The sequence below is a fragment of the Callorhinus ursinus genome, unplaced genomic scaffold (genome assembly GCF_003265705.2).
Source record: "Callorhinus ursinus isolate GAN/ISIS: 27379988/994484 unplaced genomic scaffold, GSC_fseal_2.0 scaffold2, whole genome shotgun sequence".
In the NCBI taxonomy this organism is placed as follows: Eukaryota; Metazoa; Chordata; class Mammalia; order Carnivora; family Otariidae; genus Callorhinus; species Callorhinus ursinus.
The window spans coordinates 88,143,175-88,383,420 of NW_027397064.1; the positions used below are offsets into that span (position 1 = coordinate 88,143,175).

General features: G+C 38.7%; 2 protein-coding genes and 1 pseudogene across 3 annotated transcripts in view; 2 read left to right on the forward strand and 1 right to left on the reverse strand.

The window, feature by feature from the left end:
• Positions 1-15,370: 15,370 nt before the first annotated feature.
• NXPH2 (neurexophilin 2) lies at positions 15,371-124,685 on the forward strand. The gene is made up of 2 exons (XM_025854992.2): positions 15,371-15,920; positions 122,184-124,685. The coding sequence occupies exons 1-2, from the start codon at positions 15,870-15,872 to the stop codon at positions 122,925-122,927; spliced, it is 795 nt and encodes a 264-aa protein (XP_025710777.1). The 5' UTR covers positions 15,371-15,869; the 3' UTR covers positions 122,928-124,685.
• Positions 124,686-158,930: 34,245 nt separating this feature from the next.
• Positions 158,931-159,399, forward strand: LOC112811078 (peptidyl-prolyl cis-trans isomerase A pseudogene; annotated as a pseudogene).
• Positions 159,400-208,316: 48,917 nt separating this feature from the next.
• The window catches only part of SPOPL (speckle type BTB/POZ protein like), a 61,732-nt gene continuing 29,802 nt past the window's right edge, over positions 208,317-240,246 (reverse strand). For both annotated transcript variants that reach the window (XM_073884467.1, XM_025856634.2), the window contains 10 exons: positions 236,305-236,441; positions 235,998-236,119; positions 235,602-235,753; positions 233,592-233,719; positions 228,230-228,407; positions 228,094-228,149; positions 226,584-226,706; positions 216,150-216,292; positions 216,007-216,060; positions 208,317-212,651 (listed from right to left, as the gene is read on the reverse strand). In XM_073884467.1, the coding sequence (XP_073740568.1) occupies positions 212,507-212,651; positions 216,007-216,060; positions 216,150-216,292; positions 226,584-226,706; positions 228,094-228,149; positions 228,230-228,407; positions 233,592-233,719; positions 235,602-235,753; positions 235,998-236,119; positions 236,305-236,382 (1,179 nt within the window). In that variant the 5' untranslated portion in view covers positions 236,383-236,441 and the 3' untranslated portion in view covers positions 208,317-212,506. The remainder of the gene's footprint in view (positions 212,652-216,006; positions 216,061-216,149; positions 216,293-226,583; positions 226,707-228,093; positions 228,150-228,229; positions 228,408-233,591; positions 233,720-235,601; positions 235,754-235,997; positions 236,120-236,304; positions 236,442-240,246) is intronic.

Below are 240,246 nucleotides of genomic sequence, written 5' to 3' on the forward strand. Positions count from 1 at the left end.
AAATATACATATATATCTTGCCCAACTAAAATATACTGTACAAATTATAACCAGATGTTACAGGTAAATGCTTCTTGTGGTATGGTCTGAAGGACAGATGAGAAATCCATGCAACTTAAAATATATCTCCCAGAAGCTTGCTTGATGTTGAATGTTCCCCAGTCTTGACTCCACATGTGACACTTCTAAAGAGACACAGAGCTTATAAGCAGTGAGATGTGGTATAATAAATAAAAGCCCAGGTCTTAGAAGTAATCAGATTGAGGTTCAAATGCCAAGTTGACTACTTCCCAGTCTTATGACCTTACAAAATGTTCTTTAAATGAAGTCTTTTCTTGTTCTTATGAAAAATGGTATAGTAATACCAGAAAGTTAGATTGTTTTAAGGATTATGTGAAAATGTGCATAAATCACTTAGCACTGTTTCTGACATACAGGAAATGTTAAATAAATAATAGCCATTACCGTATTCTCAGGAAAGGATTATAGAAAAACAGGAACAAGGAAACTAACGTGGAGTGTGCTTCTCAGGTTTTAGAAATACTATATATGCTTTTAGTTAAACTTCACAATTCACCCAAGGTCACAAAAATGTAACTAGTAGAGTTTGGATTTGAATATAGAACTCTCTGACTTCAAAAACCATACCCTTCTCACCAAAATTCCTAACCCAAATTCTGTTAGTATATCATCAGATCAAAATTCCTTTTCTCTTTCTGATCTACACACATCACTTAGAAAACAAGATACCTTTGGGGACATGGTACAGTTGAAAAGAAATGTTTGATCAGAAGAATGAAATAAGTAGTCTCAGAAATTTGGCCCCTCCATAGAGGATCTAACACAGGTGACCCCCCCTCCCAGTACCATGTGAATTCACCCAGATGCCAAGGCAGTGAAGGAGATGAAGAGGAATGAAGAGAAAATCAAAGAGACAACTTAGAACTAGGGAGATGAACTGCATAAACAGCCTTATCCGAATCCAAATACTTCCCAGGCCAAATACTTAAATTTGGAGTCATATTCGGAGTCTTAATATTTTATTGTAGTGTATCAAACACTGAAAGTTAATTTGTTCTCATTAGTTAACACGTAGAGGTATCAGTCATGTACACTGCATACTCTCACATTCTGCAGAGAGAGAAAAGAATATAATAAATACAGTCTCTCCCTTCAGGGAGTTTGCCAGCTGGTGCTTCTGATAAGGCATTCTCAGATAAAAATGACACTAACAGACACTACAACATTTGAGAAACATCTAATGAGTGGTGCTCACAAATATCTATGGAAGGAACTCAGACACCAAGGTATGACTACCAGTTATGTAAACCAAAGAAAGTTTCACTTAAGTTAAACCTTGAAAATGGATTTGAAATAAAGGGGGAGGTAGAATTTTGGAAGAGGCAAGGGAATAAATTAATGGGCATGAGGACAGCACTGCACATCAGAGCACTAGAACCTAGGCTGAAAAGTTATAAAGTAAAGGCTGAAAAAGATAAATTGTTGCTGAAGGATAGACGACTTTCAGTCTCAGGCTATGGTGTTTGAGTTTCACTTTCTAATAGGAAGGAGCCTTTAAAGTTTGGGTTTTGTTTGTTTATTCTCTTAGTCAAGAAATGATGATCAATCGGCTTAAAGATACTCTCTACTGACAAAAATGTTCTTTATCTTTTACCAAGCTTTCCTCTGGGTGCCTAACAGCAGTTTAAGGACATTCATGATTTTTATCTCCCCTCAAAGGGAGAAGCTATAGCCATTCAGCAGGTAAACACAAAGAAAGGATAGTCCAGCTCACAAGACAACGAAAAGGAGACATCAGATTGCTAACAGCCAGTCTCCAATCTCCAGTTTTGGAAAAAATCTTGTTCTTTAAGATTTAGGAAAATTACTTGGTATGTGAGCCTTGTTTCTTTCCTGCCCAGACTACCTCATGGGGGTTTATAGAGATCCAAGAGGTAATTAAAAAGAAAATTTAAAGAAGGACACGCTTTGTTGACAGCTAAGCAGTAAACAAATGCAAAACACTGTAAAGATTATGTTAGGCCATTGAATATCAGAACAAGGAGAATTTGCTGACAATGTAGCCCACACCTCCCTTGAGTCATCATCTTCCCTACCCTGCCACTTTATAGACAAGCAAACTGAGGCTCAGAGACGGGAGAACTTGTTCAATAGTCATAAAGAAAATACCAAATATACAGCCACTATGGAAAGCAATAAGTAGGTTTCTCAAAAAATTACAAATAGAACCACCATAAGATCCAGCGATTTCACTTCTGGGAATATATCTGATGGAAATGAAAACACTATGTTGAAGAGATAGCTGCATCCCTGTGTTCGTAGCAGCATTATTTACAACAGTCGAGACATGGAAACAGCCTAGGTGTCCATGGATGGATGAATGGATAAAGAAGCTGTGGTAAATGTATATATGTGTACACACACACACACACACACACACAGGAATATTATTCAGCCATAAAGAAGGTGGAACTACTGCCATTTGTAACAACATGGATGGGTCTTGAAGACACTGTGCTATGAGAAATAAGCCAGAGAAAGACATATTCTGTGATCTCACTTATATGTGGACTCTAAACAACAACAACAAAGCCAAACTCATAGAAAAAGAGATCAGATTCGTGATTACCAGAGGTGGGGTGAGGGAAAATTGGATGAAGATGGTCAAAAGTTACAAAGTTCCAGTTATAAGATAAATCAGGACTAGAGATATAATGTACAGCATGATGAGTATACCATGGCTGTCTGATAATAAGAAAATTGTTAGGAGAGTAAATCCTAAGAGTTCCCATTACAAAGACATTGTTTTTTTCTTTCTCTTTTCTTTGTTATCTATAGGAGATGATGGATGTCAACTGAATGTACTGTAGTGATCATTTCATGACATATGTAAGTCAAATCATTATGCTGTACACCTTAAACTTATACAGTGCTCTGTATCAATTATATCTCAAGACCAAAACAAAAAATGATTATCAAAACTACATTCCTCATTTCTTCTCCCCAATTTGATCTTCAGATTCAAATTTCAGTCCCAAAATAAATCTCAGAAAGCTTTTTTTGCAGATACTGACATGCTGGTTCTAAAAGTTACATGGAAAGGCAAAGGATCTAGAATAGTCAATTCTGAAATTCTGAAAAAGAAAAGAACAAAGTCAGAGGCTTCACATTAATGGATTACAAGATTTACTCTAAAGCTATAGTAATCAGGGCAATGAATTGTCAAAAGGATAGACACCTAGATCAAACAGAGTAGAGAGCTAGAAACAGATGGCACAAATATAGTTAAATTGATTCTTTTTTTTTTAAGATTTTATTTATTTATTTGAGATAGAGAGTGAGAGAGAGAGAGAGCGCGCAAGCTGGGGTACAGAGGGAGAGGGAGAAGCAGGCTCCCCACTGAGCGGGGATCCTGACTCGGGGCTCAATCCCAGGGCTCTGGGATCATGACCTGAGCCAAAAGCAGACGCTTAACTGACTGAGCGACCCAGGTGCCCCAAGCTAAGTTGATTCTTTTTTCTTTTTTAAGATTTTATTTATTTATTTGTCAGAGAGAGAGTGCACAAGCAGGGGGAACGGCAGGCAGAGGGAGAAGCAGGCTCCCCGCTGAGCAGGGAGCCCCATGCAAGACTCGATCCCAGGACCCTGGGATCATGACCCGAGCCGAAGGCAGCCGTTTAACCAACTGAGTCACCCAGGCATCCCAGCTAAGCTGATTCTTAACAAATGTTCAAAAACAAGTCAATGGAGAAAGATTTTCAACAAATGGTGGTAGAATAATTGGACATCCATGCAAAAAACAAACTAACAAACAAACCAACAACTTTGACTCATATCCCCTGCTATATTTAAAACAAACAAACAAAAAACTTAAAATGATCATAGACCTAAAGGTAACATGTAAAATTATAAAAATTCTTCTAGGAGAAATCTGCATTACATTGGGTCTGTCAAAGAGTTTTTAGATTCCACTCCAAAAGCACAACACATAAAAGAAAATATTGATTACTTGTACTCTCAAAATTTTAAACTTCTGCTCTGTGAAAGACACTGTTAACAAGATGAAAAGACAACCCACAGAATAGGAAAAGTATTTGTAAATAATATATCTGGTAAAAGTTTTGTATTGAGAATAGACAAAACATTTGAACAGACACTTTACCGAAGAAGATATATGGATGCAAATAAACATACGAAAGCATCCTCCTCATCATTAGTTTTTAGGGAAATGTAAATTAAGAACACAATGAGAATTCACTACAAAGCTATTAAAATTGTTTAAAATTTTAAAATCTGACAATGTCAAATGTGGATGAGGATGTAGAGCAAATGTAACTGTCATACACTACCGACACTGGAAAACAGTTTATTGGTGCCTTTTAACTTTAATTATACTTAAAACTTAAATTAAACTTAACATATGACCCAGTAATCCCACTACTAGGTATTTATACCGAGCTAAATTGAAAAGCAAATGTTCACACAGCTTTATTCAGAAGTGCCAGAAACAAGAAAGAACCTAGATATCCTTCCACAGGAGAAACACAGAAACACAGAAATTATCTATTTATTCTCGCAACAACATGGATGAACCATGAGGCCATTTTGCTAAGTGAAAGAAGCCAGACCCCAAAAGCTACATATTTTTTGATTTCCAGAAAAAAGGAAAGCCACTGGGATGGAAAATAAATCAGTGGCTGCCAGGGTTTGGAAGTGTGGGTTAAGTACAAAGGAATAGCTAGGAAACTTGTGAGGAAATGGAAACTATGCATTTGCCAAAGCCCATGAAACCATACACAACAAAGGAAGTTTTACTGTATGCAAAATAAAAACAAAAACATCCACTTCTATTCCACACTGATTTTAATTTTCTTAGAGCAGAAATATGCTAACTATCATTAAGGGATAAAACCAGATACTACAAAAGCTGGGCTCTTACCAGGTCGAATAAATAAGTCCAACTCACAACCTTTGCTCTTACTTTTTCCTTCTCCATGATCAATGCAGAGACAAAAATCCAGACACATTTGACTTTGCACATGACCCACTAAATCTCTCTTGTGTGCAGGAAGACAGGGCTATTATGTGGTTCTCTTTGTGTCTCTCAAAATATGTTTTTGATTACTGTAGTCACAAAAGAGGCTCTCAAAAACTTTCAAGAAAAAAAAATTAAGGGCTTTAAATAGTCCCTGAATAAACCTATTTAACTTTATTTCATCAAGTCTTCCCTAAATTTGGTTGAACTCAGAATTTTTTCTTCATATCTATTAACTTTCCATGGAGGTGGTTTAGTGAAATATACTTTGAAAAACACCATAGATGTTGAAATACATTTTTGCACTTTCGATAATACTTAAAAGATTAATTTTGGATTCAGAGAAAGTATTGAGGTCTCGAGAAATTTGAAAGATTTGAGTGAATTGTTTTGACTGCCGATTTAGAGACCATGTGGTATTTATGAAGCCTATTTATATACATACAACCCTTACAAATCCACAGCCCCATGGCCCAGTCCCACAGAGGGGTCATAGTTTAAAGAACCCAATCCATGGGATTGAAACTTATTTCAAAATTAGTCAAGTTATTTACTTAATAACTTATTTATTTTACTTAATAACCTGTTACTTAATATTAACTTAATATTTTGAATACCATGAAAAAGCTATCTAGTCCATGTGATTTTTTTAGAATCCCCCTTTTTCCTTCCCACTGCATTTATATACTAAAACTACTTCCAGCTCTCTCTTCTTAACCACTCCTGGAAAACCCCTCCAACCTCACTACCTCATGTCTCCTTCGATTCTGCTTCTCTCACTATTTACTCTTGAATTGCCACTGAGGTCCAAGGAGTCTGGCAAAGTAGGACTTTCTTCAAGGGAGGAGAGAGAGGGAAACAATCAGCAGGTCCAAGCAGAACCCTCTTTAGCAGGCAGAGGAAGGAAAAGCCAGGAAATACTCAGTAGTAATATTTATTCCATTAAATACTAAAAGAGGAGCATAGTACACCCCGAGAAAGACTTTTTTGCAGTAAATAATCAGGCAATCAACATTAGGGGAACTGAGGGCCTCAGAGCTTATTGACCAATTGTGACCATTGTGGCCAATTTTCAGCTGGCTAAATTTAAAAAGGAGAATAAAACTGAGAGACGATGTCAGTCAAGTTTCAGTCAGGATGGGCTGCCTGGCTTTCTCAGTCGGTAGAGCACGTGACTCTTAGCTCAGGTTTGTAAATTCGAGCCCCACATTGGGTGTAGAGATTACTTAAAAATAAAATCTTAAAAAAAAAAAAGTTTCGGTCAGGATATCAGGCTATTCTGAGAAGCCAAGCAGGGTCATGAAGGGGAATCCATAAGGTGATCCAGGGGAAGATGTCCCTATGACCATCACTCTGTGGATCCACACCAAGCATCTAGAGAGGGACCTGGGGCAGTCACTGGCCAGAGGGCAGAGCCCTTGGGAAGAGCTGGATACGATGGAGGAGAGAGAGGGCAGGCTAGAACCCTTGCGTCCAATCTGTGTCCCTCTGTTAAAAACCAAAGACCTTGAGAGAGGAATGGCTGTGGGCTTCCAGATCTCATACAGACACAGAGCTCTTTGGCCAGCTCTAACACACAACTATACAGGGGAAAGGACACCGGGAAATGTGGTCCTTAGCTTGAGGGAATCACATAGAGCAACCTATCACAGTGGTTATTAGTGAAATGAAAAAAGTAAAACATCTCCTTTTTGGTTGAAAACAGCATTTACTTGATCCATATTTAACAAGTTTTGGGGGGGATTCCTACTCAGTGTTAGACATTGTGGTGGATATTGACACACACACGCATGCACACACATACACATAACTTCTTCAGTGGTATCACACTATACGCTCCCCCATTTCTGTTGGTTAAAATGAGAAAAATGAAGAGTTTGGGGGGATCTGGAACTTTACCGACAAGATGTAAACAACAGTAGGAGATAATGTTGTGTGATGGTTAGGAAAGAAAGTTCCAGAGTGTCTGGGTCTAAATCCTGGGTCCTGTCATATAAGAGTTAAATGATCTTGGGCAAAATACTTAATTCCTCTCTCTATTCCTCAGCTTTGTCATTGCAAATTTCAGATAATACCCGCCTTACAGGGTTGTTGTAATAATTACACGTGATAATATATGTACAGCACCCGGGGTTAAAAAAAAAAATAGAAAGTCCAATTTAGGAATGATTAAAAATAAGTATTAGTGAGATTCATGCTTGTGCCTATAAATACAATTTTTTAAATATTCAATTGCTGAAACAGAATGGTTTTAAATTATAGTTATATATTTTTAATGTATGTTCTTCTTTGCTATCAATCAAAATACTGATATGTATTATTTAATAACATATAGATAACTGAATATGTTACATATATCATACAGTCCCAGAATCCAGAATATTCAATTCTAACTTATAATTTGAAGCAGAATACATAGGTATGAGCTGACATGAATAGCTCCAAATTACTGAATAAACAATTGAAAATAATTGAGTTAGAGGCAGCGCAAGTTCTATTTTAATAACTTAAAAATTCAGGTAGGACATTCTGTTGCCCTGTATACTGTTAATATACATGGACTTCCTGCTAACTACAGCTTCATGATCTGGATCTTTGCCCAAGTTGATGTCAACCCATTAGGGCTTTCTCTTTATTATTACTTGATAATCAATAGCGATCTCCTGTCCTTGGCTTTCCCTTTATAGCTATTTGTCCTAAATGGGACAATCATTCATTTTACTACAATAAGTAAGATCCCCTGGCTTTTTGGCTGTGTCTCCCAAATCACTTGGCATTGACTTTCATTTGTTCACTGTTTTTCACTCCCTCATGATATGCTCTTTTCTGAAATCCAGATTAAAGCATAATGTACTTCTCCAGATAATTTAAAAGATTCTTAAAAAGGAAAGACCCTGGACAGAAAATATGGTCTGATTAGCATAAATCAGATGAATTTTAACTCATACAAAATATGGGCTATCTCTTAGCCTTCAATTGTTCTGATCAATACTATTAGTATGGGCATGTGCTTTTTGCCTAGTAATAGTACACATTAACTGGAAAGGATTTTTTATTAACTTCTCTGTTCTTCCTTTATATACACATGAAGACATGGGAATATTGATTGATTCCGTATACCTGATTTTATTTTATTTTATTTTATTTTATTTTATTTTATTTTATTTTAAGATTTTATTTATTTATTTGAGAGAGAGAATGAGAGATAGAGAGCATGAGAGGGAAGAGGGTCAGAGGGAGAAGCAGACTCCCTGCTGAGCAGGGACCCCGATGCGGGACTCGATTCCGGGACTCCAGGATCATGACCTGAGCCGAAGCCAGTCGCTTAACCAACTGAGCCACCCAGGCGCCCCCGTATACCTGATTTTAAATTAATGTCTTATTTTTATCCATTCACATTACTCAGCAAAGTGAGAATCAGGTTTAAGCTATCGATAGTCATCCATTTAAAGAAGGGACAAGCAAGGCCTGTGCCCTCCTGTTACATTTCACTTATATTACAACTGTATGACTCCTAATTGAGGGATCCCCAGATCTAGAAGACAATGAGTGATCCCTAGCAGTGATATCACTCAATAATGCAGGTGCTCAGTATGTGTCGGTATGTGCTAAAGCATATGGGATGTATTCAGTCCCTAAACAAAGTTATACTTTTTTGGAGTCATGACAAGTTTGCCAGCAGCTTATGCTTCATGAGGCAATGCCACATTTGGCCAGTAGATAGCACTCAAGATATTTCAATAAATGAAGAGAAGGGCTCTTGGTGCCATTATTAACACTGCCTGGGAAACATTAGACAAGTTCATTTTAGATCAGCGGAGGGGCAGAATAGATGGCTCCAAATGCTTAGAAATTGGGATTTTTGTACCAAATCCCAGTAGACTTTTTTTTTTAAGATTTTATTTATTTATTTGACAGAGAGAGGCACAGTGAGAGAGGGAACACAAGCAGGAGGAGTGGGAGAGGGAGAAGCAGGCTTCCCGCGGAGCAGGGAGCCCGATGCGGGGCTCAGTCCCAGGACTCTGGGATCATGACCTGAGCCGAAGGCAGAGGCCTAACGACTGAGCCACCCAGATGCCCCCCAGTAGCCTTTTAATATAAATCTGTACTTTATTAGGGTAGGAAAATTAGCCCACTTGTTTCCTAAGACAATTGCTGTTTGAAGGCAAGGAGACCACCATTCATTTGACACAGCTTGAAATAAAACAGGAAAGCAGCACTTGAATAGTAATGCTGAGGTCCAGAGGGACCACAAAGTGGAATACGGCAGTTGCATTTCACAGAAAGACTCAAAATGTAGTTAGTAGGCATCCATCCCGCTAAAGAGCACAGTTCAAAAGCTACGTGTATTTCCGAATGCAATGTTTGAATAAGTAAGAACCTGGCTGTAAACAAAAAACTCAGTCACGATTGCTGGAAGCCGGTGGGCAGTGCCTTGGCGTGGTTAAACCTACCCGTAAGTGTGGCTGATGCTATGTCTTGGTAAGGGACAGCTTCCATGGTGCGTAAGGAGGAACTCTTGTTCGTCAGAGGTAGGCAGTGGTAAAGCTAGCCGTTCCTGTGATTTTGCACCATCTTCCACATGTTGCATCCTTGGTTCATCTGATAGAGCAAGTGTGGGTCTGTGCCCATAAACAAGGTGATGGGTACTGAGGTGCTGTCCAGGCAGATATAGAAAACCTGGAGTGTGAACAGGTAGGAGATGAGAGTCATTCAAATATCTATCAAAGAAACCTGGAGGCACTTTTGAGCAAGAAAAGACCGTGTTAAGAAAAAAAGACATCTGAAAGAGAATCAGTGAGAAAACTAAAGAAACAACTTCAGCTTCCTTCTGCAGAAAATTGGAGGTGGTTGTGGGTGTCGGGCTATTATAAAAGTCAGCTCCTGGGAGGACGGGTTTTATTCCCTGCTCTCTGGGGGTCCAATTTCAAGCTTTCTGCAACTGCTGCCCCCAGCCCACTTTAACGCGCATACACACGCAAGATGGCCAACCCAATACTCTGCTCAAAACTTTCTAAATCTAGCCTCAAATTGTCTGAAACTACCTTCAGTCTTTGAACATCCTATTCATGGGAGCCATTACGTGCTTCCATTGTCATTGTTTCAGAGCCGTGTTTGGGCACTAGCAACCAAGGGTGCCCTGTTAATATGTTGGGGGGGGGGAGTCCTCTCCAAACTTTGTGCACCCCAGATTTCTGAACCCTAAGCATTCAATTCAAATTGGAAAATTTCCATTTGATTACCTAAGATAGTGTGTGTAAGTGTGTTTTTCCTTTGCTGTCTCTTTCTTTAATCATTCTGGATGTGCAAGAGGCACCCTATCCCACCCCAGAATAAGCCTAGCACAATTGAAGTCAAAAGAGCAACTGCTCTGGAGTCTGGTGTTCTCTGGCCATGGCCTGGCTGTGTGACCTTGGGATTATCACTTTCCCTCTCTGAGCCTCAGTTTCCTTACCTATAAACTGAGGGGTTAAGCAAGATATTATAATTATAACCTTCTCTGCTCTGTTCTTCTGCCTTCACACCATCTAGTAAGCAACATCCAAAGCAGGTTAAATGATTTCATAGTTGTGATACCCATCGTATTTGAAGTATAAGTAGAAAAGGTGATTATTCAGTCCAATAAAACACATATATGGACAATGCATGGAAACATACATGGAAAAATAATGAAAGGTTTATTTAAAACATCAGTCTGATTTATAGAGATGTAGTATTAAAACTCAGGGAGAAGCTCTCTCCTGCTTTGTCAGTCTTGAGTGATGTTCTCTCTACCCAGTAGCCCTCTCATTATAGGACCCACTGGGAACCCCAGGCCCCCCTCTCCCCTCTACCTCTCCCCTCGGCTGCTGATAGTGGTATCAACCAGTAGCTCGCTCCCGGTAGCACCTTCTAACATCCAAGGATGAGACGGTGAAGACATACAGTTGTGGCCACCAACTGTGGAGAAAAAAACATTTCACTACAGAGGAATCCTTTGATTTATGTCTGAACCAGGAGCCACTGGTACATGTGATAAAACTTTTATAAATTCCCCAGTCATGGCCCAAATATCTACAAAGGAAATGTCTAGCTCTCTCCTGACAAGTCCTATATAACTAAGAATGTAAATAGGTTCAAATGATATTCTACTAAAACCTCAGAACATTCCAAATGGGGGTTGGCTACAATTCTGTAGGGGAAGGAAGGAAGGAGGGAGGGAGGTAGGGAGGGAGGGGAGAAGGAAGGAAGAAAAAAAATAAGTTTCTGGTAGAGCAGTAGTTCTCAACCATGACTATATAATAAAAACTCCTGGGTGAAAAATGTCAGTGCTCAAGTCCACTTTTAGAGATGTTAAATTCCCCAGTGATGCTGTGCAGTCAGGGTTTAAAGACAATGTAACATGGCATCATATTTTATTAAATAGTGACTCAATAATATTCAATTACTCAACAGGAGTGGCAACTAAAAAGATTTTAAGTTGTTAAGAATTGCTACTAAAAGCCCACCAGCTTATTACAGAGGTATAAGAGTTCCAAGGACTCCCTGAGAATTCCCTCTTTCCTTGGGTTAAGAACTGCCATATTCTTGAGTCCTGAGTCCCGCTTCCCTGAGGGCTGCCGAGTAGCCCCACGCCATGTATTTCTCCTCATGCCTCACTCTTCTAAAATTGTTACTAGATCGATGCTTCAGGCTCAGTCCAGTCAAACATCTTTTCCTAATAATAAGATAGACTCTGGGGCTTTTAGGATCCATAGATCATTCCCACAACTCTTATTAGCTAAAGGCTCCTTCATTCACTACATCAAAACTTTTATAACTGCCGGCCAGTTGAAAACTACCTGAGGCAGAGTGATGAATTGGAAAGAGCACCGTATAGGAAGCTGAAGGCCTTGAATCAAGTTTCAGATTTGCCCACATGTCTCCAGATGACCTGCAGCAAGTCACATAACACTGAGTTTCTGTTTCCTTAAACATAAAGGAGAAAGTTGGTTAATGTCTACTATCTACTGAGACTCTGAAGTGCTACGCTGCGTAGAATGTTCTTATCCACATGCTGGTGATGATGCTAATGAACAGTAGAGTGAGAAAGTAAGTACAGAGAAGCATAAGAAGAAAGCTATGGTCCAGATGAGCAAAAGTTGACAAATTTGCTTTCAAAGCGTTGGCATCCCTGTAGGTTGCCTGTTTGAAAGACTACAATGGAATCATATGGCAGTAAAATTTGTTAGGTTCTACTTTCTGCCACTTGTCTATATGAAAAGACTATTTTCACTCCCCTCACACTGTGAAAACCACCCTTGCAAAATGAAAAGGCAATGATCTGATTCTCTAGCTGTTAAATTGCCTATACGAGGGAAAGTGGTGATGTTTAAAGTGAAGAAAAAAAAATCCTCCAATATGCCAGGAAAGTTTAAAAATATTCCAACCCCAAATTCAGTTCGCTGTTCCTTTACAACAGCTCATGCACCCACGTCTCTCCATTCTTGTCTTTCCAATGACCATGACCATCTCATCATGCAACATCCTCAAGACCACCCTGCGTGTACATCTATGCCACTTGATGTGTGACTTTCCTCCTCCAAAAAGTTGTAAGACTCCTTATTTCCTGCAGATCAAGCTAAACTGTTCAGCTTGGCATTCTCAGATCTCTACTGCCTAGCCCATAACCTAACTTTCCTCTCACTTTTCCTCAACACATTTCCTCCAGCCAGTCTGATCCACTTATTGTCCGGCTTCCAGTGATGTCATACGAAGTCCCTCCACTTTGCCCTTTCTCATGCTCTTCCTCCCACATAGACTCATCTTGGCCATTCTTGGAAACAGAGCCAGCTCCCATTTCGTCTCTGCCACGAAGTCTTTGTATTGGTTTAAAATGATCTTTCTTCCCTTGAATTGTACTAGGCAGCCCTTAAGCTTATACTTTCTTGTAATGTCTATTATGTTTTGTTTATTGCATGTTTCCTGATTAGACTGTATATTCTGAAGGACAAAGCAACATATTAAATGCTACTTTCTGCCTGTCTCTCCTCCTTTCTTCTTTCCTTTCTATCTTCTTTTCTTTCCTTCTTTCCTTCCTTCCATCCTTTCTCCTACTTTCCCATAGTATGTTTGGCAAAATTTGGGGAATACAGTAAATTACCAGTAGTCACCTTATTAAAAACATAGTAACACCAGACCTTAGTCAGTGAGGCCCTTGGTGCTGCTCTCTTACACAGCCTTATCAGTGGAACACAAAAGTTCACTCATGTTCCTTAGCTGTTAGCTTGGAATTTGACACCTTTCAGCATGTTCCTTTGTGAGAATACTTTGTACTAATTGGACACATGTCCAAGTTTAGGCCCCTTTAAAATTTTATGTCTGTGTCCCAAAAGTACAGAAATGGTCTAAGAAATATGAACCACTTTAAAGGGTTAAGTATTCCAGTAATTAAATCACTTAATTATTATTTCAATCGTGTGTTAAGTCAACCACTCATCATTTAGAGAGTTAGGGATACAAGAATTAGAAACTACTAAGTCAGGAAGGGAGCCCACCTTCTGGTTTTATAGATGAGTCAGCTGAAGCTCAGACACCAAATCTAAATGAATCTAAATCTTGCAAAGTCCTTTGCCTTCCCCTCCCTCTTCTAGCAGCACCTCTCCAAAAGGCGGTTCCTCTATTTCTGTCAAACCCTTCCCCATCTAGTCCTTATTTCCCAAAGACTGTCTGCAAATAACATGCAGCCTTATCCAGGGACCTAAAGTTGGACAAGGAGATCAACCCATAGAGACCTCTTCCAATTTTTGAAATGATCTTATTTATGCTTGTGGGATAAAATCACTTTCTAGAAGTGGTCTCTAAGCCTTGGTAAAGAGATAATTTTTACGGACCTGAGGGGTAGCTATAGGAGGTGAGTTATAGATTTAGATAGGCAAAAAGTGATTGTGTCTAAGAGTTTGTTGCAAGGAATAGTAAGAGTCCCAGGACAAGAAGAGGGACAGAGCTGGTGAATCCTTTGCTATAGAGTTCTGCAACCCCCAGTCAGGCTTGGCAAGGGGTTAAGGAGAACACATGGCCCTCACTTATCTTCCCCCCTTCCTTCCATACCCAGAATGGAATTGTACTAGAGAGATACCCCCACTTGCAGCCTCAGAGACAACATGCTCAAGTCACACTGGGATCCCAGAATACTTTGGAATAAACTCTCTCCCCGTCTGTACAATCTTGGCATACCCAGTGAAAAGATGGGACCTTGCCATACCCAAGTCAATCCTACTATCCTTGGGACCTACCTTGGAGGCTGCTCTGCTTCAAACGTGGTCCTGAACCATTCAAAGGCTTACAGACTCCCCTTTCATTTCTGTTTTAGGGTGGAAGGTGGGTTGTAAGAAGAGGAAGATTTTCCTAAATTTCCCCTAGGAATTTCCCCTAAAATTTCAGCCCAAACTTCACTTTTTGTTGTTTTATTTTTTGAAGACTGGAAATCAATCGCAATTCTTCTCCCTTGCCTCAACATGTTTTTCTTCCGTAAGTAAGAGCTTTGTGTTTCTGGAAATAGGAAATAAGCTTGTTTTGCTCATTCTTCTTGAAGCAGCTGCCTAGAGACTCATCCCTGGAAAAGTGGCTTTACCTCTCTGGACCTTAAATTTCCCACCTGCTCAATAAATGGGTCGATGAGCGATGGTTAAATTCTCATCCGCCATAAACAGTGGAAGAGTCTGAGGCCCACTGCCCTTTGACTTTTCTCCTCGAATGTCCAGCACAGAGGTAGTTGAAGGTTAAAGATCTCTCCAATGGCGAGTTGTTAACAAGGGGGTGAGGCTCACTGGCTGCAGGTTTACTGCCTCTCCCGGGCTCAAAGATACCCACCCCTCTCCAAGATATCCCGCGTCCTGGCAGAAGGTTTGTGTGACGCAGCTCTGTCGGTCTCCGGGCCACCCAGCTGTCTATATCGTCTTTAAACCCGATCAAGCCCTGACCGCCCACCTAGCTCGGTTTCTCACGGCTCTGCCGCCACCCCTCCTCCAGGTGCCTCTCGGTTCCCACTATTTCCCACTTCCAGAAATCCTTCCAGCCGCGCCAGCCACAATTTGCACCCCTCGCCTGGGGCTCTGGAGCTGGGCGCTGACGTGGAGTGGGGCGCTCTCCCGGGGAGTCCCGGGCTCCAGCCCCACCTCCCCGCATCAGCCTTTCTTGTTCGCTGCCCCCCATGCCCCGCCCAGACCCCTGCTATCTCCTTCCCTCCAAACTCTTCGGGTGTTCTTCCGGAGCCCTCTTTCTTGTGTCGGTGTAAGGAGACACCCCCCCCCCGCCCTTACCTCCCCAGTAAAACGGGAGCGGGTCAGTGGGCAGGGCGGCTGGCCGAGCCGAGCCACCGGACCGGCTCTCTGCTGGGCGGGGCAGGGGCAGAGAAGGCTCCGGGCCTCCCCGAGCTCCGGGGGCGCTCAGCTCTGCCCGGCAGCCGCACGGCGGGGCCGGATCACTAGAGCAGCCTCGCGCGGGAACCCGGCACCAAAGCGCCCGAGCCGCCGCCTCCAGCCCGCGGGCGCCCCCCGCGCTCACCCCGACCCCGGAACGCCGGAGCCCCAGGCGCCCCTGGAGCCCCGCACGCTCTTTTCCAGGTCCCCTCTAAGGAGGGGCGCGCGGGGGGCCCCAGAAGCACCTCCCGCCAGCCCACCCTCCCCCTTCCCCGCCCGCCCACCAGGCCCGCGCGGCGCGGAGCTGCGCTCGGATTCCGGGAGGAAAGCGCCGCGCGGTGTCCCTGGCGTCCTCAGTCCTGCCCCTCGAAGTGGAGATGCGCGAGAGGCAGGCGAGGGCGCGCAGCTCGTGAGACGCCGCGCCAGCCGGCACCATGCGCCTGCGGCCGCTGCCCCTCGTCGTGGTCCCCGGCTTGCTGCAGCTGGTGAGTGTCCGGCCCGCCGCGCGCCTCGCGCGCTGGGGACGCATTTCGGCGGGAAAACCGCGTCCGTGGCCGACTCGGAAGCAGAGACTGGGGTTGCATGGGACCTCGGGGCTGGAAACGCACGCAGCGCAGGGAGTTTGGGGTTGCTTTAGGGGTTGGAGGGGAAGAATCGCGGAATTTAATAGAGGGAACCTTGAGGCGGATGAAGGGCTTAGCAAGGATTGGGACTTGAGGGCTGGGGTAAAGTAGGCAGAAAGTGGCCAGGAAGAAGGTGCGAGAGGGGATGAGGGTAGAGGGAAACGATGAGGATGGTCTGAAAGATTTGCCTCCAGCCCAGAGTTTAAGGGGTTTGGTGGTTTTTATGTTTCACATGATATTATGCCCGGATGCCTGCAATCCTTTCAAACCTTGGCATCGTGCTTCCTTGTTCTCAGGGTCAATTAGTAGCTCCTTGCTAGGAGAAAACTTAGGCAAAAGACCGATGCGGTGGGGGGCGCAGATTGGATTTCTCTTCGTTTTCCGTCTGGCGCTGGGGACTGGGATGGGGTTTTGTGCCGCTGGGGATGCAGGATGTAACTTTCACGCCCAACTCCACGCTGGAGCCCCCTCTCGGGAATCTCGTAAGCCGTATGCTACCAAAGACCTCTCCTGCCTCATCTGGCCAAGGGGGCTCTGAGGAATATGAAGGGTATTAGAAGGTGGCTCAGGGTTCGCCAGCGATGCTTTGGGCGACTGTTCGCACTGTAACTATCTTCTCTCCCCGCTTTTCCCGCGTGGCGCCGCGCTCTCCTCCTTCTGAAATGTACCCCCATACTGTATGTATTGTTAATTATACTTAAGGGCGATCCCAAGTAAAATCTTGCAGAAGACAACTTTTAAAGTAAAATTAGAGAAAGGGACTGCTTTCGCCTGTGTGATGGATTTCTCGTGCTCTCCAGGCACCTGCCTTGATTCAGTGCTGTTAAGAGGGTTTTCTCCAGATTCCACGGTTTCTTTGGTCCTTATACTTAAGATTTTGCTCAGGTAGCTCTGGGCTGTTAAAACAAGGTTAAGGAAACCAAACACTTAGAGAACGATGATCTCTTCCTTTCCTTTTTCTTTTCGGCGCTCTCTCCTTTTTCCTTTCTTTCCTCCTCTCCTCTCCTCTATCTCTGTTATTTCCTTTAAGAGGATGAGATCCAGTAACTTACCAAAGTTTCTCTGTGAGATGTATGATACTGTAGATGCAGAGGTACTTGCAAATTTTGAGGATGGAAGGGAATTCTAAAAGGTCTTCGTGAAGGGGAGAGGATAAGGAAAGGCCTGTCCATTCTGGTTACAACAGAGATTAGCTTCACTTGCACAGCATTAGGTAAGAAATTCTTCAGTGGCGTCAAGAGGAAAGTGCAGTGATGTTCCCAGATGTCCTTTGCTGAGCCATCACATCCTGCCTATACACAATATTGCATGTTAAAATAAATTTTACATCTAAGGCATTGTACATGCAACATATATGCCACCTTAGACCTTAGTATCACTTGCTTTTTAAAATGTTTAATCTGGATTCCAATAAAAGATGGTGTAACCAGCAGCATTTGTATGGTGTGTGTAAGTAAAACTCCAAAAGCCTGGAGAAATCAGGTACTTAAGTAAGATCTTCAGGTTATCTTCATGAATCTCTTAGTTAATTTAATTTTGCATTCAGTGATCATGAACTGTGTATCTGTTCCACTGTGTTAGACTCTTAAAGATGAGGAAATATATTTGGGCATATGATGGGAAAAAGTTCTCCTGTCAGCCACCGTATTGGAAATGTTACATTTTTTTTTCACACCACCATAGTCAATAGGAAATAGGAAATACATCTTGAAGGGATTATATACCCTCCTTAAGAGCTAGATTCTAATATTACAGCATGGATTGATTGATGCATTTTTAAGGAAGCTTATGTCAAATTCTAATCCGTTTTTGGATTGTGCTTGGGTTGTAATGTTTTTTTCCTGGAGCACTTTATCATGGTAAGTGAGGTCAGGGCTGCAGCTGTGTGATAAGCACACATTCCTTACACCGCCATCCTTTTGGACAATAAAAGGCTGTTTACATTCTCCACATTCTTAGAGCTGTTTCCAGCCATGTAACACAAGGGGGTTAGGATGTGAAAGGAAAACAGAGTGGCTGAGGAAGGTAGACCTCAATGAAAACATTCCCCAATCCCACCATGTACCCCACCCTCACAGGTATCAAGGAGGGCAGGTCATCATCTGGCCCTTTAGATGGCTCCCAGTTTTATTCTACCTTTTTCAAGCTGATATTGAACTTATTTGCTGAGTCCCAATAGCAAGTGGATAAAACGTTTTCTTGATTTAGAAACTAGTCTTTTAATTTTCTAGGAACTAGAAACGTGTATATTTAGTAGATCTGCCACTGGGGGAACAGGGGCGGGGGCAAGGTTGGGTTATTGCTGGAATTGGATTTTATTTTTTCATCCACCCTGGCAACATGAAGAATGTACTTTTTAAAACATGCTAAATATTTTAAACAAGTAGTGGATTCATTTGGGAATTTTGAAACTTAATTTTAAGAAAATTGTCTGTTTCATCGAAAACAGTCACAAGGAGTTGGGTTCAAATAAGTCACTAACCACATCATACTGGTACAATAACTAGAATGTTTTTACTTGTTTTTGTAATACTTAAAATTTGTAAGAAAACAGTCAGCTGAATTGATAAATATTGCAGGTCGCCTATGAAGTACGTGTGTGTGTTACCTGCCCTTGTCCAGTTCTCCTTCCTGTGTCCAGTGTTGTAACAGATAGCTTGCTTTACCTAATAAATAGGATTACTAGGCAGTTGCACAATTTAAATATCAACCTTGCATGTATTATATTCTCCAAAATCCTTATTCAGCAACACATTCTTTATTACAGTATTAACAGCACATTATTTCTTTTCTGCCATCTAATGATGAGAAAATTAGCATTTGGAATTAATATTATAATATAATGAGTGTTATTTCCTGACATGATACAAAGTAAAGACTTCACCAGATGACAACTTCTTACAGATTTACATGATAATTTGGAACTCATAATAAGTGTGATTTTTGCCTTTAAGTAAAATGCAGATTGTAAAAGATTAAATTTGAATTTAAATGGATTATTAGCTTGATTTTAAGATAAAATTGAATGATGATTTTTAAAATAAGTTTGTTATACATTTCAACTTTTTTTCTGTGATATAATGATTTTTTTTTAAGATTTTATTTATTTATTTGACAGAGAGAGACACAGGGAGAGAGGGAACACAAGCAGGGGGAAAGGGAGAGGGAGAAGCAGGCTTCCCGTGGAGCAGGGAGCCCGATGCGGGGCTCGATCCCAGGACCCTGGGATCATGACTTGAGCCGAAGGCAGATGCTTAATGACTGAGCCCCCCGGGCGCCCTGTGATATAATGATTTTATAAAGTAAAATATAAATTAGAAGTGATGTAAGTTAGCGAATTTTTAGAATTCTATAAAACCAGAACACCTGTGAGGCAAGGTATTACAATTTTAAGTTTATCCTCATTGTGCAGTATCATCCCACATGAACTTATTAAGTGTACTTTGTTTATCTTTTAACAAATTAATAATTTTAATGTTTGTTTAGTATGATATTCGTAACATATATTTATTTTCGGCTCCCTATTTACAAAAAGTGGTAACTCATGACTGTCTTCCATTCAAAAATCATAATTTCCCTCATACAGTTCTGATCAATAAACATCAAAACAGTATTTTCTAGTGTAGGATCAATGGTCTCTTGGCGAGATGACAACGCACAAGAGTAAAAGTACCACCATATCATGGTTACAACTTAGAGTTGACGGGGCATTAAAATTAATTCCTCATTAAAAGCATCATTATCTTAGACATTCTTAAAAATGAGAATTAGGATTAGACAGCTAAGTCCTCTATGCTAGCCACTTACCTTTCAGTGTAAGTTGTGTTCCCTTGGCCTATTCTGGGATTTATGTTATCTGGTTCAGTTTTAAATGCCTTCCACATAGGAAACTGACTCCTCTTGGGAACTTATTTTATAGCGTAATAGATTTCCAAATGGAAAAGAAAGCTTTCTTAATCTTTGTTGTGTTTTTTTAATATTCTTTTTTTATTGTTTCTGATTAATGATCAAAATGCTAAATAAGGCAGAAGGCTTTTTGAAAAACCTTTTAGAGGTTTTACATTGTCAGCTTAAAATGTGTGGCTCTTGCAAATCAAATGAATTAAGAAATGTTGATTTTATAATACGTTGCCCACCTTTTACCTATTAAAGGGCTAATCAATACACTTTGAATGATTTAGACATTTAGTAGTAGCAACCAAAGGTGAATATAAATGTGTCCCAGGTTTGTGATTTTGTAAAAGCTCTAAGACTGTCTCTTACTGTTTACATATTCTGCGGACTCCTTTACCTGAAGCATTGCTGGCTAAGATTTGAAAAAAGAATTATAGCTGCACACTCAAGGGCCTACAGTTAGGGTTGTGTCAGCGTTTCTGTAAAGCATCTCATTTCTATCTTAGCCATAAGCATTATTGCCGGTAAGAAGTTGGCGTTTAATATCTTGATTTGGGAGTCAGTTATTTTAAAGCTGCTTTAAAAAATTGGTCCAAATGATTTTGAGCACTCATCCATGTGAGGTTACTCTCTCAGTTTTCATACAGTATGCAAGACGATGATTTAACAAACTAATTTCTGTATTAGTCTGGCATAGAGGTTATAGTGTTTAAATTATTTTAAAATAATCCTTTCCCAATTAACCCATTTATTGCACCATTGTAAGACTTTGAAACACTATTTCATCATAAATGTTTTTAATTGTGCCAAATTCAGATGCCCTAATGATTATTTTTGTGAGTTTTTATTTGCTAACAATCTACTTGAAATTTTTTTACTACTTTTGAAATGACCGATGATGTTAATACAACTATATTCTTTATTTCAGAACCCTGCTCAGTAAAAAAATGATTTAATGCAATTTACAGCATAGATTTTCATATTATAGAAGGAGTTCTAAGATACGATTGATTGAAAACTTCCATTTTATGTTATTTTTAATTTATGGAAATCTAGATAAAAACCTTCAGACAACTGTATGGTTCATTGTGCTGTAAGATCAATATGTAATAAGGAATTCTGTTTCTTTGTAGAATGACCATTAAAAATTAAAATGTCATTATTTAAACCCAAAAGCTGAAGAACGTATTTTCCTTTTTTTCTTGCCAGATCATTCAAGAAGTTAAAATAGTGTCTTTAAACTTGCCGTTCTTATAAATTTTGTCTGTCCTAGATTTATGGACGTATGGTAAAGGACTAGGGAAGTTTTGTATACTTAAACTACAATAATAATGCTGTCTTAGAGTTGCATATACTTATTATTTTCAAGTTTCTTCCATACAGTTTACCACGTTCTCTTCTCTCCTTATATAAAACTATAAGATTGAGAAGGACATTTTAAATGTTTCCATTTGTAGATTGGAATGAACAATGCGTTTGGTGTTCCATTTCTAAATAAATTGCACATTCAACAAATATTGACTGTTTTGACCCAGACTATGCACTGAGATTATAGCAGACATTGAGGACATAGCAGTAAGCAGAATAGGGCTGGTCTGAGAGTGTGAGTGTGTGGATGTGTGTGCACACATGCATGTGTATGTGTCTTGGGCAAATCACTTAACAACCTCAACCCCTCGCCTATAAATGAAGTCATTAACGATAAACGGATGAAAAGTGATTTCTAGCATCACTTTCCTTTTTTTATTATATGGTAACAGCGTTTCTGGGTTTTTCCTTTTATGAATTACATCTTTAATTACTATACAATTTGAAGTATGTCTTACATACAAACATAATTGTTTTAAATATGTTTTTTTTAAAGATTTTATTTATTTGACCGAGAGAGGGAACACAAGCAGGGGGAGTGGGAGAGGGAGAAGCAGGCTCCCGGCCGAGCAGGGATCCTGATGCAAGGCTCGATCCCAGGGCCCTGGGATCATGACCTGAGCCGAAGGCAGACGCTTAACGAGTGAGCCACCCAGGCGTCCCTAAATAAAAGTTTTACATGGAGTTTATGCTGTGTAACCACATCACAAATGATATGTATATTTAGAAGTAGATTTAAAACACTGCAAAATTGATTAATGTTATCCTTGCTTATGGTAAGAGAAAATTAGTGGAAGTAGGCAAAGGGAATTGATGAGCATTTATTTAACCCATATAATCAACAAAATCAATAAAATTTAAATTAAAATGATGTATTCAGCTTTTTTCCCCTCTCTACTATTTTTAAATTGCAAACTACTAACATCTAGTCATTGCCTTAATTTAAATAAAAAGTAAATTGACTCTCAGTTTAATTCTAATTATTAAGATAAACAACATAACGGTGTAATACTGTACTTCAACCAGAAAATGATCATGTGACTTCTGTAGGCCTCAATAGAATCTAGCCTATTTAAATCAGAAATACTTTTTTTTTTTTTTAAGATTTTATTTATTTGACAGAGAAAGAGATAGCGAGAGCAGGAACATAAGCAGGGGGAGTGGGAGAGGGAGAAGCAGGCTTCCCGCGGAGCAGGGAGCCCGATGCGGGGCTCGATCCCAGGAACCTGGGATCATGACCTGAGCCGTAGGCAGACGCTAAAGGACTGAGCCACCCAGGCGCCCAAATCAGAAATACTTTTAACTAAATACGAAGGTTTCAGGAATTCGGATGTAAATGGTACGGAATTTTTAAAAGACAACCAACAAAGATCTGGCCTGTGAGACCCTATCAAAGGTGGAGAATATGTCAGTGTCTTAACATTAGGAAACATCTGAAACAGACCGACTAGTCCTGGGGTTCACTCCAATTACACTTTAAACAATGTAAATGTCTTTAGAAATGAACCCTGACTTTGTGATATTGCTGTTTGGGGCCAAATAAGGTAACTCTAGGGTCATAAAAACACTTGTTTAATTCTCTTCATGCAAGAATATGCAAGATTGTGACTTTCAAGCATTGTAATAATACTGACAATTTTAAAATCTTATCAGTTTTACCGTAAGGTACATAGCATGTGTATTTATTCATTCAGAACAGTAACTTAAGAAATAGTCTAGATTATTAGCAGGGAGAGACCACATGTTTAATTTATATGGTTCTATAAAGTCCATGGGATTTCCATCCCAGAATTCTATCCCTCATTTGTGTGTGCAGACTTAACCAGTGGAAGTGGCTGATTGAGTATAAAAATCTGCACGACATTTTGAATGGATAATGTATACAATAAGAGAATAGGAACTCTAAAGAACATTTAACATTTTGTAGTAATGATAATAATTTTTATTAACAAAGTTTTACATTTTGATAATCTAAACAGAAGACAATTGGGATCAGCATAAGGAATATTCCTACGGAGATAAAGAAAAAGGAGGTGAAGTTTTCAAAGGTGTGTTTTCCATAATCGTGAGTTTTCCATAATCTTGTCAATGACTCCCAAATTTGTACCTCACTCTCTACCCTGCTGTTCAGGCTCCAAGACCATATCTCCATAGTTTCCTGTTCATTTTGACTTGGATGTTTTACTACCAACTCACACTCACTCACCATGTTCAAAGTCACACATATCTTTCCTGAATAAGTGCCTTCTAATATTCATGGGTTCAGATTTTAAAAGTCACCACCTCCCCCTTTTTAATGTGTGGTATCTTTATGTTCAGACAAGTGACTTGGTATAAAGTGCTACATGGTTTACTAGATTCTTTCACATATGTGATCTCGTGTTTTATCTTCACGTCAGCTCTGAAACGTAAGCAGAACAGTAGTGACTGCATCCACTTTACAGATGAAGGAACAAAAGCTCTGAAGGTTTCAGAGATGGGCTGTAGACCAGAAAAAGATAAAACTTGAATTGTCTCCCTAGTCCAGCTCTTAGGTCAGGGCAGCATCCATTTCTAGCAGAAGGTCATGAGATCTGTCTTTGACCTCCAGAACGATAGGCTCAAGGAACATTTCTAGGGAACGTCTCATTCTGTTCAGTGTCCATGCTGAGGTAGAAACCTCAACTCTTTCATTTTAGGAAAGTTTTAAACCAGTTTGTCATAAAGTCAAAGAAGGTAAACACAAGAAACAGATTGTTGGATCGTACCCCTTAACCAGGAGTTCCATTTAGAATTTAGCCTCCCAGAGTTTAATTTGCCAAGTACTTTGGCTTTCATGTAGCTTTAGGGCTGTTGTTGGCCGAGTAAATGTAGTTCCAGTTAGGATCAACAGAAGATTTAAGAGTGCTTCTAGTTTCTCAAGATCTCAACCTGCACCACATGAGATTTGAAAAGATGAACAGGAAGAGAGCAAAAGGTCTTGATTTCTGTTAAAGGCCAGTTATTCCCGGTTATCTAAGGGGCAGGTCAGAATATGAGAAGGAGCCTGGGGGATGGGGCGGGGCTACCTTGTAGGTGCTTAAACTTGTGCGGAACTTGCGCGAGCATTCGTATATAATTGTGCTTTAGCAGTAGCAAACTTCCTTTTGTCTCTCTTCCCTTTCCTACATTTGTAAAGATAGTATATCAGAATGGATTTTGTTGGCTCTCCACCCAGATCTCCTTGGATCTGTTTTTTTAACATTTCTATGGACAACCCCCTCCCCTCCACTTTTTTTCTGTTCTAACACTGGGCAGCTGTAAATTTCCTTCAGAGAAGAACCCCCAGGTGTGGGTGCTAGATGCACCTTGCCAGAAAGCACTCAGAGTCAGAATGTCATTCCAGTCCCTTCCCTCCCCTTCTTGAGCCAGCTCTTAACAAATGACTCACAGGTGCTAGGGTTGTCTTGCTCTGAGACTTGGTGAAATATTCCAGAGTTCCCTTTGAGGCGGTTGAGTCTCGAGTGGATTTTCTTGAGATCACACCCTTCCGTGGCTTCCTTCCACTCTCTGACCTGCGGCCCCATGCTCTTCCCGGACTTTCCTGGAACTGCTTCATTAGAAATCACTTGCATTCAAACACTTGTCTCAGGGTCTGCTTCTGGGGAAACCAACCGAAGATTTCTGTTTAAATGTTGTTTTTTTTTTCATATTCAGAAATTTTTAAAATAGCCACTCTCACCACTGTCTGCTTTCTGCCATCTCACAGTAAGAGATAATCACTATGAATAACTTAATGTGTATTTTTCCAGAAATTATGGATATGTATGCTTTTATCATAATTATATCAACACAACATAATGTTCTATAACATTTTTAATGCAGTAATATATTGTGGCCATTTTTATACAATATAGAACAACTTATATTTTTGAGGATTCATAGTATTTCATAGCATTGACATGCCATAATGTATTTGATCAATCCCTTATTAATATTTTTTTTTAAAGATTTTATTTATTTGAGAGAGAGAGAATGAGAGATAGAGAGCACGAGAGGGAAGAGGGTCAGAGGGAGAAGCAGACTCCCTGCTGAGCAGGGAGCCCGATGTGGGACTCGATCCCGGGACTCCAGGATCATGACCTGAGCTGAAGGCAGTCGCTTAACCAACTGAGCCACCCAGGCGCCCCTCCCTTATTAATATTTTGACTGTTTTGAATTTTTTGAATATATTTGTGAATATATAAAATGAATTCCTAGAATTGAAAATACTGGTTCAATGCTGGGAATGTACAATATGATTTTTGATAAATATAAATTGTCCCCTAATTGACTATACCAAAATACAGACCCACACACAGTGTATTTGCATATCTATGTGCCTATGTGGAGAGTGTATTCCCTTTTTTTTAACTTTGCCAATCTATTAGAGTAAAATACCTCATTGTTTATTAGGAAGGTGAAGTGTGTTTTCACATTTAACCGTTTGTATTTCTTCTTCTTACAAATTTTCTTAATTTTTCCATTCTTTTTTTTCTACAGCTTTAAACTTCTATAATTTTTTATATCGCTTTTGCACAATTGTTTATTTTATTATTCCTGGATATTTTATACATTATGCCGTTGTTGTGGATACTATTTCTATGCCTGACATTTTAAAATTATTTTTTGCTGGCATGCAAGGAAAGATATTTATTTTAGTGCATTTATGTTTGTATGAGTTCTATTTCTGAACTAGATTATTTTTAATAATCTTTAATTTGATTCTCCTGGGGGATTTTATATATAGATAATTATATTATCTATAAATAATCTTGTATTTGGCTCTTAACATTAAACACTGATGCCTCTTGAATTAAAATCTATTCTTCAGGTTGCCTGGGTGGCTCAGTTGGTTAAGCGACTGCCTTCGGCTCAGGTCATGATCCTGGAGTCCCAGGATTGAGTCCCGTATTGGGCTCCCTGCTGAGCAGGGAGTCTGCTTCTCCTTCTCTCTCTTTTTTTTTAATTTTTATTTATTTATTTATTTGAGAGAGTGAGAATGAAAGACAACGAGAGAGAGCACATGAGAGGGGGAAGGATCAGAGGGAGAAGCAGACTCTCTGCCGAGCAGGGAGCCCGATGCGGGACTCGATTCCGGGACTCCAGGATCATGACCTGAGCCAAAGGCAGTTGCTTAACCAACTGAGCCACCCAGGCGCCCAATCTGCTTCTCCTTCTGACCCTACCCCCTCTCATGCTCTATCTCATTCTCTCTCTCAAATAAATAAATAAAATATTAAAAAAAATAAAATAAAATCTATTCTCCTAGTATACTGAGTAAAACCTTCAGAATATTGTTGACTATCAATACTGGGAAAGATAGTTTTCATATTTCCAACTTTAATGGAAACTTTACCAAATATGATGTTTACTTTTAGCTTCTGATAATCTATCAAGAATATACTTTTATATTCCTCATTAGGATAAATTTGTTGATCAGAGGTTGATTTCAGATATGTTTTTTTTATTAAATTTTTTTTAAAGATTTTATTTATTTATTTGAGAGAGAGAATGAGAGAGGGAGAGAGAGAGCATGAGAGGGGGGAGGGTCAGAAGGAGAAGCAGACTCCCCAGTGAGCAGGGAGCCCATGTGGGACTCAATCCCAGGACTCCAGGATCATGACCTGAGCTGAAGGCAGTCGCTTAACCAACTGAGCCACCCAGGTACCGGATTTCGGATATGTTGTAGCATCCTTCAAAATGATCATATATTTTTAAAATGCTAACCTCTTCATATTTTTGAATTATGAAACATAATTTTCCTAACATATTTCCTAATATTTTCCTAATATTAAGCTGTTTAAACCAAGTTAAGTAATCTGTATTTTAATACACTGGTACATGTGTTTTTATATTGTTAGTATTTTATTTAGGAACATTGATTATTCATAAGTAAAGTATAGCAAAAGTGGAACACATCAGGTTTTGCATTAGGATTATTCTAGGATCATAATTAGAAAGACTTCTATTTTTTTCCTCAGTTCTGGGAGAAATTAAGATAGTTGAGAATTGCTTCTCCCTGGGATGTTTGTTGGGAATCATTTTAATCCATTTGAGCCTTTTTGTTTTAGGAGAGATCTTTTATAAACATTTCATTGCTATTAGATTTTTTTTCAACCTTTATTGATTCTATTTTATTAATTTTGAAAGAAAAGGATGCATTTTTGTGCATCTTCAAATTTATTTAGCATAAAATAGTATATACTATTACTTTAATTTTTAAAAATTTACTTCATATCTGTGAATTTACACCATATCCTCCCCCCCCCCAAGTTTGTATGTTTCGGAACAGTAGTAGCTGGGGACTGCCTTCATTCTCTTTCTAGATCTACAGCTGTAACTAGAAGCTTTCTGTGGCAGATTCCATCGTTAATTCTGTAAGCTGTCCAAGGTGAATGGAGCCTCACATTAAGAGGTGAGCATCCCGAACCTCAGCCCTCTTTCTGCTCACTGGAGGACGTTGCAGCCTCCTGGGAGCTGCCCTGGTGCCTGTGTGTGCTCCCAGCTCCTCCTAGGCTGAGCTTGGTGGTGGGAAGAGGGTACTCAGTTGGGGTGGGGGGGTAAACCCTAGCTTCTGCTCAGGCACTCTCCTCCTTTGCCTTTGATTGGTTACAGATGTGCTCAGCACATCTGGTTTTTGCATCATTCTGATTCACTCTTCCTTCCTCTAGAGGTTCTCAAATCTTGTGGACTCTTGGCATCCTTTCCTCTTTCTAGCACCACTATGCATTCATTCTTGTTTTTGCATTCCTAGTTCGTGTCATTGGAAATTTGGGAGGGAGGCAAGGTAAATACATTCACTCAGCTTTCCCCACTGCAACTGGAAATCTTTTAGTCATTTTTGGCTCATTTTTCTTCATCCCCTACAATATCCATTCAGTCACAAAATCCTATGAAATTTTCTTCCAAATCCTTCTGTAAACTGTCTCTTCCTCTCCACCTGCTGCCATTTCATCACTACAGCAGCCTCCTAGCTGGTCTACTTTATTCCAAAACAAGCCTTCTAAATTCACTCCATATGCCATAGAATCATCTTTCTTAAATCCTCTTTTGATTTACTATGTCACTCAACTTTTAAGAATGAGATTGTGATTCCCGTTTTCTTAACACATCGCATCTACATTTTGTTGCCTGGTTTTCCAGCCTTAAATCTCTTGTCCAATATTCCTCACATACTATAAACTGCAGCCAGGTCTGTATCCTTCATATTCCGTGAGTACGTCTGAGTGGAGGGAAAGCCCAGGTTTGCATGTCAGAATGACTTGGATTCAGTGCTTTCTTTGGCATCTTGGACAAGCCAATACATCTACTCAATTTCAGTTTCTTCATACAGTAATGTCAATTATAGCTATTTCGTAAGGTTGTGATGATTAGATACAAAAAATGTAAAATGCCTAGTACCTAGCATTAGCTTAACAAAGATCAGTGCTCCTTTCCATCTGCAACATCTTAGCTTCTTGGTATGCAAGCAACAGGAGCTCTGACAAACTTAAGCAGAGAAGAAATTCATGAGAACAGGGTGACTCACAGGAAAGGTTGGAGAACCAGGCATGTCTAGAGCAGAATCAAGGGTCTGGCTATCAGGAAAGTATCAATTAGGCAAGAGGATGAATAAATGCCAACCTTTTTTTTTCTCCAGTCCTTGTTTTGCTTCATTTAAGATGTCATGTTTAGGTTGAGAGCATCTGGTTGGCTTGAAAAAGGGGGGATACTTTGATCAACTGTTCTACACATTGTAGGGAATCAACACTCTATGTTCCATTAGAGAGCTTGTGATCAGAACTCCCACTAAAGGAAGAACTCTGTTAGAGAAAGAGACCCAAACATCTCCAGCTCTTCATCTTAATTAGTGTGATTTTTCACTCATAGACTTACACAACCAAAGGTCACCAGACATTTAAGAGAAATCACTGGCAAAAAGGAGGAGGAGGAGAAGAAGAGGAGCTATCCTGGAGGAAACAATAATAGGGGATAGATTTCAAGTTTTAGGATTCCTAATTAGTATTCTCAGAAACTCAGGAGGATATTGCATCCTGAAAATAAGAACAGGCTGCAATGAGGAAAGATCTACTGGGTAGTGAGAAAGAATTCCTGGAAATGAAATATATAACTGACAAAATTTAAAAGTCGGGAAGAAGTTTGAAAAGAACAGGGCTAAAGTTCATGCTGGTGAACTCTTAAGCATGCCAGTTTCCTCATCTTTCATAGGAAGAAGTTAAGAGAAGCTGTCGAATGTTAAAAAACTAAGAAATAGACTTAAAATCTTAAAAGCTACCAAACAAGAGAAGAATTAAAAATAATAAAACCAACAAAGATTCAGCATGTAAATTTATTTACAGTGCGCTTTTACATTTTCTGTCATATAAACAGATTAGAATAATACATTTAATAGTAAAGTGGAGATGGCATTTTGACTTTCCAGTGTGATTTTGTATAAGTGCACTTCTTTTTGTGTAGTGTTTTTGACAAATACTATCACTCTATGAATTTCAAAATAAGGGAGGTCTTCTTAGTGGAGGGAGCTTCCCAGCACATGTGAAGGCATGCTTGTGAGGTCATGCGTGTGCCTTCACTGGGACGTGCTGGGTATGTTAACGGCATAGATTGCAGTGATGGTTTCCTGAGTGTATACTCATCTCCAAGTGTATACATGATAAATGTACAGCTTTTTGTATGTCAGTCATGCCTCAATAAAGTAATTTGGAAAAAAGGGGTAAGCAGAGGCAATCTCTTGGGTCATGCTGTAGGGCAGGGTTTCCCAGTCTCAGCACTGTTGACATTATGGGCCAAGGAATTACTCAAGTGAGGGGTTAGGGGTAGGGATAAAGGGGCCATCCTGTGCATTGTGGGATGTTCAGCAGCATCCCTGGCCTCTCCCACTAGATGCCAGTAGCATACTCTCCCAATTGTGACGACCAAAAATGTCTCCAGACTTTGATAAATGTGCCCTGGGAAGCAAACACAGCCAACTGAGGCCCACTGCTGTAGGAGATTCCTTGCTGTGAGAAGCTGAACCAAGTGACCTCTTTGGCCTCTTCCAATTAAATACTTTGTCTTTGCATTGTTGGGAAGGGGCCAGCATTTTACGCAGACAGACCTAGTTTCTTAAGACTTTTTTTTCCCCCCATCTCAGTTTCTCAGTTCAGTTCAATTCAAACAATGTTTTTTAGTGTAGCTCTGTCAGGCACTCTGCCTAGGGTACACATCTCTATTTAACAAATTTTCCTTTTTAAGGGAAATGGATGAATGATCCCCCTGATATTGCCCTCCTGGATAAGATTTCCCTCTTTAGTAGAAATTCACACATTTCATTTTGCCTCTGGTACAGCTCTTATCAGTTGTTAGGGCTGGCTCAGAGAATTTTAGTAAAGCCTTTGAATTTCAATATTTTAAAATGCAGTAATAAGATAAAAAATAACTTTGTAGAAGTTAAAAGACAGCAAATAAAACTGAAAAAGATGATCATCAATAATAGTTGGCTAATAAAAATGTGAACTAAATCACGCTTGATGTATGTATTTGTTACAATTAAAACATAGTGGGATTACAGTCTTCAAAGAGCTTATCAAAACCCAGATTATATTATGCGTATCAAAACTGGAGAGTAGCACTTTTGAATGGAAAATTTGATCCAGTGTTTTTGAGATTTTAAAAAGTAACTTAAAACTATTAAATTCAGCTCTTAGGAGCTAGAATGCATTTCCTTTTTATGGAAAAATTGGGGATTTTCAAATTTGCCAAAATGTAAACTCTGAGGTACTCTATTTTTATCAATGGTATGAATCACTTTCTTCTACATTGGAATGCACTTTTAATTAAATTTCTTCTTTAAGGCAATTCTCATTTTTTAAAAAAAGGTATCTATGAAGGTATACTATAAGAGTTGCATCTTCTCCCCCAGAGATAAACACAGTAATAATAAACAAGTAAACAGATTCCCTGTTGGTGTTAAAATTTGAAGTGCGGTATATTTTCATGAAATTATAGCTATGTATAAATAATGACTTTACTTATTGGGATAAAGTCTGAGAACCACTGTGGACTATGCGCTAGGCCTTTCTATCTATGGTGGTTGAGCGTCTGCATAGGCTCCCATAGGCTCCGGAGTGAGTGTGTTGCAGACACCCTGGGCAGGCCAGTACGTTCTTGCTCCTGCCCTTACATGCACACACATGCACGTACACAGATAACATTCTCCTACTGAACTTTTCCCACCACATCAAAAGTGGTATCTTTTCATTGGCAGGAGGATGTTTAGTCTCTACCTTGGCAGTTATAGACCTGCTCATATTGTGTTAATGTCACTCTCTACAAATGCCCAAACAAGCCATTATTTATTGATAGACTCTTAGCTTCCCTCAAAGGTTAATGTAGGAAATAGCTGCAGGAAAACATTTTTTTGGTAACACATATATTCATATTTTCATTCACTGCTTTGTTTGCCAGTTAAAGGGTCTACTGTAGGCATAGTACTAGGCCAAGCTTTTCCTTAGAATATATTCCTAGGGACAAAAGTATTTTTCCTGATAAAGAAAAATATATATAAATATATAAAAAAAGAAAAATCCTTAAAGAATGAGAGTTTTCAATTGCGTGTTTCCTATTAACTTTTTCTACCAGGAAGAGCAGAGCTAATTTACAGCTCATAGCAACAAGTACCTTTACTAAACTCAATTTTCTTCAAGTCTTTCTCTCCCATTATATAGTTCTTGACCTTCTATTCTTTTACATACGGTCCTATTATATATAGCTTAGGTCATGTGTCTTGAAAATATTTTTTGAAAGTATTTGTGCTAAAAGTTTCCTTGCCAGATGTTTCTCCATTGCTGTTCTAACGTTCCTGAAATTTGATGGCAGTCTTTTCACTCCTGTAGGTATGAATTTCCTCAAAAATTTTCCTTCTGAAAACTGAGGTGGTTGGATTGAGTTCGGAGCCTTCGGGCATGTTACATCAGTGTCTCTGGGTTGGGGCCAAGGCGCCAGATGCTGCTGGAGCCCAGCCAGATTTAGGAACCCCTAGACCAGATGGTCTCCTAGATGTTCTTTGGCTTTATGAATTTACGATGCTGTTGGGAGCCCTGACCCCTGGTGGGTGGAATATAAGCCCGCCCCGAGGGAAGGAGCTGCAGCTCTCCTGATTACACTGCCACCATCACAGGAAGGAGATCCCTCGGGGCACACACCAGGGGTTTTCCCAGCTTTTGCAGACCTTTCCTCCAAAGGCGTGTGAAGTGCTTCTCTCTGGGCTCCTGCACACGAGGCACACCTCCATGAGAGCGGTTATGTGATGGTATGGTCTTTATGGATGTGCACCTTTGTATATTCCACTCAACACCAGTGCAGTCTACAAACACAGAGAATGTGGACATCGATCCTTAATGCCACAGCCAACCACCCGGTAGGCATCCAATAAATGCTCAGGTGACTGAATGAATGAACTATTGAGAGAAATCACTCAGTAACCCCCCGGCTAAGCTATGCTTCAAAGCTAATGGAAAACCACCTGTGACAGACTACAAGGAAGACATTTGAGTGGCAAATTAAATCTAAGCCCTTAGATGTCAGCGTCACTGACCTCCTTCAAAGTGTACTTGAACCCCCTTTGTTTTGGACCTCTGGATTTATATGGGAAAAGGCCCTTAAATTTTCTTAATGGTATTATCATAAGGATCCTTTGGGACAAAACTTACACACCTAGGTTACAGCACCATACAAAAATTGATTTATTTGCTCTGTCTGTTATCTTCTACTGGAATGAAGGAAGGGTATTCTCAATAGCCAAGGAACTGATTGATTCCATAGTTTACTCTTTTAGAAATAAATAATAGATAAGCACAATTAAAATTTGACGTTCATTTGCAAATATGTACTTTATAATGCTTTATAATCTCTTCCTATCATTATCAGTGACTCGTGTTTTTAGTAAAGTATGCTTTGCCTATTCTTTTTAATATATTAGTATTTAAATAATTAGAGAAATAGATAATATGGGAAAATTTTTATTTCTAAAGGTTAGAATCAATCATTTGATAGAAAAAATATCATGAAAATAAGGATTTAGACATCCAACAATTTTAAATTTATGATCAAGTTTTCTGATCTGGTTTTTAATCTGCTATTTTAGTGCTTTTCCACATGAATCTCCTTATTTCATTTATTTATTATTTTGTGAGATAGTAGGCTTAATTTGTTGATATTTATATACCAAGGCCATTTTCTTAGTATAGTTTAATTTATTCCTCTTTTCAAATTGTAATCACCATGTACCAGATTTTTATTTAGTGTTAAGGTGATCATTTCATGATTGAGATTTTTAAAAAATTTCAAAGACCACATATGGTTTTAACAATCATCACCTTACCTATCAGTAAGCACTGTAATCTTCTTGTAACAATGAGACATGCCCCAATTGTCCCACCTTATATATAAGTAGTGGTAATGTAACATAATGGCGCATGTTAGTAGGCATGGCCTGACCTGAGGAGCCAAGCATGGCTCTGTAGGGAATGGTGCCTCATCTCATTATACTAAACAAGTATATTTCTAGCAGATAAGGGAGCAGATCTACTTTCATTTGGAAGGGTATTATTTGTAGATAGTTATGGTTTAAGCAGGATACAGCTCACCAACTCCGTGTGATAAAGGCATCCTCTGTTTATCCACAACATCCCCATATAGGCTGTCAGGGAAGGTTCTTGCATTTTCATTCCGGAACAGCTTTTCTTCTGGGTTCTGAACAACAAACTATTATGGTATAAGAAGCCCTTTTTAAATGTTGTAAAATATTTAAGCTGGCACATCAAAATTGACTCAGTGAAGGCATGTGACCAAATCATTAAGCAAATTCCTTTTATAATATTTGGTTTTGATCTGTTTGTCTTTGGGTTTATACTGGGGAGATATAGAACCAAATCAAATGTATCCAAGTGGTTATTAAATGACATGCCTGCAGCCGGAGAACGGTAGTTGATGAGTGCCTGCAGGAGGCAAAGCTGTCATCTTTGAATGTTATTAATGAGAGACTTAAAGTTTTTCTTAAGACTTCTGGGGTGCTGGAGGCTTCTGGGTAAAGTGTGAATCATGGGGAGAGATGTGCCAGTATTGGTGCGAAATCTGGTTCCTTTAGTGATGTAATACATGTCATAGCTTTAGGACTCCCATTATCTGGAGTTGACCTTGTTGATGACATAATACAGTGTAGTTCAAGGCTCGCGTCTCCAGATATGTCAGAGAGAGGTTACAGGGTGTGCTATAAATAAGCAGAAGTCATGCTTTTTCTCTTTACATCTGTTGCCTTCTCTCGCCTCACATACATTCAGCTTTGAATCTACTTAATATGCTTTCTAACAGAAACTTCTGCTAAGCTCTTTCTCCGGGGACCCATGTGGTCCTGGCTATTTCCCAATTCTGTATATACCATAATTCTCTAAGTCAGGAAAGAAAGCTTTCTAAATATCAATTGTGCCTAACCTGTACGCTACTCTGGATTTTAACAAGCCTAATCTAGGATTTCAACCTTTGTAACCCTATACTCCGAAATGCGACAACGTTTTGTGTGGTTAGCACGACTCCCACGTCACCCTCTTGAACACCTGCAGGCATCTTAAAAGGTTAGCTTCAGATGTCTGGCTTGTAATTTTCTAAATCTCAGAGCTGCTGGGGTTCTCTTTAGCTGAATCTGCCAACCTTCTTTTTTATCTTCAGATAATCCACACATTTGAATGCACACGACGAAACGCATTTTGCTCTAGATAGGTACTTCAATCAGAATCTTTGAAAGTTAAATGTTCTTGTATTTGCAAGCGGCCAGAAAACCACTTTCCCAACTTTATTTTAGTGAACTTTGGGGGTGGAGGAAGATGTACTTGGGTACTAAAGCCCAAGCCAGGATCCTCCTTTCTCAGCTTCAAATGGCACAGGAAACCCCCTTCAGATTTACAGCATGCTCTCTCAGAATAGCTTTCATTTCTGTGCCACAGAACACACTTCAGCTTCTTGCTGAGAGCCAACAGGAGGCACAGCAGATGTATTAGTAAATCACAGAAATTACAAAACTATGAAGAAATACAGCCACATGACATTGAAAAGCTCCGATGCATAAATGTGACTGGGAGTATGCTGTGGCCCCTGACTGTTGGGGACCTGGCCAAGGAACTGTGTGTTAAAGTTGTCCCATTGTTAGAACAACGGGCAGCCATAGGTGAGTGCTAAGATCAGGTACTACAGATAAAAAAAAAAATGTCTGGCATGGAGGTTAGCCATGGGCAGCCAGGGAATGTTTCAGAGACTGGTAAAATGACTGAGGTTAGGCAGAGCATAGGCAGGGAAGACTGGAATGATCTGGAGAGATTCAAATGGGGGGGGCGGTTGGGGCAGGTAGTGGCAGTAGGTCAGGCACGAAGACAAAAGCTTTGGACCGTATGGGTCTCTGAGCTTCAGGTAGAGCTAGCTCCAGCACCCTGAAAATCTCCATGGGACAGGCATTTACTTGGCAGTGTTTGTCGGTTGGAGGCTTGTACGTGCCACAGCCTGGTTTAGTCTAGTGTCTGCCCTTGCCCTGGATGTTTGCTTAGCAAAGGGAGCTCACGACTTTATCCTCAGCCGGGTTCTTGTAAAAAAGTGAAATTATTGCTCTTTCAGCATTTGGCTTCAGAAAGAAGGTCCCTGTCTGGTCCGACTGAGAACTCGGTCAGCCTGTCCACTCAGTCTCTGAGTCTGGCATATTAATCTAAGAGAGTGGTCCTCAACTTTTAATTTGTGACCACCTGGGAAGATGGCTAAAACTGCAGGTTCTTAGCTGCCACTCCACGAGATAGATACCAGGTGTGTAAGGTGAGGCCCAGGAGCCTGAATTTTAAGCAACATCTAAAGGGTTTCTAATGCAGGTTTTAGAGATAATTGGAGAAACACTAGCCTAAAGGGAGCTGGTTCTACTTCATTTTAGAAACTATTGCTCTAGAGCCCATTAGTGACAAAGCATTACCTAAGGATCCTGACAGAATTTGTCCTCCAAAGCAGGGACCCTCTGCAATGGATGAGATGTAGTTCCCCATACTCATTATAACTTCCCAGGATTTCCCTGTTGGTAAGCGTGTTTCTAACACATAGTCCTTTCTGTTTTGAAGGGTCAGGCTGAGTCATCTTAAAACTTAAGCAGATATTGAGTATGGGGACGGACTCTGAATATGCAACAGAGCAAAAAGGAGAGCATCTTGCAGATAGATTTATCATTCACCAATATTTGGTGCGCTGGTGGCCCATTTATTTTACTGTTGTCTTTCTTAGACATATGGTATTTATCCAACGTAAGATTGGGCTTGTTAATTGTGTCACTTGTCTTTGAGAATGAACAAATTGCAGGTGAGTTTTAGCTTTTCGATTTGGAAAAAAAAAAGTTCAGAATGGGATATGATTTTGAAGCCTGTCTCGGGATGATTGTTAATTTAAACACTTTATAGAAGAATAGTGGCATAAGAGTCTGTGGCAGACACTATTGGCTGGCTGTCGTAATCACCATCTACAACCTCTTTGATCTTTGTAAAATTCTGGCACAAGTAGAATTGTAAAATTCTTACAATTCCTAGAAGACATTGCTATGGCCAGTGGCATGTAAGTAAAAATTTGCTGAGTGCTACTTCCAGGAAACCTTTTGTTTTTTTGATTAAAACAAGGATAAATTTGGTTGGAATGCCTTTTGCCGAACTTTCACACTTTACCCCCTTTCCACTTGGATTTAGAATTGTAGCTAGGTGGTGCAGTAGCCATCCTGTGAACATGAGGCAGCAAGCATGGGCAGAGAACTACATCTTGAGGACAACAGAGAGGAATGGTGACAAAGCCTGGGTCTCGTATGGCTTTGTGGAGCATCTGTGTCAGCCATTGCCTGCCTGTCTTAGGATTCCTTGGTTCTTGAGTACCTGCCTATTTAAGCCACATATTGTCCTAATTGATACAGGATTCTAAAACATTTCATGAAATGTTCCACCTTCATAAAAATACCCATTATCCTTGTCTCCGCTCAGCAGGGAGTCTGCCTTTCCCCCCCTCGCCCCTCCCCTTGCTCATGCACTCTCTCTCTCAAATAAATAAATAAAAACTTAAAAAAACCTAAAAATAAAAATACCCATTGTCAAAGATAGCTGTGAACCATTATGAACAGGACACACTTTAGTTAAAAAGAAAGGAAGAAAGAAAAATGTCCTTACAGACCATGCACCAGAGCCTGACGGGATTCAGAAGGAATTACAAGGAGTTTTGAATGACAGTCTGTTCCTCTTAATAGCACACGTGGTGGCAGATTGCTTTGTAACTTGAGGTAGTGACCACAAAATGTCTCAGGATCTGTGATGGTGAGTTCTACATCTTATAAAGTAGCCAGAGAAAACACTTCCATGACGTAAACATATTATGATGTAAGAACTGGACCAGCTCTCATCCCTGCAGACTTGGAGACTGAGAATGGAATGTTCCAGAACAACTTTTCAGTGAACTTTTTGCTGGGGTTCTTGGTGAGGTACAATTGGTGTAAACAAAATCTGAGTACTTAAGAATTCTCCAGACTTGGTAAACCAGTCAGAGAAAGAGATCTACAAACTGCACCTCTAAGTATGAGTCTTTCAATTTTGAGAACTGGAATTTAGAAAAACAAGCATGTGACTTAACAAACTTAGGATGTTTTGTAGTGAGGCAGGGCATGTTTCAACCAGAAGGCTTATGTAGGAGTTCACGGGGCTCAATCAAGTAGAGACATGTGTCAAGCACAGAAATAGTATTGTGTAAGGAATTTTGGATTGGGGGCAGGAATTTAAACTTGAAAATTAAATCCTTCTTGTTGACTAGCTGTGTGATTCTGAGCAAGTCATATCACTCAACCTTGGTGTTTTTCCCTGAAAATATTACATGAACATTAAAGTTATGTTCAGATCTAAAATTCTATGATTCTACAGTAATTTCACAAGGACAGAGGGATCAGGTCCTTCGGGTCAGAGCAGATTTCAAGCACAGACCTCCTAGGTGCCTGAATAGCTCCTTGGCAATTATATCCAGGTGATAACATTCAAGATTCGTGGCCAGTTTTTTTTCAAAAGAAGTGCAGTCCTATTCAACTATGGTTTTTCATTTTTCTGGCATTCTCCGTCTTAAAAGGGTTTTGGTCTCTGTTTTTGAGATCTAGTCTGTGGACTATAGGAGATAGAAATTTCTTTAAAAACTTGAGTCTATCTGAGAGTCATCCCTGATTCGTCCTGTGCCTCTCCCTTTTCTGACAGCCTGTTGAAAACTACGTCATAACAGTGACATTCCTTGGACCACCACTCTTGTCACTCAGAAATATGACTCTGGGAGAAAGTTCATTGTTGTGTGCATTAGTTAGGGTTCAACTAGGCAAGCAGAACCAATAGAAGATTAGGTAAGTGGATAGATAGATAGATACACATACATACATGCATACGTATATATATATATATATATCCATCCAGCCATATATGTGTGTAAACACACACATTGTTCACTCTTCATTGATCCAAATTTAAGGCTATAATTTAATAAATTACCTTTTAACCCGCTTAACTGGTTTGCCAGTCAAACTAGTGGCTTTAATTCTCTCTGTCATACTGACAAATCCTATGGGACAGTGAGAGTTTGAATCCATAAGATACCTTTCTGAGCACTTTCTTAGTACAACAGAGTTTCTGTTGTCGAGTCTGTTTTCTTTTGCACAGCTTATTCATGCCACCTTCAATTGTTATTGTGATTCTGTAACTTAATTATTATTGTGAATTGATAAAAATTATTTCTGAAGAGAAAGATAATTTCATTTATAAAATTTTAGTTAGGTGTCTTTGAAAGAGTAAATAAGGGCTAATTATTTTTTCTAATTGCGGGAAAATTAGGCACGGGCAAGGCAACTGGATAAAAAGGCAGCCACTCTTCAAAAACTCTCAGCAGGTTCTGCATCCAGATTACTTTGCAAGTATGTTCATTTGGGAGGTACTTAAAGGAATTGATACTGTAAATCGTAGAGAAAGTGTGTTTTTTTATGAGAAATATGACATGTAACTGCAATCATGGGCCCATTCTTAGAGAAAAGTTCTTGATCTTACAATGAAAGATTGGCATATTTACATTTTGATCAAAATAAAAATATGTTTATATTAGAAGTCCTTTCTAGTGCATTAACACAAGGAAAATAAGTAGTGTTTAGATTAGAAAAGGATGAATAAAATAGGTAATATGATTATATAACTAGAAAACCCAAAAACTCAACAACAGCAAAAAATCCTGGAACTAATAAGTGAGTTTAGCAAAGTCTCAGGATACAAGGTTAATATACAAAAGTCAATTTCTGTCTTATATACTGGCAAAGAATAAATGGACTTTGAAATTTAAAAAATAATATCATTAGAACAGCACTAAAATTAATGAAGTACTTACATAAAAAATCGAACAAAGTATGTCAGGATCTATCTGTGAAAAACTACAAAACGCTGATGAAAGAAAACAAAAAAGAGCTAAATAAATGGAGAGATATGCTGTGTTCATGGGTTGGAAGTCTCAATATCGTTAAGATGTAATTTCTTACTAACTTGGTCTACAGATTAATGCAATACCATTGAAAAAACCCAGCAAGCCATTTCGTAGATATTGACAAACTGGTCTTAAAATTTGTATAGAAAGACAAAGACCTAGAAAACCAACATAACACTAAGGAAGAACAAAGTTGGAAGATTCATACTACTGTAATTTTAGGACTTACTATTAGGCCATAGTAATCAAGACAGTGTGGAACTGGTAAAACAATAGACACACAGATCAATAGAACAGAATAGAGGGCCTAGAAATAGACCTGGCACAAATATAGTCAGCTGATCTTTAACAAAAGAGCAAAGGCAATTCAACAGATAAAGGACAGTCTTTTCGACAAATGATGCTGAAACAATTGGATATACATATGCAAAATATGTAACTAGACACAGAGTTTACATCTTTCATAAAAACTAACTCAAAATTATAAACTTAAATATAAAATGTAAAACTTTTTAAAACTTCTAGAAGAAAACAGGAGAAAGTCTGGGTGATCTTGGGCCTGTTGATGAATTTTTAAATAGAAAACCAAAAGCACAATCCAGGAAAGAAAAAAGTGATAATTTGGTCTTTATTAAAATTTAAAACTTCTTGGTGAAAGCACTAATAAAAGGATGAAAAGAAAGACCACAGACTGAAAGAAAATGTTTGCTGAGTGCATATCTGATAAGGGAATTGTATCCAGAATATACAAGGAATTCTTGAAACACAACAATAAAAACAATTTTAGAATAGGCAAAAGGTCTGAATCTCATTATTGAAGACCTACAAATGGCAAATAAGCGTATGGAAAGATGCTCAGCATCATTTGTCATAGGAAATTGCACATTAAAACAATTATCAGATACCACTATATGCCTGTTAAAATACCTAAAATCCAAATAACTTCCAATACCTATTGCTGGCAAGATTGTGGAGCAACAGAAACTCTCATTCATTGCTGATGAGAATGCGAAATGGTACAGACGCTTTGGAAAACAGTTTGGCAGCTTCTTACAAAGCTAAACATAGTTTTGTCATAGGATTCAGCAATTGAGCTTCTACATATTTACCCAATAGAATTAAAATAACTTATATTTATACACAAACACCTGCATGTAAATGTTTATGACATCTTTATTCATCATCACCAAAAACTGGAAGCACACAAGATGTCCTTCAGTAGGTGAGCAGATAAACAGATAATGGCACATATGTATAATAGAATATTATTCAATGATAAAAAAAACATGAGTGATCAAGCTAGGAAAATATATGGATGAATCATAAATGTATATTGCTAAGTGAAAGGAGCCAGGCTAAATGGACACACACTTTATGATTGCATGACAGTCCTGAAAAAGCAAAATTATAGAGAATGTAAACAGATTAGTGATTGGTAAGGGTTCAGGGGGCAGGGGAGGATACAAATGGCAGAGCATAGGAGAAATTTTAGGACAGTGAAGCTATTCAATATGATACCATAATGGTGAATATATGACACCAGGCCTTTGTTACAGTGCATACAATTTTGCAGCACAAAATTCTTCATGCATGTAAAAAAAAAAAAAAAAAGTTTAGGAGGTCAAGGGATTCTGGGACGGAATGCAGAATATGTATGACAAAACAATCTAACTGCATTACAAATGTATGAAGTGAAGAGGATGGAGGTCAGGGGGAGTTGCTGGCCTAAGTAACTACAAAGGAGTGGGGTCTGCAAAAAACTGTACATAAGCACTGTACTCTAGTTGATAAAGTTGTTTCCCCTGGAGGTCCAGGTCAATAGTCTTTACATCGCTATACATGTATACTGGAATCAATCAACTAAGTAAATGTGTGGTGCATGTGGGAGCTAGATTTCTTATTTAGGAGCTGGAATCTACAGATAAGGAAGGAGAGGAGGCTAGAATGATCCATGTGGTAATGGATTAGAATTGGAGTCATCAGGATGAGCTCATGTTTAGTATAAATATGGATGGTTGTACTTAGAAATATTTATAGATGTATGTATATACACAAGTTAGCACACACACATATATTTCCTTGCTCTGCCCACTGAGAGGACCTTGCTGCAACAACAACCCAGTAGCAATGAGCACACCTATCAACCACATCTTAGTTTCTAATACCATTTTTTCATTAAAAAGAACCAGTGCTCCTTAGAAAAACAACCAATTCTCGAACTAAGGCAGGAGATAATACAGTTCACATCTGGAGCATCTTGTAGTGCCAGAGAGTTAAGAAAGTGCTCAAAAAGACAAAAAAAGAAATCCTCAATGATAACATATGTCCAAAGGACACAAGAGCCAACTGAAAGAACTTCCAGTGGTTAAAGCTGGGTAATGTGAGCAGCAAGATAAATTAATATTGGATTATAACCCAAGGCTTAAAATAAGTGAGTCTCTATTGATACAAATTACTGAATAAACAAATCTCGCATGCAGAAGGGTTCCAAATGATCTATACAGACACTCCACCTTCAAGGAGGGGTGAAGCGTAGCTCCGCTCCTTAAGCTTGGTCTGTGCATAGTGACTTCCTTCTAAGTAATACTGTATGGAAGGGGGAAAACTAATCTGTGGAAAAAGCTGACAAATACCACCTCAGCCAGATCAAGTTAAACTCAACATGGATGTCATGCTGATAGTGTATTTCCTTGATACAGTGGGACGCGTGTGGCACTTTAGCTGTGTAGTCTTCCTCCTAAAAACAGAGTCTCATCGTGAGAACAAAATCCGACAGATCTGAATGGAGGGACATCCCACAAAATACCTGCTCAGTACTCCTCAAAACTAAGGTTATCAAAAACAAAGGAAGTCCGAGAACTCACAGTCAAGAGGAGCCTAAGACACCATGATTAAAAATACCATGTATCCTGGATGGGATCCTGGAATAGGCAAAGGACATTCGGGAAAAACTTAGGGAATCTAAACGAAGTAGGGGCTAATCTGAACGAAGTTAATAATAATGTACCAGTACTGGCTTCTTAATTACAACGGATATGCCGTACTGATGGAAGATGTTAATAATAGGGGAAATCAGGTACAGGGTAGATGGGAATGCTGTAATATCTTCACAGTTTTCTGTAAATTAAAAACTTATAAACTAAAAAGTTTCTTTAAAAAACGTTTAAAGTGTTTGTGATATATAATGTACACATCCATCTCTTTTAAACTGGCCTAGGGCAGGACCTAATCTCAGATCAGAGGCCTTCCCTGGAAAGCTCTGCCATTAATTCAGGACCCGAAATTCCACTAGAGGCCTTCCTTTTGTAATTTTATTCGGTCCCCGCCACGACACCGTGGGGAGAGAGTTTTTCTTCAGATCTATGAATAAGGAGTCTGATGCTGAGAGAAAATTGGGGGCTTGTCAGAATTCTATTTCTAACAAATAAGATTTGGGTGGAAAAGAAATCATATGTGGGCTTTTTCGCTTTACATTTCCTTTTCACACTGTTAGACACAGGAAGCTTTTAAAGCCATGTTGTTAGCTAGAATTAAATCATTCTTTATTGCTCTGTTCTCAAAATTTATTTTTTAATCCCTTCAGGCCTCCATTTCATTAATGTGTCTTTGAGACCAAACACAAAGTAATTTAGGCATCTCAAATATTCCCAAAGTTATCACCCCATAATCTCAATGATGTCTGTTACTCAATTTAGTATGGAGTATTTAGTGTTGAGTATTAAATTTAATATTTAGCATTACAATTTAAATTCAGTATTCCTCACAACCTTTCAAGTAAGAATTGAAGTTATCCTAGAAAGAAGAATATAGTAAAATTAATTTAAGAAAAACCTGAACAGAGTTATGAGGGGATAAGCAAATACTTTAGCTATAAAAGTTAATAGAGTTGTTAAAATTCATCATGAAACCTGCCACTGTTTTATCTGGTGGCCAGGAAAAACAAGGAAATGTGATTAAGTTATATGTCTCCTTTGAAGAGGGAACATACCAGATACTTAGGCAAAACTTTCTCTTGTCTCAGATTCTGAAAGAATTTATTATTTAGGGTATTTTGAGGGGGTAAAATAAAAAAATTGTTCACAATGGTTTCACAGCCATTATGAAAATAAAATTTATATAGTTTCTCATAAAAACTGACTAAAAGATTGGAGTCATAACAATAAAAGGCAGTTCAATGCACATAGTTATTTGAGATGATATTGTAATGTAGTCCATGTGTATTGTAGGAGATTCCAAATTCTAATTCACTTTGAAAATATGTTAGACAAGTAAGAGTGTGTGTGAGTGTATATATATATATATATATATATATATATATATATAGCTTGTTCCTAAAATTATCTTCTCTAAATATTATCTTTCTCATCTGGGTTTCTGTGAATAGCTAGGTCTCAGAGAGAGCATGGTATATTCTCTACTATGTGATCAGTATTGCTCATTGATTTCTTGCACAAATATTTCTTTCCAAGTAGCTTCAGTGTCCCAAGATATCCTGGTTCATTTGACAACAGACACTTGCTCTCGTGAGCATGTGCTCTAGTGAGAGAGACAGAAGAGAGCAAGTAAATAAGCCCTCAGGATTTCGGCAGACAGTAAAAGGGGCTATGCAAGAAAAAACCCAGGATAATGAGACAGAGGGGGGATGGGGGGTGGCCATGGGAACACATGTAGGGTTGAGCAGGTGGCAAAGTTTTATAGAGGGCAGTAAGCCAAGGCCTCTCTGACTTAAAATTACAGCTGAGGCCAGAGAGAAATAAAGAAGCCAGACATGGAAATACCTGAGAAAAGAGAATCCGTTCCCAGAAAGAGGGAACAGAAGATGCAGTGATGCCCATTTTGCTCATTTTTGCCCATTTTAGGCATTAATAAGTTGCCAGACGTGGAAATACCTGAGAAAAGAGAATCTGTTCCCAGAAAGAGGGAACAGAAGATGCAGTGATGCCCATTTTGCTCATTTTTGCCCATTTTAGGCATTAAGTTGCATAACAACGTTGAAATAGTAAAATATAAATGTTAAACAAAGGATGCTTAGACTCATTCTGGCACTGCACCTTTTAACGTTATCTGGTTCAGCAGAAAGCCTTTTTGCCTCCCATGATGATGATGTTATCACAATGCAGCTTTTGAAAGAGAAGTTTAATAAAACAGGAGACTGTGTCCTTAAAAGATGTAAATAGACTTACATTTTTCTTGGAATATTTTTCCATAAAATGAGGAAGATATTAATGGGAACAGGCTTGCTTCTTCTAAAAAATATATATTGGATCAAGAGACATGAATTTGCTGCTTACAATTTTTTAAAGCTAGGAATAATACCGAAGTGCAATATGAAGGAATCTAGTAAATTCATGGGCCTACCATTGTAAACACCAAAATGTATGGTCATTTTAATTATACTTTTAATTTATGTTCAGGGAATTATCTCTGAACTAAAGGGTAAAATGAGGAAAATAATCTGCGAGTGGCCAATAGAGGGGTTTAGGTGTTAGCAGAAAGAAGTATTTAATGAGGTCTTCTTGCCGTATCTAGCAGGAAGCTTAGGACCATGGATTTTGAAGCATATTTCTGTGCGCTAAAGAGCTTTACATCATTACTTTACGGTTATGTCACACACCATTCACCAAGTAAATATATTCCCAAACTTATTAACAGTTCTAAGCGTTAAGCCGAGTGCCTCCCATGGGGGTTTATTTTATACTTTTTAAAGTAACAAAGCATTTGATAGAAAATATTGAATAAAATAAATTGTTTAATTTAACTCAGTATAGTCAACTCACTCTCGGTTAGTTTCTTCTGTATGCTTTTTAAGTAACCTAAAAATGTATGATCATGTTCAGGGGGTGCATTTGGCCACAGAATGTTCTCATTCAGTGAGGCTTGCCAGGTCCGACAGCCGAAGGATCTGTCCTGTCCCACACAATGTGAGAAGGCACAAAATAGCCTCTGGCGATAGAAACCACCACTATTATTTGTAACTTGGAATGAGGGCCCCAACACTTCTGATTTTACCATAGCTTGTAATATTTAGATTTTTAATTTTGGCTGTCTTGACGTGGCTGAGGCTATGAGTACATCTTTTTCCCTTTAATTTAATTTTTGAAGTCATACTATTGCCCGATAGATTTGGGGGACAATATCTATTCATTCACTTGTCTGGAAGGCCTTCATGGGTAAAGACTGGTTCTTATTCACCTTTGTGTCACTAGTACCTAAGCATAGTTCATGTCCTTGTAGCAGCCCTCAATAAATGTTTGGTGAATGAATGAATGGACAGATGGATGAGTCTCCACTCTGCTGCTACCCAGTTATAGCTCTGCTTGCTGGGCTAGATCCATGATGTTGGTGATATCTAGAATATATTCCAAATAGATTTTTTTCTTATTTCATGAGCTTCTTTTATTTTAATGCCTAGATCGAATTATTTAATTCTTCATTTGCATATGTCACTGGCTGAATTTGGACTGTATATTAATGTTTAGAATTAGATCATTTGCATATATTCCAAGTTTGGGGCTTTTGAAATCTTTATTCCGTGGGAGATACTAAAAGCAGAATACATGGATGACTTTCACATTCACAAAATGTTTCTTTTGAACATAGTAAATGGTGAACTATAAAAAGAAACATTTCAGTCATCACCATAGAGAAGAATAAAATAAGACCCGCATTTTGGATGCAACAAAAGATTGCATTATTATTTTCATCCTTTAGGAGCCTCACATTACCCCATTGTGTGTGTGTATCACTTGTGAGTTTTCTGTTTAAGACCAAAAGGAAAAAATGTTTGAACTGAAATGCCTACCATTTCCCTATCTTCCCTGAGACTCAAAGGGAATGGACATCTGTCCCCTAGGTTTCTGGCTTCAACCTGACGTGTAAGCATCTTTTGAAATGAAAAACAAAACAAGTCCTTTATAGAAGCAACACAGTCCCTGCTATCGGTTTGATTTAAGATACCAGGAAACGCTTGCACTGGCCTTAAATTAAGTTGGTAGAGGAATGTTTGCCCATTTAAATTCATTCTTATGAGGAACAAAACTTAAATGTGGTGTTTTCATAAGAGAAATATTTCATGTCAGTAAAATTTATTATTGCATCCTGACATTATAAACTGTACTCTTAACTATTTGTGGTTTAAAATTATCACTTTTTCTCCTCTGTAGTTCAAGCAACTGTCCTCAAAACTTTAAATGTTTTCACTGTTTTACTTTTTAAATTAAGAATTCAGCTTGGGATAAAGAGGCAGATGAAAGGTAAGGTATGGGGACACATCTAATTCTTGAATTTGTTTTAGATATTCTGTTTTCTTAATAAAGAGTTTATTCTTTGAATATATATTCGGGATCCATCATTAGAAAATACAAAAGCATATTGATAACATAAGGCAATGTATATGAAAGTAATTTGATAAAAATAAAGGAACATATAAAGTATTATCATTAATAATAACTTTACTAAATCAAATCAGAAAATTCAGGACTAAATGAACGAAGTCATACGTTTCAGCCTTTTGGTAAGAGAAGAAGTAGGAGCAAGAATGCAAACCTACATAGTTCATGTAGTTCATGTAGTTCATTTCTTTTATTCCATTTTATTACATATTCACAGAGAAGTCCTTAAGCTTGCTGACCACAGTGCATACTTTTCTAAAAAAAACTTTCTCCAAGTGCTCTGTTTTGTATATTGACCCCCCTTATTCTTAGGGTTGCAGTAAGATGCCATCTTTGATTTCTAAAAGCAAATCTAATAGTAAGCAGAAGTTTCATTTCCACTATTTAGATACGGCAATTTCTTCTTCCTCTCCTGATCCATTTTCCACATATATTATCGTGTGTGTGTGTGTGCGCATGTGAGCATACATCTCAAATGCAGGCATTTTCCATTTCCAGCTCATCTCTACCCATTTTAGTAATAAATCTTTTTAGCTGACAACCTAACGTTTGCACACCTTTTTATTGTTTGTTCTGTCATTCTCGTCCAGCGATTGGACCATGATGGGGAGGCAGCCCTAGGAGTGGCCCCACTGGCCAACAGGATACTCATGCCATGCAGACCTGTAAAGGATATATAAAAGATGACTCTGAGCTAGCTTTTCAGTGAGCGCTCACTCTGAAACACTAAGCTAAGTAAGAACTTTCTGGCAGTCCTCTCAGCAGTCCTCTGAGATTGATATAACCGTTTTGTTCCTGTGCCACAGAGGAGGAAACAGGCTGGTGAGGTTAAGCAAACTAATGGTTTGTCATTCCTGTCTTTCCTGACACACGGCAGGGTCGCTAGCATGTAGTATGGTAGCAGGTACCTAGCAGCATCCCTGCAACACTGGATGAATGACTTCATGAAATCACTTGCCCTGGTCAACGTCAAGGCCAAAAGGAATCCATGGCATCTGATTCCAAACCCAGTCACCTAACCTCAAATATATCATGTCAGAGGGAGGCTGTGAACATCACCTAGAAACAATGAGAGGAGCAAGGAAGGCCTGGGGGTGAGAGGATTAAGAGCTAGGGGCGTGGAGGCAGAATCCAGTCTGAGCGAGGACAGAGCAAGACAGTAAGTTAAAACTGGAGAAAAGAGAGGCATCGTAGCAGATGCAGCTGTTTCTGTAGCTTTGCCAGCCACACATGGAAAAGTGACCGCTGGATGCATGTGTCTGCATATGCACCCTAAGGGATGCATGGCTGAGAGTCCTGGACTCTTGAGGAACAGGTGACCACTTAATTGTCCACTGTATATGGACATGGAGATGGGAGGAAGTCTCTGGAAGCGGCAGTCTGCACTCAGAGATCCCCACCCAGCCTAGGAAGAATGAGCCTGGCTCGTCGGTCCTCCCACGGTGGGGCTTCCCTTCATGGCAGTGGAAAAAGCCAGACCGAAAGGGACCAGAGTTGTGCCCAAGAGAGAGTAACCAGGAAGCAGGTTCAAGCTGGTCCATAAAGGAAGGGAGGCTTACGAGGAGGAAGGACGTCTGGACACCAGAAGGAGGGAGACCTAAGCAAGATGACAGCAGGGAGTAGCAGATTGAGGGCATCAGTAACTGCAGGGAGGATCAGATGGACACCTACCCAATGCCAAAACACTAAGCTAATCAAAGCAAAGCTCAGTCTAAGAGGGGGTGGTGGACACTGATAGCACAACCTGTTTATACAGGCCTCTTAAGACTAATGTGAAACAGTAGGACCAATGCCAAAGATAACAATGAATTATTACCCTCCTTCCCTCTGAGAGAGCCTTTCTTTTTGTCTTTTTTTTTTTTTTTTTTTGCCACTTTCTTTGGACAGAAAAGACATCCGTTCTTAAGTCAGTCACCAGTTCACAGATTATTTGTTTGTACTAGTTAGGGGGAAAATGCTGTCATCTATTTTATATATGGAGACAAAATCCTTAGAACAGTATATTCTGATAGTCACAGCCAATCCATAACTTTATGCTTACTGAAAACATACAGTTTTTTTTTAATGGCCAAGCCACTCCTCTACTAGTAATGATCATAAAGAGAGTAGGATATTCAAAGATACGGTTTTTAAAAATAAAATAACAGGATAGCTTCAGTCATTTTTTTAAAGATTTTATTTATTTATTTATTGAGAGAGAGCAAGTGGGGGGGAGGGGCAGAAGGAGAGAGAATCTCTAGCAGACTCCCCGCTGAACACAGAGCCGAAGACACAGGGCTCAGTCCCATGACCCTGAGATCATGATCTGAGCCAAAATCAAGAGTTGGGCCCCCAACCGACTGAGCCACCCAGGCGCCCCTAGCTTTAGTCATTTTTATAAGAGTTTCATTAAGATGTAATTCACAGACCATAAAATTCACCCTTTCAAAAATGTACAGGTCAGTGGTTTTTATTATATTCACAGAGTTGTGCAACCATCACTATCTAAATTTAGAACATTTTCATTACCTCCAAAAGATATCCTATACCCATTAGCAGTCACTATCTATCTCCCACTCTCTCCAGTCCTAGACAACTCAAGTTACTTCTTTATGGAATGCCTATTCTGGACATTTCATACAAATGGAATCACATAATTTCTGGTCATTTATGGCTGGTTTTTGTCACTTAGCATAATGTTTCCAAGGTCCATCCATGTTATAGCAGTTATCAGTACTTACCCGTTTGTATGACTGAGTAATACTCCATTATCTAGATATACCACAATTGGTTATACATTCACCAGTTGATGGACATTATTTTGTCTTTTTCAGCTAGAAGTGGATCTTGTCCAGATAATTATGATCTCAAAGAGATACCTCATGGCATTTGTAAATCCATTTGTCCCTGCATTGGGTACAGACTAACAGCCTTAGTCACAAGCAATCAAAAGAACTACTTTGACGCTATGGTAACTCTCTTCAAATATATTTGAGAATGCTTTCTTTTGGCCAACTCTTTGAAATGTGAATTACCAGTATTTACCAGAAGAGATAGTCTTGCAAATATGAAATGATCTCATGGACTTATACCAATGCACATTGATTTAGAAGTGAAAAGGCATGATAAAAATATTATTGCTGTTTGTGTTTGCCATATCCAAGGTCAAACAATATTTGTTACTTTTAATCACTACCATATCTCGAGTCTCTATTGTGATGTAGACAATTCTGTTCCAGATCAGTTTGTATGCTTCCTGGATACCCTTGGAACCTAAACTTTAAAAACACTTTGTCGACATGGCAAAACTTGAGTCGAGATTTTAAAAAGTCACTATTTCCTGGGGCGCCTGGGTGGCTCAGTTGGTTAAGCAACTGCCTTCGGCTCAGGTCATGATCCTGGAGTCCCGGGATCAAGGCCCACATCGGGCTCCCTGCTCGGCGGGGAGTCTGCTTCTCCCTCTGACCCTCTTCCCTCTTGTGCTCTCTATCTCTCATTCTATCTCTCTCAAATAAATAAATAAAATCTTTAAAAAAAAATAAAAAAAAATAAAAAAATAAAAAAATAAAAAGTCACTATTTCCTTTTCTTTGAGTTTGTGGAATAAATCTGGCTTGCCCCGGGCCCAGCAAAGGTGGGGGCTGGGGTGGTGGTGGTGCCTGCTTGCTGGGAGTGAATACAGTTTCAGCCAAGTGAGGGATTTGCATTGCTATTGGTGTGTCCTGCTGGTGTCTTACACACACTCCTGTCACGTTCATACATCGTGGCATCAACTGTTGTCAGCGGACACTTATGATGTTTTGGGAATCTTAGGAAGAAACCCTTTAATCTCATTTTATATGACTCTATAATAATGCCAGAGTTTTTTTTTTAATTGAAAGATAGATGACACACAATGTTACATTAGTTGCAGGTATACAACATAGTGATTTGACAAGTCTATGTGTTATGCTATGTGCAGCTCACCACAAGTGTAGCTACTATCTGTCACTATACCCTGCTATTACAATACCATACTAGAATGTTTTTGAAATGAATATTCAACAAAAATATTACAAGAAAATTCCTGTCAAAAATACATCGATACTTTCCCATAGGATCCAAATTCATCTTTTCATTATCAAAAACAACTGCTGTTTTTCTCACTATGTTAGAGAGCACTCACTTTCTCCCAGGATTCCTCAGTATTTTAACCTATGTAGATTCCAGGAAAAAGCCCACACCTCCTCCAGGGCTCCAGCCCCTCATCCCAGAGGAGCGCCTGAAGATAGAGTCAAGTGTTAGCTCAGAGGCATCTCACATCTGCAAGGATGTGAGGATAAATAAAACAATCTGAATTCTGAGCCCAAGACTCATTATTCCTGGGATTAATACTTTAGTAATGAACTGGTTCAATTCGAGCCAAATTTTGTGTTGCTCTCTTTCATTTGGAATGCTGACAGTTGGCTGGAATTATGGGCTAATGATGGCATGGGATTGACTTTTCAGGCTCATAAATAGAGAGCAATATGCTAGCTTCTGTGGAATGTGTAACCATGAATTAACAATAGTGCATTTTACCATGGTAACATTCTACCCATTAATGCTCAAATTGAGTGCAATACAGGGCTTTCTCTACTTTGGGGATCCTCTACTTCTCTCTGTTCGGCATCTAGGTAATTATATAAGGGCTGGAAGCAAACAGAAGTAAATGTAGTTGATATCCAAACATTTCTAGTAGCAATCCAGAATGGAATTAGATGTAACCACTACAGAAAGTATATAATACACTAAATGCCTTGCTTTCACATCAATTTTTGCAACTTTTGTTGCTTTAACCTGGATTTTTTCTCATGAAATTAAGATATTTGTGTCTAGGTTATTTCATTTCATTTCATTTACAAGTGGTATAACTTTTGCACATAGGGAAATTAAATGATAAGAGGTGCCATCCCCAACTGAGAAATTAGGTTATTCGTTCATCTCTTCCAGAAATAACTGGGATTTGGATCATACAATTTCAGAACTTCAGTAGTGAGAAATATGAACCAAAAAAGTGGGGGATGATTTCCTATTTTTCTAACATTCTCAAAAAATCACTTGAAAGAGATGGTAAGCAAAGGTAGCTCTCAGGGACCTTGGCCTACCATTTCTTCATTATTTCTGAGCTCCCCAGCGCTCATCCCTGTCTGAGTAGCTGCAGGAATGAGTGTGTGCACGGCTGTGCAGGCCATCCATCCCTTGGGCCAATGGTGTCTGCCGCTCTGCCAACACCATCTTGGCTGGAGACGGTGGCTGTCTCTGAACATCATGTTACCATGGACCGATTCCCCTTGCAAGCTTCACTCGTTCCCATCCACAACAAAGCCGAACCGTCAACAGCATTCGCGGAGAATCAGGCCAAGTTGTCAAACAAAGGTGTTTTCATTCCTGGTCTCAGATCTGTTAAGTGGATTTCTGTTTTGTTATATTTTAAAATAAGTCATTTTCACCAGGAGTTGATAACAACGCCTCTGACTTGCCAGGAAAATGTGGAGGGGGATGTGGGAAGCAAGGGGATTGTCCCAACATGGCTCTTCTCTCTAAGGATCTGTTTCAAGACGTATTTTTTCCCCACCCAACCCCCACTCACATCTCTCCTTACACTGGCTGTTCAAAAGCACAGGAGGCACCAGCACTGGTTTCTGACACAGCCTAAGCGAATTTGCAGCATGGCGTTATGCTCATCATTTCAGATCTGTGTCAAAGCCTCCCTTTCCCCCACAAGGCCCATCGTGAACTCATTCTTACTGTGATCTATAAAGCAAGCAAGAGACTCTAAACTTTATAATACAATAAGAATTAAAATTTTGGATGATAAAAGTTATTACATATGAGTGAGTTTGTCTCTCCGAATCAAGGAAATAAATTAGGTTCCCTGCTTTGTAGCATATGGTATCCTCAGAATTGCCTTCATATAATTATAACTCTGTTTATTAAAAAGAATTATGTAACAGTATGGTTGATTTATTCTGATGTGATTGGCTTAGTAACTTAATTGGACTAAAGCAATATACCCGAGATAAAATTAATTTAATTAGCTGATTCACTTCAGGATGACTAAAACCCCACATCACACTTCGATAATCTTCTGAAAAGGTGTGCAGGCAAACAAACAAAGTTCAAGAACAATTGGATACCTATGTGGCATGTTGATTAATAGAGAAAATGAGAAAAAAATAGAGTAGCAGAGTACCTGTAGCCAGAAAGTTGAAAAATAATACTTTAACTCCAGCTCCTAACTCTTTGTTTTCCAATGGACAGATTTTCTCAAAGACATCTGCAGTTCTAGGACCCTCTCTTCCTAAGTTAACCAGGAACTAGTTACTAAAATCTACTCCTGACTTGTCCCTCCTTTTTCTACTGCAGATTGTAGTCATGATCTCCAGCTGGTCAGGCATTTCGTGCCACCAGGGCCCTAAGGCGAAGAACTGAGCATGAACTTGAGCCCCAGTGTGCATGGTTCTTTTCTGTGGATTAACAACACTGGTGTGCAAATCTGTACCATTTCAGCAAAAGAGGATTTTAAGGAGCAGATATGGATGGATTAGGGAAAAATTGCCACAGCTGTTACAAAAGCAACTCAAAGTGTACATATCCTAATAACTCTAGGGTCAGAACTATATCTTCTCCCCTACTTCCTGTCTGTTCTCCCTGCTTGTGTTTTCTTACCCCTTCACAGTCTAACCTACTCCGTACAGTGCTGATATATATTATATATCTTTTCGTTTCTTTATGCATATGCACAGTTCCTGCCTCATTCCTGAGGCAGACTCACTACTGCTAGGTTAATCTTACACTGCATCTTTGATCATACGTCATTTCCCTGCTTGAGAGCAGATGGCTTTTCATCAACTAATCTGCAGAGGAAAAAATTACATTTCTTCAACCTGGTGTTCATGTCCCTCTGTAACCTGCACCCACCATATTCCTCTGGCCTTGCCTCACATGACCCCATTGCAGGTGACAGGCATGTGGGACTTATTGCCCTTTCCTCCCTCGGCCACTCCCTTCCTCCTGTGTGTGCCCTGCATACCTTATCTCATTCCTTATTCTACTTCCACAGTAGCTCCTCACCACAGTTCACTGCTGTTTACCATAGGAAGCCTTTTCTGATCATCGGGGTCAATACTTATTTCTCCCTCTTCTGAATGTGTGTGTGTATGTGTGTGTAAAATTTGGGGGGCAAATATTGTGAATGTTTGTGTCTACTAGTTTTATTTACACGGGTGCCGTGGCCCTCCTTCTGTCCACCCCCCCCCCCGCCATGCCTCCTAGTACGGCAATCAAATCTGGAACCTGAGATGGTATTCGATGATTACTTTTTGCATAATTAAAGCACATTATTATGACTGTGGTTGTGGTTATGCTTATTATTGTTGCTACTTTGTTTTTATCACTGACATAGACATAGCTCAGAGATCCCGCGGGTTCGGTCCCAGACCACTGCAGTAAAGCAAGTATCATATTAAAGCGAGTCAAATGATTTTTTTAGTTTTCCAGTGCCTATAAAAGTTATGTTCAGGGGTTGCCTGACTGGCTTAGTCAGTGGAGCGTGCAACTCTTGATCTCAGGGCTATGAGTTCGAGCCCCACCCTGGGTGTAGAGATGACTTAAAACTGAAATCTTAAAAAAATTATGTTTACACTACACTGTGGTCTGTTGAGTGTGCAATAGCATTATGTCTAAAAAAATGTACATACCTTAACTAAGCAATACTTTATTGGTAAAAAATGCTAACCATCATCTGAACTCTCAGCAAGATGTTGATGGCTACTCACTGATCAGGGAGCTGGTTGCTGAAGGTTGGGATGGTTGTGGCCATTTCTTAAAATAAGACAACAGAGAAGTTTGCCACATTGATTGACTCTTCCTTTCATGAACAATTTCTCTGTAGCATGTGACACTGTTTGATAGCATTTTACCCACAATAGAACTTCTTTTAAAATTGGAGTCAGTCCTCTCCAACCCTGGCACTGCTTTATCAACTAAGTTTATGTAACATTCTAAATCCTTTGTTGTCATTTCAACAATCTTCACAGCATCTTTACCAGGAATAGATTCCATCTCAAGAAACCACTTTCTTTGCACATCCATAAGAAGCAATCCCTCATCCGTGAAAGTTTTCTCATGATGGCAGCAGTTCAGTCCCATCTTCAGTCTCCACTTCTAATTTTAGTTCTCTAGCTGTTTCTAATCCATCTGTAGTCACTTCTTCCACTGAAGTCTTGAACCCCTCAAAGTCATCCACGACAGTTAGAATCAACTTCTTCCAAACCCAGTAGATGCTTGATGTTTTGACCTCTTCCCATGAATCATGAATGTTCTGAATGGCATCTGGGAAGGTGACTCCTTTTCAGAAGGTGTTCAATTGACTTTGCCCAGATCCATCAGAGGAATCATTATTTAGGGCAGCCATAGCTCTGCAAATATATATTTTTTTAATAATAAGATGTGAAAGTCAAAATTACTCCCTGATCAAAGGGCTGCAGAATGGATATTGTGTTAGCAAGCATGAAAACAGCCTTAATCTCATTGTCCCTCTCTATCAGAGCTTTTGGGTGACCAGGTGCATTGTCACTGAGCAGTAGTATTTTGAATCTTTTTTTTCTGAGCAGTAAGTCTCTCAACAGTGGGCTTACAATATTCAATAAACTGTGTTGTAAACAGATGTGCTGTCATCCAGGCTTTGTTGTTCCATTTATAGAGCACAGGCCGAGTAGATTTGGCATAATTCATAAGGGCCCTAGGATTCAAATGGTAAGTGAGCATTGGCTTTAACTTCAAGTCACCAGCTGCATTCACCCCTAACAACAGAGTCAGCTTGTCCTTGGAAACTTTCAAACCAGGCATTGGCTTCTCCTCTCTAGCTATGAAAGTCTGAGAAGGCATCTTGCAACAGAAGGCTGCTTTGACTAAATTGAAAATCTGTTGTTGAGTGTAGTCACCTTCATTCATTATCTCAGCTAGATCTTCTGGATAATGTGTTGTAGCTTCTGCATCAGCACTTCCTGCTTCACCTTCTATTTTTATATTATGGAAATGGCTTCTTTCCTTAAACGTGATGATCCAAATGCTGCTAGCTTCAAACTTTTCTTCTGCAGCTTCCTGACCTCTCTCAGCTTTCATAGAAATGAGGAGGGCTAGGACCTTGCCCTGGATTAGACTTTGGTTAAGGGAATGTTGTGGTTGGTTTGATCTTCTATCCAAACCAAGGAAACCTCCATTTCAGCAATAAGGTTGTTTCCCTTTCTTATCATTCGTGTGTTGACTGGAGTAGCACTTTTAATTTCCTTCAAGAACTTCTCTTTTGCATTTGCAACTTGGCTGGCTATTTGGCACCAGCCTGTCTCGGCTTTCAACATGCCTTCCTCTCTGAGCTTAATCATTTCTAGCTTTTGATTTAAAGTGAGAGGCATGTGACTCTCCCTTTCACTTGAACACTTAGAGGCCATGGTATGGTTATTGACTGATCTAATTTCAATATTGTTGTGTCTCAGGGAGTAGGGAGGCCCAAAATGAAGGAGAGAGAAAAGGGACTGGCTGGTTGGTAGAAGAGTCAGGACACACATTTATATATTTGCTGTCTTATGTGGTCATGTTTAATGGTGCCCCCAAACAATTACTGTATTAACACACAAGATCACTGATCACAGAGCACCATAATAAGTACAGTAATAATGAAAAAGTTTGAAATATTGTGAGAATTACCAAAATGTGACACAGAGACACGACATGAACAAATGCTATTGGAAAAATGGCGTCGATAGACTTGCTCGATGCAAACCTTCAGTTTGTAGAAGAACAGAAACAAAAACAAAAAAACCCCAGAATATCTGCAAAATGCAATAAACTGAAGTGCAGTAAAGTGAGGTATGCCTTATAGAGTTGCTTTGTAGTTTCTGCTCCTCGGGCAATAAAACATTGCTCACGGAAGCAATCATTGCTAACTTATTCACCATCCTGTATCCAGTGTGAACTTTAACCTATGGTTTTAAGAAATTTTTCCTCTTAAAAAATTAGACCCTGTTTCCCAAGAGTTTGTTAATTTTTGAAGCCTTTGAAGCCTTTGAGGGTTTGCTGGCTCCCATTGTACCGGGTAGTGAGTCTGTGGGTTGCAGGCAGATAAGGTCTCTGAGGATGGTGTCACAGGTGTGTCCATCCGCAAAGAATCTGATGAGAGACAAAATGCCCAGTTCACCTGCTTGCCCCCTTTGATGCTGCAGCACATGGCATGTGTGATAACATATTTCCCGCAAGCAACACTAACCAGGCAGAGCAAGGGGAGCAAATTCAGGCAGTCCCCTCGGTTCTGACTCTTTGTTTCAATGAAGCTAGATTAGGGTTGCACTGTATCACATTGAACTTGGGTGCTTTGATTTCTTTTGTTGTAGGAACAAAACCGTAAAAGAGAGAATAGAACAGAGATGCTTCTATAATGAGCATTGAAGTGATCGAGGAAATCTATATTGGACAAAAGACCCATTTGTCAGTGCCATGAAAATCCTTTGAATAACACAGTGTTTTGTTTTCTTTAAAGTCTTTTATCCCTTGTAGTCTGAGGTAATAGGTATATCTCTAACGGTTAGATAAAGATTTTTGCACACAGTGAGGGAAGATGAAAATAAAATTAGAAATAGTGATTATCATTTGCAGGGGGGAGTCTATTAATTGTGCACTATTCCAAGTGTTTTTTTCTTCATCGTTTTATTTAATTACAAGAACAAGCCCATAAGCCCCATATCGTTACCATTTTCCAGATAAAGAAAATAAGTTTTAGAAAGTGATAAAGTGGGTTTGGAATCCAAAACCCAATCCAAACTCTGCTTTCTTTCTACTACACTGGACTTCGTCTACATATGAGAATGAAGGTGTTCAGTTGAACCAGACAGTAGAACAACTCCTTTGTGTTGGTCACTGGATTATTAACCACAGATTAGACTGGCAGTGTCTTTCAACGGATGACCCACTACATAATGAGTCAAAGAAGCACTATCCTCATTAGTTGCCTGAAAGTTGTGTGTTGTGTATTTTACAGATACTGATTAAGATACCAGCAATTTCAAGGGCTGGAGGGGCCATCCAGTTCTGACTGATTCCAACACATTGCTCTCGACTTGAGAGAGAATATCCCTGGAAGGCCAAGACATTCCAGAGACAGATTGGCTCTGAAATATGTAGTAAAATGTGTGGGGATCGGTGACATGGGAAAGTAAGAAACAAGGATACCATAATGGGATGCTAACTCTAAAATCTCCTACAAAAATCAGTCTCAACCATCAGCTTTTTTTTTTTGGCATTTATAGTACCTAGGAGATATATGACCCTTTAGATCAATAAAAATGAGTATCCAAGGTCAGACATCCGATATCATGGATTTTCCAGAATAGTACCATATTTAAGTTTAAGCACAGCTTTTTGCCTGCCACAAACTCCTTTCCTACCTGACCTCAAACAACTGACTTCCTCAAGATTTTATTCTTGGCTTTCTCACTTAGTAAAATCTTCTCTACCACACCCCAGATAATACCACCTACTGTCAAGACTAGTTACCACTTACAAACTGAGGGCTTCTAGATCCATACCTCTGACCTTGACCATTTTTCTGATTTCCATCTCTTGATTCTACATTTTCATTAAGATGCTTCTGAGCTACCATAAGCTCAGTGAATTTCCTGTTTTCTCTTCTTGTCCCTGAACATCCCCTGCTCACTATATTGCCTCTCTTCATTAATGGTACCATCGGCCATCCGAGCACCCAAATACAAATTCCTAGAACCACCCTGGATGCATTACTCCTTCACTTCCTTTAGCCACCCCCACCAGCATTAGGTCATATTCATTCTGCCCCATCCAAATCTCCTACCACTCCTGGCATCTGGATTTTTACTGTCATCTTTCTAACTGGTGTTCACTCCCTCTATTCCATATTCTATTCTTCTACAAGCACACATTCACTTTTCAAGGTTTAGCTTAAACACAACCATGTTCATAAAGCTTTCCTTAGTTTGGACATATCTTCCTCTCTGTCACCAATCACACTGAATAGTTACTTTATCTCATTGCCTCCCTGTGATATTGTGGGTTATAAGGAATATATATATATATATATATATATATATATATATATATCCCAAAAAAGGTCATTGGAACCTTCAACCTATAGGTGCTTGGTGAGAAGCACAGGTAGAGACCTGGACTTGCAACTGGCATCCCAAACTGGGGGGGGGGGGGGGTCTCCTGCGGGACTGACCCTGTAACCTGTGGGATGTGAAGTTATCTCTGGATAGATAGTGTCAACCTATACAGAAGACAGAACTGAAAAAGAACAAAGGCATTTATCTGGGATCTCAGAATTGTAATTCAAGAGTGCAGATTCCAGCAGTAAACAGGAAGTGTCCTGCCTATGGGGTGAAAGCAGGGGTTTCTATGAGAAAAAAGGAAGGGGAGCAATTAATGACTCAGATAAAAGAGGAAAAAAAATTGTCGGTTGGTACTAACAGGCAGAGCTGCTTTTGGTTACAAATTGATCAACTATTCTATTGGTGCTAACAAATGAAGCTACTCCTGGTGTACCTTAATTAGTTTAGTAGTACTTCTAAAAAGTCTACAACCCACAGTCTAATGATCAGAATGCCCATTGTCCTGTTGACTTTATAAACATTTGCTTGTAAAATACTTGCTATTTCTGGCCCACTCCAAAGGTCTTTTTGCCCAGTTCACAAAGAGTTCATTAGCCATTTGTTTTAGAAAGGGAAATGAAGCTTTTCTCTCATGCCCAGAAGTTTTATATAATTCCACAATAGTGTCAGATTTGAGTTAAATTGGAAGACACCCAGCTGGTGCCAGAGCATTGTTTATTGGTGGGGAGAAAACAACCCCACATACATTGAAACTGGGAGCTTAGAACTTTACTCCCCTTCTAAAATGCAAAGTTGAGAACAGAGATGGAGCCCTCTTGAGCTTTGTATTCCTGATGCTCAGAACATAATAGGTAATTAAGCTTTTCTTAGGTCAAATATCCCCAAGCTGAGTTCTGCTTCTCAGTAACTTCCATGCATTCTTCTAGACCTACCCTTTACAACTACCCAAATGTCTCCTTCTTTATTTGACACTTCGTCTAATATTTACAAACAACATTCTGATTGTCTCTGAAGTCTTCTTGCTTCCTGATGTATAACTGCAAATCCTTTCACTACCCCTGACTTTAATTTCTGGAAACTTCCAGATCCTGGGCTTCTTCTTCTGGAGACAGCTCATTACTTAATGCCCCTTTTAAAACCAAGTACGAGTATCAAGATATGATCTGAAGTCCATGGGTACAGTAACCTCCTTCGAATGCCCCATATAATCTGCTTCTATAATGCGGCCAATAGTTGGGACAGTTTTCTTAGATGTTATATCCCCTTCTTGCTTAAGCATAGCTAGAGGACAACCAAACATACAGGTATTTTTTCACATGAAATAACAATTTCCACAGAAATATTTTCCAGGTTTAAGTGCAAAGACTTCACATTTCTCTCCATTAATTTCATAATTTTTCCTTTTTGCCTTTCAAGATCTTTCTGATTCTTGGTTCTGTAATCTGATGGATTAATACTCTCTCCCAGCTTGGAGTCACCTGCAGATTTGATAAGCGGTTTCCCCCTTGATTTACACAGAAATAAAATATCTAGATATTTATTCAACCCCTGTTTTAAGTCAGATATTCTCTCTAAATCTTTATGACTTTCCATTCTTTCTTTCTAAGCTACCTCCAGTTAACAAAATTCTGTTTATCTTGATTTCTTTAAATACACTTATCACTCAACCACTCTTACTAAACAATCTCATAGAAATTTTTCAGTCAATAGAAAAATCATCTTTAAGGGAATTTCTCCTTCAAATCATTTCATTATAGGCCATGTTGATACAGGGAATGAGAAAGAATTCTTAGAACATACAACACAGCACACTTCAACAAATTCACTTTTCTCAAGTTCTGAAAAAAAGAAACAAGTCCTGTAAGGTATTTGAAGGATTTGTGCACGTTAAACAGGACGAGAGATGATTTAAGAACACAGAAGCTGCATTTTGAAAAGGAGGAAATGTAGTCAATTGCTTGAAAGCCTATTTTGCACAATACCAAATATTTGTGATTTGCCTCAGGTTTTTTCTATTTAATCTGGAGGCTTTATGTCAAATATGCCATGATGTATGTAATCGATGACAGTGAGCAAACCTCTACAAGTGAAATAAAAAGAAAAAGCAATGGAACTAGGAAGAGCCATATTATTTAGAATTATGAAGAGCCAGTTATTAAGACTTCAAATGAAAGATTAAGGGCCCAAACTAAAACCAGAATACCAGCAGAAGGAACACTGAGAAGACCATGGGCTCTGAAAGGTAAGTCAAAGAGATCACGGCACACGCTCATAAAGCCAACATGGCAAGGTGGGAGAAGGGCAGAGCCCGCCTAGTGAAGCTTTAAGGTGCAGGACTCAAAAATCTGGGTCAGCATAGCTGGGGATCTTTCCTCATTAGAAAGAAGTCCACATCCTCAGGTCTGACATTGACAGAACTTTCGATGAGACCTTCCCCTGAAAGGAGCTCCCTCCTTGACAATTTAACAAAGTTCGTTTTTTAACTTTTTCTCCTTACCTCACCATGCGGGTGCCTTTTAAAAAAGTCCAGTTAGACATCTGACTCTCCTCCAGGGCCATATATATGACAGGTCACCTAAGGAGCTTCCTAACCCCCTCCTCTTCTCTAGGACTTCGCATGGGCCAAATTTCTCTACAGGATTCTGAAAACATTTTTGATTGCCTGAGATGATTGTATCCCTAATCATAGAACCCCCCTTATGACACAGCATGTACGAGATCAGCAGACTTGGAAAGCAATGTAGTCCATGGTTTATTTCTAATTTGACATACTTTGGATGTAAACCAAGATGTCTAGAACAATCAGCTAGTTCCTTAACCTTCTTTGCCACGTTAGTCACATTTTTCTTTTTTTTGTTTCCTCTTTATCCACATACCCGTCCACACCTGCCTACTCATAACAGCCTACGCAGACATCATTTTCAGATTTTGGCAGAGGTGCATACACACAGATCATAGGTTGAGGCAATATATAAATCATGAGACCTGAGAAGCTTAACTAGAAACAACTGCCAAACTTCTGGGCAAAAATGACAAAGAGGTACTATTACAAAAAGAAGTGAGTTTTAGGAATCGTGAAGCTGGGCTTGTCAAGGCCATGATATTGCCTTCTCCTTGTGATGGTTTAATGGTGCCGCTCTGTGTAAGACCAGAATGCTGCCATTGGGCCCTAAGACTCCAACCCTCTCCTTGGGTTGACCTCCGTGATTTCTAACAGATCTCCCTACAGATTTGCTTAAATCGTTCATCCGTAGTGTGCATAGACTTCTAAAGGCTCAGCCTAGTATTTATGGAAGAACTTGGAAACAGCCTCACCCACCAAGGGCAGACCGTCATGGGCATTTTGAGCCAGTACTTTCATCACTTTGACTCCCACTGTAAGTTGCCAAAGCCCTGGGGAGACTGTGCCAAAGAACAGACTATTTGTGAGTTGCCACAGTGCTGTCCACTGGTGGATTTATTTGACATTTGGGTTTCTTTGGTTGTCACTGCATTGTCAGCTCCTAGATTAGAGCCAGCAAGAACAGGTCCTCAATCAAAGTGCTCTGGTTAAATTTAAGCAAGCCTCTTCCTAAATCCCATCAGTTTACTTTCAATGATTTTTTTCCAACAAAAACAGAGTAATGTTGAACTGATAGTCATCTATCTACTCAACAGGTATTGCACAGCCTCTGATTATGAGCATATACAACATATCTGATCCAGGAAAAAAAATGGAAAGTGGTTCCTGCTCTAAAAAAGCAAGTAGTATCATGGAGAAGGCAGAAATTGACTGATAAAAATAAATGATTAAATGCCATTTAAGTGTCTATGGATGCTCTGAAGGGGAAGCATAAGGAACTCTAAGACAGATGAAAGGGCGGGGGGACACTTTATACTGGCCATCAGAAAAGACCTCTCTAAGGAGGTGATGTTTAAGGTGAGAGAGAGGACGATGACCAAGAGCTGAGGGAAGAGCATTCCAGGGACAGAAGAGAACATATGTGAAGCCCCAAGATGGTGTCACTGTTATCTATTGATGTGTAACAAACCACCCTGAATTTAGTGGCATAGAACAACCAATTTACTGTGTTCATAGGTCCTGTGGGTCAGGAATTTGGATAGGCTGCAGCCAGGATAGCTTGTCCCTGCTCCACACAGTATGGGGCCTCATCTGGGAAGACTAAAATATCTGGGTGACGTGGATGGCTAGGGGCTGAAATCAGCTGGAGTTATTAGGACTTTGCTCCCATGTCTGGCTCTTGTGCTGGGACAACACAAAGACTAGGCAGAGCTGGGGCCATGAGCCCAGGCATCTACGCGTGGCCTGTCCAGTGGCTTGGACTTCCACCTGTGGTGCCCCAGGGGAGTAGTATTTCTTACATAGTGGCTTAGGGCCTCAGAGTAAATAGCAGATGATGCCTAGCCTTCTATAACCTGGCCTCAGATGTGTTATGGGCTGACTTAAGTCCCTCCAAATTCATATATTGAATCCTGGGCTCCAGTACTTCAGATGAAGATAATGGAGATAAAGCTTTGGAGATAAAGCTTTTTAAGATGTAATTAAGGTAAAATGAGATCATATGGGTGGCCTTCCATTATGAACGGTGTCTCTATGAGGGGAAATTAGGACACAAACAACATAGACCAAAGGACGAACCAAGTGAGGTCACAGTAAGCCCGTGACTAGACAGACAAGGAAAGAGGCCTCAGAAGAAACCAACCCTCTGAACACCTTGATCCTGGACTTCCTGCCTCCAGAACTGCAAGGAAATAAATTTCTGTTGGTTAAGCCACCTAGTCTGTGGTCTTTGTTACAATAGTCTTAGCAAACGGATATATCACATAGCATTTCTTCTTATATATTCTTTTGGTCAGAGCAGTCACAAAACCACCCAAACTCAAACAAGGGAGTCGTGGACCTCACTTCTTCATGACAGGAATGTTGAAAGTTATGGGGCAGTGTTTGAAAACTGCAGCGTTTTGGGAGGAACTTGGCAGTTGGCGGACCGAAAGGCCAGTGTGGCTTGGACACAGTGGGCAAGGCATCACGTGGGAAGAAGTAAACGCCAGGAGGTAGGCAAGGATCAACTATTTGAAGACTTTTTTGTCCCGGCAAAGAATTCAGATTGTGCTCTAAGTACAGCAGGATTTTAGAAGGTTAATCTGGAGAAGGATGTTTTGATTTATATTTTTAAAAAGCACTAATGCAGCTGTGAGGAAGGGGACAAATGGAAGCAGAGTGACTGATTATTACGTGAACTGAGGGGTTCAGGTGAACAAAGTCATTGGCTTGGAGGAAGGGACTGGTGGTGAAGATAGAGAGGAACGGGTAGGTACAAAAGAGGGTTTGAAGGTAAAACTGGCAAGACTTGATGAAGAACTGAGTGTGAGCTTGCAGGGAACTGAAAGTACAAAGGATCACCTACCAGATTTCCGGCTTGAGAAACTAAAGATGCTATTTTCTGGGATGGGAAAAACGAGATAGATCGGATAAGAAAGTGAATGCAAATTAAAGGCTTTATTTTGGATACATAAAGCACCTTTTGAACTTTCTTCAAATGGAATTTAACAAATCTCCCCGGAAACAATAATCCAAAAATGAAAAAGCCCCCATAATTTTATTCATGTTTCTCTCTTTTAACATAAGTAGAGTAGAAAGAAATTAGCTGGAACTCCCCAAGGCAAATGTCACCTCCAGCTTCTAAGCACTCTGCCCGCCTTCATCCCCAGTTGAAGGTGGACTCCAAGTCTATAAGTAAGTACTAACAACTGTGTTTTTAATTTGAAAAAATAAAAAATAAAAGATTAGACCCGTTGAAAAGCATCAGTCTCACTTTATAAAAGAAGGACTACCACTTTTTTAAGAAACAAGTAAATACAATTTGTCCAGGAAAATGATCAGAATATATTAGAACTCTCTATACATCTAGAAAAGAATAGAACTCTGAGTAGAATTCAATATCAATCTCATTTTTTAAAGAAGAACTAAGATGTTTTCTTCTTAAGAACAACAGGTATCACCTGTTCGATAATGAAATACTTAGCAAAACATAAGGAGAGTTCTGAACATTGGGAGAAGAATGGACCCAGACACGGTCTATGACTTTCTTTGGAAAGCAGGTAATTTAGTGTAATATTTAGGCCAATATGCATCAAAGGAAATATAAAAAAGAAATATAAGTAAAGTTTTGATCTTTTTAACCCTAGAAAACTAATGAAAACTAATGAGAGTCATAAAATAATAATGACTACAAGGAAATGGCTAAAACTCTTTAGCAAAACTGTGTCTACATGATTCCCAACACTTAGACTGAAAAATGAAAACAGAAGTGATTAAAATGTTTTATAAAGCCACATCTGGATTTTTTTTACTGATTTTTTTCCATTTTAATCTATAATTTTGGCTTTGTTCACTATGCACAGCTTGATGTCTAGATAATGGCAGACATTTTTTATGAGGGAATAAGTATGTTTACATTGTTGTTACAGCGGTATTTTCAGATAGGAATTTTTATTTATACTTTATGCTTATGAGCATCATTTTATGTCTTAAGGAAAAATGTATTTCAGTTAAAAGACTTCTGTTTGACTTCTGCTAGATTAAGCACCTGCTCATTAAAAATAGTAATAGCTAATATTTATTGGGACCTTTCTATATGTCGGGTACTATGCTAAGTAATTGAAATGACTTTCTTTTTCATCCAAATACTTCTTATCAGGTGTGTGCTATTTTTGTATCCAGAGGATTAAAAACTCCGTTTTAGAGATTATGTCAGTCTGCTAGGGCTGCTATAAGAAAATACAACAGGCCTGATGGTTTAAACAACAGAAATTAATTTCTCACAGTTCTGGAGGCTGGAAGCCCTAGATTGAGGTAGGGTTGGTTTCTGGTGAGACCTCTCTTCCAGATGGCTCAGCGGGTGGCCATCTTCTCTCTCTGTCCTCATGTGGCCTTTCCTCAGAGGGTGAGTGTCTAAGACTCACCCTCTGAGGAGTCTCTTCCTCTTATAAGGACACCAGTGCCCTCACAGTGGAGCTTCATTCTTATGACCTCATTTAATCTTAATTGCCTCTTTGAAAACCCTATCTCCAAATTTAGTCACATCGAGGGTTAGGGCTTCAACATGTGAGTTTTTTAAGAACCCAGTACAGTCCATGCAGAGATATTAAGAAACTCATCCAAGGTCATATACCCAGCATATATGGGAGCCAGATTTAGAACCCAAGCAAGTCTAACTGTAGAGCTCTGTGTTACATGTTCACTCACTTTGCCTGTTATAGTAACCTCTGTCTCTGTCTTCCAGAAACCTTGGCAGGTACACAAAAATTAGAAGCAATGCAATCAGCAAAAATTTATTTAGGTCAAGTAACATGAAAACATGTTTCATGTACTCACCCAATCAATTTGGTCTTTCATTCTGTGTTGAAGATATTTTGTGTGTATGTGTGTGTTTGTTTTATTTTTTCCAATTGATGCAAAAAAAGCAACTTACTTCAGCATGGATTGAATATTTTTAATCTCCAGAAATCCTAAGGAAGGTATAGTAGTAATAATAATAGTCCATTTCAGTAACACAATTTCTGTATCTGGGTTAATAATCTAGAGAGCAATATATCAACATTATGTTAATTAAACTCTCAGTTGGCCATACCTTGGGAGATATTATGAATGGTGCTGAAGAGAAAGAGTCAATATGCAAATAGTTACAGTATCAAGGTATAGTCAGGAAATTGCGGCACAGATGAGACAAACTCATACATGCATGAAAGAATATAAATGTAGATAATGTGAATGGCAGTAAATACTAGAAGCAGCCATACTGGAACAATGATAATACTTCTTACCTGTGCACTTGAAAATTCTTTACACACAGTAAATGGGTTTTTTAATGCGAGAAAATAAAAAAAGCACAGAGAATGTCAGAGAAAGCCACTGATCATTGAAGCTGGAAAATACAATTCATTGTCAGAGACTATTTTGAAATACAAAGAGCAACTATATACATAGCTTGGTGGAACAAATGGATAAATTCAAGAACAGAAAGCAGTGTATCTACAATGCCAAATATTATGTAACATAAGCCTAGAATACCCTTTTGCCACAATCTTGAATTAAAACTATTTATGTAAAAAAGCTTGCTTTTGTGAAATTTACCTAAAACAAAGAGTCACAATTTAACATCTATTAATAATTATTTGCCTTCGGGTCAACACACGTTTACTGACTCAGACCCTCAGATGAGAAATCATAGCGTTTTGGATTCATCTCCTTTCTCTATTCTCTCCTACAGACTTATCTCTCCCAGATTGGAACATTAGTAAAATATGGTAAAATCTGAGCAGAGGATGGGTAGATACATGGGTTTAGTCTTACCTCTTTGGGGGCGCAGAGTCCATTTAACACAGCACCAGATGAAAAAATTAAAAAGCAGCCACTTAGTAAATATTTGTAGTGAGTTGCCTCAAATACCTGCACATTTAAAAACTTGCAGAGGTTTAAAACAGGAGGATAAAATATTCAGTAATTAGCTGTCCTCTCAACTCTTTTGTTACGGAATAGACCTAATCCATGTTTATCTTTCAGACTACATTTTCAAAGCAAATACCAATTGTATTATAACCACACTAGGTCTTAGCTCATCTTTCACTGTTCCCACTTGTTAGCACAAGAAAATTGTGGAGCCTCCACAACGTGGGACACCAGCAGGGAGGGCTCAGTAGTAGTGATAGCAAGCACAGCAACGGGCTGTCTTTGGTGTAGCTTCTTCCATTCACAGATTGATTTTCAGCTATGTGTAATCTTATTGTGTTCTGAGTGCCTGGTTCCAAAGACAGCATGTAGCGTAATGCCTGCTGCATTAATGAGCTCTCCATTGATGCTTGTTTAATTAATCAATTATAATATTCATCTTCTTGAGCCACTAACAGACTAATTTAGACAAGAAACAGACACACATGCGCACAAACAATTATCAGTAGTGGAGTTTTGTCATTTCACCGGATCCCGTTAGTATCGAAGCAGTCATATATTATGAGCTATTCATTGTATCCCCCACTTTCTCTGGGGAGGCCATGCTTTTCTTACAGGTAGAAATAACAGTAAATAGTTTTGGGGGAAAAACTGTCAGGATGAAAGGGTCAAGTGTCAAACAGCGAGCAATGATCTGCTGAGCTCTGCCCCACCGAACCATCACACTGCCACATCCAAGGTCCGGAAGAACACACACTTACACTCACCCCATCGGACAGCAGGGGTTTGGTGAAGTTAGGGCCAGGGCGAGTGCGTGACTTGCTGTAGCCGCGTCACGCACTGCAAACTGAAGACATGAGGGCAAACAGTCATGCCTAAGTGTGATGCAGCACGCCCTAAAGTTCATAAAATGTCCTTACATACCTGAAGTCGTGCCTCATGAAAATGTTAGCAAACCATGAAATGTTGGTTTTGGAGGAATGGTGAAAGAATCCAGGGGCTCGGGGAGCATAAATACCAGCCACGGGGAGAGAAGGACATGTGAGGCCAGAGAGGAGAGGCTTTGGGCTCCATGTCAGCTCAGCCATCCGCAGCTTCATGGTGTAACAGCTGCGAGGCTTGGGGCGAGTCTCAAGTACTCCCTCTGAAAAATGGGGATAGTGAAAGCCAGCCTAGAGCAGCACTGTGAGAGCTGAGAGTGATGCCAAGGACCTGACAGGAGGCAGATGCCCAGTAAATGTAGGTTTCCTTTTTGGATGTAAAATCTAAGGACCTTTTTAGATGCCTTAGGAAAGGGCCAGGTTCAGTGTTTTCCAAAAGAAACAGCTAGGAAAAGCTGGGATGCTAAGACCCAAGGCTGTGCTCCTAACACTTGGCTTAACATGAAAACCTCACTTGGAGAAGAGAGGCCCTACAGTTTAATCACTGAAAACCAGATTTTAGGGACAGGTTTGAGCCAAATGGTTTGGTTTCTTTCCGAATGCCAGGTGTTCTGCTAAGTACTAAACCATGGCTTTTCCGTCCATTTACCAGTATTTATAATGTTCAATGAGTTTCTTTTTTTCTTCGATTCCTTCTGGAACGAAATCCACTACCACGGTCAATTGTTGCTTTTCAAGGCTTCATTAAAGCTACTTGGATTAAGGCTTTGAGCCTTGAGAAACACTGTTTGCTTGCTTTGCTTGGTTGAGCTTTAATGTGAAAGCCTATAATGAATTTCCTCAGTGTTGTTCTGGGAAAGAAAATATCTTGTCTCGAGCAGTCCTTGTCTCTGCTTGTCCTAGTGATAGATATTAAATAATGTGATGTTTAACCTTGTCATTTTTCTTCACCCAGAAAACAAGCAGTCAAAGACACAGGAGGCAGTTAGGTAGGAACTGAAGGAACAAAGGAGGGCCGCATGGCCCTCCCCGCACGCAACCTTTATTTTATTTTCCCTTCTCTGTGTCATTTTTAATTTGGGCATCTACTGATGAGGAGGAAGTTCTGGTGAAAAATCTAAATTCAAATCTAATTGATATGGGGTTTCATACCGTTCTTTCTTTCTCCCCCTCTGCCCCTTGTGCCACTCTTGACTATGTTCAACCTACAAACAGCTGGAGAGGCTAAAGAACTCCCAAGGAAGATGGACGTGAACTTGAGTTTTTGAGCAACTATCAAATTTTAGGAATTATTAATATTATTTTTTTACTTTGTTTTATTCTTATAAGACCAACCAAAATTTCTTGAGCCAAAGATCATATACCTTGACCACCCGTCTGCAAATCCTGGTAGGACTCACCTGCTAAAAAATCCAGAATATAGCTACTCTTCCACCCTTCCACCTCCGTCTCATCTCCATTGTTTGGCCCGTCACAGTTCTCCTCAGGGTTGGAATGGTCTCTCCTTCCGACATGTCTGGAGTCGGTATGCAGCACGGAAGCCTCCTGATGCCCACGCAAGTCAGGGGATGCCTCTGCTCTGCTCAGGACGGCTTCCCATGTCTCTGACCACTCAGAGGGGGACTGGCTGGATGCCTATCTGCGCTGACTGGCTGAGACTCCACGCAGCCCACGCATCCCACCTGCTTGCTCCCATATCCACGGCTTTCTACTCCGATCATACTCACCTCCTCAAGGTTCCTGCCCCCGTGCCCAGCTTGCTTCCACACCAGGGCCTTTGCACTTGCTGTTTTCTAGGCCCAGAATTCTCTTTTTTTCCAAATATCTTCAACACTCACTTCTTCACTTCCTGCAAGCACGTGCTCAGGTGGGACCTTATTGAAGGACACTGTCGTTGCCTGCCTTACACAAAAAGCAGTTCTCAGTTACTCTCTAGCCCCTTGCGTTGCTTTGTTCGTCTTTACTGCACACATCATCTTTGGCATATGTTTGTTTATTATGTCCATCCGCGTCCACTCGTATGCAAATTTCATGAAAGAGACACCAACAAATGAGACTAAGTTTGGGAGGCTTGAACTTTCCTGTAGTGGACGTGGAGCAGGGAGACCAGAGCCTGCGGTCTGGCAGTGTCTGCAGCCTGTGCACTCTCTGCTCCATCAAGCCGCTGACTTTGAAACAAAACTAGCCATGCTCCATCCATCACTACTGTGGGTCTGCACATTCAATAAAGACAGGATGCTCAAAGTGCACTACACTTTTATATCTACCCGCTGCATCTAAATCCTGCGAACTTCCAGCATTATCCACTTGCTGACAAGGTTACTCAGCCTGGGGAAGTTTAAGCCTTTGTCCGTCTTAGGTTTGCAGAAGTTTAAGAGAACAAGACTGAACACAATATGGAATTCCTTAGTTCCCAGAGCTTGTGTCACCTCTCTAGCTACTCAGCATACTCTTTTTTTAGGAGTTTTTTTCTGCACATTTCATCTCTCTCCCATTGCATCTTAAAAGAAGAAGAAGAAGAACAACAACAACAACAACAGGCCTAAATGCTTCTTTTGAAATAAAATGGTCCCCTGCCTGCAATATTGCTGAAAAGCCCTCCCTCCAGATTCCTGTAGCACATCCTCTGTACTTTTGCCAGGACTGTCTTTATAAGATATGAATCTTATTATTTTACTCCATTTTGAAAAAGGAAAAAAAAACCTGCCATAATCTACAATCATGATTCCTTGACCTAGCACACTAGCGTGCAAGGCCCTCGCTAATTGAAATCCTACGTCCCTCAGAGCCATCTGCCCAGGCTTGCCCCCTCTGGCAACTTTCAATTTTACAACACAAAAGTATTTATAAGGCCCTGCGTACATCATTCAATGTCACATTTAAACACTTTCTTCTACTCTAGACACTCTGAAACACTACTTTCTCTGCCCAATTTCTGTCTGTTGTCATTAACACTGGCGTCTGTCAGGTGGAGTTTGTCCATGTACATAAATGTATATATTGTTTCATGCTCACAGCAGCGCTGCTCACAAGCATGTTTAGCCCATATTTTACAGATAGACAGGCAGCTTAGAGAGCCCAAGACCCCATGACTAAACAATGGGAGAACAAGGATCCGAGCCACACTTTCTTGCCACAACCCCAGTGCGTGTCAACTTTCCTCCATGCTGGGTGCCACGCGTCTGTGCCTGTGATTGCATCTCCTGCTAACACTGCAGGCCCCTTCCTGGCAGAGTTTTCTCGTTCTCTTTGTAGCTACAGTGCCTCAGTGACCAGGGTCATCAATTTTGCAGTTGCATAAATAGGATTAATTATCTGTGAAAAAGAGCGTGACTAGGGATTATGTGTGAACACCAACAGCTTTGGGGCAGTCAGCTCTCATCTTGACTGTGTGGCCTTGTCCCTCACCACCCATTCAGAGCTAACAAATGCTCACACTTCACGGAAGTTTGCTCATTCAGTTTATGATGACCACAGGTCTGTGAACACAGTCATCCATAAACACTCATGCTTGCTCTTGTCTGCCTATGAGGAAGTTTATAGACATACTTTTTTCTGTTACTGAGGATTTTGTTTTATGTACGAAGATAGGGTTCTCTAATACTTATTGCTGGTACTCTTCATACAATCAACCTCACACCTGCTTTGCATTGCCCTTTCAAATGATCTCTGTTGATTTTAACGTACTGCTTTCTTTATTTAAATTTTTTAATAACTGATAATGTGTGTTTCCTGTGATTCCCCCCAAAATTCAATAGATTTGTTTTTTTTGTATGGGTCTAGATGATTTGAAAGTTCATATGGAAAAATAAATGCAAGAATTCTCAAGAATCTAAAAGGGAGAGAGAATAATGAGGTGGTTCAGGTAGTACCAGATATTGGAATTTACTTTAAAGCTAATGTAATAAAAAAAAAATGCTATTTACACAAGAAAAAGCATATAGAGCAGTGGAATAGAATCAAATCGAGAAGTGTGTACAAGTAAATGTGGGAAGTTACTATATGATAATGAGAGTATTTCCATTCCGGGGGAAATAGTTTATTTAATAAATAATATTGGTATTATTTGGTTATCAAAATCAAAAAATAGTTTGAATTTTAATAATTCAGAGTCTTAACCGAAGAAGAAAGAATAGCACTATACATTTATAAATTTACATTTTTGACTTGTTACAACACATATTACCTTTGTAATTTAAAAGAATTAGAATTTATTTTAAAAGTAATATTTACATATTGCCTATTGTATATTACATGTTCCTAACATTAACACAATTCAGAGATTATAAAAGTAAATACTGAAAGACTCCTTTTTATAGTACCCTCAGTTTATAATTTCTCCTCCCTAATATTATTATATGCATTTGCATATACACATGCAGAGGGACTTTTTTTTTTTACCTTAATGAGGATGACATGATATTATTTTGCAAATTTTGTTTTTTACATTAAGTGGATTATCATGGATGACTTTCCACAAAAATATATATCGACAAATCTCAATCTTTCCAAAGGTTACAGACAGTATTCCATTATATGATTCTAACTTCAATTTATTTAAGTAGTCCTTTATTGATAGGGTTGTCTTTAATATATTGTTAGAAGTCAAATCATACAGAAGGAACAAAAATGAAAAGTCAAGTTCCCTATGGCTCTATTTCCAACATTCTTCCCCAGGAATAAACGCAAAATGGATCTGTGTTATAGTTCTGGGGTTACCATTGCAACTTAAATGACATTTTCCTCTTTGCTTTTTGTTTTTGTTTCTGTGTTTGTTGTTGTTGTTTTGACCTTAGAGAGTAGCTATGGCCTTCCTGATACAAAAACTATACCATCTAGTGAGTATCTGCTCAGTCTCCCACCTCCTGCCCTTCCTTACATCTGCTGTTCTGTGACCGTGATTATGTATTACTTGTTTAGTCTATCAGTCAATGCAAAGCTTTTAACCTAGATTTAAGAGACATTAATGAGATCATGCTCCTATCAATATTTACTACAGAACAAATTATGCTGTTGGATTTAGAGAGAAAGAAATACAATGTTAAGACACTAATTGCTAGCCACTCAAAGGATGATGCCCCAAACCTGAAGGTCTAGTGGTTTCTCTTAATTTCTTTTGAGTTCTTTCTCTTCTTCTAAGTCATGTCAGCTGCTACCCTTGTGGCTCATGGTATACTCTTTCTTCATTATTTCTCTTGTGTTTGATCTGCTAGAGAGCCTTATTGAGTAATGCTTTTGGAGAGCTTTTGAGAGTGATAAACTTTGTGAGAATTTGTATGACTGAGAGTGTTACATAAGTAATAGTTTAAGTATGGAATTCTAAATTCACAGTCATTATCCAGGTGAGGTTTTGGATAGTCTTTGTTCCTTCTAGTTTTAGTATAAGATTAAGTATATGCTTCTTCACTTTGTCTTCTTTCTTCTAATAATATGTCTTGCAGATTTTTCCTTATCAATGTATGGAAAGATCCCTCCTTTTTTGGAGCTTCATGGTATTCCACTGTGTGGATGTACCATAGTTGTTGAATTATTTCCCTATCGACCTGAAACACTTGAGTTCTTTCAGTTATTAGAGCAAGGAATTCTTTCCTCTAATGCTGCAATGAATAATCTTATCTGTCATTTTGTACATGTACAGTTAGACCTGCAAAATAAATCCTCTAAAGACAGAATCTACATTAAAAAATGTATTTTTAATTTTGATAAGTATTGACAAATTGTCCTTCAGTTTTAAACATGAAGAAACGGGCGCCTTGGTGGCTCAGTCAGTTAAACATCTGACTTTTGGTTTCGGCTCAGGTCGTGATCTCAGGATCGTGAGACTGAGCCCCACCTCAGGCACCAATTCACTGAGGAGTCTGCTTAAGACTCTTTCTCCCTCTACCTCGGCCCCTTCCCCTGTGTGCTCTCTCTCTCTTTCTCAAATAAATAAATACATCTTTAAAAAATTAAAACAAACAAATAAACAAACATTAGGAAACATCCCCAGAAAGTTGAGGTGACTTAAAAACAGGTACATAGCATATTTAAGCTGGTAGGGGGAACAGAAACATCACCTCGTGACATTCGATCCAGTATTTCTTCCACTGCATAACACTTCTCTCACTGGGTTCTATAAGCAGGGACTATAGCTATGTCAGATAACTTGGTGGAACTGATTGATCATCAGGGCTTATTCAAGATATCGTGAATCAGTGCCTGGGAAAGAACTAAATACCCGCCTCCCTTTCCCCATAGCCTCACAGAAATAATAAAACAGATATATGCATATGAAGACAATGCAAAAATGATTTGAAGATAAAGCAAAGCAAAATAAAAATGGAGTTAGCAGTGGACCAGAAAGTTTAAGGAAATTTTGGAGAGAGGAAGCAGGATAGGAAGAACTATAGCCAGAAACACGAGAGACAAAAGCAGTTCTTCTCAAGATAGCTTCCAAAGAAACTCCCAAGTACAAAGTTAATTAGGACAAAGGCAAGAGTAGGTCATCAGGAAAACACCAAAATTTGTAAGTTAAGAACTAAATTTATTTATTTTTTTTAAAGATTTTATTTATTTATTTGAGAGAGAGAGAGAGAGAGAGAATGAGAGATAGAAAGCACGAGAGGGAAGAGGGTCAGAGGGAGAAGCAGACTCCCTGCTGAGCAGGGAGCCTGATGTGGGACTCGATCCCGGGACTCCAGGATCATGACCTGAGCCGAAGGCAGTCGCTTAACCAACTGAGCCACCCAGGCGCCCCAAGAACTAAATTTAAAACAGCCAATTCAGCTGCCTTGCTAGCTCTCACCCCACCCCAATATACAGAGGCTACTCCAGAGCTGGCATGGCAAGTTTTGCCCTTAATATTGAAGACCTATCCTCCCATCCAAGTACTAACCAGATTCACCTCTGCTTAGCTTCCAGGATCAGACGAGATCAGGTACGTTCAGGATGGTCCAGCCGTAGACGGAAGCCCTATTCTCTAATGAACAAGTGGCCGATGAGATGGGGGAAAGGTCTTGGTACATGTACTGGACCTGAGAGGGAGAACAGAAATGGAGATTTATGATACATGTCTGTCTACTTCAGAGAGGAAAGGGAAGTATAAAGGAAGCAGGTCTGCCCATCAGTAAAAACAGGAAAGCCCTCTAACCATCAGAATAAGTCCCTTCTTCCTTGACTGTTGTGGGATTCCCAGCCTCCTGGGATATATATATCTATATCCAGGCCAGCATGCCCTACTGGGAAGCCTGCCTGTCAGAATGCCTGAATGCTGTCACAGGTGAATTCTGCCCTCTGTTTCAGAAAGCATTTGGTAAATCAGCGTACACCAGGAGTGTGTCACTTTGTTAGAATTCATCCAGCTGTGCACAAAAAATTTGTGCAATATTGTTTACCTCATAAAAGCTCCCCAAGTAATTCTAAGTTGTATCCAGGATTGAGAAATCCTGCTCTAAACAACTGAATGGAATAGTTGTACGTGTTTAGCATAAAATAATCTCTGCTCTTTTGAAATTGAGTTTAGAGTGAAAAATCAAATTCTAAATCTACTTAATAGATAAGTGTTTTTGTTCCAAGAGAGCTATCAGCTTATAGTCAATTATAATCAAAATACAGAGACTCTAGTTAAAAACAAAGTGACTATAGTGGACCTACAATGAAATACTCTTTTCAGCATGTTTGGATGAGTGTACAAGGAGTTGAGGGAACAGCCTTGTTGCTTCAAATTTCACATCTTTGTCATTGATTTGGGAATTCCACTATGATGTGTCTACTCATGGAATTGTTTTACTCATTTCCTTTCAATTATTATCTGTAAATTAGTGTCTTTCATCTGGTCTCGGAAATTCTCAGTCATTACCTCTTCAAATGTTTCTTCTCTTCATTCTTTCTGTTCTCCCCTTCTGAGAGTCTAATTAGACATGCGCTAGAACTTTTCACTCACTTCATATTTTTGAACCTTTCATATTTCCATTTTTTTCTCTCTATGCTTATCTTTTCTTCAGATGTCTCTTCCTGTTTCTGTCTTTAGCTCTATCCAAATGGCACTCTTGCCTTTTTCTTCCCCAAAATATTTGCCATTTTCAGAGTTTCTGTTTGATTCCTTTACAAGTCTGCCAAGTCATTTCTGGTAATTCCTTCTTTCTTGCTTTTTTTTTTTAATTCCTATATTATTTCTTTAAATTGTTCACACATAACTGTTCTACATTCTATATCTGACAGTTCCAGTCTCTGCAATCCTCGAGGGTCACCTCTGTTCCTTGTCATTTGCTCTGACTCTCATTCCTGGAGCTTGCCTTCTCTTGTGCTTGGTGCTCTTTGATTTTTAGCTTTTTTGTTTGTTCTTCCTCTGTGGGGATCCTGTGGGGATGCTTTCCCAAAGAGAGTTCCTATATCTGCTTCTGCTGTGAACTAAGGATCTGCACCAACCTGGAACCATGTGGTCCCTCTGAGAATCAGAATTCAAAGCAGGATTCTCAGGCTCAGCTTGTTTATGGTGTTGGCCCAAGGCTCAAGATCTAATTTATGGCATAAGACCTCAGGGCAACCATGCCCCTCCCTGCCACTCCCACTCCCAATGGCTTGTGGTTGGGGGTTTTGTGACCACCAGGAAGCATGCCCCAGCTAGGGTCTTTTGTACAGCAGGAGGGTCCCTCCCAAAAATTACAGTCAACCATATCGCTGGAAGCAGTTATCTTTATGAAATATTTTCAGCAGTGTTCTGGGGGAGCCCAGCATGATTGTATCAAAAGTAAATGAGGGGTGCCTGGGTGGCTCAGTTGGTTCAGCGACTGCCTTCAGCTCAGGTCATGATCCTGGAGTCCCAGGATCGAGTCCCGCATCGGGCTCCCTGCTCAGCAGGGAGTCTGCTTCTCCCTCTGACCCTCCCCCCTCTCGTGTGCTCTCTCGCGCGCGCGCGTGCATTCTCTCTCTCAAATAAATAAATAAAATCTTTAAAAAAAAAGGTAAATGAGCACAGCAAGGGAGAATGTGCTTGGTGATTAGGATAAACTGTAATCAGCTGGTTATCATATTAATATAGTAAAAATAACTTTCTGTCTGAGCTCTTTTGTATCAGTCCAACATTTCTTTTTTTAACATCTCTAATTAATTCCTAAATTAATTTGGCCACAGTGTTTTATGGATTTTCACTAAAAGTGTGACAAAAGACTAATAAGCCTTTAACTAACGTGGCAAGTAACTTTATGGCACATATGTAATGCTTCCTCTGATTTCTGTGTTTCTGTGGTTAAAAAAAAAAAACCATAGAGGTTATGCTAATGGACATCAACAATTTGAAAAGAGAAAAGTATCAGCATCCACTAATGTATCTATCTATATGGTATATGTATATGTCTTTTGATGTTATAATATATGGCATGAAGTTGGGTTGTTTTAGCACATGGTCTAATTTCTTTCAGGTGCTAGACCTTTGTCCTTGTGCTATTTTGCCCATGGTGGAAGTAAAGTAATCCAAATGACTTAACACCATTATCTCAGAGGTGGACCTAGGTTCTTCAGTACCTCACCTCTTATTTTTTATCAGGCCATTAACAGCAAAGTGTGCCATTTCCAATTTGTGGGGAAGTGAACACAGCCTGCTTCCTGCCTCTGCATTTAGAAGAGTCCAGCATTCTCTCGGCACATCGTCTTCACAAAGATTTGAAATTTCTTCCTTAAGTGCCGGGAATAGGGAAATCTTATATTAATGTGAGAAGGGTTGCTCCATTTCTAGGAATTCAAAGAAATTCAGGATATGAATTTTACCTAAATGAGAGCATATTCAGCATGGAGTAGGGTACATGACAGACACTTCATATTTATTATTTCTTGAATGAATGAAAAAAATGAATGAATGAATCTTTTAAAATAGAAAACCAATAATACAAAACTATCCTACTAGTAGTGATTTCATGGTGAGATTTTATTTGCTCTTTTCTTTAGTATGCCCCCATCCCACCACACGTATACCAACACACACAGCAAGAGAGAGAAGCAGGGGTAGAAAATAAATTTAATTTATTCCAGTGTGAATTTTGAGGCCAGAAATAACCAACAATTATAGTCCAAATGAGTGACCTATTGCATTAGGACATATATTTAAGCTCATATACTTTTATAACAACAACAACAAAAAAGAAAGAAGCCCTTCTCACTGATTTTTCTGGTCTATTTTGTTCTACTGACTGTAGCTTTTTTGTTTTGTTCTGTTTTGATTTTACATAATTTGAGAGTGGTGCACTGACGAGGAATGTGCCAGTAGGAACTAAAATTTATCTTGTGAGGAGATAAAAATCAGTATCTGGAGGATTGTTTGGTAATTCACACTGAAAACAGAAAGCTTTGATAAGAAACACATTGGATTCCCCTGGCGAGTACATTGTGAGTCTGTGCGAAACAAAAGGCTGGGAAGGATCCCCTGTGCCCACCGTCCCGTCCCAGTCTGTTGTCCAGGCCCACAGCCGATCGCAGAACACACGTCATGGCGCCATTTCTCTCGGGATCCTGGGCAAATGGAGATTTGGCTTGCACTAACTTTGCAAGTTTTTAAAAAAAGGCTTCTACCGTTGACTTTGCAGTTAAACCAGTCTCTAGAGAGGGTTTTATGTTTCTCGTGTTCCCATTTCCTGTTCATTCCGTTTCCCTCACTGAAATCAAGAGATGAGCACTGAGCACGCTGGATAACCCAGCACTAAGCAGCAAAGCTGTGACCAGAGTTCACTCCATTTCTATTTTGTCTCCCTTCATTTGGAGGCTTTTCTGAAGATGGCAGAGGAAACAAAATTTAATCTGTTACTCCCAGTGTATAAGGGTTCCTCTTCAGACGGGGCCAGCCATAGAGCCAAGAACATTCAGCATGCTCTCCTGTGACTTTCTGAGGCTTGCTACTTGAATTGAGGCAGGTCAGACCCCAATCAGAAGGGCAGCAGTTGGGGCGTCTGTGTGGCTCAGTGGGCTGGGTGTCCGACTCTTGATTTCAGCTCCAGTCCTTAGGGTCATGGGATCGAACCCAGCATCAGATCTGCTTATCCCTCTCCCTGTGCTCTTCCCCTTGCTCGTGTGTGTGCTTTCTCTCTCTGTCTCAAATAAATAAAAAAAAATAAAATCTTAAAAAAAAAAAAGAAGGGCAGAAGTCAAGGTCAGTAGCAACTCCAAAGAAGAGCCGCCTTGCAGGGTGGGGACAAACCCCGAGTGTCCTCCCAATCCAGTTTTCTCCCGGGAGGAAACCCCTTTTGGAATTAGCAGCAGTTGTTTCTCCACAGTCAACTATGTAAGACTTGGAAGCATTGGATAATTTATTTATTTTTCACTCAGAGCATTTTTTGTGAACAACCAACATTTGAAACTGTCTCAAAACAATTAGTGATGGTAGACATAGCTGAGAGAACGAAGAATTGGAGGGAATTTATCACAGAGTGTTTACTATGATGGTCTCCGGTGGTTCCTTCACTCAGTAGTACTGGCTAGATACCTGCTGTGTGGTAAGCCATGTAGGGTGGAGACAGATATATGAGACATTGACCTTGTCTTCAAGGAGTTTTCCATTCACACATGGAAATAAGGGCTGAACCCAAGCACTTATAGTGCAATGGATTTTCTGCTCAGTGGCACAGAGTAATCAGGGCATGGCAGAACAGTAGAATCCCTAAGAACATAAAGAATGGGGAAATAAGCTTTGCTTTCTTGGAGCTAAACTAGGAAGATACACTTAGCCACATTCGCAAGGTTGAACTTGATTTGAGGATAAACCAAAGATAGTACACTGCTGCAGATTTGGGGAAAAGTAAAACAAGATTCACTGGTGCCTGAATATCTCAAGGATGGAGGATGGAGGGTGGAGGGCCGGGGGAGGACAGGTGGGGTAGTATTGTGGTGAACTGTATTTAGGCCGTTGAGAGTAAAACTGAATCAAGAGAAGGTAGTCAGCCCGGAGAGGAGACAACTCCAAAATCCAGTGCTCATTGGCCTAAGAAGATGAGCAGTTCAGACCCTAGGCAGAAGAATGAATCCCTTCAATGAACCAGCACCTTGTTTTGATTCTATACTCACTTAATATTCTGATTATAGATTGGCTTCTAGTTTAAGTCTATCCATCAGGGAGAGAATCTTCCTACTCATGTGACATACATGCTTCTATCCATGTAGGTTATAATGCAATAGCATTCTGCAGTGCACACACACACACACACACACACACACACACACACCCCAGTTCCATGAGCTCATGTAATGTGCATCCATTCCTAAGAAACAATTCTTCCCAGCATGCACTGTTCAAAGTCAGGTTCCCCACCTACCATACTGAGGATTAGACCCTGACATTGGTGAATGCCCCAAGGTCTTCTGATTGAGACCATTTGGCAGACAGCCATCTGCCTTCTTGTAGTGACACCCCAAGCTCACTGGATGCTTTTCAGATCAAGCTAAAACATAAACCAGGTGCTACAAAGTACATGAGACCAGCAAAGGATATACATTTCTCCTCTAACTGGAATTAGCACAGAAGTTCTGCCCTTGAACAAATGCAGAGGTTCATTAAGCAAAGGGCTTTGGTGAACGGGAACCCAAAGGCCAAGTCATGAGCCAGATGCAGAGGGACATGCATGGGCTGTGCAGATTGGAGCTGCTAGGAAATAGTGGGAGCTAGTGTGGGAAAGGTGTGTTGGGCCACTGTGGGAGGACTGAACTCTAGAATCAGGTGTTTGAATATACTGAATAGGAACTAAGGAACAATTGAAGAGTTTGAGTAAAAGAATGTGTGTTGTAGGAGATATGCTATGATTGCCATCAACAGGATGGATTCAACTGAATTAATTCATGGAATGACATTCTGCTGTGCACACTTGTACACACACGCACCAGCTCCATGAGCTCAGGTCATGCATCTGACTGAGGTGCAGTTTAGAGGCTAAGGGACAAGTTTGGACAAGTCTGGAAGCTGTTGTTGTGAGGTAACTATGGCCTCAAGTAGGATGAATGACTGAAAGGAAAGTCTAAATGCTAGAAGAAACATAAAGGAAATTCCTATCGAAGTGTTCATTAATTAGTCAGCCTCCTTTCTCTGGCTAAGATTTTTAAATAGAATTATGCCAGTCATAAGACAGCATTGTGCAATATCAGAGTCAAAAGGAGCATCTGACTTCATTTTAGTAAGTGAGAAGCTGGCTCTAGGAAGAGGGCAGCAAGATCCATAGAAGTAAGGAGCAGAGAGCATATCAGCAAGAAGTGCTGAGTAGCCCAAGGGAGATCAGGCGAAGCCTGAGGAGGGGTGAGGGGGGTCCCAAGTTGGATCTGTGTTGAGCCCGGGTGGTTTAGATGCATTCTAAAGTCTGAGGTGGATTAGACACTTCAGATGGAGAGTGAGGAAATGAAGCTGTGTTAGTGAGACAGTGATTGACCTGAGACACAAAAAAAGGAGGTCTCAGTGAGGAGAACTCCAGGGGAGAACTGTAGATGTAGGGTTGGTAAACGAGAATAATTTATAGTAAAATGTATCTTACAGAATCTGAGGTGGAGTAAGGATGCCAGGTAACCTCAAAGTAACCCGCGGGTGAACTAACCACTCTGCTTGGGTCTCAAGATCAGCAGCAAATTGGAACTCTTGTACATTGTTAGTGAGAATGTGAAATGGTGCATTCTCTGTGAAAACAGTTTGGCGGTTCCTCAGACAACTAAACATAGAATTACCATGTGACCCAGCATTCCACTTCTAGATATTGAAAAAGAAGAAAATTGAAAAGAATTGAGAACAGGAACTCAAACAGATACTTGTACACCAACATTCATTGAAAAATCTATCCATGGTAGCCAAGGGTAGAAATAACCCAAGTGTCCATGACAGATGAATGGATAAACAACACATGGTACATAGGAACGATTGAATGTTCTTCGGCCATAAAAATGAATACAGTTCTCACATATGCTACCACATGGATGAATCTTGAAAGCATTGTGCTAAGTAAGATAAACCAGGCCCAAAAGGACAAATATTGTATGCGTCCACTTATAAAAAATATCTTGAAGAGGCAAATTCCTTGAGCCAGAAAGAAGGTTACCAGGGCCTTGGTATGGATTCATTGCTTAAAGATGACAGCATTTCTGTTTAGGGCGATGAAGAAGTTTTGGACATACTGGTGATGGTTGCATGCCCAAAAACGTGAAATGTACTTAATGCAACTAAATTATATACACTTATATATCATTAAAATGGTGAATTTTATGTTATGCCTATTTTACCACAATTTAAAAACTTTTTTTTTTCTTTTTTCTTTAAGAGAAGCTGCAAAGGCTGCTTGTAGGGGGAAGAGTGAGAGAGAAAATGCAGTTTGAGCCTGCGAGTTCCTGAGGGGCCCTCTCTTCAGGGATGCCGGGCCCCACAGTTGCCCCTATTGCCTGAGAGAATGGGAGGCGCCCTCTGTCCCACCATAACCCACAATGGGAACCGCCAGCCCACATTCCAGCTTCCCCCCAGCGGCTCCCAGAGTCAATCCTGTGGGGTCTAAAAGCTTCATCTTGATTGCAATTAGCTCCACTGCCAGTCCCTGCTGCTAGAATACACATGGGGACCAGGGGAATATTGGAAGTGCTGGTTTCCGCAGCTTTTGTTTGGTAGAATGCCAGAGAACACAGCTTTTGCTGTCATAATTGGTCTAAATTTAAATACTCACTTGTTTTTGTTTCAAATTGGTTTGTGGGTGCGTGGACACAGCCTAGGTTTGTGGGCATAGAATATATTTTGTCAACATGGCGAAAGTGAATCAGGGGTTTTTGTTGCCTAAACCAGCCCTTGTTTTCAGTCTTGATTTCCCTTCGCCCTCCAGCCTTTAAGTCAAGGAGAGGTTGGAATCCAACCACTTAATTGGAGGTTTTCCAGTTCACAGCAGTTAACGTTTCTACAACTTGTCTCCTTAATTTAGAACAACATCCAAAGAGTAATGAGCACTATACCTCACATTAGTTTGGGCCTATTTCTAGACTGCTGTGTAGAATATTCCGAACTCAAAGACATTTATTGTCTTTCAAGAGTTTTCAGTAAGATTGTGAAGGAAAACAAAGTTGTCTTGAATTTTATAAGTTAATTTCAGTCAAATTGCTAAATGGGGTGATTTAGTATTTTTCAGTGAGTGCAGCATTAATTTGCATATTACATCTGCCTCCATTAATGAAATTATTTTTAGATTTAAGCAATCAATACAGTCTTCTACGATATTCAAATCATGGTGTGAGAAATAGCGCTGGCTCAATTGCACGCTCAGATACTTGTTAAAACATCTTAATTAGTCTATGCTCATTCTTCTCCCGCATTTAGGTTCATGGCTTTGGTGATTGTCACAAAGCGGTTTGTGTGTATGACAGCTGGAGAAGGTAGCAGCTGTTTTGTTTTTCTTTTTTTTTTTTTTCCAAATAGGCCCTCCTTGTCATCCTTTGCCAGAAAAAGAGTTAAGTTCTCTGCTTTAAACACACTTATTAAATGCCCTGTGTTTAGACTACATGTACTCGTGCTTGAGACAAGCACAGAGCCATGCATGAGGCTCTGCCGGAAGACAGCCCTGGCATCTTGGGACAGCCAGAGTTGTGACTGTAATCACAAAGTATTCCAGTGAGGAAGAAATGGAGGAAGTATCTATAGTAATCAGCTTGACTGCCCAGAGAGCCTTCTGACAAGGTCAGATTTTTAAAAGGGCAGACAAGACGCAAGTCTTACTTGTTAAATTAGCTGATGATGTGAGGCTTGGGGCGGCAGAGGGGGGGATGTGTTGGCTGACAGGATTCAAAAGGATCTCAGCAGGTTAGAATGATGGGGCAAAACCACAAGGAAGAAAGTTAAAAGGGACCATTTTGAAGTCGGGTACTTGGATACAGAAAGAACCACCACCAGAGGATGAAGGATGTATGGTTAGCAAGTACGGAAAAGTTTTAGCTGAAATAAACTAAAGTTGTGAGTCATCAATATGGTGAACACTTTTCAAATGTGCTTGAGCTTTCCAGAATGCTTATGCAATCCTAGACTATATTAATAGACTATGGTATTTAGTAAGAGAACAGCGATAGCATAAAGCATTTGCAAGCACTATAGACAGATATCAAGCACATGCTCTTTGGGAATCAGACAACCGTTTTTCAGATATCATCTCCGGCTCATCGTGTAGTAGAAACTCTTTAGGAGTGAGTCATAAAAATGTCAAATGTACATTATACTGTTTAAATGACACTATGAATGTTCATTCTTCCATAGATTTTTGGTATAGGGTCAAACCTTTTCCTCTGGAGATGGATCATACCTTCAGCCAGTGCACACAGCTATGGCCATGCCTGTAGTTGGTGGCAGACTCCTGTCCTCATGTGCTAGGTGTGTGTTCTCATTGGTTATAATGGTATTCGCAATATCATCCCCTTAAATATGGGTCCCCTGACTGGAGTTTTCATTTTCTCATTTAAATAAACCCCATCCTTAATGAATTATCTAAGATTTCTAGCTGCTGCTTTTTTTTTTTTTAATGGAGCACGTACCTAAAGACATCTTTTAATCAATCCAAATCGTTCTACAATTTTTACATTTTTTTCCTTTTACAGTTCTCTTGCTCTCACTTATTTTAACAGCAATATTTTAAGAGACTCATCTGCAAAGTTTCTCTAAGCATTCAACTTAATTTTTACATAATTTTCTTTTCTCACTCATATTTCATCAGCTTATATAATATTTTATTAAATTACATAATTAAAATGACGAGTATAACTGGCATAAACAAGATGGAGACAAATAGCTGTCTCGCCTACAACTCAAAAGAAGTAGGTGGGTACCAGAGAAGAGCCCACGAGGGGTGAGCAGTCAGGGTACTGTGAAACAGGATCGTAATCAGAGGGAAGGCTCCAGGATGGGTATGGCAATTGAAGGGCGGCTTATAGTTGATCAAGTGGAGGCATTTAGTCTAAAAAGGGGCTGATTCACAGATGTCCTCGGCTGTTGGAGTGTTTATTATATGGAAGATTCATCAAGCTTCTTCTCTAGGACTCCAGAGGAACAGTGAGAGGAGAGAGAAAGAAAGAGCAAGAGAACACAGATCACCAGATAACGTTATAGGCAGATAAATTTCAGCTCACACCAGTATGAATTTTAATAGAGAATTTAAAGATGACACAGGCTGCCTTGGAGATACCTGTCATTGGATATGTTTAAACACAGGCAGAATGACCATCTTGGCAGCGATGATAGAGAACAAATACAGGATAGCGTGGGAAATTCAATTAGATGACCGTAACTTCTCAAATCATAGTGGCAATGCCAGGAAATCATAACTCAGGACAATCTGTACTAAAAAGGATTAATCATCTGTTATATGAATTTAAAATGACCTACAAATCTGAAAAAGAAATATAAAAGTCTGATAATGCTTAATCATGCTTACTTTGAAAACTATGATGGGTCCTACTCTGTTGAAAAAAAAAATCCACTTGATAGAGTTGCAGCTGTCAGAGTATAGAAATCTAAAAGCATAGACATCCCTTTATTTTTTTATTGGGAGACAAGACACAATAGATACATTATGGTAGTCTTCAACTCTTGGCGGTTGTCACATTTTGAGGACTATCATTTGAGCCCCAGTATATCTTTCGCTCCATGCCATAACGGAGTTTTACTCTACTTCAAGGCCAGTGTGTACCTATAAATTTCCAATTTTGAATTCCTTTAAAGCACATCTATATGGACTGGAAAAATATCTTCCCATCACATGTGGCTGCACCTGTCCACATTAACTCAGACTTCTTCATGAAGTGATTCATGCCATTTGGACCCTGTAATAGGAAAGGCCGATCTTCCACTGGTACTGGTACTATAGTACGATTGTTTACAGCCGAGTCAGTTCTGATCGGTGGGTGCTGACCGGCTTCCTTTCTGGCTGGTTAGGAACCGTGCCGAACCAGTTGTTAGACCTATTTAGCAGCACCACATTAGAATCCCCTGAGAAGTGTATTACCCAGGAGATGCTCCAGCTCCACATCTCCCTCATTCAGATTTAATTGGTCTGAGGTGACATAAGCTTTCTAGGTCAGTTTTCTCAAACCATCTTTGTAAATGTGACCGGTAGTTGTTTTTGTTGTGGCTTGTTTTAAGTTCTGATACTTGTGTAAAATGAAAAAACATACAATTGAGTGTTGTTGCAATGTCAAATGGCTATAAAAGTTTCTAAACACAGAAGTGTTTATCTTGGACTGGTAACAGGTTGTGGCTCATACTTTAAGAAGTGCTGATTCTAACCAAAGCCAGAGTAAGGAAGCACAGGGTTAGAGAGCCTGCCTTGTCTGCCAGTCATTGCCTTCCATGTAACTTCTTACGTACCTACTTGTATTTTACACTTCAATAGCCCAAAGACATTTTTTCAGTCAGGATCATTTATTATAAGGAATTGGCTCACGTAGTTATGGACGCTGGCAAGCCCCAATGTCTGCAGGGTGAGGCGGCAAGCTGGAGACTCAGGAGAGCCAATGGTGTTGCTCCAGTCCAAAGGCCAGCACCTTAGAGACCCAGTAAGAGCCAACATTCCAGTCTAAGTCTGAAGGCAGGAAAAAAGCCAGTGCTCCAGTTCAAAGGGTATCAGGCAGAAAGAATTCTCTCTTACTCATGGGAGGGTCAGCCTTTTTGTTTTATTGAGCCCTTTAGTGGATTGGATGAGGTCCACTCACAATGGGGAGAGAAATCTGCTTTACTTAGTCTACTAACTTAAATGCTCATCTTATCCAAAAACGCTCTTACGGAAATGCCCAGAATGTCTGACCATATATCTAAGCTCCTTGTGGCTCAGTCAAGTTGACCATAAAATTAACCATCACATTGTGACACAAAACGCTAGCCCTTTATTGAATATGCTGCATCACAGGCATTGTCTAAGGCTCTGAGAGACACAAGGTGACTCAGATCGGGTTTCACCCACGGTCAGTTCACTGCGTGAACTGGGGTATGAGTGAGGGGAATGTAGCTAGCATGCATTTGAACCATTACAACACAACTGAGTACATGTTGCAATGAAGTCATATCCAGGATGTTGTGGTAGGAGAGGTCCGTAGCTCCCAAGGGTTCTATAAGTTTCGAATGAAGCCGAACCATTCGTATTTTTTCAAGTCTCCCTCACCCACCTTGTTAAATGATAAATAGGAATAGGCACAGAATAGATCCCCCGTAAGCACGTGTTTCTCAGTTAGGAGGTTGTTTGCCATCCTTTTGACAATAGCTGCCTCACCATGCTGAGCACCCATGACGATGTGTATGAAGGATCGCTGTCATTTGTGTTTTGTTAATCGGCCCTCTTCACATTTGTCACGTCAGATCCCAAACACTGTAACTGAAGTAGAATCCTTGAGACTCCCTTAAAACAGAGGTAACAGTAAAAGCTGTTCTTACTTAAAACTTGGTGTGGTTAGAGCCTGCGCTAGGTTTTAGTCCTATACAGCTCACACACCGACCAGACTGCTAGATAATGACCCCCAGTCTCTCAGCTGTACTCAAGTGGCTGAGAATAGTTTGCTGTGGCACCTCTGCCTTTAAAAGGTGCTGGGGACTTATTATTTTAATCCTTGTACAGCCTGATTTATCCCTTCAAACATCTGTCGGCTGTGCTTTGTCCTGAAATTGGTACCAGTGCTGCTGCTGTTTTTTCAACAGCAGCTGGGAGACATCCATTAGTTAGACTCTCAGAGGGTGTGTATGGCTGTAATATTTTCTTTTACTAATGATCTCTGAAGCGTTAAATATTATGCATCCCATATCTGTAGGAAATCTTGAATTTTTATTTCCCTGCTTCAAGATTTGAAGCATTAGGTTTTACTCAATTAGCTAAATTATTAACAACCAAGTCCCTGGGTCCTGGAGATATAAAAGAAAAATGGACTTTTAGTTCCTGGGTTAAATACTTGTTATCTAACACAGGGGAGAGAACATGGCCCATTCTCTCCGGCAGATATACATAAGAGCTAAGGCACAATTTTTCTTAAATGATTTCCAAATTAATTGGTCAATAGAACATTCCTTGATTCAGCTCTCATTAAGCTTGATTTAACTCTCATTTGCTTTACATTCTATACTCACAACAGAGGAGAGGTTCTTTTGCCCTCCCAGGCTTCTCTGTCCTACCGTTAGTTGGCCACTGTTAAAGTTCTTATTGGTCTGGGCAGAGATCTTTCACGTCTCTTGTTCTTGGCCCCTGGCAGCTTGCTCCTCATATGTGGACAAAGGCAGCAATATGTTACACTGTATTTGAAGCCTTGAATGTTCCCTGTGAAAGTAGTCTGTCCCTCTGGCCCCATTGTTTCTGGGCTTCCACCATGAGTTTTCACTCCCCAAATTAATTTCTTCAGGTTATGGGGGGGGGCAGGTGGGGGTGGAGTAGAAAGAAAACTCAAGAAAAATTTTGAATCATCTGTAATTCTTCTGGGAGTGGATGCTGTGGGTAGGAGCCACGAGACAATATGACGCCAAGGCCAAATTTATAATTTTACTCAAGTCAGGACCTGAGTTTGGAATATATTAAAAGATAAAGAAACTGCCTCTGAAAAAATCATAAAGTAACCTCTGCGTTGCAGAGAATTCTCTCAATATTCATACTAGCCTTGCCCTAAACCGGAGTAACAGACCATGCCTCTCCTGTGATGGGCAATGGGCAGGACCTACTCCCTCCCAAAGCTAGCCCTGTGGATGCCTGTGTGTGAGCATTCACATGGAAGTGAAATATTACCTAGTGAATTTCCCTAAATGCCGCAACACAGGTGCTATAAGCAGGCCAGAGCCCTCAGCTGCGTGAGGTGAGTTTCTGTAGTATACGGACGACACTGCTTTAAGATGTATACTACAGGGTCGCCTGGGTGGCTCAGTGGGGTGAGCATCCCACTCTTGATTTTGGCTCAGGTCATGAACTCAGGGTCCTGGGATCGAGCCCTAGCTTCGGGCTCCCTGCTCAGTGGGAAGTCTGCTTGAGATTCTTTTCTCTCCCTCTGCCCCTCCCCTCTGAAGGAGCACACGTGTGTGCACTCTCTCTCTCAAATAAATAAATCTTTTTTTAAATACCCATTCTTTTAAAGATTTTATTTATTTGAGAGAGAGAGAGTGAGCAAGAGAGAATGCACAAACAGGAGGAGGGGTAGAGGGAGAGGGAGAAGCAGACTCTCCACTGAGCAGGGAACCCGAAGTGGGGCTTGATCCCAGGACCCATGAGACCATGACCTGAGCCAAAGGCAGACGCTTAACCGACTGAGCCACCCAGGCGCCCCCATAAAATAAAAAAATAAATCTTAAAAAAAAAAAGATGTGTACTATAGGCCAAGAGATCTTTAAGGAAGGATTTGTGTCTTACTCATCTCTTTCTCTCTGAAATACTGAAAATCAGCATCATGTAATGGAAAGTTTGGCGTTGGACAAGAAGGGTCTTAAACCCGGATTCTCATCTCCCCAAGCCTCAGTTTCCTCATCCGTACCATGCAGGTAATTCTCATCTAACCCAAAGACCTTAATCAAGCACACAATGAATATTCAGGAAGCGCTCCTTCATACTGGTCTGACACCTGCTGTTAGTTGTGAGTAGTGGGTGCTCAGAAAACTCTATAGCAGCTCCTAGGGACGTGCTTTTCCTTCCTCTTGCAGTCATCCTCTATGCTGTCCATCTTTTATTCCTGGTCCCTTCTCTTAAACCCGTTCTGTTTTCCTTAGTTTGCTTTTTATTTTTTCCTTTCTCACATATTTTATACCATAATTCTGAGAATTGCACTCAGTTCTGCCAACCAGTGGGCATTTCCTAGGCTGGTTGATGCCATCCCAGGGTAAAGATATCATTGACTTTTATCCAGAAGCAAGGAATAACCAACACCACCCCACTTCCCACCCACGTGGGCCAGCAGATTGCAAATCCTCCAGGAGTTAGATCAGTTGATGCACAGTTAAAATCCTCCCAACTTGACAACAGGACTATTACCTGCTATGCTTCCTATTTGATTGCTTTTGTTATTTTGTTTTGTTTTGTTTTGTTTTGTTTTGTTTTGTTTTCCCCCAGAAGGTATGATCATGAATAGTTTTACAGTTGAGTCTATTTACCGTATTTACAATTCCTCCTGCCTGTCTTTGCTGCTTTTCTTAAAACACAGTCCTCTACATCTCTTTCAAACTGCCTCCTTATTTGAGTGCCAAGGTAACTCTAGCTCGAGGCTCCAGGGGATGAGAACAGATGTGAAATTCTCCTGCAGTTGGGAGATAGCACCACTGCGGTTCAATCGCCGATATGAACCCACAGATAATTACAGTTTAAAATTAGTATTTTAATGAACCAGTCTTAGCAAATGTAAAGTGAAATCTCGCAGGCTTTCAAGGAACGAGCAGGAGGGAGGACATTAACTAAGAAATCCAACAGACGGATGGTCAGCAGGTGCTGGTCTGATAAGAGTGTTGAACGTTCCAGTTTTTATATGCTGTACAAGGCAGGGAAAAGCCCATATTTAAAGGTGAACAGAAATACCTAAAGACCAGTGTCAAAGTCGAATCAATCATAGATCTGAGGCTTCAAACCAAGAACTTCAAATTAAATATCAGTGCAAAATCGAGGGAAATAAATCCCTTCTTCATTTAAGCCTAGTGTCAAGGTTCTCTTTTTCTCTTTCAGAAATTAATGACATCATTAAATATTTATGCGGCCTGATACCCAGCAGTAACTGTTAGCAATATTATAAACCGTTTCAGCAAAATAGAAATATTAGAAACCAGATGTTAGTAGGTGAAGAGATCATCAAATTGTTAAGGTTTAAATGTTTATAGTGCTAAATATGTATTTTACTAAGGGCTTGAGTGTTATACCACCTATTCAATGAAAAGAAAAGGCATAGATCATGTTAAAAATGGTTTGAGTGCTGGATTAAAATGGACGATTAGATGCATCGCTGTAGGGGCAATAAAAGGAGCAGGGTTCTGTTTGTTTTCCGCGGCTCACTTGCTTAGAGAACTTGGATTCGTTGCTTAAACTTTCTGTGCCCTGATCTCTCATCTGCAAAATGAGGCTATTACCATTTGCCTACATGGCTTACTGGGAAATAGGGAAAATGGAATTCAGTAACGTCCTCCAACAGCACCGGCCGGCACGAGGACACATCCAGCACATGCGTGGAACAGTGTGGCATTCTTGCATAGAGTTTGCACTGGACGAGATCTGCCACAAAAGCCTCAATTTATATTTGAATATGTTTTGGCCTCCTGTAGAATTTTGGATTAAAGGTTGCTACGAGCAAGAAAGTAAGCATGAACGTATTTCCCAGCTCGTGCTGTGCACCTCAGCAGGAGACTGGCTGGGATCAGGTAGGATACTTGCGCCCCCAAAGTTCTGACTCTGTCTCATCCCCGCACAAAAGTGCCCCCTTGTGCTGACATCTTTCATCTGCCCTCTCAGAAGCTGGGCACAGCAAGATCTGCCCTCACTCTCACCCCACCATAGACTAGCTCCCTTAACCTACTTAAATCTTGAACCCTATTTATCTGTTCTCAGTGCCATATTTCTAGGCCAGCTCTCATCCCAGGGACTGGATGCTGCTGGAACAGGAAGTATTTTCTAGATTAGATAAAGCACAAAGTAAAGAAGGGAATATTTTGCCCTCTCTTCCTCTGCTCTATTAAGGACGGTTCTTCCTAATGAACTGTTCACAAGGTGTCAACTGATAACCTAGGTTGTATTGTTCCTTGACTTCCTCTACTTTCAACAGCTCCCTGGTGGGATTGGATGAGGAAAAGCACCTTCCTCCCAGGGCTTTGGGGCAATGCCTGCATTTCAGTAGACACTTACTCCTTCTGCCCACAAAAGATTACACTTGCACTTCATTGACCACTGCGGAAGGGGTTTGTGTTCATTCCAATTTTCTCTGCATATAGGGTTGAAACCTTTTACATACTGTTGATTCATTTGGGAGATTGCTTTATATCATGTGTGTGTATTTATGTACATACACATTCATATACATCTTCAATATTTTTTTTCATTTCTATTCATTGTAACTCACACTTATTTAACCATCTTGTCCCAGATATTATGCTAGGCATCATTATATACAAATCTAACTTTGTTTAAAGCCTTGTTGTTTTCTGTCTAGGCACTGAAGTAGTTTGATTCCTAAAATTTATTACTCTTTTCCATTTCACCACTCTGGAAGACTATAGGATTCTCCCTTAGATAACAATTTGCTATCTGTTAACCTTGGTCTGGGCATATTTTAACTCCAGAATTTTACTTGGTAGTAGTTATATTTATACCTATGTTTATTGTTGATTATTTTCAAAATATACAAATACATTAAAAATGGGGGGAAATTGGGCGCCTGGGTGGCTCAGTCGGTTAAGTGTCTGCCTTCAGCTCAGGTCATGATCCCGGGGTCCTGGGATCCAGTCTCACATCGGGCTCCCTGCTCAGCGGGGCATCTGCTTCTCCCTCCCCTCCCCCAGCCCCGTTTGTGCTCTCTCTCTCTTTCGCAAAAATAAATAAAATCTTTTTTTAAAAAATGGGGGGAAATTATCAGTGACCTTTCTGCCTAGTTGTAACCTACAAGTATTTTAGGATATTTATTCTAACCTCTTTCCGTTTATTTTTAATATAATGTAGTTGCAATGATACCTTACAGACAATTTTGTAGCATTTTTAACCTAACATTGTAGAAGTAAGCATTCTCCCATGTCATTAAAATCCATATCATTTTTAAATGTCAGTTAATAAGCTTTTAAATAGATGTATCAAAATCACTTAACAATTTTCTTAAATTTTTAGAGATTTTGGTTGTATGCAGTTTATCATAGTATAAATAACACTGTAGTGGACATCACTGTACATACATCACAGTTGGTATTTTGAAAAATTTTCCTAAGGCTAGTACTTCAGAAGTGCAATTATTATTACATCAAAAGGAATAAGGAATTTTAAGGTTTTTTTGTTCATATTATAAATCGCTTTCCAGAAATGCTTTATTAATTTATATTGCCATAACAAAGTAGGGAAAATATCCTTTCCAGTAGTAGATATTCTCATTCTGAAAGCATAATTTGTTTTCATACATTTTATTTATTTTTTTATTTTATTTATTTTCTGATTTGTTAGTCGCAAAAGCATCTGTTGTTTAATTTGTACTTGTTCCATTAGTAATAAGGTTGAATATTTTATTAAATGTTAATATTATCCACTTATAACTTAGTCTAAAGAGAATTACTTTGTCGGTTACAATTTTTATTTTTTCTTCAATACCAGCATTTAAAATTTTTTTCAAATTAGAAAAGTAATACAGATTTAATGTAGAAAATGAAACATAGCGTAACTACAAAGAAGAAACACCAAGAATTCATTATCCTGAGGCAACCAATTAGTGTCTTGGTATATGTCCTGCCAATATTTTTTTTCTACTCTTGCCAACTTTTTTTAATTGAAGTATAGTTGACATATAATGTTGTATGTGTACAATGTGTATAATACGGTGAATTGACAATTTTGTACATTATTCAGTGCTCGCCATAAGTGTCCTTCCCATCTGTCACTGTACGAAGTTGTTACCATATTATTGACTATATTCCCTATGCTGTATGTTTCATCCTCATGACTTATTTATTTATTTATTTATTTGAGAGAGAGAGAGAGAGTACATGAGAGGGGGGAGGGTCAGAGGGAGAAGCAAACTCCCTGTTGAGTGGGGAGCCCGATGTGGGACTCGATCCCGGGACTCCAGGATCATGACCTGAGCCGAAGGCAGTCGCTTAACCAACTGAGCCACCCAGGCGCCCCTCATGACTTATTTATAACTAGACGTTTGTGCCTCTTAATCCCCTTCACCTATTTCACCCATCCCCCCTTCCCCTCCAGTTTGTTCTCTGTGTTTATGAATCTATTTCTGTTTTTTTATTTGTTCATTTGTTTGGGTTTTTTGGATTCCGTATATAAGGGAAATTATATGGTATTTATCTTTCTCTGTCTGACTTATGTCATTTAGCATGATATCCTCTAGGCCCATCCATGTCATTGTGAATGGCCAGATTTTCACTCTTTTTTATGGCTGAGTAATATTCTATTGCACATATATAGCACATCTTCTTTATCTATTCATCTATCAGTGGGCATTTCAGTTGCTTTCATACCTTGGCTGTTTTAAATAATGCTGTGATAAACAGAGAGGCACCTTATGCCTTTTTGAATTAGTGTTTTTGTTTTCTTTGGGTAACTATCCAGCAGTGCAATTACTGGAATGTAGGGTAGTTCTATTTTCAATTTTTTGAGGAACCGCCATACTGTTTTCCACAGTGGCTGCACTGATTTACACTCCCACCGATGGTGCATGAAGGTTCCTTTTTCCTCTACATGCATGCTAGCATTTGTTCCTTCTTGACTTTTTGATACTAGCCATTCTAACAGGTATGAAGTGATATTTCATTGTGGTTTTGATTTGCATTTTCCCTGATAATGAGTGATGTTGAGTGTCTTTTTGTGTATCTGTTGGCCATCTGCATGTTTTGTTTGGTCCTGCCAATAATTTTTAATGTGTATATAAACTATTTTTTTCCAAAAATGTGTCACTTTTTCCCAATTAGTAGTATTTCATTTTTCATGTTATTAAATTTTCTTTATTTACATTACTTTAATGGATTCTCGTATCAATTATATTTTATTGCTTCCATTAAATGTATATACTGTATATTATTGCCATTATGAGTAATACTATAATTTTTTTTAAGATTTTATTTATTTATTTGACAGAGAGAGAGACAGCGAGAGAGGGAACACAAGCAGGGGGAGTGGGAGAGGGAGAAGCTGGCTCCCCACGGAGCAGGGACCCCGATGCAGGGCTCGATCCTAGGACCCTGGGACCATGACCTGAGCCGAAGGCAGACGCGTAATGACTGAGCCACCCAGGCGCCCCAATACTATAATTCTTGTACATAAATTGTGTGCATCATCTCTTTTAAATTTTTTTTTAAAGATTTTACTTACTTATTTGACAGAGAGGCACAGGGAGAGAGGGAACACAAGCAGGAGGAGTGGGAGAGGGAGAAGCAGGCTTCCTGCGGAGCAGGGAGCCTGATGTGGGGCTCGATCCCAGGACCGTGGATCATGACCCAAGCCGAAGGCAGACACCTAACTGACTGAGCCACCCAGCTGCCCCTTCTTTTAAATTTTTAATCAATTTCTAAGAGGTATGATTTATATATAATAGATTTAACTATTTTAAGAGGACAGTTCCAAGAGTTTTGACAGATATGTACACATGTGTAACTACCACCACAATCAAGGTATAGAACTTCCCCATCACTTTGAACACTTCTCTCAAGTCCCTTTGAAATCAACACCACCAACCCCTTGCTCAAAGGCAACCTCTAATCTGCCTATAGATTAGTTTTACCTGTTCTAGAATTTATCAATGGAACCATGCTGTATATATAGACTCTTATTTTCTGAATCCGTAGGTTGTTGTTTCCGCTAAGTGGTATTTTAGTGTATGAAATTATCCATTTATATTCCTCTTTGGAGAATTACTTTTTTATCTAGTGGTTTTATTGTTTTTATTTTCAATTTGATTATCCATTATTTTCCATTTGATTATCCATTATTTAATTATTCATATTTGGTTGTCCATTATTTGAATATTTGGATTGTTTTCACTTTGGGACTATTATGAATAAAGCTGCTATAAATATTTGTGTAAAAGTCTCTGGATATATACAAGTGCATACCATACCACGTTTTATTGTACTTCCCTTTATTTCACTTTACAGATAATCACTTTTCTTTTTTTTTTAACAAATTGAAGGCTTGTGGCAACCCTGTGTTGAGCAAATCTCTCAGCACCATTTCTCCAACAGTATTTGCTCAGTTCATGTCTCTGTGTCACATTTTGGTAATTCTTGCACCATTTCAAACTTTTTCATTATTATTATATTTGAATTGCTGCCATCTCATGATAAAACTTTAACAGGTAAGGAGTTGCTTCTTACGGATGTGCAAAGAAAGTGGTTTCTTGAGATGGACTCTACTCCTCCTGAAGATGCTGTGGCAATTGCTAAGATGACAACAAAGGATTTAGAATATGGCATAGACTTAGTTAAAAGCGGTGACAGGGTTTGAGAGGATTGACTCCAATTTTGAAAGAAGTTCTACAGTGGGTAAAATGCCATCAAACAGCTTGCATGCTACAGAGAAATTGTTCATGAAAGGAATAATCGATCAATATAGCAAACTTCACTATTGTCTTATTTTAAGAAATGGCCACGGCCACCCCAACCTTCAGCAACTACCACCCTGATCAGTCAGCAGCCATCAACATCAAGGCAAGACGCTCCCTCCACTCTCCCTCCACCAGCAAAAAGATTACAACTCGGGCGCCTGGGTGGCTCAGTCAGTTAAGCGTCTGCCTTTGGCTCAGGTCATGATCCCAGGGTCCCGGGATCGAGTTCTGCATTGGGCTCCCTGCTCAGCGGGGAGTCTGCTTCTCCCTCTGCCTGCTGCTCCCCCTGCTTGTGCTCTCTCTCTCTGTGTCAAATAAATAAATAAAATCTTAAAAAAAAAAAAGATTACAACTCACTGAAAATTCAGATCACGGTTAGCATTTTTTACCAATAAAGTATTTTCAAATTAAGGTATATTCCTTTTTTTGGACATAATGCTTTTGCACACTTAATGGATTACAATAGAGTATAAACATTACTTTTTTTCAAACATAACTTTTATATGCACTAGAAAACCAAATAATTTATTTGACTTGCTTTATTGTGATATTTGCTTTATTGCAGTGGTCTGGAACCAAACCCACAATATATGCGAGGTTATGCCTGTATACTCATTTCTCTTGGATAAATACCTAGGAGTAAAATTGCTGTATCTTAGTGTAGGTATGTCTTTAATTTTATATGAAACTGTCAGATTGCCTTCCAAAGTTGCATTTTACATTTTACTTTCCCAACAGCAATGTACAAGAATTTTAGTGAATCCACATCTAATTCTAATGCTACCATCTGATACTGTCAGTCTTATCCATTTTAGCCATTCTCGTGAATATGTGGTACTATCTCTTGTGGATTTCATTTTAATTTCCCTAAAGAGTAATGAGGTGGAGCATTTTGTAATGAATATATTGGCCATTTGTATCTCTGTAGTGAAATATATCTTCTTTTGCTCACCATTTCCCATTTTTAAAAATGGAATGGTTTTTCTTATTATTGAGTTGAATGCGTTCTTTGCTATATTCGGGATACAAACCCTTTGTAAGATAAATGTATTGTGAATATGTTTTCCCAGACTGTGGCTTGTCTTTCACTTTCTTAACAGCATCTTGCAAAGAGCAGACCATATGAATTTTGGTGACATACAATTTAATTTTTTTCTTTTATACTTTTTGTTTTTTACATCCTAAGAAACCTTTGGGCTTATGCCAAGTTGTTGAAGATTATTTCCTTTTTTTAGAAGTCTTATAGTTTTAACTTTTACATCGACATCTAAGGTCCATTAGATCCAATAATTATTGGATTTATCTAATTATTGTGTTTGGTGTAAGAGATTCATTTATTCCTTGTGGATATCCAGCACCATTTGTTGAAAAGACCACTTTTTTCCGTTTCAGTTACTTTGGCACTTCTGTGGCAAATCAGCAGCCTATAGACATATGTATATGTGTTTATTTCAGCGCTCTCTATTTTGTCCCATTGCTTTGGACATCATTTTGCCTAAGGGTAAATTCCTAAACATGAAATATTGGGCTTGAGGGTATCAAAGTTTTTAAGGCTGTTAGTTAATGTGCCTAAATTTCTCTCTAGAAAGATGGCATCTTATTTATTTTTCCAGACATGTTCCCAACCTTCAATGTTGATTGTGTCACTTTTAAAACAACTTAACTTTTGGAAAATACCATCTCATTATTTTTAAGTAGATATTTATCTATTTATCCCAGTATTCATTGGCTACTTGTATATCTTTTCTTATGAAATTTATGTTTATATCCTTTGTGTTGCCATCGTGATTCTTACCTCTTTTCTTAATGGTATCTAAAATCTCGGGACGCCTGGGTGGCTCAGTCGGTTAAGTGTCTGCCTTCAGCTCAGGTCATGATCCCAGAGCCCTGGGATCGAAACCCATCAGGCTCCTTGCTCAGCTTCTCCCTCTGCCTGCTGTTCTCCCTGCTTGTGCTCTCTCTCTCTCTCTCTGACAAATAAATAAGATCTTTAAAAAAATAAATAAAAAATAAAATAAAATCACTTTATATGGTAAGATATGAATCTCTTTTCTACCATATTTATTCAAAATAATTTATCAGTTTGTGCTTGTATTTTAACTTCATTAATCTTTTTTTATATCAAGAGGTGTTTAATATTTATTTCTGAATGGACTTTTTTTTAATGATTTTTTTTAAGATTTTATTTACTTATTTGACAGAGAGAGACACAGCGAGAGAGGGAACACAAGCAGGGGGAGTGGGAGAGGGAGAAGCAGACTTCCCCTTGAGCAGGGAGCCCGATGTGGGGCTCGATCCCAGGACCCTGGGATCATGACCCGAGCCAAAGGCAGATGCTTAACGACTGAGCCACCCAGGCGCCCCCTGAATGGACTTTAAAATCATTTTTTCATGTTCTCCAAAAGATCCCGTTAGGGTTTGTAGATCAAATGACATAAAATACATACATTTATTTGGCACAATCCATTCTTCCCAGTCAAGCACATGCTACGTCTCCACTGAGTGCAGACCTCCCTCGTTTCTCTTGGTAGAGTTCTGTAAATTTACCCATAGAAGTCCTAGATATTTCCCGTTAAAGCCACTTGTACATATGTCAGAATTTAGGTTGCTACCGTCAATAGCATCGTTTTCAAATCACATTCTAGTGCTTTTAATATTAAAATATAGAAAACTATTTTTGCTTTTTATTGATCGTTTAGCTACTTTGTTGGACTAGTATCAGTTTTGAATCCTTTCATTTGATTCCCTTGCATTCCTTATTTATGCAACTTATTTTTTTCAGCAGGTAGTGATAACGTAGTCGTTTTGTTGCCAAGAGTTTTTCCAGTTATCTTCCTTATGCCTTATTGGATTGGTCAGAACTTCGGCAACAATTTTAAATAATAACGGTAATAGTAGCTCTATAATCTCAAAGCCTCCGGTATCATTTACAGACCACAGGAAAGTATATTAAAAATGAAGGTAATTTGAGACTGGAAAAAAATATAAAGTTTGTCTAAGTTAATGCTTAGTTAATTTATGAATTTCCCTTACAACCTCAGACACTCTGCTTTAATATCTGGAGTGATGAGGACAGAGGAATCCACTGCCTGTAAAAAAGTGCTACCAACTGGGTGGCTTAGAACAACAGGAATTTATTCTGTAGCGCTCTGCAGGCTCCAGGTCCGAAATCAGGGTTTTGGCGAGAGTAGGCTCCCTTGGAAGCCTCTATGGAAGGATGCTTCCTTGCCTGCTTCAGCTTCTGATAGCTTCAGGTGTTCCTTGGCCGGTGGCAGCGTAACTCCAATTCTGCCTCCATCTTGAGAGATTGCATCTGTGTGTCTCTGCCTTCCCAAGTTTTACCTGTGTGTTTTTTCTTCTCTTCTCATAAAGACTCTAGTCATGTTTATTAGGGCTCACTCTAATGATCTCATTTTAACTTGATTATATCTGCAAAGATCCTATTTCAATAAGATCTTATTCACAGGTACTGGAGGTTAGGATTTCAAACATGTCTTTGAGGGGACACAATCCAACCTCTAACACTCTCATAGGAGCAGGCTGTTCTATCAATGGGCAGGCCTCTGGTTAGAAATCCCTTCCTTTTACCAAACCATGGTCTGCCTACTTCTTGTCTCCATACTTAGACCTAGGGCAAACCACTATAAATCTCACCTGACTTCCGTTGGACAGCCCCTCAGATGTACAAAAAACCCATAGCTCACTGTTTAGAGATAGCCACACCTTTGATGCACAAAAAAAAAAAAAAAGAAAGAAAGAAAGAAAGAGAGAAAGAAATCAAGAATTGGCCACAATCAAGAATTTGTAAATTATATGGAAACTCCTTATCACCAGTTGATAGAAGATACTTCAGAGGTGCACATAATAAAGCTAGGTGATAGGACTTGTGAGTTTTCAATACCCTTTCCTGATCCTCACCAGGTATCTCAGAGTGTAATCTCAAATTCTGCTGATTTGCATGATTTTAGAGTATCTGAATTGATCTTTATCATACCTGACCCAGCGTACTCACAGGCATAGACCTTAACCTTACATTTTTAACTTGACCAAAAGCCAGTAATAGAGAAACACCCACATGTTTGTAACAGAGAGTTCTCTCCTACAGGTGCATAGGTCACGAGGAAGTGGGTGATTTCTATTTTTTAGCCACCTTTTCATTGACCATGGTGGCCAGAGCAGGGGACTGCTCCTACGTGTTTGAGCTATGTTGAGAGACAAAGTATGAGAAGCAAGTACATTCACGGGGCAAACAATGAGAGCAAATCAAGCAAAGACAGTAAAAAGGAGATACTATGGAAAAGAGACAGGCAGGTTTTTAAATGTTATTAATCATTAATTCCGTGCTTGAATCGCCTTTTAAAAAATATGCATGAAATGGAAATGCAACTTACTTGCACTGTGTAAGAGGGGGAAAAACTTTAACTTACTTGAGAAAGACTTTCTTGAGGTTCTGACAACTGACAAGAAACCAGGCCTCTTCTAAATGTTTTCTCCTCTGCTATCGTTTTCTATTGATGTGATTCCTTCATAAATATTGCACATCTCCAAGTATTCTGAAGCACCCACTTTTTAGAATTGGGTCATAACAAGATGAGAAGTGAGATATATTAAAGATCAAATAAGCCCTGTATAAAAATGATGTCTGTTGTGAGTATATTAAATAAATAAAAACCAATGATCCTGAATTTCACCTGCTTTCTGCTGGCCTGGCTTAATAGTACATACTCAATCATTTTCTTCTATTTAGATATCCATTCAGAATTAACCTTTAAGAATCCTTTTCAGGGCAAAAAGGTGCCTGATTAAGACCCAAGATAGCTAGGAATTCTTAAGCAAAGGAAAAGAGAGAGATGGTTACTTAGCATTGGAGCTTGTCATACACATTTCTCGAATATCCTTCAAACATATAAATTGACCAGACCTCTGCACTGGCTGGCAAGGAGCTAGCCTTGGTTCCTTGGTGGTACAAACATGTCTTGTGGAAGCTATACCAGCAGTCTGGACTCAGGGGGTCATGTTCAGGGGAGCCCGAGGTTGAGTCTGGACTTTTCCAGAACCATCTCAGCAAGGACTGTGAAATCCTCGAAGCAGAGTTTAGGAAGGCCCTCAGGCTCTGTATGGGATCCATAAATCCGACTGACTCGGGGCTGAATCACCCAGGCTAATGCTGCAGGTAGCGTCACATGCAGACGACCTTGTCTACAGGACAAAGTTCTGATTATCTTGTTAGTGCTCGCACCTTGTGGCTCGTACTCTGTCCCCTCACAGACTTACACACGCCCTCCATGTTTCCGTTACTGACTGCTTAAAAAACTATCCTCAACATTTGGAAATCTTCAGGCAATAGCCATTTTATTATATCTCCGTGATATTACGGATCCAAGATTTGGACAGGGTTTAGTTGATGGATTCTCTTGCTTTGAGCGGCATTTACTGGGATCACTTGAAGATACTCCGTGGCACTGGAACGGCTCTGAAGAGCTCAGGATGGCTTTACTCATGTGCATGGGGGGGCCTTGGAAGTTTGGGTCACCTGGGCTCCTTGCCCTCACCATGTAATTTCAGAGCATCTACACACAGTCTTGCCAGCACAGTAATTTGACTTGTTACCTGCCTGCTCAGGTTCCAAGAGTGCATAGATTACAGAGCTGTAATTCGGTCCCAATAGTGAGGAAAGACTTTCCTGATAGAGAAAACACAGGGCATAGGAGCCCAAAGGAGTTAGGGGAAGCGGGAGCATGCGGGCAGAGAGTAGTATTTGCTTTTAGAGTGAGGACAGACTCAGGAAAACTGTCAGTAGCTGTCACACATCCTGATAAGAGACTGTCGGTTCATGCACGTCAGTCACGTTCTATCTGTGCGTGATAGAAGCTGGTATTGTCCTTGGCAGATGCTGAGCAATCACATCTCCACACTACTGTGTCTTCATTTATATTTGATAGTCTGTAAGGATACTTAGAAAAGGCTGTCAACAGAGAATGAGGAGACCTTAGTTCTAGATTTTTTTTTAATTTTAAGGGTCTCGATTTCTTAACCTGTAGAATTTTGCAGTTGGTGTATAGTCATCTCATGAAAACTCAACAAATATTTAGTAAACACTTCCTACAAGTAAGATGCTCAACTTGATGCCCAAATGACCTGACCCCTGCCTGCTCTTCCAAAATCACCTCGTGCCCTTCCTCCTGCCGTTAACCGCCTTCATTATAATTCCTGGAATTCACCAAGCTTTACCTGGCCATGAGGCCTTTCACAAGCTGCCCGTCTGCCCACTGCACTCTGTCTGCAATGTCCCTGGAATTCTGTCCACGTGAGCTTAAATGCCACCCCCTCTAAAGTGACCTACCCTATTCTCCGGTGCATCTTCTGTTGGTTTTTCTCTCTGCAGTCCCCCACAGTTTGCATTTATTTTGTAAATGCATTTGTTTAGAAATTTCCTGTCGGTCTTCCCCACTAGACACCACACTCCAGAAAGTGGGAGCCGTGACGTCTTACCACTGCACCTCATTGCCCAGCCCAGGGCCTGCAATGCAAGGTGCTCCCAAAGCGTGTGTGGAAGGGATGTTATAGGTTGAGACCCAAAGTAAACTTGCAATCTAATGAGAGAAGGCAAAATGAAGCAGACTATTAATGTGCCTTAAGATAACCATGAGGAAAGTTCTCTGTTGGTTTTCAAGGAATAGACAGAAGGTCGGTCACAGAAGGTGTCTCCCCAGGAGAAAGTGGAATGCACACTGGAAAGGCAAAAGAAGCCATAGCCGGAGGACCTTGCTCACCATTTGAGGAGTCTGAATTTTATTCTTAATGCAGTGGAGTATGCTGATGAGTTTGAGGGACATGGCCCGGTCGTATAAAAGTCACCATGCAGAGAGTGAGGAAAAGGTCAAGATGGGACACGGGAGATTCTGAAGGTGTCCAGGAGAGAGACCACCTTGTTGATGGAGGAGATAGCAGAGGTTGAAGAGAGGGAGACAGATTTAAAATAGATTTGGGGGGCACTTGTGTAGCTCTGTTCGTTAAGTGTCCTGACTCTTGATTTCAGCTCAGGTCATGATCTCAGGGTCATGAGATTGAGCCCTGAGGCAGGCTCCATGCTCAGCGGGGAGTCTGCTTGAGATTCTCTCTCTCTCTCTGTCTCCTCTGCCCCCCTCCCATCGCTCACATGTGTGCACTCTCTCTCTCTCAAAAAATAAAATAATAAAATAAAATAGATTTGGGAACAGAATACAGGAATTAGTGATGAATTAGATGGGGGAAGGTGAAAATGGGGGAGGGCTTCAAGCATAACACAAGGATCTGGGTTGAATTACTGGTGTAGGGAGATGCACCAGGTGGGAAAGATAAGGCAGCAAAGGGGGGAGAATACGTTTGCAAGAAAGAAATCAGAAAGGAAATAAGCACAAATGTCCAGTTATTGCATAAGGGTTGGGCACTATTGAGGATAAGTTTACATTTCAAATTTCTCAGTCTCTAGCTGTTTGTTTTCTGACCACTTCCTCCCTCTGCCACCACCTGCAGCCTCCCCATCCATTTCACTGCCAAGTTCTTAATGAGAGAATGTTCCCCAAGTGGTCTTTACATCATAGTTGCTCAATAAGCACCAATGTGAACCGAGTTTAATTAACAGGTTGATTACTTCTTAATACTTACTTGTACTTAAAGACCTAGTGAATCACTGGTTGTTCCTCTTTCCCAATAACACATTGGGAAAGTGTCCACTGGTTATTAAGTATTCTGGCTTACTTCATAGATTGTTAAAGATGCCTACCAAAGCCAAGCGCAGTACAGTGAGAAATGGAGCATTTACCTATGTGATTCAGGTCCAGAGCACTTTTAGTCTGAAAAAATCAGATCTCTCCACAACACTGTAACTTATCTAAGTAGCTTTTCCCCTGGTCCTTTACTTTGACATGGACACTCCTAGAAAAGTATACTCTCTCCTTAGCAATGCAGGGGATGCTGCACCAATTCTCCCCTTGTCACTGGAGGACACTCTTCACAGTAGTCTTTTCCCTTTCACTGGTTAAATGGGGTAAGCCACAACATCCCTTTTGCAGAATCTGAATCTGACAGTACTCCTCAACTAAGCCTAACAACCCTTGTCTTCTGGATCCCAGAGGCTGGGATTATGCTTAAGTCTCCAAGGTCCAGAGTAGCCAGGATCCCATCAGAAATTGTTTGTAACATCCCATCTTGTTCCTTCCTCAAGTATGGCTTTTCTTTCCAGGTTCCCTACAAAAACAACAGACAGTTAAACTTTTTGAATTTGATCCCCAGTAATCTAAAAATGTTATATGGTCATTTGGGTACAATCCAGGGATGATTTTACAATATATGAAATCTCCTGAAAAAATTTAACCAAGTCATTCAGTTAATATTGAAATTATAGTGGCACTTTATGGGAAGAGTTAACACTTTTTCAGCAACGTATGCTTACTACACATGTGTACTTTAGACATAAAATAAATGGTGGGCCTTGAGAATATAATAAAGGATAAGAAAACGTCTGTATCTCAAAATAACTCAGCCTAATGAAGGGACACCAACCAACTCAGGTGCTCTCATAGGAGTATAATGGTGGGCCCAACAACAGGTGGGGAATTGAAGCTGGAGAGCTAGGTTCTTGACTCGGAGTCAAAGAATGAATCTCACGGACAACAGAGAGTGAGTAAAGTGATAGAAGTTTATTAAGTGAAGATACAGAAAAACTTTCAAGAGTGAGGGGTCCCAACAGGGTTGCCAACGAGGGCCTTTAGGGTTGGTCTTTTACAGAAAGCTAACCAGGGAACTTAAATCCTTTTAACATCTCGATTGGTATCACCATTGATCAAGGACTAGTGATAATACCTTCAATGGCTTACATCCTTTTTAGGGTCTGATTATTCTTTGTTGGTCACAGGTGATTATCATAAAAAAGACACCCATCCCACCTGCTTAGGGCAGGGTGGGTCCGGTTTGTTCCCGTATCTGTGGTTTCCCCACACCTCCACATTTTGGGGATTTCTGTGAGCCTGATCACATAGCTCCCTATCTGTCTCTCCCTACTTAGCACCACCTGTCCCTTACTCAGAATGACCAAGTCCATTACATTGTCAAAGACACTCTATGGTGGAGATGTTGCCATGAACTATTTTGAGGCCGATATGACTGCGACAATCATCTACTACCTCTGATTTCAAGTTTTATGTTTGTTTTAAGATCCTTATTACTCTCATTCATGAAGCTTATAATAATTGTTACACATTTGAACTCCCATATAATTGTGCATTAATAAATAACACTGGTGTCTCTTGTATGTATTAAAATTCTACAAAACTTACTTTGAGGCAAAAAAAACATTCCATTGCTTTGTAATTGTGAAGACATCGCTCTAGGTAACAGGGAGCTTTTTAAAGGCTCACAATCAGATCACAGTAGATCTTAGAAAATGCACTAGGCCAGATGCCTGATGGGTCTGGCTCGACCAGAAATGTTGGCAAGAAGTTGCCATGGGGGCGCCTGGGTGGCTCAGTTGGTTAAGCGACTGCCTTCGGCTCAGGTCATGATCCTGGAGTCCCAGGATTGAGTCCCACATCGGGCTCCCTGCTTGGCAAGGAGCCTGCTTCTCCCTCTGACCCTCCCCCCTCTCATGTACTCTCTCTCTCTCATTCTCGCTCTCTGAAATAAATAAATCTTTAAAAAAAAAAAAAAAAAAAGAAGTTGCCACGGCCACTGCCTGTGGGCCCAAACCAGCTCCTCATCCCAGGACAGTCCTGTTCGACCTTCCCCATGACTTCTGAACCATGTGTTGGGAGAAGGGGACGGAGAGAACGGAGGAAAGGCCTACTCAAGAATTTGAAAGACTTGGATTTGATCCTACTTGCAAATGATTGCAGACACTGAGAAAGAAGCCATGGCTGATCTTAGCCAGTGTCAGATGACTGGAAGACAGCTCCCTAGGTGTGTCCGTAGTTGTGCCAGTTGTCACAAGGTACAAAGCCCATGGGGCCCGGTGAGCACCACTTCTGCCCAGTAGAGACTACATGAAGCAACGTTGTAATCATTTGAGTTGTAACAGAGCTTCCCTACACCCCCCCCATTAAAAAAAAAAAACCTTCTATCCTCATTTTTAACTGCTACTTACACTATCACAGAGGAATCATATGTTTTACAAAGTGGGAAACTGGCGTGTACTTTCCATGGTTAAAGTTGTTGCAGGATTTCTTTTCCTTTAGTGCCCCCGGTTCTTGGTCAGGCCACTTAGAAGAATGAAGAGGTAGACCAGACAAGAAGAATGACGAGCAGCAAAGCCAAGTTTGAGAGTACAAAGCTCCCGAAGAAGAGGGAGGGGACCGAGAGGGTTGCCAATTTGGCGTTTTAAATCTAGGGGGTTTTATGGGTTCTTTGGCGTGGGCTGTTTTAATCTGATTAATGCTCCCTGCACCTGTCACCCAGTCAGGTTTTTGTCCACGAGCTCATCTACCTATCAGGTAGTTGTTCACTTGGGACAGGGTGGAGGGCTCCTTCCAGGGTGGTGTTTCTTAGCCTTGGGGATCAAGAGGGCGGTGGCTGCCACTGCCCTAAGGCATGCCTTCCGGCCACGGGCCACCGATCAAGCTCTTCGTTTTTAAATATCCCACTGGCTGTTGAGCTGGCCCCCGGGCCTGGGTTAAAACACCCAAGACCATTCCCTTCCATACTGTTAAATACATGTTCCAAGTCCTCCCAGTAGGAGGACTTAAAGCTGGGGCACTGAGTAAAGCCTAGAATAACAGGTTTCAGTCCTTTTCCTTTTAAGGGTGGTTTCCCTTTTAGGACGGGGCCCCATGTCCCTGCCTGCTTTTCTTCTGACTATCCTTCTTTAAAGTGAACCTGTCTGTTGGAAAGCTAGATCCACAGATCTTGAACTCCAGGTAAAGCTGGGGCTAAAGGTAAAGATCTGTGAGTGAATCTCAGCTTCTAGGTGGAGGACAAAGTCACGGTAATGATTACCCCTTGAGAGTAATAGAATTCAGTCTTTTTTTTTATAATACTCTGTAAATTAAGTTTTTCAATAATTACTGCCAACTCTTTCAAATACTATTTTGAAATTTTTTTCTATTTAGTTTTCATTCTTCCTCTATCACATTATCATTACTACTTATTCAGTTTCATACTCCTAACGTGTAGTTCCTCTTTCCCCGTCTCCACTGTTTTTTCTGCTTGACTACTTTATCGACTCCATTTTATTTAGGATTTAGAACATTTTCCAAAGTGGCCTAAGAGCAAAGCCTAAGGAAATAAAAAGTTGTGAGAGGTCCAGGATGTTACACACTGCCAGTCAGATTTATGAACTCAGCTTTTATTGGGCACTTATTGTGAATCAAGCGCTGTGATAAGTACTGGAGACATAAAGGCAAGCAAAATAGAGTAGCTGCCTTCAAGGAGTCTACAGGAGGAAGAGTCAAGTAAAAAATAAATAATAATGATAATAACAAACAACATGACAGGTGTGAAGTGATTTACAGTTTACTGTTGGAAGACCATGGAGACACTTGACGCTAAATCTGAACTTGTGATGAAATCACAATCAAGTGTCCCCTCTATTAGGTTCCACGGACAATATAAGAAAGCAAGAGGCATAAATGAGTCATGAAAATAAGATATTCACACATGACCATAATTACTAAAATTAAAAGGTAGTGTATTGGAGTTCTCCAGAGATACAGAATCTACAGGATAGATAGATGATAAATAAAAGATATATGGATGGGTAGATAAATGGAAACCTAAAAAGCTGTATTTCAAGGGATTGCCTCTTGCAATTGTGGGGGCTGGCAAGTCCGACATTTGAGGGCAGACCCCAGAAACTTTCAAGCAAGAGTTAATGCTGCAGTTTTGAGGCAGAATTTCTTCTTCCTCGGGCAAACCACAATTTTGTTTTTAAGACATTTCAACTGATTGGATAATGCCCACTCACACCAACAAGAATAATCTCCTTTACTTAAGAGTCAGACTGATGTGCTCTGGAGAAAACACCAAAGGTGTGGCTGGACAACTTTTACTAAAGACATTAGGTGTATGACTCGTGGATCCAATCAACTGTCTCAGCAGAAACCAAGAGAGATAGAGTTATCCAGAAAAGATGTGTGGAGGGCACTCTTGTTAATGGCTTGCACCTCAGTGAATGACACAGAAAACTGATGAGGTTTTAAGAGATTCATACCACCAGAAATATCACCAGCTTGGAATGAAAGGTACAGGAGAGGGAAGGTACAGGAAGGGACAAGATGAAGAAAGAATGACTCTGAGGGCAGAGCCATGGATGCAAAGACCAGAGCACACAAGACCTCCTTGGGCTACACGCGTGGAGCCACCCTAGAGGACGATGAGTTTGCTCCTGCCCAAAATGATCCAAATAATTCTGATCTGGACTTGGGTGACAACTGATGGAACAGCAAAGTGTTAAAGATTTAGGGAGGAGGTCTAGAGAAAATTGACCCAGATTTGAATTTAGATTTTACTCTTAGTAATAGCGAGATATTTTTCTTCTAAAGCATTTAAACTGTTATGCAATTGAATGCAATATATTTTCTTAAAAGCAATTAAAGATACTATACAAAAGATGGATTATCTATATTACATAGGGAGAAAATATAAATGCACATTAAAATATTCACAGTTACTTGACTTTAATTTTCTTCAGTTTTCTTAATTTCATTTTCTAGAATAAACTTCATTTCATAATGAAAAGAAATTTTTTATTTGTAAGGTAAATATGTTATATTATACCATATTATTTGCACTGTATTGAGCAAGTTGTTTTTTGGTGTCAAACCCATTAGAGTATTAGTTTGGGAAAAAACAGTGATTTGATAAAAAAAAGATTTGATTTCTAGATTTATTGCTACCTTTCGATCTTGGACCTTAGACAAGCCCTCTTAAGCTCTCTAAGGCTATTTCCTACCCTCCACACCTCACAAAGTAAGTGTTAAGAATCAAATGAGGTTATTTATGAAGACCGTAATTCTCAGTATAAATGTTAGGAATAATTATTGCAAAAAATAATTTTAACACTATTATGAGTTTCATATACACAAGTAATATGCATTTGTGTTCTTTATTAAATAGGTATTTTATCATATGGAAATTATCAGTGACTTTATAAAACATATTTATATTGGGTCATAATAAAGCAGCACATTTATGTAGGATCATGTAAAATCTCCAATAGACTGTGAATGTTTGTATTCAAGTCAAATACCATACTATGTATCTAAAACCATTTGAAGCTTTATTTTAAACGAATAAATGTCATGTCTGTTGAAAGAAGGTAACCAATAAGCACTGAACATTTTGAACTGAAAAAGAGAAGGTCAACTAATTGTGGATTTAACCACATCGACATTATACCTTCACAGCAATACCTAGATTAGTGTTTGAATAACTGAGCACTATTACCTAGCCCAGTTGACACTTAAAACTAACCATCACGGGCCACCTGGCTGGCTCAGTCCATGGAGGATGTGACTCCTAATCTCCAGGTCATGAGTTGGAGCCCCACACTGGGTGTAGAGATTAAATAAGAAATTTTAAAACTAACCATCACTGGCAGTATATGCTAATTGCCAGACTAATGGTACCTGAAGACTGAAATATCAAATGGATATGATGGTAAAGTGCACAGCCCTGCACAAGGGCACTTCTAACCCCCATCTCCTGTCTCTCTCTACACCCCTCCCCCCACCGTGTTTTCTTGTCCCACATTGAAACTCTGCCAAAAAGGATAGAAATAACAGTATCTGGCATTTCCACTCCTCATTTGACTGTTTTTCCCTCTGTTGTAACTTTCCTTTTCAAAGGTCAACTTTTAGAGGTCAAGACACAGATTCATGGGGCGCCTGGGTGGCTCAGTCAGTTCAGGTCATGATCTCAGGGTCCTGGGATTGAGCCCCGAGTCGGGCTCTCTGCTTGGCGGGGAGCCATTTTTTTCTGGACTGGGAGAAAAAAAAAAAAAAATCCATGGGGCATCCTCAACGTTCGTTTCTAGCCTGTTCATGCTTGCATAAGAGCCCCTTTTATTCAGCTTGCTAATACAAAATGAAATCTAAGTTTCCTATCACATCATTTCCCCTAAATGTTTACAGAAATTATGGTATGTGCATGCACACATGTGTTTATACACGTGGTATTTTGTGTATCAGTGTGTGTGTGTGTGTGTACATTTTTTTGCAGAAGTTGTGTCATTGATTTTCCAGATTACTGTCATCAAGATAAAATAAGAATTACCATATTTAACCTTAGCAATAAAACTACTGCCAAGCATTGCAATCTAGCTTTTTGGCTCTTACTGCTAAGATTTCTGTCTTCACATTTATGTTTCCTGTTAGTTCCTGTATCAATTTAGAAAAATGTAAAGGGTAGCTATTAAAAGATATCTGGAAGGTAAAATGAATTTGCTACTCTCAGCAGAAAGGAAGGATGTCCACTGTTTAGCTTTCTTCTCCTAAGCAATCATTTGTTTTCCAACTTGCAAAATGAATTTTGAAACAATGCCACATTATTGCCACAAATATTAATAGGCACAATTAGTATATTGATACAGGTTTGATTCTACAATCCTTCATTCCCTTTGTCATTCTTCTTTTAATCTGCTATGACAGTTCAGTAATGGAGCCCCAGAAATATGACTTTAGCGCCAGCCAGACTACTAATCATCAATATAGCATTGTGTGTTGTCCATCAGATGCGTGCTCCTATTTCGTCGGCAACCACAGTAATCTGTAAAATTTCTACTCAGAGAAAATGCCTTCCAAGATTCCTTTACAAGCAAAAAATTTAATGGGATGCTGAGTTTGATCATGACAGGGATTTTTTTTTTTTTTTTTTCCTGGTGAGCAGGTTGTCATTTTAGTTTTAACTACAAGATACAGGACAGAATTGTTAAAGCAATCCAATTAGAGAAGCTATATCGACGCAACAAAGATGAGGCTTTAGACCACCTTGGTTCCTGGCTCTATAATGGGATCTGCAGGCTGCCTCTAGGTTGTATAACAGTGGTCACTTTGGGGGTTCTTGGCTTAAACTCATACCCCAAGTAAAATAATTAATGGTCAGCTACCTGGATTCTATCTTGAACAACATTATAAACAGATCTACTAAACAAACCAGTTCTCCTCCCAAACTGGCACTTAGCAATGATTGTCACTCGAAAAGAACATGAATGAATGCTTCCAGGATGTCCAAGGGGGGCAAGCCAGCTGCCTTTAAAAAATATTTGTACAGATCGGTATCAATTTATCTCTTGTAGGATATACCACTCCTGTTATGAAGAAAAAGCCAATCCTCCCAACTTGGGACAAATCCACAAGTTTGGGCCATTCAGTTCATTCTGCCTGATCCTGGAAAGTCATAATTTTTTTTTCCTTTAATGGACAGAGTACTACATATGTTTAGTGCAGTATAAAACAGTTAAGGGTATGGCCTTCCTTGTTAATGGTAGATGATCTATTCAATCTGTGCACTGTATGTTATATTTATTATGCCAAGTGTTTCATGGGAAAGCTGTATAAGCTGTAAATATTTTATATTCAGTGTAAACACAGAAAACTGAAAACATCCTCTTGAGGTATAGATGTCTCTTCAGTGCTGTGATTATGGAAAAAGAAAACTTGTTTGCTTTGTTTTACCTTTTATTTAGAACATTCATTATTTCTTATGGAAATCATAGATATCAGCCAAATTTGGTGTCTATTAGCATCTTCTCACACACCTAGAAACATAAAGACAAACCTACATTATTTCAGAATATTGTTATTTATCCAGAACATACTTAGTTCGTTATCAATCAGCATTAATATATATTGTACTAATTGTATAGTATTATAGAAAAGGGTTATAACATAATCATGGCAAAGGTCTGACTCTCCCAGACCCCAAGAATATATACAGTTGACCCTTGAACAACAGGGAGGTTTAGGGGCACTGACCTCCATGTAGTCAAAAATCCACATACAACTTTTAACTCCCCTAAAACTGAACTACTAATAACCTATTGACTGGATGACTTACCCATAACATAAGCAGTTGATTAACACATATTCTGTATGTTATATGTGTTATATACTGTATTCTTATAATAAAGTAAGCTAGAGGAAAGAAAATGTTGTTAAGGAAATCCTAAGGAAGAGGAAATTCATAATTATAGTCCTCTACGGTATTTATCGAAAAATATCCACATATAAATGGACCCGCAGAGTTCAAACCCATGTTGTTCCAGGGTCAATGGTATTATAAACCTTCAGCAGTTCTTTTGGAGGTTTAAGAGTGAAAGACAAGGCCAACGAGGTTTGCCACCTATGAGCACTAGACCTCCTAATCAGGAATTCAGCACTGACTGAAAGTTGGAGTCCACTTATGGTTAACAGAAGTGGTCATGTACTTTCGGTTATAAGATGAATAAGTTCTTCAGATCTACTGGACAGCTTGGTGACTGTAATTGATAGTACTGTGTTGTATAATTGAAATTTGTGAAGAACCCTTTCTTAAGGGTTCTCACCCGCCTCCCCCCACAAAAAAGTAACTGCGAGGTGATGGATGTGTTAATTAACTGGATGCTGGGAATCCGTTCACACTGTAAACATGTATCAAATCATCACACGGAACACTTTATTTTTTTTTAAAGATTTTATTTATCTATTTGAGAGAGAGAGAGAGAGAATGAGAGATAGAGAGCACGAGAGGGAAGAGGGTCAGAGGGAGAAGCAGACTCCCCGCCGAGCAGGGAGCCCGATGCGGGACTCGATCCCGGGACTCCAGGATCATGACCTGAGCTGAAGGCAGTCGCTTAACCAACTGAGCCACCCAGGCGCCCACACGGAACACTTTAAATATATTACAATTTTGTTTGTCAATTATACCTCAGTAAAGCTGGGGGGGGGGAAGAAAACGAAAAAATTTAACCTTTCACTAGAAGAAATATAACTATTGTCTTATAATGTTATCACACTCTCATTAGTAATTATAAACAAATCAATACACAATTTGGAGAAGGAAAAAAGGAGTATAAATACCAAGATCGATTCATTTTCTTGTCACTGATTCATTCATTATCACAACCATCAACTGGTAAATCTTGGATTTCATTTCTCTCATCAGAATAAAGGTATTAATTACTCAATTCTATTCACTCCCGGCACTGTTGCTCCCCCTGTTTAGGACTAGCACTCTCTACTTCCTGCTGTGCTGATATATGTAGATATATAAATATAGATATATGGATACAGATGTAGAGATAGAGATAAATTTCCAGGCCCTTCTGACAACTATAAATAAGTGAGCTATTTATGTATGAATAATGCTTCTTTTTCCTGCTCTTCTCAAATCCCATGAAGGCAGAAACTCTATCTGCCCCTTGAGCAATGTGCTCCCAATACCTAGAGCATAAATGCCACACCTGGAAGACATTCAATCAATAGGTGTTGAGTCAGTGATTAAAGATGAATGTATGCATCTCCGGCCACGGTTCTGTGTCACCTTGATCCCCTGGACTACAGAACTCACCTCATTACAAGTGCCCTGCCCACAGAGCAGGCTCACTCTGATTCGCTTTCTACCTCATGACCTCCTTTTTCTGTCCCAAGTGCAACTCCAGCCTACCCCCCCCGCCCCTGCCCGACTGTTTTACCATTGGGAAAATGGTCGTGACTGGCCCAGGATGATGGGACCATAAGTGACAGTGCCAGATTGCCATCCCAGTGCTCCGACCCCAACTCCTTCCAGCAAATCAAAGCACGGCTATTTCTGTACCTCGTTCTTTCCTGCTGCGATTTGTAACCTATTCTGATTGAATTCCTTGTACCTGCCTCTTTTATTCACTCCATCACTCTTGAATGCAAAGTTTGGGCAAAATCAGCTACTGGATGATGTGCCAACAGATTCTTTTCTGCAATGCACGGACTTGTTTGGGACTCCCCATTTTTTTCTCCCAGTCCAGTCATTTGCAAATGCAATGTGGGAGTCCAGTCGCATTCATCTGACAGCAGGGATAGGCAAAAGCCAGTGAGGAAATAAATTTACTCCTGCAAAATTAAAATAATTTTTGTGGAAATATTTCCAAGCTGTTTCAGGCTTCTTACTTTCTTAAACGAGGTGTGTTAATGTCATCCAGTCTGGTCTTGCAGAGTCAGTAGAACTACATATAGAAGCAGTGAGCTTCAGGTGCTAAGCTTCAGTTGCTTAAGAAATTCAAGCCTTTCCTCCTCCCCTGGTGTCACGTCAGTGAAGAGTCATGGGTGCTACATGAGCGTGTCAGTTATAATTGTTAAACACCGCACTGGGACAGTGAGCCTGGTGGACATATCTCCTCCGTCGGCATTTCTTCAAATGAAAACACCATCTGTTAGAGGTGCTATAAGATAGAGCTACCTGGACTGATGATGGCGTGGTATGTATTGAATGGAATTTGAAAGCCAGAAGCTCAAAGCTTTAAATGCCCTTCACTTCCTTTTTGTTATTCACTGTGTGTCAAGAAATCTCCCCTCTTCCCCACTCCCCAGCCCTATCTAGTGCAGCTAGGGAGAAAAAAGAAAGCCGTCACAATGATGGACATATAGAAAATTATGGCACAGGTCTCACTGTTCCCAGATCCCAAGGGAGAGGACATAGCGTTCATGATCCTGTAGCACCCAGAGTACTATGAATATAGAACGCTCTTTTGTGAGGCTTTCTTTCATTAGCTCCATGCTCCTTGCTGAACAGGCGCAAAGAAAGCCCCATCTAAAAGTTGATACTGACTCACTGGGTGTGTAGAGTCAAGTATGGTGGGCTAGCTCCAAACCTGAGAAAAGGGACATTTGAATCTAATACAGTCAGCATCTCATTCTCTGTAAGATATTGATAGAATAAGCTCTTCTGACTGAGCTATCAGTTACTGAAATGGACCCAATGTTTAAGAAATTAGTATTAAAAACAAAATAACTAATAATGAGGACAGACAAATGTATAGCATGCAATATTGCTGAAATACTTTATAAGGAGCATATGACTTCCTAAACAACTCTGAGGTTATTTTATATCAGTGATGCAATAGTTAGAAATTGAAAGTCTTGAGAATTCCTGACTTAAAAAAAATAATAATAAACCTAAACCAAGTGCCATTGAACTAAATGTGAATTAAATGAAGCTTATGATAGCAAAAATGAGCAAGGCTTGTGAAAATCCTGGAAGGAAAACTTTAAAGAAAGGATCTTCTCTCTCTACGCCAGAATACAGAGTAACATCAACAGTAATGAAGTGTGTTGCCAACATGTGCCCTTGGGCTGAAGTGATGAAAATGGCCCTTCCTCCCCAGACGTGTAATCATGAGACAAAAATCAGACAAAGTCAAATTGAAGAACGTTCTACAAAATGCCGTTAACCAGTACTCTTCAAAACATACAGTTTCATCAAAAACAAGGCAAGACCAGGGCGCCTGGGTGGCTCAGTTGGTTAAGCATCAGGCTCTTGGTTTCAGCTCAGGTCCTGATCTCCGGGTCAAGGATTGGAGCCTCGCCTCAGGCTACATGCTTAGTCCGGAGTCTGCTTGAGGTTCTTTCTCCCTCCCTTCCCCCCTGCTATCTCTCAAATAAATAAATAAATCTTAAAAAAAAAAAAAAAAGGAAAGACTGAGAAACTGTCACAGCCAAGACAAGCCTAAGAATTCATGATGACCATAATGTGGGATTCCAGATGGGATCCTCCAGTAGATAAAGGACAGGAAGGAAAAACAAAGGAAATCTGAGTAAAGTATAGACTTCATTCATAGTCATGTGTCAGTATTGGTTCATTAGTTGTGACAAGTATGCTGTAACGTAAGATGTTAGCAGTATAGGAAATGGGGTGCAGGATATATGGTAACTCTCTGTGTTACACAATTTTTCTATAAACTAAAATTACTCTAAAATAAAATGTTTACTGAAAAGTATATGACAGATATAGTTTTTAAAAGGATCTTCTGATATAGTATTTGCAGAGGAAGATGCTTTTTAGTTTATAAATTATTTCCATAATTCGTGACAGTTCTCACATCTGCTACTATAAAATTCATTGCAGCTTCTCTGCCTCTTGGGAAAAAATGAATTTAATTATCAGTGAAATTCAACTCCAGCTTGTTATGATGAATGATTTGAACCTGTCAGCTTCCCCCCCCAAAAACAAAGAGCTGAAATGAAATACAGTCTTCTTCCTCTACTCCCTTCCTTCCACCTGCTTCATTTAATTGATGAAGGTTTGAGTTTTTATTAATCTTTCTGAGCTCCTCTCGAAGATGCAGAAAAAGCTAATATGATATCATTGTATCTCGCTAATGTGTGTGCTTTGTGAAACTGATACACCCTGCCAAGACATAAATTACTTACACTTTGATAAATGGGTGGAAATCAGGGAATGTTCAAACAGATAAAGCACAGCAATTCCTCTTTTTTCTCCCTTTTTGAAACTCCATTTTGAGCTTGCAGTTAAATGTTTTTGCATTATTACTGTAATACGATGGGAACAACGGCAGCAGTGATAGCCATCGAAAGCCCCAGCAAATACAAAACTCACCAAGGGGATACAGCCATGTGTTTTGTCAGTAACATCTAACAATGCTGACTTGGACAGAGTGGTTTGCCAACAGGTTCAGAACCACCTCCAGTCTCTCCCAGCGTGTCCTTTTGCTGACTCATTCAGTAGGTTGGAATCAAAGATCCACAAACACATTCTGTTGGCAAAGAGAGCTCACCTGTGCCTGGGATCTGGCTATGACTCAAATGCCAGTGAGACTGGAAATATGAGAAAACGATTGATTGATGTTCTGGGGTTGAGAAAGGTGTTTTCTACTCGGTCACTAATTTATCATATGGCACTGAACAAGCTGCTTGATTAACCATTAATTAGTTTCCAGGAGGCCCGAGAGTTCATACAACCCTTTGAAGACAGTTCTTGAAGAGGAAACATGGTGCTATCCACTGGACCATGCAAGAGCCATCAGTCATTCAATGCCTTTTGCCAGAGATTGGGCTCAGGAATTTCCATCCATTCTTTTATTTGGTCCTTACAATCAATCAGCAGGGAAGATATAGGTGAGAAAATGGGCTCACGTCAAACACTCAAGTGAGAAGTGAGGGATGTGAGGTCATCAGGCACCAAATCCCTGTGCCTTTTCCACCATGCTGCTTCCATACTGGGAGTGTAGAGATGAGTGTGGAGCAGGGTTATAGCTCATCCAACCCCAGTCATCCCTAATTAGGTCTTTGAGGTTAAGCATGAGCCTTGGGGACTTAGATCATACAACCATCTTTGCAGACCTGGTCTAGGAGAGGGTACCCTCTCAACAGTGATGCAGTCATCTTAACAAAACAGTCCAGGGAGAAGTCTGAACAAGTTAAACCAGAAGGAGAGTGAGTTGGGAGAGGAGGTATAATTATCAGCTTTTTAAGAAAATTAGCGAAATATTTACCCATTTAATTACACTCTTGTCATTACCTGATAACTTTTTGAGATTCGAATTTAGATTTGGAAATCAGTATTCATGATAACTGTCATGTATTTTAAAGTAATAAACAGGGAGGGGTGCCTGGGTGGCTCAGTTGGTTAAACGTCTGACTTCAGTTCAGGTCATGATCTGAGGGTTCTGGGATTGAACCCTGCCTTGGGCTCCCTGCTCAGCGGGGAGTCTGCCTGTTCCTCTGCCTCCTCCCCCCGCCATACTCTCTCTCTCTCAAATAAATAAATAAAATCTTTAAAAAAATAAAATAATAAACAGATGAAGTTATACACAGCTTTTCTCAACTTGTTTAATATTGTTGTCAAAGTAAGTTAGAAATGTGATGATCTAGGGCAAAGTAAAAAATTCAAATATATGTACATCTACTTTTTATCTAAAAATGTCTATTATCTAAAAAACTGGGGCCCCTGGGTGGCTCAGTCGGTTAAGCGTCTGCCTTGGGCTCAGGTCATGATCCCAGGGTCCTGGGATCGAGCCCCACATCGGGCTCCCTGCTCAGGGGGAAGCCTGCTTCTCCCTCTCCCACTCCCCCTGCTTGTGTTCCTGCTCTTGCTATCTCTTTCTCTGTCAAATAAATAAATAAAATCTTTAATAATAATAATAATAAAATAAAATAAATAAAATACTGTTAGCATTTTCCTTAGAGCAGGGACCAATTATAGGTCTGCGCTATAAGTTAAATTTTACTATTTTTTATATAAGCCTACCTTAAAATCAAGAGCTCCTTGAATGGGTTTGAACAAGTAGAGTATTGTGTTAGAATATATTTTTTAGAAATCAAATTACATTTTAAATTCTCATATGGAAAATCTTTTCTGAAGAGTTGAAGAGCCTTTCTAAAAGCAAATAATTGCATCTAAGTTATCTGTTTGATAAAATTAGGTTTTTTTTTTTTCTTTTACACTTTAATTTCTTAGCGTTAGTCACATATGTTTGGGTCAGATTTTTACGACATAAATTACTACAAAGAAAGTCTTCATATTTTTTTTTAACATTCAATAAATGATCATTTAGTATTATTATTCTTGTTTTGTTATTATCATTGAGTAATCTCAGAACCAGCCCAGCAGAAGTCCCAGAGATAAGAGGATTTCTAACATGTGTCTCATAATGGCATCTACAATGAGTAAAAGGCCAATACCAGTTAACTTGAAAACTTATTTGTCATTGGATGGTGGGTTCACTGTTGATAGGTTTTCAATAATGGAAAAGTAAGGAGAAAATCAGGCCAAGCACTAAATGAGGAAAAATGATCCAGGAGAAAAAAATTCAGGAAAATATATAATGCAAAACAAACATTTTGGGGGGAGGGGAGATCATGTTACTGCTGGGAACAAAGAATGTTCTCATACTTCTGAGCAAAAAAATATTTTTTGAATGGAAAATAGGTCTTAGTCCTGTAATAAAGTATTGATCGGCAGCACTGTGTATAAGGGTAAGATCTGAGGTTTTTTTAAAAAACCATTTAGAAGGGGAAAATGCAGGAGTGGAAGGAAGGCAAGAGTGAGGAAAGAAGTTTGTAAGTTGTACCAAGTCGGGGAGTGGAGATCAGGAAGTAAAGTTCTTGTGGACGAGCTTTTCAGCAAGTGGAAGGTATGTCTGTCAGCATGGACCAAGCAAGGCACATCTCATGCAATACTGGAAATGGATGGAAAATAGATAGCAGACTCTGGGCAACAAGAATCACAACCACAGAAAAGAGAAATTGGACCTTGATCAGCAAGGGGTTTCTTATCTGCCCATGTGTCCTTGGACGTCTTGCTGGGGAGAGACTGGCCATGTCAGTTGGACCAGACTTCATCAGTCAGTTCTCAGGAAACTCAAGTCATAATTGAAGCCAACACTGACCCCCATGGGCTAGTACCAAAGGATTTGAATGAGATTTGCACATCGTAATTAAGAGTATTCAAAATCAGGGGTGTCTGGGTGACTCTGTCAGTTAAGTGTCTGCCTTTGGCTTGGGTTATGATCCCAGGGTCCAGATATCAAGCCCCACCTCAGGCCTGCTGCTTGGCAGGGAGTCTGCCTCTCTCTCAAATAAATAAATAAAATCTTAAAAAAAAAAAGAGTATTCAAAATCAGAAAGCTAGTTACAGTGTCAGAAATACCCATGAGCCAGAAATCCAGAGTAAGGATTCTTCTTTTCCTGGTGAATATACTCACCTTTCAACATCAGCAGCAGAAAGAGGTATCGACTCAGGATACCTAAACCCCTAAGAAGGTGGATACAGATTTAGGTTCTCAAAATAGTAAGACTGTGCATCATTTCAATTTGGCCTTCTGCCAAATCTTAGTAATTTAAGGGAAAAAAAAATTTAAAAAATACTAGACATTAAGAAGAGACTTCAGGAAATTAATCAGAGGCAAATATATATTATGTACCCCACCCCACCCCCACCTCCCCACCCAAAGTACACAAAAAGAAAAAACCCACACATACATTGAAGTCCTTGGTTTCTGACTCTAACGTGATCTTGGGGACGAGGTATAGGTGAAAACAGTTTTCACAAAGCTCTATTAGAACTTAAACTTCTAAACTTTCATGAATCTATAGAAGATAACCTCATGTTATTAAGCTCTACCATATGTTCGAGTACAATATTTATAATCCAAGCTGTGTCTTCTTTTTTTCTCAAAAACTGGATTGAAAGCAATAATTTTTGTAATAATCTGAGATGAGTTTTACCAGGTGCTTTACCAAGTTTGGAAGGGTTTGGGAAACAGTTCATAAATACAGCTTCACTTCTCTCTCATCCTTTTCATCATGCTGACAGTTTTCTGGAGAATCATTACGAGAGTGCTTTGTGCCATTAGAGATAAGAGGCTATCTGTGTTTCCACTAGAAACATCTATTTTCCAGACTTTATAACTCATCCATAAATATTCACTCCAGGCAACAGTTTCATATATAATGATTCTGTCCCTCAAAATCAATATTGGCTTAATTAAATGATTTTTAGAAGTTATGAGGACTCTTACACTACAGAAAGAATAAAAAGAAACATCAGATGCAGATAAAGTACTATGTTTCAGTGGGTGTGATCCAAACCACATTCTGTGGAATCCATAAAACATTTGCATTCTTTCTTAGCAATTCTTTCAGTGTATATAATTCCATTGTAATAAAATTTATTGGATAATCTACAGTCTGTTATTAATTCAAAATAGATGTTTCCAATTTGTTTCTGTTTCTGTAAGGACCACAAAATTTGAAATTATGTTTTTTCAACTAAAACTTTTACAGAACTTCCTATTACTATTCACTTTCCTTTTTTTGTTACAGAGTTTGAGATGGAGTTATATCAAAAGCCATGAAATCATTTGACATAAGCCTTTGAATATAATAATACTCTTAATATTTCCAAGTATACTTAAGAGACTTATCAGTATTTTACATTCAGATGGTTTCTAGCTTCTTGGTAGAAACCTTCTGCATTCTGGAGTTGTCTTCTACCTGAAAGAGAAGATCTCAAAAATTGAATGTTTTTATCAAATGAGATACCAAAATATATTACTTCCTCCAAATCCGGAATGATAGTATTGTAAAGATTAGGAAACAGGGACTAAAACCACATCAACCCATTACAATGCAATACTTTCTTCCTAATTTGAAATTTGTACTCATGATTTTACACTGCTTGAATAGATGCTCATCTTGTTACACTGTTGAAACCAACTGTGTGTGTGAAATGCTTGTTTATCAAGAATTGAAGTAATACATCAAGCACTTCTCCTGTGCTTTGGCTTTAATATGTGTGCCCAAAGCCTAAACTCAGGTTTATTTTTCTTTTCTTCTTTTCAAACAGCTATTTTGTGACAGTAAGAAGGTGGTGCATGCCACAGAGGGGCTGGACTGGGAAGACAAAGATGCTCCTGGGACATTGGTCGGAAACGTGGTGCACTCAAGGATCATCAATCCTCTGCGCCTGTTTGTCAAACAGTCTCCAGTCCCAAAGCCTGGACACTTGGCATATGCGGACAGCATGGAAAACTTTTGGGATTGGCTGGCCAATGTCACGGAGGTTCAGGAGCCATTGGCAAGAACTAAACGGAGGCCAATAGTAAAGACGGGAAAATTTAAGAAGATGTTTGGGTGGGGTGACTTCCATTCCAATATTAAAACTGTTAAACTCAACCTCCTCATCACAGGGAAAATTGTTGACCATGGAAATGGGACCTTCAGTGTTTATTTCCGACATAATTCCACAGGCCTAGGCAATGTTTCAGTGAGTTTGGTACCCCCCTCCAAAGTAGTGGAATTTGAAGTTTCCCCGCAGTCTACCTTGGAGACCAAGGAATCCAAATCTTTCAATTGTCGCATTGAATATGAAAAAACAGATCGGGCGAAGAAGACTGCCCTGTGCAACTTTGACCCATCGAAGATCTGCTACCAGGAGCAGACCCAGAGCCATGTGTCTTGGTTGTGCTCCAAACCCTTCAAGGTCATTTGCATTTACATTGCCTTTTATAGTGTTGATTATAAACTTGTGCAAAAAGTCTGTCCTGACTACAATTACCATAGTGAGACTCCATACTTATCTTCTGGCTGAATCATTCCACAGTGATATAAATGAGAGGTGAATATATATTTAATTAGAATGACCAAGAACCAAGCCCAACTCTTCATGGTAAAGGATCCCTTTTGTTTCTGGCAGTGAACCTTAGTTCCCTATTAGGTTTTCAAATTGAAAAGAAAAGAAAAGAAAGAAAAAGAGAAAGAAACACCTTTAAATGTGAAATGTGTTTGTTTCGGTCGTACCTTAATCCAAAAAGTCAAACTGTGTGTGAAGCCATCGCTTTCATGTAGGATGGCTAAGTCCTAGAAATACTGTTGTTTCTCCAAAAGCAGCATCAATGGTAGCAACATGTAATGAGAAAGAACCAAATTATGCATGTAATAAACATTGCTCTTGAAATGAGCCTGCCTTTGAAATATGTTTTGGAAGGTTACCTTAAAAATAGATTCAGTAAAGTAACTGAAAAGATTGCATTTGATAGATGAATCACATTTCTGCCATCAAATTCTTTTTTTATCACTGTTTCTCCCCCCACATCTGTGCTGTTATTGATATGAGAGATGAAGGGGTAAATTTGTTTCAAAACTCATGTGCGCAGTTACAGTGCCACAGTCGAACTAAACACATTGTTATCTGAGTGAGGCTGGGGTGTGACTCAGACACTTAGCCCTGTGTTGGTCACCATCTTTAGGATTCTCATCCGAGTAGTAATATTGGCCTATTGGGAAAGCGAATCTGGATGTATTTTAAGTCAGTCCCACAATCATGAAGATCATGATGTTTTTAGATTCTTTTGCCAAATTCAGTGCCGTGAGATTGCCAAAAATACCGTAAAATCTGTATTCTACACTATAACCTGTAACCTCATTCTATTCATTTGATAGTGTGAGTTTATATACATGCATAGAACAACTCTGAAATTGAGAGAAAGTGATTGTTCCCTAGGCAAGGACAGGGGAAAAAAAATTGGAAGTGGGCTGACAAAATTCCAGGATTATGGTTTCATTATTTCTAGCCTCCCAGATTAAGTCCTCTTTGCGTTTAGTTAATTATTTGAGGGATCAAATTCTATGTGGAAATAAAGAGTATATTTAAACATGACTGATTATTAAGTGCTAACAACCAAGATACCTGACTCACCAGGCTTTTGAAATCACTTCCAAATTAATGTGGCTTCACAGTTGGAGTCCTTGCCATCTTCTCTGGAGGGGGGTGGAGGGGTGAACAGGCATCCTGTGCCATAGAACTGGATGATCTTTGCATCAGCACAGAAAGAGGGTCTGGCTGGCCAGTAATAAGGTTTCTAGAACTCATAAGACTCAAGGAATGGTTGTTTTTACAGTAGGTGTTCACTTTTGCCCCCTTATCTGTAAAATATCAGTTGAAGTAAAATATTAAACTAAAAGAAGACCAGTCTAACCAACAAAAATTCTCTTACTACATTGTTTGAAGAGCCAACAGCTCTGTTCTCTATTTTGCATCTCCATTCCTTTCTGTTTACGGGTGATCTCTGTACAGTGTTTGATTTTGTCTTTTGTAAAAAATGTACTAGGCTTAGTGTGTGGTAGTACAGGCTTGCAACTTTTGCTCTGAGTTCATCAGGTGCTTTTGTAGTTTTGTGGTTGGTGTGAAATATTTTAAGGCATCTTTTTATTTTCATCTAGAAACAGGATTAAAATACTATTTATTGTAAAATATGTGGGAACCATATATGTGTATATACTTGGAATTTTCTGTGTACAGAGAAAGTATGTGTACACATTTCTATGTAAATAAAAAGAATTTGCTAAATCTGTCACATGACTTCAGGGTGTTTTTTTTTTTTTTGAAGACTCTTCTTGGTTTCATTCTCACAAGGGTTTTGTGTGTGTGTGTGTGTGTGTGTGTGTAAAACACCAAGTGAGCATTAAGATTTTCCTTATGTATGTATTAAACAAAGCACCTTGGCTATGAAGATGTTAATGTAGAGTAAAAGGATAATTCATATAAAGTACTTGACATATAGCCTGGCACCTGGTGAGAACTCTATGAGTGTGAGCTTCTATTATGATTGATATTAATTAATATTATTATTACAACATGAAATATGATTAAGAACTCTCTGATGTTCAAATGTTGAGTGATATAAACATATCCATGCAAAGGGTAAAAATGGAGATCACCGTTTACACAATTCTTAGATTTTAGCAGGATTTGTGGAATTTAAAAAAAAAAAAGAAAGTTTCCCTAGGCATATTTTTTAATTGGAGTAGAACATATGCCACATACATTTTTAAGTCATAATTTCATTTCAAAGACTACATAATTGTCAGTAATGGTACTTGGCACAATATAAATCAGATCCCATTTAAACATGCAAATGCATACATTTCTACAAAACCATTTTTGCCTTTGAATATTGCAGTTGAGGGAAAGGACATTCATGTAAGCTAACTTTACACTCAATTACAAAGTCTTCAAAAGTTAAAGAATAGACACTTTTAAAAATGAAAATTTAATCATTGTCACCTGAAACTACCATAATGTTACTCATCAGTTATACTTCAATAAAAAAATTTTTAAGTTAAAAAAAAAAACAGAAATTTAATCTTCAGGGAGATGTTGGGCGTCTTTCAGGGGCTCTCCAGGCTTGCTGCTTACTAGAAAGCAAACTAGTTTGAAGACCTTTTCACCCTCAGCAGAAACAATCTTTTTACTCACCACACTGAATCAGGAAAGAGACCATATTTCCATGACTAAGAACAATGTGATCACACCAGCCACAGACTCTATAAGATCTGTGGAAGGGAAATGAGAGAAAGAGCCTGTGGACAGCACGCAGCAAAGCAGCAATCAGTAAAAAGGGAACAATTTTCTTACTGCTTGGTACTTGGAATTGCGAGGCATTCTCATGATTCGAGTAACAGCGACAAAGGATGTAGTTCTCTGATATGACCATCCATAAGAGCACCTGATACATATTGCATGATAGTCTTTAATCTTCACTCTGCAACACCTTTCTTCTTTATTTTACATGATTCAGATGCTATGTGCTACATTTTAGGCATGATTGCTACATTTTAAACATTCCACAATCTGGCTAATTCTGTCTTCATTCAAGACATGGTTCTGCTGGGTTGGAGCTGCAGTAACATCTCCCAGAGCGAGCCCTGCTATTCAGAGTGCGGGGGGCAGATCCACAGTGTGACCTCTAAGCTTGTTAGAAATGCAGAATCTCAGGTCCTAGCCCCCGACACACTGAATTAGGAGTTTTCCTTTTTAACAAGATCTGCATGTGACCTGTATACACATTTAACAACTAAGAGAAGTATTTCCCTAGAAAGTCTGATTTAGTGAATGTGCTACAGGGATTATATACTTTTTATAGAAAATCTATATCTTTTTTTTAACCTTTAAATTTTTTTTAAGTATAGTTGACACACAATGTTACATTAGTTTCAGATGTACAACATAGTGATTCAACTTCTCTATACATTATGTTATGCTCACCAAGAGTGTAGCTACCATCTGTCACCATGCAATGCTATTACAATATCATTGACTACAGGAATCTACATCTTTTTTATTTAAAGATTTTTTTTGTTTATTTGAGAGGGAGAGAGAAAACGAGCAGGGGGAAGGGGAGAGGGAGAGGAGAAGCAGACTTCCCGCCGAGCAGGGAGCCTGATGTGGGGCTCGATCCCAGAACCCTGGGATCATGACCTGAGCCGAAGGCAGATGCTTAACTGACTGAGCCACCCAGGTTCCCAGGAATCTACATCTTAATAAGCATCCTAGGTTATGCTGGTTCAAGTAAGCTTCTGAAAATACTTCCCAAAAAATAAATGAATAAATAAAGGAACAGACCCTTTTAACAACAAAAATTAAATAGATTGATAAATAAAAAGTGATCAACCTAATATTAAGATGTAGAAGATTAATATTTCAAAGAGAGTGCAACCTGCCTATCTTCTAGTTCAGCTCCCTCATTGGACAGACAATAGACCGAGGCACCATCATAGTAAAGAATATGCCCAGTAGTAAGTGGCAGACCCAACTGAAATGAGGGTCTCCTGACTCCTAATCTCAGGTTTTGTGTTACATAAAAAAAAAAGTCATTGAAACTGATATTCAAGACAAAACGAAAATAACTGCAGTGAATGTCTAACAAGACACGATGCAGAAGGCAAATGAAATGCTCTCCCTCCAAAATCGTCAGGCTTATAATTTCCCTACGAACATAAAATTTTTAAAAACTAACCACTATAGAAAAATAAAGTCAGGATAGAGTGATTATATCCAAAGATAAGAGTCCTGAGATATATTAGAGGTATGACTGGCTAAGAATTAACAGCAGTAAAATGCCACCTTTGGCAGAATTTTCCAGTAATTATAACACCTGAAAATATATTTTCATAGAGCTAGGTAAATTGTGTGAAATACTTTAATTGCCTGAAGGTCCAATTTTACCTTATAAAGAATCTTAAATTAATTGGTCTATAAAATAGAGAATGGAGTCATGCATTTTTAGTTGCAGTAAAAACAGTTAACCCCAGTTTAATTAATCAGAACTTTCAATGAATGGAAATGTAATATGTGCAATTGTAAGAGACAAATCATAGGGAAACAAGGTCTCATTAGAGATGTGTTTCTTCACAAAAATCTTATAGAAGATAAAGGGTCTTTTTATATTTACCTTCATCTCCTACCCCATATGGTAAGGTCCGGAATCCTAGGCATGTAACCTCTTCTGCTTCATTTTTTTTTTTTTTTAAGATTTTATTATTTATTTATTTGACAGAGAGATGCAGCAAGAGAGGGAACACAAGCAGGGGGAGTGAGAGAGGGAGAAGCAGGCCTCTCACAGAGCAGGGAGCCTGATGCGGGGCTCGATCCCAGGACCCTGGGACCATGACCTGAGCCGAAGGCAGACGCCCAGCGACTGAGCCACCCAGGTGCCCCATCTTCTGCTTCATTTTTAATCTTCCCCTTTCTTCATCCAGCTCAGCTCCTTCATAATTAGTATGTAATCTATTCTCAAAAAGACTGAATTAACTCTTTTGTGTCCTCCACAGCACCTAGCTGGTAAAAGTGGTTACTTGATCAATAACTGTCACTTGATTTTTTAAAAAAATTTCGGATAACAGGAGAGGAAGAAAAGGGGAGTATGTCAGAGGGGGAGACGAACCATGAGAGATGATGGACTCTGAAAAACAAACTGAGGGTTCTAGAGGGTAGGGGGGTGGGGGGATGGGTTAGCCTGGTGATGGGTATTGAGGAGGGCACGTTTTGCATGGTGCACTGGGTGTTATGAACAAACAATGAATCATGGAACACTGCATCAAAAACTCATGATGTAATATATGGTGATTAACATAACAATAAAAAAATTAAAAAAAAAATTTCGAGCACAATATAAGGATCAGTCAAGACCCACTCTACCCACAAACACAAGAGTTATCATGCACCATTTCCAACAAGAACACATTGCTCCAGCTGAACGCAATGCCCATTGATTGAATGCTAGCTCCCAGAACCACAGAAACATAAAAGCTGGAAACAATTTTAGAAATCATCTGGAATACGTTTTGTTTCTTAGATAAAGAAATGGAGGCCTGATGAGGTTTAACAGCATGGTTGCTATTGTCCTTCCTGCCTGGCTAAAGCCATTCATTCTTTTTTATTTTTCCCAGTCATCCATGTTCCCCACATTTGTGACAGAGACTGTCAGCTGCCCACCAGAATGGACCTTCCTCCTTGTCCCATTGCACTAGAAGGTCAAGTACGTGTCTGGCCAGCTAGACTGTGTGCCCCTGCCTCTCATGCCGTGAGCTACAGTTAATGGAATATGGGAGGAAGGGAAGGGATGTGCTCATTCCAGTAATAGACTCAAATAAAAGTGCACTCAGGCGTCTCTGTGCCCTCTGCCCTTTGGCTGCCTCAGAGAGATGACCTGAGGGTCCTGAGACACTGGAGAGTGAAGGAGGCAAAGCAACTGCCAGTCTGAGTGCCCTTCACACCATGGAATAGAGCCTCCCAGCTAACAAAAAGCCCACCCTGGACTGTGATGTAAGACTTAAACCAATATAGGGGTGCCTGGGTGTCTCAGTCGGTTAAGTGTCTATCTTCGGCTTGAGTCATGATCTCAGGGTTCTGGGATCGAGTCCCGCGTCGCGTCAGGCTCCCTGCTTAGCGGGGAGCCTGCTTCTCCCTCTCTCTCTGCCCCTCCCCCATCTTGTGCGCATGCTCGCTTTCTCTCTCTCTCTCTCTCACGTTCTCTCTCTCAAATAAATAAATAAATAAATAAATAAAATCTTTAAAGGAAAAAAAAAGAGAAAGAAACCAAGATATCCCCCTTGAAGTCACTAAATTATTAGGCTGGATTTGTTACCGCACCTCATCTTGACCTAACCAATACAAACATTGCGTAAAATCTTCTCTGTGGACTAGAGCCCATTCTGATCTCCATCTGTTTAAATTGTGTCTTTCAGTCTATGCTAGGCATTGCAGTAATAATTCTGTACACACAGTTTTAGCTTGTCTTCTTCTTTGTACTTCTTCATGGGTCCTAGAAAGAAAATCTTTCTGGGAAAGCCAGAGATTACATTTTGTACTTAATTTGAATGTCCCACAGTGCCCAGATAAAGCCATTGCCTTTTAAGTGGTATATACATGATAAATTGCATTCAAAGATAACATAGGAAGTTATTTACTTGAAAAATTGGTGTTAAGAATGGCTCACATAAAACAGTGATGGAAAATTCTTAAAAGAGAATGAAACAACAATTTAAGGGTCATGCTAATTCTACTTCACCTACTGAGACAGGGAAAAGTCTGTTTTCTTTTCCATTTTATTTTTTGTTAGTAATATGCTTACATGGATTTATGATTCCCAATTTATCGACACGGTAGACAGTGTAAGACTTCTCTCCTACCCTTCTTCTATAACCAGCCTTTCCCATCTTGAGAGGAAAATCATAGTATAAACTTTTTGTGAATCCTAGCAGAGATATATTAATATGTTTTGGAGTGTTTTAAATGATTACAAATGTTTTCTTCAGTTTTCCATGATGTTCCCTTTGGTGTGTATTCTGGTTAGCTGAAGCATTATGATGCATTTCTTTGTTATTGTTTCCTTTTTTAATTTCATAAATCACTTTCAAATACCCAAATTTTTAAAATTAAAAATGCTATCCATAATTCCATCACTGATAAATCTATTCTATTTTCCTTCTCATCTTTATCCACATATATATGGACATATCCATATATATGGGTATGTGTGTGTCTATGTGAATAGCTTTCATGTAGTTGTAATTATGTCCAGCATGGTAATTAATAAATAAAGCATTGTATCTTATGTATAAACATAACTCTTGGCTGGGATGAAAAGACACTAAGAACATTTCCTGAACACACCATGTAGGAATTAGTGTATGGCTTAATGTGAACTTAAAAATGGGATACCCTGGGACTAAGCATGTAATGGGATGCCCTCTGCCTTCTCTCTTTTTGTCTTCTACCCTATGACAAATAGAGTGTAGAAGGATTCTAGTCCCTGAAACATAAAACAGTTCTGCAAAACTTGCTGTGTCAAAGAATATATTACAAAGCTTAATTAAGAGGATCCCACTCACAGTAGAATTCTGGAAGCCAACTCACTCTCAGAGCCCCTGTGGCATCTAACATGGCAAGTGGAGCCTGTCATTATCACAGTCCCACCCCACTCATTTTCTGAAAGAACTATGCAAATCATAGTATTATAGAAGAGAGAGTCTTTACAGAGAAAGAGAACTAATGTCTATCGATGCCTGCTATGGGTCCAGTACAATCTTAGATACTTTACAAATAAGCACAGAGTTTAGAGTTAGCGTAACCTGGATTTATGACTTAAATTTGCCACTAGCAAATTCACACATAGCTGTGTGAACTTGAACCAATTACTCAACATCTCTGAGCCTGGGATTTTTTTTAATCTACAAAATGAAGTTATATGCCTGGCTCATAGTGGTGTTGAGGTGAAAATAAATATCACCTAGATTGTGAACAGTAAGGGATGACAAGAACTTTAAAGCACAACACTTTTTTTATGATTTTTTTTTTTTTTGCTACCAATACGTTTATACCTTGTGGATATGCCAAAGTCAGTGCAAATAATTAGACTTCATTGTTTTTATTCAAAATCCATCTCCAAACTTACCTGGTATCAGTGAAAACATCCTTATTACGAGGCTCAAAACTATATGCAGGTAGACTGGTAGTTGGACTTCTCAGGTGTCTTCAGAGAGATGTCTACTTAAGGTGTATTCTTTCTTTCTGTATTTGAGAAAAAAATTAAATGTAGATATAGTGTCTTGTATAAAGAAAATCAAAGATTTTAAAAACAAGAGATAATTGTCTTCACAATATTCATAATATAAAGCCCAGATTTCTTTTAAGTAGAGACTTGATATTGCCCTAAACAGAAGTAAACTAATTTTACTTAATGAATAAAAGCTATTTAACAAAATAATCATCACAAAAGGAAAACTTTTAACTAAAATGTTGTCCAGATGTAGTGGGCACCTAGTGGATGATCTTGCCAGCCCTTCTTTTCCTAACAATTTTATTTTGGTGTAATCGACCTAGTGACATTGCTGGATCCTGGCAGCTATTTTGTACAATATGACCTTGCCCATTGGATTGTTTCAGTTGCACTGGGAATGAGCATCCTTTGCCCTCTAGGCCAGTCAGAAGACTTCTCTAGGAATTTAGAGTTAGGACCAAGAGACAGTTCATTGTGGAATATTACCCTTAAAGACTGTTGGCCATGATGTTTTCTAACATACAGGTAAAGAAGCAAATGAAGCTATCCTATAGAAAGAGAAAGAGAGAAGCAAACAGAAGGGAACAGAGAAGAGAAAAGGCAAGTCCTGACAGTACTTAAGTCTCTCATTCTGGTTTATTTCCAGGGCAAGCTGCAATCTCTGTCTTTGGGTTCAGTAAGTCTACTCTATATATCATTGTAATAAATGTCCTTTCTTCCCCCCCTAGAGATAACTGTATTAGTCAGAGTCCCAGCAGAAAACAGAGATCACTCAGTCTAAGAATCCTGTGGGAAAAGCATATGTCCCCACTTGTTTGACTTTAAACTTAGTCAAGTTACATGCTTTGGCCACTCAGATGTGAGTAAACTTGACTTTTGCCAAACAGAAGTTTTACATGTAATTGTGGGGTTTGGGCTGGTGTCTCCCTTGAGTTTCTGCCCTTTATCATGAAAGCATCATATCCTTTCAGCCAGGGATCTAGAATGAAAAGACACCGAGGATGTGAGCTACAGCTGACCCAGAGCCCTCATGTTACATGAGCAAAAAAGCAAAGTCTATCATTTTAAGCTGCTGAAATTTTGCCGTTGTTTGTTGCCACACATTAAAAGCTGACAAATATCATGATAGATGCACAACAACTAGAAGCCATCACCATCATTAGGCTAAAGAAATAAGGAAAGAAATAGTATGCTGATTGCCAGCTGGAGCTGGAGTAGTAAAGAAAGGGCTGTGTGTAGCCTGGTGGGTGCAGTGGTGAAAAGAATGCAGCCACCACCTCAAAGAAGAACAGAGGGAAGAAATGAACATCCAGATCTCACTCTCTTCTTGCCCTCCTTCATATCGGACAGCACCTCCCATTGCTGAACCCAACCAGAAGTCGATCAACAAGATAGTCCAAGAGAATGAGTCCCCAGGGCTCAGCATCCCAGAGCATAGAGAAACACAATGGCAGCCACTAACCACTAGCCAAAATGACTTTGGGTTGATAGAAAGTGGGAATGGCAAGTGTAGAATAAACCAAGAAATAGCTCAAATAGATTTATACTATATGCAACCAAGAGTCCTCTTAATGTGAAAGATAAATTTGACTTACATGAAGAATACATGAGAGAAACATAATGATTTCAGATAAATCTCTCCATAGAAAAGAACCTAGAGACCACATGTTACTCCTGGGCTATCAGCTACCTTACTGGGGGAAAACGACTTGATGGGAACAGGAATCACGTTGTATTAAACAGATTCCATGATCCCCAGCATTGTTCCACATACTTTATATGTTACATAAGTACTTGATCAGGACAATGACAGTGATGATAGATTTGCTTCCCTTCCAGCATCAATTTAGGTGGTGTATTTCTATTTTCCCTGATTATTCAACATAGGAAAAAACTTTGTACTGTAGTACTCAAAGATTTTAGGTAAAGAAAAACAGAGAGTGTTATTTTGCAAAAGACAATCCTGAGATGTGGGATTCTACTAGTGATTTATTCTGCTACGTCATGGGAAAATAAATGTCCTTTCCAACTGACCGAGACTCTTTTCATTTGTCAGCTATTGATCCCCTCCCACAACCTCTCTTCTTAGCTCCATGATTCTTCTAGAGGTTAAACCAATGAAGCCCAGTCCCATTTATTTCTTCCTACTTTATGCTGTGGTATCACCATCGATAACATCAGACCAGCCAGCCACTCATCTTCGGTGAGCAGCACAGTGGCAGATCCTAGCTAGAGAGAAGATTTTAGAGGTTTTCTAAGCATTTCCTTTCAGGACCCAATAATATAAATTAAACCTTGAAAATAACTATAGAATGCATATTTTTAAAAAGTATTTCCTTTAGATTTTATGTCTATCCACAACTACATTGCCCCTTTGTTTGCCATTCTAAGAAAAGCAAGAGGGAAAATCCTAATAGGCATGAGCATATTGTATGTTAAATAAGAGGTTGGTAGGTTACAAGAGGAAGAAGGAAAAGAATGAGCTAAACTGAAGGTCAAAGAAAAATCTCCGTGACTCACAAATGCCATAATCCTGATAATTTACTTCTAGAGTTCATGGACCATGTTCCCTTTAGTTTTAGTTTCTTGAACCCTGCTGAAGAACTTATTGCTCCCTAAAGGTTTGTACTTACTGTTTCTAATTCATGAATCATTGCTTCCTATTTCCGAACTATTATGCAGAGAGGCTCATCTCCCCTTTACATCCTCCCATGAGTTTGGCATGGTTCTGAATACCCAGGTATTCAGACTCCTCCACAAAAACTTAGAATACCCAAACACTAGCATATACAGTAGAAGCAAGAGGCCAAAAGAAAATGCGTCTGTCTAAATAATTGCTTTTGATTCCCTTAGATGGAAGAGTGATTTTGTCATTTGAGAGATATCATCATTTGAATTGTACTGACTTTCTTGTTAAACTGGAAGCTACTCAATTAAAAAATATATATTTTTCTCAATTTCTTTACTGGTCTATGAAATATTAATAGCAGTCATCTGCTCTTAGTGGTGCCTGACCAATGTTGTTAATATACTAGTAGATCAGTCTATCTCTCAATTTACTGATGCTCCAACTTGTCCAAGAAATCATTTGAGGTGGCTTACAGGAATGGATTTTATAACAATATAAACTACAATAAATCAAGAATAGCAAATGAGTTTTATGCTACATGAAACTTTATTGTTTGGTAGAAGAGGCCCAGATGGGTCTAATGGCTAATAAAATGACAAAGAATGAGTGGCACAACCAGTTAGCAGTGTCTGCCGTGAGTGTGGGAGGGGAGAATATGGATATGCCATCCTAGTTTTTTAATGCAGAAAATGGAGCCAAGCTTCAAATGAAAATATAAGTAAACGATTATGTGCTAAAGGCCTTCCCAAATATGACGTCAAGGCAGAAACCATAAAAAAGGACTGGTTAAATTGATAATTGAATTTTTTAATATTGAAACGGACCACCCAAAAAAGATAAAAATATTTGACAATACTTTTTTTAATGTGAGTATAGTTGACACAAAATGATACATTAGTTTCAGGTATACACACCTTAATGATTTGAAAAGTTTATACAGGGGGCAGAGCAAGATGGCAGAGGAGTAGGAGACCTAGATTTCGTCTGGTCTCAGGAATTCAGCCGAATAGGGATCAAACCATTCTGAACACCTACGAACTAAACAGGAGACCGAAGAAGAGAGTAGCAACAACTCTCTGAACAGAGAAGCGACCGCTTTCTGGAAGGTAGGACGTGCAGAGAAGTGAATCCGAGGCGATATTCGGGAGGATAGACGGCGGGGGAGGGGGCCTCCGTCGGCCGCTTCTGGCGAGTGATAGAGCCGCGGAGCACAAAATCGGAACTTTTAGAAGTCGGCTCCGCTGAGGGACGTCGCTGCAGTGGCTAAGCGGGGGGTGGAAACCTCGCGGGACAGTGTGGTCTCAGGACCCTCGGGGTCACAGAAAGACCGGGGGTGCCTGAGTGCAGCAGAGCTCCCGGGTATCGGAGCGGGGAAGCCGGCTGCAGAGACGGAGCCGAGGCGCGGGCTCTCAGCTCGGGGTTGCCATAGACTGTGATCTGTGGCACAGTCGGGCCGCTGCTCCTCCAGCAGGGACCCAACAAGTGGCAGATCCGGGGAGACTCCCCTTCCTCCCCCGGGAGGAGCAGCACAAGAGCACACGGCCGGGAACTGCTGGGTTTGGAGACTCCACACAGGGTCAGGTGCCAGAGAGAGAAATGCTCGGTCACAGGCCAGGTGAGCACGGAGTACAGCCGGAGACCGGGGAGACGGGAGTGACTGCTTTTCTCTGGGGGCACACTGAGGAGTGGGGCCCCCGAGTTCTCGACTCCTCCGGGGTGGAGATTGGAAGGCTGCCATTTTCACTCTCATCCTCCAAAGCTTTGCAGAAAGCTTACAGGGAACAAAAGCTCCTGAGAGCAAACCCGAGAAGATTGCTTAGCCCAAACCGACAAGGGCGGGGCAATTCCGGCACCGGCAAAGACATTTGGGAACCATGGCAACAGGCCCCTCCCCCAGAATATCAGCACGAACAGCCAGCCAAGAGCAAGTTTATCGATCAATGAGAACGGGAGGACTCCAGTGCTAGGGGAATACTGTACATAAAATTCATGGCTTTTTTACCATGATTCATTAGTCTTTCAAAGTTAATTTTTTAACTGTTTTTTTTTAATTTTTCTTTTTCCCTTTTTCAAACAACATCTTATCAATCCCTTTTTTTAAAAAAAAATTTTTATTTTTCATTTTTAGAGTCATATTCTATCCCTTCATAGTGGTTACCCTTATTTTTGGCATAGATAAATAAGTTGTTCTCTCTTTAAAATTTTGAGATACAGTTTCTTCTAACAGATCAAAATATACCCTAAATCTCTAGTGTATGGCTTTGTTCTAGTCTCCTACCTGATCACATTGTTTCCTCTTTTTTTCATTCTTTTTTCTTTTTTCAAGCACCCTATCAATTCCTTTTTTAAAGTTTTTTTATAATTTTCATCTTTACAGTCATATTCCATCCCTTCATTGTATCAACCCTTATTTTGTACATATATAAGTCTTTCTTTCTTTAAAATTTTAGGAGGCACTTTCTTCTAACAGACCAAAATACACCCAAAATCTAGTGTGTGGCACTGATCTATGCACTAGCCTTATCATATTTGAATATATTCTGTTTTTTTGTTTTGTTCTGTTTTTGTTTGTTTTTATCTTTTTCTTTTTCTTTTTTTTCTTTTTTTTCTCTTTTTTCTTTCTTTCCCTTTCTTTTCACATGGTTTCAGGTCTTTTCTGATTTGTTTAGAGTATATCTTCTGGGGAGGTTGTTAACCTCTTAGCATTTTGTTCTCTCATTCATCTATTCTCCTCTGGACAAAATGACAAGATGAAAAAAAATCACCTCAACAAAAAGAACAAGAGGTAGTACCGTCTGCCAGGGACCTACTCAATACGGACATTAGTATGATGTCGGACCTAGATTCAGAATCATGATTTTAAAGATACTAGCTGGGCTTGAAAAAAGCATGGAAGTTATTAGAGAAACCCTTCCTGGAGAAATAAAAGAACTAAAATCTAACCAAGTCGAAATCCAAAAGGCTATTAATGAGGTGCAATCAAAAATGAGGGCACTAACTGCTAGGATAAATGAGGCAGAAGAGAGAATCAGCGATATAGAAGACCAAATGATGGAAAATAAAGAAGCTGAGAAAAAGAGAGATAAACAACTACTGGATCACGAGGCCAGAATTCGAGAGATAAGCGATACGATAAGATGAAACAACATTAGAATAATTGGGATCCCAGAAGGAGAAAGAGAGAGAGGGGCAGAAGGTATATTGGAGCAAATTATAGCAGAGAACTTCCCTAATGTGGGGAAGGAAACAGGAATCAAAATCCAGGACGCACAGAGAAACCCTCTCAAAATCACTAAAAATAGGTCAACACCCCGACACCTAATAGTAAACCTTACGAGTCTCAGAGACAAAGAGAAAATCTTGAAAGCAGCTCGGGAGAAGATATACGTAACCTATAATGGTAGAAATATTAGACTGGCAACAGACCTAACCACAGAGACCTGGCAGGCCAGAAAGGACTGGCATGATATCTTCAGAGCACTAAACGAGAAAAACATGCAGCCAAGAATACTATATCCATGCTGTCATTGAAAATACAGGAGAGATAAAAATCTTCCAGGACAAACAAAAACTAAAGGAATTTGCAAACACAAAACCAGCCCTAAAAGAAATATTGAAAGGGGTCCTCTAAACAAAGAGAGAGCCTAAAAGCAGCATAGGTCAGAAAGGAACACAGACGATATACAGTCACAGTCACCTTACAGGCAATACAATGGCACTAAATTCATATCTTTCAATAGTTACCCTGAATGTAAATGGGCTAAATGCCCCAGTCAAAAGACATAGGCTATCAGATTGGATTAAAAAACAAGACCCATCAATATGCTGTCTGCAAGAGATTCGTTTTAGACCCTAAGACACCCCCATAATGAAAGTGAGGGGGTGGAAAACCATTTACCATGCTAATGGACACCAAAAGAAAGCTGGGGAGGCAATCCTTATATCAGACAAATTAGATTTTAAAACAAAGACTGTAATAAGAGATGAGGAAGGACACTATATCCTACTTAAAGGGTCTATCCAACAAGAAGATCTAACATTTGTAAATACCTATGCCCCTAACATGGGAGCAGCTGATTATATAAGGCAATGAATAACAAAAGCAAAGAAACACATTGACAGCAATACAATAATACTGGGGGACTTTAACACCCCCTTGACTGAAATGGACAGATCATCTAAGCAAAAGATCAATGGGGAAATAAAGACTTAAAATGACACACTGGACCAAATGGACTTCACAGACATATTCAGAACATTCCATCCCAAAGCAACAGAATACACATTCTTCTCTAGTGTGCATGGAACATTCTCCAGAATAGATCACATCCTAGCTCACAAATCAGGTCTCAACCGGTACCAAAATATTGGGATTATCCCCTGCATATTTTCAGACCACAATGCTTTGAATCTAGAACTCAATCACAAGAGGAAAGTCAGAAAGAACTCAAATACATGGAGGCTAAAGAGCATGCTACTAAAGAACGAATGGGTCAACCAGGAAATTAAAGAAGAATTAAAAAAATTCATGGAAACCAATGAAAATGAAAACACAACTGTTCAAAATCTTTGGGATGAAGCAAAGGCAGTCCTGAGAGGAAAGTATATAGCAATACAAGCCTTTCTCAAGAAACAAGAAAGGTCTCAAATACACAACCTAACCCTACACCTAAAGGAGCTAGAGAAAAAACAGCAAATAAAGCCTAAACCCAGCAGGAGAAGAGAAATAATAAAGATCAGAGCAGAAATCAATGAAATAGAAACCAAAAGAACAGTAGAACAGATCAACGAAACTAGGAGCTGGTTCTTTGAAAGAATTCACAAGATTGATAAACCCCTGGCCAGACTGATCAAAAAGAAAAGAGAAAGGACCCAAATCCACAAAATCATGAATGAAAGAGGAGAGATCACAACCAACACCAAAGAAATACAAACAATTATAAGACCATACTGTGAGCAACTCTATGCCAGCAAATTAGATAACCTGGAAGAAATGGGTGCATTCCTAGAGATGTATCAACTACCAAAACTGAACCAGGAAGAAATAGAAAACCTGAACAGAGCTATAACCACTAAGAAAATTGAAGCAGTCATCAAAAATCTCCCAACAAACAAAAGCCCAGGGCCAGATGGCTTCCCAGGGGAATTCTACCAAACATTTAAAGAAGAATTAATACCTATTCTCCTGAAACTGTTCCAAAAAATAGAACTGGAAGGAAAACTTCCAAACTCATTTTATGAGGCCACCATTAGCTTGATCCCCAAACCAGACAAAGACCCCATCAAAAGGAGAATTACAGACCAATATCCTTGAAGAACATGGATGCAAAATTCTCACCAAAATACTAGCCAATAGGTTCCAATAGTACATTAAAAGGATTATTCACCATGACCAAGTGGGATTTATCCCTGGGCTGCAAGGTTGTTTCAGTATCCGCAAATCAATCAACGCGATACAATATGTTAACAAAAGAAAGAACAAGAATCATATGATCCTCTCAATAGATGCAGAAAAATCATTTGACAAAGTACAGCATCCTTTCTTGATCAAAACTCTTCAGAGTATAGGGATAGAGGGTACATACCTCATTATCATAAAAGCCATCTATGAAAAACCTACAGTGAATATCATTCTCAATGGGGAAAAGCTGAGAGCTTTCCCCCTAAGGTCAGCAACGCAGCAGGGATGTCCACTATCTATCACCACTGCTATTCAACATAGTATTAGAAGTCCTAGCCACAGCAATCAGACAACAAAAAGAAAGCAAAGGCATCCAAATCGGCAAAGAGGAAGTCAAACTCTCACTCTTTGCAGATGATATGATACTGTATGTGGAAAACCCAAAACACTCCACCCCAAAACTGCTAGAACTCATACAGGAAGTCAGTAAAGTGGCAGGATATAAAATCAATGCACAGAAATCAGTGGCATTCCTATACAACAACAACAAGACAGAAGAGAGACAAATTAAGGAGTTGGTCCCATTTACAATTGCACCCAAAACCATCAGATACCTAGGAATAAATCTAACCAAAGAGGCAAAGGATCTGTACTCAGAAAACTATAAAATACTCATGAAAGATATTGAGGAAGACACAAAGAAATGGAGAAACGTTCCATGCTCATGGATTGGAAGAACAAACATTGTGAAGATGTCAATGCTACCTAGAGCAATCTACACATTCAATGCAATCCCCAACAAAATACCATCCAATTTTTCAAAGAAATAGAACAAATCCTAAAATTTGTATGGAACCAGAAGAGACCCCGAATAGCCAGAGGAATCTTGAAAAAGAAAAGCAAAGCTGGCGGCATCACAATTCCGGACTTCCAGCTCTATTACAAAGCTGTCATCATTAAGACAGTATGGTACTGGCACAAAAACCGACACTTAGATCAATGGACCAGAATAGAGAGCCCAGAAATGGACCCTCAACTCTGTGGTCAACTCATCTTTGACAAAACAGGAAAGAATGTCCAATGGCAAAAAGACAGTCTCTTCAACAAATGGTGTTGGGAAAATTGAACAGCCACATGCAGAAGAATGAAACTGGACCATTTCCTTACACCACACACAAAAATAGACTCCAAATGGTTGAAAGCCCTAAACGTGAGCGAGGAGCCCATCAAAATCCTAAAGGAGAACACAGGCAGCAACCTCTTCGACCTCAGATGCAGCAACTTCTTCCTAGAAATATCGCCAAAGGCAAGGGAAACAAGGGCAAAAATGAACTATTGGGATTTCATCAAGATAAAAAGCTTTTGCATAGCAAAAGAAACAGTCCACAAAACCAAAAGACAACCGACAGAATGGGAGAAAATATTTGCAGATGACATATCAGATAAAGGGCTAGTATCCAAAATCTATAAAGAACTTATCAAACTCAACACCCAAAGAACAAATAATCCAATCAAGAAATGGGCAGAAGACATGAACGGACATTTTTTCCAAAGAAGACATCCAAATGGCCAACAGACACGTGAAAAAGTGCTCAACATCGCTCTGCATCAGGGAAATCCAAATCAAAACCTCAATGAGATACCACCTCACACCAGTCAGAATGGCTAAAATTAACAAGTCAGGAAACGACAGATGTTGGCGGGGATGCGGAGAAAGGGGAACCCTCCTACGCTGTTGGTGGGAATGCAAGCTGGTGCAACCACTCTGGAATACAGTATGGAGGTTCCTCAAAAAGTTGAAAATAGAGCTACCATATGATCCAGCAATTGCCCTACTGGGTATTTACCCCAAAGATACAAATGTAGGGATCCGAAGGGGTATGTGCACCCCGATGTTTATAGCAGCAATGTCCACAATAGCCAAACTGTGGAAAGAGCCAAGATGTCCATCGACAGATGAATGGATAAAGAAGATGTGGTATACATACACAGTGGAATATTATGCAGCCATCAAAAGAAATGAGATCTTGCCATTTGCAACGACCTGGTTGGAACTGGAGGGTGTTATGCTGAGTGAAATAAGTCAATCAGAGAAAGGCATGTATCATATGACCTCAGTGATATGAGGAATTCTTAATCTCAGGAAACAAACTGAGGGTTGCTGGAGTGGTGGGGGGGTGGGAGGGATGGGGTGGCTGGGTGATAGACATTGGGGAGGGTATGTGCTATGGTGAGCGCTGTGAATTGTGCAAGACTGTTGAATCACAGATCTGTACCTCTGAAACAAATAATGCAATATATGTTAAGAATAAAAGAAGAAGAAGAAGATAGTAGGAGGGGAAGAATAAAGGGGAGTAAATCAGAGGGGGAGACGAACTATGAGAGACGATGGACTCTGAAAAACAAACTGAGGGTTCTAGAGGGGAGGGGGGTGGGCGGATGTGTTAGCCTGGTGATGGGTATTAAAGAGGGCACGTTCTGCGTGGAGTACTGGGTGTTATGCACAATGAATTATGGAACACTACATCAAAAACTAATGATGTAATGTATGGTGATTAACATAACAATAAAAAACCACTCCTGAAAAGTTTATACATCATGCTATGTTCACTGCAAGCATAGTTACCATCTGTCCCATTATAGCTCTATTACAGTAAAATTGATTAACAATACTTATTAAATAGGCATTCATACACTTTAAGTCTAAACACCTTTTCTAGATCAATAACCAAATTATGGTCTTCACAATTAAATATGGACAGAGAATATTTTCAGCTGCACCTAATACACAACCCAACTTTTAATGGCTTAAGGAAATAGAGGTTTTATTTTTCTCATGTAATATAAATCTGGAGGTAAGTGATCGGGCTATTATGGAAGCATGATGATGTAATCTTGCCAACAGGGGCCAGGAAAGTATAGGAGGGAAGGAAGGGATGGATGGAAGAAGGAGAAAAAAGCTTAGTTCAAGAGGGATGGCAGGAGGAATGTTAGAAAGAAAAATGACTAATAAATATGTGAAAACAGTTTTCTTTCTCATCATTAATCAAATTAATACAAACTAAGTTATTTTTTTTCACATAACAAATTGGAAATTTAAAAAGATTTTGATGTTCAAGTTAAACGGTATACAGGAAAGAAAAGTATGCATAGTCTGCCTTTCTTGAAGGCAATTTGGCAATATCTTCAAAGCCTTTATGGTTTTGCTTATTCTTTGACCCTGCTGGTGGACTGCTTAAGAGCAAGTCATAGATAAGAGCAAAGATTGAGCAACAAGGGTATTCACTGGAGCACCATTACTAATATGAAATACTAAAACAACGGAGATTCTCAGATAGGACACTGGTTAAGAAAAATGAGGCACATCTATGCAATAAGATTTTGTGTAAGCATCTAAAATGGTGATATGAAAGAACATCCTGTTGGGGAAAGTTCATCAAAGGCAGGTGAACAGTAATTTACAAGGGCTATTTTTAATTCTTTTTAGCACATAAAATGGTGAGCTTTGGTATCCTCAACATTTTATTCCACAAGCATGGTTGCAATAGTTTGAACCTGAAAGTCATTCATTCTAAAGCAGAGGAAATCAGACAGCTAAACTTCCCCAAACAAACTGTCAATAAAGAACCAACTGTCCACCTTTTGGCAATGCTATTTTTTGATGTAGTCTACAAAATGAACTATTTTCAAAATGTATGCCAAGGGAAATAAAGTAATTTGCAATAAAGCATCTTTTTTCCCCCTCTCTGCCTATCTTCATCCCTCACCCAGTAGTCATGGTGCTTGCTTTCTGCACTACGCATCTGCAGACTCATCAACATGACCACCTTTACAAAACTCAAAAACCTCTCTCTTATTTGCCCTCTCTTACTTGTCTTTTTTGCTTGTCCTTCACATGTTTCCTCCTGACCCACTTCAATGAGCAACAGGGCACCCCCCAAGTGGAGGCTGGAGCCACTTACACTAAGCCATGACCCCCCTGCACCCTGCGGGTTTATCTCCACTAGGGCAGGGCCACCTAAAATCTGCGCAGCAGACCCCTCCCCCAGGAGACCAGCACAAACTCCTGGCACACACCAAGTCTACTGATCATAGAGAGCTGCAAAACTTCAGCTCTAGGGGAAATAGGGTCTAACTTCTTTTAACAAGCAGACCAAACACACCTAGTTAAAACTTGCCATAGGGTGGGGGACAGGATCCAAACACTCCCCGCTGCAGGCAAGGAGAAACTTTGCGGAGAAACAAACTGAGGGAAGGAGCAGCCAAAACACATGTTTCCCATGTTACATGCTCTCGGGCCCCCTCATCCATTCCCATGCCTCTCCGCAAATGCAGTACAATGTATTTGTGCTTCTCCTTTAAAAGTTACCCTGTAGCAGTCATCTTCAATGATCTTCTTGAGTTAATGTCACCCAAGATCACACCAATTTTCTTAGTAATCATGTAGGTTTACTATCAACACAAACCCCAACACAAATCATGTGGGTTTACTATCAACACAAACCCCAAGACTTTCATATATCTCTCATCCTAAACATGCAGAGTTCCATTTGCTTTGGCCCCAAGGTTCCATATGTTTTGGCCCTACGGTTCCAGTTTAATGCTATCATTTTTCAATATATCACAGTAAAACATTTTTACTCATGGAGGACATATACCAAAAATGGCAACTTTAGTTAAGAAATAAACCGTAGCCTTCTCTCTGGCAAAAATCAAGAAAGAGTTGTTTCCTCAGGTCTTTTCTAACTCATTATAATAAAATCCTATCAGCTGCAAATGAAAGAATAGTCACCTTAGGACGCCTAGGTGGCTCGGTTGGTTGATCGTCCCGCTCTTGATTTGGGCTTAGGTCATGATTTCAGGGTTGTGAAATTGAGCCCTGTGTCAAGATCCATGCTGGGTGTGGACACTGCTTGAGATTCTCTCTCTCCCTTTCCCTCTCCCCCTCCTCCTGCTCTCTCTCTCACTCTCTCAAATAAATAAATCTTAAAAAAAAAAAAAAAGTCATGGTCACCTTTCTCTTCACGGCAGTGAGAGGTGAGGAGAAAACAGACAAAATGCAATTAACTCACTCACAAATAATATGTGTGTAATAAACAAGTGAAGGATAAAACATTTCAAAACACCTACTGGTGTTACCCCCACTGAAAATTTTTAACTCGTTCATCCCCAAACCTTCCCAACTGATTCATACATAGATCCTGTCTGAATATCAACATAGAAGATCCCATGCTGAATATTAGCACCTTAGTCCAAGGACAGGTCTATGAAACTGCAAATCATCAAATATTATTTTTACTTGATTTTCTATGAGGTGGTAATGAATACAACACAGTCTATAGCACAACAGCTGTGTCTAGAGACCATGTGTTTGTTAATAGATGTTGTCTTGAGAGGCAACCTTAGTTACATGATATCTGGCCAGGGTACAATATGGATGCAATGATAAAGAAGGGATAAATAATTTGTATAAGCAAAGTACTGTCCTTGTGACTAGACTGTCAACTTGTTTGGACCACAGATCTTTTCTTCATTGTTCTTGTTCATTGTTCTTCCCTATCACTTAGAAAAGCTCCCGACCCCTGGTAGGCTCACTTACTTGTGTCATATTCAATTGAGAATAAGAGGGACTACCTTTTGGGTCCATCCATTTTGGACAATAATCTTAGAGTTATTAAAAGTTTACCTTTCAAAATGGTTCTTTAAAAGCTTAGGTGATGTATCTATTAGTATTCCAGCAGGAAACGGAAGATACCCTGAAGAGGTATTTTGAAGAAAATTGAATAGAAGGCCTATTTTTGGAGGTGTTGCAAGAGGAGAGGAGCTACCAAGGGATATTGAGGCACCCAGGGAAGGCATCAGTGGGGAATCTCTACTATTCTCAGGCCCAAAGAGGAAGGAAAGGGAACATTGTGTTACACAAACCCTGTGAGTTGGAACTACTACAGAAGAAGAGATGTTTTAAATAAGAGCTGGAACCATAAAGGGATGAAGACACACCAGAGTCTTAGTCTGGAGCAGAAGGAAACAAAGAAAGAAATACCCCAACATCTCTCTTCACTTTATGCACTTTATTTATCTATTATAAATAGCTATTAAAAATAATAATGAGATAAACATCTTTGTGCATATTTTTCTACCCCTCTGATTATTTTCCTAGGATATATTCATAATGGTAGAATTGGTTGGGTCACAGGCCAAGACTGCTGAATATGACTTGCCCTCCAGGAAGAGTGTACCAATTTATACTGTACCGCAGACCCTTAGCGTATGACTGTGCTGTTTCTTCACATTCTTGCTAATTAACACCCTTGCCTCCAGGTGTCAAGTTCTCTGTCACCTTTATTTTCTATTTCTATTCCTATTTTTCTATTTATTTCTATTATATACTCTTTGTATTCCATTATAGGGTACGTATTCTATCTATTTCTATTTTATACTAACTCCGCTTTCCTCCTAATGTTCATGACCTCGCCTTGAAAGCAATTCCTCACCCGTCTCTGCCAGCTCCTATTTGTTCTACATTTCTGTCATACTCCTGGCACCTCACCAGGTATAATGCATTGCAATCATTTGTTCATTTGTTTGTCTCCTACACTAGGCAGTGAATTATTATTGAGGAAAAGAATGATTTATTAACAGTGGTAGAGTAAATATACAACTCTATAACCTCACTACTTAGCACTGTCTGAAATGTAGGACATATGCAGAGCTATGCTTTCAGTGGAAAAAAATATGGAAGCTGACCACCATCATAGTATGATCCAAGGCTGATCCATCAGTCCCTACACCTCTGCTGTTCCATTCAGCCTGGTTCTAGTGTGTGAGTCACGTATGGCTGGCAGAGCTCCGGAGAGCAATGTTTTTCTTGAGAGTTCCACAGAACCCAGCCAGTTATAAGAAGCTAGCCAGTCCATTCTCTAGGAGCTGTTGTTAGCCTGTCCTTTGAGTATTAAAAGTAGAAGAGATCATCAGATCAAGGAGATGGGGACCTAACTGGGGATTGGCCGAGCTCTAGACCAAATGTGTCTCCAACCTCTTTCTCCCAGGACTTGTTCACATTCATCAATATACTTGGCACATATTTTCTTACTCAGAAAAGACAGGAGAATTTGAATGCTATTAAGAGTGGGGAGTGGATGGGGGAACCTGGGGGGAGAGTTAGAAAACCAGCAGCAGGACATCATTCCCCATTCGGCCAGTAAGCTACGCTTGAGTCTCTATGACAAAAATGTAAAGGCAAGAACAGACAGAACTGTCTTTGTTAGCGTTCGGTGTTTAATGAGAACATTGAAAAGTCATCAGGGCATTGGTGAGAGCCAGAAGCTGATGGAACCCTGCACCTCGGAGCTTAAGCTGAGTGGCCTTGGGGCTGAGTGATGAACCAAGGCAGAGAAGTGCGGGTGGGTACGGTGCCCCATGGCTGCAGGGGGCTCACTGAGCGACACTGGCTCCTGACAGGCAAGCCCTTATGCACCCTGTGGCAGTTGTAACAGTGAGGCCTTGGCAAGTGGGTCTGCAGGCAATGAAAGTGGGTAATAGAGGAGGAACCACAGAGGGTAAGTAGGGCAACTGACAACGTATAGTAGATATGTGTCAGTAAAGCTGACAACAAATCTGAGAAACGCCTTCATTGACTCCTTTCCTGAAGACACAGGGGACTTCCTTCTTCCCTTTCTTTGAGTCCAAGCTTTGGGGTAGTGTGCTCAGTGGGGCTTGAGGTATGATAGGAGGGGCAATGTGTCTAGGGTCAAATTTTCACCTGGTATGGTCAGGAGCTTGAGCATATAAATACACACATTGAGAATAATGGAAGCCAGGTATTTTATTGCCAGCTAAGGAAGTTACAGTTAAGGAGAGAGGAATGCTAATAAATGTTATAGTGCTAAATTGAACCGCCTTGTACCAGATAGATAAATAGATAGCTGGACAAAGAGATAAAGAGATGCAGATGTATATGTCTACATATATAGAGAGATTTCCTAGTGCTGCCCTATGAGAGGCTCTAGGAGCAAGAACATTCTGAAGGTTAGATCTAGATTTCTTAATACCATTCTCCATTAAAAGGAACCAGGGCTTCTTGAAGAAATGGCTCTCTCCAGGACTAGGACAAGAAAAATACAAAGTAAGACTAAAACTTTGTGTGCCAGAAAGTAATGAAACACTCAAGAATGATGGAGACATCAAAGGGCCACACAAATCAGTTTAAAGGGGCTCCCATTGGTATAGCCTGGGACAATTTGAATATGAAAATAAGAATCATTGTAACATGCTGCAACCCCTTGAGTAAAACAGGAGACCATGAGTACATGCCGATAGAAATGAATAAATAAAGGAAGAGGGGAAGTTTCACCTTACAGTAGATTGCCAATTAGTAAATCTAGAAGGGATGATGGAGTCAGAAAATCACCATTCAACATTGCAAGGTTCAACCACTATGGTAAAGGGACAGCAGATAGATGGGGTTATTCTTCCTCTCTGCCTTGGCAAGGTTCATCTCTCTCTTCACTACATGCAGTTTCCTTATCATTCTGGATGTCGTCTTCTCAGACCATCTATGCTTCCACTATCCTCTGTATTATTTTTCAGTCCCCCAATCTGACTCCTTCCCAGTATGGTTAAATGCGGCTGGCCCCTTGAGACTATGCTACTTCTTTGGGCTTCCGCACCACTTCCGTCACGTGTCTGGCCTGCCTTACCTTCCTTCATCCCAAATCCCCAACCACAGCCCAAATCCAGAGCTCTCAGAATAAAAGGCAAAACTGATTAACTTCTGCTTTCTGGTATAAGGACAATGGATGCAGTTTCCCCCCCTCCTTTTTTTAACTTCCAATAGCTCATCATATTTTCCCCCCTTTCATCTGAAATGTGTTTCAGGATTGGTTACTGTTCAGTACTCTCTCAGTCTTTTCAGAGTTGAAATAATATGAAAGTGACCTAATACTTTATCCTTTACATAAAATGTGTTCTGCAATGATTAGAACAATGAAGAGCAGGATGGGGTCGGGGCAAGTATCTTCTCCAGCACATTTTATTTCCATCCTTTTTTCTAGCATCTCACTGAGTCCCCTCTCTTGTCTTTCACCACAGGAATTAATATTTTGGTTATGAGATAGAAGAGGAAGCAGTGAGTAAGTCGCCGTTAGCATCTGGATTATAGCCGAATTCCGTGAACACAAATGATGTGATCTTAGGTAAGCAATGGAATCATTCAAGCTTAGTCTCTTCCCTGAAAAAAATGAGAGGTTTGACCTATTAACTACTCAGAGCTTTTTTATTTCTGAGTCCATGAGTCTGTGACTTGAGCTTTAGATATTGAAATGCACCCGAGCTTGGTCCTCAAAATTCTTTCTTCTTTACTGACATTAGGGACCTCCTAATGGTTTCATGTACCAACCCCCTGATAACCCCAAATTTCATATCTCCAGCCCCTATCCCCCCTTTCCTCCCACCATGAGCTTCCCATCTGCAATTGCCTGCTTGATAGCCTCATTTGGCTGTTGAACAGGCGTGACAAACGCAACGTCTGGAAGAGAAGTCTCCATTTCTGTCCTCCTTCTCCAGTCTCTGCCATCTCAGTAAAGGACACAATGATTTACCTAGTTTCTCAGACAAAACATTGAGCAAACTTCATTGATTCCTCTCTTTCTGTCAGGCTCCACATTCAATTTAACTGTAACTCCTGTTTGCTTTTCCTTCAAAATTGTTCAGGCAGACCATTTTTAGCACTTCACCACAGCCATGACTTAGTCCCCGCTCTCAGCCCCTCTCCCATGAATTATTATCATAGCCTTTCTTGTCCCTACTTTATGGTCTCCAAAGAGCTTTCAAGTTCTTTTTGAAAATTGAAATCCAAGCATATCACTCCCTTGTTTAAAATCCTTCAGTATCATGCCAACATACTCCGGAAAATAACACAAAGTCCATTCTATGACTTGAAGCCATACCTGCCCTAGCACGTGCCCACCTCTCAAATATCATCTTCCCTCAGCAGCGGTCACTCTGGCTCCTCTATGTCCTTTATGTATGCTGGAACGAGATGAGCTAGCTGCTTCCCAAACCTGGATCTTCTTCTTCCCAAACACGCAGCTAAGTTGTATTTCCCAGCCTCCTGTGCCAGTAGAAGTGGCTTGTGACTGGGTTCCTGCTGATGAAACAAGAAAATGAGAGATACGTGCCGTTTTCAGACCTGGCCAGTAGAAACCTCCCATATAACCCATTTCCTTCACCTGCTAATGGGATACGGAAGACTCAGGATCCTAGAGGGTGGTAGAGCCACCAGGGGAAGGGTCCTGGGTCCCGGAAACAATATGAGGAAGCACATCTCCTAGATCCACACTGGCCTCTGCAATGAGCAAGAAATAAGCATCTTTTGTGTGAAACCACTGAGTTTCCATGATGGGCACAGGTGGTATTGGTATAAGTCCTAATCTCTTCAGGAACTTCCCCACTATAATCTAAAATCAGCCCATGTGTAGGGCAAGAAGAGACCAAAGAGAGAGGCAGGCCACTCCAGATAGGTAGGTGGCAGGTTGAATAAGCAGGGAACTTATTTACGAGGTTTGTCTTGGGTGGCCACGTGACAAGTAGGTCTCTGCATCCATTTGTCAAATCTCAGAGGTTTACATAGCAGTCCTAACTGGGTTCAGTCATGTATACCATCCAGATAGTCTCAGCACCACATCGTTGTCTTGAGGCTGTGTCCCTGGACAGTTTCCAGGACTGGAGAGGGCAAGCAGAACGCACATTTCAAGGATAGGGAAGGGAGTGAGGAGTCTCTGACTGTTGGGGTCCAGTTCCAAGGTTATCTAGTGTTCGTATACTCTCTGTGACCGCCTCCAACATTTGTTAAAACATTTATCCTCCCCTAACTAAAGTGTGAGCCAAACTTCTTCCTATATCACCTACCTCCTCTGCTTGGAAAATTCTTTCTGTATTCATGTGACCTATTTCATTAGATCTTTGCTTAAATGTCACCTCCTCCAAGAGGCCTTCTCCGACTACTCATCTAAACTAACCTAAATAAATAAATCAATATAAACTAACCCTAGCCCCATTCCCCTCTCTATTATCTCCTTACCTTACACTAATTTTCCTCAAAGTGCTTACCATCACCTAATATTGTAAGATATTTAATTTTTATGTGTTATTGTCTTTCTCACACTACAATATAAGATCCGTGAGGACAGTGCCAGCCGTTTTTTTTTTCTCTTTTTTTCCATTGCTGTATATTTCATTGCTAGATCCATGCCTCATACGTAATAGGAGCTCTATCACTACCTGAAGGAGTGACTGAATGAATGAATGAGTGAATGAGCGGATTTTAGCTGCTCTTTAGCAGCGTGGCCCTGTTTCAGCTGCTACTTGCGGGTCTTTATCCCCGCAAATCCAATTTTGGCTCGCACACCTCATTTTCAGATACACAGGAGCATCTACCTCGTCACTCTCCATCAATTAAGCTTTCGCTTCCCTTATCTTACCAGCTCCAAATGAGGCAGTGTGCCTCCTGAAAGGTTAGATAGTCTGTCATGGCTTTAAAAGTTGAGCAGAGTGAAAAAGCAAAAGTAAACTCTAAGAGTGAGACTCTAAGCAGTCTGGGAGCCTGACGGGACGAAGAAGAACACGGCAAGCAGCCTCCAAACACCTGGGCCGAGACGGGCCCCTGCGGTAGATGCTTCCCAGCCCTAGCTTCCAGGCAGACTTTCCAATCCCCCACTTCTCTCTGGCCCCTTGGTTGAAAGAACATTAGTGTAGTTAAGAGTTGGACAGCCTTAGGTTCAAAGCTAAGTTCTAACCCCAGCAGGTCCACCACTCAAAGTGAGGTCATATTAATTAATTCAACAATATTTATTGAGTGCTTTCTATGCACAACTCTATACTAAGTGATGGAATAACACCCACAAGATAAATGTGTGATATGCCTCTAGGAGTTTATAATCTAGTAGGAAAGACAGGCATAAGTTCACAAGCTCTTGGTTGCAACCGTAGTAAACTCCCTGATGAAGAAACCACTTGCTCTGTGAAGGTTCACTTCGGTCCATAGCCTGTGGGATCAGAAAACGTTTCTGAAATATAACTGGGCTTTAGGTTTCTAAAGGATGAGAGCTTAACTATTCAAAACCAGGTGACAAGGCAGGAGGGTGATAGGAGTATGCAGGTTGAGCTAGGAAGATGCCTGGATTATTTAGAAACATGGCCCAAGGCCAGAGTTGCCAGTACACAGTGAGCAGAGTGGAAACCAATGGAAAGGAAGCAAGGGCAAAATGGTACCCAAACTGCCAGCCAAACTTAGGACTTCAGTGGGGTGCTAAGAACAATGGGAAATCATTGAAATATTTAAGCAAGGGAAGGACATAATCAGTTCTGCATTTTGTAATGATTGCTCAGGTCTCTGTGAAGAGGATGGGGTGTTGGAGAACAAGCCTGGGAAAGAGGGTCAACCAGGGAGAAAACACTATAAGATCCAAGAAAAAAGTAATGATTTCTTGGACTAGAGTGTTATTAAAGATGGTGAGAAGCAGATGGACTTGAGAGATATTTGGAAGCAAGTCACTAAGTCTCCTGATGGATTGGACATAGGCAGTGAGGGAGGGGAGTGCTCCCAGCAAGACTCCTGGTTTGGGTTTTTGGGTTTTTTTTTTAATTTTTTTTTTTGTTGTTGTTGTTTTGTTTGTTTGTTTTTAGACTCCTGGCTTTCTAATTTAGGCAATGGGGAAGATGCTACCACCATTCAACTGAGATAAGATCCACTGGGAGCAGGGCAGGCTGAGGGGAAAGATCATAACTATGACTTTGGACATTGTGACTTTGCAGTGGCAGCCACTTCTCGCCTGTAAGTCTTTAGCCCATGTGAGCAATGGTGAGAACATGACTATCCTGAAGAATGATTATAAAGCCTGCAGATGCTCAGGATTTGTACTTCACTTTCTCTTCTCGTCTCTAGCCTTCAGTCATTAATTCATTCCATCCCTGCTGAGCAGTCTTCTAGATACATGAGTGCTGAATAGGGCAGGGTGAAGAGGAGAGATGGCCAAGGGAGCCTCTCTGGGGCAGTGACAGTTACGTGCAGACCGGAGTGAAAAGAGGAAGCCAGCCATAAATGCAATGACGGGCGAAGAGGGGTCCAGGTAGAAGGGACCGGAAATCATAAAGACCCTGAGAGGCCTTTGCTTGGCTTGTTCTAGGAGCAGCACAAAGACCTGTGTGGCTTGAAACCAGTGAGCGGAGGGGAGCCTGGTGGAGTTGATGCTAAACAAGTGGCCAGGGCTGGACCATACGGGGTGAGGACTTTGGTTTTCACACGGAAGCTACTGGAGGACTGTGAGCTGGGGAGTGACAAGAGCCATGTTCTACAGGACAGAGTGTTTTAGCTGTGCCAGAAGCAGAAGCCTTCATCGACAGAACCAGCTCTCTCTAATGCTCCTTTCTTCCCCCTATTTCTATCCCAACTCAGTGAATTAATATAGAACAGCTGTAGAATCCAATTAATTTTTTTAAATGACATTTATGGAGTATTTACTGTGAATCTCTTCCAGGCCCTTTCACACATGTCAAGTGGTTCAGATAGCAGCCTCCTTGCGTTACACCTTAGCTGGAGATCAACCACCGGGCTCATGTGCTTGTACAGTATCTCATTTGGTGTTCATGCCAGCCGAGGAAATGGATTTTATTACCTCCCTTTCCCAGATCAGGAAACTGAGGGTCAGAGAAGTTAAATAACTTATGTAAAGTCACACAGCCAATAAATGGTAGAGTCAGGATTCCCTGCCAGTGCCCAAGGCTTGCTTCCATGGCTCCGTGATAAGATGTCCCAGTGGCACCTGATTCTCCCCCTGAAGGTGTTTTATATTGAAAGGAGTGGGTCTGAAAACAGACAGGCAACGACCAACCAGTGCAGAGTATGTTCACATTTCCAAAAAAAGTGCATCACTAACAGTGAATGGAAAGAGAAATCTTCAAGCATAGAGGTGGGAAGAACCTTCCAAGCAGAAAGGACTGCACAGTATACATACTATTTAAGGACCCATTATACTGGTTCCCCGCCCTAACCACACATTAGAATCATGTAAGATGTGTTTGTGTGCGTGCGTATGTTCACACATACACATATTTACCGTGGCCCTTAGTAAGATCGGTGAAATCGTTATTAAAAGACCCCAGGTCTATTCAACTATGCAGCCAAGATGGAAAATGCTGGGATGTATGAGTTATCAAACTGTACCCTCCACATCCCTGGCCTCCTCCTCCTGTGTTGGGTCACCTGTGGGGGGCCGGGGAGTCTACATGTTAAATAGTAACCCCAGTGACTTTAATGTTCGCAGTGCCAGGACTGTGCTCTGAGGAACAGGTGAATCACGACTCCATAAATGGGAGCAGTGGTCATATTTGCCAGAGGGAGCCGTCGTACCTCCAGGCAGGAAAAGGGTTAAAGGCAGGGTACGTGGTTAAAAGGAGAGGCTTCCAGAAGTTAACCAGAGTGGAAAAAGCCATGGCTCAGCAGAGTTCAGTGGGGACTCTGAAGGACCTTCTGACTTCTAATCTGCCCAAGTTAAAAAAAAAATTAAAAAAGTATCCATTACTATGAACAGGAAGTACAGAATTCATAGAACTTCAAACATTTTCGAAAAAAAGTACTGCCTCTTTTCAGAGTTTCCAAGTGGTTTCTAAGTGCTTTTAATATGGAGGGCAATAACTCGAGCTTTTTTTTTTTTTAATAGTGCAGAGCTAATTACCAGACACAGCCGTACTGCAAGCATTTAATGCCTACATAAAACATGGGGCCATAATGAAGATAATTGAAAGTATGACTTTCATCAATATTTAATTAGCATTTGGTGCTAACTCATTATTTCGGTACAATTAATTTGATATCTTGCTGTAAGTCCTGAACAGATTTCAATCCAGAGGGCTGTTTTATTGGTGAGACATGTGTAACATCACGCATGCCCCTGCCCAGAGGAAACAATATGAAATATGGGAGAGATGATTGACAGTTTAATCTAGTTCTGAATAGCAAAGCCTAATATATTAAAACCAACTAAGCATGTTTACTTAGCAAGGCGAATCGAGTACTAATGAAACTCCAGACCTTGCTCGCCAGCCAGTCAGGGCTAGAACCCCGCTGTTGCTGCGCAGCTTCTGGGGTGTCATCTGTCACAGTGATCTGGGGAAATATTCAGAGTAAGGGCACGCTGTTGGTCCCCCCGTGAGCCAGAATTTAACAACTCACACATTTGAATGATCTAAGAAGCTCAATATATTATGGAGCTAACGGCAAGGGATTCCATAGCAAGAGGGGAGTGAATAACACAAGGCCCAGGTCCAGGGATCTGTCAGTCCTATGATCTGCTGGTCCTATGATCTAGCCACTTGTCAGCCTTTGGGCAAGTCATTGAACATTCCTGTGGCTCAGTTTACACGTGTATGGAAAAGATAAACAGGCCCCATTAAGTCAGTGTCCCTCAAACTATCTGTGGTAAAGGTCCAGTTTTGTGTCTTACACTTTGTTTTGTTTTTCTAATTTTCAAGTGGTTGTGAATTGATACATTCTTAAAATGCAATGTTTAAAAAATGAACAGAAGGGACACCTGGGTGGGTCAGTTGGTCAAGCGGCTGCCTTCGGCTCAGGTCATGATCCAAGGGACTTTGGGGTGTTAATAGTATGTATGTTATATCAAAACCTTGGAAAAGCAGAGAGGAGTCTGTTTTATAATATCCTAAGATGGGTGCTGTGTGTGTGTTTTGTTTTAAACAGTTTTGTTGAAGTTAAACTGACATAAAGTCAGCTGCACGTGCTTAATTTTTTTAAGATTTTATTTATTTATTTGAAAACAAGAGAGAGCATGTGGGGATGGGGGGATGGGCAGAGGGAGAGGGAGAAGTAGACTCCCCATTGAGCAGGGAGCTAGATGCAGGACTCGATCCCAGGACCCTGAGATCATGATCTGAGCCAAAGGCAGACACTTAACCGACTGAGCCACCCAGGCGTCCCATGCTTATTTTTTTTTTTTTAAGATTTATTTATTTACTTCATAGAGAGCGAGAAAGTGCGAACGAGTTGGGGGAAGAGAGAGAGAGAGAGAGAGAGATTCCTCAAGCAGACTCCCTACTGAGCATGGAGCCCAACCCAGGGCTCAATCTCATAACCCAGAGATCATGATCTGAGCTGAAATCAAGAGTTGGCTGCTTAATCAACTGAGCCACCCATGCGCCCCTAAACTGCACATGTTTAAAATGCACAGTATGATAACTTTTGACATGAACATACCCATCACCTCCAAAGTTTTCCTCATGCTACTTTGATCCCTCCCTCCTGACCTCCATTCCTTCCCCTCCACCCCATCCCCTAGCCCCAGATAACCATGGCTCTGCTTTCAATACTGTACGTTAGTATTCATTTTTTAGAAATTTATATAATTAGAATCAAAAGTATATGCCAGTTTTTAATCTGGCTACTTTTACTTTGCATAATTATGTTGAGGTTATCCATGTTATTGTATTATATATATAAACATGTTATATATTATATATAATAATTCATATATGTGTATAAATACAGGTCCTTTATCAGATATATGCTTTTCAAATGCAAATATTTTCTCCTACAGAGGTGTGACTTTTCATTCTCTTAATGGTATCTTCCAAAGACTAGACGTTTTTAATTTTTACGAAGACCAACTTATTTTTCACTTTACAGATCATGCTTTTAGTGGTATATCTGAGGAATCTGTAACTCAAAGCCACAAAGATTACCACCTCTGTTTTCTTCTATAAATTTTATAATTTAAGATTTTACATTTTGGCCTATGACCCATTTTAAGTTAACTTTTGTATATAGTGTGAGGCATGCATGGAAATTCATATTTGGTTTTTTGCATATGGATATCTAATTGTCCCAGCACCATTTGTTAGAGTATCTTTTTTCCACTGAATTGTCTTTGCACTTTTATTAACAATCGATCATATGTATATAGGTCTATTTTTTTACTCTCCATTTTGTTCCATTGATCAATTTGCCTATTAGGAAGCCAATACCACACACTGCCCCCATTACAGCAGCTTTATAATAACTTGCAGTCAAAAAATTTGAGTTCTCTGACTTGGTTCTCTTTTCCAAAGTTCTTTTGGCCATTTGAGGTCATTTGTATTTCAATATGAATTTTAGAATGGGCTTTTAAATTTCTTTTTTTTAGATTTTATTTATATATTTGAGAGAGAGAGAAAGCATAATCAGGGGGAAGGGGGAGAGGGAGAAGGAGACTCCCTGCTGAGCAGGGAGCCCGATGCAGGACTTGATCCCAGGACACTGGACCATGACCTGAGCTGAAGGCAGACGCTTAACCGACTGAAACACCCAGGCGCCCTAGAATCAGCTTTTAAATTTCTGCAAACAAACCTGTTGGAGTTTTGAGAAGGACAGTACTGGGTCTATAGATATGAGAACAGACTCCTCAACAATGAGTCTTCCAATCCATAAGTGTGCTACGCATCTCCGTGTGCTACGCATCTCCATATACTTAGGTCTTTACTTTGTTTCAGTAATGTTTAGTTTTTAGAGTATTGGTCTCACCCAGCTTTTGTCTGGATTTGTAAGGATTTCATATTTTTCTATGTTATTGTAAATGGCATTATTTTCTTAAATTTAATTTGATTATTGGCTCCTAGGATATAAAAATACAATTAATTTTAAAAAATATTCTCACTCACTATATGTCCAAGAAAGCTAAATGGAGTTCTCAAAAGATGGTAGCTTCTAGGAAATGCAGTTGCCTTTGAGAAAGAAGATGGCTAGCAGGACTTGTCACGGAGAGCCCTAGGTAACTGATTGTCTTCTCCCTGTGCTCCAGGTGAGTGCTTAGGGCACTGAACTGCCTGGTGGCCCTGGATGTGTGGCCCAGGAAGCAATCCCATGGATAAGAGATGCTTACTTCCACTGGGGAGACCAGCTTAATGCAAAGTGTCACTTGTTATCCCTGTTAATGAAACCAGTGCAGAGTTTTCTGCGGAGCCCTGGGCTAAATACTGAGTTCAAAGGCAGGAAGAAGATGGGCAGTGAGGTTTTGAGGGGACGGGACAATTTGAGCAATTCTGGCCTTCATGTAGAGAATTCTACATCTCAAAAGGAGGGAGCCCTAAGTTGAAATCTTTTTGCTGGAATAACCTCTTCAGTGAGAACAGTTTCTGCTACCATCCTGATGAGGAGAGATCCCAGCTCCCCAGTTCCCAAATATACTCAAGTTGTGGGTGCCTGGATAGTATGGAGGAGACTAAGAGCAAGAGTCTTACAGGTAGTACAACAGTCCCCATCAGCAGAGGACTGGGCTGCTAACCATGTGGCCAAACTGGCAGCAGGTTCAACCATTGAACAGATCATGCCATCGGAGAGATGTGGCTGATTCTGTTGAAGTGGTCATGAGCAGTGAGCACCTACTTATTTAATTTAATTGTATTGTATTGTGTTAATCTTTTTATTTTAATTCCCAAATAGTTAGCATATAGTGTTTTATTCATTTCAGGTGTACAATATATAATTCAACAATTTTATATATTACTCAGTGCTCATCACGATAAGTGTACTCATAATGCCCATCACCTATTTCACCCATCCCCCCACCCACCTCCCCTCTGGTAACCACCTGTTGGTTCTCTATAATTAGGAGTCTATTTCTTGGTTTGTCTCTTTCTGTCTCTTTTTTTTCCCCCTTTGCTCCTTTGTTTTGTTTCTAAAATTCCATATGTGAGTGAAGTCATAGGGTATTTGTCTTTCTCTGACTGACTTATTTCACTTAGCATTATACTCTCTTAACTCCATCCATATTGTTGCAAATGGCAAGTTTCATTCTTTTTGCATATCTTCTTTATCCATTCATTTATCGATGGACACTTGGGCTGCTTCCATAATTTGGCTATTGTAAATAATCCTGCAATGAACATAGGGGTGCATGTATCCCTTTGAATAGTGTTTTTGTATTTTCTGGGTAAATACCCAGTAGTGTGATTACTGGATCATAGGATAGTTCTATTTTTAAGTTTTTGAGGAACTTCCAGACTGTTTTCCACAGTGGCTGCACCAGTTTGCAAAATTTGAGGATGTGCCAAAAAGACTCAGAAATACAGATAGATTGTATTTAAATTCACATTTTAAAAATAAAAATTAATTAAAATAACTTATGACAAAATACCAAAATTTTAAATGAAGACAATATCATATTGAGCACTATTGGAGCTTGAGGTAAAAGGAAAAACGTGCCCCCTAGAAGGATATTTTTATATATTTTTTAATGGCTAGTTTTTTTCCCCAAAATATTAGAGTAGTTGGAAAAATCTTGAAAAAATTGAAAAGCATGTGTATTAAAACTCACAATAATATTTTAAGTATAAATATTTTATTTACTCTGAAGATTTAATTTATTATAATTTAACTTTAGTGGAAGCAAACTCATCAATAATATTTTTTTAAAGATTTTATTTATTTATTTGACAGAGAGATAAAGACACAAGCAGGCAGAGCAGCAGCAGGCAGAAGGAGAGGGAGAAGCAGGCTTTCTGCTGAGCAGGGACTCCAACGCGGGGCTCAATCCCAGGGCCCTGGGATTATGACCTGAGTCGAAGGCATCTGCTTAACCAACAGAGCCACCCAGGCACCCCACCAATAATATTTTAAACATCTAATTCTGGACCTTGCAAATGCCACCATCCCAGAGTCACCTGCGCCTCCCAGCCATGGTCAACCCCACCATGTTCTTCAACATCATCGTGGACAGTGAGCCCTTGGGATAAAGTTCCAAAGACAGCAGAGAACTTTCATGCTCTGAGCACTGGGGAGAAAGGATTTGGTTTTAAAAGTTCCTGCTTTCGCAGGATTATTCTGGGATTTATGTGCCAGGGTGGTGACTTCACATGCCATAATGGCACTGGTGGCAAGTCCATCTATGGGGAGAAGTTTGATGATGAGAATTTCGTCCTGAAGCACATGGGTTCTGGCATCTTGTCCATGGCAAATGCTGGACCCAACACAGAAAGTTCCCAGTTTCTCATCTGCACTGCTAAGACTGAGTGGTTGGATGGCAAGCATGTGGTCTTTGGCAAAGTGAAAGATGACATGAATATTATGGAAGCCATGGAAACCTTTGGGTCCAGGAATGGCACGACCAGAAAGAAGATCACTATTACTGACTGTGGACGAATCTAATAAATTTGACTTGTGTTTTATCTTAACTACCAGACCATTCCTTCTATGGTTCAGGAGACCATCCCTTTACCCCCCTCTGCTTAAAACATCCTACAATCTTTGCACTCTTGCTACAGTTCTATGGGTTCCATATTTTCCTTATTCCCTTCCAAGTCTAGCTGGATTGTAGAGTTAAATTTATGATTATGAAATTAAAACTAAACAACAAAAAAAATAAAAATAAAAATCTAATTCTGGAAAAAGATTTAGACCTTAAAAATGTATACAGATATGAATAAAAAGGGAGCACACTTTTCCTTTTGCCTCAGGTACCAACATGGCTTAGCACAGCATTACTTCCTGAGAACTAAAACCATATGAAGAAAAACAAAACCGAGAGAAGTCAGGGCAGGGAGAGAGGTGAAGAGCCAGAGAGAGAGCCACAGAAAGGTTAACATCCTTTGCATGTGTGCAACTGACTGTGTCAGAAGCCAGGTCTGTATCTGGACTTCTCAGCTACATGCTGTTCCTGTTGTTGTTATCACCGTGTGATTTGTGTTTCTGTCACTTGAAATTTAAAAGCTACGTGTAAGCTGGGTCTTTGTCTTAAGGTGGGTTCCTGAAGCAGACAGTGAGACAAGATGAGAGTTCAAGTAGTTTACTTGGCAGGTGATCCCCAGAAAGTACCAAGGCAGAATGAGAATGGGAGATGGGAGAGAGAAGGGAGGGGATAAAAGGAAGCTTTGTGAAGCCGTGCACCACGCGAACATCTCTGGAGGCCGCTGTAGAACACATCTCAAAGTCCCCTTACCACACCCCAGGGGACAAGGCTAGAGTATTTACCTCTAGCTCCCATCTGCCATTGACTCCTGGGGGCTCCGACTCCCTGGCATTTTGAGTCTGCCTCTTGCTCAGGTCAAGAGAAAGATGTTAAACAGAGAATCTTAGGTGTTTGCAGTAGAAGGCCAACCAACCATGTGTACTGGAAAGGTGAGTGTTCGGGGCTATGGTGAGAGCACCTGTAATGTCTACCATGGTCTTGAAGGATGAGTGCCTTTACTAAAGGCACATAGAACAAAGTCTCTCTCTTTGCAGGTCAAAGTGGGAAGCTGGTAATATACAGTGGAAAGCTCATAAGATTTGGATTTGGAAAGAACACACTTGTATGTTATATTATCTCCAGACCTTACTGGTTGTGTGGATTGGACAAATCTCTTCACGTCTTCAATTCATCAGTATGTTTCCTCATCTGTGGAATGAGTAGAGTGATGATAAAACCAACTCAGAGCAATGCAGTGAAGATCAAATGAGGTATAGAACGGATGAGAAATGCCTTTAAATAATTGATTTTAATTTTTTCTATTAGTTGGTCTTAGCAAAGAAATTTCCATGTTGTAGGGTCTTCAAAAATCATTTAGAGGGGTGGGGGGATGGGTTAGCCTGGTGATGGGTATTGAGGAGGGCACGTTCTGCATGGAGCACTGGGTGTTATGAACGAACAATGAATCATGGAACACTGCATCAAAAACTAATGATGTAATATATGGTGATTAACATAACAATAAAAAAATTAAAAAAAAAATCATTTAGAGACCTAGTTTAAAATAGAGCATCACCTCAGACTCCACATTGTTTAAAAGTTCCTCTGGTATGCTAAAGCAGGTAGCCTGTGGGTCACACTTTGAGAAATGTTACAATAGCACAGAATATATGGAGGGAGAGAGCAACTGGCTATGACTGAAAGAGAAGCCTGAGTCAGGAGGTGAAGGTCATGCAGGACACTAAAGGGAACTTGCATTTACCCTGTGAGCAAAGAAGCAACATGTCAAAGGCTTTAAAATAGGGGAGTGAAGTGATTGGGACCATACTGGAGAAAAATGCCTTTGGTTGCAGCATTGGGGATAGACTAGGGGCCAGCAAGGTAAGGACTGAGAAAACTCTGAGTAGCGGGACTGGTAGGAAATGAGATCGGACATTGGGGGAATGAATGGGAGAACAGAGGACATGGAAGATGGGGAAACAAATGCTAATAACAGATTTTAAGAGAAAAAAACAACACAAAAATGTATATGTATACTATATGTTATTTTGTTTATACATTTGCGTGTGTATATGTATAAACACACACACACATTTACACAGAAAAAGGAGAAAAGGAAATGCAACCAAATGTTAACGCTTATCTCTGAATGGTAAATTGTAATGGGGATTTTAAGGATTTTTTAAATGCATATTTTTTCAAAATACTCCATAATAGACATGTATTACTTTTATGATCATATAAAAAAATAAAGAAATAAAGAGGCAAAAACTTCATTATAAAACAATTTCACTGGGTTGGCTGAGGAACAGCCAAAGAGGAAAATCTATAAAAGAACAAGCCATTCTTCCTGAGGACGTTGAAGCAAATTCTGGTGAACCCTTTGGCACTATTAGTTAACTGTGATATGGCTATTTAGGCTTTTTTTTCAGCTACTACTGTCACCTCATATGCCTTTAAAATACAATTAAATAAAAGTTACTACAAGTTGATGGATGGCTGGAATCTTGCTTGCTTGCAAAGTGGGTACAAGTTGAACTATATATATATTGCACATTCAAGGGTGAAATGCTTTTCTGTTTCTTTAATGATTTTTAACTTTAAGGTAGAGTCAGATATGCATAAAGGAGGGAAAAAATCCATAGTTTTCAGAACTGACAGGAAAATGTGTAAGGCTTAGTAAAAATCATGCCAAGTACCATGGTGTGGTAATCTATCTAAGAAAATCCAATATATCAAATCGTTCTTAGATTAGCATATGTTAATTTTGGTTGAATGAAACTTGATGGTTGATTGGAAGTAAGAAAGAGTAAATGTAATTCATAACTGCAAAACTGGGGGTAACATAGCATGGAGCATTCAGGATTGGCCATTTTTGGCCACTTTTAATGAGCTTCTGATGAACCTCTCATAATCATACTGTCATTCTACAGAGGAGGTCCAAAGGTTCCCTGGGCTCCCTAAAGCACCCAGTAGCCTGGAAAAATCCTCACCGTACATCTCCATTGACATCTAATTCAAGGGGACCAGGAAACCTTCAAAGAGAAAAGTCAGACTGGCTTCGAATAGGTAAAGGGCTAGTTGCTTCACAGTGTTAAGGAAGGGTGTAAAGAGGGGTTTTCACGAAAAGGTAGGTTGAGCAGGGGCATTATCATGGTGGATGAGGCGTAGGAGGATTGCATTCCAAGCAAGGCAAATGGCCCCAGCAAACTTACTGAGAGAGAAGAGCCTGGTGCATATTTAGGCAAAGCTTGTAAATAGGATTGCAAGGCAAAGTTTGTATTCTAGAGAATATTGGAACGTGGTGGGTAGAAATTTAAATAAAGTAATAACAAAAAACAAGCAGATCTCAAGTCAATGCTATGGAAACACCTGCTGTTTGCTGTTTACTACCCAAGAGGTCAAAATGTCTCCCTACAGTCTTGTCCAGGAAAAGCAATTCCTAAATTCAGTGATTCCTATTTTGTAGACCGTGGACCTCTAAGGAACCAGGAATTTTGCAAGGAGATTTTGTACATATACATACGCAACTCTTAGATGAGAAGATGTAAAAATGTAGAATTACCCATAAAGAGCGTAGGCATTGCTTCTCACCTATATTTATATACCTACTACTATTTTTCAAATATATGTTCAATTTCATTGAAATTAATTGTTAGTAACTTTGGACATTCGATCTTTTTGCAATCAACACATACCAAAAATATGTCAACTGTCGTGTGAGAGGCGGTGAAAATTTTTGACATTCAAGGAGCCCTTCCTTGCTCAAAAGAAACATTTTTTTTTAATTTACAATTATCAGTATGTGGTAGTAAAACAGTTTCTGATAATAGCTGAGAATAGTGGTTCTTGATCTTGGTTGCATGTTCCAATTACCTGGGGAGCCTTGAAAATCCCCAATGCCCAGGTCACACTCAGAATCTGTAAGGTAAGACCCCAGCATCGTATGTTTAAAGCACATGTATTTCAATTTTAATTCCTTTGAAAACTGAAAAGATACACATGGTAAATATGTCTACATATAAACAAGTATATGCAATGAAGTCTCTCTCCCACCTCTTATTCCAACACCTGTTATCTTTTCAGACACTACCACTATCACCGGCTTCTGGGCAATGATGCAGAGATACCCTAAGCATCTGTAAGGATAAAAATTGATATTCTCATTATCATATGAATTAACAAGTATCTTCATCGAACATAGGACAGCCTATACTGGACGGATGGATGTAGCATAAAACCATGATCCCATGGGTCGGTCGCAAAGAAACAAGCTGCTAACCTGAGCAGGATCAGTTGCTTCCACGTTTTGCATAAATATTCCTTTGCTATTTGTTCATTAATTTTGCCATCTGTTAGCTCTCAGTGACAGACAAGCAGTAGTAGACACCACAGGTTAAGAAATATTTTGGGAGATAAACTTTAGTTTGAGAAAATTCTATCAGTTATTTTAATTTTTATGCCATTGCCTTGAAGGATTTGGAGCAGAGCTTGAAGAAAGGATGGTTTTTCCTGGCTCCATCTCTTTAACTAGCCCAACGCTAGAAAAAGACGGCGAGCTGAGGACAAAAAGCATGTCCCAGGAGCTGTTCAAGATTAATTAGAATTTGTTCTAAAGACCATGTCTTTATCTATTCATTCCTCTGGCTGTCTGTGGGTTTCCCCCTTTCAACAACCCACTGTACCCCACCCCCCACCCCTTAAGGTCAGGGACAATATCTTGTCACCTATGCATCCTGAGTCCCTTGCACAGTGGCTGGGCCTAGAAGGTAAGACCCACAGGAACAGAGGACTCCCAGCAGATCTACTAGCAAAAACGGATGACTCAAGCTACAGAGAGAAGTGGGTGTGAGTGCTTGGACATGGGGCAAAGGGAGATCGGCAGAAGTCACCAAAGAATATATTGTCCCAGGGATTTTCAAGGAAAGAACAAAAATCCGAAGGCGTAGGTCCAAATTCCTGTGCTGGTACTACCTATATCGCCTTGAGCTCGACAATCTCTGTGCCTTTGGAACTGAGTTTTTTGAAGCCTTGGTTTCCTTGGAGACTTGGGGTGGGTGGGAGCATTGTGAGCAAGTGGCTACATGCATCAGACTTGACCATCTAGCCCCACGTCGTTCAGAACAGTGTTGGTCTTATCTGGTTGGACGTTCTCCATAAAATCTTATTTGAACAAAGAGTTTTCTTGTTTTGAATTTGGTTAAATTCCACTAGAGCAATCATTTCTGAGATTTCCTCTGGCTCTAACATTCTAGAATTTAATAATTTCTAGATTTAGAGGCCAGGAAATTAATATTTCAGACTCTTGAATTTTAAAATTTATTTCTTCTTTGGCCTGGGAGTGAATCATTTTCTAGAAATGCCACTGAAAACATTATAATAGCATCCTCACTCTGAAACCCTAAATGCACATAGGCGTAAATGCATTAATGACTTTTCATTATTTCCTAGGAAAATCAATAATTTTCCTTTCTGGTTAGATTTGTATAACAGCAAATCGGATTTTCTAGGCATACACATGGCCCACAAAGACTTATCTCTTCCGGTGAAAATTTCCAGTGAAAATCAAACTGTGGAAAATATTTTTGCTTTCCCCCAGCTTCCCAACAAGCCAAGGAGGAAGCACCACTTTTCTGATAGCGCCCACTTCACACTTCATTTAAAGATAACAAATGAGAGACACTATCCTAATAAGAATCAGAGGACTGAGGATTAATTACTTTGCCCGGCAGCTGACTCTCCCACGCTGTCAGAGGGCGGGCTTTTCCTGGGGGAGTTCTCCAGCACCCCCTGATAGTGCTGCCCTTACACCCCTAGACAGCCGCAGCTGCAGTTGTCGCCCTAGATTTTCAAAGTCTCAGGGCCTCGCACTTAGAAAAACTGAGATTCCTAGGCATGCCGGGAGGGGCACTGGACGCGCAGCTAGCAAACCTGAGTTTGGGTCCTGGCTTTCCCATGTGATGAGCCCGAGTCTCAGATTTCTCATCTCAGAGATGGGAATAAGAATCCATGTTGTACGCATCTCAAGGGGTCTTCAGGAGACAAGATGCATGAAGGTTCTTTATTGAGGGTTGTCTTAGTCAGCTTGAGCTACCGTCACAGAATACCTTGGCTGGGGCAGGGTGGGGGGCTTAAACAACAGGCATTTACTTCTCACAGTTCTGCAGGCTGGAAAGTCCAAGATCAAGGTGTCAGCCGATTCAGTTCCTGGTAAGAGCTCTCCTCCTGACTTGCAGGTGGCCACCTTCTCATTGTATCCTCCACACAGGAAAGGCAATTTTGTGAATGTGGTGGAAGCAGCGGCCCCCCTGTCAGCCAGTTCTGGGGTGTAACCTTCTTCCGAGGAAGTCCTGCTACTTGGTTCCCTTAGTCCTTCCAGTGGTTCTGTAAACCACTTAACAGTCAGCTCTAAGTCTTACCTTAAACTCACTAGAGTCAGAAGAGATTGCTGTTTTTCCGTAAGTCAGGTGCCAAGGACACACAGGATCTCCAAGAGGTGGAACTAGGGCTTCAGAGAGATGTTCTGATGTTAAAATTTTCTGTGTTGATTATACAGAGACTGTCTCAGTACAGACTGACAGGAGAAGTAGATTGAGGAGCAGATCACTGGACCAATTTTGAAGGTCCTTGTATATCATGCTAAGGACATTATTCTTATTCTGTAGCTAATGGAAAGCAACATTTTCATGAGTGTGTTTCTGAATGATCAGCCAGGATAAAGAAGAATTGCAAACAATCTCAGAATTGTAGGGGCTTACAACAGGGAATACTCATTTGTCTCTCCTTCTTTCTACCTGTCTGATACAATAGATTCAGCTCAGTTCCACTTGACTTCACTCTAGGACCCACTAATAGTACACCTTCTTCCTACCTGGAACACCGCAAGTCTTTCAACAAAGGGAAAGACAAGTTAGAAAACCACATGTGATCTGCAACATGGATGAACCTGAAGGGCATGATGCCAAGTGAAACAAGCCAAACAGAGAAAGACAAATACTGTATGATCCCCCTTAAATGTGGAATCTAAAAAAGTGGGAATCCTAGCAACAGAGAGTAGAACAATTGTTGGCAGGAGCTAGGAGGTAGAGAAAAGGAGAGATGTTGTTGGTTAAGGATACAAATTTTCAGTTATAAGATGAATAAGTTCTGGGGATCTGACTAGGAGAGATGTTGTTGGTTAAGGATACAAATTTTCAGTTATAAGATGAATAAGTTCTGGGGATCTGACTATAACTAATACTGAATTATACACTTGAAAATTGCTAACACAGTAAATCTTTTTTTGTTTGTTTTTTTGTTTTGTTTTATTTTTAAAGGTTTTATTTATTTATTTGACAGAGAGAGACATAGCAAGAGAGGGAACACAAGCAGGGGCAGTGGGAGAGGGAGAAGCAGGCTCGATGCTGAGCAGGGAGCCCGATGCGGGGCTCGATCCCAGGACCCTGGGATCATGACCTGAGCCAAAGGCAGACACTTAACGACTGAGCCACCCAGGCGCCCCCAGAATAAATTTTAAGTGTTCTCACAATACACACACACAGATAATGGTAGCTAAAAAGAAACAAAGAAAACTGCATGCAGGCCCTTACAGCCTCTGCTTGGAGATGTCACAGGACATTCCCATTTCATTAGAGAAAGCAACTCACACAGCCACACCTGATACAAGAGCAGGAAAATAAGGAGGGAGGTATAAAGAGTTGACATATACTCTGCACTTTGTGTCAGAACTAGACAGAAAATCCACTACACCTGGAATATCACAAGTAAATTTTTGGGTCCTTAAAAGTGTGAAATATGGACCGGGGTGTACGCCAAAAATAATCACTAAACATCAAGAAGCAAGACTGAGGGTCTGACAGGAAAGAAAGGGAGCAATTCCTTGGAGACACCCCTGAAGAAGGCTTTCCCCAGTGCTCTCGTTGGATAAATGTGAGTTATTCCAGAAGGAACTGAGGATACAGTATTTTAAAGTTGGAAACCTGTCATAACGCAGTTCTTTGCAGTTTCTGGTGTTCTGCTCCAGAAATCATAATTTATCTTTGTGACCTACCTTTTCGTTCTGGAAATAACCCTTTTCAGTCCTGCGAATGTAAGGTAAGCACCCAGATACTGCCCTCAGGAAAGTCTTGTGTTTAGCAAATATAAATATTTAAGACTGAAATACCAAGCAAACTGCATAGCAATGTAAACTGGATGTTTTAGCAAAGCGTATCCCCGAATTGTTAAATTCTTCATACTCAAACGATTGTCCTGTGCTTGAAACATGTGACTTTCTTGAGAGAGGCATGTAAATTCTCAACTCAACAATTATTTATAAGAAATGAGCACTTGGGGCACCTGGGTGGCTCAGTTGTTAAGCGTCGGCCTTCGGCTCAGGTCATGATCCCAGGGTCCTGGAATTGAGCCCCGCATCGGGCTCCCTGCTCCACGGGAAGCTTGCTTCTCCCTTTCCCACTCCCCCTGCTTGTATTCCCTCTCTCACTGTGTCTCTCTCTGTCAAATAAATAAATAAAATCTTTTAAAAAAAGAAAAAGAAATGAGCACCAAGATCGGGGTTGCTTCAGGAGATGAATACAGACTTGCTTTCTCTTCTTCTTGCTGGAGAAAACTGGTGCTGATGGAGGCTGCCCTCGGCACCTTGCTCCTGGCACTGGATGGGTGGTCTCCACAGGTGTGCTGCATGGCTCAGCCCCGGGAACCCTTCTATTTTCCACCAGGAAGGCAGTCAACAAACCTCCTCTATGTCTCCAACTTGTCCTTTCTATCCAAGGATGCCAGAAGGATTCTGGGCTCAGATACTAAGTCCCCCAGGGGTACCCTCGGGCACATCCTCCCCATTCTAACCAGTGACCCCTAAATCACTCTCTTGCTTTCAGTGTGAATGCCAACCAAACACCCCCACAAGGAATATACCTGAAAGTGCTATCTTTTGAACAACTCTTTAAATGGCAAAATAAAATTCTGGACTCACGACTCCTGATCTTGAAATAACTACGGATGTCTTTACTGGTTCTTCTTTCTCTTTATGTTCTAAATTAATATTATTCTTTTTCTTGGTTCTCAGATTTTGTGTGCAATAATTTGGCACAGGTACCTGGACTCTTTTGTTACTCCCATACATTTCAAGCCAAGCTATTAATGTTATGTCATAGGACAAAGCATCCTGAGCAGAAATAGCTCAAATAGAACACCTACGTTAGCTTCCAGGTAGCAGGATCATATTTGAAATTTGAGGTTTTTTTACATTAAAGTTACTAAGTGAAAAATTATTTGAATTTTTCTACCCATGTCAGCCAGTGTGCTCGCTTTTTGCCTACAGGTACTCATGTGCATCTCTCTGTGTGCTTTTCAACAGACTTGTCCGGAAAAGCAAACAGGGAAGTATAAGGGGAGGAACATGGGTTGAAGAGGAGAAAACTTAGCTCATTTACACCCTGTTTGGGGCCCTTCTTACTGTTTGTCTTTGAACATGTCAATTAAACCTCCTACTTTCCATTTCCCCTTATGTAAAAGTAGTATGAATACAAAGGTATAAAGAGATGGTAATCTGAAAAATTCTTGAAATTATAAAGAGCTTGTTAATGAAAGTATTAATTCATATGGTCTACCTACTCTAGTTCATGGGAAAGAACACTTGTGCTGGCAGGAATTCGGACTTTTATTTTAACTGAATTTTCATAGGATCCTCAAAGCATTTGGCCTTTCTTTATGCTATTTGGTATAATGTGAAAAACAAATGTGCACACAATAAATATTTAACCTCCAAGTCCTATTTTTATTTTGATGTTTATGATAATTCCTTGGAGACAATATTTAGACAGTGTTTTATCCTGCATTCCCAGGGGACAGAGCCTGAGGCAAAATGTGTACGCTTATATTTATCAGAGAATACAATTCCCAGGTGGCAGGAATAGGGAGAAAAGAATGAAACAGGCAAGGGTCACCAAGATGGCTGCCAGAGGCTGGATCTCAAGGGACACTCTTTTAAAAGGCCTTGTAAATGACTGAGACTCTGGGTGGCCTGCTGTCTGGGGGAGAAAAAGGGGGGAGTGTATTGCTTCTCTACTTCTATTTCTCATTGGCCAAAGGCTTGCCTCCCAGGTTTGCTCCCCCATACCTGCAGATTATGCCTGAGTGTTCCAAGCACCTCCCAAGCACCTCCCACTGCAAACAGGACACAGGCCTCTCCCTGCCCTCCTGCCCCCCGCTGGGATTGAGCGCTTTCAGGCTGCACCTGTGTGAAGTCAGGGTGAGCTGCAGCAGACCCTGGGGCCAAGCAAGCACCCAAATCCCCAGTGGAAGGCTGCAAGGTTCCTAAATGGTGCCTAAAAAGTGGCAGCTCAGACTTAATATTTACTTTAGGGATTATTTTATTTTGCAAAAATGTAATTCATTTGTATTTATTTTCTCTGTCACTTATAACAATATAGTCAACAGGCAATCCATCAAAATGGTGCACTTATTAATTCTTGTAGGTCCTATGGACAGAGCACCCAAAATACCATACAGCTTCTGAAATATTTAGAAATATTGAGAACTCTCAGGAAATACTTTTTTGGGACTACATTTGAAAACCAACTTTTCCCTGTGTTATGCTCTGCATCCATAGGTTTTGTGTGCCCTTGATCAGGAAATGTGACCTGCTAGAGAGTGCTAGCCAGGAGATTCCAGAGATTTCTTAGCCACTTAACCAGTGTCAGACTTCTAGCACTGGCCCTAAGGCACAGTAGGCGGTGGGTGGGGTGGGTGGCAGTGTCAGACTTTCCTTATCTACTTCCACATGTTTTCTTTGAGAACAATGCTCCCACCTTCCCAATCAGCCAGGCCTCCATACTTCTCTAGTTCTTATGATGCTCCAGGCAGAACTCAATTTCTATCCAGCCTTGGGTTCCATCCATGAACATGGACAGAGAACTTCTCTCTTATTCATTCATTTAACAAATACACTATCAAGCATCTACTCTGTGCCAAGCTTTCTTTAGGCTCTGGAGATACACTGATGAACAAAATCTCAGTAATTTAACATAACAGAGTTTTCTTTCTTGTTTGCAAAAAGTCTACTGTGGGTCCATATAACTCTTGAGAGCAACTTTCCTCCTTGTGTGACTCAGTGACCAGGTTGGGCAACTCAACATGAGTCCAAATCAGGTGCTGTGGCAGCTTGTCTATACCTTGGGCTGGAAATAACACATATCATTCCCAACCACAACGCATTAGCCAGAACCAATCATGTAACCCTGCCTACCTGTGAGGATGCTAGAAAGAGTGGAACAGCAACCGGAATGTTTGCCCAACACCTCTCTCTCCGACACTGGTCATGAGGATATCAAGGAAAGAACACAGAATGAAAGGGATGATAATGGGTCCAGGGAGCTTGGTCTTTGCCGGTCTTACAGTACTACCAATGCCAACACAGGGAGGTTCAGATACAATTTTTCACAACAGGGGCGCCTGGGTGGTTCAGTCGTTAAGCATCTGCCTTCGGCTCAGGTCATGATCCCAGGGTCCTAGGATCGAGCCCCGCATCAGGCTCCCTGCTCCATGGGAAGCCTGCTTCTCCCTCTCCCACTCCCCCTGCTTGTGTTCCCTCTCTCGCTGTGTCTCTCTCTGTCAAATACATAAATAAAATCTTAAAAAAAAATTTTTTTTTTCACAACAGGTAGAATTAGTTAGAAGGACACCTGGACATGTATCTCACTTTCCTCCAGATTTTGCCACTACCACCTGCTCTCCGTGGCTATGGTTACAGTAACCTCTCCTGGAAGTTGTAATTTCCAAAACAGTTCACCCAAAATATCAGCGTTTCCCAAAAACAGTTTAAAATACTTTTATGACAAGTTTTGGAAATAGGACCAAAAACGTGTTTGCAAATAATCTATTTCACTCAGTTTGTGAGATAGTCATGAATATAAGCAATTTGATTTTTATCAGACTTTACATGTTGCTCAAATTCAGAGGGATTGGACTCCATTATTTAATATTCTTCTTGGAAAATGGGAGCCTGACATCTGCCCAGTTTTTCACAGATTCTGCTGTGAGAGGAATAGGCTCTGCAAAGCAAAAAACTCCCTCCTCAGGGGCCTGTTCCTGTGGCTGAGGGAAGGGAAAGAAGCTGTGTGCACAGGCATGTGTCTGTGTGTGTGCGTGCGTGTGTATGTATGTGTGGGTAAGTGTCGACAATTAGCATCAAAGTCTCTTCTTTTTTGTCAATTCTCCCAGCAACATACCACCAGATTAGAGTAGTAAGACTTCACTGGAAACTTCTGGAAAGGGAAGTAGATTGGCATAATGGAAGAGATGGAGGAAAGCATGGCCATTCTCAAGCTAATACCTACCAAAATATGCCAGATCATTTTTTTCCATTCTTAGGTGCTCTTGGATGTTATTCATTCATTCATTCATTCATTCAACAAATATTAAGGACTGGTGTTAGTCCTTAACTGAGGAATGAAAAACACTGATAAATCAATGGTCATTTAAATTAACACAGCCCTTGCTCAAGAAGTTCAGTCTAGATGGGAGACAAGTAGTATATAAATAATCACATAAACAAATATATAACTTGCCAGTTGTGGGCCCATGTTTGTTTGCTCTCAGAGCTATTTGCTGCTCTTCCCCTGATCTATTGCATTTCCTTTGCCTTCTGGCTTCTTGAGAAGTTCAGCCAGCAGAAGACACTGTCAGGATTGGAGGTTTGTAGGAGAGGGAAAGCCACGAGATATTTCCCCTCCCTCACTATGTCTCCTTTGGACAGTCCTGGCTGTGGCTCTTAACTTCCACTATGTGGCTTCTCCCCAAAGATTCCAGCACCCAGCAGGCATCCACAACTTTTGGGCTCTGATAATATTTTCTCTCCCCATCATCCCTCCAGCCCCAGGGATGGTAGTGGTTTTCATCAGCACTTGCTTCCCACAAGTCCAGCACCTTTATAACCAGTTCCCTTCATTAATTTTCACATAATAATAAAAACTGTGATGAGGGCTAAAAGAGAAAAGTATGTTGTACTTAAAAAGTTTATAATGAGGACTCTGTTGTAATATTAATGGTCAGAGGAAGCTTTTCCGAAGAGGTGACATTTGAGCTGAGCTATGAAGGCTGAGTCAAAGTTAAACAGACATTGCTACTATGAACATTGGGGTGCATATGGCCTTTCTTTTCACTACATCTGTGTCTTTGGGGTAAATACCCAGTATTACAATTGCTGGGTCATAGGGTAGCTCTATTTTTAATTTTCTGAGGCACCTCCACACTGTTTTCCAAAGTGACTATACCAACTTGCATTCCCACCAAGAGTGTAAGAGGGTTCCCCTTTCTCCACAACCTCTCCAACATTTGTTGTTTCTTGCCTTGTCAATTACAGATGAATGGATAAAGAAGATGTGGTCCATATATACAATGGGATATTACTCAGCCATCAGAAAGGATGAATACCCAACTTTTACATCAACATGGATGGGACTGCAGGAGATTATGCTAAGTGAAATAAGTCAAGCAGAGAAAGTCATTTATCATATGGTTTCACTTATTTGTGGAACATAGGAATAGCATGAAGGACATTAGGAGAAGGAAGGGAAAGATGATGGGGGGGAAATCGGAGGGAGAGATGAACCATGAGAGACTATGGACTCCGAGAAACAAACTGAGGTGGTGGTTCCTGAGTACAGGGGCAAGGGGGGAAAGTTTCATAGAACAGGGCAACAGAGTCAGGAAAAGATTGGACCATGTAGGCCCTACAGTGGGCCATGTTAAGGCTTTCTGTAGCTATTATAAAGACAACGGGAAGAAACTGAAGAACTTTAAGCAAAAAACTAAGATGATATGCATTTTTAAATGATCAATTCTATCTATAGAGCAAAGATACAATAGAAATAGGTGAGAATGCGGGCGCCTAGGTGGTGTAGTCAGTTAAGCATCCAACTCTTGGTTTCAGCTCAGGTCCTGACCTCAGGGGCATGAGATCAAGCCCTGTGTCCGGCTCCACACAGAATCTGCTTAAGTTTCTCCTGCCCCCTCTAAAATAAATGAAATAAAATAAAGTCTCTCTTTAAAAAAAGAAAAGAAAAGAAAAATAGGTGAGAATGGATGTGAAGAGACCAATTAGGATGTACCACAGTAGCTCAGGCAAAAGATGATGGTAGCTCCAGCAAAGGATAATATTAGAAACAAAGAAAAGTGGATGGACTTGAGAGATGATTAGGAGATAAGTCAGTAGGACTTGGTGATTGATTAGTTAGGGAGGGGTGATGGAGATGCCAAGATGACTTCTGGAGTTGAGCTTACACAGGTGGGTGGATGGATAGTGGTGCCATTCACCAACAAAGGAAACACTGGAGAAGCAATGGGTTGCATGTGCATGAATGGGGTAAGGAGAAGATAGATTACAGGTTCAGTTTTGTTCACGTTGAATTTAAAGTGCGTTAACAGTATCCAAATGCATTTGTCTCTGGTAGGCAGCTGGACAGATGAGGCTAGAGCTCTGTGGCAGGTTGGATTTTTATTCCCAATTCTTCAGTCTCCTGTAATAGAATTTTACACCCACACCCTTGGCCATGTAAATTTTACAGTGACTCTTACCAGTGGGAGGGGCATTTCCTCCTATTGATCTTGGCTTTGGCCATGTAACCTTCTTTGATCAGTATAATATTAGTGGATGAGATGTAAAAAGAGACTTTAAATATGCTTTCATGTTTGATTTATTCAGCTCTTTTGATCTTCTGTGAGAAGAGTATGTTTTAAGTAGCTCCTGGCCCTCCAGTCTAAGCTCCAGAATGAAGACACATGGAGCTGACCTGAACAACCTGAAGCCTGAGTCCAGCCTGACTTTTCTTTTAATTTAATTTAATTTTATTATGTTATGTTAGTCACCATACATTACATCATTAGTTTTTGATGTAGTGATCCACGATTCATTGTTTTCATATAATACCCAGTGCTCCATGCAGTACGTGCCCTCCTTAATGCCTATCACCGGGATAACCCATCCCCTACCCCCCTCCCCTCTAAAACCCTCAGTTTGTTTCTCAGAGTCCATAGTCTCTCATGGTTCATCTCTCCCTCAATATACCCCCCTTTTCCCTCCAATGTCCTCCCCTATTTTAAAATTTTTTAATTTTTTTTTTTAAGGGCTGCAGAAGTAGTGATTTATTGATCAGGCCAGTTTCCCCAGCCTGGCACCTGCCCACCTGTGGGGCTCACAGGGTGTGGGTTAGATGAACCCTGGCAGAAACTGGTCCTTCGGGTCCAAGCTCATGGGGGCAGGTAGAAATGGGGGTCGTGTCCACTTGTTGAAAGGCAGTTCCTGACAGTTCCCAGTAGCTCTGGCAGACATCAGACACAGCTTGAGTGCCCCATTCTGAGCAGGGACCAGATGGGCATTGAGTCCCCACTTCCAGCAGGTCTCAGTCAAGGGCATAAAAAGGTGAATCCACAATGAGGTTGGAGTTGGGCTATAGCTGTGGCATTGGTCTGGGGGTCACCCAGAGCCCAGCAAGGCAAGGGCCTTGCTTAGCTGATCCAAAGATCTGTGAGCTTTTGAAGTTATGCATCAAAAACCAAGGAATAGTGCCAAAGAAAAGGACCAGACAAGAGCCTTAAATTTGAGTCATTGACCTGTAGATGGTAATTATAACCATGGTATAGATGAGATCTCCCAAGGATCATATTCACTATGAAATTTTTGAATACATCCACTCAGGATAAGGCTGGACAAAATTTCTCTAACCATCCTTCTGTCTCTGGCCCAGGTAGTTTATCTCATCTTAATATCTTTAGCCCCTCCTTTTATGGCACTTCAATGAGGCCTGATAATCAGGTACTCAGACTCCAAAGCTGTGTCACTGCATTCAGACCCAAACTCTTCATTCTCTATCCATCTTTTGACTTATACATCTGTGATGCATTCTGACTTGGTATTATCACTGAGTGACAATGGCTTTTGCCTCTCAAATAATTTGCTTTTTAAAAAGGACCTTCAATGCCTTGGGTCAGAATCAATCAGAATATTAGGTTTTGTGGAGTTGATGTGTTCACCAAGGGAAACCTCCATCTATATCATCAAGGTGACTGCCTACAACCATTAATGTAGAATACCATTCAACTTTCTCCAAAGCCAGTGGGAAGATTGGAAAAAGATCCTTTCTGAAGGCTCAGTATAGAGTACTGGATAGGAGGAAGAGAAGGTGGGTATCTGTGTTAGGCAAGCCATGGCATGGTTTGTTCAGCTGAGGAGCTTACACGGTTGCTCCAGTTTAGAGATAGCTCATATTCTCATCTCTCTTTCTCTCTTTCTCTTTCTCATTTCTTTTCTCTCTCCACGTATTAATTGATTCATTAATCAAAACTCTTTGCTTAGATTTGAATAAAGGAAGCACATTAAAATACTTAGATAAATCTCTTGTCCTATTCTGTGCAAATCCTCAGCTGATTCACTACCATAATGGAAGTTTGTATTCATTTTCCTCCATCCTCTGCTTCTTTCTTTTTTTTTTTTTAAGATTTTATTTATTTACTTGACAGAGAGAGACACAGCAAGAGAGGGAACACAAGCAGGAGGAGTATGAAAGGGAGAAGCAGGCTTCCTGCTGAGCAGGGAGCTCGATGCGGGGCTCAAACCCAGGACCCTGGGATCATGACCTGAGCTGAAGGCAGATGCTTGGGGCACAACTGAGCCACTCAGGTGCCCCCCTCTGCTTCTTTCTGGAGAAATCTCTCTCATATTCATTACATTCGCAATCTACCTCTCTCTATTCCATAAATGACTCCCTTCATCTTTCTGAAGACTCTTTCTAATAAAATTTTTCCTTTTCTCCATTTTAAATCATCCTGCAATTGTGTTGAAACCCCTCAATACTTCTAATGCAAAGATCAGGAATTACCTGGGCCAGAGACAGAAGGATGGTTAGAGAAATTTTGTCCAGCCTTATCCTAAGTGGATGTATTCAAAAATTTCATAATGAATATGATCCTTGGGAGGTTTCATCTATACCATGGTTATAATTACCATCTACAGGTCAATGACTCAAATTTAAGTCTCTTGTCTAGTCCTTTTCTTTGGCATTCACAGCTTCTTCACTGAGTGTTTAAAGGGCACCAGGCAGGTATTGGAGGGCCTGGCTTGCAGCTCCAGCTCTTGCACCAGGAGCTTTATCACCTTAGATAGTGTTATCCTTATCTTCAAAATGGAGATAATATCATGTTATTTGTTGTGACTATTGACCTAATTAAACTAAATAAGAAAAAAAATTAATATGGTTAAATATTGGGAGCTGTAGCTGTTACGAGTATAACTGAACAAAAGAAACAGCTCAACTCACAGTAACTCTAGGAGTTGGGTTTATTTTTCTCATAGAACAAATCTAGGGTAGGCTTGGTTCAAGAATCAATAGTCTCGTCTTCCCCCTTTATCAGGAGAGCACAAACTTTCCCAGAATGTATTCCCAACAGACTTGTACTTATTTCCCATGGGCTAGAAGTAGGTCGTATGGCCTCACCTAGCTCAAGAGAGACTGTAAAATAGAGTTTTGGAGGTCAGCAAGTGGCAAGAAAAGAGGAAATATTTGGGTTAAAGGTCATTTAAAATTTCTGCCACAGAAAGCTTTGAATTAAAGTCACATTAATCAATACACCTACAATCTGGGACCAAATCTAATGCATGGGTTTTTTCCCCACACCAAACAATTCCCTGACACCAGCTGGATTTCCTATAACACAATTCTGACACCATCTACCTGGAGATAGCATAAGATCCCACAGGTTAAGGGTTCAGTCCCACAAGACTGATCCCTCCCCCACCACTTCACATGTTAATCACAAATCCCGGTTATCTCCAGTACTTCTGACTGACTGGCTATAGATTGGCCCCCCTCTTTGGGTTTGATTAATTTGCTAGAGTGGCTCACAGAATTCAGAAATATTTTACTTACTAGATTACTTGTTTATTATAAAAGGATATAACTCAGATACAGCCAGATGGAATAGATGTGTAGGGTAAGGTATGTGGAAGGGGCATGGAGGTGCCATGCTCTCTCTGAGTGTGCCACACTCCCCAAACCTCCACGTGTTCACCAACCTGGAACCTCTCGAAACCCCATCCTTTTGGGGTTTTATGAGGCATCATTACACAGATGTGATTGATTAAATCATTAGCCATTAGCAGTTGATTCAATCTCATGCCCCACCCTCCTCCCCAGAGGTCAGGTGGCTGGGACTGAAAAGTCCCAACCCACCAGTCACATGGTTGGCTCCTCTGGCAACCAGCCCCCATCCTTACGTGCTTTGCAAAAGTCAACTTATTCACATTAACTCAGATGTGGTTGAAAGGAGTTCATTATGAATATGAAGACACCTTTATCACTCTTATCACTTAGGAAATTCCAAGGGTTTTAGGAGCTCTGCCAGGAATGGGGACAAAGACCAAATATATATTTCTTATTATAAATCATAATAGCACACTCCTAAAACCTCCCATTTGAGAAATTGAAGTGCTTCCATAGGTACAAAATGTCTATTTGCTCAGAGAGAGCAAAAACTGGGAAGAAGTTACAGCTGTCCTAAGAGCCAAGTGCACATTGTGCCACTTCCTCAGGCTGTGCTTCTTGTAGATCTAGGTTACACACCCAAAGCAATCAGGTGACTCAGTCAGCTTCATAAATAGAAGTTCTCAATAATAGAATGGTCTTCTCTGGCTCAGAGATATTTAACCCAGTGACTAAAAAGTGCAGGCTCTAGAGTCAGATGGGCATAGATGGAATTCTGACCCTGCCCTTTTCTAGCTGTTGATCTTGGGCAAGTTAATTTATAAAACCTTCATGTTACTCATTAGGTAATGAGAATGATTGTTGCTTACCTCCTTTTATCACTATGAAGATTAGATGGAAAGCACTAAATACAATAGCTGCTGCATATTAACCACTCAGTAAATAGTAATTCTTATCAACATTAATAGTAAAACTTTTCAAATTTACAGATTCCTCAACTTTATCTCAAAGATCCAAGTTAACAATAAAAGTTATGCTGAATAATGATCTCTTTTTCCTTCCTTTGCATCTAAAATTGAACTACAGGTTCTCTTGCTGGAATCCAACCTAGATTTCTTTCTGTTAGTGTTTGAATGACAAACTCCCCCCAAAATTTACTAAGGCCTGTGAAGAAAACTATGCCATTCCTGAGTTTGGTGATTAGTACAGATAATATATCTAGTAAGCTTTTTAGTTGCCTGTGTTAGTATCTTGCCAAATTCAATTTGCAAAGACAACAACTTTATAGCCATTTCTTTTAATCTTGTTTGTAATATTGCCCATTAGATAGAAGATGTACCATGCCAGATCTTATTCATTTCAAAGAAAATTATAGGAGGTGACTATTGTGCACTAAGAGAAAGAGTCCAATGTTTCACCAGCAGGGCTACAAAATCAGACATCTGCTTTTTGACAAGCTGACAGATTCCAAGAATTGGAACTTGATGAATCTTAATGCTGTCTGTTATATACTACAATGTTCTTCAATTATTTCTTTGTGAAAGAATGACTAATGATAATTCCTACTAGAGGATCATTTGCATATTCAAGCTCCATGTTTTGCAGAGAAGAAAATGTTGATTTGTTGAGAGGGCAAACTCTTCCCTCCAGATTAAAATGCTTCTTTTCTAATACAACTATAATAGACTTGCTATAAAAACCCAAGGAGAAATAAAATAAAATTCAGGAGGTAAGTACAATCTATTTTATTTCTGAAGGAAAAAAACCCAATATCTTTTTTTCATATTTTGGACTAGATTTCTTGAAAACGTGCTCTGCAGCTGCCATTGTTCATAGGGGAAAAATGATCTGGATATAATTGGCCTAATCAACTCTTAATCTGAGAGCATAAGTGGATGATTACAGCTAGCGTTACCCACGCAAGCAGCTGCTGACACCAGGGTCCTTTGGAAAATGCTGCTCCTGACTTAAATGCTAGGTAGGTGGCACTGAAGACTTTAGACACAGGGGCCCAGCCACAAAAGCTCAGCCATTGCCTCTGGTGGAATTATCTGCGGAGCCAAAGGTTGTTTTTTGTTTTTTTCTTTGCCCAGATGAATGAACACTAAGATAGCTGTCCTTCCTAGAGCATGAGCAGCTACTGGCCAAGGTTGCCTCTTCACAAAAGGTGGAGTTGGAAAGAATCAACCAAGGCCATGCCAGTCTGATTTGTTAGACAGTTTGATACCGAGAACATATTAGGGAGACTGGTGTCTGCCATAAGACTATGCATGGTTCTTCCCAATTCAGGGGAAACAATAATATGATGCAAGGTTAGAAGAAGAAGCATCATCTTCTACTTGGTCACTTCTACTTTGGCATAAAGCTAAACCTGCCCTGGGCTGTCGTCAAAGTCCAACAAAGTTGGAAGCAGTGAGTGGTACATGAAGGATGAATAAGAAATGTCCAAATGAACAAAGCGGACAGGGTATTTCTCCAAGGAAGAATCTCATAAATTCAGCGCACAGGCTTGAAAACACCATACACTTCCTTTCCTCTTCCAGCTTCTGGTGGTTCTTGGAATTCCTTAGCTTCTCTCTGCCTCTGCCATCACACGGCCTTCTTCACTGTGTCTCTCATGGTCTTCTTAGAGGGACACCAATCATTGGATTTATTATTTTTTGTTATTTTTTTTAACTCAGTATGACCTCCTCCTCTTACCTGGATTATATTTGCAATTACCCTATTTCCAAATAAGGTCATACTCACATGTACCAGGTGTTGGGACCTCAACATATCTTTTCAGGGGACACAATTCAACCTACAACATTGGCACATGAAGAATAAATAGGAAGCATCTAAATGAATATAGAGGAGCGGGTATTTCTGGTAGAAATAATACCACGAGTCAGGCTTGAAACACCATGATAACTTGTGCACAAAAACAAGCAGTGCCATAGACTGGGCTCCCCTCCCTCACTCTTCACTCCCAGCAGACCTGATCCTCTGTAGTGAGACCTCTGGCACATAGGGCTACTCATTCACTGCATATGTAGAGAGGTCACTAACGTAATCACAACACACTAGCTTGCCCCTGACATTTGCAGGGCTCAGGATAAGAATACAGAGACCCGTAACACATATGTCTAATTATTTCAAAGTTATATTTCATGCCACAAAGTGTTAAATAAAATATGTTCTTTTCTTTTGTTTTGACAAATATACTATCATTACTACAAAATTTTAAAAGGAATTGGAAAGCTATGGTTTTGCTTTAACTGAAAGTTAGCAAAGTGTCAAAGATGATACACCTGGGTGTTCTGTTGAAGGACTGGTGATGTTAGGATGAGTAATAAAATAAAGACATAGATAATCCATAAATTATCATATATTTATCCCATAGAATTCATTTTTCTTGCCTTAATTTCAGAAAATGTACTAATTTGTTGTTATCAAGCTTTTCACATAATTTGTGTTTTATTGACAGGATTGTCAAATTAGACCAAATTTCTTGAGTGATTATTGTTAGGTAGCTTCTATGAATTTTAATCTTGAGAAATTGCTCTGCAGAGGCAAGAGCAACTGATATTTTCAACAAAATGCTTAAAACAATGCCTAGATTCAGACATGACCATGAATTTTATACATCATGTTCAAACATAATTCATTTACATATGAAAAATTATCATTATCACAGAAAAAAGTTATAATATATTTAATTTCATTATTAAAATTGTTGTCACTTATATATCACACTTTTGGCCATTATTTAAAGCAATATCTAGAGCCATTTCATATTTCTTTAGTTCTTATTTCAACTATTTCAATATTGGGATGTTTACAAAGAAACCTGAAAATAGTTGTATTATCTTGTAAGATTTGTTCAGATCTTTCTTCAAACAGGACTCTATTTTAATCTATAATAGCCAGAGAACAATCTTTCTTTTTTTTAAGATTTTATTTTTAAGTAATCTCTACACCCAACATGGGGCTCAAACTTACAACCCTGAGATCAAGTCACATGCTCTACCAAATGAGTCAGTCAAGTGCCCCCAGAGAATACTCCTCTTAAACATTAGTTTCAGGATTATTTGCATATATTATTTGCTTCTCCTTAAAGTCATTTTTGTTTTTAATTTCTGATTAATTTTCTTCTATTTTATTGACATGTAACTTTCGTTGTGTAACTCACATGTGGTTTCTTTTGATTATAAAAATATATTCTATAGTTTAAATACACATAAATATGCACATGCATATGTATAAAATATTTATGTATAAACTATTTTATATAACAAAATATTTATCTGTCACTATGTGAACTGAGGCTGATTCAGTGCTAATTCATGAATCCCTCCTGAACACAAATTGGAATAGAAAGAGAAACAAGAAAATAGGGGTGACTGGGTGGCTTAGTCAGTTAAGCATCTGCCTTCAGCTCAGGTCATGATCCCAGGGTACTCTCTCTCTTATTTACTTATAAATAAGTAAATAATCTTAAAAAAAAAAAGAAGAAACAAGAAAACGAATGTTGGGCACTACTAGGCAAAGACATTTTGGTAGGCAAAATCTAGGACATTTATGCTATCAGAGAGGGAAGATAGGACAAATGAATTTATTCACCTTTTCTTTTATTTAAATGCTCTTCAAATCCAAGTCTTCCTCAAACTCCAAATTGGTGTCTGTCTCCAAAGCTGGCAGTGACTCAAACCCCAAATTTTCACAATCAACTATTCTTTCAGAGATATAGTATAAGAAAATTTGTGTCTCCAAAGAAATGGAAAAACGTTCCATGCTCATGGATTGGGAGAATCAACATTGTGAAGATGTCAATGCTACCTAGAGCAATCTACACATTCAATGCAATCCCCATCAAAATACCATCCACTTTTCTCAAAGAAATGGAACAAATAATCCTAAAATTTGTATGGAACCAGAAGAGACCCCGAATAGCCAGAGGAATACTGAAAAAGAAAAGCAAAGCTGGCGGCATCACAATTCCGGACTTCCAGCTCTATTACAAAGCTGTCATCATCAAGACAGTATGGTACTGGCACAAAAGCAGACGCATAGATCAATGGAACAGAATCGAGAGCCCAGAAATGGACCCTCAACTCTATGGTCAACTTATTTTTGACAAAGCAGGAAAGAATGTCCAATGGCAAAAAGACAGTCTCTTCAACAAATGGTGTTGGGAAAATTGGACAGCCACATGCAGAAGAATGAAACTGGACCATTTCCTTACACCACACACAAAAATAGACTCCAAATGGTTGAAAGACCTAAACGTGAGACAGGAGTCCATCCAAATCCTAAAGGAGAACACAGGTAGCAACCTTTTCGACCTTAGCCGCAGCAACTTCTTCCTAGAAACATCGCCAAAGGCACGGGAAGCCAGGGCAAAAATGAACTATTGGGATTTCATCAAGATAAAAAGCTTTTGCACAGCAAAAGAAACAGTCCACAAAACCAAAAGACAACCGACAGAATGGGAGAAAATATTTGCAAACGACATATCAGATAAAGGGCTAGTATCCAAAATCTATAAAGAACTTATCAAACTCAACACCCAAAGAACAAATAATCCAATCAAGAAATGGGCAGAAGACATGAACAGACATTTCTCCAAAGAAGACATCCAAATGGCCAACAGGCACATGAAAAAGTGCTCAACATCACTCGGCATCAGGGAAATCCAAATCAAAACCTCAATGAGATACCACCTCACACCCGTCAGAATGGCTAGAATTAACAAGTCAGGGAACGACAGATGTTGGCGGGGATGTGGAGAAAGGGGAACCCTCCTACACTGTTGGTGGGAATGCAAGCTGGTGCAACCCCTCTGGAAAACAGTATGGAGGTTCCTCAAACAGTTGAAATTAGAGCTACCGTTCGATCCAGCAATTGCACTACTGGGTATTTACCCCAAAGATACAAATGTAGGGACCCGAAGGGGTACGTGTACCCCAATGTTTATAGCAGCAATGTCCACAATAGCCAAACTGTGGAAAGAGCCAAGATGCCCATCGACAGATGAATGGCTAAAGAAGATGTGGTATATATACACAATGGAATATTATGCAGCCATCAAAAAGAATGAGATCTTGCCATTTGCAACGACGTGGATGGAACTGGAGGGTGTTATGCTGAGTGAAATAAGTCAATCAGAGAAAGACATGTATCACATGACCTCACTGATATGAGGAATTCTTAATCTCAGGAAACAAACTGAGTGCTACTGGAGTGGTTGGGGGTGGGAGGGATGGGATGGCTGGGTGATAGACATTGGGGAGGGTATGTGCTACGGTGAGCGCTGTGAATTGTGCAAGACTGTTGAATCACAGATCTGTACTTCTGAAACAAATAACGCAACATATTTTAAGAAAAAAGGAAAGAAGAAGATAACAGGAGAGGAAGAAAAGGGGAGTATGTCAGAGGGGGAGACGAACCATGAGAGATGATGGACTCTGAAAAACAAACTGAGGGTTCTAGAGGGTAGGGGGGTGGGGGGATGGGTTAGCCTGGTGATGGGTATTGAGGAGGGCACGTTCTGCATGGAGCACTGGGTGTTATGAACAAACAATGAATCATGGAACACTGCATCAAAAACTAATGATGTAATATATGGTGATTAACATAACAATAAAAAAATTAAAAAAAGAAAAAGAAAATTCGTGTCTCAGGAACCTGATATATGGGTACTATAACATAGAAGGCTCAGAGCCAAAGAGCCTTTTTGCCCAGGTATAAGGTCAATACTGCATTCATCAGTGCGCTGGGATTCCATTCAGCTTAGCTTGCTGGCTCACTGGCTCATTATTATAGGGACCTGACAGACAGAAGTGGCCATGATAATCACATTCATAAACTAGGACATCTAAACAGCATATGCACATAGACATATATACACACTATACGCTGACTTTAAATAGTCCATGAATGTGGATGATTTAAATTGAAATAGTTTTTAATGCTATGATACTAATAATAATAAAAAGGAGGAAAAGTGGGAAAAAGGAAGCTACTCTTTATCAAAGAATTACTATGCACCAAACATTGTGGTCTATGCTGTATACATAGATTCTCATTTAGATATTGCTATTTTACAGGTAAAAAAACAAAAGACCCAGAGAAATAACTTATACAGAGTCACAGCTGGTAAGTATTAGAATCAGATTCAGATCACAGATTAGTCTGACTATAAAGTTCATGTTCTTATCCACTATAGTACATGACTTTAACTTAACAGGGCAAGACAACATTAATCATTACTCTATTTTTTCTCTATGTTTTAATTCTTAAAATGAAAATAATTACACAAAAGACAACATTCTCATGTTAAAATATTCAAGAAACATAAAACTGTATGTAACAAAAACCTAAGGTCGTTTTTTACTTTCCACCAGGACCCTTTTTTTCTTTCCAGGTAACCACAGGCTGTAGCTAAATGTACATAGGCACATATATGGTTTCCTTTCACATCAATTAAGTCAGGAAGTAGGTCTTGTTTGTGACTGACATTTTTGAAACATAGCTATTTTTATATGAAAGCTATTTTTACACATTAAATATTTTTACGTCTGTATCACTAGATCTACCATATTATTTTCAATGACTAGCATTTTCACTCTCCCTCTATCTACCAGAATTTACACCATTTATACTTTTTGCCATTCCAAAAATGTTTCATTGAATAGCCTTATACATACAAACTGGCACGTACATTGATTTTGAAGAATTGATAAATAGGATTTGAATTGCTAGTTTGCAAATATACTTATTTTTAGCATTTTGATGGAAATTGCCAAGTTGCCTTCAAACATTACTGATTCATATTCATACCAAGATAATACATGACTTTTTCTGCCATGAGAGATGGTTTTATTTAAGGGAGTATATTTGGAACTCTGTAGCTAAACCATTTCCACCTATATTCAAATGGGTGTTTATATAAATCTGTTTAAGGCATCTAGCTATTGGTGGTGAAATAAATAAAAAATCATTTTTCCATAAATATTTATCTCTGCACAAATCCTTACTATGACATACTGCCTATAACTTCTTCTTCCACAAAAACAAAACCCTCAATTAATCACAAATTAAATTTGAATTTTGGTTCTTTCAGGCTTAGAAATGATAATGATAAAACTTGCATTAGTATCATGGTTTTTAATTTTTTTCTGCCAGGTTTATTGAGGTATGATTGACAAATAAAAATTGTATGTATTTAGGTTGTATAATATGATTTTTTCAGGTGTATAAGATGATAATTTTAATATATATACATTGTGAAATGATTACCACAATCAACTTAATTAACACATCCATCACTTCACATAGTTACTGTTTGTGTGTTTGTGAGGGGGTGTTGAAAACACTTAACAAATTGCAAGTATTCAGTACAGGATTATTAACTATAATCACCATTCTGTACATTAGAACTTCAGAACTTATCTTTTAACTGAAAGTGTGTACCCTTTGACCAACATCTCCCCATTAGCCTCCCCCTGCCAACTCCTGTCAATCACCATTCTATTCTCTGGTTCTACAAGTTCAATGATTTTAGGTTCCCGAAGGTATGGAAAAAGAGATCCCTTGTACACTTTTGGTGAGAAGATAAATTTTCACAGCCACTGTGGAAAACAGTATAGATGCTCCTCAAAAAATTAAAAATAGAATTGCCATATGATCCAGCAATCCCACATCTGGGTACATAACCAAAGGAAACAGAATCAATTATCTCAAAGAGATATTTGTACTCCCATGTACATTGCAGCATTATTCATAGTATCTAAGATATAGAAACAACCCAAATGTCTGTCAACAGATGAATGGATAAAGAATTCCATTGTTGTATGTGTGTGAGTATATTCGGGAGAAACATTTTCATAGACCAAGTAGGCCATGTCTCTGAATAATAGTGCAAATCAATATGTGATCAACATCCTAAGAGAGAAGCTCTAAGCATTCTAAGAGCAAAAAATTAATTCTAGCCAAGGCAGCACAGGAAAAGTCAAAAAGAAGAAGAAGATGAAGAAGAAGAACAAGAAACAGCTAGAGTAAACACTTGTCAGCTTAACTACCATATGTCTCACATCCTTCCCTAACTAACACCACCACTCATACCACCTCTCTCATGAGACAGTCTTCCAAGGGAACATGTCACAACTTAACAGTTAAATTACAGAAAGATGCTAGCACCCCAAATAGTATTATTTGCAGGAGTTAAGAAAAAATATCAGCAAGTCAAGCCACTTCAAATTATGCGATATAGGTTGAGCGTTTATTTAGTACAAGTCATGAGGTTCTCTAAAAGTGCACAGTTGCTGACTGTTATCTCTTAGTGATTTGTTGCATAGCCAGGTTGCTGTGGAAGGATTTTAAATATCATCCTAAACATATGTAATCATTTTATATTTAGAATATATATATATAAAGTAGAATATATATAAAAATAGGCTAGGATGCTATAGAGAGATAAAGAAGAACTATAATTGTGTTCATGAAATACATCTATGCAAAAAAATATTTCCTCCAGTCAATAATTGGTGGAATTAATTGTGTATGTCAGATCTCATATTAGGTAATTGTGTACCTGATCCCAGGAAGTAATATAGCAGCCAAGAATAGTTACTGACATGTAAAAGGCAGCATTGTAAATCAACTATGATAGGTATTGAAACAATTATCAAGAAAAGAAATTAGATCCCTACCTCTTCATACATTCACAAATAAAATTTATATGTATCTCAGGAATAGACTGCTAAAGATATCTAAAGTAGGCCCAAGACTGAGTTGCTTGTGCTAAGCCCCATGTCAGCAAAGCAAATACGAAGTTTCTACGCTCAGCGCACCCAGAATAGGGAGGCTCAAGTCAACCAATAACAGCCTGTCTGCTTAGCACAACTTACCTGACCTGCTCCTGGACTTCCCTTTGCTCCACAGGAGGAAAGCAATTCTGTTTTAACCAATCAGCAGATGTCCAGTATAACTTCTTTGTTCCCCCTCACTTTGTTCTATAAAAATCCCTTGCCTTGTGCAGCAATTCAGAGCTCCTTCCTATCTGCTAAGATTGGGTACTGTCTGATTCACACATAGCTGAATAAAAGTTTACTAGCAAATTGTCTGTGGAAAATTTTCCTTTCACAAGAATTGACATTTTGTTTTATTGAAGGTGACACCCAGACTAGAACACTACATTCAACAACTGCAAAGTACACATGGAATACTCACCTAGACAGAACATGTGCTACACTATAAAACAAGTCTGGATAAATTCCAAATGAAATTACACAGAGTATGTTCATTGGTGACAGTGGAATTAAGTTGGAAATCAATAACGATAAAATGTCTAGAAAATTCCTAAGTACGTGCTAATTCAACAACCCATTTCCAAATAATCCATGATTCAAACAATAAATCATAAAGGAAATTAGAAAATATTTCAAGTTAAATGATAAAAACATAATCAAATCTTATGAGGCAACTAAAATAGAGCTTGGAGAGAAATTTATAGTGTTAATTAAATGCTTATATCTGAAAATGACATAAACATAAAATAAATGATGTAAACTTCCACCTTACGAATTTATGAAAAGTATGGGGCACCTGGGTGTCTCAGTCGGTTAAGCAGCTGCTTTCAGCTCAGGTCATGATCCCGAGGTCCTGGGATTGGGCCCCACATGGGGCTCCTTGCTCAGTGGGGAGCCTGCTTCTCTCTCTGTGCTCTCTCTCACTATCTCTCTGTGTCAAATAAATCAATAAAATCTTAAAAAAAAAATTGTTCCAGAGTAAAAAAAAATGAAAAAGAAAAAATAAATTATTAAAAGTAGAGGAACTCGAACCTAAAATAAGTAGAGGAAAGAAAATAATATGGATAAAATCAAAATCAATGAAATAGAAAAAAAAACAATAAAAAACCCCAATAAAACCAGAAGTTCATTCTTAGAAAAGGTTAATAAAATGGATAAACATTGAGCAAAACTGGATTGAGATGAAATGAGATAAAATACAAACTACCAATTACCAAAGGGGAGGTGAGCTTACAGACATTAAAGAGATTTTTAAAAGGATATTATAAACAACATAATACCAATAAATTGAATAAACTAGATTAAATGGACAAATACCTTAAAAAACACAACTTACCAAAGTGTACTAAAGGAATAAAAAAAAAGTGTAGCTTTATATTTATTTTTAAAATTGTGGATAATTATAAATAATCCCACAAAGATAATTCTAGGCCTAAATGACTTTATCAAACATTTAAGAAAGAAAGAAAACAATGATATGCAAACTCTCAGAAAATAGAAGAGTAGGAACATTTTCTAATCTGTTTTTTGAGGCCAGCATAACCCTAACTCCAAAATATGACAAAGGTATTACAAGATGAACAAATTACAAAACAATATTCCTCTTAAGCATATATAAATGTCTCTAATATTTGAAAATCAAATCTGACAATAAAAAAGAAAATAGCAAGCAGGGTTTACCTCAGGAATAAAATTTAGTTTTAACTTTAAAAAAACAATACACTTCACTATATGAAGAGAATAAAGAGAAAATTAGGATTATTACCTAAAAAAATGTATTTAGCAAAATAAGTCACCAATGAATAATAATAATAATTAAAAACTCTGGAAACCAGGAACACACATGAAAAGTCTGTTAATATCAAACTTTATGATGAATATTGAATGCTTTTCCTCTCAGATCAGGACTAAGGCAAGGATGTAACTCCCACCACTGCTATTCTGTGTTGTATTGGAGGTCTCTGCCAGGGTATTAGAGCAACAGAAGTGTAGTAATTGTATTAAGATTGAAAAGGAAGAAGAAAAATTTTTATTTGCAGATGATATGATTATACAGATAAGAAAACCCTAATGGAGCTACAGAAACCTATTTGAATTAGTAAGTTTATTTGACAAGGTCACAGGATTTAAGGTCAAATTGCAAAAATCAATTGCATTTCTAAATACAACAACAAGCAATTCTAAATTAATTTTTTAAAATACCATTTATCTTAGCATCAAAAAAAAAAGATCAAACAACTAGGAATAAAGATAATAAGAGACCACTACACTGAAAATAGAAAACATTGTGGAGAAAAATTAAAGAAGCCTTAAAAAGTGAATAAATATACCATATGCATGGAATTTGAAGGCTCAATATTGTTAAGATGTCAGTGTTCCTCAAATTTATTTATAGATTCAGTGAAATCTCACTCAAAATATTACCAGGCTTTATTTCAATGGAAAATGACAACTAATGCCAAGATTTATACTGAAACAAAGGACTTAGAATAGTCAAGACAATCTTCAAACTGAACAAAGCTGGAAAATTTCACGATTGCAAGTTTTGCTATAAAGCTACAATAACAACACACACACAGAATCGGGGTATTGGCATACAGATAGATACATACTTCAACAGAACAGAATCAAGACCTGAACATATTGGTCAGTTCGCTGATGATTTGATGAAAAGTATTCAGGGAATGGCTGGGGGTGGGGGGCAACCATGGTTATGGGTCTCCTTTGGGAGTGATGAAAGGTTTTGAAACTAGATGGAAGTGATGGTTGCACAACACTGTGAATGTACTAAATGCCCCTGAATTATACACTTAAAATGGTTAATTTTATGTTATGCAAATTTCACTTTAACAACAGCAACAAAAGAGCATCAAGTGTATTCAATGGGGTAATGGAAAGTCTTTTCAGCACAATAGCACTTGAACAACAGGATATTCAGTTGAAATTAAAAAAAAAAAGAACCTTGACATTTACCTCATGCCATTCATAAAAATCAATTCAAAATGAATCATAAATCTGTCTGTATAAGTTAATTCCAAATGTTTTAGAAGAAAAAAGAAAAAAATGTCTCTGTGAACTTGGGGCAGGCAAATTTTTTTTGACAGGAAACAAAAAGCACTAACCTTTTGAAAGATAGAAAAATGGTATTTCACCAAAATGTAAATTTTTTTGCTCACTGAGAGTCCCCGTTAAGGAAATGAAGAAACATAGGTGCCTGGGTGGCTCAGTCGATTAAGCATCTGCCTTAGGTTCAAGTCATGATACCAGGGTCCTGGGATCAAGCCCCACATCAGTGGGGAGCCTGCTTCTCCTTCTCCCTCTGCAGGTCCCCCTGCTTGTGCTCTCTCTCTGTCATATAAACAAATAAAAAACCTTTAAAAGAGGGGTGCCTGGGTGGCTCAGTCGGCTAAGCGTCTGCCTTGGGCTCTGGTCATGATCCTGGGGTCCTGGGATCCAGCCCCGCATCAGGTTCCCTGCTCAGCAGGCTCCCTGCTCCCCTCCCTCCCTCCCTCCCTCTGCCTGCCGCTCTCCCTGCTTGTGCTCTCTTTCTGTCAAATAAATAAATAAAATCTTTATTAAAAAAAACAAAACCTTTAAAAGAAAATGAAGAAACAAACCATAAACTAAGATGAAAAAAACACTGTATTTGGCAAAGGATTTGAATCTGGAATACACAAAGAACTAAAAATCAATAATAAAATTAATGATAAATAAATAATACATTAATTAAATTGTATTAAAAATAAAATAGAATAAATAATAAAATCTTAAAGTGGGCAAAATTCTTGAACACTTCACAAAAGAAGATATATAGATGACCAACAACAGTTACTGTTCAATGTCATTAATTTAACAATTAAATCACAAAGATATCACTTCACACAAAATGGAATGGTAATAATTAAAAAATGTGGGCAAGAATGTGGAATAACCATAACTCTCAAAGTTTGCTGTAGGAATGTAAAAAAGTACAACCACTTGGGAAAACTGTGGGTTAGTGTCTTGTAAAATTAAACACACACACGTCCTATAATCCATTAATTCCACTCATAGGTATTTATCCAAAAGAAATGAAAATATTCCAAACTTACAAAACAAAAACTTGTCAACAATGTTCATAATAGTGTCATTCATAATGGTTCTTAAATGGAAACAATTCAAATGTGCATCAACAGAAGAATTAACAAACAAATCGTTATATAAACATAAAATAGACTACAGCTTAGAAATTTAAAAAATTAACTACTGATACACACAACATATTAATAAATCTCCACATCATTATGTTGAGTGAAAGAAGCCAGACATAAAAGAGCATACTGTCAAAAAGTTCATTAATATGAAAGCCAAGAGCAGGCAAAACTAGTCTATGGTGATAGAAATTAGTGGTGTTGCGTCTGGAGCAAGAGGATTGGCTGCAGAGGGATATGAGGAAATTTTCTGGGGTAATGGAAATGTTCAATATGATTGGGGTAGGTTGACAACAAGAAAAGCTCATTAAGTGGCGCGTAGGTGGCTTAGTCCTTAAGTATCTGCCTTCAGCTCAGGTCATGATCCCAGGGTCCTGGGATCGAGCCCCGCATCGGGCCCCGCATCGGGCCCCGCATCAGGCCCTGCATGGGGCTCCCTGCTCCCGTGGGAAGCCTGCTTCTCCCTCTCCCTCTGTCTGCTGTGTTCCCTCTCTCACTGTGTCTCTTTCTGTCAAATAAATAAATAAAATCTAAAAAAAAAAGAAAAGCTCATTAAACTACATTTAAGATCCATGCATTTTGTTTTATGTAAGTTATATCCAGTTAAAAATATCAGAGGAAAAGAAAAGCTATCTGAAAAAAAAAAACTAGAAGGAATTTCTAAAGAAAATTAAAAAAATCAATGAGAGCTACAGAAAAAGATGGATAGATTAATCTTCCTAAAATTCTTATATATATGTGTTTTATATATATAATATATATTATATATATATATTATATATATATATATGGCTTAAAGACACCATCAAAGAATGAAAAAACAAATTGCAGACCAAAAATAAAAAGAGTTGCAACTTATGAAACAGTTTTAATAGTCTTAATACACAGACTTTCTTTCAAATTAGTAAGAAAAACATGCAGTTCAAAAGAAAATTTAGCAAAAATGCTGAGTAAAATAAAATACCAATAATATCCTTCAGTCCAGAAATTCCACTTTGTATTTTCTACATGGAAATATACACAATGGGGCTCCTGGGTTGCTCAGTAGGTAGTGTCTGCCTTCGGCTCAGGTCATGATCCCAGAGTACTGGGATCAAGCCTCATGTAGGGCTCTCTGCTCAGCAGGGAACCTGCTTCTCCCTCTCCCTCTGCCTGCCTCTCTCTCTCTTTCTGTGTGTGTGTCAAATAAATAAATAAATAAAATCTTAAAAAAAAAAGGAAATATACACAAAGAGGCAATATGTACAAGATATCCATTGTTTATAAAGATAAAACCAAATGTATACGTTATCAAGAAACCAAATGTATACGTTATCATCCTTCTATTGACAAACTATAGTATAACCATATTATAGAATTAACCAAGGAAATTTAAAAAGAATGAGGTGGTTATATGTATATTCACACTGAAAGATTTCCAGTGCATGCATTAAGTAAAATACAAAGCAAATTAAAATAAAGACTGGTTTTGATTTCAAAATTGATGTTTGGGTTATTTTACAACAAAACAATTTTTAAAAGATATCGAGCTATACTTCCTATTCCCCTCCTCCTTCCTGAACAACTTCAATTCTACAGTCATTATGTGGGTAGAACAAGATAGGTGACCACACCAGAGAAAGGAGAAACTGCAGTGTCCCAGAGAGGGATGTCAGAGTCTGAACAGGGTGAAAAGGATGCCCGTGTAAACTTGGGGGTGGGGTGGTGGTGCAGATAGGAGACTAATTGCACTCAGGAAACTGACAAAATAACTAAACTTATTAAGGATAATGTAAGACAGTTTTATCACTAGCAAAGAAGGGGTCTATAGCTACAAAAGGGAGAACACTAAAATGAATCATGCGGTTTGGTATTGGATTTGGAAGTATTGATGTCAGCCTATGGTTTTCAATATACAGATGGGCACAGAATAAGTATAGAAAAAAGATGTAAGTATATAAATGTACACACATACACATATATACATACATATACATAAACATATATTCTCTAGCTCTCCATGAAAAGGATCTGGGAACAGATACTCTAATAGCAATAAGCATACACAGTACCTACATCCTGACTTCTAAATACCATTCTCCACCAAAAGGAACTGGGGTTATTGAAGAAATGGCTGATTCTAGGGCTGAGACAAAAATATAAGTCTGAAATATCTCGCTGTATTAGGAAGCAAGAAAGTGCTTAAAGAATATCAGGAGACCTGGCCAAAAAAACACCGAAGTTACCCTAATGAAGCCCTCACTGGCCAGATCAGGGACAATTTGACCATCAAAAGAAATAATGATAGTAATGGATTATAAACCACTGAAAAAAATAGAAAAGCATGCATGTTCATATGGATATAAATACATACATAAACAAATAAGTAAAAAAAAAATGATGAAGAATGGGATATTTACTTGGTTTCAAAGTAACTCCTCACAAAATGCATACCTAATTACGAAAGTATAAAAGAGTAACATCACAGTGGAAAAGCCTGGCAGGCAGCACCTTAATTAAATGATCAAAGTGAATATAATCAGTAATGGGACAAACGAGAGTCACGTACCACCAGATAAGACACAATGAGAAGAACACAGATTTACTTCTGTGATATTCCTGCTAGTGTGGTCCTGTGTGTAACCTGCAATTAATCAGGAGAAGAAAATCAAACTAACCCAAACTGAAGGACATTCTACAAAATGATTGGCCAGTAATCTTCATAGGAGTCCAGATCCTGAAAGTCAAGGAAAAACTGAAGGAGACTAAAGACATTACAACTAAATATAACAGTTAGTGAGGCTGAGTTGTATTCTTTTGCCATAAAGAACATTACTGAGACGGGCACCTGGGTGGCTCAGTGGTTAAGCGTCTGCCTTTGGCTCAGGCCATGATCCCAGGGTCCTGGGATCGGCTCACGTCATGATCCCAGGGTCCTGGGATCGAGCCCTGCATCGGGATTCCCACTCAGCAGGAAGCCTGCTTCTCCCTCTCCCACTCCCCCTGCTTGCATTCCCTCTCTCACTGTATCTCTGTCAAATAAATAAAATCTTAAAAAAAAAATTAAAGAACATTACTGAGACAATTGGTGAAATGTGAATGGAGTCTCATACTAGATGGCTTTAATGTATTAATGCTGATTTTGATGATTCTCTTGGATAACATCCTACGATGTAGGAAATTTACACTGAAGTATTTAGGATTATGGATTATTAGGTCAGTAACTTCCTCTCAAACGATTCAGGAAAGCAAGTCTTTGTTCTGTACCTGCAAACTTCTACATCTGTGATTGTTTTAAAAAATTATTCTTAAAGACAACTACGTAAAATAGTATATAAAGTACATTATAAATATGAAAATAGAAAAGCAAAACTGCATAGTTTTACATAGAAACCTATTTTATGCAGAAAAAAACTTTAGATTAACAGGGGGTTGCATTTGAAAAAAAATGGTTGGTTGGGGAAGTTAAAAAGGATTCTTGTTTGTGATTCAAAATATTTCTGTATTGCTTGATTTTTTTATACAATGAATAATATATTCATATATTGCTTATATAAAATGGGAAGGAGGACATAAAACTGTCACTATTTGCAGATGATATGATTATATACTTGGAAAATAAAATTAACTTGAAAACTGCTAGAAGCAACAAGAGAATTCAATAAGGTAGTAGAGTAGAAAATTAGTATTCACAAATCAATAGATTTCATATATAATGGAAACAAGTTACAAAACGTAATAGAAAGAAATCCCATTTCTAATTGCAACAAAAAAAAGGTATAACTTATCTAGGGGGAAAAACAACAAGATGTTGGTTCTCCCCAAATTAATTTTAAAATGTAGTGCAATTTCAAAAGTATCAACAGGACACTTTCAAGAACTAAAAAAAAAAAAAAGTTATTCTAAAGCTTCTATGGAAAAATAAACAAGAAAAATAACATGGAGAATTCTGAAAAAGAGGAGCACTGAAAAGGAACTAAAACTATCAGATGTTAAAACAGATAATAAATTTTGCATAATGAAACCAGTGTGGTATAGGTGCAAGAATAAACAATGGAACAAGATAAATATGGAACAAAAAAATATCTGGAGATAGACCTATATAAAAGTGCATCTGAAATGACAGGGGACAAGATGGACTTTTCAATAAATAGTGTTGGAAGAGCTAGATAGCCATCTAAAAAAAATGTTGGTTCAAATCTTCCATTTTATAATATGATAAATTCCACATGAATCAAATAATTGTCAAAAAAATGTTTTCAAGTATTATCGAGCAAATTCCTTTACTAACTTGGAGCCTTTCTATGATTCAAAATCTAGAAGCTATTAAAGAAAAGATAAATGAATAGATACACTACCCTCTGTAAAAATAAAAACTACTCAGCTAAAAAACAAAACTATAAGCAACATCAAAATATAAGTAATTAACTGGGGAAAGTATTTATAGTTTATATTAGAAGTATAGTACCAATCTTCTTTTTTGTTGTTGTTGTTTTTTGAGTACCAATCTTCTTAATATTTAAAGGGCTTCTAGAAAATGATAAGAATAAGAGCCATAACTTAACAGCAAAGGGAGAAGGGAGATGAATAGCCTCTTTCCAGGCGGGAAACGAGGAGAGTTCCTTGAATGAAAAAAAAAACTAAGCTGTATTCATAGTAATAGAAATATAAATTAAAACCAAACAAATGCTATTTTCCTATCATATAGGTAAAAATGTCAACCATTTAATGGCATACTGTGTTGCCAAAGATTCAGGGAAATGGCTTTTTTATTCATTGCTTGGTAGGAACAGAAACTGCCTCTGTAGAAGCAATGTGATGGTGTTTACCCAAAGTGCAAATATGTTTACAATTGGACCCACCACCTCCATTTCTGAGAATGTACTTAATCCCACATCTGCACACATAGGATGTAATGTCAGTGTTATTTACTACAACGTTGTTTATAATAGCAAAGGATTAGCATGATGATATCAACAGGCATCTTAAAAATACCACCAAACTGAAAAATCTATTAATCGGGGGTGATAAGTCATATTACATTCTTATAATGGAATATTTATATACTTGTTTTTTTTTAAAAAAGCAGAGGTGAGGAAGACAATAAGCTACTGATACATAAATTATGGTTTTTTTTTAAAGCATGTAACTGAGTATGGTCTACTTTTTTTGCAAAAAAAGGGAAAAATAAAAAATATGTTGTTTTTTTTTTTGTTTGTTTTTTGCTTATACTGATGTAAAGATATTCTGGATGAAAACAAAGTTACCGTTAAAAGGAGCTATGGGTTTGGATGGAGATAGGGATGGGAACAATTTTTCCCTATATTACTAATTTTAACAAGCTAATGATATATGGGTTATGCCATATGAAATTGTCAATATTTAACTATTCTGACCTATAAAAATGGTGATTTCTAATAGTTACTATTGCTGTTGCCATTTTACAGATTTGAATGTATGTGAGAGTCTTAAAACATGGGAGGTGCTGGTATTATTGGGATGTTGTAATATGATCAATTGCATTAACAAGTCAACATTTAAAAAAAGATGTCATCGGAGGAACTGGTACATTTCCTTTTATGGGATAATGTTAATTCATCAGCTTTCCTTTTTTGCCTTGGCTAACTAGAATCTCAAAAATGTATTGACATTTAATGGTTGTCATGTTTTCTCTTGCTCTTTTCTTAAGTTTTGTGCATGCTTAAATTTTTTTTTTCTGTAGTATTAAGTTTATTTATAAAAGGTGCAGAACAAAAATAATTGTAGCTCAAATAGCTGGTGATTGTCCTTATCCAGGGGAAATGGAAGATGTAAATAGTAGTGGTACATGGCTGGAAAAATTAAGTCTTCATTTCAGAAAGTCACATAAGAGGTACTGCAGGTCAGTGAGTATACTATAATCAAAGAGTCAAGATACACACAGTTTTGTTGCCACTTGGATCTCTGAAGATGTTTCCCTTGTGATTGGAATAAGAACAGAAGATGTAAGAGACAAATTATTAAGGAGAACACTGGGGACTAAGTGAAGAAGGTGGATTAAACATAAATAAAAATGCAGTTTGGACCTTGAGTTCAGGGGATTGGCGAGACATACGATTTAATCCAAAGTTTTTAAAGGTTTTTTTTTGTACCCTGAGTGAATATTTTCTCAAAATGACATCGTAAGCAGGATTGGGGTGGCAGTTCTCCCAGAAGCAGAAAGTTAAAACTTCGTTTCACAATTCTGAGAAACACTTCCTTAAATGCACAATCACTTCTATCCGTGGCTTACAGAGTGTCTTTTGCTTGTGTGATGTTCTGATTTCACCAATGGTTGCAACCCAGTCTCAGATCCAAATGATCTCTAGGAAGAAACTGCTCTCTTGGCTGATGTCATCAGCAGTCATTTTGTCAAGGTGCACCGAGTCCTCTTCACGTCCCAGGAGAGAGTATGAGAACCAGCAAGTAACTTCTTGCTCTCCCCAGCCTTCCTTGAATGATAAAGGGGCTAGGGAAAGGAAGAAAGAATAGGGAAATGGAGGAAAAAGGAAGAGGAGTGGATCAGCTAAAAAATATAGGTCTTAAGACTCTAAGTAGGTCACTTAATCTGAGATAATTTTGGAAAGAGGTTCTCAACATCTTTCTCATAAAACAAACTCGATACCCTAAGAGATACAAACTGACCAAGAAGACAGGAAATCACTAAACTTAAACATAGATGAGATACAGAGATACATTTTATTCCAAGAGCTACAAAAGGAATAAATATAGCCATTATGTAAAGCCCTTTCTACAAATCTGAAAATAAACATTTTGGAGAGGAAGGGAAGAAATGAAACACTGCCTGATTGGAAAAAGCAAACAAGCAGATGTCTGATCCAGGCAGGAGGAAGATAGACCATGTGAGGACTGTTTAATTTACAGATTAACAAAATGCTGCAGCTTCATGTTTGCTCTGCTGTATTTTCATTCCCATGGTTTCTAGCTCACGAAGTTGGTTCAACATGCTTGTTTTCAGAGTTGAGAAACCAGGGCATAGATCTTCTTATTAAAAAGACTGATGGTGGAGCAGCTGGGTGGCTCAGTTGGTTAAAAGGCTGCCTCTGGCTCAGGTCATGATCCCTGAGTCCCGGAATTGAGCCCCACATCAGGCTCCCTGCTCGGCAAAGAGCCTGCTTCTCCCTCTGCCCCTCACTCTACTTGTGCTCTCTCTCTCTCTCAAATAAATAAAATAAAAATATTTTAAAAAATAAAGACTGACAGTTTCAGCCTTGATAAAGATGAAAGTTGAATTTAGTATCCACATTAATATTTCATTTGTAATCACTGCAACAAAGGTTTATCTACTTTTATCTCAGAAACAATTCAAGCCCAGTTTCTGATTTGTAAGACACAAAGAGGATTTCCTAGGTTTATCTTTCATTAAAAAAAAAAAAAAGGAAGAGAGAAATTAAGAAATTCTCTACTTAGAGCAGTAACAGAAACAACATCATAAACTTTTCTTTGCTATCTCTAGATCCTGTGTCCTGGCTGCCCCATTTTGCTGGGAGGAAACAAGACTTCAGAGGTTTCATGCTAATTTGAAAGAGAAAGTCATTAAGCGCAAGGATGCCCAAAGGCTTTGGCCAACATCTGCTCTAGGATGCAGCTGATCCATTATGGAGAATTAAGAGACTGTAGCTAGGTACTAAAAGAAAAGAAGTCAATTTCTGAGAGTAGCCCAGTCTGTGGTATGATTCATTCGAGTTTAGTGATTAACTGGAAGCTCTCAGCAGTGTTAGGAGTGAACTAATGTCCCTTTCTGGAAAAACTGTTCTATCCTGCATTAACTCACTGTACAGGCAGCATCGAGTTCTATGAGTTTTGAGGTTTATACAATTCAGGGAGGGTGCTCTTTAAGAGAAAAAAAACTAAAGTATTACTACAAAATTTGTTGGAAAAGTGAGTATATTGAATGAGAAACAAAATCACAATAAATTACAAACTTTTCAAAGCCGATATAGACATCACAAAATCGATATAAACACCATATTTCTACTAATTGCCTGACATATACTATACTTCTTCTTCTTAGTTTGCCTAACCTGTGAACACTTCTTCATATTGACAATTTTGTGATATATTGTCTCTAAAGAGGTAACAGAAACATAATTCAGCTTGAAAGATGGCTGATGAAATTTGTTATGGTACTGATAGTTTTTTTTTAAAAAGTCGGTTTCACAACTTGTTACTGATAATGAGATGCGGTATGTTGGGATGCATAAAACATGATTTCGCACCCAGGTGTACCGTATCTTCAATACTGCTACAGGTTTTGTGCCGTAATTATAGACATTTGGATAAATTGCACACAAATTTCATCAAGAGAGAAAAAATGATCATGCATTGATAATTATATATGGTGCATTATTGAGTGTATTCTTAAGACAACTTCTGTTTTTTTCTAGGTATCAATGAGAACTAAATTCACCTCTGGAAAACTTACACATCTGATAGAAGACTTTCCCACAAGCCATTTGGCTCCATACTTTTCAAACATTGTTTCTCCTTCATTATCCATTACTTTGGTGCCAGATGCACTAGGACATGTTTATATCATGATACAACATATGATCTTGCACTTTTTTTTTTTTACAGGTTTTAGGGAAGTGGCATGGTGGGCAGTAGGATTATTTTTGGAAGCCATTCCTACCAGAACAGCTAGCAGTAACTTAACTGTACATGAACATTTGTGACCCACATACATACAGCCCACAAAACTCAAACTAAATGTATTCCCAACTCATCTTTCCTTGGTAGGAGCCTCAAAATTCCTGTGGCCACTCCAACCCTGCCCCTACCCCAGTATGAGGGGAAGAGTAACAGAGAAAACTGAAGTGAAAGGCAACGGTCTTAACCAATTGCAGTTAAAACATTTTGCAGTTTCTATGAAAACACATGAATGAATATGCAATCACGTTACCAGATTTTCTCCCAGAGCCCTGGAAGGAGCTCATCTGTACAAGTGAGGGAGCTTTGAAGCTGAAGCTTTATTAGTTTCATGATGAACCTGCGTTTACAAGCTGGCCATGTAAGCACAGTTTGAAAATAATGGGTCTGCCTTTATGTCCATGCTCATGGCCATAAACCCCGAGTTAAGACCTCAGCATCTTTGTTCGATAATTGCTCTCGTGCTCTTCTTTCTGTCTCTAACTCCAACTTCTCTCCCTTTCCCTAACCTTCCACATTAGCCCCGTCTTTCTCCATTTTGTTTTCATACTCTCCACATCAGAATTTTAAGCTGATTACTAATTGCCTCATTGAAAAAATGAAAACTTGATTCTCTAAAGAGCAAGTTTCCTTACATTTAGTAGAGCTGGTGTTTGGATTAACTGCCGATTGATCAGTTGATGGTGGTGGTGAGTGGTGAGGGCTACTTCCGCCTGTAGCCAAGTATGTGCTTGTATGTATGTCAGGTGTCACAGCTGCATTCATGTCTGCTCTGTCCTTCAATCCTCACAACATTCCTATGAGGTAATAAAGTTATTATCAACATTTTAGGGAATGGGGCAATGAACTCAGAGTTTAAGTAATTTGCCCAAGAACACACAGCTGGTAAGCAATAGAGGATTCAATTGCAGTGATACCAACTCCCAGTTGCTTAATAACGTCTATGTGGGGTGAGAGCAGGAAACCCTGGTGGTTGGTGGACCCAAGTTCTAACCAACAGGCTTACACTGAGCATCCTTCATTGTCTATGCAGCTTTTTCTCCAGTCACTATCATCGGGCATACCAAACACTTTCTCTAGGCCCAGAGCACATCCACAGGCTCTTCAAGACAGAAAGTTATGCCTAGGCAACTTTGTTTTGTATTCCCATTTGATTTCAAGCTTCTTTAACATTTTGACAATATACTATCCAAAGCACAGGAGTTCAGAAATTATAGGGATGACATAGACAGTTATAATTCTTCTGCAGATGCTAACGGCCCTCAGATATCCATAAACAAAGCTTACTTTGGTTATTCAGAGAACAGCAAAGAACACATCTTCAAAAGACTGAAGTCTTTTGAGGGCAGTAAACCTGAGACTAAGTGGAAGGAAAAGAGAAATTATGAAAGGAAACATACAAAATAAATTAAGTAGTAAAGTATCAGGCTATAACGACGAACATGACAACAAAAATAACCCAAAGAAAATGAATGGAAATTATTTAAATCATTAAAAAAAAAAAAACTCTCATTGTCATCACTGCTGGGCCTCATAGAACCAGGACACCCTTCAGTTTCCTACCACCAAACACAGAAAGTTACCATCATCTGACCCCCGATCCTATCATCCTTCCCTCTTGTTCAATAGACCAGAACAACTATCTTTTCTTGTATTTAAGGCCACTTGGTGGGTTATCATACCAATGTGTTTAGTCAGAAATCTTGGTCCATTAGTCTGCTTCTTCTATACTCAGGCTTTTCCTCTCACTGGAATATTTCCACTAGCTTCACAATTGTTTTAGTTATCAGATTAGTACATATATATAATAAAAAAGTCAAATGGTAAAATTAAACCTGTTAGGAGAAAGAGCAGTTTACTGACTTTACTGACACTCCTGCTTCCCAGAGGCAAACTCTGCCAACTGTCAAATCTTCCCTCTGGAACTTACCTTCCTCTAACAAAACTCCAAACTTCCTGTTATGACTATTTATTACTTTTTTTACTTAATTTTTTACATTTTAGTTTCAGACATTATTAATTTCCCACTAAGAAAGATTAAGAGCGTAAAATCGCAATTTGTGGTTATGACAATATTCAGCGTTTACATCATGATGCTGGTATAAAAACATCGTTCTCAGGTGGGGCACGTAGTATGCTGATTTCATTCCCTCTCTGTAGAACTATTTTGGCTCCCAGGAGTTAACAAACGTTTTGGTTTGTACATTTGCTTACTTTTCAGATTACCAACCACTAACTTATCCAAAACTATCTCCAGAGCACTCTAAATAAATGCAGTAAGTAGATGGAAAGTCAGATTTATGGGAATAAGAGCATCATAGGTAAATAGAAAATAGGTTATTTAATTTTCTGTAAAGAGCATTGAAACAGTAAATATGTGGGTAAATAGAATATATTCTTTAATTTTCCTCTTTCATTTCTTTAGAAGTGCTATTGACTGTTTAGAACAATAACTATAACGTGACATTTTACGGTTTATAATATATATAGAAGTAAAGCATATGATAAGAGTGGTGCAAAGGATAAGGCAGTGATAAATGAAATAGCTGAACATGTTTTATAGTCTACATGAAATGATGCATTAATTGCAAGTGGACTGTGATAAGGATATATATTGTAATGTTTAGAACTACCAAAAATGCAAAAAAGTATAGATTAAAAAGTAAACAGAACAAATAAAACAGAATATTAAAAACACTTTTTAAAAAAATACAAAAAGAGCAGGAAAGGAGCAACAAAGGACAAAAACCAAGGGAAATACAGAAAAGCAATATCAAGACAACAGATGTAAATTCTAACATATCAGTAATTATATAATGTAATTTATATAATGTATTTATAGTTTACACACACCAATTAAAAAGCAGAACTTAGATAAAAAAATAAGACACAACTATACATTGTCTACAAAAGACTCACTTTAGATATAAAAACACAAATAGGTTGAAATTGAAAGAGTGGCAATATATGCACCATGCTGTAAGCTTTAAAAAGCTGATGCAGCTATGTTAATATTACTAAAGTAACTTCAAGGCAGCATCTGAGAGATAAAGAGGACTATTTTAATATGATTAAAAGATCAAGTCATTAGAAAAACATAAAAATCCTAAGTCTGTGTGTATCTAATAAAAAGAGCTTCAAATACAAAAAGTAAACATTGCCAGGACTCCAAGGAGAAATGAACAAATCCACAATTACGGTTGGTGAGAACATTTACTAGGCTACTACTACCACTAGGACGCTGCATTAGTCTTATACATATGATTTCATTTACTTTCTGCCATTTCCTAAGGTTATCTGGTTTACAGTAGCTTAAAAGAAAATACTTTTATTTACTTTAATTCATGTATCGTGGGAATGATCAGTTCCTAGAGAGTTTGAAATCATTTCCATATAAAGCTAACCTAATTCCAAGACTTTTGTGGAGGTATTTGATAATCGTTTCCATTTTTTTTCCCTTGATCTAGTCAATTTGGGCAATTTAGAACTTAAAAGGGCTTTCCTGACTTAGTCCTACTGCGATTCTCTCACTTGGATTTCTATCCCCAAGAGAAGACACACAAACACAGAGACACTACACATCAACAGAAAGCACTACCCTTCAGCTCTACTGAATTTCAGTAAAATAACTACCTGCTCTCACCCCTGGGCTGTCACACTTGTTCCTTTATAAAAATGCTCTTCTTCCTCTATGCCTGGCTAGGAACTGTGGACTGTGAGATGTGCTACACAACACCCTTTACTTCCCTTTCACAAGGCTTAAATTTTATTATTGATTTTAGTAAACTCCATCAGAATAGGGCATTTCTCTCACATTATTCCCAGCTAGCACAACCTGCTGAATGAGACCACTGCTAAGTTTTTCTTAGAGTAGGTGTGTTTAATCTATTCCATTTGTCATTCTAGTTCTGCTAGATCTTTGTAATTTTATCTTTGCCTTCTCCTTTTTTTGGTGTCCTAATTGGTTTTTCCCCCACTTTGCCACACACACGTTTTGGAGGATATATATGTAGTCTATTTTAAATTCTACCAGTGGATATAAAGCTTCTTAATTAAAAAAAAAAAAAATCCTTAGGGGCGCCTGGGTGGCTCAGTTGGTTAAGCAACTGCCTTTGGCTCAGGTCATGATCCGGGAGTCCCGGGATTGAGTCCCACATCGGGCTCCCTGCTCAGCGGGGAGTCTGCTTCTCCCTCTGACCCTCCCCCCCTTTCATGCTTTCTCTCTCTCAAATAAATAAAACCTTAAAAAAAATCCTTAAATGGTTGTAACTCAAAGTTTAAAAATCAGTAAGAAAACATTTTTAATTCCCATTTATGCAAGAGGAAGAATTTTGCACTTTTATTTCCTAATTCCAGTTCCCCATCTTCCTCCTGTCTGGTTTCCTTTATATTTACAATAGATGACCACTTTTACATTTATAACATTTATATTTTTACATTTTATATAGTTTATATTTCTAAACCAGCCAAGGTTCATCAGCAAGGCAAGAAGACCCCTCTGCAGGGAGGCTAATAGCTGTCTCCACAGGTCATCCTGAAGGAGGAGGGGCAGGCAGGGTTGGGAGCGCACCAGGTTGGGATGGGGGGTTGTGGTCAACTTTTACATTTATGGTTGTTGTGTATGTTACAGTAAGTTAGACTTCCTTCTAACAGTTTAATACTCATTGCCAGTCCTTTTAAGCCTCAAGTTCCTATGCTTGGATTAATTTTTATCAATATTCATCATTGCCTACGCTTCAGGCACTGTGTTAATATACTAATTCTATATAATTTAAATGTTAACATTAGAAGTGAATTACTACACAGCTAAGTTTTTGAGTAAAAATTTTTTTCACTGAAAGTCTCGTCAGAGAAATAGGACTTCAAAATACTTATTTCTTGGATGCTCATGCTACTTATCTTTGCAATTTACAAGTCACCCATTGTGTCTAGGTTTGGACAACTGTTGATGAATTCTACCTGGAGCCCTGTACATTTTCTCATTTCCAAAATTCATTTTTTAAAAAAAAATATTTTAATCTCTACACTCAAATGTGTAGTTTGAACTTAAAACCCTGAGACTGAGTCACATGCTCTACCAACAGTCACCCAGGCACCCCAAAATTCATCTTTTTTAAAGAAAAATGATTAATATCTTTAGTCACCATTTGTCTTCCAGTTATTTCTTTGGCAATATCAATTATGCAAACATTTGTTCTCCTTAACTCATCCTCTATAAAGTCATGGTCTCCAATTTGGCCATCCACGTATTTTCATATCAGTTATTCCAAAGCTACTCTGGTCTTCTCAAACTTTTGAACTCAGCAAACTATGGCACAAGAGTCAAATCCAGCCCACTGCCTGCTTTTGTAAATAGTTCTAATGGAACACAGCCACACCCATTCATTTACATGTTGTTTATGGCGGCTTTCAAGCTACAATGGCATGGTTGAGTAGGTAAAATATTTACTACCTAAGTCCTTTATGAAGTAAGTTTGCTGATTTCTGCTCTATAAACACATCACCTGCCCCCTTTACTCTGAACAGATGACTTCACAAGGAATGAGGCATAAAATATTAACTTTCAGACCAAAACAAAACAATGTGCAAGTCTGACTCTGCATCCACTTCTCCCTTGCACATGTTAGGAGCAATCTTTCTGTCTGGTATCTAATTCCATCTCTCTTCTCTTCTGACTAAAACCTCAGGAATCCCATCTGTTTACTACTTTCTGACTCCTCATAATTACCTTAATATACAAACACTCCTCCTACCAGAAAGAGAGCAAAGTAAGAAACTGATCCTAAACCCCATCCCATAGCTAGTTTCTTCTTTGCTGTCTTCGCCGAATGTTCTATGTTCTATACTAGGAGCATCCCCTTTCTCACTCCAATCCTTCTTTCCCTACTTCAGACTCCTGTCCTCTTTCAAATATTGAATTCATTTTCTAGTTTCCTACTTGACGGCTCAGCATCTGATGCTGTTAGCCATTTCTTCTCTTGAAGCATTCTTTTTTTCCAACTTCTGGGATGAGTCACTCTTCTGGTTTTATCTTTGTGACCATTCATCATCTTTCGTAAACCGCTCTTTCTCTATTCTTGTTTCTTCCCTGTTCTTTTTATTAACCTGCATGCACCAATTATCTTCTGTATGTTGAAGATTCCTGACTTTATAACCCAGGTCACTCTCATGTCTAAGAGTCACATACCCAACCAGAATGTCCAATAAAAATCATAAGCTCAACAGGCTCCAAATCAAAATTGTTTTCTCTCAAAGCTGCTGTTACTCTTGTGATTACTGTTATCAGTGAATAGTACTACCCTCCAACCAGTTGCTCAAATACACCAAGGAGTACCTCTTGAATCCTGTCTCTTCCTTCCACCATATGCAATTTATTTCCAAGCCCTCCCAGTAGTTCCTCATAGATTTCTCCCTTTTGTTCCATTTCAGTCCTCCTGGCCTAGCAGAGCACTAGCATTCCTCATCTCTTCAGAAGTCTCCTTACCTTCTCCTCCGGCCCCCTGTAATTCATCTGAAGATTGCTAGGTTACTGATCATGACATAACCACACTTAAAATGCCTCAACACTCAAATTAAATTTGACTCCTCTAATACCTTCAAGAAAATCATGACCTTCACCTTCTGGTTTACTCTTCCCTTCTCTTACACATAAGGATGTATCTTCATTCCCATACACTTCTTTATGAACCTTGGTCAACCTCTGGGATTTCATATAATGGGTTGGATGACATTCCCACTAAGCCGCCTAACTTCCACTCAGTTTCAATTTAGACATCACTTCCTCAGAAGATATCTGGGATCTCCATCACCGTCCCAGATTAGGTGGCCCTCTTGTACTCCTATCACAATTCACATTCATATTATATAACTGTGCTTTCTTCAAGAATATACTTATGAGGATATGGGCTATTTATACTGTGTTTATCAAGTTCTGTACAATGCCTGGCACTCTATTGATATAGAAATTAAACTGAATCTTTATTTTCATCTATTCTTGTCTTTGTGATCTGGGAGCATTTGTGAGCCTTGTCTTCTATTGATTCAAATTTCCGCTTTGCATTTCTGGTATTTATCATGTTTGATGCATCTAATTTTGCTCTTTTTCAACTGCATGTCATTTTTATTTTTCCTCATTTCTGCCCATTCCATTTTCATGAACTGCACAACTTTTTAGCTAAAATTAAGCATACGTTCTAATAACCTGCCATGGCAGTAAATCTATTTTAGAGCAAAGTGAGTATCAGAATTGTCAGGACACTGCTTTTTTTATTTGGTTTTTGGTTGTGTGTGTGTGTGCACACGCGCGTGAGGTATATTATTCCTAAATCCTACAATTGTTTGGCTATACCTGAATCCTTATAAAAAAATAAGGATGGAAAGCAAAAGAAGAAGAGGTGAAAAGGAAGCATTCATAACAGAAAGGACAAACTTTTTTGCCACTATCCACTGCAGATACATGCAAACCTGATACCAAAAAAAGTAGCAACAAGGTATCACATGCAAGATTTCTACCAGTGTGTCTTCTATTTAAAAGTAGTGATCAAAACAAATACTACTCTTGGCATTCTCTTAGAAATAAATGATTCTTGGGTGGTAGAACTGAGGAAACACTACATCCCAATGTTCTAAAAAATATGTTCAGAGTGCTGGCTGCTGCAGAGTAGAAGGGGAATGGTTATACATAATTCATTTAAAGTTTAGAATATCACCACTACCTGTCCTATTTTACTTTAATTGAACAGACAATATTCTTAAGTTTTTCAAGCCTTCCTTTATTCTTCTAAGGGTGTGTGTACATGTGTATATGTGTGTTGGGTGTATGGAAGGTTTTTCACTGTGCATTCAAACTGCCACTTTGGCCATAATTTTTATGCACTAATTGTGTTACTGTTGCTAAACGAGGCCACGAGTGCATTGCCCCAATTCTGCCCTTTTTGATGGCAGCAAATAATTAAGTTGTCAGTTAAAATTAAGAAGGGACAGGAGGACCAGGGAAAGATGATCTTTATGTACTACATTAAAGCTACAGGACATTAGCATAAATCTTTCAATACCTGATAATGCATATGTTAAAGCAAACATAGGTATATATCACAGTTAAGGAGTAAGTCTTCAGTAGGTTCCAAAAAATACTAGCTTTCCTATGTAGGAAAGACAACTACTATGCATAATTTAAAGTTACCACATCAAACACATGGCTCTTTTGCAAAGCATCATAGCAATCTGAAAATGAAAAAATTCGTATTTTCAAATAAACACAAAATAAACCAATTAATTCTGAATAAGTAGTAACAACTTTATTTTAACTCAACGTGTTGAAATGCAAAAAATATTTTCAGCAACAAGATACAAAAGTATGTATCTCATCATTAACATCAGCTGATTAAAAATGAGGCTGAAAAGTTCAATATAAGTCTTTACACATTTGAATCTTGAAAATCACGTTCCCCCAGATTTAATTTTTAAATAATTTTAGCAGAATTTTATTTTCAAAAATGGGACTCATTTAAGTTATATCTTCATTCTAAAAAAACCGGATGTGAAATTAACTGGGTTACAGTATACAACGATAAACTCTAACAAACAGAAAAAGATTTAAATATAAGAATTTCTTTTTAAACATAAAGTCCACATACTGCAAACAGAAGACACGGTGTGGTGATTTCATTCCTAGTGAAGAGGAAGTCTTGCATATGGTAGGCACTCAATATTTGTTCAACTAGACCTAAAATTGACATCATTCCATGAACACTTAAATAGAGCTCATAATCTGTATAAAAGAGGTTTGCAAAATACTCTATGTGCTGAAAGTGCTGTCTTTATAATCTGAAAATAGTAAAACCCACCCACCCACCTCCTTTTGCAAGAATACATGGAGTATTTTTATTTTATCCATCAAAGAGCAAGAATGTCCAAGTCAGAATAATTCACCTTTCAAATACCTTGTTACGAGGAAAGCTTGTTTAGTTGGATTTTAACAAAACAATTTGCTGAAGTCTCTAGTGTTCTAATTTAGTAACACTGGGTAGCATATATGATCCACCATTTTCATAAAAAATTTTACTTAGGTTTTACATTTATGCACAAAACTTAAGTGGGTAAATAAATCAGTAATTATGCTTTTGGCAATTTAAATTTTAACTTAGGTCTAGTTTAAAAATAAGCTAATAATGTTCATGATAAGTTTTTAAGAGATCTGTGAGAATATTTTAAAACTTAACTTTAAAACTGATGTCCTAAAAAGGCACTGTTTTCACATTTCATCATGCAGTAAATGGTCACATTTTTGAAAATTATAATTTCCTATCAACTGTCCCCCAAAATAAAGCATATTTAATGAAATATTTCAACTAACCTGAATTTTCAACATTTAACTGAGTCCTATTTTCAGAAATTCACTCTTCTGAACATACCACACACAAGTCCAAGCAAACACAAGTATGTACGTACGTACGTACACACACACACACACACACACACACACACACACACACACACCCAAAATGACATAATACATGCATGGTTCTCCAATTACTATTTCAAGACAATGACACACGAGTATTCAAGGAGGTAACAATGGCAAGCCATAACATTATGGCACCTTCATATTTGTGCTCTAAATACCAATATATGTTAAAATTTAAAAACAAAAAAGGCACAAATACAGTGTTTCTGTATCTCAGGCTAATGAACAGATCTCCAATGGTTACTTCAATAACATGTAACATTTAAAACCAGTCACTACTTTTCTAAGGAAAAGCTCTGTTTAGGTGACAAAAGGGAAACAAGAGCAGACTGATAAAAGGCAAAACTGCTCAGGACAGAGACTGTGCCTACTGAAAACAATGTGTGTAGTTTCAAAATGAAAAAATAAAAAGGCTATTAGAGCACTCACGCAGAATACACTGAGTTTTTTTTTCATTGCCTCAAGAACCCACAATACCAAACCAAACAAAACAAACAAAAAACAAAATTCCCACGTAATAAATAAAAAAAAAAATAAATCAACTATGATACGATTCTGTTAGTATAATGGTAGGCATTATATTATCTGCAAAGTGGACATTTCTACAAACGTGGATATTCTCACAGCACAGTGTTTGACGTTTTTGGTACAAAATGTGCTACCAAACTTAAAACAAAAACAAACCAAAAAATAACTTTATAATAAAACCCTTAAGATCTGCAATAAACACGAAAGTAAGTAGGTAGGAGCAAGCTGCAGTGTTCATTATATAGGTGTTATTACTGAAGTCACCATCGTTAGAAATGAAGATGCAAGCAGTGAATTAATTCACAATGAGCCTGTGTGCATTTGATATAAATGGATACACCAGTACTTTTTTTGAAAACAACATTCTACTGTCTGAGGAATTTTAAAACCCTGGCAAAACATTAAAATCTTAACGTATATATGTATGTGTGTGTATTAAATTTGTACATTGTAAATTTAATGGACTCAATCTGGTTAAGGAAGTGAGGTTCTGCTCCCTACAGTATTTTTACACAGGATGGAGTCCAACAACATGTAAGAATCCTTCTATCCCAAGGGATTTTTCCAATTTCAAATTTAAGTTAACATAAGAAAGATTCCAATTAAACTACACAGAAAGAAATGAAGATATCTGAAAATATGATCTTTTCAAACTACAGTTTGTTGTGGATAACAAATGCTTAGTCGAGAATGTTTGTTTAATGTAAATATGAATCACTCTTTATATATTAGGATTGCTTCAGTTAATACCTAACAAAGAGATAACAAAAATAAAATCTCAGGCTTCATTTTTCTCCTTTTGTCCTAAATTCAAAAATTAAATAAACACATCATACAAATTTTAATCTGGAGAATAAAGTATATATGCAAATATATATAGGTATATGTGTTTTTTTCCAGTGACACTTTTTCCCTTGTGGTCAAGTATAAATCTTGCCTAAGAAGTATACTGTCACTATTACAGGAAATCAGATGCAGTGACTTACCACTGATCGCTCCTACTTCTCTGGGACAATGCACCAGAACAGACCTCCACTGTGAACACAGCTATCCAAACACTGAACACGTGTATGTGTTTAAAGCTAAATTCATTTATAATAAAGAACTGGCCCATGAAAAACAGTTTATAAATTGTTTATCCTGTTCACATTATGCAGAATTTCAGTATCATCCACAATGTTAGTACAGTAACTGAAACAGAAAGGAGAAAGCTAGGGGGGGAATAAAGGTTTCAGCGTGTGGCCTGACATATTTCTAAAGGTTCTCTCCTCTAGTCTGCAAATAATGTAAGTTCACTGTTTTCAGAAGGAGAGTAGAGTATCCACGATTTGTTTATTGTTCAGTTGCCTTCTCCAAAGTGTGATAAGACAGGAATAAATTCAATAATAAATATCTGAAATTCAAACCAATTTAACTATATTCAAGGATATCTTTCTTATCTATTATCACAAACATCCCAATTGCCTCCATCGGTCTTAAAAAATCCTTTCAAAAGTTAAGACACAATTAATTATACCTTATTAATACCTTCAAAACAAAAAAAATATGTACCATTTAGCATACAAAAGTTACACATTAAAAGTGCATATATATCTTTCTTAATTGGCCCACTTGTTAAATTTACATTTGGTCATCCTTACTTTCAACATGGACAGAATTCTTCATATAAATGTAGGTCACTATAAATTAAAAAAAATTAATTCAGCACAAAACATGCTTTCTTTTTATTGAAATCTTAACCTCAATCAGTCCTCAATCATTGTAAACTTGAATAAACCCACAAAAAACACAAGCAAAGGTTTGTTATGCTTCTCTTAGTTTGTTGGACAGTCAACACACAGACAAACATCATAAATTTTACTAAAAATTTGGGCCAACTCATTGCATATTTGCCCCCTGAAATGAAAAATAAATTAGAATTGAAGCAGTGTATTGCCGTAACTTACCTTGAAGGTAAGCAGGTTCTCCTATATTTATAAAACTTAGACTGGAGACATTATCAGTAATCTCCAATACAAGTGCTTTTAAGAAGAACCTAGTTTTAAACTTTGAGACAGCATAGGACAAACCCTACAAAATTCATTTTGCTTTTTTCTCAAACTAATGGAAGATCCTTTTCAAACTTAATATCTTCAGTTATCAATATTACTGCATTATGGAGCTAGTGCAATCCTGCATAGCCTTAGTCAAAATGACAAGGCACAATAAAAAAATTAAAGTATTATATGAACAAGAGAAGTCATTGAAGATAATTTAAGGCCTTGAAGTGAATTAGAGTATAATCAGTCTAATTTAAAGCTGAAGAATAAACCATAAATTATCCACCTGAAATGCAAGCAATATGCTTTTTCAGCTTCTGTTCTGTGGACAAGACAACAGAAACAACTCTTGCTTATGGTTTGTATATTAGAATCCTTCTGGACCTGGAGGAGTAAAAGTCAATTCCATTTTTCTACAGTTCATGGAAGATTTCAGGACTGTTTTAGCCGTTTGCGTGGAATGCCAAACTGTGGACACTGTGCAGATGCTAGTGCTCGGAAGGCTTCTGCAACTAAATGAGGGTGAGACTGAATCATGGACTTCCACCCTGATGTTTCCATTATGTCCGCGGCTTGGCTGGAAAAATAAAGTTATGTTTATTAAAGAGTACTTCTCAAAACACTTAAAAAAAACTTACAAATTTCAAAATGTTTTAAAAACACTTTACTTCTCTATGTCATCTAACCCCATGAATTCATGAAAATACCATCTTTACCTTACTGGTATTTTCTGTTGCAACTGAAACTATTAAATTCTGGAAGTCTATACTCTGGAAGTATCTTACACTTTTCTCCATAGTCCTAACTCCCACTGTTACCATTTCTGTACCAGCTCTTTCAAGAGCTCTTTTCCCTGGCCGTTACACACAGGTTTTCTCTAGAGTTCCAACTTTGGCCCTCTGCTCTTCTCCCTTAAGGTTCATTATTCATCCTATCGTACCCACTCTTCACAATTTTAACTATCATATTCAATGATGATAACGACTGATTTGCTAAATCCTAGGCCTCCCCACAAGGTACACTCCCAACCACTTTTTCTCTTTATTTGGAAGGGACTCAGGACCTACAAACTCAGAATTGTCAGGTAAGAACTCAACAGGTCTCTCTCCACGCCCCAAATTCTTCTTCCCTCATTTCCAATCAGCTAACGTTACCACCATCCCCAGTGATTCAAGTCAAAAACCTGAGTCATCCTAGACCTTGTCCTTTCCAATGAATCATCAAAAGCCCTATTTTAATTCCCAAGGATATTTCAAATCCCCAGTCAAGGTTCACATCATCTCACATTTGGATTATCACAACAGTCTCCTAATTTGTTTTCCAGTTTCCTATCTTGCTCCTTTCAAACCGGCTTCCATGAGCTGCTTTAATAACACAAACAGGTTTACACTGCATCCTCTTCTACTGTTCCCCACTGCCTGTATCCATGTTCTTTAGACAGAGAAACAAGTTTTCCTACTTCCTCTACCTGTGCACCTTGTGCTTATATGCTCGGGGCACCTCACACTGAACCAGAACTGCTCACTGTACATCAACTGAGCACGCAGAGTAAATACTGAATAACAAATCCAGTTATCCTTGTTTCTTTTCTCCCTTGTACTTATCCACCATTCAAATAATATCCAAATATTATAGACTGTCCTTTGAAAATACTGTATCTTTCCATTTCTCTCTAGCCCCAACTACTACCACTCAAGTCTAATTTCAACCTTCATCTCTTGCCTGAACTACTCCAATAATGTTCCAAGGTGTCTACGTGTAGTTGACCTCGCTCAACTACCACCACCACCGCAAGCTCCCCACAACTGATCCTCTACCCTGCAAGCAGAGAGATGGCTAAAAATGAAAACCTGATCATGTCCTACACTAGGTTAAAACCTTTCACTGTATGCCCATTTCTCTTTGAATAATGTCTGAAAGTCTCAATGTTATTTACATGGCCTTCTAGGATCTGATCTCTGCCTGCTTTCTCTAGCTTCTTCTCATAACCTCACTCTGACTCTATATTGTTCTTTTTTATCACCCAAACTTTGCACAATTGATTCCCTTTTTGTGGGATAGACTTTCACACTTCCTCTTCTTTACCAGGGTAACTCCTACTAATATTTCAGGTGTTTATTCAGTAATTCCTCAAAAAGGCTTTCTTTCCCTAGTTTAGGTAAGGTTCTTTTTGCTATATGCTTGGATGGGTATGCTATACATTATCTATTGTTACACTTTATTTCAATTACTTGTCTAATTCCTATTTGCCTCCTGCTAAACTGCATGAAGGCAGGGGGAACATTTGTCATGTTCACTACTATATTCTTTGTATAAGTACAGTGCCTAGGGTATTCACTGGGTAATAAATATAAGTATCTGTCAAATGAATGATCACCTACTGCTTCATGCTTCTATACTTTGGATTGAGCTATTCTTTCTGTTCACAATGCCTGTTATTCCTTCTTAGTTTTGCTAATTCTTATTCGTGTTTAAAGGCTCAGATGTCATCTCCAGGAAGCCATCCCTAAACCATCCAGCCTTTATCCAGTGCCCTATACATATCTTCCTTTATTATATTACTTACTACATTATAATAATATATTCATGTACTTAGCTTTTATCATCAGATAAATTTCTCAAGAGAAGGATTTTTCCTAATCGTTTTTATATGCAACTCCTTAGCATGGTGCTTGAGACACAACAGATGCTAGGTAAATGTTTGTGGAATTAAACAGTAGCTAATAACTTTTTTCAATTTGCCTGACATCATATTTCCTCTATGTCATTATGTTTATAACTTAACTAATTGTTCAGAATTAAATAGATACCTCTTAATATATCTGATATTTTCATTTAATTCAACAAATATCTACTGAAGATCTGTATATACAACAGCTTCTCCAGAGGATGTGAAATAAACTGGCATTTTTTTTTACAGTGAAAAAAGTTGTACAATGTAAAATATTTTCTTAACAGAATAAAACTAGAACTTGAAAGTGGCTAAGAACAAAGGATCACAAAATTATCATTTACTGCTAATAAATTATATTTTAGAATCAAAAGGATTTTTTTAGGATCAAATGCCATGATGATAATGTATTATCACACACTAACCAATATAGAAAACAACCAATAACTTAAAAGTAGTCAAAGATGAAAACAATGGGAAGTAATTAGGTCAACACTCATAGTCTCTAACTCTTTTTTTCACTTATATCAACTTTTGGTAATACGTGAAAATGGAATCAAAGGGTTTACAGGTAAAAACTAATCAAAAGCAGGTGCAAATTCTTCAAACTATCTAGTCTTCACCTTTTTTGACTCTGAAAAATTACAAAAAGTAGACAAATCACTCTAAAAATGAGAGAAGAAAACATAAGAAGGGAATATAAGTTCTAGTAGTTCATATCCAGAAGGCCCAGGTTTAGAAACATGGAACAACTACCACACCTCTTACAGTTTTACCAGGGAAAGGAAAGAACAAATTGAACGATTTGGGAATATTAAACAGCTACTCTAAAATACCATATGATTCAAGGGACTTGGCTAACCCAGAAGCAGTGGGTGAACATTCAAATGTAAATATTTTCTAGGCAAATATGGAGGGAACACTCCTCAGAGGATAAAATGAGTATTTCCCACATTTTTAGAAATGCTTTCTGAAAAGCTCTCCAATAGCCATTGAAATACCTGGACTCAGCTATATACTATGAGCATATGTGCTTAAGAAATTAAAATGTAGATCCCAGTTCACATTAGAAGCTGATCCACAAGGGAGCACAGCCTCAAGAATCCACTAAGTCAAATTATTATTTTTTAAAATAACTGGCAGTTTGCTTCATATAACTAATATCTGGATTCATACTTATTGCAGATGAGCAAAAGACTATGCAAACACTTAATTTCATGTATGCAGATCAACTTTAAGTCAGAAACTGATGTCATCTTACTTGCTGTTCCAGTTTTTCCCATCTTTACACCCAAGCTGTCGAAGTACACTGCACCTGCATTGAAGATTTAAACACACTTAAAAAAAAGTCCAGCGTAAAAATGTTGAAGGTGTCATGCCCACTGAAATACAGGCATAGCTTACCTATTAATAAAGTCTATGGCTTGTGCTTTCAGCTGTTCTGCACTGTGCAAATCTGCAAGGACAAGGGTATCAGCAACATTTTCTACTGAGAGGTTACTACACAAAGCTTCTTCACACATGACCTTCAGCCGTTCCAGTGCATACTATCCAAAAGGAAAACATAACAATTAAACATTTACTCAAACTACCAAGTTTTAAATACTTGGTATTTGTAATTTAGAAAATACTTGATATCTGTAACTTAGAAAATAAAGTTAAAGCACATTATACTTTGAACTGAGAATAAAAGTCTTTTATTTTTTTTAAAAGATGATTTTTATTTATTTATTTTTGAGAGAGAGAGATAGAGAGAGCGCGCGCGCGCTAGAGCAGGAGCGGGGGGAGGGGAGCAGAGGAAGACTCTCTGCCGAGCAGGGAGCCAGATGTGGGGCTTGATCCTAGGACCCTGGGATCATGACCTGAGCTGAAGGCAGATGCTTAACTGACTGAGCCACCCAGGTGTCCCTATGACTGAGAATAAAAAAAAGTCTTAAAGTTATTTTAACCTAGTATTAAGAAAATACAAATGAAATCAATTCAAGAGAAAGACTAATTTGCTTTAGGAAATTTCAATGTGTGCGAAATACATACTGTCAATTTTAAAAACAGGGTTTTCTTTAAAAAAAAAAAAACGCTTCTTGTTCAATACTAGAGTGAATTTTTCTCAAAACGCCAAAGTGTACCAGCCAGTACACTCTATGTTGCGACTGCTCAGTCTTGAAGAATGAATTATAAAGCCGAAAAAATCATTGATAACCACCTTAGTTATTATGACAACTTCAGCAGCTTTATTGAAGTATAACTGATATATAGCCAACTGCACATATTTAGTTTATACTTTGATAAGTTTATACCATATAACCATCATTAAAACATGACATTGAACATATTCATCATCCCCAAAAGTTTCTTCCAACCTCTTTGAATTCCTCCCCTTACCCCACTCCAGGCTACACTTCTGATAGGCTCTCTCCTGCTGTAGTCTGCATTTTCTGGAGTCTTCTACAAATGGAATCATATAATTTGTACTCATTTCTGACTGGCTTCTTCTACTCAGCATACGTATTTTGAGATTATGCATGTCTTTGCCATTTTATCAACAGTTCAGTGCTTTTTATTGCTAAAAAATATCCCATTGCGTATAGACATACCACATTTGCTTCTGAATTCATCTGCTGAAAAACACTTGGGTGTTTCCAGTTTTTAGCTATTACAAATAAAGCTTCTATTCACATCCAAGTCACTGTATGGGAATATGCTTTCTTTTCTCCTGGATAAAAAAAGTAGACTCCCTAGATCACAAGTGTGAAACTTTTTAAGAAGCTACCAATCTTTCCAAGTGGTTGTAACATTTTACATTTCCTTCAGCAGTGTATGAGAGTCCTAATTCTTATACATCCTTGACCATACTTAATATGGTCTTTGTAAGCTCAGCTATTACAATACATGTGTAGAAACGTCTCATATGGCTTTAATTTACCTTCCCCTAGTAACTAATGATGTTGAGCATCTTTTGATATATTAACTGACATTAGTTCAGAAAGTGTTTATTCAAATATTTTCTCTATTTTTAGAAATAACATTGTTAGGTGGCTGGGTGGCTCAGTCAGTTAAGCATCTGCCTCTGGCTCAGGTCATAATCCCAGGATCCTGGGATCGAGTCCTGCACCAGACTCCCTGCTCAGCAGGGAGTCTGCTTCTCCTTCTACCCCTCCCCCCTGCTCATGTACTCTCTAATAAATAAAATCTTTAAAAAAAGTAAATACATATTTCTTTAAAAAAAAAAAGAAATAATATTGTTTTCTTGTAATTGAGTTTTGACAGTTCTTTATATAGTTTGAATACAAAAGTCCCTTAGCAGGAGTGCCTGGGTGGCTCAGTCAATTAAGCAGCCAACTCTTGATTTCGGCTCATATCACGAACTCAGGGTCATGAGATCAGGCTCTACGTCAGGCTCCACGCTCAGGTGTCTGCTTGAGATCCTCTCCTTCCCCCTCTGACCCTCCCCCTGCTTGTGTGCTCTCTCTCTAAAATAAATAAGTAAATTATAAAAAAAAAAAAATAAAGCCATTGAGTAGCTATGTTCTGAATAAAAGCTGCTCACTGGATATATGCTTTGCAAAGTATTTTCTCCTAGTTTGTGGCTAGTCTTTTCATTCTCACTGTGTTTTCTGAAGTTCTTAAATTTTTCTTACCTAATTTATCAATTTTTCTTTTATGTATTATGTTTTTTGGTGTCATAGCTAAGAAGTCTTTGCCTAAAACAAGATTGTGAAGACTTTATCCTATGTTTTTTCTCAAAGTTTTAAATTTTAGATTCATAATCCATTTTGCATTACTTTTTGTATTTGGCTTGAAGTTCATATAAAAAGTTCATTTTTTTTCAGGTATATAGGTATCCAATCCCTTCTTTACTGAACTGTCTTTTCACCTTTATCAAAAATTAGGTATCAGTGTGACAGTCTATATCTGTACTTTCCATTCTGTTCCAGTAAGTTGTCTATCTTGTAACCAATACAACACTTCTTAAATCCTGAAGCTTAATTTATTTTTATTTATTTTCTAAGAAGATTTTAATTTATTTAAGAGAGAGAGAGAGGGAGAGAGCACAAGCAGGGGGAGCAGCAGAGGGAAAGGGAGAAGCAGGCTCCCCGCTGAGCAGGGAGCCCAATGCGGGACTTGAACCCAGGACCCCAGGATCATGACCTAAGCTGAAGGCAGACGCTTAACCGACTGAGCCACCCAGGTGCCCCTTAAATCCTGAAGCTTTTTACTAAGTCTTGTTACCATGCAGTTTTAGCTCTCTACTTTGATCTTCTTTTTCAGTTATCTGACTGTTCTAGGTTCTTGCACTTGCATGTAAATTTTATATCCACTTGTCAAAACAAAACAAAACAAAACAAAACCTGCTAAGGACATGCTGGTTCTACTGGTGAATTTTATTTATTTTTTCATTTTATTTATTTGGCAGAGTGAGACACAGAGAGGGAATACAAGCAGGAGGAGTGGGAGAGGGAGATCCCAGAACCCTGGGATCATGACCTGAGCCGAAGGCAGATGCTTAATGACTGAGCCACCCAGGCACCCCTCTACTAGTGAATTTTAAGAATTGAAATTTTAATATTGAGACTACTAGCCCATGAACAATATTTCTCTTTCCATTTATATTTAGGTAGTACCTGGAAATTTCACTTATCAATATATTATAATTATCAGTTCAGTCTTTTGACATCTTTTGCCAGATATATGCCTATATATTTAATATTTCTGATGCTACTGCAAATGTCATTTTTAATTTAAATTTTTACTGAGATAGTTCTGGGTTCATGTGCAGTTATAAGAAATTAATAGATTCCAGCTTGAGAGGAGGAATATGGCAACAGAGTAGGAGGACTCTAGGCTCTTCTTGTCCTATGAACACAGTTAGATAACTATCAAATCATCCTAAATACCCCAGAAATAGACTGGAAGACTGACAGAACAAACTCCACAGCTAAAGGGAGAGAAGAGACCACACTGATAAAGGTAGGAAGTGTGGAGACCTGGTTTAGGGGAGAATGGATTGTGGGTGCTGTGGAGGGGAGGTAGCTGCGGTCATGGAGAAGGGTGAGAGAGAGAGGAGCATACAGGGGAATGCAAAGGGGAATGTTTCCCCAAAAATACTGGCTTGAAAATGAGAGGACCTGAATTTCATGACATCTTCCAACAAGTGGGGCTTAAAGCCTAGAGTTTTAAAGATCTGTGGGCTTGGCTGGGATAGAGTTCAGAGGGTAATGCCCTGCTCCTGGACAGAAGGCAGATAAAGAAACCAGGGGCAGGCTGTGTGGAAACAGCTATCTGAAGAATGTCTGGGACACATAAGGGTAAGATTATTTGCTCTTCTCTGAGGGCATCCCTGAGAGGCAGCATTCACAGTGACACCTCTCCTAGAACAAAGGAGCTAGCCAGTGCCAGTTAACTCGCCCACCCCTCAGCATAAATACAGAGCCAGCACTGCACTGACACTGCTTGCCTTAATTGTTAACATCAAGCCCCACTCCCTTGCACTCTAGCAGGACCACCCTTCTCAGTCAAGATTCCATCAGTCCCAGCATAGCAGGCCATTCCTCCAGAAAACTAGCACAAACCCTGTCCATAGTTCTGTAGTGCCTCAGTTCTGGATGAAGTGGTGTCAGGTCTCATTTCACAAGCAGTCCAGAGCACACCTAATTAAAACTCACCATATTCACATCCAGGGATGAAATACTGCCTCCCTCAGGCAAGGAGAGTCTTGTGGACAACTGGCCTAAAGGACAGAGTAGCCAGAACACAACAGTGCATGCGGAACACACTGGAAACACTCCCTGGAAGTGCCAGGCCCTGGGCACTACATAACCTCTTCTTCATTAGGCCATTACTTTCAGGAACAGGAGACATAACTGGCTTTTCTAACACAGAGAAGCAGGCCCAGACTTAGACAAAATGAGAAGACAGAGAAAATTATCCAAAATGAAAGAACAAGATAAGGCCATGGCCAGAGATCAAAGTGAAACAGATGTAAGTAAAATGCCTAATGAATAGAAGCAATGATCATAAGGATACTCACTGGACTTGAGAAAAGAATGGAAGAAATCAGTGAGACCCCTACCACAGAGATAAAGAATTAAAAAAGAATCAATCAGAGATGAAGAATATAATAAACAGGATCAGAAACAGGCTTGATGCAATGAACAGCATGGAAGAAGCAGAGGAACAGATCAGTGAACCAGAAGACAAAATAATGGAAAATAATGAAACTGACTAAGGAGAAAGAATTATGCATAAGAACAGACTTAGGAAACTCAGTGACTCCATCATATGTGTAACATTCCTATTCTAAGAGTTCAGAAGAAGAGGGAGCAAAGGGGGCAGAAAATTTACTTGAAGAAATAACAGATAAAAATTTCCTTAATCTGGAGAAGGAAACAGACCTGCAGATCCAGGAGGCATAGAGAACGCCCATCAAAATCAACTAAAGCAGGCCCACACCAAGACATATTATAATTAAATTTGCAAAATATAGTAATTAAAAAAAAAGTCTTAAAAGCAGCAAGACAAAAGAAGTCCTTAACTTACAAAGGAAGACCCCTAAGGCTAGCTGGAGATTATCAACAGAAATTTTGGCAAGCCAGAAGAGGGTGGCATGATATATTCAAAGTGCTGAATGGGAAAAATCTGCAGCCACAAATACTCTATCCAGCAAGGCTTCATTCAGAATAGAAGGAGAGATAAAGGGTTTCTTAGAAAAACAAAAACTAAAGCAATTCTTGACCACTAAACCAACCCTTGTAAGAAATATTAAAGGGTACTCTTTGTAAGACAGTCCAAAAGTAACAAAGACAAGAAAGGATCAGAGAAAATCTCCAGAAACAATAACAAAACAAGTAATAAAATGGCAATAAATACATAGCTATCAATAATTACTCTGAATGTAAATGGACTAAATACTCTAATCAAAAGACACAGTGTCAGAATGGATAAAAAAACAAGACCCACATATGCTGCCTATAAGAGATTCATTTTAGATCTAAAGATACCTGCAGACTGAAAGTGAGGGGATGGAGAAAATTAACATGCAAATGAATGTCAATAGAAAGCCAAAGTAGTGATACTTACATCAGACAAACTAGACTTTTTTATTTTTTTTAAAGATTTTATTTGCGAGAGGGAGAATGAGAGACAGAGAGCATGAGAGGGAAGAGGGTCAGAGGGAGAAGCAGACTCCCCACTGAGCAGGGAGTCCGATGTGGGACTCGATCCCGGGACTCCAGGATCATGACCCAAGCCAAAGGCAGTCGCTTAACCAACTGAGCCACCCAGGTGCCCCAGACAAACTAGACTTTAAAACAAAGACTGTAACAAGAGACAAAGACGGACACTATATAATAATAAAGGGGACAATCCAACAAGATACAATTGAATAATCATAAATTAGCCAATAAAGAGGCAAATGCAAGAAAACTAAAATCATACGATGCACCTTTTTTGACCACAATGCTATTAAACTGCAAGTCAACCACAAGAAAAAAATCTGGAAAGACCACAAACACAGGATGTTAAACAACATGCTATTAAACAATGATGGATCAAACAAGAAATCAAAGAAGAAATTAAAAAAAAAATACATGGAAACAAATGAAAGTAAAAACAGTATGGTCTAAAACCTTTGGGATGCAGCAAAAGCAATCCTAAGATGGAAGTATATAGCAATATACAGGCCTACCTCAAGAAGGAAGAAAAATCTCAAGCTAACTTTTCACCTAAAGGAGCTAGATACAGGATAACAAAGCCTAAAGCCAGAAGGAAGGAAATAATAAAGATTACAACAGAAATAAATGATACAGAAACTAAAACAAACAAAAAACAACAACAAAAAACCCAATAGAACAGATCAATGAATGCAGGAGTTGGGGAAAATTAATACAATTGATAAACCTCTAGCCAGACTTATCAAAAAAGAGAAATGACCCAAATAAATAAGATCACAAAGAGAGGAGAAATAACAACCAATATCACAGAAATACAGTTGTAAGAGAATATTATGAAAAATTATATGCCCAACAAATTGGACAACCTAGAAAAAATGGATAAATTCCTAGAAACATATAAATTGCCAAAACTAAAACAGGAAGAAATAGAAAATTTGAACAGACTGATAACCAGCAAAGAAATTGAATCAGTAATCAAAAAACTCCTAACAAACTAAAGTCCAGGATCAGATGGCTTCACAGGCAAACTCTACCAAACATTTAAAGAAGAGTTAATACCTATTCTTCTCAAACTATTCTAAAAAACAGAAAAGGAAGGAAAACTTCCGAATTCATTCTGGAAGGCCAGCATTACCCTGATACCAAAACCAGAAAAAGACACCACTAAAAAGGAGAACTATAGGCCAATATCCTTGATGAACAAAGATGCAAAAATCCTCAACAAAATATTAGCAAACTGAATCCAACAATACACTAAAAAAATAATTCACCACATCAAGTAGGATTTATTCCTCGGCTGCAAGGGTGATTCGGTATTCATAAATCAATCAACATGACAGATCACATTAATAAAAGAAAGGATAAGAACCATATGATCATTTCAATAGGTGCAGAAAAGGCATTTGACAAAGTATAACATCCATTCATGATAAAAAAAAAAACCCTTAACAAATTAGGTTTAGAGGGAACAGACTTCAACATACAATGACCATATAGGAAAACCCCACAGCTAATATCACCCTCATTGGGGGAAAAACAGAGAGCCTTTCCCCTATGGTCAGGAACAAGAAGACAAGGATGTCCACTCTCACCAACATAGTACTGGAAGTTCCAGCCATGGCAATGAGACAACAACAAAAAAATAAAAGGCATCCAAATCGGCAAGGAAGAAGTCAAACTTTCCCTATTTGAAGAAGACATGACTCCAAGAAACTGCTAGAACTGATGCATGAATTCAGTAAAGTCTCAGGATACAAAATCATCGTATAATCTGTTGCATTTCTATATACGAATAATGAAGCAGCAGGAAGAGAAATTAAAGAATCAATGTCATTTACAACTGCACCAAAAACGATAAGATACTTAGGAAGAAACCTAATCAAAGAGGTGAAGACCTGTACTCTGAAGAATATAAAACACTAATGAAAAAAATTAAGATGACACAAAGAAATGGAAATACATTCCATGCTCATGGATTGGAAGAACAAATATTGTTAAAATGTCATATTACCCAAAGCAATCTACACATTTAATGCAATCCCTATCAAAATATCAACAGAATTTTTCACAGAGCTAGAACAATCAATCATAAAACTTATATAGAACTACAAAAGACCCTGAACAGCCAAAGCAATCTTGGAACAGAAAAGCAAAGCTGGAGGCATCAAAATTCTGGACTTCAAGTTGTATTACAAAGCTGTAATAATCAAAGCAGTATGGTACTGGCACAAAAACAGACACATAGATCAATGGAACAGAATAGAAACCCAGAAATGAACATAGAACTATATGTCAATTAATCTTCAACAAAGCAGGAAAGAATATCCAATGGGAAAAAGACTGCCTCTTCAACAAACGGTGCTGGGAAAACTTGACAGCAACATGCAAAAGAATGAAACTGGACCACTTACTTATACCATACACAAAAATAAATTCAAAATGAAAGACCTAAATGTAAGATCTGAAACCACAAAAATCCTAGAAGAGAACACAGGCAGTAACCTCTTTGACATCGATCGTAGCAACTTCCTTCTGCATATGTCTCCTAACACAAGGGAAACAAAAGCAAAAGCATTGGGACTTCATCAAAATAAAAAGCTTCTGCACAGCAAATGAAATAATCCACAAAACTAAAGGTAACCTACAGAATGGGAAAAGATACCTGCAAATGATATATCCAGTAAGGGGTTAAAATCCAAAATATATGAAGAACTTATAAAACTCAACATCCCAAAACCAAATAATCCAATAAAAATGGGTAAAAGTCATGAACAGACATTTTCCCAAAGATGACATACGGATGGCCAACAGACACATGAAAAGATGTTCAACATCACTGATCATCAGGGAAATGCAAATCAAAACTACAATGAGATACCACCTCACATCTGTCAGAATAGCTAAAATCAACAACATAAGAAACAAGAGGCGTTGGTGAGGATGTGGAGAAGGGGGAACCCTCTTACACTGCTGGTGGGAATACAAACCGGTGCAGCCACTTTGGCAAACAGTATGGAATCCCCTCAAAAAGTTAAAAATAGAAAATACAAAAATACTGACTCAAAGGGATATATGCACCTTGATGTTTATAGCAGCATTATCTATAATAGTCAAATTAAGAAAATAGCCCAAGTGTCCATCGACGGATGAATGGGTAATGAAGTTGTGATTGATATTATATATATAGATATATATAGATATATAAAATAGAAAGAGAGAGAGAATGGAATTTTACTCAGCCAAAAAAAGAATGAAATCTTGCCATTTGCAATGACAACGGATGGGGCTAGAGAATACTATGTTAAGTGAAAAAGACAAATACCATATGATTTCACTTATATGTGCATTTAAGAAAGAAAACAAATGAACAAAGAGGAAAAAAAACAGAGGCAAATCAGAACAAACTGATGGCTACCAGAAGGGAAGTGGGTGGGGGGATGGGTTAAATAGGTGATGGGAATAAAGGAGGGCACTTGTGATGAGCACCAGGTGATGTATGGAATTGTTGAATCGTTATACTGTACACCTGAAACTAATATTACACTGTATGCTAACTAATCGGAATTTAAATAACAACTTGGTGGGAAAAAAAAACAGATTCTATATACACTTGGCCTGGTAATGGCCCCACTGGTAATATTTTACAAAACAAGTACAATATTGGGGTGCCTGGGTGGCTTAGTTGGTTAAACGTCTGCCTTCAGCTTGGGTCATGATCCCAGGGTCCTGGGATCGAGTCCCACATTGGGCTCCCTGTTCAGCAGGGAGCCTGCTTCTCCCTCTCCCTCTGCCGTTCCCCCAGTTTGTGCTGTCAAATAAATAAAATCTTTAAAAAAAGTACAATATCACACTCTCTTTCCCTCTCTGTGTGTAGTATGTGTGTTGTGTATGTATATATATGTATATATACATGCACATATTCACACACATAGGCATATGCATAAACTTACATATTATATGCATGGACCTAAGTGGCATGAACATCAATACTTTTCAGAAAAGCCTCCAAATATGCTTACAGGATTGAGAACTACTGGCTTTGAGATTTTCTGGTATTTTTGCGTTGTTTCTCAAACTTTAAGAAATCACCATTATAGGGGCACCTGGGTGGCTCAATTGTTTGGGCATCTGACTTCAGCTCAGGTCATGATCTCAGGGTCCTGGGATCAAGCCTCATGTTGGGCTCCCTGCTCAGCGGGGAGTCTGTTTCTCCCCCTCTCTCTGCCCCTTCCCCACCCCCGTTCATGGGTGCGTGTGCTCTCTCTCTCTCAAATAAATACATGCATTTTTTTTAAAAAAGAAATCACCGTTATAAAAGAACATCATAAAATTAACAATTTTTTCTCTTTTCTATGCTATCTTGTTAAAAAATAAATCTCTGAATACAGGGAATTAAGTTAGAAAAAAATCCAATATTTTCTTCTTTTTTATTTTATTATTTTATTTTATATGTTCTAACTAGTTCCAGATATTTTTATGCCTTATTGATTAAATCTCATTTCCATATCTTCACTGTATGCTATTTCATAATAAGCTCAAGAGCCATCTATAAATAGTACAAATTAATTCTTCAATATTTTAAGTTATTTGGGGTTTTCATTTGATGACAGCTTTCTAGATACAATAAGCTTGAGGAAATTTTTCAGCTTTTTAAGACCTAATTACTTACTTTGTCTGCAGCTGCCAACAAGTTGTCAGCCATTTTGTCAAGGTTTGGTGCTTTTCCTGTGTAAATGAATCTCATCATTTCTTTAAAAACCTCAGGGTCTACATCATTTATTTCCACTCGATTCTGATATTGAAAACAACAGAAAAAAGTTATACTCAAAGAACATACACATGCACAAATGAACCAAAGTGAAACTTGGATAATAATTTAACTAAATCTGCACCCAAGTGCTCTATTTTAAACTCTACTTTAAAATGGAGGTAAGTAAATCTTCAGTAAGCTAAGCAGGCAAAATGAAGCAGGCAAGTCTAACAGGACAAGTATACCCAGTCAAGCACTACCATGTAGGTATATAAAACCTCAACTTCTCAATTATAAAGAGTAAAACAAAAACAAACGAAAGCCTTTAGGCCAAACAAAATACACGTATTCAGTTCTTAACCTCCATCTTAGAAGAAGACAGCTATTAACATTTTCTTTGTTGAATTCCAAGGTCATAGTACAATGCCTAAGACCCCACAACCAATGGTACTATTCCCAGCTTTAAGCAAAAGTTGGGTCAGGTATGTCAAGTAATTCCATAGCCCACTACCTTGGAACTCTCCTTTTGCAAAAATGACATGTCATACTATCTACTGGCAAATTACCTCTTTGCTCAAAACACACTTGAGTCCAATGAGTAGTAATTCCTTTTTTACTCCTACAACTTCGTATTTGGTTTCTCTCGGGATCAATGAAGCTTAAACATCTAACACTAAACAATACCAAACTTTTCTGACCCTTTGCTGACAATAACATTTGACATTATTCATGTCTCCTCATGTGGAAGTGATCAGAAGGCTAATCATAGTACCTGGCAGAACAACAACCCAAGGAAAGAAAGCAGCTATTTGCTGCAGCCTTTAGTTCTACAGAAAGAATGAAGGAGAGCCACATAAATAAACTTTGGAGTTACCCAGTTAGAGCATGAAGGCTCACATGTAATGCAACCAGCAAAGAATCAATCTCTGATCTTTAATCTGACTACATTTCAATTTGACAGGTGAAGGAGAAACATTTGGGAAAACCAAAGATATAATATATTGATTAAATATATAACAACATTGATGTAATTTATATCGTTTTTTAAACATCTAATAAATATCTTATTTTAGTGGTAAAAAGAATGCAGAATTCCAAAATCAATGCATAGTCTAGAAAAGAGGAATAAACATCTTAACCAGGAAACTCTCAAGTAGCTATGGACCAGAACCACTCTTCTGGATAAAAACTACCCACTTAGTTTGCCACCAGATGGACAACAAAACATCTATTATTTGGAATATTCACCCACATTAGGCTACATCTATTGTTCTACTACAGAACACATTTTTTTCCTATCCTTCTGTTTCTAAAAACATAATGTAACAATGCATAATGCATAATGTAACATGCACCATTACTTTCAAAATATACATTTCACTATTCTACATTAGCACAAATTAAATATTAGCCTTTAAACCATGTTTACCTTTTTGCTTTCTTCCATTTCGTGTTCAAACATTGCATTAAAAACTGGGGATCGAGCTGTAATAAGATTACGCATCATTATTTAATGCATAGATTTATGGGAAAAATGTACAATATTACCCAAAAGTTGAAAGTACCTGCAAGTACAGATTTATGAGCTTTAAATTCTTGTCCTCTCACAAAAAAACTGCAATCTGTAAATCTTGTGTTTTCCCAGAGATTACCTAAATCTTCTGCTAGTCGACATTCAGGCACCTTCAAAGTATTTGTATTAGTATGTCCTGATATATTTACTGAATCTTGGACCACACTCACCTAATAAAAAAGGGACAGCAAGAAAAACATTTTTACAAATTAGTATCAGTAGTTATTAAGTATATACTTAAATTTCTTATCATTAAAATCATTTGGACAATTCAAAGTACTCCTGATCAAAAATGTTAATACTGGAAACTAAATTTAAGGATATAATTTAAAGGAGAGAATATAGAAAATATTGATTTTCAAGTGACATTTTATGTAAATAAATGGCTTATCGATTGGTTGGAATGCTTGGTTATTAAAGTAATCACAAAAACTATTTCTCAGGAAAATAAGTCATAAGATGATGTCAAACTGAAGCAGGAGACATTTTTGTGAGGTGAAGGAAGAAATTCCTTTAATTTTTATTCTCACTTACAGCAAAGACCTATCAACATTTAAAAATTATTACACATGTAATAAACATGGTATCACACTCATAAGGACTTTTTATAGTATTAAAAAAGGTTATAAAATTACAGTCTATGATATGTAATTTGGGAAGTATTGTAGGTGTGATCTCTACATGTTTTGACACTAGTAAAATTTATTTAAATATCTAGTAATATTGATTTAAGTTGTAAAGTGTAAGAATTCCCACAAAACCAATCGTACTCATTAAAATTCATGGAAATCTTTTATAATAATCAACAGTAATAATACAATTTAGTTCAATTTGTAGACTTTTTGTTTATCTATGAAATAATAAAAGTATGATTAAAACAATGCTTTTATAAAGATTTCAATATAATATGGATTTTCTCTCATTAAAGAGGACTATATACTGAATAAAATCTTAAAACACGATTGAGTCTTAAGCACCACTTTTAAGAAGAAGTATGTTACTAATATTAGAAATTTCATATTACATTTAATAAGTTGAAGAAAATACTACTCAATTATTAAAGCAAATATTTAAAAAAAAAAAACAACAAATATTTCAGAGTAAATGAACCATTAGTGCATTAGTACTATGTGTTAGTTATCTACTGTTTTAAGCTTCTAAGTTTTGTGGTCATTTGTTAGCTAACACAGAATGTATAATAATGGTCCAGTATAAAACATCTCAAGAATATTAAATCTCAGGAAGTTCTCCTTCATCCTGATGTATATAAACATGTATCACATGGGAATAAATGGATACTTCTAAAGAAAAACTTTATTTTTCTGAGGATATTTTTATTAGCCATTTTGTTTTTTCAACTTGCATTATTAAGTATTTGGCATCATATATATCATAGAAATCATCTAATCCAATCACCTTATTTTATAGAAAGATTTCAAAGGAAGATCAAAAAAGGTAACTAATGTGTCAATCACACTGGCAATCAGTATCAAAGGAAGACTAGAGACTATAACTCAGATTCTTTTTTTTTAAACCATTCTTTGTACTACACAAATACTTCTCTGGATATCTTTTAAAAACATTAGTACTACTTTAATGCAACTATGGTTCAAAAAGGATTTATTGCAACAATACTGTGAGATAATTTTCTACATATAGAAGCCAAGACATTGTGTACATAAATAAATAAATAAATAAAATCCAGCAATAAAGGTTCTCTATTCTACTAATTTTTTAATTATCCAAATTGTTTCTAAAATGACTACAAAAAAGAAAAACTTCACTAATCCTTACCTGATTACCCTGTTACGCTACCCATTATAACTTAATGATACTTTAAAAATGCTGGTGTTGATACTCAGGATTTAGTTAGAGATCACTTTTTTATCATATAGACAATATTTATTTCTTCCTATCAAGCACTGGTCTTAAAAATTTCTAGACACTAGGAAGTGGATCAGTTCAATTACTTGCATAAAGTATGCAGTCAAGTCATAAAAATGTGATAACATAATTTTAGGAAAGGATTTTTTAAATTCTATTTATTATCTATTATTGTAACACAAAATAATACATTAAACATAAACATTTGGCCAAAATCAGATGACAGAAGAAATAAAATGATCAAAAAATAAAGCCATTTTTATCAGGCATAGCTACTGATGATATTATATTTTTATTTTGTATATGTAATCATAATTCAGAAGAAATTGTATTATTAACATACATCTACATAGTATTATCATGGTGACCACAAATTTTAACTAAGACTTAATTAACATTTCATACTTCAAGGTATATTCAAGGGACTATTTATGCAGCAAAAATTAATGATCTAATTAACAATTAATACAGAACAAAATCTGATTATTTTCTGGATACCTATATTTAAGAAACTGGTAACATTTTAGTTTTCTCTAGCACATATTCAAATACAGGTAATGAACATTCTTACTGAATGGAACCTAGAGTAAAAAATTCAGAAAAAAGTCTGAGATTCTTTCCTATGGTTAAATTGTTGTTCTTTCAAAATAAAAAGGCAAAGTTACAATATTCAAAATTGACAAATGCTGTAAAACAAAACCTCAAACACATTTGAAAACTCTTCTTCAAATCTGGTTTTAGCTTAATCGTGAGAATATAATTTAGACTAAATTCTAGTCAACTGTGACTACCCTAGAAATCTGGGTCTCCCATAGTGTGAACTGAGGTGACTACTGTTTCCAGTTTTAAAAAAATCTCAATTCTCCAAACTGTTTTAAAAACTAGGAATTTATAACGGTTCATCATAGTACAAATTTTGCCACTCTTGATCAACTACCTAACCATCCGTCACAGTGGCTCCACAGTCAGAAACTTTCCATGGTCCAATTTCACACCTTTAAAATAGTGGATCTTAGACTTTTTGACTGTCCTAGATAGGCATCCTTCCTAAAAATTTGGGTGACAGAAACAGGGCTGTCAACTTTTCATTTTGCCATAAAAGGGCTTTTTAAAGAATAAAACCTAACTTCCATCCATTATCACAAGTATTTTAAAACAGAAGTGATATCTTAGCAACAAAAAAATAGGATGGGAAAAACGGTTTATCCTTCTAGATGAATTAACTTTATGAAAAACTCAATACATAACATATATTCTATCTGTATATGCATAATCTTCTGCAAGCATGGAATAGTATGGGTCTACAGACTATGAGACTAAAAATCTACTGGATTTAAAAAGATGAACTAATCTAAACAGTTTTCTATTTTTCAAATGTATTCCTCATCCTGTCTTCTGCATCACTTTGGGAGGGAGAGAAGGGGCAGAGCTCTTTACACTCCTAGAAATATCTACCTCTGGCTACTTGATTCATAGTGGAACTTGCAAGATGAAGTTAGGTCTTGCAGAAAAAGGGTAGCACCCAACTGCCTTACCTGTCTACAGCACCACTTGCAGGGGAGGGGGAGGAGGCAGTTCTTTAGGTAGGGCAGTGCAATGCTTCCTCCTCTTCTGCAAGCAGTGCTGGAGGTGCTGTAGAAGGAAGGGCATCAATGAGAGGTATAGAAGAAATGGTGGAGGGCATGAGGAATGTTTGTTCAAAGTACTTTTTGCCCACTGATGCTAAATACAGTGCGCCCAGGGTATAAGTCTCTACATCAGTAAAAAGGTACATATTACACGTATCCAAAACTGAATCTGATCAATGCCAACTTAAAATGTAAGTCATGGTGGGTTATATTTTTAGGAGGTCACTAGCATGTGGATAAAAAAACATACTTCAAAAGTATATATTGAAAAAAGATCTTAATTTCAGCCTTCATTCTGAATTTCTTGGTTGACTAGGTTCCAATATAATATGCTTAGGAAAATATCTGTAAACACGATTTTAATTCTAAAAAAAAATATATTTTCTTAGTTTATTTACATAAAGACTTAACTGCAGTAAATTTTTGAAACTGGATTACATAGCTTTTTAAGGTCCTTTAAATTCAAAGATTATATGATTTAAAAAAATTAACATGTTGGAATTTAAGATAACTGCTAAAATTCTGGAAGAATCTACATTAAGGATGTTAAAATTTTTAAATAATACCTGTATTTATTTAAAATACTACTCTGAATATATGTCTATTGGCAACAAATGTTTTAGTATTTGTTTTACAAATTATTTAATGATAAACTCTGCTGAAGACACTTGTGGTATGTGCTTTACCAACCAAATAATTATATTCATAAATTCATCCTACAGTTCATTTAACTTGTCTAAGTGAAAATAAGATGCACTATATTTGCATTATGTAGTCTCTAGAGCCACATTTCAATTATTTTTCTGACAGCATAAAAACATACAATTAGTTTATAATGTTGCCAAGAAATTCTACATATTTTCTACAAAGAGATTAAAGCTAATTTAGTAGCAGTTAAGGTAAGTTACCATGCTTCCAAGACACTCACTGGTCTATAATGGCTTACTAAAATATATTTAACATTGAGTTTACTTGATCATAAACTTTCAATTTGTTTTCCTATGAAAATTATCAACTACCTTAAACATTTTGATGAAACTATGTTACTGATGTATATTCTTATAAACTGTATTGGTAACATAATATAATCCTTGAATTCACCCCAAAGAGGAATCTCAACTATTTGTATAGATAAAACTATGTAATGATGACAATGACAAAAGCAAATTCTAGGCTCAAATTAAGACAAATCATAAGTGTAAATTATTACAGGGGCTATGCTGGTTACTATTAAAATATGACATTTTATACAAATAAATATACCTCACAAGTTTGTGAACAGACATGGGCAAATCTTAAACATTTAGGATGCTATTTCATATAATGCTAACATCTATTTAATTAAATGAATCCAACTGTCTGAATAAACAAAAAGCTTCCCAATCTCTTCAGGAACTTTCATTATGTATGTATTCAAACTGATACAATACTAATCATGTTTAATATGGTCAACCTGAATATGACAAAAAATAATGAACATCTATGTTACAATTATTCAGAATGAAGAAGATACTTACAAATTTTCATATAAAGATATACACATCTATAGTCTTCCTAGGAGGAAGAAGAATTTAGTATTTGATAGTATAACTACCATATATAATTTACAACTATAGACATGACATATTTTTCAGGATGGGCTACTTACTACATTGATTTCTAAAACAATCTAGTCTTACTGGTAAAAACATTTACAAATGAAACCTTATCAATTATACCAATTACTGAATTTTAAAAATATACCCAATTAAAATAAAGTATGCCCAATATTGTTCTACTTTATATTTTTGCTTTACCATGAAATATAACTTCGGAGTTCCTCAAAATAAAAAATATACCCACCTCACAAAATAATGTAAGCTTGTCGTCTGGTAAAAGACCATTAGCTTCATCAAGCAAAAAGTCCCTTCGAATGAATTTTTTAAAACCCCAGTCTTTCCCTTGTACAAATCGATATGCTCTTTGGCTTTCTGGTGGAAAACAGAATAGAAGTTTAAATAAAAAAAATCATCTAATTGATAACACAGTTAAATGAATATGCAAAAATAAAACTTGGCCAATACATCCGTTATAAGAATTATAGATATATGTATTCATAAATGAAATGTCTTAAAAGTTACATCACATAGGACAAGATTGTTTCACAGCAGTATTCAAATTTTGGCCACCATCAATGAGCTCACTTTCAGATTTCTGGATCTCTAAGTAGAAGAAAAGCCGTATCAAATCTCCTGGAGAAGGAAGAGATCTCTCTAACAATGCAGGCCCTTGAATAATGAAGGAGGAACAAAATACATTGGCATATGCATATTCCTCCTCATCAAAATCTGATTAGAAACATACCCCTCATTTCTTGCTTCTCCCTCTAAAAATGGATGCTCAAAATCTCCAAGGCATTCTTTAACTTTCCTGGGGCATCTATCCCACTAATTTAAGTTTTAATGAACTAGAGAAAAATCCATCAATTGGTAAAACAAACAAAACAAAAAACACTAAAGTCTCTTATCACTCCTAGACCTTTGGACATAATCCCCTCACCCCTAGAAACAACTTTCATGAAGTCTAAAAGATGATTTTAGTATCATTTATAAAAAACAATAAAGTCTGAAGCAAATGTTTCAAATGCCTAGCATACTGTAGAACTGCGTATTATAAAATAAACAAGATCCTCAACAGAAAGTATTTACAATCTGTTATACAAAGTATTAACTGGAGGTGAAAAACCAGCAATAAACCTAATTGAAAGATTCCACATTATGGACTGAATGTTTGTATCTCCCCAAAATTCTTTTGTTGAGATCATATCCCCCAAAAGGATGGTATTAAGAGGTCAGTGATTGGAACTAGATGAGTTCATGAGGGTGGAGACCTCCACAAAGCTCCCTAGAGCTCAATCAGCTATGTGAAGACAGTGAGAAGTCAGCAGTCTACAACCCAGAAGAAGGCCTTCACCAGAACTCGACCATGCTGGCACTCTAATCTTGGACTTTCTGCCTTCAGATCTGTGAGAAGCCAATGTCTGTTGTTTATAAGCAATCCGGTCTATGGTACTTTGTTACAGCAGTCTAAACCAAGACACTCCACTACCATAAATGTCAGACATGAGGAAAATATATATAAAACAATGTACTACTTAGGCAATAAAAGTAATTATTTAAAACTTTATCTGGAGGAAGTTTTTTTTTTTTTATAATGACGTTACTTGATTCTGTGATTCACTTCTGGAAATCACTTAAAATTTAATGTGGTAATTTATGACATATTTTCCTACTATGCACACTGTACATTTCCTACAATGCTCTTCTATTATGAAGCTCTAGGCCACATGGTTTCAGAGGGCTATATATGTGAAACTTTGAAATGAATTTAATAGGCCCTGAGACTAAGGAAAACTGATTTCCTTTTGGTCAGTGTTCAGTCCACTGCTCAAAAAAATTCTAGTGATAGAACACCAGAACATTCAATCTCTTTTCACATTGTTCCTCAAATTTTATTATCTGGAAAAACAGCAAGGGAGAACTATTTCCTGAACACCAATTATATTTGCCAGGAACTGAACCAGGCACCTTGCCCTAAAAGCAACTATTTTTCTAAGTGACAAGTAAATATTGTTTTAGGACATGAAAAAGTAAAATTTTAATATTATTTTTAACAAATTTTACATGTCTTATGAAGTCTAAGATTTATTAAAACAACCATAACTCGAGACCAGCATTTAAAATTAAACAATGGCCACACTGCATGTTTGAGGTTAATCAGATTTCAATGGGGAAAAAATATATCCTTTTTTAGGTAAAAGTACATAAGTTAACATGTAGTTACTCAGAGACTTCTTTACTTCAAATCACTTACCCATTGCCTTTGTTTCTTCCCTTTTAGCGTTTAGAAGGGAAAATTTGAATTTTGCTCGAACTTCACTTTTTGGGCAGCTGACTAAAAGCAAATATAAGGACAAGTAGTCTTTACTTTCATCATCTAATCCCTTTGGATTTACCCTCAGGCACCTAAAATAAAACAATAGGCTCATATGGAGGAATATAAAACTTAAAACATTCAAAAGAGAGAAGCAATACTGAAATTAGTCATTAAATATCACAAATAGCACTCCTATCAATATCTCCAGTTCTTTATAATTCTCAATACTATTAGGAAATTATAAATCTAATACAACCCATTAAGAATCAATAACAAAACCATAAAGTAGCTGAAGATTATATCAAAAACAAAAACTCAAAACAAAAATCTTACCATTTCATTTTGTCACTGGGGCTAGATGAGAATGTTGAACTTTTTAACACTTCACCCATTTCCTCTCGACAAAAACTGAAGTTATTAATGGTCCACATGTAGGAAAATTTTACTACTTTAACCTAAGAGATTCAGAAAACCACTTTTACAATGATGACTCTTTTGCTTTTAACTTGTCACATGTTAAAAATCCTGTGACCCACTTTTCTAACACCTGGCATAATTATAACACAATGCTTTACGATATTTTCAAAATACTCTAAAATTTGTAAATAACATAGAGTAAGGCATTTTTAACAGCATGTACCTGTGTATAACACCAGCTTTCTGCTATAGGACCAGTAGACATATCTCCAGGGAGAGGTGGGCTGGGTTCCCGAGACATTGCCACTTTACTGCAGTCTTCCAAGATTTATGCAATATGCCACACAGATGAATACTTTACTACAAAGAAAATAAATTTCATTTACTGATCAAAAAGTCAGACTGAATCAAGAGGGAGCAAATAAAAATTAGTTTTCCAAATTTGATTATGAGGGAACATGCAAGGGTTTCATTATTTCAATAATTAAAAAAAGAAATCATAATCCTTTGTGACATGTAACACTTAAAATCTAAACAAACTTAATGTTACAGCTATTATTTTATAAAGGTATACTTATCAAAATAGCACAAACCAAAAAATATATTTTAATAGTAAGAGTATAAACATAAAGTCACAAAATAACATGGACGCTTACTGACAATTGTCATTGTGCCTTGAATAAGGTGGGGGTTAGGAGCACTGAACCTCCAGGCAGTCAAAAATCCACATATAATTTTTGACTCCCTAGAAACTTAACTACTAATAGCCTACTACTGACCAGAAGCCTTAGTGATAACATGACAGCTGAGTAACACATATTTTATATATGTGTTTTATACTGTATTCTTATAATAAAGCTAGAGAAAAAGTTATTAAGAAAATCATAAAGAAAATACATTTACTATACAATATTGATTGAAAAAAATCTGCGTATAAGTGGACCTGCACAGTTCAAACCCATGTTATTCAAGGGTCAACTAATATCTGATTCACCTTCCTTTATCTTCTGATATATTCACAAAAATCAAAAGGGTTGCAAAGTTAGAACAACCCTGAAAACTACAAATATTAGTCACTCATCTGTCCAAGTTTTGGTCAAAACAGAGTGGCAACTAACAAGCAATATTTTATGTGAAGAACGACAAAGATTTCCACAGAAGTCTACCTCTATCTCAGATAAACAGATCTCCACTGAAGATTTTTGTCTCTATCAGAGTGCCCCCTACCAGATAATATGTACTTATTATAAAATTTCCTCCTAGTTAGCTGTTCTCTTACTACATTCATTTGGACACATAATTAATTCAACATAATCTTGCCAGAACATTAGTGACTAAAGGATGGTACTTTGCAACGTGGTAAGTCTATAAAAGAAAAGCGAAACTCAAGAGGACATAAGTAGTGTAGTTTGCAGGGGTGTGGGTGGGGGTGTTTCAAGATTACTTTCAAACACAGGCACATCATCCAAAATTCGTAAGAAAATATTTGTTCTGTGTCTACAAACAATGAAACCACAGTATGAAACAAGAAAACAAAGATGGAAGAAAGCTATCAGAAAGATGCACAGATCCACCTGATCTGGCAGCAAAGCTGCTGTTTTCCTGCCTAGGCCCAGACTGATAAAACTACCACTGTTGTCTACTGGGCTGGGAGTGGAAATATGAGCAGAAATATGAACTGGATATTTCTCTTAAGTAAATTCAATTAATAAATGTACTAAAAGAGCAATGATTATCAGTTATCTGTTAGAAATATGTGAAAGGGCCCTATCCTAATTAATACTTTGCCAGTTGCTCTAAAGTAAGCTGACAAACCATCATGAACAATTTCAAAAACACAAACCAAGAAAAGTATTTGCACTGCATTACATCACATGAGGGGTTAATTTCCCTAGTATGTAAGAAATTCCTGAAAATTAGAAAAAGTAATGAATACAAATAATTTATAGAAAAAGAAATTTACTTATTGGAGAAATACAAATTAAAAGAAAATTAAGAAGCCATTTTTTAACCTATTAGACTGGCAACAACAATCCAAAAGACTGACAGTATAAGGATAGGCACTTTCATACATTTCTAGTGGGAATGTAAATTATAAAGTTGTTTTAATAATCTCCCTTCTCATTTTTTATGGTGAAATTCCTGACAAAAGAGAAGGAAATAATGCTAATAAAAAAGCTACTAATTTTATTACAAGTATGAGAATACCTATGGTATTTGATGGCCATGAGAACAATTTATATCGTTTCTGGCAACTAAGAATGATTTCAAAAAACATTCAGAAAAACAGCGAGATATACAAGCAATTCACATGAAAAGAAAAAAATTAACCTCATTTGTAATCAATGAAATACAAAAAGAACACATACAATTTTTTACCTATAGTATGGTCAAAGATTATTTTAAATCAATCTCCGTACAGCCAACAAAACTGCAGAGAGGCAGACATTACTGGTAAGTCTTTTTTAAATTTTTTTAAAGATTTTATTTATTTATGAGAGAGAGCATGCATGAGCGAGGAGAGCGCACAAGCAGGGAGAGAGGGAGACTGATGCCAGGGCTTGATCCCAGGACCCCAGAATCATCACTTGAGCCAAAGAGGCAGCAGCTTCAATGACTGAGCCACCCAGGTGCCCCTGTTAGCCTTTCCCATAAAACAATTTTACAATTAGTATCAAAAGAAATTCTTTACCAGATTCAGCCTAGATATTTATTCTGGGAAAAGTATTACAACTGTGGAAAAACATACTTAAGTATAAATACAGTATGTTTTTGTGATACACATGTAGAACTATACAACCATCAGCAGTATTAAATATTTTTTTTAAAGATTTTATTTATTTATTTGAGAGAGAGAATGAGAGATAGAGAGCATGAGAGGGAAGACGGTCAGAGGGAGAGGCAGACTCCCTGCTGAGCAGGGAGCCCGATGTGGGACTCGATCCCAGGACTCCAGGATCATGACCTGAGCCGAAGGCAGTCGCTTAACCAACTGAGCCACCCAGGCGCCCCAGTATTAAATTTTCTTAATGACAGGGAAAGTATTCAAGATCTGTTGTGCGTGGGTATATATAATTTTAATGTAATATATTTAATATATAATTTTATACTTCTATATATACATATATGAGTATACATATATAAAAGGATCTCACTTACATAAATATAAATAGCATAGAGAGTCAACAGAAGTACAGATGCATGAAAAAAACCAGACTGGCACAAAGATCACTGAGCTGCACTTTGGCACTGCATGTCAACACTGGTAAGATACACACCTAAATATTAATAGTGGCTATATCTGGGTGGTGAGATTTTCTAATTTTTCTTTATATTAATAAAGAAATTTAAGTCATTTTTTTAAAGATTTTATTTATTTATTTGTCAGAGAGATAGAGAGCACAAGCAGGGGGAATGGCAGACAGAGGGAGAGGAAGAAGCAGGCTCCCTACTGAGCAGGGAGCCCGATGCAGGGCTCGATCCTAGGACCCCGGGATCATGACCTGAGCTGAAGGCAGACGCCCAACCATGTGAGCCACCCAGGCATCCCTTAAGTCATTATTTTTAAAAGTAGAAAATACAGTTATTTGGATACCATATGAACCCACAGAAAACATGTATGTGTGTATGTGCATGTATTACTTTCTAAGTAGTAGAGATTGAGAGATGTTTAGTCAAAGAAAACGTTAATGTTAATCTTCCTAATATTTAAATTTTCGTAAGATATCAACTAATTTAACATTAATAAAATACATTAAAAAGTTTAAAAAACCAGAAGAGTAAAGAACAGAAAGTTCTTTAATGCCTCCACAAGAGCTACTACCCTCCTCAAGTGTAATTCACAACATAATTCATATATAAAGCCAACTAAGATTTCTTTTTTTTTTTCTAACTACTCTTGCAAATGACGCACTTATGGAATGGGGGTATGGAGAATGCTGGTGAGCACTTACAAGACATTACATACCTTGTTATTCTTCAACAAATCTATGAGATGTGTGGTAACAATCCCATCTTAACCATGAGAAAATGATCAGACAGGTTAGAAAGCTTAGACTGTAGATAACCAGAAAATGGTTGAACACAAATTTAACGGGCTTTGTGCTATGGTGAGCGCTGTGAATTGTACAAGACTGATGAATCACAGATCTGTACTTCTGAAACA

Coding starts and splice junctions, on each gene's coding strand:
- NXPH2 (XM_025854992.2), top strand. CDS start 15,870: ATGCGCCTGCGGCCGCTGCCCCTCGTCGTGGTCCCCGGCTTGCTGCAG. Junction 15,921..122,183: donor TCCCCGGCTTGCTGCAGCTG/GTGAGTGTCCGG, acceptor CTTTTCAAACAG/CTATTTTGTGACAGTAAGAA.